Source organism: Anomaloglossus baeobatrachus, chromosome 1 (genome assembly GCF_048569485.1).
Source record: "Anomaloglossus baeobatrachus isolate aAnoBae1 chromosome 1, aAnoBae1.hap1, whole genome shotgun sequence".
In the NCBI taxonomy this organism is placed as follows: Eukaryota; Metazoa; Chordata; class Amphibia; order Anura; family Aromobatidae; genus Anomaloglossus; species Anomaloglossus baeobatrachus.
Genome location: NC_134353.1, coordinates 284,827,756 through 285,064,713, shown reverse-complemented (window position 1 = coordinate 285,064,713; position 236,958 = coordinate 284,827,756). Strand labels below are relative to the sequence as shown.

Genomic DNA, 236,958 nt, shown 5'->3' with positions numbered 1-236,958 from the left:
ACGGTGTTCACTATATGGTAAAACTGATGTGTGGGTATGATGCCTGAGGTCGGTGCGAATTTGTAGACACCAAACATGTATAGGTTTACTTGTATCTAAGGGGTTAAAAAAAATTCACAAGCTTGTCCAATAAAAGTGGCGTACGTTTTGCGCCATTTTCCGAAACCCGTAGAGTTCTCATTTTTTGGGATCCATGCCTCAGTGATGGCTTATTTTTTGCGTCTCGAGCTGATGTTTCTAATGGTACCATTTTTTAGCAGATGCTAGGTTTTGATCGCCTGTAATTGCATTTTGCGTAAAACTTGCGGCGACCAAAAAACGTAATTTTGGCGTTTTTTTGCTACTACGCCGTTTAACAATCAGATTAATTGATTTTATATTTTGATCGGGCATTTCTGAACGCGGCGATACCAAATATGTGTATATTTATTTTATTTTTTTTAACCCTTTAATTTTCAATGGGATGAAAGGGGGGTGATTTGAACTTTTAGGTAGGGAAAACGAAAGTGAAACTTCATAGCTGCAGGCGTCATCACATGACCCTGTGCTACGATGGCAACCACCGAAAGTCACATTATCACTCACGAAATTTCCGGTGGGGGGCGGCGGTAAGTAAAAAACATGGCCGCGCGCATATAGATCTCGCTGTCAGACTTTGGCAGCGAGATGTAAGGGGTTAATGTTACGGGTGGAATGCGATTCCACTCGTAACATGCAGGCACACATGTCAGCTGTTGAAAACACATTTGCTGAACGGAAAACCTTTTTAGGCTGTGTGCGCATGTTGCGTTTTCTTTTTTTTGCGTTTCTGCAGTATTTTAAGCTGCAGCGTCACATTGTCAAAATGCATGCGTTCTGGTTCCCCAGCAAAGTATGAGAATCATGCAAAATCCGTGCGCACGATGATTTTTCAAATGCAGCGTTTTGATTGTCAAAAATTAGACAAAATCTCTGCGTTTAGAAAAGCCGTCCGTTTTGGTAGCGTTCTACACCCATTGAAATCAATTAGTTTTTGAAAAAAGCTACCAAAATGTGAAGCACTGCATTTTTGTTACGATCCGCATGTTTATTTGACATAACAAACGCAGTTCTTTCGGTCTCTCTCTGTCCATGTTGGTCTCTCCCTCCCACCCCCTCTCTCATGCTCACCGATCCCTGATCACCGACACGGCGCTGCACAGCTGTGACACTGCTCCAGCGGCTTCTCCTCTTTTGAAAATAACCGGCCGCTCATTATTTCATCTCATATTCCCTGCTTCCCCCGCCCACCTGCACCTATGATTGGTTGCAGTCAGACACACCCCCACGCTGAGTGACAGCTGTCTCACTGCAACCAATCACAGCCGCTGGTGGGCGTGTCTATATTGTGTAGTAAAATAAATAAGTAATTAAAAAAAAAAACAACGTGAGGTTCCCCCCAATTTTGATACCAGCCAGGGTAAAGCCACACGTCTGAAGGCTTGTATTCTCAGGATGGGGAGCTCCACATTATGGGGAGCTCCCCAGCCTAACAATATCAGCCAGCAGCCGCTCGGAGTTGCCGCAACCATTAGCTGCGACAGTCCCGGGACTCTACCCAGCTCATCCCGAATTGCGCTGGTGCGGTGGCAATCGGGGTAATAAGAAGTTCATGGCAACTGCCCATAGCTGCCACTAAGTACTAGGTTAATCATGGCAGGCGTCTCCCCAAGATACCTTCCATGATTAACCTGTAAATTAAAAAAATTAACACACACATCCAAAAAATCCTTTATTTAGAATAAAAGACAACCCCCCCCCTCTTTTACCACTTTATTAATTCCCAAATACCCCTCCAGGTCCGACGTAATCCACATGAGGTCCCACAATGCTTTCAACTCTGCTACATGAAGCTGACAGCGAGCGGCCACAGACCACGACCGCTCTCTGTCAGCTCCACACAGCAACTGAAGTGAGCCACGCAATCAGCGGTGACCTGTGTCCACTGCTCTCGGGTGGAGGACTCCAGCTGGCCGCGGGTCACCTGAGTGACTGCCCTGCTGATGCTCACTTCAGTCACTCAGGGGATTTACGGTCACCAGTGAGTCCTTCACGTGTGATTGCAAATCAGGCTACGACACACAGAGAGCCGCACGATGTCAGTGAACTCAGGTGAAGCTCTGACGTCACTGCTTCGAACTCCTGTGTTCTGGCACTGACCTCGGAGGTTCAGCTGAGTTCATGACAGCACACAGAGACAGAGTCGCAGGATGACAATGAAGTCGGGTGTAGTTCATCCGAGTTCATTCTCATCGCCCAGCTCTGTCTGTGTCTGCTGTCAGCGGGCATCTAGCAGAGCTGAATTGCCGGGGGACCGCACTGACAAAAATGCATCCAAAACGCATGTAAAATGCATCCAAAATACATGCGTTTTAGATGCATTCTTTTTGTCAAAACGCAATGTCAAGTCTGCCAGAGGGTGCATTTATTTCTGCACTGGTCAGGACGCAGTGTGCTCACGAGCCCTTAAAAGTGTTGACTCCATAAAACTATTGGTAATGCTGCAGATATTTTGCAAGTAAGTGCTCTTGTAAATTACACCCATTAAAAATGATGCCCTATTCCAGGGGTGGGGAACCTTTTTGCTGCCGGGGGCCATTTGTAAATATCTACCAACCTTTGGGGCCACACAAAATTATCAATGTGAAAATTACCCGTCTATATTTGATCAAGTAGTTAATTAACTCAACCCTACTGTGGTGGCCGGAGCTACTTCTCTTTGGTGCGGCGGTTAATTTTCGGTGATATTGATCACGTAACATTGCTTTTCACAACAACTTTTCCAGGCTTGTCTCTGGAGCAAAGTCAACTCTTTGTGATAATAAGGGCTCATGCACATGACTGTTCCGTCTGTCCTGGTTATTTCCTGTTTTTTTGCGGACCTACTGACAGGACCATTTTTTCAGTGCCATTTGTGTAGGATCGGATGGTACACGGAAGCACTTCCATGTGCATCCGATCCTACAAAAAAACACATTGGATGCCGTATGTCCGTTCCGTTGTTGGGGAACATGCACTATTCTGTTCCGTAATAACAAACCGTGACTCAATACAAGTCAATGGGCCCGCAAAATCTACGGAAGCTGTACCGAAGCACTTCCGTGTGACCTCCGTTGGCTGCCCCTGTAGTCTGTGTCCCGCGCCAGCCCTGCGGCTGCCTGCACTGCAATGTCAGCATATGCCCGCACTGCTGTGTGTCAGCATCTGCCCGCACTGCAATGTTAGTATATGTCCGCACTGCAATATCAGCATATGCCCGCACTGCAATATCAGCAGATGCCCGCACTGCAGTGCAAGCAGCCGCGGGGATGAGGAGCGCTGCCGTCAGGAGGTTAGTAAAGTTCATTACCTGGTGTGATGAAGTCCTGCCCTCCTGACATCAGCACTCGTCACTGTCTTCTATGCCCGCCGCGTCCTCTCGCGGGCGGCCCGAGACTGTGACTAGCGGGGACATCACGGGCCGCTCGCGAGAGATGATGTGAGAATGCGGCGGGCGTAGAAATCAGTGACTTCCGTCACCGCAGGTAATGTACCTCGCTAACCTGAAGTTAGCGCTGGTCATGCCCTGCAGTGACCTGGGCTGACCTATTGATGTTAGCTCAGGTCAGTGCACTGCACTCCCAGTCAATGGGGAACATTCTGTTCTTCATTGACTGAGACAGTGAGAATGGATCATCGTGGGACCCCCTTATTGGATTACGCCGGACCGATTTGTTTTTTCTTTTCAATAAATTGGTGAAAGAGGGAATGTGTTGGGGAGTTGTTTTTTTTTAAATAAATGTGTGTGACATCACTAACCCCAGGACTTGATGCCAGGTGACATTACACATCTGGTATCAACCCCATATATTACCCCGTTTGCCACTTCAGCAGGGCATCAGGATGAGCTGGGACAAAGCACCAGGATTGGCGCATCTAATGGATGCGCCACTTCTGGTGCGGCTGTGGCCTGCTATTCTTAGGCTGTGGAACGTCCAAAAACCGCGGACCTCCCTAGTCTGAGAATACCAGACCACAGCTGTCCGCTTTACCTTGGCTGGTGATCCAATTTGGGAGGGACCCCACGTTTTTTGTTTTAAATTATTTAATTTAAAATAACAGTTGGATGCCCTCTGTTTTGGATTACCAGCCAAGGTGAAGCTGCCAGCTTTGGTCTGCAGGCTGCAGCCGTCTGCTTTACCCTAGCTGGCTACAAAAATAGGGGGGGACCCTATATCTTTTTTTTTTTTTATTATTTATTTTTTGGCTAACTAGTGCCACATGAAAGGCACTGAAGTGAGCAAGAATACAAAATGCTGTTGAGTGGGACATTATATATGTCTCATCTATTATCTATCCCTCTAGCTATCCCTCCATTCACTCATTCATTCAATCATTCATTTCCCTATTTATCCCTCTATCTTTCTCTCTGTCTATCTATCCCTCTATCTCTCTATCTATGTATCTATCCCTCTCTCTATATCTATCCATCTATTTATTTATCCAGCTGCTTCCATGTTTTGTGGTCCGCAAAAAAACCCCAGAAAGCACACGAATGACACACGGCCCGTATACGGAACGGAACGGATGTCACATGGATGCCACACAAATGCATTCGTGAATAAACCGGACCGTTTTTTGCGGACCGCAAAAACGGGATGGTCGTGTGAATGTAGCCTAAGATTGTTAAATCATATATCTCAGGAGACTTTAGGACTGCTGTATATACATCACAGGAGACATTGGGGACACATGCATCTATGATCATGAGGGGCTGGGGACATGTATATGCCCCAGCCCCTTCTGTGATGTATATGCCCCAGCCCCTTCTGTGATGTATATGCCCCATCGCTTTCTGTGATGTATATGCTCCAGCCCCTTCTGTGTTGTATATGCCCCAGTTCCCCTTGTGAAGTATATGATCCAGTCCCTCCTGTGAAATATATGCCCCCAGCCCTTCTGGGATATATATGCCCCCAGCTTTTCTTGTTATATATATGCCCCCAGCCCCTCCTGTGATGTATATGCCTCAGCGTCTCTAATGTGATGTATATGCCTCAGGCCCTCCTGTGATGTATATGCCCCAATCCCTCCTGTTATATATATGCCATCATCTCTTCCTGGGATGTATATGCCCCAGTGTCTCCTGTGATTTATATCACCCAGCCCCTCCAGTGAAGTATTTGCCCCTAGTCCCTCCTGTGATGTATAAGCCCCAGTCCCTTCTGGGATGTATATGTCACAGGAGATGCTGGGGGCATACACATCACAGGAGACGCTGAGGGCATACACATCACAGGAAACACTGAGGGCATACACATCACAGGAGACACTGGGGGCATATACATCCCAAGAGGGGCTGAGGGCATATTAATTACTGGAGGTGCTGAGGAAATATACTTTACTGGAGGGGCTGAGGGTATACACATCACAGGAGAGGCTAGGGCATATACATCACAAGAGTGGCTGGGGCACAGACATCACTGAAAGGAATATATGTGGCTGAGGGGCACAGACAGCACTTAGGGGGAGCATGGACAGCACTGTTGGGGCACAAACATCACTGGGGAGGAGGCATCACTAGTAGGGCACGGACAGCACTGGGAGAGCACAGACATCACTGGGGGGCATGGAAATGACTTCTGGAGCATAGACATCACTGGGGGGCACGGACAGCACAAGGGGGGTTCGGATATCATGAGGTGAGCACAGACCGCACTAGGTGGCACGGACAGCACTTGGGGGCACGGACAGCACTAGGGGGGCACTGGGAAAAATGGATAACACTTGCTGAGCATAGACATCACTAGGGGAGCACACATCACTAGAGGGGTAACTGGGAAGCATGAACAGCACTTCCAGTGCACAGATATCACTAGGGGGGCACGGACAGCACAGGTGAACATGGGCATCACTGGCACAGCACTAGGGGTGGCACACAGCACTGGGGGTGGCACACAGCATGAGGGACACTCAGCACTATGGGTGGCACACAGCACAGGGAGGCATACAGCACAGGGGCACTCAGCACTGGGGAAGGGGGTACACAGCAATATGGGTGACACACAGCACATGGGGGCACAAAGAATACTGGGGGAGGGGGCACACATCACTATGGGTTGCACACAGCACTGGAGGGCACATACAACACTGGGGGAGGGGGCAGACAGCATCGGAGGGCACACACAGCACCGAGGGAGGGGGAACACAGCACCGGAGGGCACAAACAGCACTGAGGGAGGGGGAAAACAGCACAAGGGTACACAGCATCAGAGGGAGGGCTCACAGTGCTGAAAGCTGGGAAGCAGCTGCTGCTCGTCTTCTGTGGGATGGAAGTGCAGAGCGCTAATCACACCCACAAAGTAAGTCCTGAGCACACTAGCACTGGCTAGTGTGAGGACCCAATGGTACACTCACATAGCGTTCAGTCTGCACACTCTCCAGACAGGAGCGCCTGGGCTGCATAGATATACATGCAGCCGAACTGCTCCTGCCAGGAGAGTGTGCGGCCGTCCCGGGTAGTGTTGAGCCACCCCCCTAGTGTTCGAGTTCGGTTCACTGAAGGGTGGGTCAGTTCGGCGAACGTTCGACGGACACCTACGAACCCCATTGAAAACAATGGCAGGCAAACACAAACACATAAAAACACATTATATATATACACATACAGTTAATAAACATTGCCATTATACTTACAGGTCCCCACGACGCGTCCTGCAGTCTGTCTCCCGCCGTTTTTCCTTCCGATCATCGCTGTGCCCTCCCGGTAACCAGTACTGATGATAGGACCTTCTGTGACGTCGTCATAGCCATGTGACCAGTCACGTGTGTATTATCTCATTGGCTACAGACTGGTCACATGGCTAGACGTCATGCTAGGTCCTGTCAGTGCATCTCTCCGGTACGCTGTGCTCGTTTGAGCATTTCCGTGTACCGGCGAGATGCTCTGGCACATGGTCGGCTTCCCCGTTCCTGCATGTCGGCGCTCTTTACAGAGTCAGCCAACATGCAGGGACTGGCTGCCACAGCCGGTGAATTGCGGCACTGGGAATCAGGTGATCGGCGCACTGTTGCTATAGTAACCCGCTTGTCAGATTACAATAGCAACGGTGGCAGCGGTGACGTCACCGCTTACAACCCGCAGCCTCTGCTCACTCGCTGAGTGATTAGACTGTATGAGGAGCAGCAGCGTCTTCCTCCCATGCAGTGATGTCTGATGTAGCAGAGCTGCATGGGTTGATGGAGAAAGAAGACACAAGACCAGGATCATGGAGGGGTGAGAGGGAGTAATAAACATGGAGTGTGTCTGTGTATTTATTTCTATTAAAGTATTTTTTCTCTGTGTGGTGTTTTTTTTAACCCTTTATTGGAGATTCTTAATGGCCGGGTCAAACTTGCCTGACATAAAGAATCCCTGACTAGTAAAACAAAGCTAGTATTAACCCATTATTACCCAGCGAACCACCCGGCTTCACGGCAGCTGGAAGAGTTTGATACAGCGCCAGATAATGGCTCTTCTATGAAAGCGCCATTTTCTGCGGCGGCTGCGGACTGCAATTCGCAGCAAAGGGGCCAAGAAAGCTCGGGCCAACCTGTGCTGCGGATTCCAATCCCCAGCTGCCTAGTTGTACCTGGCTGGACACAAAAATGGGGCGAAGCCTACGTCGTTTTTTTTTAAATTTCATGAAATTCATGAAATAAAAAAAGGGCTTCCCTATATTTTTAGTTCCCAGCTGGCTACAAATAGGCAGCTGGGGGTTGGGGGCAGCCGTACCTGCCTGTTGTACCTGGCTAGCATACAAAAATATGGAAAAGCCCACGTCATTTTTTTGGTGGGCAAAAAACTCCTGCATACAGTCCTGGATGGAGTATGCTGAGCCTTGTAGTTCTGCAGTTGCTGTCTGCTCTCCTGCATACACTAGTGAATGGAGCATGCTGAGCCTTGTAGTTCTGCTCCCCCTGCCTCTCCCTCCAGCATACAGTCCTGGATGGAGGATGCTTAGGCTTGTAGTTCTGCAGCTGCAGTCTGCTCTCCTGCATACACTAGTGAATGGAGCATGCTGAGCCTTGCAGTTCTGCTCCCCCTGCTTCTCCCTCCAGCATACAGTCCTGGATGGAGGATGCTGAGCCTTGTAGTTCTGCAGCTGCTGTTTCCTCTCCTGCATACAGACAGACAGCAGACTGCAGCTGCAGAACTATAAGACTCAGCATACTCCATCCAGGACTGTATGCAGGAGTTTTTTGCCAGCCAAAAAACTTACGTGGGCTTCGCCATATTTTTGTATGCTAGCCAGGTACAGCAGGCAGCTACGGGTTGCCCCCAAACCCCAGCTGCCTATTTGTACCTGGCTGAGAACCAAAAATATAGGGAAGCCCTTTTTTTTTTAATTATTTCAAGAATTTCATGAAATAATTAAAAAAAAATTATGTGAGCTTCGCCCAATTTTTGTGTCCAGCCAGGTACAACTAGACAGCTGAGGATTAGAATCCGCAGCGCAGGGTCACCAAGCTTCCTGGGCACCCCTTCTGCAAATTGTAGTCAGCAGCCGCCCCAGAAAATGGCGCTTTCATAGAAGCGCCATCTTCTGGCGATGTATCCAATTCCTCCAGCTGCCCTGATGGGTGGCTCGCTAGGTAATAATGGGGTTAGGGCTAGCTGTATATTATAAACTGGCCCTAAGCCCGAAATTCATGGTGTCACGCCAATATTAGACATGGCCACCATGAATTTCTAGTACAGATAAAAAAAAAACACACAAAACACTGAAAAATATTTTTATTAGAAATAAAATACAACACAATTAGTGACTCCATCTTTATTGAAATAAAAAAAAACCCTCCGCAGTAATCCTGGGTCAAGGGTCCCGCGCCGTCCAATCCGGATCCAATATCATCTGATCGGTTAGCTGGAAGGCAAAGTGATCAGATCATGTGTCAGGTTCAAGGGCCTGAATCACATGACGCAGCAGCTGATTGTATAAACGGCTTTGATACAATCAGCTGATGCATCAGTGCAAAAAAAAAATAAAAAACTACACACTTCTGTGCAGACTCCTGTTCGACAGCATCAGCTGCTAGGTTAGCCGACCGGGTGGTAAAAAGCCGGCCTCACCGCTTGACTTATAGTGTCAGCTGATTCCGTCAGGTGACCACATCAGCTGATTATCGCCAGGTCTGAGAGAGAGAGAAGAGAGAGGTGATGGAGAGAGAGAGAATAGAGAGAGAGAAGAGAGAGAGAAGGGAGAGAGAGAAAAGAGAGAGCAGAGAGAGGAGAGAGAAAGAGAGAAGAGAGAGAGGAGAGAAGAGAGAGAGAGAGAGGAGAGAGCAATGCATCCTCATTCCATGAACTGTTCTGATTTTAGAGGTGTGTCCCGCGGCTAACAGCTGATGTCCGGCTCCTCACCTCAGTGCATAATTAAATTAAATTATAATTATAAATAAATAATAATTATAATTTAAAATTAAAAATAAATTAAATAAAATTCTTTACTGGGCCTCAAACTCGTGAACTAATTCTCCACAGGCAGTAACTCTAACCATTGAGTCACTGCCTTTAATGAAAAGCATAGGAAGATTTGGTAATCTTGACCTTTGTATTGCAGGAGAGAATCCAGAAGTAGATTATTCAGCTGCAAGGATGGATGGAGAGATGGATGGATGGATGGAGAGAGGGATGGATGGGCGGATGGATGGACGGATGTATGGATGGACAGATGGGCGGACGGACGGATGGGCGGATGGATGGATGGACGGGCGGATGGATGGATGGACGGGCGGATGGATGGATGGACGGGCGGATGGATGGACAGGCGGATGGATGGACGGGCGGATGGATGGACGGGCGGATGGATGGGCGGGTAAACACCGGCACTACTGCACTCATTACCGCACACGCAGACACTACCTCAGTGACGTCCCCACTGACAGCGCGGCTCACTTCAGTTGCTGCGTGGAGAGGACACAGAGCGCTCATGTTCTACGGCGCTCCCTGTCATCTACATGTAGCAGAGCTGACAGCGTCGTGGGACCTCTGTGGATTACGTCGGACCTGAAGAGGTATTTGGGGATTTTAATAAAATGGTGAAAGAGGGTGTTTTTTGTCTTTTATTCCAAATAAAGGATTTTTCATTGTGTGTGTTTATTTACTTTCACTTACAGGTTAATCATGGAAGGTATCTCGGGGAGACGCCTGCCATGATTAACCCCTTATTACCCCGATTGCCACCGCACCGGGGCAATTCGGGATGAGCTGGGTAGAGTCCCGGGACTGTCGCATCTAATGGATGCGGCAATTCTGGGCGGCTGCTGACTGATATTGTTAGGCTGGGGGGCTCCCCATAATGTGGCGCTCTCCATCCTGGCAATAACAGCCTCCAGCCATGTGGCTTTATCTTGGCTGGTATCAAAATTGGGGGGAACCGCAGTTTTTTTTGTTTTTTTTTTTTTATTTTACTGCACGATATAGACCCGCCCACCGGCGGCTGTGATTGGTTGAAGTGAGACAGCTGTCACTCAGCGTGGGGACGTGTCTGACTGCAACCAATCATGGGCGCCGGTGGGCGGGGAAATCAGGGAACAATAGATTGAATAATGAGCGGCAGCCATTTTCAAAAACTGAAAAGCCGCCTGAGCTTTGTGACAGCCATGTAGCACCGCGCCTGTGATCGGTGAGTAGGAAAGAGAGAGGGATTGTGCTGGGGACGCAGGACGCATGCAAATACGCAACGTGCACACATAGCCTGAAAAGCCAAGCTTTTGGTGATCGAACCGTTATCGAACATCTCGAACTGCCAAGCTTGAAGCAAATCATTTGAGTTCGTCAAACGACTCGAACACCACCCAAAATTACTCGAATTTGAAATTGGCGAACCGTTCGACTCGAACATCGCTCAACTCTAGTCCTGGGTGATGCGATGTGAGATTAGTGCAAGGTCACTTGGAAATGGACTCCAGAATGCGCGTCCTTGCAGTGCACATGGAGATTTAAAACGCTGGAAAACACAGTGGTCGGCCTGAGCACTGCGGCCCCAGGAATCTGCCCAGGAGCCGCAGAAAATGTCATCATGGGCCGCTTGCAGGCCGGAGGTTGTCCACCCCTGCCTTATTCAAATGCTATGTAGCTTTGATGTTTAGTATGGCGCCCTCTACGGTAATGCTAACCCTCCTCTAGAGGCCGGGCATGCGCAGCTTCCTCAGCTATTCTGATGGATCCCTCCGCACCTCAGCTAGCAAAATCTCATCCTGCTGAGTGAAAGCTGTTAGGTGCGGAAGCATCTAAGGTCCCTGCACCTTTGTTCCCTCTTTGATGAGAGAAGCCCAATTGGTGTGTGTCCTATTGATGGTTGCTGCCACTGCAAAGCTCGAGAGTTGTGGGGAGTTTGTTGAGTTGCTGCTCTGCACGTAGCCAGCATTCGAGGTGACAGAGTTTTGTGAGAGTGCTATCATCTTGATCACTGCCTTCACAGATTGCAGCAACCAAGTGACAAACTGTGCTCTTTGCACTCACAGAACCAGTGGAGAGAACTAACCACTTAGACGGCATTCCCAGGATCAGTGTTCACAGCGCGCAGCTTGTGTCAGCTGCGTCCAAAATGCTACATTGTACAGTACAAGCACAGTGGATGGCATTTCTAGGAATCTCCTGCCCACTGTGTGTGTACTGATTGCAGTATAAATTGACCTGCTATGCAGCTTTATGAGCTGCAAGCATGTCAATTCTTTGCTGTGGAGTCACAACCGTTCTTCACAGGGAGAACAAAAGAGAGACCACAACTGCCCGAGTCCTGATTGTGGGCACGAGCAGTTGCGGTCTCCTGTGGAGGAGACTTGCTGCTCTGCAAGTCAGGATCTGCCGCCTCCAGGACACAGCGGGTGCTGAGCCTGGGCACATACCCTAACTGGTTGCTTTATGGATTAATCTCCTCGTTTAATGGATCAGCTTTCCTTACTTACTTATCTTTTACTCCTCATGCTGATCTCTCCTCACCGCACATCTCCTGCTGTCTATGGGACTTCCCGCTGCTTCCTTTCCACCTCAGGGAGCTAAGGCTATGTTCACGCAGGGCATTTTTCCATGGTTTTTGCTTTAGTTTTATGCACATCAATGGTAATAAAACGCTGCCTTCACAGTCCCAGCAAAGCCTATGAAATTCAACAAATCTAATGCACACAAACACAAAACACCTGCGGCTTTTTTCCTGACAGGTTTGTTAACCACCTTTGTTTTTGCTGCGTTAATAAAAGAATGAACATGTCAATTCTTTCAGTGTTTTTGCCTTGGTTTTTCACCCTAGTGATGGGAGAACCCTGATTCCAACCCACAATTTATCCAGGGAATCTGGCTGGATGCTGGACTCCATATAAGATGGGGTCCAGAATCCAGCACTAAAAATGCTAGTGAAAAGGATAGGGGATTGGAGCAGGCACGTTACTTACCGAAGGCTCTGGCGCGGCTTTAACTCCCGACCTCTCATTCTACTTCCGGGGCCAATCATTACCTTCATTGCATATTATCTGCTTTCCCCGCCGACCGGCGTCTTTGATTGATTGCACTAAGATGCGCCCCCACCGTGAGTGACAGTGTGTCTGACTGCTTCCAAACACAGACGCTATGTGCATCTATCGTAAAAATATATAAGTAAAATAATTGGTGTAGGGTCCCCCCATATTTTGATACCCAGCACAGATCAAGTATTCGACTACAGGCTGCTACCGCCAGCTGTGTGCTTATCCTTGCTATGTATAAAAATAAGAGGAACCGCATGCAGCATTTTTTTGTTATTATTTAAATAAATCATTTAAAAAAAAATCGGCATGCAGTCCCCCCTAAATTTGATATCCAGCCAAGATAAAACCACACAGCTGAGGGCTGGTATTCTCAGACTGGAGAGACCCATGCTTAATGGCCTCCCCAGCTTAAAAATAGCCTGCAGCCAACCAGGATTACTTCAGGTATTAGATGCAACAGTCCCGGAACTTTATCTGCCTCTTCCCGATTGCCCAGATATGGTGGCAATCGGGGTAATAAGTATCTAAATTAGTAATGGGAGGCGTCTATGAGACCACTCCATTACTAATCTGTAAGTGAAAAGAAATAAACAGAAACACGGAAAAATATCCTTTATTTGAAATAAAAGACAAAAAAAGCACTCTTTTTTACCACTTTACTAACCCAAAAAAAACACTGCTGCAGGTCCAACGTAATCCACACGAGGTCCCACAATGATTCCAGCTCTACTACATTACTGAAGGCACAATGCGCATCACAGAATATGACCACCCACTGTAACTTAAGTCAGAGACTAAGAAGAGAAAAATCAGCTCACCGAGTTGCTGTGATCCGCTGTATATCCAGGGCTGCGCACGGAGGGCTGGGCTGCCATATAGAAATCAAGGAAGAAAAATATCCAGCGCGGTCCAAATTCTCGTATAAAAAGTCATCTTTATTATTTAATCCATAAAAATAGGGGTTTACAGGCGGTCAGCAAGATACATGAATGTTAATAGGACCCCACAAAGCTACGCGTTTCGACGTGAGTCTTAATCATGCTCAGAGTCAGAGACTGAGCCGCGATGTGTTAGTTGCGGACAAAGCTGGATGTTGCCCACAAGTACATGAATTGTGCTTGTTGCCCATACTGCTGCCAGAACTTAAGATGGAGACCGCTGTTCAGCGCTGTCACAGATTCCTGAGCGTGCTCACTTCGATCCGGCCTCGGTGCTATGGCTTCTGGGTATGACGTCACCAGGAGGCTTTCCTGGAACCCGGAAGCCATATCGAGTGCCGGCTATCGGAGGGATACGCTCGCTCAGCTGAGTCCAGACAAAGCGGTGATTATCACAGCGAGTCCCCGCCCCTTGCCTCTATCTATACACCGCCGGCACACTGCTGGCCATGGTCTCCCGTTGAAGCACATGCGAAACATGTGTCGGGACCGGGTCCACATGTGAGGCTGATAGACTCCCTCTCTGGGTGCTATACATACCACAGGTAGGTCCTTCAGGTGCCAATTTACCCACCACTGTATGACTTTTTTTTTTTTTTCTCTGAGATTATTTTGGTGGTGTTACATACTGGTGTACTCAGGCCCTGATTTGGACCTTATCCTGTTGGTTACTGTTTAATGTATGGACATTCCATCACTCCACTAGCCCAGGGGATATACTATTGATATCTTTTGGTTACTTATATGCCCCCCCGGGATATAGTAATACTACTTTCTTACCAGTTTTAGTTAAGGGGTAGTCTGTCTCCCTCCCTGGGACCTTTTTCTCTCTCTGTCTCATCTAATTGGATTTTAACTATGTATGTCTAACTACTAACTGTCATCACATGTGATTTTTGATATTTGCACTTTTTGTAATAATAAAAACTGTATACTTTTTTACAACTGTGGTACAGTAGTTTTACTTAAAAAACATGATAAATACCCCTTCTTGTTCACAAGTTTTTGTATGTATTCTATGGGGTCTATGTATATTACAACAAATATGAGGTCCGCTCTACTTGGTCTCTGTTTTTCTAATATTGTTTTCCTGTGTTTTTTCACAAAGATACGACCGGGTGTCAATATGGATCAGCTGTCACGCGAAAAGGCATGGCAGGATAAACTTAATCAATTATTTGAGACAGAGGAGGTTGTGGCCTCTGACCCGAAGTCTATGGAGGCCGATGCCTTGACGAGTAGCATGAGATTGCATTTTAATAAAAAAATACGATTGTCATTTATGCAAAAATATTTGGAGAAGGATTTAATCCCCAGGGGGTTGAGGATCCAAGTATTTCCCTCTTTTAACGTCACTAGTGAGGCTTTTAAGCAACAATGGGAGGCGGCAGCCACTGGTTGTTCTAGGGTGTTTATGCAACTACTCATCCAACAGAATGATGAATCCATCCAGGAGGTGGAAGCGGAGATTGGGCGGTCGCAGGAGAAGCTATCGGGTCTGGTGAATGCTGACTTTTTTAAAAAATTCTATGAATCTATAGATAAGGAATTCTCAAAATGGGAAAAAGATATACTATCTGTCAAGTTCAAGAAGTACCAGAGAGACGTTTCTGATTATAAAAACAAGCTGATATACAGGTGGAAGGGGCAATCTACTAAAAAGAAGAGAAAGCCCACTATGTCTGGCTATGTTTCCATGTCTTCAATTTCATCATGCGAGGAAGGGTCTTGTACTGGTAATCTCTCTATGGGTCCTATTACTAGGGCAACAACTGCAAGAGCTAAAGGACAACAGCCACCAAAACGCCCCCTAAATTATCTTTTGACAACAGGGAAAAGAGGCGAAGAACTCACCAGAAATGGTGAAACATGTAACATGGAGGTAACAAACCTGACCAATATACGACTCTCCAATGACCAAATTGAAGTCTTGAAACTTGGTTTATCTTTTGCTCCTGATTCTATTTTTGATTTATTTGCAGTAACTAGAGACCTGAACCTCTTCCTGCGAAAACTCAATCTCCGCAGGATTCATACAAGCAAGACTCAAGATACCTCTTCTGTGGACGTGGATCGAGTGGTTCTTCAGAATTTGGAGGATTTGGAGACGGAGGGTGAGAGTGCTGTTACTAACCTTTTTCCTACAGCCATTATGCCCAAGTCCACAACTTTCCCCCCCTTGTCGCTCTGCCCACAACTCCATATTTTCCATGACCTGGTGGTGAGTGATTTACGAACTGTCTCCACCAGGAAAAGTTGTTCCAATCTCCCACATAGACTTAGAGTGGCTCTACGGGAGCTCCAGTCTATGGAGGGAGTTATTTTTAAGCCGGCCGATAAGGGGGGCAATGTGGTGGTTTGGTCAAAGGAAGCCTATGTTAAGGAGGCTAATAAACAACTTAGGAATAAGGATTCATACACCACTCTCCCCTCCAACCCCACTAGTAAGTTTTTGATTGAGCTGCGACTGATCTTGGAGAGGGCATTTGACCTAGACATAATCCCGAGAAAGGTACTGGATGGCCTCCTACCAAGGTCCCCGGTGATACCCACCTTCTACTTCCTAAAATTCACAAACATCCGACCAGTCCACCAGGGCGTCCAATTGTCTCTGGCATTGGAGGGCTAAGCGATATGGTATGCAAATTTATTGATTTCTATATGCATCCACTTGTGGAGACGCTGCCCTCCTATGTCAGAGATACTTCTGACGTCCTGAGGAGACTGGATGGACTATATGTGGAGGGTCGGATTTCGCTGGTGACTTTGGATGTGGAGGCTCTTTATACCAGTATTTACCATCAACACGGCCTGCGGGCCATTCAATACTTTCTCGGGATGAGCTGTTGGAATCCACCCTTGCGCTCTCTGGTCCTTGAGCTGTTGGAGTTCGTGCTCACGCACAACTTCTTCGTTTTCAATGACCGGTACTACCTCCAGCGATGCGGCACTGCGATGGGGGCGGCATGTGCCCCCTCTTATGCCAACCTCTTGGTTATTGGGAGAGGGAGGTTTTTGGGGGGGGACATTATTGCTAGCTCCCATGCGCATTGCTGGCTTCGCTATATCGACGACATTTTTGTCGTTTGGGGGGGGTACCGGTCTCGAACTCGAGGATTTTGTGCGTCAGCTGATCTCCAACAGCTTCAATATCCACCTCACTTGCCAGCACCATACTCGGACCATCGACTTCCTGGATTTAAGGATTTCGGTGATGGAAGATGGTGCGGTGGCAACGGACATCTTTAGGAAATCCACGTTCGTGAATTCTCTCCTGCATGCTAGATCTAGTCATCCACCGTCAACCATACGATCAATTCCAGTCGGGCAGTTCCTACATCTTAGACGGATCTGCTCGACTGATGAATTCTTTTAACAACAGGCGGTGGATATGCGGGAGAGATTCGCGGAGCGTGGGTATAGCCAGAGGTGGATTAAGAAAGGATACCAGAGAGCAAAAGGCACCAACAGAAATAGTCTCTTGTCCCATGCCTATGTCAGTCACAGCTCATCATCATCCTCTGGAGCCACTCGATTCATCTCCCCTTACAATAGCCAGTGGCATGACATACAACAGATTTTTGTGAAGCATTGGGGGTTGCTCAAGACAGATCCTGTACTAAGAAAGGTGGTCTCTGATCTCCCACTCATGACTGCCAGACGGGGCAGAAGCCTGAACGATTTACTGGTTCATAGCCACTATATTTCAAAATCAGGTCTGCCCTTTCATACAGGTCGCCCCAAATGGGGTTGCATTCCCTGTGGCTCTTGCCTCGCCTGCCGCAATATCAGACGGACCACCACTTTTTTGGCGGCGAACTCCAGCAGACAGTATGAGATTCGTCACTACATTACGTGCAGTACTGCTGGAGTCGTGTATCATGCCACATGTGGGTGTGGACTGATATACATCGGACTAACCTCACGTGAACTCCGTAGGAGAACACGTGACCATGTACGCGATATTGCGGCGGCAGCTGAAGTGGAGTCTATGGAGTCCCTGAAGACATTACCACGCCACTTCAAGCTCAAGCATAATTGCGATCCATCGAGCTTAGTGGTTTGTGGAATTGACAAGATACATATGGGCATACGTGGGGGCGACCTTATGAAGCGACTGTCACAACGAGAAGCCCAGTGGACTTTTCGGCTTGGGACAGTTGCCCCTGACGGGTTAAATGAGAGGCTTTCATTCTCACCCTTCTGTTATGATCCGGAACCATGGAAGACCACCACAAATCATTGGCAAAAGGTGACAAGAGCATTGGCAACTAATCTGGACGCCATCCCCTTACTAACCATCACAACTAGAAGTAGCTGAGGGGTGAACTAACATCCTGTGCATCGCGAACCCAGCCGGAGAACTAACTATCCTAAAGGTAGTAATGATGAATAACTCTCTGCCTCAGAAAATAGACAAGAATAGCTAGCCCCCCACATTCAAAGACTGCGGTGATATAGGAAAAACACAATACACAGGTAGATGACAGGATTAGCAAAAGGTGAGGCCCCCGCTGACTAAAATAGGAAAGGACAGGAAAGGGACTGATGGTGGCCAGAGAAAAACCCTGCAAAATACCAACTTCCTGATAGTACAAAAAGGCCCTCAGATCGCACGATCTGACCTCCGTCCTATACCAGGTGCCCTTGTCATACCAATGAACAGAAAACAAGAATCATAACAAAGTCAACAAGCCACAAACACATGGACCCAAAGGAGCTATACTCCACACAGAACTGCAGGGAGTTCCCCAACAATCCAATGAGGGGGAAAATCCCTGCAAGCAAATAACCTGAAACCAACCACAGCAAATGACAAACCCAGATAAACAAAAGAACCAGACAATAAATAAAGAGCAAGCATTTATCTGGGGAAGATGTGGTGTAGAGCAGGATTAAGCAGGCTGGAGATACAAAGAACAACTGACATCCGGCAACAGCCTGCAATCAGACCAGGATTTAAATAAGCAGAGAGTTAGCAAAGGAAACACCCACTGCACAACACACCTGGTCCAAGTCCAAACCATTCCTGGCCACCAGAGGGAGCCTCCCAGCAGCCAAAACATAACTAACATTCACAACACCCTTCCTATAGCACATAATTATTTTTTATTTTTTTTTGTGTATCGCCGTGTACCGGCGACATGCTCTAGCACACGGTCGACTCCCTGTTCTGATTCCCCGTTCCGTTAGGGACCAGCTGACACAGCCGGTCATTAACGGAGATCACCGTTGCCATAGCAACGCAGTTAGCGGTGACGTCACCGCTAACCGCGGCTCCGGGAATCACATGATCGGAGCACCGTTGCTATGGTAACGCGTCTGTCAGCGTTACCGCTGTTACCGCTAACAGTCAGCAGCACTGATCACTCACGGAGTAAAGGCTGCACGGGAAGCAGCGTCTTCCCCCATGCAGCAGTGATGGAGCAGAGCTGCATTTGTTGAATGAGAAAGACAGAAGACCATAGATCGTGGAGGGCTGACAGTGAGTAATAAACAAGGAGTCTCTAATGTGTCTGTGTATTTATTTCTATTAAAGTTTTTTTTCTTTGTGTGGTGTCTGTCTTTTTTTTAACCCTTTATTGGAGATTCTTACTGGCCGGGTCAAACGTGCCTGACATTAAGAATCTCTGGCTTAATACTAGCTAGTAAAACAAAGCCAGTATTAACTCATTATTACCCAGCAAAGCCACCGTCACCAGGGCTGTTGGAAGAGTTGGGTACAGTGCCAGATGATAGCGCTTCTATGAAAGCGCCATTTTCTGGGGCGGCTGTGGACTGCAATTCGCAGCAGAGGCGCCCGGAAACCTCGGGCTAACCTGTGCTGCGGATTCCAATCCCCAGCTGCCTAGTTGTAACTGGCTGGACACAAAAATGGGGTGAAGCCCAAGTCATTTGTTTTTTAATTATTTCATGAAATAAGTGAAATAATTAAAAAAAACGGGCTTCCCTATATTTTTAGGTCCCAGCCGGGTACAAATAGGCAACTGGAGGTTGGGGGCAGCCGTACCTGCCTGCTGTACCTGGCTAGCATACAAAAATATGGCGAAGCCCACGTCATTTTTTTGGTGGGCAAAAAACTTCTGCATACAGTCCTGGATGGAGTATGCTGAGCCTTGTAGTTCTGCAGCTGCTGTCTGCTCTCCTGCATACACTAGTGAATGGAGCATGCTGAGCCTTGTCGTTCTGCAGCTGCTGTCTTCTCTCCTCTATACAGACAGACAGCAGCTGCATAACTACAAGGCTCAGCATACTCCATCCAGGACTGTATCCAGGAGTTTTTTGCCCCCTGAAAAAATTATGTGGGCTTCGCCATATTTTTGTATGCTAGCCAGGTACAGCAAGCAGCTACGGGCTGCCCCCAACCCCCAGCTGCCTATTTGTACCCGGCTGGGAACCAAAAATAAAGGGAAGCCCTTTTTTTATTATTTCATGAATTTCATGAAATAATTAGAAAACAAATGACGTAGGCTTCGCCATATTTTTGTGTCCAGCAAAGTACAACTAGGCAGCTGGGGATTGGAATCCGCAGCACAGGTTGGCCTGAGCTTTCTGAGCCCCTCTGCTGTGAATTGCAGTCTGCAGCTGCCTCAGAAAATGGCACTTTCATAGAAGCGCCATCTTCTGGCGCTGTATCCAACTCTTCCAGCTGACCTGGTGAAGGGTGGTTCGCTGGGTAATAATGGGGTTCGGGCTAGCTGTATATTATCAACTGAAATCATTAATACCCAGCGAGCCACCGGCATCAGGGCAGCTGGAAGAGTTGGATACAGCGCCAGATGATGGCGCTTCAATCAGAGCGCCATTTTCTGGGGCAGCTGCAGACTGCAATTCGCAGCAGAGGGGCCCTGGAAGCTCGGGCTAACCTGTGCTGCTGATCCAATCCCCAGCTGCCTAGTTGTACCCGGCTAAACACAAAAATGGGGTGAAGCCTACATCGTTTTTTTTTTTAATTATTTCATGAAATTCATTAAATAATTAAAAAAAGGGCTTCCCTATATTTTTAGTTCCCAGCTGGGTACAAATAGGCAGCTGGGGGTTGGGGGCAGCCCGTACCTGCCTGCTGTACCTGGCTAGCATACAAAAATATGGCGAAGCTCACGTCATTTTTTTTGTAGTTTTTTGGCAAAAAAATATAAAAAATGCTACCCTGGATTTTCCATTGCCAGTGAAGGTAACACCAAGCAGTAGGGGTTAGCAGCCAGTAGCTGCTTGGATTACCCTTAACTAGCAATACAAAAAATGCAGCGGGAGCCCATATATATTTTTTTAATTATTTATTTAAATAACTAAAAGCAAAATGGGCTTCCCTGTATTTTGATTGCTGGACATCACAGTGCTGTAAAAATAAATCTTTAAAAAAAATGATGTAGCGCTCCGCGGTATTTTTGATTCTCAGCGCAGATAAAGCAGACAGCTATGGGTTGCCACCCCCATCTGCCTGGCGTTACCTTGGCTGGCAATCAAAATACAAGGAAGCCCATTAATTTTTTCTATTTAAAAAATAGTTAAAAAAAAATGACGTTGGGTCCTCCCATTTTTGATAGCCAGCTAGGGTAAAGCAGACGGCTATAGCCTGAAAACCACAGCTGGCAGCTTTACCGTGGTTGGGGATCCAATGTGGAGGTCACCCCAGGCTCTTTTTTTATAATTATTTTATAAATATTAATAATTACAAAAAAAAGTAGGGTCCCCCCCAAATTGGATCATTAGCCAAGGTAAACCGGACAGCTGTGGTCTGGTATTCTCAGGGTGGGAAGGTCCATAGTTATTGGGCCTTCACAGCCTAAAAATAGCAGGACGCAGGCACCCCAGACGTGGCGCATCCACTAGATGCGCTAATCCTGGCGTTTCACCCCAGCTCATCCCGTGCCCTGGTGCAGTGACAAACGGGGTAATAAATGGGGTTGATACTAGCTGTAAAGTCACCTGACATCAAGCCCAGCAGTTTGTGATGTCATGGCGTCTATTAGATACCCAACATCATAAACTGTCAGTACTAACAAAAAAAAAATAAAAATCGACAAAAAAAATGTATTTGAAAAAACAGTCCCCAAAACATTCCCTCTTTCACCAATTTATTGTAAGAAAAAAAATAAAAAGGTCCAACGACGACTCTGGACCATCTAGAATATGGGGGGAGACACTTAGGGAACGTATCCCCCATATTCTAGGAGTGCAGACCCTTCATGTGAGGAGTGTGGGTGCAATGAATCTGCACTTACTCTCCCCGGGTCCACAGCAGCAGAGTCCATGTCGTAATGGTTGCTACCAAAGCTGCAATGCCCTGCTCAGGAGGTAAGGGCATGCCTAATCAGGAGAACTATTCTACATTTCCAAATATTGGTATTTGCTGATATTATTGCTATTCCACCTACTATATATTGGGGATAGGATCTTGGAGATGGAATACCCCTTTAAGTCCAGTTATCCAGCTGAATGAATACTAAACAACAGAGCTCGCTATTTAGATGTGTTTTCTTGTGGCGTATAACAGACTCTCATGTTTGGTAGTCGTTCAGCAGGGCAACTATAAAATCAAATACCTCCATTTGGAAATGTAGTATATTGCTCTCCTGATCAACTATGTTCCATACCTCATGAGCAGGGCATTGCAGTAAAAATAATAATTTATTCATTTATATAGCGTTGTTAATTCCATAGCACTTTGCATACATTGGCAACACTGTCCCCATTGGGGCTCACAATCTAAATTCCCTATCTGTATGTCTTTGGAGTGTGAGAGGAAACCGGAGTACCCAGAGGAAACCCTCGCAAACACGGGGAGAACATACAAACTCCTTGCAGATGGTGTATTTGGTGGGAATTGAACCCAGGACCTCAGTGCTGCAAGACTACAGTGCTAACCACTGAGCCACTGTGCTGCCCATTTAGCTTACAGATGCATAACCATTAACCACCACTCACTGTGTCTGAACACAGGAAGCTGAGCTGACAGCCGCTCTGTTCATGCGGCAGCGTCTATTGTGAAGGAGAGGGCCGCAGGGGATCAACGCTGCACAGGTACCATGGGACACCGGGGAACACCGGTGGGGTTATAGGGGGTGACCTGGTAGGGCCTGGGGAGAAGTTTTCTGTCGCATGTGTCATGGCACATGTGACAGAAATCAGAGGAGTAGGGTGAATGCAGCCGGCGCGCTACTGTGTGCGCGGCCATCTTGGATTTCTGGGATGGGGTAAGGGGGGAAACTTTGGCGACACCGGGGGACCGGAGGGGACCGGGGAGGAGATTTATCATGTTTGTTCATGCCAGATAGGAGATAAATAATTTTTTACCGGCGCTGTCATTTACTATAACGTTATCATCGGTATACGGTGTATACCTGTAATCACATGAGCGGGACCGGAAAAAACGTCCTGAATCATGATCTCCAGGATCTCAGCTACCCCTGAAACCCCGGAGATTTTCTGATGCTGGGGGGCGCTATTCACTTATTTCTGCCTGCTGTTTATAAATAGAATAAGGCTACATTAACACGACCGATCCGTTTTTGCGGTCCGCAAAAAACAGTCCGTTTTTTTCACGGGTGCATCCGTGTGGCATCCGTTTCCGTTCCGTGGACAGTCCGTATGTCATCTGTTTGTCATCCGTGTGCCTTCCGTTTTTTTTGTGTACTGCAAAAAAACTGAAGGAGGGAAAATACATAAATTTACCCAGGATCCATAGCTTCAACCTACATGAGGTGGTCACATGTTCACTCCAGTGCCATTTTCTACTGCTTTTCACAACGTAGAGCTCTCTGGTGATTTTCTTGTGCTTGTACACTTCATATCAGTATTTTCTGTCATTATAATGGCATAAAGACACATAATGTCCCACTCTCCTGCATTTTGTAATTTTGCACCCTTTGGTGCCTTTCATGTGGCACTAAGGGGTGCTTATCTAGCCAAAAAAATGAAAAAAAAAATGACGTGGGGTTCCCCCTATTTTTGTAGCCAGCTAGGGTAAAGCAGATGGCTGCAGCCTGCAGACCACAGCTCGCAGCTTCACCTTGGCTGGTAATCCAAAACTGAGGGCACCCCACGCTGTTATTTTAAATTAAATAAATAATTAAAAAAAAAAAAAACACGTGGGGGTCCCCCCAAAATTGGATCACAGCCAAGGTAAAGCAGACAGCTGGGGTCTGATATTCTCAGACTAGGGAGGTCCATGGTTATTAGACACTCCCCAGCCTAAAAATAGCAGGCCGCAGCCGACCCCGAGAGGTGGCGCATCCATTACATGCGCCAATCCTGGAGCTTTGCCCCAACTCATCCCATGCCCTGGTGCGGTGGCAAACGGGGTAATATATGGGGTTAATACCAGATGTGTAATGTCACCTGGCATCACGCCCTGGGGTTGGTGAGGTCAGGCGTCTATCAGATACCCGACATCACCAACCCAGTCAGTAATAAAAAAAAATAGACGACAAACACATTATTATTTGAAAAAACACTCCCCAATACATTCCCTCTTTAACCAATTTATTAGAAAGAAAAACAAATCCAGGTCTGCTGTAATCCAAGGGGTTCCCATGACTATCCACACTGTCCCAGTCAATGAAGAGCAGGATGTTCCCCATTGGCTGGGAGAGCAGTGCAGTGACCTGAGCTAACATCAATGGGTCAGCCCAGGTCACTGCAGGGCATGACAAGTGCTGCTATCAGCGAGGTACATTACCTGCGCTGATCTCCTGCACTGCTGACAGCACCTGTCACTGACTTCAATGACCGCCGCCTTCACAGCCAAGTAACGCGAGCGGCCCGTGACGTCACCGCTAGTCAGTCTCGGGTCGGAAGCGAGATAAGGTGATGTGACAAGCGGCGGCCATGGAGGACAGGGACAGCCCTGAGGTCGGGAGGGCGGGATTTCATCACCGCAGGTAAGCCGAGCAGGACGATATGTGCAGAGTGCCAGGTGGGTGGAGCCTAGTGGAGTAATGTGTGCAGAGTCCCAAGTGGGCGGAGCCTAGCGGGACCATGTGTGCAGAGTTCCAGGTGGGCGGAGCCTAGCGGGGTAATGTGTGAAGAGTGCCCGGTGGGCGGAGCCTAGCGGGGTAATGTGTGCAGAGTGCCAGGTGGGCGGAGCCTAGCGGGGTAATGTGTGCAGAGTGCCAGATGGGTGGAGCCTAGCAGGACCATGTGTGCAGAGTGCCAGGTGGGCGGAGCCTAGCGGGACCATGTGTGCAGAGTTCCAGGTGGGCGGAGCCTAGCAGGGTAAAGTGTGAAGAGTGCCAGGTGGGTGGAGCCTACCGGGACCATGTGTGCAGAGTGCCAAGTGGGCAGAGCCTAGCCGGACCATGTGTCCAGAGTGCCAGGAGGGCGGAGCCTAGAGGGGTAAATGTGTGCAGAGTGCCAGGTGGGCGGAGCCTAGCGGGACCATGTGTGCAGAGTGCCAGGAGGGCGGAGCCTAGAGGGGTAAATGTGTTCAGAGTGCCAGGTGGGCGGAGCCTAGCGGGGTAATTGTAGTGGCCCGGTCCAGATTGTGTCTGTTTCTTTAAGTACATTTACTTATATGTAATATTATGCTACGGTATATGTTATAAGTAAAGCATTTTTCATTTGTTGTGTTCTAGCACCATCTACTGGTGAAAACTGTAAGAATCTGAAGTGTTCATTGGGTGTTATCCTATTGGCTAGTTCTTGGTCACATGGCTCAATAGGTGGAGCTATTCTCCAGCCTCTGTCTAGAAACAACTGGAATGAGCTGGTTCTGGCTGAGTCTCCTCTGAGGGAAGACATTATGTGGAGAATCTCTTCACCACAAGACTCCTCCTAGGCCCGAGGCCTAGAATTTCATCACTTCCTGATTTTTACAGCCAATATGCTGAAGGCTTCCTATCCTGACATTGTGCATCTCTTCAGACAGTAGGGCATACTGACTATATGCCAGACCCTACTGCACGCAGATTGGGGAAGTTTGAGGGTCTCCCGCCCCACTGCAATATTAGTGGCTTTCATGCCATTGTCCACGCAGCAGCCGTCCGCTCCCCGTAGCACGCTGGGCAACTGTCTTCATTTGCTTACAAGTACTGCACGTGTCTGAACTAGCAGTGAAATTAACCCCAGGACTCCAGGTCTGTACAATCTTATCATATCTACCCTCTAAACTCAAGAGACCGTGAACCTAAAGCATACCTGTATTAATTCTGAAACAAATCGTGCACTTAAAGTGAACCTGTCATCAGAAATTTAGCTATAAAGCTAAAAGTTTCCCCCTCTGCAGCTCCTGGGCTGCATTCTAGGAAGCTTCCTATAGTTTTTGTGGCCCCTTTTATTCCAAAATAAATACTTTACAAACTTGTACCTTTTCGTATGCAAATTTCTTAAATCTTCCATGGGGGCGGGCTGCCTGATGTACGTTGCTGTCCTCCTGCTGATTTACGCCGCCCCCGAACGCTGAATTTCAAACCTCAGGACGCCGCCCCTGGGCGCCCGTGGTCCCGCGCATGCGCTGTGCTACTGTAGCGGTGCCGTGCACTGCGTGTACGTGTGACCGCTGGTGACGCTTTTGCGCGGGCACCGACTGCTCCGTCTGCTCCTCCCATCTATTTCCTGCTGCTGAGCAGGATGGGAAGGAGGTGACGTCCGGTTATCTGGCCAGCGAGCGTTTGCGCAGAACGCTGGAGGAAGAGGGGAAAGTGCGGTCACGAGGTTATGGGCGGCACTTGCTGATGACACTCACATCGCCGCCCATAACCTCGTGCCCGCGCAAAGTGTCACTAGCGGTCACACGTGCCCACAATGCACGGCATCGCTACAGTAGCACAGTGCATGCACGGGACCACGGGCGCCCAGGGGCGACGTCCTGAGGTTTGAAATTCAGCGTTCGGGGGTGGCGTAAATCGGCAGCAGGACAGCAACGTACATCAGGCAGCCCGCCCCCATGGAAGATTTAAGAAATTTGCATACGAAAAGGTACAAGTTTGTAAAGTATTTATTTTGGATTAAAAGGGGCCACAAAAACTATAGGAAGCTTCCTAGAATGCAGCCCAGGAGCTGCAGAGGGGGAAACTTTTAGCTTTATAGCTAAATTTCTGATGACAGGTTCCCTTTAAAGCTCCAGTACCCTAATTGCACTTCAGCATCAACTCCAAGCTGTATTTGCCGTGGCCTACCCACGAGAGACTGTGAAACATATATTCCGTATTGATTTGCTTTGTTCCTGCTATATTAAAGCAACTGTTATCCCCAAGACCGTGTCTGTGGACTGTCCATCAGCTGTGGATACTGTGTGGGGGTGGATAGCAGGGAACATCTGGGCCCTTACAAAGGTCGAATTTGTCGTCACGAACAGGATCATTCCTCTGTGCCTATCTTCTCTTACTGCACTACAAGTCTCAGCATAGCTCATTAACCTCTATCTTGCCAGTGAATGCTGCCAAAGACTGTTTCCTGTTTCATGCTGGGGTTAACAGCACCTGCACCAGCTCTTCTACTCTGCTGCCTTTCAAGTTACTCAAATAAGTGCAAATCCTCATTCACTGCAGTGCTATTTTCAAGAGGGGGAGCCTTCCATCTCAGAGACTATGTTGGTGCATAACAGTGCATCTGTCGCGGGCGGGGAGGAGGGTGTCAGCACACTACGCTCACCCCTTCTGCTCGGGTCCGGCGGCTGCTGCTCAGTGGTGGCTCGAGCGATGGGCCGGATCCCGGGGGTTTCTCGAGCGGCACTCCTCGCCCGTGAGTGAAAAGGGGTTTGTTGGGTGTGGGGATTGTTTATAGTCCGTGACGCCACCCACGGTTGTGGTGATTTCACCACCGCTGCTCAATACGGGGATCCCGGGGATGGTGATGCGGAACAGCCAGGTGTTGTGTTGCCCCTCCGTGGGTAGGGGTTGGTGATCCCGGGGCCCGGTGATGGCTTGGGAGGTGCAGGGCCTGGTGGGCGCAGGGACGCGGGGGCAGCGCTGTGCCTTGCGGCACTGTGGTACTCACTCAGCCTGAGACATTGACACAGTTTGTACGGTAAACCAAACGGCTGGTAAGACGGTCCCACGGACGGCTGCAATTGCTCTCCCAGTCGGTGACGGTGATGTCCCTCTTCCTTGCACCTTGTGTACTTGTTGGTTGCGATGGGTCCCCACCGGTAACCCGCTCCCCGGCTTCAAGCTGGGCCGGAGGAGCTCTACTCTTTGCCCGCAGGAGCTGGCCCTCAGAAACTGGTGCCCTGGCGGTGGCTGTGTCTCTGTTGTACGGATTGGGCTGTTGCCTTCACTCGGGTCTTGGTTGTTGAGGGATCTACGTCCCCTTCACTGACGGATTCGGCAATTTACGGCGACTCCAAGCCTTGCCGGGGTCCGAGAGGCCCCTGCCCTGGTGCTGACTGTCCTTCGGAACACTGCTCCAGACCACCGGGCACACAGCCTACGGGGTCCTTCCAGGAACTTCCAAACGGTCCCCCTCCAGACAGTCACCGCCGTTGCTGACCTTGCTGACCTGTCCTGCACTTAGCTGGACTCTTCAGGCTTTACACACTCTTGCTGTTCTGTCACCACTCTTGCTTTCCTCCTTTACTACTTTTCTTTCCTTCACTTTCACTTAGCTGTTTACTTTAGCCCTGTCTGGGCTACTCCTCCACTCCTTCCACTTCCTCCTCCCTGACTAGACTCCAACTCTAGACTGCCTGGTTTTCTCCCGCCTCCAGAGCTGTGATCTCCTTGGTGGGCGGAGGCAACCGCCTGGCCCACCCCCTGGTGTGAATCATCAGCCTCTGGAGGAAGGCAATAAGGATTTTTGGTTCAGCTTAGGTGTTCCTACCTGGGATATACTGAAAATAAAGATAGCGCATATGAGAAGCACCCGTGGGACAAAGTTTGTTACAGCGTATTAAAAACTGCTCACCTGATTGAGTTGTGCACCCTCGCACAACCTCGGTGATATCATATAATTCCTCTGGAGGATGGTGGGTTATCTCGGCTGGTGTTATCCGATGTTAGGCTGAATGAACCTGGGGAGATGACCGCTCCTGGTTCCTAGTTCCCGGACTCATAAGATCCTGGAACTAATTGTGGCCGTTTGTCTTCCCTCTAGGGTTATTTGGGAGGATTAAGATCTATTGTTTTCAGCAGCTCTGAGCTGGAATCCCTTAAGGGAGTGAAGGCATGTAGATAGATAAAACCGGTCCTTTGAGCTCTAATAGATCTAATATCTCAGGTTTTCTTTGTGAATAATTATGCTTTATTTGTGACAATTAGATTAAAACAAATAAAGCTCTTGTTATCACAACGCGTTTCAGCAAGATAAACTTGCCATCATCAGGTGTTGGCTGATGATGGCAAGTTTATCTTGCTGAAACGCATTGTGATAACAAGAGCTTTATTTGTTTTAATCTAATTGACACAAATAAAGCATAATTATTCACAAAGAAAACCTGAGATATTAGATCTATTAGAGCTCAAAGGACCGGTTTTATCTATCTACATACCTGGGATGTAGGGTGTGGTGGTGTGTGACCTGTGTCCCCTGGCTTGCCCAGGGCGACACATTCCCCCTTAGCAAAATGCAGACCGTCCGCGGGCTGCCGTCCTACACCGGATTTATTTTTCTGTAAAAAGGGATAACAAGGTAAATAACACATACATTTTCAATAACTCTTCCCAAAACGGGAGGCACATTTTGCTTTAACGTTGCAACGGTTTACGGTTACGGTTTCCGCTCTCTCCCACCCAAGCAACCTGGCCCTGATGCTGCCCCTAAAGCCCAGGCAGCACCTCTTGACCCACAGTCCAGCACACGGTACCCGAGCGGGATCTGTCCTTCCCTCCAGAGGGTAGCCACCGGTTCCTTTGGTGGCTGGGCCCTAGCCTGCTCTGCTCAGGGCCCTCCCTCCAACCTGCCTCTCCGGAGGCGGCCTGCGGAAAACGGTAACGGCAAACAACATATTTACAAGCCACTAACGTCTGTGGTTGCCCTGCAAGTTCACGGGCTTGTCCATGGATAGTTCCCATGCAAAACTTTTAAACGGTCCCCACGGGGACAACGGTGGCGGCTCCAGCTGGTTCAATCACAAGCAAATCAGGTGAAACTTCGGTTAATCATCTTTCTTATCATTGGCAGAACTTCAAACAAACAAACAGGTGGTCCCAACGGGGACGGTGCTGCGGGCATCCGCTGCCCTACTCCGGTTGCACAAGCTCTGGTGCCACTGCCAGGGGAGGGAGGTCTGCGCTCGCTCGGGCCTCCGGGCCCCTCCTTAGTTTGGCGTCCAGCGCAAACCACCCCCGCTCCCCAAAGAACCGAGTGTACTGGACGATATCACCCGGCATCAGATTGCGGCCGGGATGCTCCTCAGGCAGGTGGGCATTCACATCCCGCCGGGCTACAAAAACTTCGGCCTCCAGGCCCGGCTCGTAGATGAACCCGTAGCCCCGGCGGACATCAAACCGCCTCACCTGCCCCACGTACAACGGTCCTCGGACACGGGAGGTTGCTTGCCGGAGATTCTCTTTCTCCCGGATCGCTCTGGCCACCAGTTCGGCCTTCTTTCGCTCCCTCTCGGTGATCTCCAGGCCCAGCGATACCGGCTCCCTATCCCAATACGGCGCTGCTGCCAGCGCCGGCGCACGGGTCGGGCCCCGCGGGACATCCTGGATGTTGCCCACTGTCAGGAGTATGGGCGACAGGTCCCGCGGTGTCTTGGCCTTGGGCGCTGCCTTGCAACAACAACCCGGCGCTACCTCAGCCGAGGTGTGGGGGATGGGTCCAGGGGCTTTCCGCTGCTGGGCCTTCGGCTCGGAGCGGGTCATCGGCTCCGGCTCGGGGGATTTTTCGAGGGATGCCTCCGGTTTCTCCTTCGGCGTCTTCCACGGTAACACCTCCGGTGTGCCGCGGGCTCCGGCTACAGGTCGGCCCGCTTGGGCGGGGACGCTGGGTACTGCTACCGGTTGCGGTGGTAGCAGGCCTAGTGGCGGGGTCACGGCCTCCGGAACGGGTGGCGAGGGAGGCAACGGGGGGAGAGGGCTTGGACCGGGCCCCACAGCCGCGATGACCGGCCCCTCAAGGGCATCGGGACGTGAGTCACTCACCCTCCCTTTCTCCGCTTCCTCCTCGCGTCTCCGCACGGTGGCTACAACGTCCACCATGTCGGCCTCCCACTCCTCCATGAGGAGCTGCATCCTGACCTGCAGCCTTTGGTAGAGCTGCGCGGTTCGGATCTCCACCCACGCCGCGGTTCCAGGCGCGGGGGCTACGGTGTCGCGGGACGGCATCCACATGATGGCTTCTTCTTTTGCTTCCAGGAACGGTATGTTTGCAGAGTCCTGGCGTCCCTGCTTTTATAGCCGCAGCTACATGCGGCCAGCCGCCATCGCGTCCCCCTTAGCTCTTTCCGGCCCCTCCTCTCTCGGGGCGGGGTTTTGGCCTTCGCGCCTCTACTGCTCGAGAAGACGCTCGAGCGGGAACTTTTCGCGCCAAAGATGGCGGCTTCTGAAATTTTCCTGCCGGATACCTCCGGCGGTAACAAGGCGCACCTCTACCTGACGGCAGAGCGGTAAGATCCTGTTCGTGACGCCAAGTTGTCGCGGGCGGGGAGGAGGGTGTCAGCACACTACGCTCACCCCTTCTGCTCGGGTCCGGCGGCTGCTGCTCAGTGGTGGCTTGAGCGATGGGCCGGATCCCGGGGGTTTCTCGAGCGGCACTCCTCGCCCGTGAGTGAAAAGGGGTTTGTTGGGTGTGGGGATTGTTTATAGTCCGTGACGCCACCCACGGTTGTGGTGATTTCACCACCGCTGCTCAATACGGGGATCCCGGGGATGGTGATGCGGAACAGCCAGGTGTTGTGTTGCCCCTCCGTGGGTAGGGGTTGGTGATCCCGGGGCCCGGTGATGGCTTGGGAGGTGCAGGGCCTGGTGGGCGCAGGGACGCGGGGGCAGCGCTGTGCCTTGCGGCACTGTGGTACTCACTCAGCCTGAGACGTTGACACAGTTTGTACGGTAAACCAAACGGCTGGTAAGACGGTCCCACGGACGGCTGCAATTGCTCTCCCAGTCGGTGACGGTGATGTCCCTCTTCCTTGCACCTTGTGTACTTGTTGGTTGCGATGGGTCCCCACCGGTAACCCGCTCCCCGGCTTCAAGCTGGGCCGGAAGAGCTCTACTCTTTGCCCGCAGGCGCTGGCCCTCAGAAACTGGTGCCCTGGCGGTGGCGGTGTCTCTGTTGTACGGATTGGGCTGTTGCCTTCACTCGGGTCTTGGTTGTTGAGGGATCTACGTCCCCTTCACTGACGGATTCGGCAATTTACGGCGACTCCAAGCCTTTCCGGGGTCCGAGAGGCCCCTGCCCTGGTGCTGACTGTCCTTCGGAACACTGCTCCAGACCACCGGGCACACAGCCTACGGGGTCCTTCCAGGAACTTCCAAACGGTCCCCCTCCAGACAGTCACCGCCGTTGCTGACCTTGCTGACCTGTCCTGCACTTAGCTGGACTCTTCAGGCTTTACACACTCTTGCTGTTCTGTCACCACTCTTGCTTTCCTCCTTTACTACTTTTCTTTCCTTCACTTTCACTTAGCTGTTTACTTTAGCCCTGTCTGGGCTACTCCTCCACTCCTTCCACTTCCTCCTCCCTGACTAGACTCCAACTCTAGACTGCCTGGTTTTCTCCCGCCTCCAGAGCTGTGATCTCCTTGGTGGGCGGAGGCAACCGCCTGGCCCACCCCCTGGTGTGAATCATCAGCCTCTGGAGGAAGGCAACAAGGATTTTTGGTTCAGCTTAGGTGTTCCTACCTGGGATGTAGGGTGTGGTGGTGTGTGACCTGTGTCCCCTGGCTTGCCCAGGGCGACACACATCCCTTAAAGCTACAGTGTCATCATTAATCTTAAAGAGAGAGTACTTGCATCATCACCAAAATGTCTGAACCTCTTCATAATGGCCAGGCCGAGTCTGTTAACTCTGTATCATCATCCTCATCAGCTAGTGCTCCAGTGGAATGGGCTAATGCCGCCAACCCAGTTCCAGCCCCTGTCATGGCTACCGGCATGCCATTCTTCATTGGAACCTCTAGTCTCCCAAGCTACAGAGGAGATCCTCATACACTTGCTGGGTTCAAAGAAAAGATGATGCATACTCTTGAGCTTTTCTCACTTTATCCCCATCAGCAGGTACAACTTCTCCTGGGACAGCTTGATGGACCAGCTGCTGAGGAAGTCCGTTCCTGGCCATCTAATGAGAAAACCAATGTAGAACAGATCCTTACCCGCCTGAGAAAAGAATTTGAACGCCAATCACCCACCGAGGTTCGTCTCAAATTTTACAACAGACGTCAGGGAACAGGTGTGACTCTTAGGGACTACGCACTAGCCCTTCAGTCTGCATACAGGGCCTTACAGCAAATAGACACTATAGATCCTGCTGCTGCCGAAAACATAATCACCGACAGATTTATAGAAGGTGTAGACTCCAGGCTAGTACAAAGTCAACTCCACATGCTAGCAGCACAAAATCCAAACATGACTTTCTTAGACTTTAAAGCTCTAGCCCTGCGAGTAGTGGGTACTGACTCACCTTGTACCAGCTATGCTCTTGCGCCTCGTTCCTCAGACCTTGCTGCTGGAACTTCTACTGTATCTCCTCTTTCACCTGTTTTCCCTATGCAAGCCACACAGTCTGTGCAAGCCCCTACTCTCATTCATGCACCTCCTACCATGGATGCACTTGTCCAAGTCCTTGAATCCGTATGCCAAGCCTTAAAGGAGCTAAAAGGCCAACCCCCTGCATCATGTGAATCATCTGTAAATCGGACATTGTCCCAAGAGCCACATTCTAGTAGGTCAAGTCCTGATAGGCCCCCTCCTGGAAGGCCTCCATCTGGTGATTGTGTGTACTGTACTTATTGTGAGCGTCTTGGACACTACAAGTATCAATGTTATAAGTTAAACGGGACACCCCCGAGGCCAAGGGCCATCCTTCGAGAGGTGAATACAAGGGCCCAAAGGGACAATCACAATGGATTTCCTGGTTCATCTCCAAATGCCCGTATATAACCATATGGATCGATGGTGTACCTCTAGAAGCTTTAGTGGACACTGGTTCACAAGTCACCACAATTGAGCGATGAGCCTTTGAAAAGAATTGGGACTTTGATCTCCTGAATCCAGTGGGTAAAGCAAAGATAAGTAGAGTAGGACCCTGCTTCGCCAACCAAGTGCTCTGGAGAAAAATTATATTCGTAGGTAGGAGAGAACTCCGGCACTCTTAATTACCCCAGTAAGAGAATCAAACGTATATAATGATCAAATTGATTATTTATTCAGAGGCAAAAGAAGTCCATAAAAAAACGTTTCGACCTAATTTGGTCTTCTTCTGAAAGGACTTATCTACATATAAGATACAAACAGGAAAGCAAGACGTAAATTATCATGTACAGTACGAATATTATATAATGAAACAAAATACCCTTATAACCATTTAGTGAAGGAGAATAGTGAAGGTGATATAAAAGTGAGAAGGATTCTTTTTATATTCAAAGAAATCCTTATAACTACTTATGTGATGATGGACAGCATGACCTTGCTGTGAGTGAAAATGAAAATCAAGGGGGATAAGTGACTGAATGGACTAATTTGTATGATTACCCTATGTACAGTTGGAGATGCAGGATAGAGCTATGATCCTCCTGTGTAAGATCCTCCTATATGGATCCACTGAATCAAGATAGACCTGATATTAAAGAAAAAAATCCATGTCTATACAGAGAATATTTTATAATGAAAGGGCTTTGATTCTTCATGAACCTTTTATTAAAGCTTACTCAATAAGTAATAAACATCATGTCACTGTTATAGGTAAATTACCTGTTATGTTGAAGAAAATCTGAGGGTTTTTTAATTATTTTAAATATTTCTTACGGACGTCTTAATGACCTCAAAGGGAAAGGACTTCACCAAATCATTACTTCAATCAGCTATTCTATTACAAAGAGGGGAAATTTTAGTATAGGAATGACCGAAGACTGTTGTCAAACTAACATTATGACCTACCGCAATGGTATCGTTATAGAAATGGAGATCAAATGTCTATAAGATCATTCAGAGATATATATACGGAATGCTGTCCTATAATTAACTAATACTGGATACCTACAAAGGAACAAATGTGGGAAAGAAACCATTACATGGAAAATCACCAATGTCTCTAAGTGTAGGACAATTCAAAATCATTGCCTACCTGAGGTGAGGTCGGATTAGATAATATTAGATAAAGAGAGGAAATCCCTCACGGTTATATCGCTGCGTATAAGAGAAAAGAAATATAAATCAAAGTCCAAAAACTCTAGCTCACCAGCTGCATCTCCAAAGGCACTTACCGGGGTAGACATATGTGTGTAGGGGAACGCTCCGTGGGACTTCACTGGGAGCATATGACTACAGGGAGGGTATATAACCACTGGCCAATCAAAGAAGTACCGCCCTAATTAAGGGTAGGGAATGTATCATTGGAGTGATGCCAGCGTAATCCAATGGTATGCGCGGGGATATCCCGCGTAACGTCACTTCCTGTGAGCGTCACAGTAACAGGGGAAGTGACGTATTTAGAAGGGAAATAAGTTACGTAACTATGAGAAAGTTCCCCGTTCTAGGTGTCATGTGACCACAAGTGTACGTAGTGACGGAGGACCGTGACACTACCTCCGATTATCCTGAAAACATAGTAATATAAAGGATGCATAATTCCTGTATCGGAACTTCTAATATATCTGTAAAGTGAATATTACATTGCTATTCCAGTGATATTCCAGTGATTCTCGTGATTCCCGGATAGATGGTAGTGCTCAAGTGAAAATGTATATTCAATAATTCTGAAAAAAAGGAAACAGAGTAGTCATTGATATATTAAAGTGAAACCTTAAGGTAAAGCCTATTTAAGTCCACATCACATATCCCAAAAGTGATATAATAAGTGTGAGCAATAAAGATAATTAATTAAAACAAACAGTTATCAAGGTAGCTTGAGCATTCCATAAGAAGTATAAATAACACTCAAAGATAATGCAACATGCTAGACCAGTTAAACGGAGGTAAATGCCAGTATGTCAAAGACAATGGTTTAAAATTAGAAAGACATAAAGAACACCTATTGGTTGATGAGGGGTGTCATCACGAGTTTTCCAAAAAAATTTTTTTATATTTTAAAATTTTTTTCTCTTTCAAACTTAGCAATTACTATAGAATCACCCTTAATATAGTCCTGATTCATACCTACGACTCAACCCATGGGGTTCCATCGTGTCTAATGTAAAGATCCATCTAGCTTCCAATTCTCGTAAGCGTTTGATCCTATCTCCCCCTCTACGGATTGTGTCCACATGGTCAATTACCTGAAAGCGTAGTTGTGATACCGAATGGCCCATAGAAACAAAATGTTGAGGAACTGGCAGTAAAATGCGTCCGCCCACGATAGCCTCCTATTCTGAACATAAATCCATTCATCAACGTCAAGTCAGGGAGCAAATCCCGTTCGTCAATACCTATCACCCCTTTTTCCCCTATGCTGAAACGCATTGTATTACAACATTGGCCTTTACTATCCACTGCCTATCCACAGATTAAAGAATTTAATAATCCACCCTTATTTTGTTACAAACGTTCCAACAATCTCAAGAATCATTTGGTCCGTGCTGATATCGGCTCTGATCTTCAAAGAACTCGACAAACATTTTTAAATACTCAACAACAGGGCACATTTCCATGCCTGGGATGTGCGCAATGTTCGAACGTCACAAAGAGCGCCACTTTCACTCACCCCAGAACAGGAAAAGTTTTTCAGATCAGAGGGTTCTTTACTTGTAACAGTACTTATGTGATTTATCTCATAAAATGCCCTTGCGGTCTCGGGTATGTTGGCGAGACGATCCAACATATCCGAGACCGCATAAATAAGCATAAGTCGGATATCCGCTGCGGACGCATTTTACTGCCAGTTCCTCAACATTTTGTTTCTATGGGCCATTCAGTATCACAACTACGCTTTCAGGTAATTGACCATGTGGACACAATCCGTAGAGGGGGAGATAGGATCAAACGCTTACGAGAATTGGAAGCTAGATGGATCTTTACATTAGACACGATGGAACCCCATGGGTTGAATCGTAGGTATGAATCAGGACTATATTAAGGGTGATTCTATAGTAATTGCTAAGTTTGAAAGAGAAAAAAATTTTAAAATATAAAAAAATTTTTTTGGAAAACTCGTGATGACACCCCTCATCAACCGATAGGTGTTCTTTATTTCTTTCTAATTTTAAACCATTGTCTTTGACATACTGGCATTTACCTCCGTTTAACTGGTCTAGCATGTTGCATTATCTTTGAGTGTTATTTATACTTCTTATGGAATGCTCAAGCTACCTTGATAACTGTTTGTTTTAATTAATTATCTTTATTGCTCACACTTATTATATCACTTTTGGGATATGTGATGTGGACTTAAATAGGCTTTACCTTAAGGTTTCACTTTAATATATCAATGACTACTCTGTTTCCTTTTTTTCAGAATTATTGAATATACATTTTCACTTGAGCACTACCATCTATCCGGGAATCACGAGAATCACTGGAATATCACTGGAATAGCAATGTAATATTCACTTTACAGATATATTAGAAGTTCCGATACAGGAATTATGCGTCCTTTATATTACTATGTTTTCAGGATAATCGGAGGTAGTGTCACGGTCCCCCGTCACTACGTACACTTGTGGTCACATGACACCTAGAACGGGGAACTTTCTCATAGTTACGTAACTTATTTCCCTTCTAAATACGTCACTTCCCCTGTTACTGTGACGCTCACAGGAAGTGACGTTACGCGGGATATCCCCGCGCATACCATTGGATTACGCTGGCATCACTCCAATGATGCATTCCCTACCCTTAATTAGGGCGGTACTTCTTTGATTGGCCAGTGGTTATATACCCTCCCTGTAGTCATATGCTCCCAGTGAAGTCCCACGGAGCGTTCCCCTACACACATATGTCTACCCCGGTAAGTGCCTTTGGAGATGCAGCTGGTGAGCTAGAGTTTTTGGACTTTGATTTATATTTCTTTTCTCTTATACGCAGCGATATAACCGTGAGGGATTTCCTCTCTTTATCTAATATTATCTAATCCGACCTCACCTCAGGTAGGCAATGATTTTGAATTGTCCTACACTTAGAGACATTGGTGATTTTCCATGTAATGGTTTCTTTCCCACATTTGTTCCTTTGTAGGTATCCAGTATTAGTTAATTATAGGACGGCATTCCGAATATATATCTCTGAATGATCTTATAGACATTTGATCTCCATTTCTATAACGATACCATTGCGGTAGGTCATAATGTTAGTTTGACAACAGTCTTCGGTCATTCCTATACTAAAATTTCCCCTCTTTGTAATAGAATAGCTGATTGAAGTAATGATTTGGTGAAGTCCTTTCCCTTTGAGGTCATTAAGACGTCCGTAAGAAATATTTAAAATAATTAAAAAACCCTCAGATTTTCTTCAACATAACAGGTAATTTACCTATAACAGTGACATGATGTTTATTACTTATTGAGTAAGCTTTAATAAAAGGTTCATGAAGAATCAAAGCCCTTTCATTATAAAATATTCTCTGTATAGACATGGATTTTTTTCTTTAATATCAGGTCTATCTTGATTCAGTGGATCCATATAGGAGGATCTTACACAGGAGGATCATAGCTCTATCCTGCATCTCCAACTGTACATAGGGTAATCATACAAATTAGTCCATTCAGTCACTTATCCCCCTTGATTTTCATTTTCACTCACAGCAAGGTCATGCTGTCCATCATCACATAAGTAGTTATAAGGATTTCTTTGAATATAAAAAGAATCCTTCTCACTTTTATATCACCTTCACTATTCTCCTTCACTAAATGGTTATAAGGGTATTTCGTTTCATTATATAATATTCGTACTGTACATGATAATTTACGTCTTGCTTTCCTGTTTGTATCTTATATGTAGATAAGTCCTTTCAGAAGAAGACCGAATTAGGTCGAAACGTTTTTTTATGGACTTCTTTTGCCTCTGAATAAATAATCAATTTGATCATTATATACGTTTGAGTCTCTTACTGGGGTAATTAAGAGTGCTGGTAAAGCAAAGATAGACTTAATTGCAAGGAATGGTCAACCTATTTCCCAGCTAGGCTACTGGGAACCCACAATCCAAATTGGTGATCGCAAGTTACCAGGTCAAGGTGTAATTGTTACTGAGGCTGAGGGAGATACAACAGCAGTAGTGTTAGGCATGAATGTCATTCGCCATGTGTTTACTGAATTGCTCGCTGCCTTGCATGCTTCTCTCCCTTCTGCTTCTTCCCCTTACAGGCAAGCTGTTCAGCGGACTATCAAAGTGCTCTGCACCCAACAGAAGTTTGCCAACAGTAAAGGTGAGATCTGCTGTGTTCGAATTACCGACGCACAACCAGTTACCCTATCAGCCAACAGCGAGACTCTAGTCTGGTGTCGAGCTCGACCAGGAATTGACAATGAGGACTATGTAGCTCTTCTTGACTCCATCCAGATTGAAGGACAGCCCCTGGTAAGAACTGCCAGAAGTATTGTCACCGTCTCAAACGGTAGAGTACCAGTACGGCTAGTCAACCTAAGTGATATTCCTATCGAGCTATACAAGTTTAATTCAGTTGCTCAACTGTATAGTCTTGATCCAGAAGACATCATAGATGAAGAGACACTTGCTCATCAAAAGTCATTAAAAGCCACTCCCAAAGTCTCTAATACACCCACTACCTTCTGGTGAAATGAACTTAATGTTAGAGATGCTAACACTCCTATCGAATACATCAATGGTGTAACTACACTTGCTAAGCGACACAGCCAAGCTTTCAGCAAACACCCCCTTGACTTCGGCAAGACTACTCTGATCCAGCACAAGATCAACACAGGTGATCATCCTCCTATCAAAGAAAGACATCGTCCAGTACCTCCTGCTAACTATCAACAAGTAAAGAATCTGTTAAAAGAGATGAAAGATTCTGAAGTCATCCGAGAAAGTCAAAGCCCATGGGCTGCACCCATCGTCCTGGTGAAGAAAAAGGATGGTAACATCAGATTTTGTGTCGACTACCGAAAGTTGAATAATGTTACACACAAAGATGCCTATCCTCTTCCATGGATTGAAGAATCCATCACCGCTCTTGGCTCAGCTGCATACTTCTCCACTCTTGATTTAACCAGCAGTTACTGGCAAGTACCCATGGCTCCTGAGGATAGAGAGAAGACAGCTTTCACCACCCCAATGGGACTCTTTGAGTTTAACGGTATGCCGTTTGGGTTATGCAACGCCCCTGCTACATTTCAGCGACTCATGGAAAGATGTCTTGGTCACCTCAACTTCCAGAGCATTCTGTTATATCTTGATGATGTTGTCATATACTCTCGCACTTATGAAGACCACCTATGCCACCTTCCAGAAGTATTCCAGGTACTTATTGAACATGGCCTGAAACTAAAACCGTCAAAGTGTCATCTTCTCAAGCCGAAAGTCAACTACCTGGGTCATGTTGTAAGTGCCGAAGGTATCCAGCCTGACCCTGAAAAGATCTCAGCTGTGAACAACTGGAACACCCCAAGAACCGTCAAAGAAATCAGAAGTTTCCTAGGTTTTGCGGGCTACTACCGCCGCTTCATACCTCATTTTGCGCAAATAGCAGAACCCCTTACAGAACTCCTACGAGGTTGCCCTAGAGAAAACTACGACAGAAGACTTCCAATTAATTGGTCTGAGCGACAAGAAACTGCCTTTTAGATGTTAAAAAGTCTATTGACTTCACCTCCAATTCTGGCGTACCCTGACTACCAACATCCTTTCCGTGTCTACACGGATGCCAGCCACCAAGGCCTCGGAGCGGTACTATCACAAGTCCAGGGTGACAAAGAGAGAGTCATTGCATATGCCAGCCGAAGCTTGAGAGGTGCAGAGAAAAATGATAGCAATTACAGTTCGTTCAAGTTAGAGCTGCTAGCTCTTGTGTGGGCAGTCACAGAGAAGTTCAAAGATTACCTCGGTGCTACACCCTTCACCGTTTACAAGGACAATAATCCTCTCGCTCATCTCAATACTGCACGGCTAGGTGCTCTTGAACAGAGATGGGCTTCAAGGTTAGCGAATTTCTGCTTTGATATTAAGTATCGCAGTGGCAAGATCAACATCAATGCTGATATGTTATCCCGTTTGCCCGAAGGAAAAGAGCCTCCTGAGGAAGATCTGTGGGAAGATGTTGAGATCCCTCCCTTCTATCAAAGGTTTGCTACACAAAATGCTGTTGCTGCTACACAAACTGATGATGTTTCTCCACAGAAACCTGACCTATTCCAAGATCCATCGAGATGGAAAACTCTTCAAAATGAGTCTCGTGTCCTAGGTGAGATCTATGATTACCTGACTACTGGGAGAATACCTTTAAGACGACGCCGAAGATGTCCTGATGTTGAGCTTAATCGTCTCTGGATACAGCGCAAAAGACTCTTCATTCAAAAGGGCTTGATCCTGCGCAATACCTTAGACCCGGTTTCAGGTGAAAGGCTACATCAGATTCTAATCCCACGGTGAGATGCCAGAATTCTTCTTGATGCCTACCACGACCAGTCTGGGCACTTTGGCGTGCACAAAACTGAAGCCACCATACGCCAACGCTTCTATTGGATTGGGATGCGGTCAGACATAGAAAATTGGTGTAGTGAATGTCCAGCTTGCAACCTCACCAAAGTCAGTAAGAAAGATGCCAGAGCTCCTCTTCATCCAATCCATTCTCAGAAACCAAACGAGCTAGTCGCTCTTGATCATGTGAAGCTAGCACAAACTCATTCAGGCTACACGTATGCCTTAACCATGGTGGATCACTATACTAAGTGGGTTGCTGTTGTGCCAGTAAAAGACCTTACAGCTCGGACTACAGCTATCACCTTCTACCGTGAATATGTGAGACATTACGGTTGCCCTGAAGCACTCCTCACAGATCGTGGATCTGCTTTGAGTCACAATTATTTCAAGAACTCTGCCAATTGCATGAGTGCAAAAAGCTGAGAACAACCGCCTATCATCCCCAAGGGAATGGCCTATGTGAGAAAGTCAACCAGACCTTCATCAATATGCTGCGAACAGCATCTGTTACCAAACAAGCTGAATGGCCTCAATTGCTTGACGAGTTAGTGGAAATCTACAACAATACTGTCCACTGTTCTACAGGCTACTCGCCATATTATCTGATGTTTGGAAGACAAGGTCAGCTCCCAAAAGATCGTTCTCTTGGAATCCAAGTCCCTGACGTGATCAATCCCCTGCCAAAAACTGATTGGGTCTCAGAGCATCAGCGAAGAATACACGAAGCCCAACAGATTGTTGATTACCGCATGGGTGAAGCTCACCGTCAACAAGAAGAGAGCTACAATCAAAGAGCTAATGCTTCCCCACTTCAAGTTGGAGACAAGGTATGGCTAAAGAAGTACCACCGTACAGGAAAACTCGACTCACTCTGGGAAACAGAGCCATACACAGTTACAGCTATCCCATATCCTGAGTCAGATGTCTATGAAGTGAATAAACCCGGAATGGCCCCACAGACAGTGCACAGGAACCGCATGAAGCTATGCACCAAAGAGGATCTACTGGTGATGTCATCACCTCCTCCACAAGTCTTGCCGGTCTACACACTAATTCCTGCAATGGAAACACCAGCCAGACAACCTACTGTGGAAGAGTCCCTCTACAACACTCAATTTATCCTTCCATGCTATTAATATGTCCCCGTCTCGGTTCCTGCTCCAGTTGCTGCTCCTCTGCCAACTTTACCTGAGCCAGCAAACAATATCTTTCCTGCTCAAGAGGAAGATCAAGTGTTGAGGCGTTCAGAGCAAAGCACAAAAGGAACACTTCCAGCCCGCTACAGAGACTAAAAGGTCATATCCTTTTCCATGAGTATATAATCTTGTGTTTATTTATGTAGCTGGATGGTCAGTTTAGTAATGTTTAAGCCTCTGCACCTGAGTAATACCAAGCACCTTGTTTATTATTTGCACAATTTTCTGTATACAGCCATGGACTTATAGACTGGACTACTAAAGTGCCTTTCCAGAGCCTTTCATATGGACGATAGTATATTGCGGAAAGAGACTCTATCTCATATTGGCACTACCACATTCAAGTTTTGCATTTGTTCATTGCCTTATTGTTACTGTGCCTTAAATATATATTTCCTTCCTTTCTTAGCAGTCTTCCACTCGCACAATCGCCGAGGACGGCTCACCTTCAGAGGGGGTGTATGTAGTGGCCCGGTCCAGATTGTGTCTGTTTCTTTAAGTACATTTACTTATATGTAATATTATGCTATATGTTATAAGTAAAGCATTTTTCATTTGTTGTGTTCTAGCACCATCTACTGGTGAAAACTGTAAGAATCTGAAGTGTTCATTGGGTGTTATCCTATTGGCTAGTTCTTGGTCACATGGCTCAATAGGTGGAGCTATTCTCGAGCCTCTGTCTAGAAACAACTGGAATGAGCTGGTTCTGACTGAGTCTCCTCTGAGGGAAGACATTATGTGGAGAATCTCTTCACCACAAGACTCCTCCTAGACCCAAGGCCTAGAATTTCATCATTTCCTGATTTTTACAGCCAATATGCTGAAGGCTTCCTATCTTGACATTGTGCATCTCTTCAGACAGTAGGGCATACTGACTATATAACAGACCCTACTAGACGCAGATTGGGGAAGTTTGAGGGTCTCCCGCCCCACTGCAATATTAGTGGCTTTCATGCCATTGTCCACGCACCAGCCGTCCGCTCCCCGTAGCACGCTGGGCAACTGTCTTCATTTGCTTACAAGTACTGCACGTGTCTGAACTAGCAGTGAAATTAACCCCAGGACTCCAGGTCTGTACAATCTTATCATATCTACCCTCTAAACTCAAGAGACTCTGAACCTAAAGCATACCAGTATTAATTCTGAAACAAATCGTGCACTTAAAGCTATAGTACCCTAATTGCACTTCAGCATTCAACTTTAAGCTGTATTTGCCGTGGCCTACCCACGAGAGACTGTGAAACACATATTCCGTATTGATTTGCTTTGTTCCTGCTATATTAAAGCAACTGTTATCCCCAAGACCATGTCTGTGGACTGTCCATCAGCTGTGGATACTGTGTGGGGGTGGATAGCAGGGAACATCTGGGCCCTTACATAATGTGTGCAGAGTGCCAGGTGGGTGGAGCCTAGCGGGACCATGTGTGCAGAGTTCCAGGTGGGCGGAGCCTAGCGGGGTAATGTGTGCAGAGTGCCAGGTGGGCGGAGCCTAGCTGGACCATGTGTGCAGAGTGCCAGGTGGGCGGAGCCTAGCGGGACCATGTGTGCAGAGTCCCAGGTGGGCGGAGCCTAGTGGGGTAATGCGTGCAGAGTGCCAGGTGGGCGGAGCCTAGCGGGGTAATGTGTGCAGAGTGCCAGGTGGGTGGAGCCCAGCAGGGTAATGCGTGCAGAGTGCCAGGTGGGCGGAGCCTAGCGAGGCAATGTGTGCAGAGTGCCAGGTGGGTGGAGCCTAGCAGGGTAATGTGTGCAGAATGCCAGGTGGGCAGAGCCTAGCGGGACCACGTGTGCAGAGTGTCAGGTGGGCGGAACCTAGCGGGACCATGTGTGCAGAGTGCCAGGTGGGCGGAGCCTCGCGGGGCCATGTCTGCTGGCGGCGGAGTGTGAAGTGGGTGGAGCCTAGCGGGGCCATGTGGCGCTGAGGACGTCAGTGTTGTGGACTGCATGGCTGGGGACAGGTGAGTGTGTGTGTGTGTGTACATGCCGCGTGCAAGAGGGGGCGGAGCGAGTTGAGCGGGGAAGTGTTGGCTCCCTGCACACGTAACTAGGATAAATATCAGGTTACTAACCAAAGCGCTTCGCTTGGATACCCGGTGTTTATCTTGGTTACCAGCTTCTGGCAGGCTGCCAGCGATGGCTCCCTGCACACTGTAGCTGTAAAAAGCCCTGCTTTTTGCTGCTAGAACCGTTCTCGAACGTAACTAGAACTATTGAACTTTAGCAAAAAGCTCGAGTTCTAGTTCGATCTAGAACAGCCCCCAAAATCTCTCGAGCCGCGAACTGGAGAACCGCGAACTGCGCTCAACTCTAATCCTGACAAGCACAACTGTGGGAAATTCACACTTTCTAAAAACAAACAAATTTTTTCTTTGGCCCCAAAAAAATGCAAATTTTGAACTGAAAATGTATTAACGCCTTTGAGTTTGCCTTGCAATGCTGTAGCTCTAACTTTGTAGGTTGCTGAAATATCTCAGTTGGGAGAGCGTTAGACTGACGACATAAAGGTCCCTGGTCCGATCCCGGGTTTCAGCACGCTGTTTTTAAGTATGAATGATTTGAGATAAAGTTCTTTCTCCATATGCATTTAGCAAGATTTTCATTCTTTGTGAAGTGCAGATATACCTGAAAAAAACAGTTTTAAGTATCTCTTTTCAGAACAGTCACTAATGCGAGAAGAAAATGAAAGAAGTTATACTGAAAAATTAAGTTGAATTCGAAGTAGCATGGACGAAATCAGAACAAATCTGGGAAATATCAACAGAAAGTGCTAAGGATCTTTAAGGATTTTTGTGTATCTTGAGGTTTATTTTATGAGTTTTTCACCTCCCTCTTCTTAAGGCCCAGTCACACACAACGACTTACCAGCGATCCCGAAAACGATGCGACCCGATTGGGATCGCTGGTAAGTCGCTGGGAGGCTGCTGGTGAGATGTCACACAGTCAGACCTTACCAACGATGCAGGAACGATAAAGGTCGCAGTAGCGACCTGCAAAACGATCTCAGCAGTCACTGTGACCCTGTCACACAGTGTCAAACACAGTGATGCGTCCTGCCCAGCAGCAGGACATCATCGCCTGTGAAGTAAATGGCCTGGAACATTCGGCAACGACTAGAGATTTCACAGCAGGAGCCTGATTGCTGGTAGGTGTCACACATAACAAGATCATCAACGGGATCGCTACAGCATCACAGAAACCGTGACTCAGCAGCGATCTCGCTAGCGATCTCGTTATGTGTGACGGTACCTTTACTGATAGTGCAGCAGAGAACAACATGATTGTGACAGACAGGATTGAGGATCCAGAGGGTTCTCATTGGCTTTGTCCTTGGACTAATCTGGTTTGTGGAAATGTCTGAATTATGACAGAAGGACATAGCAAAACTGAAAAAAAAAACCCATGATTGTAATGTAACAGAAACGTGTCAGAAGTGGGATTCGAACCCACACTTCAAGTAGAGACTGCGACCTGAACGCAGCGCCTTGGACAGCTCAGCATTCCTGAAAAGCACTACTGTAGGAAATTCACACTTTCTAAAAATTAACAAATTTGTTTTCTGGCCCCAAAAAATGCAAATTTTGACCTGAAAATCCATTAACGCCTTTGAGTTTGCCTTGCAATGCTGTAGTTTTAACTTTGTATGTTGCTGAAATAGCTCAGTTCGGAGAGCGTTAGACTAAAGATCTAAAGGTCCCTGGTCCGATCCCGGGTTTCAGCACTCTGTTTTTAAGCATGAATGATTTGAGATAAAGTTCTTTCTCCATATGCATTTTGCAAGATTTTCATTCTTTGTGAAGTGCTGATATACCTGAAAAAAACGGATTTTTGTGTACTCACCATAAAATCGTTTTCTCTTAGCCATCATTGGGGGACACAGGACCATGGGACACAGGACCATGGGTGTTATGCTGCCTATCCAGAGGAGGACACTAAGTAGATGCAAAAGCATAGCTCCTCCTCTGCAGGATACACCCCCTGGCCGGGCCAGGCAAGCTCAGTTTTAGTACACAAGCAGTAGGAGAAAAAAAACAGTAAAAACTTACCTCAACAGAGGAACATGAGAAAAAAAGTGTCATAACCAAATAAGGTACTGAGAGAACCAAGGCCCAACAGGGCAACAGGGTGGGTGCTGTGTCCCCCAATGATGGCTAAGAGAAAACGATTTTACGGTGTGTACACAAAAATCCGTTTTTCTCTGACGCCTCATTGGGGGACACAGGACCATGGGACGTCCTAAAGCAGTCCATAGGTGGGAAACATAAAAGAAGACAACACAACCCAAGGACTAGGAACCAGTCCCTGACAGCCTGGAGCGCCTACTGAGAGAGGTGCTCTACTGCCGTTTGCAGAATTTTCCTACCCAGATTTGCCTCAGTTGAAACCTGGGTATGGTCTCTGTAATGCTTTGAAAACGTATGTAGGCTAGACCAGGTCGCAGCCTTACACACCTGTTCCACTGAAGCCTGATGCCAAATGGCCCACGAAGCTCCAACTGCTCGCGTGGAAAGAGCCCGCAGCCCACTAGGAATGGGCTTGAGTTGCAAGTGGTAGACTTCCTGGATCGCAGAGCGAATCCAGCGAGCCAGCGTCGCCTTTGAAGCTGCCTGTCCCTTCTTAGGCCCCTCAGGAATGACGAACAAAGAGTCCGTTTTCCTAAAGGAGGCTGTCCTGGATATGTAATATCTGAGAGCTCTGACGAGGTCTAACGAATGCAGAGACCTTTCCACCCTATGAACCGGGTGTGGACAAAAGGAAGGCAGGACAATGTCCTCCTTCAAATGAAACGGGGTAAGAACCTTTGGAAGGAAATCCGGAAGGGGGCACAGAACCACCTTGTCCTGGTGAAAGATCAGAAAGGCTCGCGACAAGAGAGTGCTGCCAGCTGCGAAACCCGTCTGATGGACGTAATTGCCACTAAGAATGTTACCTTCTAGGACAGAAGAGCAAGGGAGGATTCCTTGAGGGGTTCAAAGGGAGACCTCTGGAGACCGTCCAGAACGAGGTTGAGGTCCCATGGTTCCAGCGGCCGTTTGTACGGGGGACTGGATGGGAAACATCCTGGAGGAAGGTCTTGACTTGCGGTTTTTGAGCCAGGCGGCATTGGTAGAAGATTGAGAGCGCTGAGACCTGCCCTTTAAGGGAACTGAGAGCCAACCCCGCTCGCAAGCCAGACTGTAGAAAGTCGAGAATTCTGGGGATGGCCAGAGGCATAGGCTGGACGTTAGTTTCCCTGCACCATGAAAGGAAGATTTTACACGTACGGTGGTAAATGCGGGATGAAGCAGGCTTTCGGGCACTGATCATGGTGGCAATAACCGCGGGGGAGAATCCCTCTCTTGTTAATACCCAGGTCTCAATGGCCATGCCGTCAGCTTCAGGGCTCTGGAGTTCTGATGGGAAATGGGCCCTTGGGTCAGCAAGTCTGGGATGTCTGTAAGGCGCCACGGTGCATCTGTGAGCATTTGTACTAATTCGGCGTACCAGGCGCGCCTGGGCCAGTACGGTGCTATCAGTATCATCGAGACTCTCTCTGCCTTGATCTTCCTGATTACCCGCGGCAGCAGGGGTAGAGGTGGAAATATGTAAGGCAGGCGGAAGTGGTGCCAGGAGCAGACTAGAGCATCCGCCCTGATGGACTGCGGGTCGCGTGACCTGGCTATGAACGCGGGTACCTTTGCATTCAACCTTGAGGCTATTAGGTACACGTCTGGTGTTCCCCAGCGACTGCAGATGTGTAGAAACACATCTGGGTGGAGAGACCATTCTCCGGCAGCCAGGCCTTGGCGACTCAGAAAGTCTGCTGCCCAGTTCTCTACCCCCGGTATGTGTACCGCTGATATCACTGATCCTGTCGATTCGGCCCAGCTGAGGATCTTGTGGGCCTCGAGATAAACCGCTTTGCTGCGGATGGCCCCCTGCCGATTGATATAGGCTACAGCTGTCGCATTGTCCGATTGGACTCGAATCTGATGACCTGCTAGCAGAGGGCAGAACGTTCTGAGCACGAGGAAGATCGCGCGGAGTTCCAGGATGTTGATGGGAAGAAAGACTCCTGGGGCATCCAACGTCCTTGAGCAGTGTGGTGCCGGTACACTGCTCCCCAGCCTAGGAGGCTGGCGTCCATGGTCAGGACCAGCCAGTTCACTGGGAGAAAAAAATCTCCCCTTCGATAGGGATGAGGACCGAAGCCACCAGCGGAGTGCGTACCTGACTGAAGGCGTCAGGTGAAGATGTCTGTCCAGGGAGAAGGGGCTCTTGTCCCAGGCCGCTAGAAGGGCTAGCTGCAGTGGGCGGAGGTTCAGTTGAGCAAAGGGTACTGCTTCCATAGCCGCCACCATCCTGCCGAGCACTTTCATGCTGAATCGAATGGAGCGAGACGGAGGACGTAGAAGGCAGCGTACCGCTCGTTGAAGAGCCAACGCCTTGTCCTGAGGGAGAAGGTTTAAGCCCCGATGGGTGTACAGGGACATGCCCAGGAAGGTGATGGATCGTGATGGGATGGGGGATGATTTGTCCAGATTCACTAGCCACCCTAAGCGGGATAGGGTGTCCACAGTGATCTGTACGCTGGTTGAGCAGTCGTGGAAGGAGGGGGCCTTGATGAGGAGGTCGTCCAAGTAAGGGAGAACGACTACTCCCCTGGCGTGAAGGACACTCATGGCGGCCGCCATGACTTTGGTGAAGTCCCTTGGTGCGGTGGCAAGGCTGAAGGGTAGAGCTACGAATTGAAAGTGGGAGTCCTGAATTGCGAAGCGGAGGAGCTTTTGGTGATCTGGGGCGATGGGTATGCGCAGGTACTCATCCTTGATGTCTATGGAGGCGAGGAATTCCCCTTCGACCATGGATGCAATAATGGACCTTAGGTACTCCATTCTGAATCTCCGTACGTGCACATGTTTGTTTAGGTGTTTGAGGTCCAGGATGGGTCGAACTGACCCATCCTTTTTGGGGACCACAAAGAGGTTGGAATAAAAAACCCCAAACTTCTCGTCGTCTGGGACAGGTATTATCACTACTGCTGTTTGGAGCGAGTGGATTGCTGAGAAAAAAGCTTTGCGTCGTTTTCGAGTCTTTGGGGGGTTTGAGAGAAAGAACCGACTCGGGGGTCGGGTCCGAAATTCTATGTGATAACCGGAAGACACAAAGTCTCTCACCCATTTGTCATCTGAGGCGGCAGCCCAGATATGTTGAAAAAGCCGCAGTCGACCTCCTACAATGAGTGTGTCTTCCGGGGCGCTGAAGGAGTCATGAGGGGGGAAAATGTCGTGGCCGAGTCTCCCTAGTCCTCGAATGTTTCGGTCTAGGCTGCCATGACGAAGTGGGTTTCGGGCAGAGCTGAGAAGGTCGGTCCCTGCGTAGTCCGCGGGTGGTGGCGGGGACAGCACGAGGATGTCAACCAACCAAATGAGTTCCGAAAGGAGCGGAAAGAGGACTGTGGACGTCTGGTGAAGGACGTCCTTGACTTCAGCTGGGGGAGGGAGATACTCTTTCCTCCCGTGGCGTCAGAAATGAGCTTGTCCAAACGTTCGCCAAACAATCGGTCTGGAAAAAAGGGAAGGCCCGGGAGAGACTCCTTGGAGGCAGAGTCCGCTCGCCATTGTCGGAGCCAGAGAGCTCTAAGAAAGGCTATGGTATTTGAGGCGGCAAATGCTGCGCAGGTAGCAGCGTCCATGGAGGCCTGGATGAGGTACTCCGCCGCAGCGGCAATTTGAGCTGTTACCTCTGTGAAGGTATGAGTGAACTGGGATTCCTCAAGCAAAGTGTTAAGGGAGTCTGCCCAGACCGAGATCGCCTTTGCGACCCACACAGAGGCAATGGAGGGCGAGATGGAGGAACCCGCAGCCTCAAAAGCAGAGCGGGCGAGGTGCTCCACCTGTCTGTCTGTCGGGTCCTTGATGGAAGAACCATCGGGTAAAGACAGGAGCGTCTTTGTGGTAAGGCGGGAGACCGGGGGGGTTGACCAAGGGCGGATCAGCCCAGCCCTTAGGGGCAGGTGAGGCCAAAGGGTACCGGGACTCCATGAGTTTTCAGTTACCGACGCGCCTGTCAGGCTTCTCCCTTTGCTTTGTGAGGATATCCTGAAACTCTGAGTGATCAGCGAAAACCTTTTGGGGTTTCCTTGCCCTCTTAAAGGAGACCTCATGGTCAGTGGTAGTGGATGGGGGATCCTCCACATGCAGAGTTTGGTTGATTGCTGCTATAAGGGAGTCTATTGCAGTTTAATCATCTGGGGGTGATGAAATCAAGGAATCCACCTGGTACAAACATCATTCTCCCTCCTCCAGCTCTTCAGAAGCCATGGAGCGTGTGGGAGAGCCTGCCCTCTGTGCTCCCGAGGGAGAGCCCACTGGAGACACCCGGCCGTGTGCTCTTTTCCTGATCCCTGCAACCGGTGAAGCATGTGCCCGGATTACCTCAGAAGGATCCTCCATAGGGGTATCTTCAGGCTGCGTTCCGTCCAGGGACCCAGAAGGGTGTGGAGGACGACATTGCATAGCCAGAACCAGGTTCTGTGACAGTTTTCCATGGATTGGGACAGAAACTGTGCCCATTCCGGTGGGCTGGGGGCCCTAGGCTCTTGGCTGCCGGTTGTGGCGGTGGTGGCAGGGGGGTCTTGGGGGGCTATAGGGGCACAGGACTCACAGAGAGAAGAGGTGTGTTTACGTGGTAGCTCAGCGTGGCAGGCAGGCTTAATAATAGACTATGTGGGCCTTAGTACTCTTAGTGCCCTTAGATTTCTGCATGTTTCTAACAGGAGTATGCCAGGAGGGGGAGCAATGCTCAGCAGAGCTACAATTGAAGCAAGCAACTCACCAGAATCAGCCGATGGCCCTGTCCTCAGGAAGGATTAAGCTCTATGAAGATCTTCGCACGCTTTCCTGGGGGGCGGGGCTTATCGCGGCCGTGGGGGGCGGGGCTTAGCGCTAAAAGAGCGGGAAGATGAGTCAGTGTGCCCCCCCCTGCTGTGGGTAGTAAAATAACGGCGGCAAGGGAGCTTCTGAGTTTTCCTCCCTCTCCCTACAGTCAGTACACAGCTTGTCACTGGTGGTTATCAGCCGGCTTTTCTGCTAGAGCAAATAAACAGAGCAAATAATAAAAAGCATGAGTCCCTGAGCCCTCGGCCCTCCCCCCTGCCACTGGGAAATTATCTGCAAGACTTTCTGCAAACAGCAGAACTTCCCCCTCCTCCAGCCAGTAAGCTAGAGAAAGTTAACACTGTGTGTGCAGGATCCTTGCTCCTTGCACATAATAAATACTGTAAATGTCCTGGGAGCCTTCCCTGCAGCGTCTTTTCTCCCTTTGTCTGGGAAACCAGTCAGGGGGAATCTCACCTTAAAACACTGCTTTCCAAGCAGTGAAAATAGCAGAGTCAGCTTGCTGTGTCGGTGTCATATTCAACTAAGAGCCTGCAGGGAGGGGCTGAGAAATTGGTGCCATCTTCAACTCAGAGCCTGAAGAGAGGGGCTGAGGAATTGGGCTATAGGGCACAGGCCTCTACCCTGGGCTTTGGAACATCGGTGTCTGTGGAACCCGTCGTCCAGCCCAGGATCCAGTTTCACGGGAGGGGGTACGTGTAGGCAACACTTCACGTTCCTGCCCGTTGATGGTAGTGGGAGATCGGTCCCAAAAGGAAACTGTTGCTCTCAAAAAATAACAAACCTTGAAAGGAAGAGCCTCCTACAGACACTAAGCAAAAACTGAGCTTTCCTGGCCCGGCCAGGGGGTGTATACTGCAGAGGAGGAGCTATGCTTTTGCATCTACTTAGTATCCTCCTATGGATAGGCAGCATAACACTCATGGTCCTTTGTCCCATGGTCCTGTGTCCCGCAATGAGGCGTCAGAGAAAAACAGTTTTAAGTATCTCTTTTCAGAATAGTCACTAATGCGAGAAGAAAATGAAAGTAGTTATACTGAAAAATTAACTTGAATTCGAAGTAGCATGGAGGATATCGGAAAAAAATCTTAGAAATATCAACATAAAGTGCTAAGGATCTTTAAGATTTTGTGTATCTTGAGGTTTATTGTATGAGTTTTTTCACCTCCCTCTTCTTACTGATAGTGCAGCAGAGAACAACATGATTGTGACAGACAGGATGAGGATCCAGAGGGTTATCATTGGCTTTGTCCTTGGACTAATCTGGTTTGTGGAAATGTCTGAATTGTGACAGAAGGACATAGTGAAAATGAAAAAAAAAACCATGACTGTAATGTAACAGAAACCTGTCAGAAGTGGGATGAAAAAAAAAAACATGATTGTAATGTAACAGAAACCTGTCAGAAGTGGGATTCGAACCCATGCCTCAAACAGAGACTGCGACCTGAACACAGCGCCTTGGACCGCTCAGCCATTCTGACAAGCACAACTGTAGGAAATTCACACTTTCTAAAAACAAAGACATTTTTTGTTTGGCCCCAAAAAATGCAAATTTTGAACTGAAAATTTATTAACGCCTTTGAGTTTGCCTTGCAATGCTGTAGCTTTAACTTTGTAGGTTGCTGAAATAGCTCAGTTGGGAGAGCGTTAGACTGAAGATCTAAAGGTCCCTGGTCCGATCCCGGGTTTCAGCATGCTGTTTTTAAGTATGAGTGATTTGAAATAAAGTTCTTTCTCCATATACATTTAGCAAGATTTTCATTCTTTGTGAAGTGCAGATATACCTGAAAAAAACAGTTTTAAGTATCTCTTTTCAGAACAGTCACTAATGCGAGAAGAAAATGAAAGTAGTTATACTGAAAAATTTAGTTGAAGTCGAAGTAGTATGGAGGAAATCGGAAAAAAAATCTGAGAAATAGCAACATAAAGTGCTAAGGATCTTTAAGATTTTGTGTATCTTGAGGCTTATTTTATGAGATTTTTCACCTCCCTCTTCTTACTGATAGTGCAGCAGAGATCAACATGATTGTGACAGACAAGATTGAGGATCCAGAGGGTTCTCATTGGCTTTGTCCTTGGACTAATCTGGTTTGTGGAAATGTCTGAATTGTGACAGAGGGACATAGTGAAAATGAAAAAAAAAAAAACATGACTGTAATGTAACAGAAATCTGTCAGAAGTGCAATTCAAACCCATGCCTCAAGTAGAGACTGCGATCTGAACGCAGTGCCTTGGACCGCTCGGCCATCCTGACAAGCACAACTGTGGAAAATTCACACTTTCTAAAAACAAACACATTTTTTGTTTGGCCCCAAAAAATGCAGATTTTGAACTGAAAATTTATTAACGCCTTTGAGTTTGCCTTGCAATGCTGTAGCTTTGACTTTGTAGGTTGCTGAAATAGCTCAGTTGGGAGAGCGTTAGACTGAAGATCTAAAGGTCCTTGGTCCGATCCCGGTTTTCAGCACGCTGTTTTTAAGCATGAGTGATTTGAGATAAAGTTCTTTCTCCATATGCATTTAGCAAGATTTTCATTCTTTGTGAAGTGCAGATATACCTGAAAAAAACAGTTTTAAGTATCTCTTTTCAGAACAGTCACTAATGCGAGAAGAAAATGAAAGTAGTTATACTGAAAAATTAAGTTGAAGTCCAGTAGTATGGAAGAAATCGGAAAAAAAATCTGAGAAATATCAACATAAAGTGCTAAGGATCTTTAAGATTTTGTGTATCTTGAGGCTTATTTTATGATATTTTTCACCTCCCTCTTTTTACTGATAGTGCAGCAGAGAACAACATAATTGTGACAGACAGGACTGAGGATCCAGAGGGTTCTCATTGGCTTTGTCCTTGGACTAATTTGGTTTGTGGAAATGTCTGAATTGTGAAAGGACATAGTGAAAATGAAAAAAAAACAAAACATGATTGTAATGTAACAGAAACCTGTCAGAAGTGGGATTCGAACCCACGCCTCAAGTAGAGACTGCAACCTGAACGCAGCGCCTTGGACCGCTCGGCCATCCTGACAAGCACAACTGTGGAAAATTCACACTTTCTAAAAACAAACACATTTTTTGTTTGGCCCCAAAAAATGCAAATTTTGAACTGAAAATTTATTAACGCCTTTGAGTTTGCCTTGCAATGCTGTAGCTTTGACTTTGTAGGTTGCTGAAATAGCTCAGTTGGGAGAGCGTTAGACTGAAGATCTAAAGGTCCCTGGTCTGATGCCGGGTTTCAGCACGCTGTTTTTAAGTATGAGTGATTTGAGATAAAGTTCTTTCTCCATATGCATTTAGCAAGATTTTCATTCTTTGTGAAGTGCAGATATACCTGAAAAAAACAGTTTTAAGTATCTCTTTTCAGAACAGTCACTAATGCGAGAAGAAAATGAAAGTAGTTATACTGAAAAATTAAGTTGAAGTCCAGTAGTATGGAAGAAATCGGAAAAAAAATCTGAGAAATATCAACATAAAGTGCTAAGGATCTTTAAGATTTTGTGTATCTTGAGGTTTATTTTATGAGATTTTCCACCTCCCTCTTCTTACTGATAGTGCAGCAGAGAACAACATGATTGTGACAGACATGATTGAGGATCCAGAGGGTTCTCATTGGCTTTGTCCTTGGACTAATCTGGTTTGTGGAAATGTCTGAATTGTGACAGAGGGACATAGTGAAAATGAAAAAAAAAAAACATGATTGTAATGTAACAGAAACCTGTCAGAAGTGGGATTCAAACCCACGCCTCAAGTAGAGACTGCGACCTGAACGCAGCGCCTTGGACCGCTCGGCCATCCTGACAAGCACAACTGTGGAAAATTCACACTTTCTAAAAACAAACACATTTTTTGTTTGGCCCCAAAAATGCAAATTATGAACTGAAAATTTATTAACGCCTTTGAGTTTGCCTTGCAATGCTGTAGCTTTAACTTTGTAGGTTGCTGAAATAAGTCAGTTGGGAGAGCGTAAGGGTATGTGCGCACGTTGCGTACTTCACTGCAGAAATTTCTGCAGCGATCTGAAGAGCACATGTGCTCTTTAAATCGCTGCAGAAATGTCTGTAGTGAAAAAAAAAAGCCGATTCCATGCGCTCTGCCTGCAGCTCCTGCCATAGACAGAGCAGGAGCTGCCGGCAAAGCGCAGGAAAGAAGTGACATGTCACTTCTTTTTACGCAGCGCTTCGGCAGTAGCCGAAGCGCTGCGCTCTTAAACACCACGTGCGCACGGCCCCTGCACAATCTCTATAGACTGTGCAGGGGACGCAGGACGCATGCAGTTACGCTGCACTGCAAAGCGCAGAGTAACTGCATGAATTTACGCAACGTGCGCACAGCCTTAGGGTATGTGCGCACGTTGCTTTTTACCTGCTTTTTACCTGCTTTTTTGCTGCTTTTTCTTCTGCGCTGTTTAATGCCAAAATGGATGTGTTCTTCTATTCAAGCAAAGTCTATGGGAATTTGGTTTTCTTGTCCGCACTATGCAGTTCAAACTGCAGCCTTTTTGGTGCAGAACTTTGGTCAAAAACTCAGCTTTGCAGTGCAAAACCCAAATGGCAAAAACAATTCACATGTCAGTTGTTTTTGCCATTTGGGTTTTGCACTGCAAAGCTGAGTTTTTGACCAAAGTTCTGCACCAAAAAGGCTGCAGTTTGAACTGCATAGTGCGGACAAGAAACCCAAATTCCCATAGACTTTGCTTGAAAAGCAGAACACAACCATTTTGGCATTAAACGCTGCAGTTGAAAAAGCAGCAAAAAAGCAGGTAAAAAGCAGGTAAAAAGCAACGTGCGGACATAGCCTTAGACTGAAGATCTAAAGGTCCCTGGTCCGATCCCGGGTTTCAGCAAGCTGTTTTTAAGCATGAGTGATTTGAGATAAAGTTCTTTCTCCATATGCATTTAGCAAGATTTTCATTCTTTGTGAAGTGCAGATATACCTGAAAAAAACAGTTTTAAGTATCTCTTTTCAGAGTAGACACTAATGCGAGAAGAAAATGAAAGCAGTTATTCTGAAAAATTAAGTTGAAGTCGAAGTAGTATGGAGGAAATCGGAAAAAAAATCTGAGAAATATCAACATAAAGTGCTAAGGATCTTTAAGATTTTGTGTATCATGAGGCTTATTTTATGAGATTTTTCACCTCCCTCTTCTTACTGATAGTGAAGCAGAGATCAACATGATTGTGACAGAAAAGATTGAGGAACCTGAGGGTTCTCATTGGCTTTGTCCTTGGACTAATCTGGTTTGTGGAAATGTCTGAATTGTGACAGAGGGACATAGTGAAAACGAAAAAAAAAAAAAAAACATGACTGTAAAGTAACAGAAACCTGTCAGAAGTGGGATTTGAACCCACGCCTCAAGAAGAGACTGCAACCTGAACGCAGCGCCTTGGACCGCTCGGCCATCCTGACAAGCACAACTGTGGAAAATTCACACTTTCTAAAAACAAGCACATTTTTTGTTTGGCCCCAAAAAAGGCAAATTTTGAACTGAAAATTTATTAACGCCTTTGAGTTTGCCTTGCAATGCTGTAGCTTTAATTTTGTAGGTTGCTGAAATACCTCAGTTGGGAGAGCGTTAGACTGAAGATCTAAAGGTCCCTGGTCCGATCCTGGGATTCAGCACGCTGTTTTTAAGTATGAGTGATTTGAGATAAAGTTCTTTCTCCATATGTATTTAGCAAGATTTTCATTCTTTGTGAAGTGCAGATATACCTGAAAAAAACAGTTTTAAGTATCTCTTTTCAGAATAGACACTAATGCGAGAAGAAAATGAAAATAGTTATACTGAAAAATTAAGTTGAAGTCGAAGCAGTATGGAGGAAATCGGAAAAAAAATCTGAGTAATATCAACATTAAGTGCTAAGGATCTTTAAGATTTTGTGTATCTTGAGGCTTATTTTATGAGATTTTTCACCTCCCTCTTCTTACTGATAGTGCAGCAGAGATCAACATGATTGTGACAGACAAGATTGAGGATCCAGAGGGTTCTCATTGGCTTTGTCCTTGGACTAATCTGGTTTGTGGAAATGTCTGAATTGTGACAGAGGAACATAGTGAAAATGAAAAAAAAAACAAAAACATTACTGTAATGTAACAGAAACCTGACAGAAGTGGGATTCGAACCCACGCCTTAAGTAGAGACTGCGACCTGAATGCAGCGCCTTGGACCGCTCGGCCATCCTGACAAGCACAACTGTGGAAAATTCACACTTTCTAAAAACAAACACATTTTTTTTTTGGCCCCAAAAAATGCAAATTTTGAACTGAAAATTTATTAACGCCTTTGAGTTTGACTTGCAATGCTGTAGCTTTAACTTTGTAGGTTGCTGATATATCTCAGTTGGGAGAGCGTTAGACTGAAGATCTAAAGGTCCCTGGTCCGATCCCGGGTTTCAGCACGCTGTTTATAAGTATGAGTGATTTGAGATAAAGTTCTTTCGCCATATGCACTTAGCAAGATTTTCATTCTTTGTGAAGTGCAGATATACCTGAAAAAAACAGTTTTAAGTATCTCTTTTCAGAACAGTCACTAATGCGAGAAGAAAATGAAAGTAGTTATACTGAAAAATTTAGTTGAAGTCGAAGTAGTATGGAGGAAATCGGAAAAAAAATCTGAGAAATATCAACATAAAGTGCTAAGGATCTTTAAGATTTTGTGTATCTTGAGGTTTATTTTATGAGATTTTTCACCTCCCTCTTCTTACTGATAGTGCAGCAGAGAACAACATGATTGTGACAGACAGGATTGAGGATCCAGAGGGTTCTCACTGGCTTTGTCCTTGGACTAATCTGGTTTGTGGAAATGTCTGAATTGTGACAGAGGGACATAGTGAAAATGAAAAAAAAAAAAACATGATTGTAATGTAACAGAAACCTGTCAGAAGTGGGATTCAAACCCACGCCTCAAGTAGAGACTGCGACCTGATTGCAGCACCTTGGACCGCTCGGCCATCCTGACAAGCACAACTGTGGAAAATTCACACTTTCTAAAAACAAACACATTTTTTGTTTGGCCCCAAAAATGCAAATTTTGAACTAAAAATGTATTAACGCCTTTGAGTTTGCCTTGCAATGCTGTAGCTTTAACTTTGTAGGTTGCTGAAATAACTCAGTTGGGAGCGCGTTAGACTGAAGATCTAAAGGTCCCTGGTCCAATCCCGGGTTTCAGCAAGCTGTTTTTAAGCATGAGTGATTTGAGATAAAGTTCTTTCTCCATATGCATTTAGTAAGATTTTCATTCTTTGTGAAGTGCAGATATACCTGAAAAAAACAGTTTTAAGTATCTCTTTTCAGAAAAGACACTAATGCGAGAAGAAAATGAAAGCAGTTATACTGAAAAATTAAGTTGAAGTCGAAGTAGTATGGAGGAAATCGGAAAAAAAATCTGAGAAATATCAACATAAAGTGCTAAGGATCTTTAAGATTTTGTGTATCTTGAGGCTTATTTTATGAGATTTTTCACCTCCCTCTTCTTACTGATAGTGCAGCAGAGATCAACATGATTGTGACAGACAAGATTGAGGATCCAGAGGGTTCTCATTGGCTTTGTCCTTGGACTAATCTGGTTTGTGGAAATGTCTGAATTTTGACAGAGGGACATAGTGAAAATGAAAAAAAAACAAAAAACATGACTATAATGTAACAGAAACCTGTCAGAAGTGGAATTCGAACCCACGCCTAAAGTAGAGGCTGCAACCTGAACGCAGCGCCTTGGACCGCTCGGCCATCCTGACAAGCACAACTGTGGAAAATTCACACTTTCTAAAAACAAACACATTTTTTTTTTGGCCCCAAAAAATGCAAATTTTGAACTGAAAATTTTTTAACGCCTTTGAGTTTGCCTTGCAATGCTGTAGCTTTAACTTTGTAGGTTGCTGAAATATCTCAGTTGGGAGAGCGTTAGACCGAAGATCTAAAGGTCCCTGGTCCGATCCCGGGTTTCAGCACGCTGTTTTTAAGTATGAGTGATTTGAGATAAAGTTCTTTCTCCATATGCATTTAGCAAGATTTTCATTCTTTGTGAAGTGCAGATATACCTGAAAAAACAGTTTTAAGTATCTTTTTTCAGAACAGTCACTAATGCGAGAAGAAAATGAAAGTAGTTATACTGAAAAATTAAGTTGAAGTCGAAGTAGTATGGAGGAAATCGGAAAAAAAATCTGAGAAATATCAACATAAAGTGCTAAGGATCTTTAAGGTTTTGTGTATCTTGAGGTTTATTTTATGAGATTTTCCACCTCCCTCGTCTTACTGATAGTGCAGCAGAGAACAACATGATTGTGACAGACAGGATTGAGGATCCAGAGGGTTCTCATTGGCTTTGTCCTTGGACTAATCTGGTTTGTGGAAAGGTCTGAATTGTGACAGAGGGACATAGTGAAAATGAAAAAAACCAAAACATGATTGTAATGTAACAGAAACCTGTCAGAAGTGGGATTCGAACCCACGCCTCATGTAGAGACTGCGACCTGAACGCAGCGCCTTGGATTGCTCAGCCATCCTGACAATCACAACTGTGGAAAATTCACACTTTCTAAAAACAAACACATTTTTTTTTTGGCCCCAAAAATGCAAATTTTGAACTGAAAATTTATTAACACCTTTGAGTTTGCCTTGCAATGCTTTAGCTTTAACTTTGTAGGTTGCTGAAATAGCTCAGTTGGGAGAGCGTTAGACTAAAGGTCCTTGGTCCGATCCCGGTTTTCAGCACGCTGTTTTTAAGCATGAGTGATTTGAGATAAAGTTCTTTCTCCATATGCATTTAGCAAGATTTTCATTCTTTGTGAAGTGCAGATATACCTGAAAAATACAGGTTTAAGTATCTCTTTTCAGAACAGTCACTAATGCGAGAAGAAAATGAAAGTAGTTATACTGAAAAATTAAGTTGAAGTCGAAGTAGTATGGAGGAAATCGGAAAAAAAATCTGAGAAATATCAACATAAAGTGCTAAGGATCTTTAAGATTTTGTGTATCTTGAGGTTTATTTTATGAGATTTTCCACCTCCCTCGTCTTACTGATAGTGCAGCAGAGAACAACATGATTGTGACAGACAGGATTGAGGATCCAGAGGGTTCTCATTGGCTTTGTCCTTGGACTAATCTGGTTTGTGGAAATGTCTGAATTGTGACAGAGGGACATAGTGAAAATGAAAAAAAACAAAACATGATTGTAATGTAACAGAAACCTGTCAGAAGTGGGATTCAAACCCACACCTCAAGTAGAGACTGCGACCTGAACGCAGCGCCTTGGACCACTCGGCCATCCTGACAAGCACAACTGTGGAAAATTCACACTTTCTAAAAACAAACACATTTTTTTTTTTGGCCCCAAAAATGCAAATTTTGAACTGAAAATTTATTAACACCTTTGAGTTTGCCTTGCAATGCTGTAGCTTTAACTTGTAGGTTGCTGAAATAGCTCAGTTGGGAGAGCGTTAGACTGAAGATCTAAAGGTCCCTGGTCCGTTCCCGGGTTTCAGCAAGCTGTTTTTAAGCATGAGTGATTTGAGATAAAGTTCTTTCTCCATATGCATTTAGCAAGATTTTCATTCTTTGTGAAGTGCAGATATACCTGAAAAAAACAGTTTTAAGTATCTCTTTTCAGAACAGTCACTAATGCGAGAAGAAAATGAAAGTAGTTATACTGAAAAATTTAGTTGAAGTCGAAGTAGTATGGAGGAAATCGGAAACAAAATCTGAGAAATATCAACATAAAGTGCTAAGGATCTTTAAGATTTTGTGTATCTTGAGATTTATTTTATGAGATTTTTCACCTCTCTCTTCTTACTGATAGTGCAGCAGAGAACAACATGATTGTGACAGACAAGATTGAGGATCCAGAGGGTTCTCATTGGCTTTGTCTTTGGACTAATCTGGTTTGTGGAAATGTCTGAATTGTGACAGAGGAACATAGTGAAAATGAAAAAAAAAAAAACATGACTGTAATGTAACAGAATTCTGTCAGAAGTGGGATTCAAACCCACACCTCAAGTAGAGACTGCGACTTGAACGCAGCGCCTTGGACCGCTCGGCCATCCTGACAAGCACAACTGTGAAAAATTCACACTTTCTAAAAACAAACCCATTTTTTGTTTGGCCCCAAAAAATGCAAATTTTGAACTGAAAATTTATTAACACCTTTGAGTTTGCCTTGCAATGCTGTAGCTTTAACTTGTAGGTTGCTGAAATAGCTCAGTTGGGAGAGCGTTAGACTGAAGATCTAAAGGTCCCTGGTCCAATCCCGGGTTTCAGCAAGCTGTTTTTAAGCATGAGTGATTTGAGATAAAGTTCTTTCTCCATATGCATTTAGCAAGATTTTCATTCTTTGTGAAGTGCAAATATACCTGAAAAAAACAGTTTTAAGTATCTCTTTTCAGAACAGTCACTAATTCGAGAAGAAAATGAAAGTAGTTATACTGAAAAATTTAGTTGAAGTCGAAGTAGTATGGAGGAAATCGGAAACAAAATCTGAGAAATATCAACATAAAGTGCTAAGGATCTTTAAGATTTTGTGTATCTTGAGATTTATTTTATGAGATTTTTCACCTCTCTCTTCTTACTGATAGTGCAGCAGAGAACAACATGATTGTGACAGACAGGATTGAGAATCCAGAGGGTTCTCATTGGCTTTGTCCTTGGACTAATCTGGTTTGTGGAAATGTCTGAATTGTGACAAAGGGACATATTGAAAATGAAAAAAAATAAACACATGACTGTAATGTAACAGAAACCTGTCAGAAGTGGGATTCGAACCCACACCTCAAGTAGAGACTGCGACTTGAACGCAGCGCCTTGGACCGCTCGACCATCCTGAGAAGCACAACTGTGAAAAAATTCACACTTTCTAAAAACAAACACATTTTTTGTTTGGCCCCAAAAAATGCAAATTTTGAACAGAAAATTTATTAACGCCTTTGAGTTTGCCTTGCAATGCTGTAGCTTTAACTTTGTAGGTTGCTGAAATAGCTCTGTTGGGAGAGCGTTAGACTGAAGATCTAAAGGTCCCTCGTCCGATCCCGGGTTTCAGCACGCTATTTTTAAGTATGAGTGATTTGAGATAAAGTTCTTTCTCCATATGCATTTAGCAAGATTTTCATTCTTTGTGAAGTGCAGATATACCTGAAAAAAACAGATTTAAGTATCTCTTTTCAGAACAGTCACTAATGCGAGAAGAAAATGAAAGTAGTTATACTGAAAAATTTAGTTGAAGTCGAAGTAGTATGGAGGAAATCGGAAAAAAAATCTGAGAAATATCAACATAAAGTGCTAAGGATCTTTAAGATTTTGTGTATCTTGAGGTTTATGTTATGAGATTTTCCACCTCCCTCGTCTTACTGATAGTGCAGCAGAGAACAAGATGATTGTGACAGACAGGATTGAGGATCCAGAGGGTTCTCATTGGCTTTGTCCTTGGACTAATCTGGTTTGTGGAAATGTCTGAATTGTGACAGAGGGACATAGTGAAAATGAAAAAAAAACAAAACATAATTGTAATGGAACAGAAACCTGTCAGAAGTGGGATTCAAACCCACACCTCAAGTAGAGACTGCGACCTGAACGCAGCGCCTTGGACTGCTCGGCCATCCTGACAAGCACAACTGTGGAAAATTCACACTTTCTAAAAACAAACACATTTTTTTTTTTGGCCCCAAAAATGGAAATTTTGAACTGAAAATTTATTAACACCTTTGAGTTTGCCTTGCAATGCTGTAGCATTAACTTTGTAGGTTGCTGAAATAGCTCAGTTGGGAGAGCATTAGACTGAAGAACTAAAGGTCCTTGGTCCGAACCCGGTTTTCAGCACGCTGTTTTTAAGCATGAGTTATTTGAGATAAAGTTCTTTCTCCATATGCATTTAGCAAGATTTTCATTCTTTGTGAAGTGCAGATATAACTGAAAAATACAGTATTAAGTATCTCTTTTCAGAACAGTCACTAATGCGAGAAGAAAATGAAAGTAGTTATACTGAAAAATTAAGTTGAAGTCGAAGTAGTATGGAGGAAATCGGAAAAAAAATCTGAGAAATATCAACATAAAGTGCTAAGGATCTTTAAGATTTTGTGTATCTTGATGCTTATTTTATGAGATTTTTCACCTCCCTCTTCTTACTGATAGTGCAGCAGAGAACAACATGATTGTGACAGACAAGATTGAGGATCCAGAGGGTTCTCATTGGCTTTGTCCTTGGACTAATCTGGTTTGTGGAAATGTCTGAATTGTGACAGAGGAACATAGTGAAAATGAAAAAAAAAAAACATGACTGTAATGTCACAGAAACCTGTCAGAAGTGGGATTCGAACCCACACCTCAAGTAGAGACTGCGACTTGAACGCAGCGCCTTGGACCGCTCGGCCATCCTGACAAGCACAACTGTGAAAAATTCACACTTTCTAAAAACAAACCCATTTTTTGTTTGGCCCCAAAAAATGCAAATTTTGAACTGAAAATTTATTAACGCCTTTGAGTTTGCCTTGCAATGCTGTAGCTTTAACTTTGTATTTTGCTGAAATAGCTCAGTTGGGAGAGCGTTAGACTGAAGATCTAAAGGTCCCTGGTCCGATCCCGGGTTTCAGCACGCTGTTTTTAAGTATGAGTGATTTGAGATAAAGTTCTTTCTCCATATGCATTTAGCAAGATTTTCATTCTTTGTGAAGTGCAGATATACCTGAAAAAAACAGTTTTAAGTATCTCTTTTCAGAACAGTCACTAATGCGAGAAGAAAATGAAAGTAGTTATACTGAAAAATTAAGTTGAAGTCAAAGTAGTATGGAGGAAATCGGAAAAAAAATCTGAGAAATATCAACATAAAGTGCTAAGGATCTTTAAGATTTTGTGTATCTTGAGGTTTATTTTATGAGATTTTTCACCTCCCTCTTTTTACTGATAGTGCAGCAAAGAACAACATGATTGTGACAGACAGGACTGAGGATCCAGAGGGTTCTCATTGGCTTTGTCCTTGGACTAATCTGGTTTGTGGAAATGTCTGAATTGTGAGAGAGGGACATAGTGAAAATGAAAAAAAAAAAACATGACTGTAATATAACAGAAACCTGTCAGAAGTGCAATTCAAACCCATGCCTCAAGTAGAGACTGTGATCTGAACGCAGCGCCTTGGACCGCTCGGCCATCCTGACAAGCACAACTGTGGAAAATTCACACTTTCTAAAAACAAACACATTTTTTGTTTGGCCCCAAAAAATGCAAATTTTGAACTGAAAATTTATTAACGCCTTTGAGTTTGCCTTGCAATGCTGTAGCTTTAACTTTGTAGGTTGCTGAAATAGCTCAGTTGGGAGAGCGTTAGACTGAAGATCTAAAGGTCCCTGGTCCGATCCCGGGTTTCAGCACGCTGTTTTTAAGTATGAGTGATTTGAGATAAAGTTCTTTCTCCATATGCATTTAGCAAGATTTTCATTCTTTGTGAAGTGCAGATATACCTGAAAAAAACAGTTTTAAGTATCTCTTTTCAGAACAGTCACTAATGCGAGAAGAAAATGAAAGTAGTTATACTGAAAAATTAAGTTGAAGTCAAAGTAGTATGGAGGAAATCGGAAAAAAAATCTGAGAAATATCAACATAAAGTGCTAAGGATCTTTAAGATTTTGTGTATCTTGAGGTTTATTTTATGAGATTTTTCACCTCCCTCTTTTTACTGATAGTGCAGCAAAGAACAACATGATTGTGACAGACAGGACTGAGGATCCAGAGGGTTCTCATTGGCTTTGTCCTTGGACTAATCTGGTTTGTGGAAATGTCTGAATTGTGAGAGAGGGACATAGTGAAAATGAAAAAAAAAAAAACATGACTGTAATATAACAGAAACCTGTCAGAAGTGCAGTTCAAACCCATGCCTCAAGTAGAGACTGTGATCTGAACGCAGCACCTTGGACCGCTCGGCCATCCTGACAAGCACAACTGTGGAAAATTCACACTTTCTAAAAACAAACACATTTTTTGTTTGGCCCCAAAAAATGCAAATTTTGAACTGAAAATTTATTAACGCCTTTGAGTTTGCCTTGCAATGCTGTAGCTTTAACTTTGTAGGTTGCTGAAATAGCTCAGTTGGGAGAGCGTTAGACTGAAGATCTAAAGGTCCCTGGTCCGATCCCGGGTTTCAGCACGCTGTTTTTAAGTATGAGTGATTTGAGATAAAGTTCTTTCTCCATATGCATTTAGCAAGATTTTCATTCTTTGTGAAGTGCAGATATACCTGAAAAAAACAGTTTTAAGTATCTCTTTTCAGAACAGTCACTAATGCGAGAAGAAAATGAAAGTAGTTATACTGAAAAATTAAGTTGAAGTCAAAGTAGTATGGAGGAAATCGGAAAAAAAATCTGAGAAATATCAACATAAAGTGCTAAGGATCTTTAAGATTTTGTGTATCTTGAGGTTTATTTTATGAGATTTTCCACCTCCCTCTTCTTACTGATAGTGCAGCAGAGAACAACATGATTGTGACAGACAGGATTGAGGATCCAGAGGGTTCTCATTGGCTTTGCCCTTGGACTATTCTGGTTTGTGGAAATGTCTGAATTGTGACAGAGAAACATAGTGAAAATGAAAAAAAAACAAAACAAGATTTTAATGTAACAGAAACCGGTCAGAAGTGGGATTCAAACCCACGCCTCAAGTAGAGACTGCAACCTGAACGCAGCGCCTTGGACCGCTCGGCCATCCTGACAAGCACAACTGTGGAAAATTCACACTTTCTAAAAACAAACACATTTTTTGTTTGGCCCCAAAAAAATGCAATTTTTGAACTGAAAATGTATTAACGCCTTTGAGTTTGCCTTGCAATGCTGTAGCTTTAACTTTGTAGGTTGCTGAAATAGCTCAGTTGGGAGAGCGTTAGACTGAAGATCTAAAGGTCCCTTGTCTGATCCCGGGTTTCAGCACGCTGTTTTTAAGTATGAGTGATTTGAGATAAAGTTCTTTCTCCATATGCATTTAGCAAGATTTTCATTCTTTGTGAAGTGCAGATATACCTGAAAAAAACAGTTATAAGTATCTCTTTTCAGAACAGTCACTAATGCGAGAAGAAAATGAAAGTAGTTATACTGAAAAATTAAGTTGAAGTCAAAGTAGTATGGAGGAAATCGGAAAAAAAATCTGAGAACTATCAACATAAAGTGCTAAGGATCTTTAAGATTTTGTGTATCTTGAGGTTTATTTTATGAGATTTTTCACCTCCCTCTTTTTACTGATAGTGTAGCAAAGAACAACATGATTGTGACAGACAGGACTGAGGATCCAGATGGTTCTCATTGGCTTTGTCCTTGGACTAATCTGGTTTGTGGAAATGTCTGAATTGTGACAGAGGGACATAGTGAAAATGAAAAAAAAACAAAACATGACTGTAATGTAACAGAAACCTGTCAGAAGTGCAATTAAAACCCATGCCTCAAGTAGAGACTGTGATCTGAACGCAGCGCCTTGGACCGCTCGGCCATCCTGACAAGCACAACTGTGGAAAATTCACACTTTCTAAAAACAAACACATTTTTTGTTTGGCCCCAAAAAATGCAAATTTTGAACTGAAAATTTATTAACGCCTTTGAGTTTGCCTTGCAATGCTGTAGCTTTAACTTTGTAGGTTGCTGAAATAGCTCAGTTGGGAGAGCGTTATACTGAAGATCTAAAGGTCCCTGGTCCGATCCCGGGTTTCAGCATGCTGTTTTTAAGTGTGAGTGATTTGAGATAAAGTTCTTTCTCCATATGCATTTAGCAAGATTTTCATTCTTTGTGAAGTGCAGATATACCTGAAAAAAACAGTTTTAAGTATCTCTTTTCAGAACAGTCACTAATGCGAGAAGAAAATGAAAGTAGTTATACTGAAAAACTTAGTTGAAGTCGAAGTAGTATGGAATAAATCGGAAAAAAAATCTGAGAAATATCAACATAAAGTGCTAAGGATCTTTAAGATTTTGTGTATCTTGAGGTTTATTTTATGAGATTTTCCACCTCCCTCTTCTTACTGATAGTGCAGCAGAGAACAACATGATTGTGACAGACAGGATTGAGGATCCAGAGGGTTCTCATTGGCTTTGTCCTTGGACTATTCTGGTTTGTGGAAATGTCTGAATTGTGACAGAGGGACATAGTGAAAATGAAAAAAAAAAACAAAACATGATTGTAATGTAACAGAAACCTGTCAGAAGTGAGATTTGAACCCACGCCTCAAGTAGACACTGCGACCTGAACGCAGCGCCTTGGACCGCTCGGCCATCCTGACAAGCACAACTGTGGAAAATTCACACTTTCTAAAAACAAACACATTTTTTGTTTGGCCCCCAAAAAAGGCAAATTTTGAACTGAAAATTTATTAACGCCTTTGAGTTTGCCTTGCAATACTGTAGCTTTAACTTTGTAGGTTGCTGAAATAGCTCAGTTGGGAGAGCGTTAGACTGAAGATCTAAAGGTCCCTGGTCCGATCCCGGGTTTCAGCACGCTGTTTTTAAGTATGAGTGATTTGAGATAAAGTTCTTTCTCCATATGCATTTAGCAAGATTTTCATTCTTTGTGAAGTGCAGATATACCTGAAAAAAAACAGTTTTAAGTATCTCTTTCAGAACAGTCACTAATGCGAGAAGAAAATGAAAGTAGTTATACTGAAAAATTAAGTTGAAGTCGAAGTAGTATGGAGAAAATCAGAAAAAAAATCTGAGAAATATCAACATAAAGTGCTAAGGATCTTTAAGATTTTGTGTATCTTGAGGTTTATTTTATGAGATTTTCCACCTCCCTCTTCTTACTGATAGTGCAGCAGAGAACAACATGATTGTGACAGACAGGATTGAGGATCCAGAGGGTTCTCATTGGCTTTGTCCTTGGACTATTCTGGTTTGTGGAAATGTCTGAATTGTGACAGAGGGACATAGTGAAAATGAAAAAAAAAACAAAACATGATTGTAATGTAACAGAAACCTTTCAGAAGTGGGATTTGAACCCACACCTCAAGTAGACACTGCGCCCTGAACGCAGCGCCTTGGACCGCTCGGCCATCCTGACAAGCACAACTGTGGAAAATTCACACTTTCTAAAAACAAACACATTTTTTGTTTGGCCCCCAAAAAAGGCAAATTTTGAACTGAAAATTTATTAACGCCTTTGAGTTTGCCTTGCAATGCTGTAGCTTTAACTTTGTAGGTTGCTGAAATAGCTCAGTTGGGAGAGCATTAGACTGAAGATCTAAAGGTCCCTGGTCCGATCCCGGGTTTCAGCACGCTGTTTTTAAGTATGAGTGATTTGAGATAAAGTTCTTTCTCCATATGCATTTAGCAAGATTTTCATTCTTTGTGAAGTGCAGATATACCTGAAAAAAACAGTTTTAAGTATCTCTTTTCAGAACAGTCACTAATGCGAGAAGAAAATGAAAGTAGTTATACTGAAAAATTAAGTTGAAGTCAAAGTAGTATGGAGGAAATCGGAAAAAAAATCTGAGAAATATCAACATAAAGTGCTAAGGATCTTTAAGATTTTGTGTATCTTGAGGTTTATTTTATGAGATTTTTCACCTCCCTCTTCTTACTGATAGTGCAGCAGAGAACAACATGATTGTGACAGACAGGATTGAGGATCCAGAGGGTTCTCATTGGCTTTGTCCTTGGACTATTCTGGTTTGTGGAAATGTCTGAATTGTGACAGAGGGACATAGTGAAAATGAAAAAAAAAACAAAACATGATTGTAATGTAACAGAAACCTGTCAGAAGTGGGATTTGAACCCACGCCTCAAGTAGAGACTGCGACCTGAACGCAGCGCCTTGGACCGCTCGGCCATCCTGACAAGCACAACTGTGGAAAATTCACACTTTCTAAAAACAAACACATTTTTTGTTTGGCCCCAAAAAAATGCAAATTTTGAACTGAAAATGTATTAACGCCTTTGAGTTTGCCTTGCAATGCTGTAGCTTTAACTTTGTAGGTTGCTGAAATAGCTCAGTTGGGAGAGCATTAGACTGAAGATCTAAAGGTCCCTGGTCCGATCCCGGGTTTCAGCACGCTGTTTTTAAGTATGAGTGATTTGAGATAAAGTTCTTTCTCCATATGCATTTAGCAAGATTTTCATTCTTTGTGAAGTGCAGATATTCCTGAAAAAAACAGTTTTAAGTATCTCTTTTCAGAACAGTCACTAATGCGAGAAGAAAATGAAAGTAGTTATTCTGAAAAATTAAGTTGAAGTCGAAGTAGTATGGAGGAAATCGGAGAAAAAATCTGAGAAATATCAACATAAAGTGCTAAGGATCTTTAAGATTTTGTGTATCTTGAGGTTTATTTTATGAGATTTTCCACCTCCCTCTTCTTACTGATAGTGCAGCAGAGAACAACATAATTGTGACAGACAGGATTGAGGATCCAGAGGGTTCTCATTGGCTTTGTCCTTGGACTAATCTGGTTTGTGGAAATGTCTGAATTGTGACAGAGGGACATAGTGAAAATGAAAAAAAAACAAAACATGATTGTAATGTAACAGAAACCTGGCAGAAGTGGGATTCGAACCCACGCCTCAAGTAGAGACTGCTACCTGAACGCAGCGCCTTGGACTGCTCAGCCATCCGGACAAGCACAACTGTAGAAAATTCACACTTTCTAAAAACAAACACATTTTTTGTTTGGCCCCAAAAAAAGGCAAATTTTGAACTGAAAATTTATTAACGCCTTTGAGTTTGCCTTGCAATGCTGTAGATTTAACTTTGTAGGTTGCTGAAATAGCTCAGTTGGGAGAGCGTTAGACTGAAGATCTAAAGGTCCCTGGTCCGATCCCGGGTTTCAGCACGCTGTTTTTAAGTATGAGTGATTTGAGATAAAGTTCTTTCTCCATATGCATTTAGCAAGATTTTCATTCTTTGTGAAGTGCAGATATACCTGAAAAAAACAGTTTTAAGTATCTCTTTTCAGAACAGTCACTAATGCGAGAAGAAAATGAAAGTAGTTATACTGAAAAATTAAGTTGAAGTCAAAGTAGTATGGAGGAAATCGGAAAAAAAATCTGAGAAATATCAACATAAAGTGCTAAGGATCTTTAAGATTTTGTGTATCTTGAGGTTTATTTTATGAGATTTTTCACCTCCCTCTTTTTACTGATAGTGCAGCAGAGAACAACATGATTGTGACAGACAGGATTGAGGATCCAGAGGGTTCTCATTGGCTTTGTCCTTGGACTATTCTGGTTTGTGGAAATGTCTGAATTGTGACAGAGGGACATAGTGAAAATGAAAAAAAAAAACAAAACATGATTGTAATGTAACAGAAACCTGTCAGAAGTGAGATTTGAACCCACGCCTCAAGTAGACACTGCGACCTGAACGCAGCGCCTTGGACCGCTCGGCCATCCTGACAAGCACAACTGTGGAAAATTCACACTTTCTAAAAACAAACACATTTTTTGTTTGGCCCCCAAAAAAGGCAAATTTTGAACTGAAAATTTATTAACGCCTTTGAGTTTGCCTTGCAATACTGTAGCTTTAACTTTGTAGGTTGCTGAAATAGCTCAGTTGGGAGAGCGTTAGACTGAAGATCTAAAGGTTCCTGGTCCGATCCCGGGTTTCAGCATGCTGTTTTTAAGTATGAGTGATTTGAGATAAAGTTCTTTCTCCATATGCATTTAGCAAGATTTTCATTCTTTGTGAAGTGCAGATATACCTGAAAAAAAACAGTTTTAAGTATCTCTTTTCAGAACAGTCACTAATGCGAGAAGAAAATGAAAGTAGTTATACTGAAAAATTAAGTTGAAGTCGAAGTAGTATGGAGAAAATCAGAAAAAAAATCTGAGAAATATCAACATAAAGTGCTAAGGATCTTTAAGATTTTGTGTATCTTGAGGTTTATTTTATGAGATTTTCCACCTCCCTCTTCTTACTGATAGTGCAGCAGAGAACAACATGATTGTGACAGACAGGATTGAGGATCCAGAGGGTTCTCATTGGCTTTGTCCTTGGACTATTCTGGTTTGTGGAAATGTCTGAATTGTGACAGAGGGACATAGTGAAAATGAAAAAAAAAACAAAACATGATTGTAATGTAACAGAAACCTTTCAGAAGTGGGATTTGAACCCACACCTCAAGTAGACACTGCGACCTGAACGCAGCGCCTTGGACCGCTCGGCCATCCTGACAAGCACAACTGTGGAAAATTCACACTTTCTAAAAACAAACACATTTTTTGTTTGGCCCCCAAAAAAGGCAAATTTTGAACTGAAAATTTATTAACGCCTTTGAGTTTGCCTTGCAATACTGTAGCTTTAACTTTGTAGGTTGCTGAAATAGCTCAGTTGGGAGAGCGTTAGACTGAAGATCTAAAGGTTCCTGGTCCGATCCCGGGTTTCAGCATGCTGTTTTTAAGTATGAGTGATTTGAGATAAAGTTCTTTCTCCATATGCATTTAGCAAGATTTTCATTCTTTGTGAAGTGCAGATATACCTGAAAAAAAACAGTTTTAAGTATCTCTTTTCAGAACAGTCACTAATGCGAGAAGAAAATGAAAGTAGTTATACTGAAAAATTAAGTTGAAGTCGAAGTAGTATGGAGAAAATCAGAAAAAAAATCTGAGAAATATCAACATAAAGTGCTAAGGATCTTTAAGATTTTGTGTATCTTGAGGTTTATTTTATGAGATTTTCCACCTCCCTCTTCTTACTGATAGTGCAGCAGAGAACAACATGATTGTGACAGACAGGATTGAGGATCCAGAGGGTTCTCATTGGCTTTGTCCTTGGACTATTCTGGTTTGTGGAAATGTCTGAATTGTGACAGAGGGACATAGTGAAAATGAAAAAAAAAACAAAACATGATTGTAATGTAACAGAAACCTTTCAGAAGTGGGATTTGAACCCACACCTCAAGTAGACACTGCGACCTGAACGCAGCGCCTTGGACCGCTCGGCCATCCTGACAAGCACAACTGTGGAAAATTCACACTTTCTAAAAACAAACACATTTTTTGTTTGGCCCCAAAAAATGCAAATTTTGAACTGAAAATTTATTAACGCCTTTGAGTTTGCCTTGCAATGCTGTAGCTTTAACTTTGTAGGTTGCTGAAATAGCTCAGTTGGGAGATCGTTATACTGAAGATCTAAAGGTCCCTGGTCCGATCCCGTGTTTCAGCATGCTGTTTTTAAGTGTGAGTGATTTGAGATAAAGTTCTTTCTCCATATGCATTTAGCAAGATTTTCATTCTTTGTGAAGTGCAGATATACCTGAAAAAAAACAGTTTTAAGTATCTCTTTTCAGAACAGTCACTAATGCGAGAAGAAAATGAAAGTAGTTATACTGAAAAATTTAGTTGAAGTCGAAGTAGTATGGAGGAAATCGGAAAAAAAATCTGAGAAATATCAACATAAAGTGCTAAGGATCTTTAAGATTTTGTGTATCTTGAGGTTTATTTTATGAGATTTTCCACCTCCCTCTTCTTACTGATAGTGCAGCAGAGAACAACATGATTGTGACAGACAGGATTGAGGATCCAGAGGGTTCTCATTGGCTTTGTCCTTGGACTATTCTGGTTTGTGGAAATGTCTGAATTGTGACAGAGGGACATAGTGAAAATGAAAAAAAAAACAAAACATGATTGTAATGTAACAGAAACCTGTCAGAAGTGGGATTTGAACCCACGCCTCAAGTAGACACTGCGACCTGAACGCAGCGCCTTGGACCGCTCGGCCATCCTGACAAGCACAACTGTGGAAAATTCACACTTTCTAAAAACAAACACATTTTTTGTTTGGCCCCAAAAAAATGCAAATTTTGAACTGAAAATGTATTAACGCCTTTGAGTTTGCCTTGCAATGCTGTAGCTTTAACTTTGTAGGTTGCTGAAATAGCTCAGTTGGGAGAGCGTTAGACTGAAGAACTAAAGGTCCTTGGTCCGAACCCGGTTTTCAGCACGCTGTTTTTAAGCATGAGTGATTTGAGATAAAGTTCTTTCTCCATATGCATTTAGCAAGATATTCATTCTTTGTGAAGTGCAGATATAACTGAAAAATACAGTATTAAGTATCTCTTTTCAGAACAGTCACTAATGCGAGAAGAAAATGAAAGTAGTTATACTGAAAAATTAAGTTGAAGTCGAAGTAGTATGGAGGAAATCGGAAAAAAAATCTGAGAAATAACATAAAGTGCTAAGGATCTTTAAGATTTTGTGTATCTTGAGGCTTATTTTATGAGATTTTTCACCTCTCTCTTCTTACTGATAGTGCAGCAGAGAACAACATGATTGTGACAGACAAGATTGAGGATCTAGAGGGTTCTCATTGGCTTTGTCCTTGGACTAATCTGGTTTGTGGAAATGTCTGAATTGTGACAGAGGAACATAGTGAAAATGAAAAAAAAAAAAAAACATGACTGTAATGTAACAGAAACCTGTCAGAAGTGGGATTCGAACCCACACCTCAAGTAGAGACTGCTCGGCCATCCTGACAAGCACAACTGTGAAAAATTCACACTTTCTAAAAACAAACCCATTTTTTGTTTGGCCCCAAAAAATGCAAATTTTGAACTGAAAATTTATTAACGCCTTTGAGTTTGCCTTGCAATGCTGTAGATTTAACTTTGTAGGTTGCTGAAATAGCTCAGTTGGGAGAGCGTTAGACTGAAGATCTAAAGGTCCCTGGTCCGATCCCGGGTTTCAGCACGCTGTTTTTAAGTATGAGTGATTTGAGATAAAGTTCTTTCTCCATATGCATTTAGCAAGATTTTCATTCTTTGTGAAGTGCAGATATACCTGAAAAAAACAGTTTTAAGTATCTCTTTTCAGAACAGTCACTAATGCGAGAAGAAAATGAAAGTAGTTATACTGAAAAATTAAGTTGAAGTCAAAGTAGTATGGAGGAAATCGGAAAAAAAATCTGAGAAATATCAACATAAAGTGCTAAGGATCTTTAAGATTTTGTGTATCTTGAGGTTTATTTTATGAGATTTTTCACCTCCCTCTTTTTACTGATAGTGCAGCAAAGAACAACATGATTGTGACAGACAGGACTGAGGATCCAGAGGGTTCTCATTGGCTTTGTCCTTGGACTAATCTGGTTTGTGGAAATGTCTGAATTGTGACAGAGGGACATAGTGAAAATGAAAAAAAAAAAAACATGACTGTAATGTAACAGAAATCTGTCAGAAGTGCAATTCAAACCCATGCCTCAAGTAGAGACTGCGATCTGAACGCAGTGCCTTGGACCGCTCGGCCATCCTGACAAGCACAACTGTGGAAAATTCACACTTTCTAAAAACAAACACATTTTTTGTTTGGCCCCAAAAAATGCAAATTTTGAACTGAAAATTTATTAACGCCTTTGAGTTTGCCTTGCAATGCTGTAGCTTTAACTTTGTAGGTTGCTGAAATAGCTCAGTTGGGAGAGCGTTATACTGAAGATCTAAAGGTCCCTGGTCCGATCCCAGGTTTCAGCATGCTGTTTTTAAGTGTGAGTGATTTGAGATAAAGTTCTTTCTCCATATGCATTTAGCAAGATTTTCATTCTTTGTGAAGTGCAGATATACCTGAAAAAAACAGTTTTAAGTATCTCTTTTCAGAACAGTCACTAATGCGAGAAGAAAATGAAAGTAGTTATACTGAAAAATTTAGTTGAAGTCGAAGTAGTATGGAATAAATCGGAAAAAAAATCTGAGAAATATCAACATAAAGTGCTAAGGATCTTTAAGATTTTGTGTATCTTGAGGTTTATTTTATGAGATTTTCCACCTCCCTCTTCTTACTGATATTGCAGCAGAGAACAACATGATTGTGACAGACAGGATTGAGGATCCAGAGGGTTCTCATTGGCTTTGTCCTTGGACTATTCTGGTTTGTGGAAATGTCTGAATTGTGACAGAGGGACATAGTGAAAATGAAAAAAAAAAACCAAAACATGATTGTAATGTAACAGAAACCTGTCAGAAGTGGGATTTGAACCCACGCCCCAAGTAGACACTGCGACCTGAACGCAGCGCCTTGGACCGCTCGGCCATCCTGACAAGCACAACTGTGGAATATTCACACTTTCTAAAAACAAACACATTTTTTTTTTGGCCCAAAAAATGCAAATTTTGAACTGAAAATTTATTAACACCTTTGAGTTTGCCTTGCAATGCTGTAGCATTAACTTTGTAGGTTGCTGAAATAGCTCAGATGGGAGAGCGTTAGACAGAAGAACTAAAGGTCCTTGGTCCGAAACCGGTTTTCAGTGCGCTGTTTTTAAGCATGAGTGATTTGAGATAAAGTTCTTTCTCCATATGCATTTAGCAAGATTTTCATTCTTTGTGAAGTGCAGATATAACTGAAAAATACAGTATTAAGTATCTCTTTTCAGAACAGTCACTAATGCGAGAAGAAAATGAAAGTCGTTATACTGAAAAATTAAGTTGAAGTCGAAGTAGTATGGAGGAAATCGGAAAAAAAATCTGAGAAATATCAACATAAAGTGCTAAGGATCTTTAAGATTTTGTGTATCTTGAGGCTTATTTTATGAGATTTTTCACCTCCCTCTTCTTAAGGTCCAGTCACACTAAGCAACTTACCAGCGATCCCAACAACGATAGGGATCGCTGGTAAGTTGCTAGGAGGTTGCTGGTGAGATGTCACACTGCGACGCTCCAGCGATCCCACCAGCAACCTGACCTGGCAGGGATCGCTGGAGCGTCGCTACACAAGTTGCTGGTGAGCTCACCAGCAACCAGTGACCAGCCCCCAGTCTCCTAGTTACAGCACACATCAGGTTAATTAACCCGATGTGTGCTGCAGCTAAATGTGCACAGAGCAGGGAGCAGCGCACACTGAGCGCTGGCTCCTTGCTCTCCTAGTTACAGCACACATCGGGTTAATTGCCTGATGTGTGCTGCAGCTACGTGTGCACAGAGCAGGAGCCGGCAGCACAGGCAGTGAGAGCGGAGGAGGCTGGTATCAAAGGTAAATATCGGGTAACCAAGGACAGGGCTTCTTGGTTACCCGATGTTTACATTAGTTACCAGCCTCCGCAGAAGCCGGCTCCTGCTGCCTGCACATTAGTTGTTGCTGTCTCGCTGTCACACACAGCGATCTGTGCTTCACAGCAGGACAGCAACAACTAAATAATGGCCCAGGACATTCAGCAACAACCAACGACCTCACAGCAGGGGCCAGGTTGTTGCTGGATGTCACACACAGCAACATCGCTAGCAACGTCACAAAAGTTGTTCGTTACCAGCGATGTTGCTAGCGATGTTGCTTAGTGTGACGGGGCCTTTACTGATAGTGCAGCAGAGAACAACATGATTGTGACAGACAAGATTGAGGATCCAGAGGGTTCTCATTGGCTTTGTCCTTGGACTAATCTGGTTTGTGGAAATGTCTGAATTGTGACAGAGGAACATAGTGAAAATGAAAAAAAAAAAAACATGACTGTAATGTAACAGAAACCTGTCAGAAGTGGGATTCGAACCCACACCTCAAGTAGAGACTGCGACTTGAACGCAGCGCCTTGGACCGCTCGGCCATCCTGACAAGCACAACTGTGAAAAATTCACACTTTCTAAAAACAAACCCATTTTTTGTTTAGCCCCAAAAAATGCAAATTTTGAACTGAAAATTTATTAACGCCTTTAAGTTTGCCTTGCAATGCTGTAGCTTTAACTTTGTAGGTTGCTGAAATAGCTCAGTTGGGAGAGCGTTAGACTGAAGATCTAAAGGTCCCTGGTCCGATCCCGGGTTTCAGCACGCTGTTTTTAAGTATGAGTGATTTGAGATAAAGTTCTTTCTCCATATGCATTTAGCAAGATTTTCATTCTTTGTGAAGTGCAGATATACCTGAAAAAAACAGTTTTAAGTATCTCTTTTCAGAACAGTCACTAATGCGAGAAGAAAATGAAAGTAGTTATACTGAAAAATTAAGTTGAAGTCAAAGTAGTATGGAGGAAATTGGAAAAAAAATCTGAGAAATATCAACATAAAGTGCTAAGGATCTTTAAGAATTTGTGTATCTTGAGGTTTATTTTATGAGATTTTTCACCTCCCTCTTTTTACTGATAGTGCAGCAAAGAACAACATGATTGTGACAGACAGGACTGAGGATCCAGAGGGTTCTCATTGGCTTTGTCCTTGGACTAATCTGGTTTGTGGAAATGTCTGAATTGTGACAGAGGGACATAGTGAAAATGAAAAAAAAAAAAAACATGACTGTAATGTAACAGAAACCTGTCAGAAGTGCTATTCAAACCCATGCCTCAAGTAGAGACTGCGATCGGAACGCAGTGCCTTGGACCGCTCGGCCATCCTGACAAGCACAACTGTGGCAAATTCACACTTTCTAAAAACAAACACATTTTTTGTTTGGCCCCAAAAAATGCAAATTTTGAACTGAAAATTTATTAACGCCTTTGAGTTTGCCTTGCAATGCTGTAGCTTTAACTTTGTAGGTTGCTGAAATAGCTCAGTTGGGAGAGCATTATACTGAAGATCTGAAGGTCCCTGGTCCGATCCCGGGTTTCAGCATGCTGTTTTTAAGTGTGAGTGATTTGAGATAAAGTTCTTTCTCCATATGCATTTAGCAAGATTTTCATTCATTGTGAAGTGCAGATATACCTGAAAAAAACAGTTTTAAGTATCTCTTTTCAGAACAGTCACTAATGCGAGAAGAAAATGAAAGTAGTTATACTGAAAAATTTAGTTGAAGTCGAAGTAGTATGGAATAAATCGGAAAAAAAATCTGAGAAATATCAACATAAAGTGCTAAGGATCTTTAAGATTTTGTGTATCTTGAGGTTTATTTTATGAGATTTTCCACCTCCCTCTTCTTACTGATAGTGCAGCAGAGAACAACATGATTGTGACAGACAGGATTGAGGATCCAGAGGGTTCTCATTGGCTTTGTCCTTGGACTATTCTGGTTTGTGGAAATGTCTGAATTGTGACAGAGGGACATAGTGAAAATGAAAAAAAAAACAAAACATGATTGTAATGTAACAGAAACCTGTCAGAAGTGAGATTTGAACCCACTCCTCAAGTAGACACTGCGACCTGAACGCAGCGCCTTGGACCGCTCAGCCATCCTGACAAGCACAACTGTGGAAAATTCACACTTTCTAAAAACAAACACATTTTTTGTTTGGCCCCCAAAAAAGGCAAATTTTGAACTGAAAATTTATTAACGCCTTTGAGTTTGCCTTGCAATACTGTAGCTTTAACTTTGTAGGTTGCTGAAATAGCTCAGTTGGGAGAGCGTTAGACTGAAGATCTAAAGGTCCCTGGTCCGATCCCGGGTTTCAGCACGCTGTTTTTAAGTATGAGTGATTTGAGATAAAGTTCTTTCTCCATATGCATTTAGCAAGATTTTCATTCTTTGTGAAGTGCAGATATACCTGAAAAAAACAGTTTTAAGTATCTCTTTTCAGAACAGTCACTAATGCGAGAAGAAAATGAAAGTAGTTATACTGAAAAATTAAGTTGAAGTCGAAGTAGTATGGAGAAAATCAGAAAAAAAATCTGAGAAATATCAACATAAAGTGCTAAGGATCTTTAAGATTTTGTGTATCTTGAGGTTTATTTTATGAGATTTTCCACCTCCCTCTTCTTACTGATAGTGCAGCAGAGAACAACATGATTGTGACAGACAGGATTGAGGATCCAGAGGGTTCTCATTGGCTTTGTCCTTGGACTATTCTGGTTTGTGGAAATGTCTGAATTGTGACAGAGGGACATAGTGAAAATGAAAAAAAAAACAAAACATGATTGTAATGTAACAGAAACCTGTCAGAAGTGGGATTTGAACCCACGCCTCAAGTAGACACTGCAACCTGAACGCAGCGCCTTGGACCGCTCGGCCATCCTGACAAGCACAACTGTGGAAAATTCACACTTTCTAAAAACAAACACATTTTTTGTTTGGCCCCCAAAAAAGGCAAATTTTGAACTGAAAATTTATTAACGCCTTTGAGTTTGCCTTGCAATGCTGTAGCTTTAACTTTGTAGGTTGCTGAAATAGCTCAGTTGGGAGAGCGTTAGACTGAAGATCTAAAGGTCCCTGGTCCGATCCCGGGTTTCAGCACGCTGTTTTTAAGTATGAGTGATTTGAGATAAAGTTCTTTCTCCATATGCATTTAGCAAGATTTTCATTCTTTGTGAAGTGCAGATATACCTGAAAAAAACAGTTTTAAGTATCTCTTTTCAGAACAGTCACTAATGCGAGAAGAAAATGAAAGTAGTTATACTGAAAAATTAAGTTGAAGTCGAAGTAGTATGGAGGAAATCGGAGAAAAAATCTGAGAAATATCAACATAAAGTGCTAAGGATCTTTAAGATTTTGTGTATCTTGAGGTTTATTTTATGAGATTTTCCACCTCCCTCTTCTTACTGATAGTGCAGCAGAGAACAACATAATTGTGACAGACAGGATTGAGGATCCAGAGGGTTCTCATTGGCTTTGTCCTTGGACTAATCTGGTTTGTGGAAATGTCTGAATTGTGACAGAGGGACATAGTGAAAATGAAAAAAAAACAAAACATGATTGTAATGTAACAGAAACCTGGCAGAAGTGGGATTCAAACCCACGCCTCAAGTAGAGACTGCGACCTGAACGCAGCGCCTTGGACCGCTCAGCCATCCTGACAAGCACAACTGTGGAAAATTCACACTTTCTAAAAACTAACACATTTTTTGTTTGGCCCCAAAAAATGCAAATTTTGAACTGAAAATTTATTAACGCCTTTGAGTTTGCCTTGCAATGCTGTAGCTTTAACTTTGTAGGTTGCTGAAATAGCTCAGTTGGGAGAGCGTTTTACTGAAGATCTAAAGGTCCCTGGTCCGATCCCGGGTTTCAGCTTGCTGTTTTTAAGTGTGAGTGATTTGAGATAAAGTTCTTTCTCCATATGCATTTAGCAAGATTTTCATTCTTTGTGAAGTGCAGATATACCTGAAAAAAACAGTTTTAAGTATCTCTTTTCAGAACAGTCACTAATGCGAGAAGAAAATGAAAGTAGTTATACTGAAAAATTTAGTTGAAGTCGAAGTAGTATGGAGGAAATCGGAAAAAAAATCTGAGAAATATCAACATAAAGTGCTAAGGATCTTTAAGATTTTGTGTATATTGAGGTTTATTTTATGAGATTTTCCACCTCCCTCTTCTTACTGATAGTGCAGCAGAGAACAACATGATTGTGACAGACAGGATTGAGGATCCAGAGTGTTCTCATTGGCTTTGTCCTTGGACTATTCTGGTTTGTGGAAATGTCTGAATTGTGACAGAGGGACATAGTGAAAATGAAAAAAAAAACAAAACATGATTGTAATGTAACAGAAACCTGTCAGAAGTGGGATTTGAACCCACGCCTCAAGTAGACACTGCGACCTGAACGCAGCGCCTTGGACTGCTCGGCCATCCTGACAAGCACAACTGTGGAAAATTCACACTTTCTAAAAACAAACACATTTTTTTTTTTGGCCCCAAAAATGCAAATTTTGAACTGAAAATGTATTAACACCTTTGAGTTTGCCTTGCAATGCTGTAGCATTAACTTTGTAGGTTGCTGAAATAGCTCAGTTGGGAGAGCGTTAGACTGAAGAACTAAAGGTCCTTGGTCCGAACCCGGTTTTCAGCACGCTGTTTTTAAGCATGAGTGATTTGAGATAAAGTTCTTTCTCCATATGCATTTAGCAAGATTTTCATTCTTTGTGAAGTGCAGATATAACTGAAAAATACAGTATTAAGTATCTCTTTTCAGAACAGTCACTAATGCGAGAAGAAAATGAAAGTAGTTATACTGAAAAATTAAGTTGAAGTCGAAGTAGTATGGAGGAAATCGGAAAAAAAATCTGAGAAATATCAACATAAAGTGCTAAGGATCTTTAAGATTTTGTGTATCTTGAGGCTTATTTTATGAGATTTTTCACCTCCCTCTTCTTACTGATAGTGCAGCAGAGAAAAACATGATTGTGACAGACAAGATTGAGGATCCAGAGGGTTCTCATTGGCTTTGTCCTTGGACTAATCTGGTTTGTGGAAATGTCTGAATTGTGACAGAGGAACATAGTGAAAATGAAAAAAAAAAAAACATGACTGTAATGTAACAGAAACCTGTCAGAAGTGGGGTTCGAACCCACACCTCAAGTAGAGACTGCGACTTGAACGCAGCGCCTTGGACCGCTCGGCCATCCTGACAAGCACAACTGTGAAAAATTCACACTTTCTAAAAACAAACCCATTTTTTGTTTGGCCCCAAAAAATGCAAATTTTGAACTGAAAATTTATTAACGCCTTTGAGTTTGCCTTGCAATGCTGTAGCTTTAACTTTGTAGGTTGCTGAAATAGCTCAGTTGGGAGAGCGTTAAACTGAAGATCTAAAGGTCCTTGGTCCGATCCCGGGTTTCAGCACGCTGTTTTTAAGTATGAGTGATTTGAGATAAAGTTCTTTCTCCATATGCATTTAGCAAGATTTTCATTCTTTGTGAAGTGCAGATATACCTGAAAAAAACAGTTTTAAGTATCTCTTTTCAGAACAGTCACTAATGCGAGAAGAAAATGAAAGTAGTTATACTGAAAAATTAAGTTGAAGTCAAAGTAGTATGGAGGAAATCGGAAAAAAAATCTGAGAAATATCAACATAAAGTGCTAAGGATCTTTAAGATTTTGTGTATCTTGAGGTTTATTTTATGAGATTTTTCACCTCCCTCTTTTTACTGATAGTGCAGCAAAGAACAACATGATTGTGACAGACAGGACTGAGGATCCAGAGGGTTCTCATTGGCTTTGTCCTTGAACTAATCTGGTTTGTGGAAATGTCTGAATTGTGACAGAGGGACATAGTGAAAATGAAAAAAAAAAAAAAACATGACTGTAATGTAACAGAAACCTGTCAGAAGTGCAATTCAAACCCATGCCTCAAGTAGAGACTGCGATCTGAACGCAGCGCCTTGGACCGCTCGGCCATCCTGACAAGCACAACTGTGGAAAATTCACACTTTCTAAAAACAAACACATTTTTTGTTTGGCCCCAAAAAATGCAAATTTTGAACTGAAAATTTATTAACACCTTTGAGTTTGCCTTGCAATGCTGTAGCTTAAACTTTGTAGGTTGCTGAAATAGCTCAGTTGGGAGAGCATTATACTGAAGATCTAAAGGTCACTGGTCCGATCCCGGGTTTCAGCATGCTGTTTTTAAGTGTGAGTGATTTGAGATAAAGTTCTTTCTCCATATGCATTTAGCAAGATTTTCATTCTTTGTGAAGTGCAGATATACCTGAAAAAAACAGTTTTAAGTATCTCTTTTCAGAACAGTCACTAATGCGAGAAGAAAATGAAAGTAGTTATACTGAAAAATTTAGTTGAAGTCGAAGTAGTATGCAGGAAATCGGAAAAAAAATCTGAGAAATATCAACATAAAGTGCTAAGGATCTTTAAGATTTTGTGTATCTTGAGGTTTATTTTATGAGATTTTCCACCTCCCTCTTCTTACTGATAGTGCAGCAGAGAACAACATGATTGTGACAGACAGGATTGAGGATCCAGAGGGTTCTCATTAGCTTTGTCCTTGGACTATTCTGGTTTGTGGAAATGTCTGAATTGTGACAGAGGGACATAGTGAAAAAGAAAAAAAAAACAAAACATGATTGTAATGTAACAGAAACCTGTCAGAAGTGGGATTTGAACCCACGCCTCAAGTAGACACTGCGACCTGAACGCAGCGCCTTGGACCGCTCGGCCATCCTGACAAGCACAACTGTGGAAAATTCACACTTTCTAAAAACAAACACATTTTTTTTTTTGGCCCCAAAAATGCAAATTTTGAACTGAAAAAGTATTAACACCTTTGAGTTTGCCTTGCAATGCTGTAGCATTAACTTTGTAGGTTGCTGAAATAGCTCAGTTGGGAGAGCGTTAGACTGAAGAACTAAAGGTCCTTGGTCCGAACCCGGTTTTCAGCACACTGTTTTTAAGCATGAGTGATTTGAGATAAAGTTCTTTCTCCATATGCATTTGCAAGATTTTCATTCTTTGTGAAGTGCAGATATAACTGAAAAATACAGTATTAAGTATCTCTTTTCAGAACAGTCACTAATGCGAGAAGAAAATGAAAGTAGTTATACTGAAAAATTAAGTTGAAGTCGAAGTAGTATGGAGGAAATCGGAAAAAAAATCTGAGAAATATCAACATAAAGTGCTAAGGATCTTTAAGATTTTGTGTATCTTGAGGCTTATTTTATGAGATTTTTCACCTCCCTCTTCTTACTGATAGTGCAGCAGAGAACAACATGATTGTGACAGACAAGATTGAGGATCCAGAGGGTTCTCATTGGCTTTGTCCTTGGACTAATCTGGTTTGTGGAAATGTCTGAATTGTGACACAGGAACATAGTGAAAATGAAAAAAAAAAAAAACATGACTGTAATGTAACAGAAACCTGTCAGAAGTGGGATTCGAACCCACACCTCAAGTAGAGACTGCGACTTGAACGCAGCGCCTTGGACCGCTCGGCCATCCTGACAAGCACAACTGTGAAAAATTCACACTTTCTAAAAACAAACCCTTTTTTTGTTTGGCCCCAAAAAATGCAAATTTTGAACTGAAAATTTATTAACGCCTTTGAGTTTGCCTTGCAATGCTGTAGCTTTAACTTTGTAGGTTGCTGAAATAGCTCAGTTGGGAGAGCGTTAGACTGAAGATCTAAAGGTCCCTGGTCCGATCCCGGGTTTCAGCACGCTGTTTTTAAGTATGAGTGATTTGAGATAAAGTTCTTTCTCCATATGCATTTAGCAAGATTTTCATTCTTTGTGAAGTGCAGATATACCTGAAAAAAAACAGTTTTAAGTATCTCTTTTCAGAACAGTCACTAATGCGAGAAGAAAATGAAAGTAGTTATACTGAAAAATTAAGTTGAAGTCAAAGTAGTATGGAGGAAATCGGAAAAAAAATCTGAGAAATATCAACATAAAGTGCTAAGGATCTTTAAGATTTTGTGTATCTTGAGGTTTATTTTATGAGATTTTTCACCTCCCTCTTTTTACTGATAGTGCAGCAAAGAACAACATGATTGTGACAGACAGGACTGAGGATCCAGAGGGTTCTCATTGGCTTTGTCCTTGGACTATTCTGGTTTGTGGAAATGTCTGAATTGTGACAGAGGGACATAGTGAAAATAAAAAAAAAACAAAACATGATTGTAATGTAACAGAAACCTGTCAGAAGTGGGATTTGAACCCACGCCTCAAGTAGACACTGCGACCTGAACGCAGCGCCTTGGACCGCTCGGCCATCCTGACAAGCACAACTGTGGAAAATTCACACTTTCTAAAAACAAACACATTTTTTGTTTGGCCCCCAAAAAAGGCAAATTTTGAACTGAACATGTATTAACGCCTTTGAGTTTGCCTTGCAATGCTGTAGCTTTAACTTTGTAGGTTGTTGAAATAGCTCAGTTGGGAGAGCGTTAGACTGAAGATCTAAAGGTCCCTGGTCCGATCCCGGGTTTCAGCACGCTGTTTTGAAGTATGAGTGATTTGAGATAAAGTTCTTTCTCCATATGCATTTAGCAAGATTTTCATTCTTTGTGAAGTGCAGATATACCTGAAAAAAACAGTTTTAAGTATCTCTTTTCAGAACAGTCACTAATGCGAGAAGAAAATGAAAGTAGTTATACTGAAAAATTAAGTTGAAGTCGAAGTAGTATGGAGAAAATCAGAAAAAAAATCTGAGAACTATCAACATAAAGTGCAAAGGATCTTTAAGATTTTGTGTATCTTGAGGTTTATTTTATGAGATTTTCCACCTCCCTCTTCTTACTGATAGTGCAGCAGAGAACAACATGATTGTGACAGACAGGATTGAGGATCCAGAGGGTTCTCATTGGCTTTGCCCTTGGACTATTCTGGTTTGTGGAAATGTCTGAATTGTGACAGAGGGACATAGTGAAAATGAAAAAAAAACAAAACATGATTGTAATGTAACAGAAACCTGTCAGAAGTGGGATTTGAACCCACGCCTCAAGTAGACACTGGGACCTGAACGCAGCGCCTTGGACCGCTCGGCCATCCTGACAAGCACAACTGTGAAAAATTCACACTTTCTAAAAACAAACACATTTTTTGTTTGGCCCCCAAAAAAGGCAAATTTTGAACTGAAAATTTATTAACGCCTTTGAGTTTGCCTTGCAATGCTGTAGCATTAACTTTGTAGGTTGCTGAAATAGCTCAGTTGGGAGAGCGTTAGACTGAAGATCTAAAGGTCCCTGGTCCGATCCCGGGTTTCAGTACGCTGTTTTTAAGTATGAGTGATTTGAGATAAAGTTCTTTCTCCATATGCATTTAGCAAGATTTTCATTCTTTGTAAAGTGCAGATATACCTGAAAAAAACAGTTTTAAGTATTTCTTTTCAGAACAGTCACTAATGCGAGAAGAAAATGAAAGTAGTTATACTGAAAAATTAAGTTGAAGTCGAAGTAGTATGGAGGAAATCAGAAAAAAAATCTGAGAAATATCAACATAAAGTGCTAAGGATCTTTAAGATTTTGTGTATCTTGAGGTTTATTTTATGAGATTTTTCACCTCCCTCTTCTTACTGATAGTGCAGCAGAGAACAAAATGATTGTGACAGACAGGATTGAGGATCCAGAGGGTTCTCATTGGTTTTGTCCTTGGACTATTCTGGTTTGTGGAAATGTCTGAATTGTGACAGAGGGACATAGTGAAAATAAAAAAAAAACAAAACATGATTGTAATGTAACAGAAACCTGTCAGAAGTGGGATTTGAACCCACGCCTCAAGTAGAGACTGCGACCTGAACGCAGCGCCTTGGACCGCTCGGCCATCCTGACAAGCACAACTGTGGAAAATTCACACTTTCTAAAAACAAACACATTTTTTGTTTGGCCCCAAAAAAATGCAAATTTTGAACTGAAAATGTATTAACGCCTTTGAGTTTGCCTTGCAATGCTGTAGCTTTAACTTTGTAGGTTGCTGAAATAGCTCAGTTGGGAGAGCATTAAACTGAAGATCTGAAGGTCCCTGGTCCGATCCCGGGTTTCAGCACGCTGTTTTTAAGTATGAGTGATTTGAGATAAAGTTCATTCTCCATATGCATTTAGCAAGATTTTCATTCTTTGTGAAGTGCAGATATACCTGAAAAAAACAGTTTTAAGTATCTCTTTTCAGAACAGTCACTAATGCGAGAAGAAAATGAAAGTAGTTATACTGAAAAATTAAGTTGAAGTCGAAGTAGTATGGAGGAAATCGGAGAAAAAATCTGAGAAATATCAACATAAAGTGCTAAGGATCTTTAAGATTTTGTGTATCTTGAGGTTTATTTTATGAGATTTTCCACCTCCCTCTTCTTACTGATAGTGCAGCAGAGAACAACATAATTGTGACAGACAGGATTGAGGATCCAGAGGGTTCTCATTGGCTTTGTCCTTGGACTAATCTGGTTTGTGGAAATGTCTGAATTGTGACAGAGGGACATAGTGAAAATGAAAAAAAAACAAAACATGATTTTAATGTAACAGAAACCTGTCAGAAGTGGGATTCGAACCCACACCTCAAGTAGAGACTGCGACCTGAACGCAGCGCCTTGGACCGCTCAGCCATCCTGACAAGCACAACTGTGGAAAATTCACACTTTCTAAAAACAAACACATTTTTTGTTTGGCCCCAAAAAAAGGCAAATTTTGAACTGAAAATGTATTAACGCCTTTGAGTTTGCCTTGCAATGCTGTAGCTTTAACTTTGTAGGTTGCTGAAATAGCTCAGTTGGGAGAGCGTTAGACTGAAGATCTAAAGGTCCCTGGTCCGATCCCGGGTTTCAGCATGCTGTTTTTAAGTATGAGTGATTTGAGATAAAGTTCTTTCTCCATATGCATTTAGCAAGATTTTCATTCTTTGTGAAGTGCAGATATACCTGAAAAAAACAGTTTTAAGTATCTCTTTTCAGAACAGTCACTAATGCGAGAAGAAAATGAAAGTAGTTATACTGAAAAATTAAGTTGAAGTCGAAGTAGTATGGAGGAAATCATAAAAAAAATCTGAGAAATATCAACATAAAGTGCTAAGGATCTTTAAGATTTTGTGTATCTTGAGGTTTATTTTATGAGATTTTTCATCTCCCTCTTCTTACTGATAGTGCAGCAGAGAACAACATGATTGTGACAGACAGGATTGAGGATCCAGAGGGTTCTCATTGGCTTTGTCCTTGGACTAATCTGGTTTGTGGAAATGTCTGAATTGTGACAGAGGGACATAGTGAAAATGAAAAAAAAAAAAACATGATTGTAATGTAACAGAAAAATGTCAGAAGTGGGATTCGAACCCACGCCTCAAGTAGAGACTGCGACCTGAACGCAACGCCTTGGACCGCTCGGCCATCCTGACAAGCACAACTGTGGAAAATTCACACTTTCTAAAAACAAACACATTTTTTGTTTGGCCCCAAAAAAATGCAAATTTTGAACTGAAAATGTATTAACGCCTTTGAGTTTGCCTTGCAATGCTGTAGTTTTAACTTCGTAGGTTGCTGAAATAGCTCAGTTGGGAGAGCGTTAGACTGAAGATCTAAAGGTCCCTGGTCTTATCCTGGGTTTCAGCACGCTGTTTTTAAGTATGAGTGATTTGAGATAAAGTTCTTTCTCCATATGCATTTAGCAAGATTTTCATTCTTTGTGAAGTGCAGATATACCTGAAAAATACAGGTTTAAGTATCTGTTTTCAGAACAGTCACTAATGCGAGAAGAAAATGAAAGTAGTTATACTGAAAAATTAAGTTGAAGTCGAAGTAGTATGGAGGAAATCGGAAAAAAAATCTGAGAAATATCAACATAAAGTGCGAAGGATCTTTAAGATTTTGTGTATCTTGAGGTTTATTTTATGAGATTTTCCACCTCCCTCGTCTTACTGATAGTGCAGCAGAGAACAACATGATTGTGACAGACAGGATTGAGGATCCAGAGGGTTCTCATTGGCTTTGTCCTTGGACTAATCTGGTTTGTGGAAATGTCTGAATTGTGACAGAGGGACATAGTGAAAATGAAAAAAAAACAAAACATGATTGTAATGTAACAGAAACCTGTCAGAAGTGGGATTCAAACCCACACCTCAAGTAGAGACTGCGCCCTGAACGCAGCGCCTTGGACCGCTCGGCCATCCTGACAAGCCCAACTGTGGAAAATTCACACTTTCTAAAAACAAACACATTTTTTTTTTTGGCCCCAAAAATGCAAATTTTGAACTGAAAATTTATTAACACCTTTGAGTTTGCCTTGCAATGCTGTAGCTTTTACTTTGTAGGATGCTGAAATAGCTCAGTTGGGAGAGCGTTAGACTGAAGATCTAAAGGTCCCTGGTCCGATCCCGGGTTTCAGCAAGCTGTTTGTAAGCATGAGTGATTTGAGATAAAGTTCTTTCTCCATATGCATTTAGCAAGATTTTCATTCTTTGTGAAGTGCAGTTATACCTGAAAAAAACAGTTTTAAGTATCTCTTTTCAGAACAGTCACTAATGCGAGAAGAAAATGAAAGTAGTTATACTGAAAAATTTAGTTGAAGTCGAAGTAGTATGGAGGAAATCGGAAACAAAATCTGAGAAATATCAACATAAAGTGCTAAGGATCTTAAAGATTTTGTGTATCTTGAGATTTATTTTATGAGATTTTTCACCTCTCTCTTCTTACTGATAGTGCAGCAGAGAACAACATGATTGTGACAGACAGGATTGAGAATCCAGAGGGTTCTCATTGGCTTTGTCCTTGGACTAATCTGGTTTGTGGAAATGTCTGAATTGTGACAGAGGGACATAGTGAAAATGAAAAAAAAAAAACATGACTGTAATGTAACAGAAACCTGTCAGAAGTGGGATTCAAACCCACACCTCAAGTAGAGACTGCGACTTGAACGCAGCGCCTTGGACCGCTCGGCCATCCTGACAAGCACAACTGTGAAAAATTCACACTTTCTAAAAACAAACACATTTTTTGTTTGGCCCCAAAAAATGCAAATTTTGAACAGAAAATTTATTAACGCCTTTGAGTTTGCCTTGCAATGCTGTAGCTTTAACTTTGTAGGTTGCTGACATAGCTCAGTTGGGAGAGCATTAGACTGTAGATCTAAAGGTCCCTGGTCCGATCCCGGGTTTCAGCAAGCTGTTTTTAAGCATGAGTGATTTGAGATAAAGTTCTTTCTCCATATGCATTTAGCAAGATTTTCATTCTTTGTGAAGTGCAGATATACCTGAAAAAAACAGTTTTAAGTATCTCTTTTCAGAACAGTCACTAATGCGAGAAGAAAATGAAAGTAGTTATACTGAAAAATTTAGTTGAAGTCGAAGTAGTATGGAGGAAATCGGAAACAAAATCTGAGAAATATCAACATAAAGTGCTAAGGATCTTTAAGATTTTGTGTATCTTGAGATTTATTTTATGAGATTTTTCACCTCTCTCTTCTTACTGATAGTGCAGCAGAGAACAACATGATTGTGACAGACAGGATTGAGAATCCAGAGGGTTCTCATTGGCTTTGTCCTTGGACTAATCTGGTTTGTGGAAATGTCTGAATTGTGACAGAGGGACATAGTGAAAATGAAAAAAAAAAAAAACATGACTGTAATGTAACAGGAACCTGTCAGAAGTGGGATTCGAACCCACACCTCAAGTAGAGACTGCGACTTAAACGCAGCACCTTGGACCGCTCGGCCATCCTGAGAAGCACAACTGTGAAAAATTCACACTTTCTAAAAACAAACACATTTTTTGTTTGGCCCCAGAAAATGCAAATTTTGAACAGAAAATTTATTAACGCCTTTGAGTTTGCCTTGCAATGCTGTAGCTTTAACTTTGTAGGTTGCTGAAATAGCTCAGTTGGGAGAGCGTTAGACTGAAGATCTAAAGGTCCCTGGTCCGATCCCGGGTTTCAGCACGCTATTTTTAAGTATGAGTGATTTGAGATAAAGTTCTTTCTCCATATGCATTTAGCAAGATTTCCATTCTTTGTGAAGTGCAGATATACCTGAAAAAAACAGTTTTAAGTATCTCTTTTCAGAACAGTCACTAATGCGAGAAGAAAATGAAAGTAGTTATACTGAAAAATTTAGTTGAAGTCGAAGTAGTATGGAGGAAATCGGAAACAAAATCTGAGAAATATCAACATAAAGTGCTAAGGATCTTTAAGATTTTGTGTATCTTGAGATTTATTTTATGAGATTTTTCACCTCTCTCTTCTTACTTATAGTGCAGCAGAGAACAACATGATTATGACAGACAGGATTGAGAATCCAGAGGGTTCTCATTGGCTTTGTCCTTGGACTAATCTGGTTTGTGGAAATGTCTGAATTGTGACAGAGGGACATAGTGAAAATGAAAAAAAAAAAAAACATGACTGTAATGTAACAGAAACCTGTCAGAAGTGGGATTCGAACCCACACCTCAAGTAGAGACTGCGACTTGAACGCAGCACCTTGGACCGCTCGGCCATCCTGAAAAGCACAACTGTGAAAAATTCACACTTTCTAAAAACAAACACATTTTTTGTTTGGCCCCAGAAAATGCAAATTTTGAACAGAAAATGTATTAACGCCTTTGAGTTTGCCTTGCAATGCTGTAGCTTTAACTTTGTAGGTTGCTGAAATAGCTCAGTTGGGAGAGCGTTAGACTGAAGATCTAAAGGTCCCTGGTTCGATCCCGGGTTTCAGCACGCTATTTTTAAGTATGAGTGATTTGAGATAAAGTTCTTTCTCCATATGCATTTAGCAAGATTTTCATTCTTTGTGAAGTGCAGATATACCTGAAAAAAACAGTTTTAAGTATCTCTTTTCAGAACAGTCACTAATGCGAGAAGAAAATGAAAGTAGTTATACTGAAAAATTTAGTTGAAGTCGAAGTAGTATGGAGGAAATCGGAAACAAAATCTGAGAAATATCAACATAAAGTGCTAAGGATCTTTAAGATTTTGTGTATCTTGAGATTTATTTTATGAGATTTTTCACCTCTCTCTTCTTACTTATAGTGCAGCAGAGAACAACATGATTGTGACAGACAGGATTGAGAATCCAGAGGGTTCTCATTGGCTTTGTCCTTGGACTAATCTGGTTTGTGGAAATGTCTGAATTGTGACAGAGGGACATAGTGAAAATGAAAAAAAAAAAAACATGACTGTAATGTAACAGAAACCTGTCAGAAGTGGGATTCGAACCCACACCTCAAGTAGAGACTGCGACTTGAACGCAGCACCTTGGACCGCTCGGCCATCCTGAAAAGCACAACTGTGAAAAATTCACACTTTCTAAAAACAAACACATTTTTTGTTTGGCCCCAGAAAATGCAAATTTTGAACAGAAAATGTATTAACGCCTTTGAGTTTGCCTTGCAATGCTGTAGCTTTAACTTTGTAGGTTGCTGAAATAGCTCAGTTGGGAGAGCGTTAGACTGAAGATCTAAAGGTCCCTGGTCCGATCCCGGGTTTCAGCACGCTATTTTTAAGTATGAGTGATTTGAGATAAAGTTCTTTCTCCATATGCATTTAGCAAGATTTTCATTCTTTGTGAAGTGCAGATATACCTGAAAAAAACAGTTTTAAGTATCTCTTTTCAGAACAGTCACTAATGCGAGAAGAAAATGAAAGTAGTTATACTGAAAAATTTAGTTGAAGTCGAAGTAGTATGGAGGAAATCGGAAACAAAATCTGAGAAATATCAACATAAAGTGCTAAGGATCTTTAAGATTTTGTGTATCTTGAGATTTATTTTATGAGTTTTTTCACCTCTCTCTTCTTACTGATAGTGCAGCAGAGAACAACATGATTGTGACAGACAGGATTGAGAATCCAGAGGGTTCTCATTGGCTTTGTCCTTGGACTAATCTGGTTTGTGGAATAGAGATGAGCGAACCGGTCCCGGTTCGGCTCGAGGCCGGTTCGCCGAACGGGGGTCCCGTTCGAGTTCGGTTCGTCGAACGTTCGACGAACCGAACTCGAACGTATAGGCTATAATGGGAGGCAATCACAAACACATAAAAATGCATTATAAATGTACACAAACAGTTAATAAACATTGCCATAACACTTACCGGTCCTCGCGATCCCTTCTGCACTCTGTCTCCTGCCGCTATTCCATCCGATGATCGCTGAATCCTCCCGGTGACCTGCACTGCCAGCAGAGATGCAGGACCTATCGTGACATCAAAATAGCCATGTGACCAGTCACGTGGCTATTATCTCATTGGCTACAGACTGGTCACATGACTATGACACGTCATGTAGGACCTGCGAGTGCATCTCTCCGGTACACGGTGCACATATGTGTATCGCCGTGTACCGGCGACATGCTCTAGCACACGGTCGACTCCCCGTTCCGTTAGGGACCGGCTGACACAGCCGGTCATTAACGGAGATCACCGTTGCCATAGCAACGCAGTTAGCGGTGACGTCACCGCTAACCGCGGCTCCGGGAGCACCGTTGCTATGGTAACGCGTCTGTCAGCGTTACCGCTAGCAGCCAGCAGTGATCACTCACGGAGTGAAGGCTGCACGCTGCTTCCCGATTGTAGTGAGCATTGTAGTTAGGATGGAGGTTCCCCAGCCCCAAGTGATGCCCCTCACTACAATCGTCACTACTACTACACTAGAAAGAAAGAAGACAGAAGAGCAGGATCGTGGAGGGCTGACAGGGGGTAATAAAGATGGAGTCTCTAATGTGTCTGTGTATTTATTTCTATTAAAGTATTTTTTCTCTGTGTGGTGTCTTTTTTTAATCCTTTATTGGAGATTCTTAATGGCCGGGTCAAACGTGCCTGACATTAAGAATCTCTGGCTTAATACTGGCTGGTAAAACAAAGCCAGTATTAACTCATGATTACCCAACAAGCCACCCGGCTCCAGGGCTGTTGGAAGAGTTGGATACAGCGCCAGATGATGGCGCTTCTATGAGAGCGCCATTTTCTGGGACGGCTGCGGACTGAAATCCGCAGCAGAGGCGCCCACAAACCTCGGGCTAACCTGTGCTGCGGATTCCAATCCCCAGCTGCCTAGTTGTACCCGGCTGGACACAAAAATAGGGCGAAGCCCACGTCATTTGTTTTTTAATTATTTCATGAAATAAGTGAAATAATTAAAAAAAACGGGCTTCCCTATATTTTTGGTTCCCAGCCGGGTACAAATAGGCAACTGGGGGTTGGAGGCAGCCCGTGGCTGCCAGCTGTACCTGGCTAGCATACAAAAATATGGCGAAGCCCACGTCATTTTTTTGGTGGGCAAAAAACTTCTGCATACAGTCCTGGATGGAGTATGCTGAGCCTTGTAGTTCTGCAGCTGCTGTCTGCTCTTCTCCATACAGACAGACAGCAGCTGCAGAACTACAAGGCTCAGCATACTCCATCCAGGACTGTATGCAGAAGTTTTTTGCCCCCTGAAAAAATTATGTGGCTTCGCCATATTTTTGTATGCTAGCCAGGTACAGCAGGCAGGTACGGCTGCCCCCAACCCCCAGTTGCCTATTTGTACCCGGCTGGGAACCAAAAATAAAGGGAAGCCCTTTTGTTTATTATTTCATGAATTTCATGAAATAATTAGAAAACAAATGACGTAGGCTTTGCCCCATTTTTGTGTCCAGCCAGGTACAACTAGGCAGCTGGGATTGGAATCCGCACCACCGGTTGGCCTGAGCTTTCTGGGCCCCACTGCTGCGAATTGCAGTCTGCAGCCACCTCAGAAAATGGCATTTTCATAGAAGCGCCATCTTCTGGCGCTGTATCCAACTCTTCCAGCACCTGCCTGCTATACCTGGCTAGCATACAAAAATATGGCGAAGCTCACGTCCTTTTTTTGTAGCTTTTTGGCAAAAAAAAAAAAAAATGCTTCCCTGGATTTTCCATTGCCAGTGAAGGTAACACCAAGCAGTGGGGGTTAGCAGCCAGTAGCTGCTTGGATTACCCTTAGCTAGCAATACAAAAAATGCAGTGGGAGCTAACATATATTTTTTTTAATTATTTATTTAAATAACTAAAAATAAAATGGGCTTCCCTGTATTTTGATTGCTGGACATCACAGTGCTGTAAAAATAAATCTTTAAAAAAATGACGTAGCGCTCCGCGGTATTTTTGATTCTCAGCGCAGATAAAGCAGACAGCTATGGGTTGCCACCCCCATCTGCCTGCCGTTACCTTGGTTGGCAATCAAAATACAGGGAAGCCCATTAATTTTTTCTATTTAAAAAATAGTTAAAAAAAAAAAATTACGTTGGGTCCCCCCATTTTTGATAGCCAGCTAGGGTAAAGCAGACGGCTGTAGCCTGAAAACCACAGCTGGCAGCTTTACCGTGGTTGGGGATCCAATGTGGAGGTCCCCTCAGGCTCTTTTTTATAATTATTTTATAAATATTAATAATTACACAATAAAAGTAGGGGACCCCCCAAATTGGATCACCAGCCAAGGTAAAGCGGACAGCTGTGGTCTGGTATTCTCAGGGTGGGAAGGTCCATAGTTATTGGGCCTTCACAGCCTAAAAATAGCAGGCCGCAGGCACCCCAGACGTGGCGCATCCACTAGATGCGCCAATCCTGGCGCTTCACCCCAGCTCATCCCGTGCCCTGGTGCAGTGGCAAACGGGGTAATAAATCGGGTTGATACTAGCTGTAAAGTCACCTGAGATCAAGCCCAGCAGTTTGTGATGTCATGGCATCTATTAGATACCCAACATCATAAACTGTCAGTACTAACAAAAACAAAAAATCGACAAAAGAAATTTATTTGAAAAAACAGTCCCCAAAACATTTCCTCTTTCACCAATTTATTGTAAGAAAAAAAATAAAGGGGTCCCACGACGACTCTGGACCGTCTAGAATATGGGGGGGAGACACTCAGGGAACGTATCCCCCATTTTCTAGGAGTGCGGACCCTTCATGTGAGGAGTGTGGGTGCAATGAATCTGCACTCACTCTCCCCGGGTCCACAGCAGCAGAGTCCATGTCGTAATGGTTGCTACCAAAGCTGCAATGCCCTGCTCATGAGGTAAGGGCATGCCTAATCAGGAGAACTACTGTAGAGGAAGCTCTGCTCACTGGTATATAGGTGCTCAGAGGTAATAATAGATAAAATTAGTGAGTAACCTCGGCACTCTATATCTCCCAGACTAAGTCAGTAAGTCACAACGGATAGTAATGCAAAATCACTCTTTATTGGTCCGTATTAAAAAAATTTTTTTTTCATAAGCATATATGTTTTTGTCCAAAACAAGTTACAAATGACGTTTCGGCCTGAGCCTTCGTCAGATTGGACTTATCTGCATGTAATCATGAAAAATGACAATAATCAGTATCACATAAGAGTGAGAGAACAATAACATAAACTCGAACAATGTAGAGGTACAATTGGGATGCAGCAAAAAAATTGCAACACAGCAAGAAATGAAACACATGATACAAATGTCATAATACAGTACAAGGACAATATAGTAATGACAAATATGGGGTCAGAGTAGACTTAGACAGCTCTGGTACGAAAGAGATGTCAATCATAAAGTAACATGTGCAGTAGGTGTAGAGCTACACTATGCATGGCAGAGCTAATGGGTAGACCGACCATAGAAAAAGTAGAGAAAAAGTGGAGAAAAAGTGGAGAATAAGTGGAACATAAGAGGAGAAAAAGTGGAGAAAAAGTGGAGAAAAAAGTGGAGAAAAAGTGGAGAAAAAGTGGAGAAAAAGTGGAGAAAAAGTGGAGATTAAGAGGAGAAAAAGTGGAGAAAAAAGTGGAGAAAAAGTGGAGAAAAAGTGGAGCATAAGAGGAGAAAAAGTGGAGAAAAAGTGGAGAAAAAGTGGAGCATAAGAGGAGAAAAAGTGGAGAAAAAGTGGAGAAAAAGTGGAGCATAAGAGGAGAAAAAGTGGAGATTAAGAGGAGAAAAAGTGGAGAAAAAGTGGAGCATAAGAGGAGAAAAAGTGGAGAAAAAGTGGAGCATAAGAGGAGAAAAAGTGGAGAAAAAAGTGGAGAAAAAGTGGAGAAAAAGTGGAGCATAAGAGGAGAAAAAGTGGAGAAAAAGTGGAGAAAAAGTGGAGCATAAGAGGAGAAAAAGTGGAGAAAAATTGGAGAAAAAGTGGAGCATAAGAGGAGAAAAAGTGGAGATTAAGAGGAGAAAAAGTGGAGAAAAAGTGGAGCATAAGAGGAGAAAAAGTGGAGAAAAAGTGGAGAAAAAGTGGAGAAAAAGTGGAGAAAAAGTGGAGAAAAAGTGGAGCATAAGAGGAGAAAAAGTGGAGAAAAAAGTGGAGAAAACGTGGAGGAAAAGTGGAGAAAAAGTGGAGAAAAAGTGGAGCATAAGAGGAGAAAAAGTGGAGATTAAGAGGAGAAAAAGTGGAGAAAAAGTGGAGAAAAAGTGGAGAAAAAGTGGAGAAAAAGTGGAGCATAAGAGGAGAAAAAGTGGAGAAAAAGTGGAGCATAAGAGGAGAAAAAGTGGAGAAAAAAGTGGAGAAAAAGTGGAGAAAAAGTGGAGCATAAGAGGAGAAAAAGTGGAGAAAAAGTGGAGAAAAAGTGGAGCATAAGAGGAGAAAAAGTGGAGAAAAAGTGGAGAAAAAGTGGAGAAAAAGTGGAGCATAAGAGGAGAAAAAGTGGAGAAAAAGTGGAGAAAAAAGTGGAGAAAAAGTGGAGAAAAAGTGGAGAAAAAGTGGAGAAAAAGTGGAGATTAAGAGGAGAAAAAGTGGAGAAAAAGTGGAGAAAAAGTGGAGCATAAGAGGAGAAAAAGTGGAGAAAAAAGTGGAGAAAACGTGGAGAAAACGTGGAGAAAAAGTGGAGAAAAAGTGGAGAAAAAGTGGAGCATAAGAGGAGAAAAAGTGGAGAAAAAGTGGAGAAAAAAGTGGAGAAAAAGTGGAGAAAAAGTGGAGAAAAAGTGGAGAAAAAGTGGAGATTAAGAGGAGAAAAAGTGGAGAAAAAGTGGAGAAAAAGTGGAGCATAAGAGGAGAAAAAGTGGACAAAAAAGTGGAGAAAACGTGGAGAAAACGTGGAGAAAAAGTGGAGAAAAAGTGGAGAAAAAGTGGAGCATAAGAGGAGAAAAAGTGGAGAAAAAAGTGGAGAAAACGTGGAGAAAAAGTGGAGAAAAAGTGGAGAAAAAGTGGAGCATAAGAGGAGAAAAAGTGGAGATTAAGAGGAGAAAAAGTGGAGAAAAAGTGGAGAAAAAGTGGAGAAAAAGTGGAGCATAAGAGGAGAAAAAGTGGAGAAAAAAGTGGAGAAAAAGTGGAGAAAAAGTGGAGAAAAAGTGGAGATTAAGAAGAGAAAAAGTGGAGCATAAGAGGAGAAAAAGTGGAGAAAAAAGTGGAGAAAAAGTGGAGAAAGTGGAGAAAAAAATGGAGAAAAAGTGGAGAAAAAGTGGAGAAAAAGTGGAGAATAAGAGGAGAAAAAGTGGAGAAAAAGTGGAGAAAAAGTGGAGAATAAGAGGAGAAAAAGTGGAGAATAAGTGGAGAAAAAAATGGAGAAAAAGTGGACAAAAAGTGGAGAAAAAGTGGAGCATAAGAGGAGAAAAAGTGGAGAAAAAGTGGAGAAAAAGTGGAGAAAAAGTGGAGCATAAGAGGAGAAAAAGTGGAGAAAAAAGTGGAGAAAAAGTGGAGAAAAAGTGGAGCATAAGAGGAGAAAAAGTGGAGAAAAAGTGGAGAAAAAGTGGAGCATAAGAGGAGAAAAAGTGGAGAAAAAGTGGAGAAAAAGTGGAGAAAAAGTGGAGCATAAGAGGTGAAAAAGTGGAGAAAAAGTGGAGAAAAAAGTGGAGAAAAAGTGGAGAAAAAGTGGAGAAAAAGTGGAGAAAAAGTGGAGATTAAGAGGAGAAAAAGTGGAGAAAAGGTGGAGAAAAAGTGGAGCATAAGAGGAGAAAAAGTGGAGAAAAAAGTGGAGAAAACGTGGAGAAAACGTGGAGAAAAAGTGGAGAAAAAGTGGAGAAAAAGTGGAGCATAAGAGGAGAAAAAGTGGAGGAAAAAGTGGAGATTAAGAGGAGAAAAAGTGGAGAAAAAGTGGAGAAAAAGTGGAGAAAAAGTGGAGAAAAAGTGGAGCATAAGAGGAGAAAAAGTGGAGAAAAAAGTGGAGAAAAAGTGGAGAAAAAGTGGAGAAAAAGTGGAGATTAAGAGGAGAAAAAGTGGAGCATAAGAGGAGAAAAAGTGGAGAAAAAAGTGGAGAAAAAGTGGAGAAAGTGGAGAAAAAAATGGAGAAAAAGTGGAGAAAAAGTGGAGAAAAAGTGGAGAATAAGAGGAGAAAAAGTGGAGAAAAAGTGGAGAAAAAGTGGAGAATAAGAGGAGAAAAAGTGGAGAATAAGTGGAGAAAAAAATGGAGAAAAAGTGGAGAAAAAGTGGAGAGAAAGTGGAGAAAAAAATGGAGAAAAAGTGGAACACCCTTTGGTACCTTTCATGTGGCACTAAGGGGTGCTTAGCTTTGTATTTAGCCAAAAAAATGAAAAAAAAATGACATAGGGTTCCCCCTAGTTTTGTAGCCAGCTAGGGTAAAGCAGACGGCTGCAGCCTGCAGACCACAGCTGGCAACCTCACCTTGGCTGGTAATCCAAAACTGAGGGCACCCCACGCTGTTATTTTAAATTAAATAAATAATTAAAAAAAAAAACACGTAGGGGTCCCCCAAAATTGGATCACCAGCCAAGGTAAAGCAGACAGCTGGGGCCTGATATTCTCAGACTAGGGAGGTCCATGGTTATTGGAATCTCCCCAGCCTAAAAATAGCAGGCCGCAGCCGCCCCAGAAGTGGCGCATCCATTAGATGCGCCAATCCTGGTGCTTCGCCCCAGCTCATCCCGCGCCCTGGTGCGGTGGCAAACGGGGTAATATTTGGGGTTAATACCAGATGTGTAATGTCACCTGGCATCAAGCCCTGGGGTTGGTGAGGTCAGGCGTCTATCAGATACCCAACATCACCAACCCAGTCAGTAATAAAAAAAAAATACACGACAAACACATTTTTATTTGAAAAAACACTCCCCAAAACATTCCCTCTTTAACCAATTTATTAGAAAGAAAAACAAATCCAGGTCTGGTGTAATCCAAGGGGTTGCCATGACGATGCACACTGTCCCAGTCAATGAAGAGCAGGATGTTCCCCATTGGCTGGGAGAGCAATGCAGTGACCTGAGCTAACATCAATGGGTCAGCCCAGGTCACTGCAGGGGGGTGACAAGTGCTGCTGTCAGCGAGGTACATTACCTGCGCTGATCTCCAGCACTGCCGACAGCCCCTGTCACTGAGGTCAATGACCGGCGCCTTCACATCAAGTATCGCGAGAGGTCCGTGACGTCACCGCCAGTGTCAGTCTCGGGTCGGAAGCGATAGGTGATGTGACAAGCGGCGGCCATGGAGGACAGTGACAGCGCTGAGGTCGGGATGGCGGGACTTCATCACCGCAGGTAAGCCGAGCGAGCGAGCGAGCGAGCGGGCGGGCGGGGGGGGGGGGTGTGGATGTGTGTGTGTGTGTGTGTGTGTGTATGTGTGTACATGCCGCGGGCAGGAGGGGGTGGAGCGAGCTGAGCGGGAAAGTGTGGGCTTCCTGCACGTAACTAAGATAAACATCGGGTTACTAACCAAAGCGCTTTGCTTGGATACCCGATGTTTATCTTGGTTACCAGCTTCTGGCAGGCTGCCAGCGATGGCTCCTGCTCACTGTAGCTGTAAAAAGCCCTGCTTTTTGCTGCTAGAACCGTTCTCGAACGTATCTAGAACTATCGAGCTTTTAGCAAAAAGCTCGAGTTCTAGTTCGATCTCGAACAGCCCAAAAATCACTCGAGCCTAGAACTGGAGAACCACGAACCACGAACCGCGCTCAACTCTATTGTGGAAAAGTCTGAATTGTGACAGAGGGACATAGTGAAAATGAAAAAAAAAAAAAACATGACTGTAATGTAACAGAAACCTGTCAGAAGTGGGATTCGAACCCACACCTCAAGTAGAGACTGCGACTTGAACGCAGCACCTTGGACCGCTCGGCCATCCTGAGAAGCACAACTGTGAAAAATTCACACTTTCTAAAAACAAACACATTTTTTGTTTGGCCCCAGAAAATGCAAATTTTGAACAGAAAATTTATTAACGCCTTTGAGTTTGCCTTGCAATGCTGTAGCTTTAACTTTGTAGGTTGCTGAAATAGCTCAGTTGGGAGAGCGTTAGACTGAAGATCTAAAGGTCCCTGGTCCGATCCTGGGTTTCAGCACGCTATTTTTAAGTATGAGTGATTTGAGATAAAGTTCTTTCTCCATATGCATTTAGCAAGATTTTCATTCTTTGTGAAGTGCAGATATACCTGAAAAAAACAGGTTTAAGTATCTCTTTTCAGAACAGTCACTAATGCGAGAAGAAAATGAAAGTAGTTATACTGAAAAATTAAGTTGAAGTCGAAGTAGTATGGAGGAAATCGGAGAAAAAATCTGAGAAATATCAACATAAAGTGCTAAGGATCTTTAAGATTTTGTGTATCTTGAGGTTTATTTTATGAGATTTTCCACCTCCCTCTTCTTACTGATAGTGCAGCAGAGAACAACATAATTGTGACAGACAGGATTGAGGATCCAGAGGGTTCTCATTGGCTTTGTCCTTGGACTAATCTGGTTTGTGGAAATGTCTGAATTGTGACAGAGGGACATAGTGAAAATGAAAAAAAAACAAACCATGATTGTAATGTAACAGAAAAATGTCAGAAGTGGGATTCGAACCCACGCCTCAAGTAGAGACTGCGACCTGAACGCAACGCCTTGGACCGCTCGGCCATCCTGACAAGCACAACTGTGGAAAATTCACACTTTCTAAAAACAAACACATTTTTTGTTTGGCCCCAAAAAAATGCAAATTTTGAACTGAAAATGTATTAACGCCTTTGAGTTTGCCTTGCAATGCTGTAGTTTTAACTTCGTAGGTTGCTGAAATAGCTCAGTTGGGAGAGCGTTAGACTGAAGATCTAAAGGTCCCTGGTCTTATCCTGGGTTTCAGCACGCTGTTTTTAAGTATGAGTGATTTGAGATAAAGTTCTTTCTCCATATGCATTTAGCAAGATTTTCATTCTTTGTGAAGTGCAGATATACCTGAAAAATACAGGTTTAAGTATCTCTTTTCAGAACAGTCACTAATGCGAGAAGAAAATGAAAGTAGTTATACTGAAAAATTAAGTTGAAGTCGAAGTAGTATGGAGGAAATCGGAAAAAAAATCTGAGAAATATCAACATAAAGTGCTAAGGATCTTTAAGATTTTGTGTATCTTGAGGTTTATTTTATGAGATTTTCCACCTCCCTCGTCTTACTGATAGTGCAGCAGAGAACAACATGATTGTGACAGACAGGATTGAGGATCCAGAGGGTTCTCATTGGCTTTGTCCTTGGACTAATCTGGTTTGTGGAAATGTCTGAATTGTGACAGAGGGACATAGTGAAAATGAAAAAAAAACAAAACATGATTGTAATGTAACAGAAACCTGTCAGAAGTGGGATTCAAACCCACACCTCAAATAGAGACTGCGACCTGAACACAGCGCCTTGGACCGCTCGGCCATCCTGACAAGCACAACTGTGGAAAATTCACACTTTCTAAAAACAAACACATTTTTTTTTTTTGGCCCCAAAAATGCAAATTTTGAACTGAAAATTTATTAACACCTTTGAGTTTGCCTTGCAATGCTGTAGCTTTAACTTTGTAGGTTGCTGAAATAGCTCAGTTGGGAGAGCGTTAGACTGAAGATCTAAAGGTCCCTGGTCCGATCCCGGGTTTCAGCAAGCTGTTTTTAAGCATGAGTGATTTGAGATAAAGTTCTTTCTCCATATGCATTTAGCAAGATTTTCATTCTTTGTGAAGTGCAGATATACCTGAAAAAAACAGTTTTAAGTATCTCTTTTCAGAACAGTCACTAATGCGAGAAGAAAATGAAAGTAGTTATACTGAAAAATTTAGTTGAAGTCGAAGTAGTATGGAGGAAATAGGAAACAAAATCTGAGAAATATCAACATAAAGTGCTAATGATCTTTAAGATTTTGTGTATCTTGAGATTTATTTTATGAGATTTTTCACCTCTCTCTTCTTACTGATAGTGCAGCAGAGAACAACATGATTGTGACAGACAGGATTGAGAATCCAGAGGGTTCTCATTGGCTTTGTCCTTGGACTAATCTGGTTTGTGGAAATGTCTGAATTGTGACAGAGGGACATAGTGAAAATGAAAAAAAAAAAACATGACTGTAATGTAACAGAAACCTGTCAGAAGTGGGATTCGAACCCACACCTCAAGTAGAAACTGCGACCTGAACGCAGTGCCTTGGACCGCTCGGCCATCCTGACAAGCACAACTGTGGAAAATTCACACTTTCCAAAAACAAACACATTTTTTGTTTGGCCCCCAAAAAAGGCAAATTTTGAACTGAAAATTTATTAACGCCTTTGAGTTTGCCTTGCAATGCTGTAGCTTTAACTTTGAAGGTTGCTGAAATAGCTCAGTTGGGAGAGCGTTAGACTGAAGATCTAAAGGTCCCCGGTCCGATCCCGGGTTTCAGCATGCTGTTTTTAAGTATGAGTGATTTGAGATAAAGTTCTTTCTCCATATGCATTTAGCAAGATTTTCATTCTTTGTGAAGTGCAGATATACCTGAAAAAAACAGTTTTAAGTATCTCTTTTCAGAACAGTCACTAATGCGAGAAGAAAATGAAAGTAGTTATACTGAAAAATTAAGTTGAAGTCGAAGTAGTATGGAGGAAATCGGAGAAAAAATCTGAGAAATATCAACATAAAGTGCTAAGGATCTTTAAGATTTTGTGTATCTTGAGGTTTATTTTATGAGATTTTCCACCTCCCTCTTCTTACTGATAGTGCAGCAGAGAACAACATGATTGTGACAGACAGGATTGAGGATCCAGAGGGTTCTCATTGGCTTTGTCCTTGGACTAATCTGGTTTGTGGAAATGTCTGAATTGTGACAGAGGGACATAGTGAAAATGAAAAAAAAACAAAACATGATTGTAATGTAACAGAAACCTGTCAGAAGTGGGATTTGAACCCACGCCTCAAGTAGAGACTGCGACCTGAACGCAGCGCCTTGGACCGCTCAGCCATCCTGACAAGCACAACTGTGGAAAATTCACACTTTCTAAAAACAAACACATTTTTTGTTTGGCCCCAAAAAAAGGCAAATTTTGAACTGAAAATTTATTAACGCCTTTGAGTTTGCCTTGCAATGCTGTAGCTTTAACTTTGTAGGTTGCTGAAATAGCTCAGTTGGGAGAGCGTTAGACTGAAGATCTAAAGGTCCCTGGTCCGATCCCGGGTTTCAGCATGCTGTTTTTAAGTATGAGTGATTTGAGATAAAGTTCTTTCTCCATATGCATTTAGCAAGATTTTCATTCTTTGTGAAGTGCAGATATACCTGAAAAAAACAGTTTTAAGTATCTCTTTTCAGAACAGTCACTAATGCGAGAAGAAAATGAAAGTAGTTATACTGAAAAATTAAGTTGAAGTCGAAGTAATATGGAGGAAATCAGAAAAAAAATCTGAGAAATATCAACATAAAGTGCTAAGGATCTTTAAGATTTTGTGTATCTTGAGGTTTATTTTATGAGATTTTTCTCCTCCCTCTTCTTACTGATAGTGCAGCAGAGAACAACATGATTGTTACAGACAGGATTGAGGATCCAGAGGGTTCTCATTGGCTTTGTCCTTGGACTAATCTGGTTTGTGGAAATGTCTGAATTGTGACAGAGGGACATAGTGAAAATGAAAAAAAAACAAAACATGATTGTAATGTAACAGAAACCTGGCAGAAGTGTGATTCGAACCCACGCCTCAAGTAGAGACTGCGACCTGAACGCAGCGCCTTGGACCGCTCAGCCATCCTGACAAGCACAACTGTGGAAAATTCACACTTTCTAAAAACAAACACATTTTTTGTTTGGCCCCAAAAAAAGGCAAATTTTGAACTGAAAATTTATTAACGCCTTTGAGTTTGCCTTGCAATGCTGTAGCTTTAACTTTGTAGGTTGCTGAAATAGCTCAGTTGGGAGAGCGTTAGACTGAAGATCTAAAGGTCCCTGGTCTGATCCCGGGTTTCAGCACGCTGTTTTTAAGTATGAGTGATTTGAGATAAAGTTCTTTCTCCATATGCATTTAGCAAGATTTTCATTCTTTGTGAAGTGCAGATATACCTGAAAAAAACAGTTTTAAGTATCTCTTTTCAGAACAGTCACTAATGCGAGAAGAAAATGAAAGTAGTTATACTGAAAAATTAAGTTGAAGTCGAAGTAGTATGGAGGAAATCAGAAAAAAAATCTGAGAAATATCAACATAAAGTGCTAAGGATCTTTAAGATTTTGTGTATCTTGAGGGTTATTTTATGAGATTTTTCACCTCCCTCTTCTTACTGATAGTGCAGCAGAGAACAACATGATTGTGACAGACAGGATTGAGGATCCAGAGGGTTCTCATTGGCTTTGGCCTTGGACTAACCTGGTTTGTGGAAATGTCTGAATTGTGACAGAGGGACATAGTGAAAATGAAAAAAAAAAAAACCATGATTGTAATGTAACAGAAAAATGTCAGAAGTGGGATTCGAACCCACGCCTCAAGTAGAGACTGCGACCTGAACGCAACGCCTTGGACCGCTCGGCCATCCTGACAAGCACAACTGTGGAAAATTCACACTTTCTAAAAACAAACACATTTTTTGTTTGGCCCCAAAAAAATGCAAATTTTGAACTGAAAATGTATTAACGCCTTTGAGTTTGCCTTGCAATGCTGTAGTTTTAACTTCGTAGGTTGCTGAAATAGCTCAGTTGGGAGAGCGTTAGACTGAAGATCTAAAGGTCCCTGGTCTTATCCTGGGTTTCAGCACGCTGTTTTTAAGTATGAGTGATTTGAGATAAAGTTCTTTCTCCATATGCATTTAGCAAGATTTTCATTCTTTGTGAAGTGCAGATATACCTGAAAAATACAGGTTTAAGTATCTCTTTTCAGAACAGTCACTAATGCGAGAAGAAAATGAAAGTAGTTATACTGAAAAATTAAGTTGAAGTCGAAGTAGTATGGAGGAAATCGGAAAAAAAATCTGAGAAATATCAACATAAAGTGCTAAGGATCTTTAAGATTTTGTGTATCTTGAGGTTTATTTTATGAGATTTTCCACCTCCCTCGTCTTACTGATAGTGCAGCAGAGAACAACATGATTGTGACAGACAGGATTGAGGATCCAGAGGGTTCTCATTGGCTTTGTCCTTGGACTAATCTGGTTTGTGGAAATGTCTGAATTGTGACAGAGGGACATAGTGAAAATGAAAAAAAAACAAAACATGATTGTAATGTAACAGAAACCTGTCAGAAGTGGGATTCAAACCCACACCTCAAGTAGAGACTGCGACCTGAACACAGCACCTTGGACCGCTCGGCCATCCTGACAAGCACAACTGTGGAAAATTCACACTTTCTAAAAACAAACACATTTTTTTTTTTTGGCCCCAAAAATGCAAATTTTGAACTGAAAATTTATTAACACCTTTGAGTTTGCCTTGCAATGCTGTAGCTTTAACTTTGTAGGTTGCTGAAATAGCTCAGTTGGGAGAGCGTTAGACTGAAGATCTAAAGGTCCCTGGTCCGATCCCGGGTTTCAGCAAGCTGTTTTTAAGCATGAGTGATTTGAGATAAAGTTCTTTCTCCACATGCATTTAGCAAGATTTTCATTCTTTGTGAAGTGCAGATATACCTGAAAAAAACAGTTTTAAGTATCTCTTTTCAGAACAGTCACTAATGCGAGAAGAAAATGAAAGTAGTTATACTGAAAAATTTAGTTGAAGTCGAAGTAGTATGGAGGAAATAGGAAACAAAATCTGAGAAATATCAACATAAAGTGCTAATGATCTTTAAGATTTTGTGTATCTTGAGATTTATTTTATGAGATTTTTCACCTCTCTCTTCTTACTGATAGTGCAGCAGAGAACAACATGATTGTGACAGACAGGATTGAGAATCCAGAGGGTTCTCATTGGCTTTGTCCTTGGACTAATCTGGTTTGTGGAAATGTCTGAATTGTGACAGAGGGACATAGTGAAAATGAAAAAAAAAAAAACATGACTGTAATGTAACAGAAACCTGTCAGAAGTGGGATTCGAACCCACACCTCAAGTAGAGACTGCGACCTGAACGCAGCGCCTTGGACCGCTCGGCCATCCTGACAAGCACAACTGTGGAAAATTCACACTTTCCAAAAACAAACACATTTTTTGTTTGGCCCCCAAAAAAGGCAAATTTTGAACTGAAAATTTATTAACGCCTTTGAGTTTGCCTTGCAATGCTGTAGCTTTAACTTTGAAGGTTGCTGAAATAGCTCAGTTGGGAGAGCGTTAGACTGAAGATCTAAAGGTCCCCGGTCCGATCCCGGGTTTCAGCATGCTGTTTTTAAGTATGAGTGATTTGAGATAAAGTTCTTTCTCCATATGCATTTAGCAAGATTTTCATTCTTTGTGAAGTGCAGATATACCTGAAAAAAACAGTTTTAAGTATCCCTTTTCAGAACAGTCACTAATGCGAGAAGAAAATGAAAGTAGTTATACTGAAAAATTAAGTTGAAGTCGAAGTAGTATGGAGGAAATCAGAAAAAAAATCTGAGAAATATCAACATAAAGTGCTAAGGATCTTTAAGATTTTGTGTATCTTGAGGTTTATTTTATGAGATTTTCCACCTCCCTCTTCTTACTGATAGTGCAGCAGAGAACAACATAATTGTGACAGACAGGATTGAGGATCCAGAGGGTTCTCATTGGCTTTGTCCTTGGACTAATCTGGTTTGTGGAAATGTCTGAATTGTGACAGAGGGACATAGAGAAAATGAAAAAAAAACAAAACATGATTGTAATGTAACAGAAACCTGGCAGAAGTGGGATTCGAACCCACGCCTCAAGTAGAGACTGCGACCTGAACGCAGCGTCTTGGACCGCTCAGCCATCCTGACAAGCACAACTGTGGAAAATTCACACTTTCTAAAAACAAACACATTTTTTGTTTGGCCCCAAAAAAAGGCAAATTTTGAACTGAAAATTTATTAACGCCTTTGAGTTTGCCTTGCAATGCTGTAGCTTTAACTTTGTAGGTTGCTGAAATAGCTCAGTTGGGAGAGCGTTAGACTGAAGATCTAAAGGTTCCTGGTCTGATCCCTGGTTTCAGCACGCTGTTTTTAAGTATGAGTGATTTGAGATAAAGTTCTTTCTCCATATGCATTTAGCAAGATTTTCATTCTTTGTGAAGTGCAGATATACCTGAAAAAAACAGTTTTAAGTATCTCTTTTCAGAACAGTCACTAATGCGAGAAGAAAATGAAAGTAGTTATACTGAAAAATTAAGTTGAAGTCGAAGTAGTATGGAGGAAATCGGAGAAAAAATCTGAGAAATATCAACATAAAGTGCTAAGGATCTTTAAGATTTTGTGTATCTTGAGGTTTATTTTATGAGATTTTCCACCTCCCTCTTCTTACTGATAGTGCAGCAGAGAACAACATGATTGTGACAGACAGGATTGAGGATCCAGAGGGTTCTCATTGGCTTTGTCCTTGGACTAATCTGGTTTGTGGAAATGTCTGAATTGTGACAGAGGGACATAGTGAAAATGAAAAAAAAACAAAACATGATTGTAATGTAACAGAAACCTGTCAGAAGTGGGATTCGAACCCACGCCTCAAGTAGAGACTGCGACCTGAACGCAGCGCCTTGGACCGCTCAGCCATCCTGACAAGCACAACTGTGGAAAATTCACACTTTCTAAAAACAAACACATTTTTTGTTTGGCCCCAAAAAAAGGCAAATTTTGAACTGAAAATTTATTAACGCCTTTGAGTTTGCCTTGCAATGCTGTAGCTTTAACGTTGTAGGTTGCTGAAATAGCTCAGTTGGGAGAGCGTTAGACTGAAGATCTAAAGGTCCCTGGTCCGATCCCGGGTTTCAGCATGCTGTTTTTAAGTATGAGTGATTTGAGATAAAGTTCTTTCTCCATATGCATTTAGCAAGATTTTCATTCTTTGTGAAGTGCAGATATACCTGAAAAAAACAGTTTTAAGTATCTCTTTTCAGAACAGTCACTAATGCGAGAAGAAAATGAAAGTAGTTATACTGAAAAATTAAGTTGAAGTCGAAGTAATATGGAGGAAATCAGAAAAAAAATCTGAGAAATATCAACATAAAGTGCTAAGGATCTTTAAGATTTTGTGTATCTTGAGGTTTATTTTATGAGATTTTCTCCTCCCTCTTCTTACTGATAGTGCAGCAGAGAACAACATGATTGTTACAGACAGGATTGAGGATCCAGAGGGTTCTCATTGGCTTTGTCCTTGGACTAATCTGGTTTGTGGAAATGTCTGAATTGTGACAGAGGGACATAGTGAAAATGAAAAAAAAACAAAACATGATTGTAATGTAACAGAAACCTGGCAGAAGTGTGATTCGAACCCACGCCTCAAGTAGAGACTGCGACCTGAACGCAGCGCCTTGGACCGCTCAGCCATCCTGACAAGCACAACTGTGGAAAATTCACACTTTCTAAAAACAAACACATTTTTTGTTTGGCCCCAAAAAAAGGCAAATTTTGAACTGAAAATTTATTAACGCCTTTGAGTTTGCCTTGCAATGCTGTAGCTTTAACTTTGTAGGTTGCTGAAATAGCTCAGTTGGGAGAGCGTTAGACTGAAGATCTAAAGGTCCCTGGTCTGATCCCGGGTTTCAGCACGCTGTTTTTAAGTATGAGTGATTTGAGATAAAGTTCTTTCTCCATATGCATTTAGCAAGATTTTCATTCTTTGTGAAGTGCAGATATACCTGAAAAAAACAGTTTTAAGTATCTCTTTTCAGAACAGTCACTAATGCGAGAAGAAAATGAAAGTAGTTATACTGAAAAATTAAGTTGAAGTCGAAGTAGTATGGAGGAAATCAGAAAAAAAATCTGAGAAATATCAACATAAAGTGCTAAGGATCTTTAAGATTTTGTGTATCTTGAGGGTTATTTTATGAGATTTTTCACCTCCCTCTTCTTACTGATAGTGCAGCAGAGAACAACATGATTGTGACAGACAGGATTGAGGATCCAGAGGGTTCTCATTGGCTTTGGCCTTGGACTAACCTGGTGTGTGGAAATGTCTGAATTGTGACAGAGGGACATAGTGAAAATGAAAAAAAAAAAAAAACATGATTGTAATGTAACAGAAACCTGTCAGAAGTGGGATTCGAACCCACGCCTCAAGTAGAGACTGCGACCTGAATGCAACGCCTTGGACCGCTCGGCCATCCTGACAAGCACAACTATGGAAAATTCACACTTTCTAAAAACAAACACATTTTTTGTTTGGCCCCAAAAAAATGCAAATTTTGAACTGAAAATGTATTAACGCCTTTGAGTTTGCCTTGCAATGCTGTAGTTTTAACTTTGTAGGTTGCTGAAATAGCTCAGTTGGGAGAGCGTTAGACTGAAGATCTAAAGGTCCCTGGTCTTATCCTGGGTTTCAGCACGCTGTTTTTAAGTATGAGTGATTTGAGATAAAGTTCTTTCTCCATATGCATTTAGCAAGATTTTCATTCTTTGTGAAGTGCAGATATACCTGAAAAAAACAGTTTTAAGTATCTCTTTTCAGAACAGTCACTAATGTGAGAAGAAAATGAAAGTAGTTATACTGAAAAATTAAGTTGAAGTCCAAGTAGTATGGAGGAAATCGGAGAAAAAATCTGAGAAATATCAACATAAAGTGCTAAGGATCTTTAAGATTTTGTGTATCTTGAGGTTTATTTTATGAGATTTTCCACCTCCCTCTTCTTACTGATAGTGCAGCAGAGAACAACATGATTGTGACAGACAGGATTGAGGATCCAGAGGGTTCTCATTGGCTTTGTCCTTGGACTAATCTGGTTTGTGGAAATGTCTGAATTGTGACAGAGGGACATAGTGAAAATGAAAAAAAAACAAAACATGATTGTAATGTAACAGAAACCTGTCAGAAGTGGGATTCGAACCCACGCCTCAAGTAGAAACTGCGACCTGAACGCAGCACCTTGGACCGCTCGGCCATCCTGCCAAGCACAACTGTGGAAAATTCACACTTTCTAAAAACAAACACATTTTTTGTTTGGCCCCAAAAAATGGCAAATTTTGAACTGAAAATTTATTAACGCCTTTGAGTTTGCCTTGCAATGCTGTAGCTTTAACTTTGTAGGTTGCTGAAATAGCTCAGTTGGGAGAGCGTTAGACTAAAGGTCCCTGGTCCGATCCAGGGTTTCAGCACGCTGTTTTTAAGTATGAGTGATTTGAGATAAAGTTCTTTCTCCATATGCATTTAGCAAGATTTTCATTCTTTGTGAAGTGCAGATATACCTGAAAAAAACAGTTTTAAGTATCTCTTTTCAGAACAGTCACCAATGCGAGCAGAAAATGAAAGTAGTTATACTGAAAAATTAAGTTGAAGTCGAAGTAGTATGGAGGAAATCAGAAAAAAAATCTGAGAAATATCAACATAAAGTGCTAAGGATCTTTAAGATTTTGTGTATCTTGAGGTTTATTTTATGAGATTTTTCACCTCCCTCTTCTTACTGATAGTGCAGCAGAGAACAACATGATTGTGACAGACAGGATTGAGGATCCAGAGGGTTCTCATTGGCTTTGTCCTTGGACTAATCTGGTTTGTGGAAATGTCTGAATTGTGACAGAGGGACATAGTGAAAATGAAAAAAAAAAAAAACATGATTGTAATGTAACAGAAACCTGTCAGAAGTGGTATTCAAACCCACGCCTCAAGTAGAGACTGCGACCTGAATGCAACGCCTTGGACCGCTCGGCCATCCTGACAAGCACAACTGTGGAAAATTCACACTTTCTAAAAACAAACACATTTTTTGTTTGGCCCCACAAAAATGCAAATTTTGAACTGAAAATGTATTAACGCCTTTGAGTTTGCCTTGCAATGCTGTAGTTTTAACTTTGTAGGTTGCTGAAATAGCTTAGTTGGGAGAGCGTTAGACTGAAGATCTAAAGGTCCCTGGTCTTATCCTGGGTTTCAGCACGCTGTTTTTAAGTATGAGTGATTTGAGATAAAGTTCTTTCTCCATATGCATTTAGCAAGATTTTCATTCTTTGTGAAGTGCAGATATACCTGAAAAAAACAGTTTTAAGTATCTCTTTTCATAACAGTCACTAATGCGAGAAGAAAATGAAAGTAGTTATACTGAAAAATTAAGTTGAAGTCGAAGTAGTATGGAGGAAATCGGAGAAAAAATCTGAGAAATATCAACATAAAGTGCTAAGGATCTTTAAGATTTTGTGTATCTTGAGGTTTATTTTATGAGATTTTTCACCTCCCTCTTCTTACTGATAGTGCAGCAGAGAACAACATAATTGTGACAGACAGGATTGAGGATCCAGAGGGTTCTCATTGGCTTTGTCCTTGGACTAATCTGGTTTGTGGAAATGTCTGAATTGTGACAGAGGGACATAGTGAAAATGAAAAAAAAACAAAACATGATTGTAATGTAACAGAAACCTGGCAGAAGTGGGATTCGAACCCACGCCTCAAGTAGAGACTGCGACCTGAACGCAGCGCCTTGGACCGCTCGGCCATCCTGACAAGCACAACTGTGGAAAATTCACACTTTCTAAAAACAAACACATTTTTTGTTTGGCCCCAAAAAAAGGCAAATTTTGAACTGAAAATTTATTAACGCCTTTGAGTTTGCCTTGCAATGCTGTAGCTTTAACTTTGTAGGTTGCTGAAATAGCTCAGTTGGGAGAGCGTTAGACTGAAGATCTAAAGGTCCCTGGTCTGATCCCGGGTTTCAGCACGCTGTTTTTAAGTATGAGTGATTTGAGATAAAGTTCTTTCTCCATATGCATTTAGCAAGATTTTCATTCTTTGTGAAGTGCAGATATACCTGAAAAAAACAGTTTTAAGTATCTCTTTTCAGAACAGTCACTAATGCGAGAAGAAAATGAAAGTAGTTATACTGAAAAATTAAGTTGAAGTCGAAGTAGTATGGAGGAAATCAGAAAAAAAATCTGAGAAATATCAACATAAAGTGCTAAGGATCTTTAAGATTTTGTGTATCTTGAGGTTTATTTTATGAGATTTTTCACCTCCCTCTTCTTACTGATAGTGCAGCAGAGAACAACATGTTTGTGACAGACAGGATTGAGGATCCAGAGGGTTCTCATTGGCTTTGTCCTTGGACTAATCTGGTTTGTGGAAATGTCTGAATTGTGACAGAGGGACATAGTGAAAATGAAAAAAAAAAAAACATGATTGTAATGTAACAGAAACCTGTCAGAAGTGGGATTCGAACCCACGCCTCAAGTAGAGACTGCGACCTGAACGCAACGCCTTGGACCGCTCGGCCATCCTGACAAGCACAACTGTGGAAAATTCACACTTTCTAAAAACAAACACATTTTTTGTTTGGCCCCAAAAAAATGCAAATTTTGAACTGAAAAGGTATTAACGCCTTTGAGTTTGCCTTGCAATGCTGTAGCTTTAACTTTGTAGGTTGCTGAAATAGCTCAGTTGGGAGAGCGTTAGACTGAAGATCTAAAGGTCCCTGGTCTTATCCTGGGTTTCAGCACGCTGTTTTTAAGTATGAGTGATTTGAGATAAAGTTCTTTCTCCATATGCATTTAGCAAGATTTTCATTCTTTGTGAAGTGCAGATATACCTGAAAAAAACAGTTTTAAGTATCTCTTTTCAGAACAGTCACTAATGCGAGAAGAAAATGAAAGTAGTTATACTGAAAAATTAAGTTGAAGTCGAAGTAGTATGGAGGAAATCGGAGAAAAAATCTGAGAAATATCAACATAAAGTGCTAAGGATCTTTAAGATTTTGTGTATCTTGAGGTTTATTTTATGAGATTTTCCACCTCCCTCTTCTTATTGATAGTGCAGCAGAGAACAACATAATTGTGACAGACAGGATTGAGGATCCAGAGGGTTCTCATTGGCTTTGTCCTTGGACTAATCTGGTTTGTGGAAATGTCTGAATTGTGACAGAGGGACATAGTGAAAATGAAAAAAAAACAAAACATGATTGTAATGTAACAGAAACCTGGCAGAAGTGGGATTCGAACCCACGCCTCAAGTAGAGACTGCGACCTGAACGCAGCGCCTTGGACCGCTCGGCCATCCTGACAAGCACAACTGTGGAAAATTCACACTTTCTAAAAACAAACACATTTTTTGTTTGGCCCCAAAAAAAGGCAAATTTTCAGCTGAAAATTTATTAACGCCTTTGAGTTTGCCTTGCAATGCTGTAGCTTTAACTTTGTAGGTTGCTGAAATAGCTCAGTTGGGAGAGCGTTAGACTGAAGATCTAAAGGTCCCTGGTCCGATCCCGGGTTTCAGCACGCTGTTTTTAAGTATGAGTGATTTGAGATAAAGTTCTTTCTCCATATGCATTTAGCAAGATTTTCATTCTTTGTGAAGTGCAGATATACCTGAAAAAAACAGTTTTAAGTATCTCTTTTCAGAACAGTCACTAATGCGAGAAGAAAATGAAAGTAGTTATACTGAAAAATTAAGTTGAAGTCGAAGTAGTATGGAGGAAATCGGAGAAAAAATCTGAGAAATATCAACATAAAGTGCTAAGGATCTTTAAGATTTTGTGTATCTTGAGGTTTATTTTATGAGATTTTCCACCTCCCTCTTCTTACTGATAGTGCAGCAGAGAACAACATGATTGTGACAGACAGGATTGAGGATCCAGAGGGTTCTCATTGGCTTTGTCCTTGGACTAATCTGGTTTGTGGAAATGTCTGAATTGTGACAGAGGGACATAGTGAAAATGAAAAAAAAACAAAACATGATTGTAATGTAACAGAAACCTGTCAGAAGTGGGATTTGAACCCACGCCTCAAGTAGAGACTGCGACCTGAACGCAGCGCCTTGGACCGCTCGGCCATCCTGACAAGCACAACTGTGGAAAATTCACACTTTCTAAAAACAAACACATTTTTTGTTTGGCCCCAAAAAAAGGCAAATTTTGAACTGAACATTTATTAACGCCTTTGAGTTTGCCTTGCAATGCTGTAGCTTTAACTTTGTAGGTTGCTGAAATAGCTCAGTTGGGAGAGCGTTAGACTGAAGATCTAAAGGTCCCTGGTCCGATCCCGGGTTTCAGCACGCTGTTTTTAAGTATGAGTGATTTGAGATAAAGTTCTTTCTCCATATGCATTTAGCAAGATTTTCATTCTTTGTGAAGTGCAGATATACCTGAAAAAAACAGTTTTAAGTATCTCTTTTCAGAACAGTCACTAATGCGAGAAGAAAATGAAAGTAGTTATACTGAAAAATTAAGTTGAAGTCGAAGTAGTATGGAGGAAATCGGAGAAAAAATCTGAGAAATATCAACATAAAGTGCTAAGGATCTTTAAGATTTTGTGTATCTTGAGGTTTATTTTATGAGATTTTCCACCTCCCTCTTCTTACTGATAGTGCAGCAGAGAACAACATGATTGTGACAGACAGGATTGAGGATCCAGAGGGTTCTCATTGGCTTTGTCCTTGGACTAATCTGGTTTGTGGAAATGTCTGAATTGTGACAGAGGGACATAGTGAAAATGAAAAAAAAACAAAACATGATTGTAATGTAACAGAAACCTGTCAGAAGTGGGATTTGAACCCACGCCTCAAGTAGAGACTGCGACCTGAACGCAGCGCCTTGGACCGCTCGGCCATCCTGACAAGCACAACTGTGGAAAATTCACACTTTCTAAAAACAAACACATTTTTTGTTTGGCCCCAAAAAAAGGCAAATTTTGAACTGAACATTTATTAACGCCTTTGAGTTTGCCTTGCAATGCTGTAGCTTTAACTTTGTAGGTTGCTGAAATAGCTCAGTTGGGAGAGCGTTAGACTGAAGATCTAAAGGTCCCTGGTCCGATCCTGGGTTTCAGCACGCTGTTTTTAAGTATGAGTGATTTGAGATAAAGTTCTTTCTCCATATGCATTTAGCAAGATTTTCATTCTTTGTGAAGTGCAGATATACCTGAAAAAAACAGTTTTAAGTATCTCTTTTCAGAACAGTCACTAATGCGAGAAGAAAATGAAAGTAGTTATACTGAAAAATTAAGTTGAAGTCGAAGTAGTATGGAGGAAATCAGAAAAAAAATCTGAGAAATATCAACATAAAGTGCTAAGGATCTTTAAGATTTTGTGTATCTTGAGGTTTATTTTATGAGATTTTTCACCTCCCTCTTCTTACTGATAGTGCAGCAGAGAACAACATGATTGTGACAGACAGGATTGAGGATCCAGAGGGTTCTCATTGGCTTTGTCCTTGGACTAATCTGGTTTGTGGAAATGTCTGAATTGTGACAGAGGGACATAGTGAAAATGAAAAAAAAAAAACATGATTGTAATGTAACAGAAACCTGTCAGAAGTGGGATTCGAACCCACGCCTCAAGTAGAGACTGCGACCTGAATGCAACGCCTTGGACCGCTCGGCCATCCTGACAAGCACAACTGTGGAAAAGTCACACTTTCTAAAAACAAACACATTTTTTGTTTGGCCCCAAAAAAATGCAAATTTTGAACTGAAAATGTATTAACGCCTTTGAGCTTGCCTTGCAATGCTGTAGTTTTAACTTTGTAGGTTGCTGAAATAGCTCAGTTGGGAGAGCGTTAGACTGAAGATCTAAAGGTCCCTGGTCTTATCCTGGGTTTCAGCACGCTGTTTTTAAGTATGAGTGATTTGAGATAAAGTTCTTTCTCCATATGCATTTAGCAAGATTTTCATTCTTTGTGAAGTGCAGATATACCTGAAAAAAACAGTTTTAAGTATCTCTTTTCAGAACAGTCACTAATGCGAGAAGAAAATGAAAGTAGTTATACTGAAAAATTAAGTTGAAGTCGAAGTAGTATGGAGGAAATCGGAGAAAAAATCTGAGAAATATCAACATAAAGTGCTAAGGATCTTTAAGATTTTGTGTATCTTGAGGTTTATTTTATGAGATTTTCCACCTCCCTCTTCTTACTGATAGTGCAGCAGAGAACAACATGATTGTGACAGACAGGATTGAGGATCCAGAGGGTTCTCATTGGCTTTGTCCTTGGACTAATCTGGTTTGTGGAAATGTCTGAATTGTGACAGAGGGACATAGTGAAAATGAAAAAAAACCAAAACATGATTGTAATGTAACAGAAACCTGTCAGAAGTGGGATTTGAACCCACGCCTCAAGTAGAGACTGCGACCTGAACGCAGCGCCTTGGACCGCTCGGCCATTCTGACAAGCACAACTGTGGAAAATTCACACTTTCTAAAAACAAACACATTTTTTGTTTGGCCCCAAAAAAAGGCAAATTTTGAACTGAAAATTTATTAACGCCTTTGAGTTTGCCTTGCAATGCTGTAGCTTTAACTTTGTAGGTTGCTGAAATAGCTCAGTTGGGAGAGCGTTAGACTGAAGATCTAAAGGTCCCTGGTCCGATCCTGGGTTTCAGCACGCTGTTTTTAAGTATGAGTGATTTGAGATAAAGTTCTTTCTCCATATGCATTTAGCAAGATTTTCATTCTTTGTGAAGTGCAGATATACCTGAAAAAAACAGTTTTAAGTATCTCTTTTCAGAACAGTCACTAATGCGAGAAGAAAATGAAAGTAGTTATACTGAAAAATTAAGTTGAAGTCGAAGTAGTATGGAGGAAATCAGAAAAAAAATCTGAGAAATATCAACATAAAGTGCTAAGGATCTTTAAGATTTTGTGTATCTTGAGGTTTATTTTATGAGATTTTTCACCTCCCTCTTCTTACTGATAGTGCAGCAGAGAACAACATGATTGTGACAGACAGGATTGAGGATCCAGAGGGTTCTCATTGGCTTTGTCCTTGGACTAATCTGGTTTGTGGAAATTTTTTGCGGTCATGTCATCATCTGGGACGTCGGGGACAACTGCCTGGTCGAGTTTGCCTTATATGGACTCCTCTCTTCTGCGTCTTTATTCTGGATTGGACACAGTTCACACGAGTATTCATCTTGTGCTTGTAATATTGTCATGTCCTTCTGATATTGATTACCCCTGATATGCATTTAGCATCAAATGTGCGTATATATATATATACATGCCTATGCCCTTATGATATCCATATGTTTTATGGTCTTTTTTGTCCTACTGGATTCTTATTACTATATATGGATTATATATATTTCCGCCCATTTACGTACATTTGTATCTTTAGCCTAGTATGTCCTTTGTGCACATATTTTTTGCTCATGTCTTCCTTCTTTATCTAGGAGGTGACATCTGTGCATGAAATTTCTGCATAATTTGACCTGGACATGTTTTGCCTTTGTATTTGGACATGTACTATAACATATACATGCCCTATGGCCATTTTCTTATATACTAATTGTTATTATATAAGGTGGATTCACTTTTTGTATGTTTATGTGGCCTGCATTGATATTGCTTGCATGTCTGCTATATACACACGTTTTTTGTTATTACATAATTCCTCCTTTCTGCCCTACAGGGCGGCATATATACATGTAATCTCTGTGTCCTTGACATATTTCAACTATGACACCTTTTGTCCCTCTATATGGATGTAGATTCTTCCCTCCATGCAGCATCCGGCTGCTGTGGATATTGACTTGCTGACTCATTATGTCTGCTGTTAGCACTATTTCATTTACATACTTGTGTCTCACTATCAGCCCCCCATGACGTCCAGGGCCTCTTTTTTGTTTACTATCTATTTGACCGGCATTGATGTTCCCTTGTTATGCGCGGCCCATATCACTGTATTTACATAATCGCGCCTTACTTTGACGCCCCACGACGTCATTGTCCCTCCCCTATCTATGACTCACCCGATTGGCACAGACGCGCCTCTGTCATGCGCTGCCTCCTCCCCCCCGCGGCCGGGCTCGGTCGGGTCCCTGTGGCGAGCGTGGGAATGAGGTCACTTCCTTCTCACGCTCGTCATCGCGAGACCCGGCGTGCCTTGCCGTTCGGGGGGGCGTGGCAACATGACACTGTGCGCGCCGATTTGCTAATGGGCGCCCACACTTTCCTACTTATACCCTTCACTTACAACCTGTAGCCACGCCTCCTGACGAAGCCTTTGGTGAAACGCGCGTCGAGGCCCCGCCCCCACGCCCGGACACATCCACCATTCCTGCTCTGACATGACGCAAGGTAATAGTGATTAGTTATTTATGCCCTCGTGCTCTTTGGGACTCTTTAGGGGGGGTTTACATATCTCCTTTGCATAACCCATCTTTCACACTGTCCCTTGTGACTTTACTTGGGCCTCCTTTTACCTGTACCATCTTCATTACATTGCTGCCTGTCAGCAGGCTGTCATCTGGTGGGGTGTCCTGGTATTGCTGTGGGTTGTTTCCTGGCAGGCTGTTTCCATCTAGCCTGCCTCCACTGTGTGTCCTGTATCACCTTTTGTACAAATTATTAAATTTTGTATTTCACTTTGACTATTCGTGGTCCTCTTTTTGGTGTATCCCCACCTTTATTCATTGAAAAATTGGGGTTACATTTTTTAGGTTTTGTGTTCTTGTGGACCTTTTCCGGTCATAGGAAAGGTTGTTTAGGTTATGTGGTTTGTGGAAATGTCTGAATTGTGACAGAGGGACATAGTGAAAATGAAAAAAAAAAAAACATGATTGTAATGTAACAGAAACTTGTCAGAAGTGGGATTTGAACCCACGCCTCAAGTAGAGACTGCGACCTGAATGCAACGCCTTGGACCGCTCGGCCATCCTGACAAGCACAACTGTGGAAAAGTCACACTTTCTAAAAACAAACACATTTTTTGTTTGGCCCCAAAAAAATGCAAATTTTGAACTGAAAATGTATTAACGCCTTTGAGCTTGCCTTGCAATGCTGTAGTTTTAACTTTGTAGGTTGCTGAAATAGCTCAGTTGGGAGAGCGTTAGACTGAAGATCTAAAGGTCCCTGGTCTTATCCTGGGTTTCAGCACGCTGTTTTTAAGTATGAGTGATTTGAGATAAAGTTCTTTCTCCATATGCATTTAGCAAGATTTTCATTCTTTGTGAAGTGCAGATATACCTGAAAAAAACAGTTTTAAGTATCTCTTTTCAGAACAGTCACTAATGCGAGAAGAAAATGAAAGTAGTTATACTGAAAAATTAAGTTGAAGTCGAAGTAGTATGGAGGAAATCGGAGAAAAAATCTGAGAAATATCAACATAAAGTGCTAAGGATCTTTAAGATTTTGTGTATCTTGAGGTTTATTTTATGAGATTTTCCACCTCCCTCTTCTTACTGATAGTGCAGCAGAGAACAACATGATTGTGACAGACAGGATTGAGGATCCAGAGGGTTCTCATTGGCTTTGTCCTTGGACTAATCTGGTTTGTGGAAATGTCTGAATTGTGACAGAGGGACATAGTGAAAATGAAAAAAAAACAAAACATGATTGTAATGTAACAGAAACCTGTCAGAAGTGGGATTCGAACCCACGCCTCAAGTAGAGACTGCGACCTGAACGCAGCGCCTTGGACCGCTCGGCCATCCTGACAAGCACAACTGTGGAAAATTCACACTTTCTAAAAACAAACATATTTTTTGTTTGGCACCAAAAAAAGGCAAATTTTGAACTGAAAATTTATTAACGCCTTTGAGTTTGCCTTGCAATGCTGTAGCTTTAACTTTGTAGGTTGCTGAAATAGCTCAGTTGGGAGAGCGTTAGACGGAAGATCTAAAGGTCCCTGGTCCGATCCTGGGTTTCAGCACGCTGTTTTTAAGTATGAGTGATTTGAGATAAAGTTCTTTCTCCATATGCATTTAGCAAGATTTTCATTCTTTGTGAAGTGCAGATATACCTGAAAAAAACAGTTTTAAGTATCTCTTTTCAGAACAGTCACTAATGCGAGAAGAAAATGAAAGTAGTTATACTGAAAAATTAAGTTGAAGTCGAAGTAGTATGGAGGAAATCAGAAAAAAAATCTGAGAAATATCAAAATAAAGTGCTAAGGATCTTTAAGATTTTGTGTATCTTGAGGTTTATTTTATGAGATTTTTCACCTCCCTCTTCTTACTGATAGTGCAGCAGAGAACAACATGATTGTGACAGACAGGATTGAGGATCCAGAGGGTTCTCATTGGCTTTGTCCTTGGACTAATCTGGTTTGTGGAAATGTCTGAACTGTGACAGAGGGACATAGTGAAAATGAAAAAAAAAAAAACATGATTGTAATGTAACAGAAACCTGTCAGAAGTGGGATTCGAACCCACGCCTCAAGTAGAGACTGCGACCTGAACGCATCGCCTTGGACTGCTCGGCCATCCTGACAAGCACAACTGTGGAAAATTCACACTTTCTAAAAACAAACACATTTTTTGTTTGGCCCCAAAAAAAGGCAAATTTTGAACTGAAAATTTATTAACGCCTTTAAGTTTGCCTTGCAATGCTGTAGCTTTAACTTTGTAGGTTGCTGAAATAGCTCAGTTGGGAGAGCATTAGACTGAAGATCTAAAGGTCCCTGGTCCGATCCCGGTTTTCAGCACGCTGTTTTTAAGCATGAGTGATTTGAGATAAAGTTCTTTCTCCATATGCATTTAGCAATATTTTCATTCTTTGTGAAGTGCAGATATACCTGAAAAAAACAGTTTTAAGTATCTCTTTTCAGAACAGTCACTAATGCGAGAAGAAAATGAAAGTAGTTATACTGAAAAATTAAGTTGAAGTTGAAGTAGTATGGAGGAAATCAGAGAAAAAATCTGAGAAATATCAACATAAAGTGCTAAGGATCTTTAAGATTTTGTGTATCTTGAGGTTTATTTTATGAGATTTTTCACCTCCCTCTTCTTACTGATAGTGCAGCAGAGAACAACATGATTGTGACAGACAGGATTGAGGATCCAGAGGGTTCTCATTGGCTTTGTCCTTGGACTAATCTGGTTTGTGGAAATGTCTGAATTGTGACAGAGGGACATAGTGAAAATGAAAAAAAAACAAAACATGATTGTAACGTAACAGAAACCTGTCAGAAGTGGGATTCGAACCCACGCCTCAAGTAGAGACTGCGACCTGAACGCAGCGCCTTGGACCGCTCGGCCATCCTGACAAGCACAACTGTGGAAAATTCACACTTTCTAAAAACAAACACATTTTTTGTTTGGCCCCAAAAAAATGCAAATTTTGAACTGAACATGTATTAACGCCTTTGAGTTTGCCTTGCAATGCTGTAGCTTTAACTTTGTAGGTTGCTGAAATAGCTCAGTTGGGAGAGCGTTAGACTGAAGATCTAAAGGTCCCTGGTCCGATCCCGGGTTTCAGCACGCTGTTTTTAAGTATGAGTGATTTGAGATAAAGTTCTTTCTCCATATGCATTTAGCAAGATTTTCATTCTTTGTGAAGTGCAGATATACCTGAAAAAAACAGTTTTAAGTATCTCTTTTCAGAACAGTCACTAATGCGAGAAGAAAATGAAAGTAGTTATACTAAAAAATTAAGTTGAAGTCGAAGTAGTATGGAGGAAATCAGAGAAAAAATCTGAGAAATATCAACATAAAGTGCTAAGGATCTTTAAGATTTTGTGTATCTTGAGGTTTATTTTATGAGATTTTCCACCTCCCTCTTCTTACTGATAGTGCAGCAGAGAACAACATGATTGTGACAGACAGGATTGAGGATCCAGAGGGTTCTCATTGGCTTTGTCCTTGGACTAATCTGGTTTGTGGAAATGTCTGAGTTGTGACAGAGGGACATAGTGAAAATGAAAAAAAAAAAACATGATTGTAATGTAACAGAAACCTGTCAGAAGTGGGATTCGAACCCACGCCTCAAGTAGAGACTGCGACCTGAACGCAGCGCCTTGGACCGCTCGGCCATCCTGACAAGCAAAACTGTGGAAAATTTACACTTTCTAAAAACAAACACATTTTTTGTTTGGCCCCAAAAAAAGGCAAATTTTGAACTGAAAATTTATTAACGCCTTTGAGTTTGCCTTGCAATGCTGTAGCTTTAACTTTGTAGGTTGCTGAAATAGCTCAGTTGGGAGAGCGTTAGACTGAAGATCTAAAGGTCCGTGGTCCGATCCCGGGTTTCAGCACGCTGTTTTTAAGTATGAGTGATTTGAGATAAAGTTCTTTCTCCATATGCATTTAGCAAGATTTTCATTCTTTGTGAAGTGCAGATATACCTGAAAAAAACAGTTTTAAGTATCTCTTTTCAGAACAGTCACTAATGCGAGAAGAAAATGAAAGTAGTTATACTGAAAAATTAAGTTGAAGTCGAAGTAGTATGGAGGAAATCAGAAAAAAAAATCTGAGAAATATCAACATAAAGTGCTAAGGATCTTTAAGATTTTGTGTATCTTGAGGTTTATTTTATGAGATTTTTCACCTCCCTCTTCTTACTGATAGTGCAGCAGAGAACAACATGATTGTGACAGACAGGATTGAGGATCCAGAGGGTTCTCATTGGCTTTGTCCTTGGACTAATCTGGTTTGTGGAAATGTCTGAATTGTGACAGAGGGACATAGTGAAAATGAAAAAAAAACAAAACATGATTGTAATGTAACAGAAACCTGTCAGAAGTGGGATTCGAACCCACGCCTCAAGTAGAGACTGCAACCTGAACGCAGCGCCTTGGACCGCTCGGCCATCCTGACAAGCACAACTGTGGACAATTCACACTTTCTAAAAACAAACACATTCTTTGTTTGGCCCCAAAAAAAGGCAAATTTTGAACTGAAAATTTATTAACGCCTTTGAGTTTGCCTTGCAATGCTGTAGCTTTAACTTTGTAGGTTGCTGAAATAGCTCAGTTGGGAGAGCATTAGACTGAAGATCTAAAGGTCCCTGGTCCGATCCCCATTTTCAGCACGCTGTTTTTAAGTATGAGTGATTTGAGATAAAGTTCTTTCTCCATATGCATTTAGCAAGATTTTCATTCTTTGTGAAGTGCAGATATACCTGAAAAAAACAGTTTCTTCGGCGCTCTATTGGGAGACCCAGACGATTGGGTGTATAGCACTGCCTCCGGAGGCCACACAAAGCAATTACACTAAAAAGTGTAAGGCCCCTCCCCTTCTGGCTATACACCCCCAGTGGGATCACTGGCTCACCAGTTTTCTGCTTTGTGCGAAGGAGGTCAGACATCCACGCATAGCTCCACTGTTTGTAGTCAGCAGTAGCTGCTGGCTCTATCGGATGGAAGAAAAGAGGGCCCATATAGGGCCCCCAGCATGCTCCCTTCTCACCCGCGGTTGGTGCTTGTAAGGTTGAGGTACCTATTTCTGGTACGGAGGCTGGAGCCCACATGCTGTTTTCCTTCCACATCCCCTTAGGGCTCTGTGGAAGTGGGATCTTGCCGGCCCCCAAGCCCTGGGGCCGGGCTCCATCCACAGACCCATAGAACCTGCTGGATTGGGAGCGGGAGTGCCGTTCAGGGACAAGGCCCTGCAACTTTCAGGTACTCTGTGTCCCCGGCAGGCACGGACACTCTCAGGGCCTGCTGAGCGTTGTAGTGCGCCGGGGACAGTGGCGATGTACGCTGGGGGTTAGGTCACTGCAGCTTGCTGAGTGACGTTGTGTATTGGGAACTACTGCGCCGACCGCTCCTGGAGCGGCGGCGCAGCTGCGACTTATGGTGCGCCGGGGGCTTTGCGCCGACCGCGCTTTTACGGCGGCGGCGCTTCTAACTTTAGCCCCCGGCTTCTGCGGCCTAGCGCCGCTTCGTTCCCGCCCCCACCCTGTCAATCAGGGTAGGGGAGAGACGCTGCTCAATAGGCAGCGCCGAGGGCTGGAGCTTTATTTACATGCTCCAGCCCTCTCACTAGGCACAAGGGGAAGCAGACTTCCCGCTCTTCGTCGGTGTATGCCCAGGGCCCGCCCCCCCTCTCCACAAGGACGCCGGCAGCCATTACATGCGATCTGGCTGGGGAGAGGCAGCAGGCTCTGGGAGACCCAGACTAGAGGGATTTCTGGCGATCACACACCGCTCCTAAGCGGGCGGTAAGCTGCACAGTAGTGCTGGCCCCTCTAGTGCCTCAGTGATATATAGTGTACTTTTGTTTGGGTACCATATATATATATATATAGTTGCACTGTAGGTCGCTTCTTGGCTGGACACCCTGTACTGCTCTGAGGAGGCAGCAACATGTCATCCGCAAAACGCAAGGCTGCCAAGGCACGGGCTGTGTGCACTGTTTGTACTGCATGTGGGGCTGATCTACCGGCAGGCTCCAATGATTCACATTGTGTGCAATGTTCAGTCCCAGTGGCACTTCGTCAGCCAGAGCCTATTGTGGTGGTAGCCCAGGCAGCGACGCCTGTGAACCCTGCCCCGGTGACGGGGACAGACTTTGCAGTGTTTGCTGATAAGATGTCTGAGGCCATGACAAAAATCCTGGAGACCTTGCAGGCCAGGCCAGTTCCTCAGACCATGGACACTGCTGTGGCTATGCTCTCTGGTCCCCCTCAGTTGGAACTAATCCGTACTTCAAGGGGGTCTCAGGCATCACAAGCTGAAGTCTCTGACTCAGATGACAGTCCCAGGCAGCCTAAGCGAGCTCGCTGGGAAAGACCCTCCACGTCATCACACTGCTCAGGGTCTCAGCGAGAAGAGTCTCTCTGTGATGAGACTGAGGACGGTGATCAGGATTCTAATCCTGAGGCCCCTCTCAATCTGGATGCCCCTGATGGTGACGCCATGGTTAATGACCTTATATCGGCCATTAATAGACTGTTGGATATTTCTCCCCCAGCCCCTTCTGCAGAGGAGGCAGCTGCACAGCAGGAGAAGTTCCATTTCCTGTATCCCAAGCGTAAATTAAGTGCTTTTTTGGACCACTCTGACTTCAGAGAATCAATCCAGAAGCACGACGCTCATCCAGACAAGCGTTTCTCTAAACGTTCTAAGGATACCCGTTATCCTTTTCCCTCTGAAGTAGCCAAACGCTGGACCCAGTGCCCAAAGGTGGATCCCCCAATTTCCAAGCTTGCGGCTAGATCCATAGTCGCAGTAGAGGATGGCGCTTCACTTAAAGATGCCAACGACAGACAGATGGACCTTTGGTTGAAATCTGTCTATGAAGCTATCGGCGCGTCGTTTGCTCCAGCATTCGCGGCCGTGTGGGCTCTCCAAGCTATTTCAGCTGGTTTAGCACAGGTGGATGCTATCATACATCCAGCAGTGCCACAGGTGGCGTCCCTAACTTCGCAAATGTCTGCGTTTGCGACCTATGCTATCAATGCTGTCCTAGAATCTACGAGCCGTACCTCTATGGCGGCCGCCAATTCTGTGGTTTTGCGCAGAGCCTTATGGTTAAAGGACTGGAAAGCAGATGCTGGTTCCAAAAAATGTTTAACCAGCTTGCCATTATCTAGAGACAGACTGTTTGGTGAGCCATTGGCTGAAATCATAAAACAGTCCAAGGGCAAGGACTCTTCCTTGCCACAGCCCAGAGCAAGTAAACCTCAACAGAAAAAGTGGCAGTCGAGGTTTCGGTCCTTTCGAGGCTCGGGCAAGCCCCAATTCTCCTCGTCCAAAGGGACTCAGAAAGGACAAGGGAGCTCAGATTCCTGGCGGGCTCACTCACGCTCCAGGAAAGCAAATGGAGGAACCGCTTCCAAGGCGGCTACCTCATGACTTTCGGCCTCCGCCCTCCGCATCCTCGGTCGGTGGCAGGCTCTCCCGCTTTTGCGACATTTGGCTGTCACAGGTCAAAGACCGGTGGGTAACAGACATTTTGTCTCGCGGGTACAGAATCGAGTTCAGTTCTCGGCCTCCACTTCGGTTCTTCAGAACCTCCCCACACCCCAACCGAGCAGATGCCCTGCTGCAGGCGGTGGACTCTCTAAGAGCAGAAGGAGTCGTGATCCCTGTCCCCCCTCTGGAACGGGGGCGAGGATTTTACTCCAATCTCTTTGTGGTTCCAAAAAAGGACGGCTCCTTCCGTCCTGTTCTGGACCTAAAACTGCTCAACAAGCATGTGAACGCCAGGCGGTTCCGGATGGAATCCCTCCGCTCAGTCATTGCCTCAATGTCCCAAGGAGATTTCCTAGCATCAATAGACATCAAAGATGCTTATCTCCACGTGCCGATTGCTACAGAGCACCAACGCTTTCTACGCTTCGTGATAGGAGACGAACATCTTCAGTTCGTGGCTCTGCCATTTGGTCTGGCGACGGCCCCCCGGGTGTTCACCAAGATCATGGCAGCAGTGGTAGCAGTCTTGCACTCTCACGGACACTCTGTGATCCCTTACTTGGACGATCTACTGGTCAAGGCACCCTCTCAGGAGGCATGCCAACTCAGCCTGAATTTTGCACTGGAGACTCTCCAGGCGTTCGGGTGGATCATCAACTTCCCAAAGTCAAATCTGTCACCGACCCAATCACTAACGTATCTTGGCATGGAGTTTCATACTCTCTCAGCGATAGTGAAGCTTCCGCTGGACAAGCAGCAGTCACTACAGACTGGGGTGCAGGCTCTCCTTCAAAGTCAGTCGCACTCCTTAAGACGCCTCATGCACTTCCTCGGGAAGATGGTGGCGGCAATAGAGGCGGTTCCGTTTGCGCAGTTTCATCTGCGTCCACTTCAATGGGACATTCTCCGCCAATGGGACGGGAAGTCGACATCCCTGGACAGGAAAGTCTCCCTTTCCCAGACGGCCAAGGACTCTCTGCAGTGGTGGCTCCTGTCCACCTCATTATCACAGGGAAGATCCTTCCTACCACCGTCCTGGGCGGTGGTCACGACAGACGCGAGTCTGTCAGGGTGGGGAGCAGTGTTTCTCCACCACAGGGCTCAGGGTACGTGGACTCAGCAGGAGTCCACCCTTCAGATCAATGTTCTGGAAATCAGAGCAGTGTTTCTTGCCCTACTAGCCTTCCAGCAGTGGCTGGAAGGGAAGCAGATCCGAATTCAATCGGACAACTCCACAGCGGTGGCATACATCAATCACCAAGGAGGGACTCGCAGTCGGCAAGCCTTCCAGGAGGTCCGGCGCATTATGATGTGGGTGGAAGCCACGGCCTCCACCATATCCGCAGTTCACATCCCCGGCGTAGAAAACTGGGAAGCAGACTTCCTCAGTCGCCAGGGCATGGACGCAGGGGAATGGTCCTTTCACCCGGACGTGTTTCAGGAAATCTGTCGCCGGTGGGGAAGGCCGGACGTCGACCTAATGGCGTCCCGGCACAACAACAAGGTCCCAACATTCATGGCACGGTCTCGCGATCAAAGAGCTCTAGCAGCAGACGCCCTAGTGCAAGATTGGTCGCAGTTCCGGCTCCCTTATGTGTTTCCACCTCTGGCACTCTTGCCCAGAGTGCTACGCAAGATCAGATCCGACTGCAGCCGCGTCATACTCGTCGCTCCAGACTGGCCGAGGAGGGCGTGGTATCCGGATCTGTGGCATCTCACGGTCGGCCAACCGTGGGCACTACCAGACCGACCAGACTTACTGTCCCAAGGGCCGTTTTTCCATCGGAATTCTGCGGCCCTCAACCTGACTGCGTGGCCATTGAGTCCTGGATCCTAGCGTCTTCAGGCTTATCCCAAGGGGTCGTTGCCACCATGAGACAGGCTAGAAAGCCCACGTCTGCTAAGATCTACCACAGAACGTGGAGGATATTCTTATCCTGGTGCTCTGCTCAGGGAGTGTCTCCCTGGCCATTTGCATTACCTACCCTTCTTTCTTTCCTGCAATCTGGGCTAGAAAAAGGTTTGTCGCTCGGCTCCCTTAAAGGACAGGTCTCGGCGCTATCCGTCTTTTTTCAGAAGCGTCTAGCACGACTTTCTAAGGTGCGCACGTTCCTACAGGGGGTTTGCCATATCGTTCCCCCGTACAAGCGGCCGTTAGATCCATGGGATCTGAACAGGGTACTAGTTGCCCTCCAGAAGCCGCCCTTCGAGCCTCTGAAGGAGGTTTCACTTTCTAGACTTTCACAGAAAGTGGCTTTTCTGGTAGCGATCACATCTCTTCGGAGAGTGTCTGAGCTAGCAGCGTTGTCTTCCAAGGCTCCCTTCCTGGTCTTCCACCAGGACAAGGTAGTGCTGCGCCCCATTCAGGAGTTTCTCCCGAAGGTGGTATCCTCTTTTCATCTTAATCAGGATATTTTTTTGCCTTCGTTTTGTCCTCATGCAGTTCATCGGTATGAGAAGGATTTACATTTGTTAGATCTGGTGAGAGCACTCAGAATCTACATTTCCCGCACAGCGCCCCTGCGCCGTTCGGATGCACTCTTTGTCCTTGTCGCTGGTAAGCGCAAAGGGTCGCAGGCTTCTAAGGCCACCCTGGCTCGATGGATCAAAGAACCAATTCTTGAAGCCTACCGTTCTGCGGGGCTTCAGGTTCCATCAGGGCTGAAGGCCCATTCTACCAGAGCCGTGGGTGCGTCCTGGGCATTGCGACACCAGGCTACGGCTCAACAGGTGTGCCAGGCAGCTACCTGGTCGAGTCTGCACACTTTCACCAAACATTATCAGGTGCATACCTATGCTTCGGCGGACGCCAGCCTAGGTAGAAGAGTCCTGCAGGCGGCAGTTGCCTCCCCGTAGGGGAGGGCTGTCTTGCAGCTCTAACATGAGGTATTTCTTTACCCACCCAGGGACAGCTTTTGGACGTCCCAATCGTCTGGGTCTCCCAATAGAGCGCCGAAGAAGAAGGGAATTTTGTTACTTACCGTAAATTCCTTTTCTTCTAGCTCTTATTGGGAGACCCAGCACCCGCCCTGTTGTCCTTCGGGATTTTTGGTTTGTTTGCAGGTACACATGTTGTTCATGTTGAACGGTTTTCAGTTCTCCGATGTTACTCGGAGTGAATTTGTTTAAACCAGTTATTGGCTTTCCTCCTTCTTGCTTTTGCACTAAAACTGGTGAGCCAGTGATCCCACTGGGGGTGTATAGCCAGAAGGGGAGGGGCCTTACACTTTTTAGTGTAATTGCTTTGTGTGGCCTCCGGAGGCAGTGCTATACACCCAATCGTCTGGGTCTCCCAATAAGAGCTAGAAGAAAAGGAATTTACGGTAAGTAACAAAATTCCCTTCTTTAAGTATCTCTTTTCAGAACAGTCACTAATGCGAGAAGAAAATGAAGGTAGTTATACTGAAAAATTAAGTTGAAGTCGAAGTAGTGTGGAGGAAATCAGAAAAAAAATCTGAGAAATATCAACATAAAGTGCTAAGGATCTTTAAGATTTTGTGTATCTTGAGGTTTATTTTATGAGATTTTTCACCTCCCTCTTCTTACTGATAGTGCAGCAGAGAACAACATGATTGTGACAGACAGGATTGAGGATCCAGAGGGTTCTCATTGGCTTTGTCCTTGGACTAATCTGGTTTGTGGAAATGTCTGAATTGTGACAGAGGGACATAGTGAAAATGAAAAAAAAAAAACATGATTGCAATGTAACAGAAACCTGTCAGAAGTGGGATTCGAACCCACGCCTCAAGTAGAGACTGCGACCTGAACGCAGCGCCTTGGACCACTCGGCCATCCTGACAAGCACAACTGTGGAAAATTCACACTTTCTAAAAACAAACACATTTTTTGTTTGGCCCCAAAAAAATGCAAATTTTGAACTGAAAATGTATTAACGCCTTTGAGTTTGCCTTGCAATGCTGTAGCTTTAACTTTGTAGGTTGCTGAAATAGCTCAGTTGGGAGAGCATTAGACTGAAGATCTAAAGGTCCCTGGTCCGATCCCGGGTTTCAGCACGCTGTTTTTAAGTATGAGTGATTTGAGATAAAGTTCTTTCTCCATATGCATTTAGCAAGATTTTCATTCTTTGTGAAGTGCAGATATACCTGAAAAAAACAGTTTTAAGTATCTCTTTTCAGAACAGTCACTAATGCGAGAAGAAAATGAAAGTAGTTATACTGAAAAATTAAGTTGAAGTCGAAGTAGTATGGAGGAAATCAGAAAAAAAATCTGAGAAATATCAACATAAAGTGCTAAGGATCTTTAAGATTTTGTGTATCTTGAGGTTTATTTTATGAGATTTTTCACCTCCCTCTTCTTACTGATAGTGCAGCAGAGAACAACATGATTGTGACAGACAGGATTGAGGATCCAGAGGGTTCTCATTGGCTTTGTCCTTGGACTAATCTGGTTTGTGGAAATGTCTGAATTGTGACAGAGGGACATAGTGAAAATGAAAAAAAAAAACCATGATTGTAATGTAACAGAAACCTGTCAGAAGTGGGATTCGAACCCACGCCTCAAGTAGAGACTGCGACCTGAACGCAGCGCCTTGGACCACTCGGCCATCCTGACAAGCACAACTGTGGAAAATTCACATTTTCTAAAAACAAACACATTTTTTGTTTGGCCCCAAAAAAATGCAAATTTTGAACTGAAAATGTATTAACGCCTTTGAGTTTGCCTTGCAATGCTGCAGCTTTAACTTTGTAGGTTGCTGAAATAGCTCAGTTGGGCGAGCGTTAGACTGAAGATCTAAAGGTCCCTGGTCCGATCCCGGGTTTCAGCACGCTGTTTTTAAGTATGAGTGATTTGAGATAAAGTTCTTTCTCCATATGCATTTAGCAAGATTTTCATTCTTTGTGAAGTGCAGATATACCTGAAAAAAACAGTTTTAAGTATCTCTTTTCAGAACAGTCACTAATGCGAGAAGAAAATGAAAGTAGTTATACTGAAAAATTAAGTTGAAGTCGAAGTAGTATGGAGGAAATCGGAGAAAAAATCTGAGAAATATCAACATAAAGTGCTAAGGATCTTTAAGATTTTGTGTATCTTGAGGTTTATTTTATGAGATTTTTCACCTCCCTCTTCTTACTGATAGTGCAGCAGAGAACAACATGATTGTGACAGACAGGATTGAGGATCCAGACGGTTCTCATTGGCTTTGTCCTTGGACTAATCTGGTTTGTGGAAATGTCTGAATGTGACAGAGGGACATAGTGAAAATGAAAAAAAAACAAAACATGATTGTAATGTAACAGAAACCTGTCAGAAGTGGGATTCGAACCCACGCCTCAAGTAGAGACTGCGACCTGAACGCAGCGCCTTGGACCGCTCGGCCATCCTGACAAGCACAACTGTGGACAATTCACACTTTCTAAAAACAAACACATTCTTTGTTTGGCCCCAAAAAAAGGCAAATTTTGAACTGAAAATTTATTAACGCCTTTGAGTTTGCCTTGCAATGCTGTAGCTTTAACTTTGTAGGTTGCTGAAATAGCTCAGTTGGGAGAGCATTAGACTGAAGATCTAAAGGTCCCTGGTCCGATCCCCATTTTCAGCACGCTGTTTTTAAGTATGAGTGATTTGAGATAAAGTTCTTTCTCCATATGCATTTAGCAAGATTTTCATTCTTTGTGAAGTGCAGATATACCTGAAAAAAACAGTTTTAAGTATCTCTTTTCAGAACAGTCACTAATGCGAGAAGAAAATGAAAGTAGTTATACTGAAAAATTAAATTGAAGTCGAAGTAGTATGGAGGAAATCGGAGAAAAAATCTGAGAAATATCAACATAAAGTGCTAAGGATCTTTAAGATTTTGTGTATCTTGAGGTTTATTTTATGAGATTTTCCACCTCCCTCTTCTTACTGATAGTGCAGCAGAGAACAACATGATTGTGACAGACAGGATTGAGGATCCAGAGGGTTCTCATTGGCTTTGTCCTTGGACTAATCTGGTTTGTGGAAATGTCTGAATTGTGACAGAGGGACATAGTGAAAATGAAAAAAAAAAAAACATGATTGTAATGTAACAGAAACCTGTCAGAAGTGGGATTTGAACCCACACCTCAAGTAGAAACTGCGACCTGAACGCAGCGCCTTGGACCGCTCGGCCATCCTGACAAGCACAACCGTGGAAAATTCACACTTTCTAAAAACAAACACATTTTTTGTTTGGCCCCAAAAAAATGCAAATTTTGAACTGAAAATGTATTAACGCCTTTGAGTTTGCCTTGCAATGCTGTAGCTTTAACTTTGTAGGTTGCTGAAATAGCTCAGTTGGGAGAGCGTTAGACTGAAGATCTAAAGGTCCCTGGTCCGATCCCGGGTTTCAGCACGCTGTTTTTAAGTATGAGTGATTTGAGATAAAGTTCTTTCTCCATATGCATTTAGCAAGATTTTCATTCTTTGTGAAGTGCAGATATACCTGAAAAAACAGTTTTAAGTATCTCTTTTCAGAACAGTCACTAATGCGAAAAGAAAATGAAAGTAGTTATACTGAAAAATTAAGTTGAAGTCGAAGTAGTATGGAGGAAATCGGAGAAAAAATCTGAGAAATATCAACATAAAGTGCTAAGGATCTTTAAGATTTTGTGTATCTTGAGGTTTATTTTATGAGATTTTCCACCTTCCTCTCCTTACTGATAGTGCAGCAGAGAACAACATGATTGTGACAGACAGGATTGAGGATCCAGAGGGTTCTCATTGGTTTTGTCCTTGGACTAATCTGGTTTGTGGAAATGTCTGAATTGTGACAGAGGGACATAGTGAAAATGAAAAAAAAACAAAACATGGTTGTAATGTAACAGAAACCTGTCAGAAGTGGGATTCGAACCCACGCCTCAAGTAGAGACTGCGACCTGAACGCAGCGCCTTGGACTGCTCGGCCATCCTGACAAGCACAACTGTGGAAAATTCACACTTTCTAAAAACAAACACATTTTTTGTTTGGCCCCAAAAAAATGCAAATTTTGAACTGAAAATGTATTAACGCCTTTGAGTTTGCCTTGCAATGCTGTAGCTTTAACTTTGTAGGTTGCTGAAATAGCTCAGTTGGGAGAGCATTAGACTGAAGATCTAAAGGTCCCTGGTCCGATCCCGGGTTTCAGCACGCTGTTTTTAAGTATGAGTGATTTGAGATAAAGTTCTTTCTCCATATGCATTTAGCAAGATTTTCATTCTTTGTGAAGTGCAGATATACCTGAAAAAAACAGTTTTAAGTATCTCTTTTCAGAACAGTCACTAATGCGAGAAGAAAATGAAAGTAGTTATACTGAAAAATTAAGTTGAAGTCGAAGTAGTATGGAGGAAATCAGAAAACAAAATCTGAGAAATATCAACATAAAGTGCTAAGGATCTTTAAGATTTTGTGGATCTTGAGGTTTATTTTATGAGATTTTTCACCTCCCTCTTCTTACTGATAGTGCAGCAGAGAACAACATGATTGTGACAGACAGGATTGAGGATCCAGAGGGTTCTCATTGGCTTTGTCCTTGGACTAATCTGGTTTGTGGAAATGTCTGAATTGTGACAGAGGGACATAGTGAAAATGAAAAAAAAAAAACATGATTGTAATGTAACTGAAACCTGTCAGAAGTGGGATTCGAACCCACGCCTCAAGTAGAGACTGCGATCTGTACGCAGCGCCTTGGACCGCTCGGCCATCCTGACAAGAACAACTGTGGAAAATTCACACTTTCTAAAAACAAACACATTTTTTGTTTGGCCCCAAAAAAAGGCAAATTTTGAACTGAAAATTTATTAACGCCTTTGAGTTTGCCTTGCAATGCTGTAGCTTTAACTTTGTAGGTTGCTGAAATAGCTCAGTTGGGAGAGCGTTAGACTGAAGATCTAAAGGTCCCTGGTCCGATCCCACGTTTCAGCACGCTGTTTTTAAGTATGAGTGATTTGAGATAAAGTTCTTTCTCCATATGCATTTAGCAAGATTTTCATTCTTTGTGAAGTGCAGATATACCTGAAAAAAACAGTTTTAAGTATCTCTTTTCAGAACAGTCACTAATGCGAGAAGAAAATGAAAGTAGTTATACTGAAAAATTAAGTTGAAGTCGAAGTAGTATGGAGGAAATCAGAAAAAAAAATCTGAGAAATATCAACATAAAGTGCTAAGGATCTTTAAGATTTTGTGGATCTTGAGGTTTATTTTATGAGATTTTTCACCTCCCTCTTCTTACTGATAGTGCAGCTGAGAACAACATGATTGTGACAGACAGGATTGAGGATCCAGAGGGTTCTCATTGGCTTTGTCCTTGGACTAATCTGGTTTGTGGAAATGTCTGAATTGTGACAGAGGGACATAGTGAAAATGAAAAAAAAAAAACATGATTGTAATGTAACTGAAACCTGTCAGAAGTGGGATTCGAAACCACGCCTCAAGTAGAGACTGCGACCTGAACGCAGCGCCTTGGACCGCTCGGCCATCCTGACAAGCACAACTGTGGAAAATTCACACTTTCTAAAAACAAACACATTTTTTGTTTGGCCCCAAAAAAAGGCAAATTTTGAACTGAAAATTTATTAACGCCTTTGAGTTTGACTTGCAATGCTGTAGCTTTAACTTTGTAGGTTGCTGAAATAGCTCAGTTGGGAGAGCGTTAGACTGAAGATCTAAAGGTCCCTGGTCCGATCCCGGGTTTCAGCACGCTGTTTTTAAGTATGAGTGATTTGAGATAAAGTTCTTTCTCCATATGCATTTAGCAAGATTTTCATTCTTTGTGAAGTGCAGATATACCTGAAAAAAACAGTTTTAAGTATCTCTTTTCAGAACAGTCACTAATGCGAGAAGAAAATGAAAGTAGTTATACTGAATAATTAAGTTGAAGTCGAAGTAGTATGGAGGAAATCAGAAAAAAAATCTGAGAAATATCAACATAAAGTGCTAAGGATCTTTAAGATTTTGTGTATCTTGAGGTTTATTTTATGAGATTTTTCACCTCCCTCTTCTTACTGATAGTGCAGCTGAGAACAACATGATTGTGACAGACAGGATTGAGGATCCAGAGGGTTCTCATTGGCTTTGTCCTTGGACTAATCTGGTTTGTGGAAATGTCTGAATTGTGACAGAGGGACATAGTGAAAATGAAAAAAAAAAAAACATGATTGTAATGTAACAGAAACCTGTCAGAAGTGGGATTCGAACCCATGCCTCAAGTAGAGACTGCGACCTGAACGCAGCGCCTTGGACCGCTCGGCCATCCTGACAAGCACAACTGTGGAAAATTCACACTTTCTAAAAACAAACACATTTTTTGTTTGGCCCCAAAAAAATGCAAATTTTGAACTGAAAATGTATTAACGCCTTTGAGTTTGCCCTGCAATGCTGTAGCTTTAACTTTGTAGGTTGCTGAAATAGCTCAGTTGGGAGAGCGTTAGACTGAAGATCTAAAGGTCCCTGGTCCGATCCCCGGTTTCAGCACGCTGTTTTTAAGTATGAGTGATTTGAGATAAAGTTCTTTCTCCATATGCATTTAGCAAGATTTTCATTCTTTGTGAAGTGCAGATATACCTGAAAAAAACAGTTTTAAGTATCTCTTTTCAGAACAGTCACTAATGCGAGAAGAAAATGAAAGTAGTTATACCGAAAAATTAAGTTGAAGTCGAAGTAGTATGGAGGAAATCAGAAAAAAAATCTGAGAAATATCAACATAAAGTGCTAAGGATCTTTAAGATTTTGTGTATCTTGAGGTTTATTTTATGAGATTTTTCACCTCCCTCTTCTTACTGATAGTGCAGCAGAGAACAACATGATTGTGACAGACAGGATTGAGGATCCAGAGGGTTCTCATTGGCTTTGTCCTTGGACTAATCTGGTTTGTGGAAATGTCTGAATTGTGACAGAGGGACATAGTGAAAATGAAAAAAAAAAACATGATTGTAACGTAACAGAAACCTGTCAGAAGTGGGATTCGAACCCACGCCTCAAGTAGAGACTGCGACCTGAACACAGCGCCTTGGACCGCTCGGCCATCCAGACAAGCACAACTATGGAAAATTCACACTTTCTAAAAACAAACACATTTTTTGTTTGGCCCCAAAAAAAGACAAATTTTGAACTGAAAATTTATTAACGCCTTTGAGTTTGACTTGCAATGCTGTAGCTTTAACTTTGTAGGTTGCTGAAATATCTCAGTTGGGAGAGCGTTAGACTGAAGATCTAAAGGTTCCTGGTCTGATCCCGGGTTTCAGCATGCTGTTTTTAAGTATGAGTGATTTGAGATAAAGTTCTTTCTCCATATGCATTTAGCAAGATTTTCATTCTTTGTGAAGTGCAGATATACCTGAAAAAAACAGTTTTAAGTATCTCTTTTCAGAACAGTCACTAATGCGAGAAGAAAATGAAAGTAGTTATACTTAAAAATTAAGTTGAAGTCGAAGTAGTATGGAGGAAATCAGAAAAAAAATCTGAGAAATATCAACATAAAGTGCTAAGGATCTTTAAGATTTTGTGTATCTTGAGGTTTATTTTATGAGATTTTTCACCTCCCTCTTCTTACTGATAGTGCAGCAGAGAACAACATGATTGTGACAGACAGGATTGAGGATCCAGAGGGTTCTCATTGGCTTTGTCCTTGGACTAATCTGGTTTGTGGAAATGTCTGAATTGTGACAGAGGGACATAGTGAAAATGAAAAAAAAAAAAACATGATTGTAATGTAACAGAAACCTGTCAGAAGTGGGATTTGAACCCACGCCTCAAGTAGAGACTGCGACCTGTACGCAGCGCCTTGGACCGCTCGGCCATCCTGACAAGCACAACTGTGGAAAATTTACACTTTCTAAAAAGAAACACATTTTTTGTGTGGCCCCAAAAAAAGGCAAATTTTGAACTGAAAATGTATTAACGCCTTTGAGTTTGCCTTGCAATGCTGTAGCTTTAATTTTGTAGGTTGCTGAAATAGCTCAGTTGGGAGAGCATTAGACTGAAGATCTAAAGGTCCCTGGTCCGATCCCGGGTTTCAGCACGCTGTTTTTAAGTTTGAGTGATTTGAGATAAAGTTCTTTCTCTATATGCATTTAGCAAGATTTTCATTCTTTGTGAAGTGCAGATATACCTGAAAAAAACAGTTTTAAGTATCTCTTTTCAGAACAGTCACTAATGCGAGAAGAAAATGAAAGTAGTTATACTGAAAAATTAAGATGAAGTCGAAGTAGTATGGAGGAAATCGGAGAAAAAATCTGAGAAATATCAACATAAAGTGCTAAAGATCTTTAAGATTTTGTGTATCTTGAGGTTTATTTTATGAGATTTTCCACCTCCCTCTTCTTACTGATAGTGCAGCAGAGAACAACATGATTGTGACAGACAGGATTGAGGATCCAGAGGGTTCTCATTGGCTTTGTCCTTGGACTAATCTGGTTTGTGGAAATGTCTGAATTGTGACAGAGGGACATAGTGAAAATGAAAAAAAAAAAAAACATGATTGTAATGTAACAGAAACCTGTCAGAAGTGGGATTCGAACCCACGCCTCAAGTAGAGACTGCGACCTGAACTCAGCGCCTTGGACCGCTCGGCCATCCTGACAAGAACAACTGTGGAAAATTCACACTTTCTAAAAACAAACACATTTTTTGTTTGGCCCCAAAAAAATGTAAATTTTGAACTGAAAATGTATTAACGCCTTTGAGTTTGCCTTGCAATGCTGTAGCTTTAACTTTGTAGGTTGCTGAAATAGCTCAGTTGGGAGAACGTTAGACTGAAGATCTAAAGGTCCCTGGTCCGATCCCGGGTTTCAGCACGCTGTTTTTAAGTATGAGTGATTTGAGATAAAGTTCTTTCTCCATATGCATTTAGCAAGATTTTCATTCTTTGTGAAGTGCAGATATACCTGAAAAAAACAGTTTTAAGTATCTCTTTTCAGAACAGTCACTAATGCGAGAAGAAAATGAAAGTAGTTATACTGAAAAATTAAGTTGAAGTCGAAGTAGTATGGAGGAAATCAGAAAAAAAATCTGAGAAATATCAACATAAAGTGCTAAGGATCTTTAAGATTTTGTGTATCTTGAGGTTTATTTTATGAGATTTTTCACCTCCCTCTTCTTACTGATAGTGCAGCTGAGAACAACATGATTGTGACAGACAGGATTGAGGATCCAGAGGGTTCTCATTGGCTTTGTCCTTGGACTAATCTGGTTTGTGGAAATGTCTGAATTGTGACAGAGGGACATAGTGAAAATGAAAAAAAAAAAACATGATTGTAACGTAACAGAAACCTGTCAGAAGTGGGATTCAAACCCACGCCTCAAGTAGAGACTGCGACCTGAACACAGCGCCTTGGACCGCTCGGCCATCCAGACAAGCACAACTATGGAAAATTCACACTTTCTAAAAACAAACACATTTTTTGTTTGGCCCCAAAAAAAGGCAAATTTTGAACTGAAAATTTATTAACGCCTTTGAGTTTGACTTGCAATGCTGTAGCTTTAAATTTGTAGGTTGCTGAAATATCTCAGTTGGGAGAGCGTTAGACTGAAGATCTAAAGGTCCCTGGTCTGATCCCGGGTTTCAGCATGCTGTTTTTAAGTATGAGTGATTTGAGATAAAGTTCTTTCTCCATATGCATTTAGCAAGATTTTCATTCTTTGTGAAGTGCAGATATACCTGAAAAAAACAGTTTTAAGTATCTCTTTTCAGAACAGTCACTAATGCGAGAAGAAAATGAAAGTAGTTATACTTAAAAATTAAGTTGAAGTCGAAGTAGTATGGAGGAAATCAGAAAAAAAATCTGAGAAATATCAACATAAAGTGCTAAGGATCTTTAAGATTTTGTGTATCTTGAGGTTTATTTTATGAGATTTTTCACCTCCCTCTTCTTACTGATAGTGCAGCAGAGAACAACATGATTGTGACAGACAGGATTGAGGATCCAGAGGGTTCTCATTGGCTTTGTCCTTGGACTAATCTGGTTTGTGGAAATGTCTGAATTGTGACAGAGGGACATAGTGAAAATGAAAAAAAAAAAAACATGATTGTAATGTAACAGAAACCTGTCAGAAGTGGGATTCGAACCCACGCCTCAAGTAGAGACTGCAACCTTAACTCAGCGCCTTGGACCGCTCGGCCATCCTGACAAGAACAACTGTGGAAAATTCACACTTTCTAAAAACAAACACATTTTTTGTTTGGCCCCAAAAAAATGTAAATTTTGAACTGAAAATGTATTAACGCCTTTGAGTTTGCCTTGCAATGCTGTAGCTTTAATTTTGTAGGTTGCTGAAATAGCTCAGTTGGGAGAGCATTAGACTGAAGATCTAAAGGTCCCTGGTCCGATCCCGGGTTTCAGCACGCTGTTTTTAAGTATGAGTGATTTGAGATAAAGTTCTTTCTCCATATGCATTTAGCAAGATTTTCATTCTTTGTGAAGTGCAGATATACCTGAAAAAAACAGTTTTAAGTATCTCTTTTCAGAACAGTCACTAATGCGAGAAGAAAATGAAAGTAGTTATACTGAAAAATTAAGTTGAAGTCGAAGTAGTATGGAGGAAATCGGAGAAAAAATCTGAGAAATATCAACATAAAGTGCTAAGGATCTTTAAGATTTTGTGTATCTTGAGGTTTATTTTATGAGATTTTCCACCTCCCTCTTCTTACTGATAGTGCAGCAGAGAACAACATGATTGTGACAGACAGGATTGAGGATCCAGAGGGTTCTCATTGGCTTTGTCCTTGGACTAATCTGGTTTGTGGAAATGTCTGAATTGTGACAGAGGGACATAGTGAAAATGAAAAAAAAAAAACATGATTGTAATGTAACAGAAACCTGTCAGAAGTGGGATTCGAACCCACGCCTCAAGTAGAGACTGCGACCTGAACTCAGCGCCTTGGACCGCTCGGCCATCCTGACAAGAACAACTGTGGAAAATTCACACTTTCTAAAAACAAACACATTTTTTGTTTGGCCCCAAAAAAATGTAAATTTTGAACTGAAAATGTATTAACGCCTTTGAGTTTGCCTTGCAATGCTGTAGCTTTAACTTTGTAGGTTGCTGAAATAGCTCAGTTGGGAGAACGTTAGACTGAAGATCTAAAGGTCCCTGGTCCGATCCCGGGTTTCAGCATGCTGTTTTTAAGTATGAGTGATTTGAGATAAAGTTCTTTCTACATATGCATTTAGCAAGATTTTCATTCTTTGTGAAGTGCAGATATACCTGAAAAAAACAGTTTTAAGTATCTCTTTTCAGAACAGTCACTAATGCGAGAAGAAAATGAAAGTAGTTATACTGAAAAATTAAGTTGAAGTCGAAGTAGTATGGAGGAAATCAGAAAAAAAATTCTGAGAACTATCAACATAAAGTGCTAAAGATCTTTAAGATTTTGTGTATCTTGGGGTATATTTTATGAGATTTTTCACCTCCCTCTTCTTACTGATAGTGCAGCAGAGAACAACATGATTGTGACAGACAGGATTGAGGATCCAGAGGGTTCTCATTGGCTTTGTCCTTGGACTAATCTGGTTTGTGGAAATGTCTGAATTGTGACAGAGGGACATAGTGAAAATGAAAAAAAAACAAAACATGATTGTAATGTAACAGAAACCTGTCAGAAGTGGGATTCGAACCCACGCCTTAAGTTGAGAATGCGACCTGAACGCAGCGCCTTGGACCGCTCGGCCATCCTGACAAGCACAACTGTGGAATATTCACACTTTCTAAAAACAAACACATTTTTTGTTTGGCCCCAAAAAAAGGCAAATTTTGAACTGAAAATGTATTAACACCTTTGAGTTTGCCTTGCAATGCTGTAGCTTTAACTTTGTAGATTGCTGAAATAGCTCAGTTGGGAGAGCGTTAGACTGAAGATCTAAAGGTCCCTGTTCCGATCCCGGGTTTCAGCACACTGTTTTTAAGTATGAGTGATTTGAGATAAAGTTCTTTCTCCATATGCATTTAGCAAGATTTTCATTCTTTGTGAAGTGCAGATATACCTGAAAAAAACAGTTTTAAGTATCTCTTTTCAGAACAGTCACTAATGCGAGAAGAAAATGAAAGTAGTTATACTGAAAAATTAAGTTGAAGTCGAAGTAGTATGGAGAAAATCGGAGAAAAAATCTGAGAAATATCAACATAAAGTGCTAAGGATCTTTAAGATTTTGTGTATCTTGGGGTTTATTTTATGAGATTTTCCACCTCCCTCTTCTTACTGATAGTGCAGCAGAGAACAACATGATTGTGACAGACAGGATTGAGGATCCAGAGGGTTCTCATTGGCTTTGTCCTTGGACTAATCTGGTTTGTGGAAATGTCTGAATTGTGACAGAGGGACATAGTGAAAATGAAAAAAAAAACAAAATATGATTGTAATGTAACAGAAACCTGTCAGAAGTGGGATTCGAACCCACGCCTCAAGTAGAGACTGCGACCTGAACGCAGCGCCTTGGACCGCTCGGCCATCCTGACAAGCACAACTGTGGAAAATTTACACTTTCTAAAAAGAAACACATTGTTTGTTTGGCCCCAAAAAAAGGCAAATTTTGAACTGAAAATGTATTAACGCCTTTGAGTTTGCCTTGCAATGCTGTAGCTTTAATTTTGTAGGGTGCTGAAATAACTCAGTTGGGAGAGCATTAGACTGAAGATCTAAAGGTCCCTGGTCCGATCCCGGGTTTCAGCACGCTGTTTTTAAGTATGAGTGATTTGAGATAAAGTTCTTTCTCCATATGCATTTAGCAAGATTTTCATTCTTTGTGAAGTGCAGATATACCTGAAAAAAACAGTTTTAAGTATCTCTTTTCAGAACAGTCACTAATGCGAGAAGAAAATGAAAGTAGTTATACTGAAAAATTAAGTTGAAGTCGAAGTAGTATGGAGGAAATCGGAGAAAAAATCTGAGAAATATCAACATAAAGTGCTAAGGATCTTTAAGATTTTGTGTATCTTGAGGTTTATTTTATGAGATTTTCCACCTCCCTCTTCTTACTGATAGTGCAGCAGAGAACAACATGATTGTGACAGACAGGATTGAGGATCCAGAGGGTTCTCATTGGCTTTGTCCTTGGACTAATCTGGTTTGTGGAAATGTCTGAATTGTGACAGAGGGACATAGTGAAAATGAAAAAAAAAAAAACATGATTGTAATGTAACAGAAACCTGTCAGAAGTGGGATTTGAACCCACGCCTCAAGTAGAGACTGCGACCTGTACGCAGCGCCTTGGACCGCTCGGCCATCCTGACAAGCACAACTGTGGAAAATTTACACTTTCTAAAAAGAAACACATTTTTTGTGTGGCCCCAAAAAAAGGCAAATTTTGAACTGAAAATGTATTAACGCCTTTGAGTTTGCCTTGCAATGCTGTAGCTTTAATTTTGTAGGTTGCTGAAATAGCTCAGTTGGGAGAGCATTAGACTGAAGATCTAAAGGTCCCTGGTCCGATCCCGGGTTTCAGCACGCTGTTTTTAAGTATGAGTGATTTGAGATAAAGTTCTTTCTCCATATGCATTTAGCAAGATTTTCATTCTTTGTGAAGTGCAGATATACCTGAAAAAAACAGTTTTAAGTATCTCTTTTCAGAACAGTCACTAATGCGAGAAGAAAATGAAAGTAGTTATACTGAAAAATTAAGTTGAAGTCGAAGTAGTATGGAGGAAATCGGAGAAAAAATCTGAGAAATATCAACATAAAGTGCTAAGGATCTTTAAGATTTTGTGTATCTTGAGGTTTATTTTATGAGATTTTCCACCTCCCTCTTCTTACTGATAGTGCAGCAGAGAACAACATGATTGTGACAGACAGGATTGAGGATCCAGAGGGTTCTCATTGGCTTTGTCCTTGGACTAATCTGGTTTGTGGAAATGTCTGAATTGTGACAGAGGGACATAGTGAAAATGAAAAAAAAAAAACATGATTGTAATGTAACAGAAACCTGTCAGAAGTGGGATTCGAACCCACGCCTCAAGTAGAGACTGCGACCTGAACTCAGCGCCTTGGACCGCTCGGCCATCCTGACAAGAACAACTGTGGAAAATTCACACTTTCTAAAAACAAACACATTTTTTGTTTGGCCCCAAAAAAATGTAAATTTTGAACTGAAAATGTATTAACGCCTTTGAGTTTGCCTTGCAATGCTGTAGCTTTAACTTTGTAGGTTGCTGAAATAGCTCAGTTGGGAGAACGTTAGACTGAAGATCTAAAGGTCCCTGGTCCGATCCCGGGTTTCAGCACGCTGTTTTTAAGTATGAGTGATTTGAGATAAAGTTCTTTCTACATATGCATTTAGCAAGATTTTCATTCTTTGTGAAGTGCAGATATACCTGAAAAAAACAGTTTTAAGTATCTCTTTTCAGAACAGTCACTAATGCGAGAAGAAAATGAAAGTAGTTATACTGAAAAATTAAGTTGAAGTCGAAGTAGTATGGAGGAAATCAGAAAAAAAATTCTGAGAAATATCAACATAAAGTGCTAAAGATCTTTAAGATTTTGTGTATCTTGGGGTTTATTTTATGAGATTTTTCACCTCCCTCTTCTTACTGATAGTGCAGCAGAGAACAACATGATTGTGACAGACAGGATTGAGGATCCAGAGGGTTCTCATTGGCTTTGTCCTTGGACTAATCTGGTTTGTGGAAATGTCTGAATTGTGACAGAGGGACATAGTGAAAATGAAAAAAAAACAAAACATGATTGTAATGTAACAGAAACCTGTCAGAAGTGGGATTCGAACCCACGCCTTAAGTTGAGAATGCGACCTGAACGCAGCGCCTTGGACCGCTCGGCCATCCTGACAAGCACAACTGTGGAATATTCACACTTTCTAAAAACAAACACATTTTTTGTTTGGCCCCAAAAAAAGGCAAATTTTGAACTGAAAATGTATTAACACCTTTGAGTTTGCCTTGCAATGCTGTAGCTTTAACTTTGTAGATTGCTGAAATAGCTCAGTTGGGAGAGCGTTAGACTGAAGATCTAAAGGTCCCTGTTCCGATCCCGGGTTTCAGCACACTGTTTTTAAGTATGAGTGATTTGAGATAAAGTTCTTTCTCCATATGCATTTAGCAAGATTTTCATTCTTTGTGAAGTGCAGATATACCTGAAAAAAACAGTTTTAAGTATCTCTTTTCAGAACAGTCACTAATGCGAGAAGAAAATGAAAGTAGTTATACTGAAAAATTAAGTTGAAGTCGAAGTAGTATGGAGAAAATCGGAGAAAAAATCTGAGAAATATCAACATAAAGTGCTAAGGATCTTTAAGATTTTGTGTATCTTGGGGTTTATTTTATGAGATTTTCCACCTCCCTCTTCTTACTGATAGTGCAGCAGAGAACAACATGATTGTGACAGACAGGATTGAGGATCCAGAGGGTTCTCATTGGCTTTGTCCTTGGACTAATCTGGTTTGTGGAAATGTCTGAATTGTGACAGAGGGACATAGTGAAAATGAAAAAAAAAACAAAATATGATTGTAATGTAACAGAAACCTGTCAGAAGTGGGATTCGAACCCACGCCTCAAGTAGAGACTGCGACCTGAACGCAGCGCCTTGGACCGCTCGGCCATCCTGACAAGCACAACTGTGGAAAATTTACACTTTCTAAAAAGAAACACATTTTTTGTTTGGCCCCAAAAAAAGGCAAATTTTGAACTGAAAATGTATTAACGCCTTTGAGTTTGCCTTGCAATGCTGTAGCTTTAATTTTGTAGGTTGCTGAAATAGCTCAGTTGGGAGAGCATTAGACTGAAGATCTAAAGGTCCCTGGTCCGATCCCGGGTTTCAGCACGCTGTTTTTAAGTATGAGTGATTTGAGATAAAGTTCTTTCTCCATATGCATTTAGCAAGATTTTCATTCTTTGTGAAGTGCAGATATACCTGAAAAAAACAGTTTTAAGTATCTCTTTTCAGAACAGTCACTAATGCGAGAAGAAAATGAAAGTAGTTATACTGAAAAATTAAGTTGAAGTCGAAGTAGTATGGAGGAAATCGGAGAAAAAATCTGAGAAATATCAACATAAAGTGCTAAGGATCTTTAAGATTTTGTGTATCTTGAGGTTTATTTTATGAGATTTTCCACCTCCCTCTTCTTACTGATAGTGCAGCAGAGAACAACATGATTGTGACAGACAGGATTGAGGATCCAGAGGGTTCTCATTGGCTTTGTCCTTGGACTAATCTGGTTTGTGGAAATGTCTGAATTGTGACAGAGGGACATAGTGAAAATGAAAAAAAAACAAAACATGATTGTAATGTAACAGAAACCTTTCAGAAGTGGGATTCGAACCCTCGCCTCAAGTAGAAACTGCGAACTGAACGCAGCGCCTTGGACCGCTCGGCCATCCTGACAAGCACAACTGTGGAAAATTCACACTTTCTAAAAACAAACACATTTTTTGTTTGGCCCCAAAAAAAGGCAAATTTTGAAATGAAAATTTATTAACGCCTTTGAGTTTGCCTTGCAATGCTGTAGCTTTAACTTTGTAGGTTGCTGAAATAGCTCAGTTGGGAGAGCGTTAGACTGAAGATCTAAAGGTCTCTGGTCAGATCCCGGGTTTCAGCACGCTGTTTTTAAGTATGAGGGTATGTGCGCACGTTGCTTTTTACCTGCTTTTTACCTGCTTTTTTGCTGCTTTTTCTTCTGCGCTGTTTAATGCCAAAATGGATGTGTTCTTCTATTCAAGCAAAGTCTATGGGAATTTGGGTTTCTTGTTCACACTATGTTGTTCAAAATGCTGCCTTTTTGTGGCAGAACTTTGGTCAAAAACTCAGCTTTTCAAAGAAGCAACATGTCAATTGTTTTTGCCATTTGGGTTTTGCACTGCAAAGCTGAGTTTTTGACCAAAGTTCTGCCACAAAAAGGCAGCATTTTGAACAACATAGTGTGAACAAGAAACCCAAATTCCCATAGACTTTGCTTGAATAGAAGAACACATCCATTTTGGCATTAAACAGCGCAGAAGAAAAAGCAGCAAAAAAGCAGGTAAAAAGCAGGTAAAAAGCAACGTGCGCACATACCCTTAGTGATTTGAGATAAAGTTCTTTCTCCATATGCATTTAGCAAGATTTTCATTCTTTGTGAAGTGCAGATATACCTGAAAAAAACAGTTTTAAGTATCTCTTTTCAGAACAGTCACTAATGCGAGAAGAAAATGAAAGTAGTTATACTGAAAAATTAAGTTGAAGTCGAAGTAGTGTGGAGGAAATCAGAAAAAAAATCTGAGAAATATCAACATAAAGTGCTAAGGATCTTTAAGATTTTGTGTATCTTGAGGTTTATTTTATGAGATTTTTCACCATCCTCTTCTTACTGATAGTGCAGCAGAGAACAACATGATTGTGACAGACAGGATTGAGGATCCAGAGGGTTCTCATTGGCTTTGTCCTTGGACTAATCTGGTTTGTGGAAATGTCTGAATTGTGACAGAGGAACATAGTGAAAATGAAAAAAAAACAAAACATGATTGTAATGTAACAGAAACCTGTCAAAAGTGGGATTTGAACACACGCCTCAAGTAGAGACTGCGACCTGAACGCAGCGCCTTGGACCGCTCGGCCATCCTGACAAGCACAACTGTGGAAAATTCACACTTTCTAAAAACAAACATTTTTTGTTTGGCCCCAAAAAAGGCAAATTTTGAACTGAAAATTTATTAACGCCTTTGAGTTTGCCTTGCAATGCTGTAGCTTTATCTTTGTAGGTTGCTGAAATAGCTCAGTTGGGAGAGCGTTAGACTGGAGATCTAAAGGTCCCTGGTCCGATCCCGGGTTTCAGCACACTGTTTTTAAGTATGAGTGATTTGAGATAAAGTTCTTTCTCCATATGCATTTAGCAAGATTTTCATTCTTTGTGAAGTGCAGATATACCTGAAAAAAACAGTTTTAAGTATCTCTTTTCAGAACAGTCACTAATGCGAGAAGAAAATGAAAGTAGTTATACTGAAAAATTAAGTTGAAGTCGAAGTAGTATGGAGAAAATCGGAGAAAAAATCTGAGAAATATCAACATAAAGTGCTAAGGATCTTTAAGATTTTGTGTATCTTGGGGTTTATTTTATGAGATTTTCCACCTCCCTCTTCTTACTGATAGTGCAGCAGAGAACAACATGATTGTGACAGAAAGGATTGAGGATCCAAAAGGTTCTCATTGGCTTTGTCCTTGGACTAATCTGGTTTGTGGAAATGTCTGAATTGTGACAGAGGAACATAGTGAAAATGAAAAAAAAAACAAAACATGATTGTAATGTAACAGAAACCTGTCAGAAGTGGGATTCGAACACACGCCTCAAGTAGAGACTGCGACCTGAACGCAGCGCCTTGGACCGCTCGGCCATCCTGACAAGCACAACTGTGGAAAATTCACACTTTCTAAAAACAAACACATTTTTTGTTTGGCCCCAAAAAAAGGCAAATTTTGAACTGAAAATTTATTAACGCCTTTGAGTTTGCCTTGCAATGCTGTAGCTTTATCTTTGTAGGTTGCTGAAATAGCTCAGTTGGGAGAGCGTTAGACTGGAGATCTAAAGGTCCCTGGTCCGATCCCGGGTTTCAGCACACTGTTTTTAAGTATGAGTGATTTGAGATAAAGTTCTTTCTCCATATGCATTTAGCAAGATTTTCATTCTTTGTGAAGTGCAGATATACCTGAAAAAAACAGTTTTAAGTATCTCTTTTCAGAACAGTCACTAATGCGAGAAGAAAATGAAAGTAGTTATACTGAAAAATTAAGTTGAAGTCGAAGTAGTATGGAGGAAATCAGAAAAAAAATCTGAGAAATATCAACATAAAGTGCTAAGGATCTTTAAGATTTTGTGTATCTTGAGGTTTATTGTATGAGATTTTTCACCTCCCTCTTCTCACTGATAGTGCAGCAGAGAACAACATGATTGTGACAGACAGGATTGAGGATCCAGAGGGTTCTCATTGGCTTTGTCCTTGGACTAATCTGGTTTGTGGAAATGTCTGAATTGTGACAGAGGGACATAGTGAAAATGAAAAAAAAACAAAACATGATTGTAATGTAACAGAAACCTGTCAGAAGTGGGATTCGAACCCACGCCTCAAGTAGAGACTGCGACCTGAACGCAGCGCTTTGGACCGCTCGGCCATCCTGACAAGCACAACTGTGGAAAATTCACACTTTCTAAAAAGAAACACATTTTTTGTTTGGCCCCAAAAAAAGGCAAATTTTGAACTGAAGATGTATTAACGCCTTTGAGTTTGCCTTGCAATGCTGTAGCTTTAATTTTGTAGGTTGCTGAAATAGCTCAGTTGGGAGAGCGTTAGACTGAAGACCTAAAGGTCCCTGGTCCGATCCCGGGTTTCAGCACGCTGTTTTTAAGTATGAGTGATTTGAGATAAAGTTCTTTCTCCATATGCATTTAGCAAGATTTTCATTCTTTGTGAAGTGCAGATATACCTGAAAAAAACAGTTTTAAGTATCTCTTTTCAGAACAGTCACTAATGCGAGAAGAAAATGAAAGTAGTTATACTGAAAAATTAAGTTGAAGTCGAAGTAGTATGGAGGAAATCGGAGAAAAAATCTGAGAAATATCAACATAAAGTGCTAAGGATCTTTAAGATTTTGTGTATCTTGAGGTTTATTTTATGAGATTTTCCACCTCCCTCTTCTTACTGATAGTGCAGCAGAGAACAACATGATTGTGACAGACAGGATTGAGGATCCAGAGGGTTCTCATTGGCTTTGTCCTTGGACTAATCTGGTTTGTGGGAATGTCTGAATTGTGACAGAGGGACATAGTGAAAATGAAAAAAAAACAAAACATGATTGTAATGTAACAGAAACCTTTCAGAAGTGGGATTCGAACCCTCGCCTCAAGTAGAGACTGCGACCTGAACGCAGCGCCTTGGACCGCTCGGCCATCCTGACAAGCACAACTGTGGAAAATTCACACTTTCTAAAAACAAACACATTTTTTGTTTGGCCCCAAAAAAAGGCAAATTTTGAACTGAAAATGTATTAACGCCTTTGAGTTTGCCTTGCAATGCTGTAGCTTTAACTATGTAGGTTGCTGAAATAGCTCAGTTGGGAGAGCGTTAGACTGAAGATCTAAAGGTCCCTGGTCAGATCCCGGGTTTCAGCACGCTGTTTTTAAGTATGAGTGATTTGAGATAAAGTTCTTTCTCCATATGCATTTAGCAAGATTTTCATTCTTTGTGAAGTGCAGATATACCTGAAAAAAACAGTTTTAAGTATCTCTTTTCAGAACAGTCACTAATGCGAGAAGAAAATTAAAGTAGTTATACTGAAAAATTAAGTTGAAGTCGAAGTAGTGTGGAGGAAATCGGAAAAAAAATCTGAGAAATATCAACATAAAGTGCTAAGGATCTTTAAGATTTTGTGTATCTTGAGGTTTATTTTATGAGATTTTCCACCTCCCTCTTCTTATTGATAGTGCAGCAGAGAACAACATGATTGTGACAGACAGGATTGAGGATCCAGAGGGTTCTCATTGGCTTTGTCCTTGGACTAATCTGGTTTGTTGAAATGTCTGAATTGTGACAGAGGGACATAGTGAAAATGAAAAAAAAACAAAACATGATTGTAATGTAACAGAAACCTTTCAGAAGTGGGATTCGAACCCTCGCCTCAAGTAGAGACTGCGACCTGAATGCAGCGCCTTGGACCGCTCGGCCATCCTGACAAGCACAACTGTGGAAAATTCACACTTTCTAAAAACAAACACATTTTTTGTTTGGCCCCAAAAAAAAGCAAATTTTGAACTGAAAATGTATTAACGCCTTTGAGTTTGCCTTGCAATGCTGTAGCTTTAACTTTGTAGGTTGCTGAAATAGCTCAGTTGGGAGAGCATTAGACTGAAGATCTAAAGGTCCCCGGTCCGATCCCGGGTTTCAGCACACTGTTTTTAAGTATGAGTGATTTGAGATAAAGTTCTTTCTCCATATACATTTAGCAAGATTTTCATTCTTTGTGAAGTGCAGATATACCTGAAAATACAGTTTTAAGTATCTCTTTTCAGAACAGTCACTAATGCGAGAAGAAAATGAAAGTAGTTATACTGAAAAATTAAGTTGAAGTCGAAGTAGTATGGAGGAAATCAGAAAAAAAATCAGAGAAATATCAACATAAAGTGCTAAGGATCTTTAAGATTTTGTGTATCTTGAGGTTTATTTTATGAGATTTTCCACCTCCCTCTTCTTACTGATAGTGCAGCAGAGAACAACATGATTGTGACAGACAGGATTGAGGATCCAGAGGGTTCTCATTGGCTTTGTCCTTGGACTAATCTGGTTTGTGGAAATGTCTGAATTGTGACAGAGGGACATAGTGAAAATGAAAAAAAAACAAAACATGATTGTAATGTAACAGAAACCTGTCAGAAGTGGGATTCGATCACACGCCTCAAGTAGAGACTGCGACCTGAACGCAGCGCCTTGGACCGCTCGGCCATCCTGACAAGCACAACTGTGGAAAATTCACACTTTCTAAAAACAAACACATTTTTTGTTTGGCCCCAAAAAAAGGCAAATTTTGAACTGAAAATGTATTAACGCCTTTGAGTTTGCCTTGCAATGCTGTAGCTTTAATTTTGTAGGTTGCTGAAATAGCTCAGTTGGGAGAGCGTTAGACTGAAGATCTAAAGGTCCCTGGTCCGATCCCGGGTTTCAGCACGCTGTTTTTAAGTATGAGTGATTTGAGATAAAGTTCTTTCTCCATATGCATTTAGCAAGATTTTCATTCTTTGTGAAGTGCAGATATACCTGAAAAAAACAGTTTTAAGTATCTCTTTTCAGAACAGTCACTAATGCGAGAAGAAAATGAAAGTAGTTATACTGAAAAATTAAGTTGAAGTCGAAGTAGTATGGAGGAAATCAGAAAAAAAATCAGAGAAATATCAACATAAAGTGCTAAGGATCTTTAAGATTTTGTGTATCTTGAGGTTTATTTTATGAGATTTTCCACCTCCCTCTTCTTACTGATAGTGCAGCAGAGAACAACATGATTGTGACAGACAGGATTGAGGATCCAGAGGGTTCTCATTGGCTTTGTCCTTGGACTAATCTGGTTTGTGGAAATGTCTGAATTGTGACAGAGGGACATAGTGAAAATGAAAAAAAAACAAAACATGATTGTAATGTAACAGAAACCTGTCAGAAGTGGGATTCGATCACACGCCTCAAGTAGAGACTGCGACCTGAACGCAGCGCCTTGGACCGCTCGGCCATCCTGACAAGCACAACTGTGGAAAATTCACACTTTCTAAAAACAAACACATTTTTTGTTTGGCCCCAAAAAAAGGCAAATTTTGAACTGAAAATGTATTAACGCCTTTGAGTTTGCCTTGCAATGCTGTAGCTTTAACTTTGTAGGTTGCTGAAATAGCTCAGTTGGGAGAGCGTTAGACTGAAGATCTAAAGGTCCCTGGTCCGATCCCGGGTTTCAGCACGCTGTTTTTAAGTATGAGTGATTTGAGATAAAGTTCTTTCTCCATATGCATTTAGCAAGATTTTCATTCTTTGTGAAGTGCAGATATACCTGAAAAAAACAGTTTTAAGTATCTCTTTTCAGAACAGTCACTAATGCGAGAAGAAAATGAAAGTAGTTATACTGAAAAATTAAGTTGAAGTCGAAGTAGTATGGAGGAAATCAGAAAAAAAATCTGAGAAATATCAACATAAAGTGCTAAGGATCTTTAAGATTTTGTGTATCTTGAGGTTTATTTTATGAGATTTTTCACCTCCCTCTTCTTACTGATAGTGCAGCAGAGAACAACATGATTGTGACAGACAGGATTGAGGATCCAGAGGGTTCTCATTGGCTTTGTCCTTGGACTAATCTGGTTTGTGGAAATGTCTGAATTGTGACAGAGGGACATAGTGAAAATGAAAAAAAAAAAAACCATGATTGTAATGTAACAGAAACCTGTCAGAAGTGGGATTCGAAACCACGCCTCAAGTAGAGACTGCGACCTGAACGCAGCGCCTTGGACCGCTCGGCCATCCTGACAAGCACAACTGTGGAAAATTCACACTTTCTAAAAACAAACCCATTTTTTGTTTGGCCCCAAAAAAATGCAAATTTTGAACTGAAAACGTATTAACGCCTTTGAGTTTGCCTTGCAATGCTGTAGCTTTAACTTTGTAGGTTGCTGAAATAGCTCAGTTGGGAGAGCGTTAGACTGAAGATCTAAAGGTTCGTGGTCCGATCCCGGGTTTCAGCACGCTGTTTTTAAGTATGAGTGATTTGAGATAAAGTTCTTTCTCCATATGCTTTTAGCAAGATTTTCATTCTTTGTGAAGTGCAGATATACCTGAAAAAAACAGTTTTAAGTATCTCTTTTCAGAACAGTCACTAATGCGAGAAGAAAATGAAAGTATTTATACTGAAAAATTAAGTTGAAGTCGAAGTAGTATGGAGGAAATCAGAAAAAAAATCTGAGAAATATCAACATAAAGTGCTAAGGATCTTTAAGATTTTGTGTAACTTGAGGTTTATTTTATGAGATTTTTCACCTCCCTCTTCTTACTGATAGTGCAGCAGAGAACAACATGATTGTGACAGACAGGATTGAGGATCCAGAGGGTTCTCATTGGCTTTGTCCTTGGACTAATCTGGTTTGTGGAAATGTCTGAATTGTGACAGAGGGACATAGTGAAAATGAAAAAAAAACAAAACCTGATTGTAATGTAACAGAAACCTGTCAGAAGTGGGATTCGAACACACGCCTCAAGTAGAGACTGCGACCTGAACGCAGCGCCTTGGACCGCTCGGCCATCCTGACAAGCACAACTGTGGAAAATTCACACTTTCTAAAAACAAACACATTTTTTGTTTGGCCCCAAAAAAAGGCAAATTTTGAACTGAAAATGTATTAACGCCTTTGAGTTTGCCTTGCAATGCTGTAGCTTTAACTTTGTAGGTTGCTGAAATAGCTCAGTTGGGAGAGCGTTAGACTGAAGATCTAAAGGTCCCTGGTCCGATCCCGGGTTTCAGCACACTGTTTTTAAGTATGAGTGATTTGAGATAAAGTTCTTTCTCCATATGCATTTAGCAAGATTTTCATTCTTTGTGAAGTGCAGATATACCTGAAAAAAACAGTTTTAAGTATCTCTTTTCAGAACAGTCACTAATGCGAGAAGAAAATGAAAGTAGTTATACTGAAAAATTAAGTTGAAGTCGAAGTAGTATGGAGGAAATCAGAAAAAAAATCAGAGAAATATCAACATAAAGTGCTAAGGATCTTTAAGATTTTGTGTATCTTGAGGTTTATTTTATGAGATTTTTCACCTCCCTCTTCTTACTGATAGTGCAGCAGAGAACAACATGATTGTGACAGACAGGATTGAGGATCCAGAGGGTTCTCATTGGCTTTGTCCTTGGACTAATCTGGTTTGTGGAAATGTCTGAATTGTGACAGAGGGACATAGTGAAAATGAAAAAAAAACAAAACATGATTGTATTGTAACAGAAACCTGTCAGAAGTGGGATTCGATCACACACCTCAAGTAGAGACTGCGACCTGAACGCAGCGCCTTGGACCGCTCGGCCATCCTGACAAGCACAACTGTGGAAAATTCACACTTTCTAAAAACAAACACATTTTTTGTTTGGCCCCAAAAAAAGGCAAATTTTGAACTGAAAATGTATTAACGCCTTTGAGTTTGCCTTGCAATGCTGTAGCTTTAACTTTGTAGGTTGCTGAAATAGCTCAGTTGGGAGAGCGTTAGACTGAAGATCTAAAGGTCCCTGGTCCGATCCCGGGTTTCAGCACGCTGTTTTTAAGTATGAGTGATTTGAGATAAAGTTCTTTCTCCATATGCATTTAGCAAGATTTTCATTCTTTGTGAAGTGCAGATATACCTGAAAAAAACAGTTTTAAGTATCTCTTTTCAGAACAGTCACTAATGCGAGAAGAAAATGAAAGTAGTTATACTGAAAAATTAAGTTGAAGTCGAAGTAGTATGGAGGAAATCAGAAAAAAAATCTGAGAAATATCAACATAAAGTGCTAAGGATCTTTAAGATTTTGTGTATCTTGAGGTTTATTTTATGAGATTTTTCACCTCCCTCTTCTTACTGATAGTGCAGCAGAGAACAACATGATTGTGACAGACAGGATTGAGGATCCAGAGGGTTCTCATTGGCTTTGTCCTTGGACTAATCTGGTTTGTGGAAATGTCTGAATTGTGACAGAGGGACATAGTGAAAATGAAAAAAAAAAAAAACATGATTGTAATGTAACAGAAACCTTTCAGAAGTGGGATTCGAACCCTCGCCTCAAGTAGAGACTGCGACCTGAATGCAGCGCCTTGGACCGCTCGGCCATCCTGACAAGCACAACTGTGGAAAATTCACACTTTCTAAAAACAAACACATTTTTTGTTTGGCCCCAAAAAAAGGCAAATTTTGAACTGAAAATGTATTAACGCCTTTGAGTTTGCCTTGCAATGCTGTAGCTTTAACGTTGTAGGTTGCTGAAATAGCTCAGTTGGGAGAGCGTTAGACTGAAGATCTAAAGGTTCGTGGTCCGATCCCGGGTTTCAGCATGCTGTTTTTAAGTATGAGTGATTTGAGATAAAGTTCTTTCTCCATATGCTTTTAGCAAGATTTTCATTCTTTGTGAAGTGCAGATATACCTGAAAAAAACAGTTTTAAGTATCTCTTTTCAGAACAGTCACTAATGCGAGAAGAAAATGAAAGTAGTTATACTGAAAAATTAAGTTGAAGTCGAAGTAGTATGGAGGAAATCAGAAAAAAAATCTGAGAAATATCAACATAAAGTGCTAAGGATCTTTAAGATTTTGTGTAACTTGAGGTTTATTTTATGAGATTTTTCACCTCCCTCTTCTTACTGATAGTGCAGCAGAGAACAACATGATTGTGACAGACAGGATTGAGGATCCAGAGGGTTCTCATTGGCTTTGTCCTTGGACTAATCTGGTTTGTGGAAATGTCTGAATTGTGACAGAGGGACATAGTGAAAATGAAAAAAAAACAAAACCTGATTGTAATGTAACAGAAACCTGTCAGAAGTGGGATTCGAACACACGCCTCAAGTAGAGACTGCGACCTGAACGCAGCGCCTTGGACCGCTCGGCCATCCTGACAAGCACAACTGTGGAAAATTCACACTTTCTAAAAACAAACACATTTTTTGTTTGGCCCCAAAAAAAGGCAAATTTTGAACTGAAAATGTATTAACGCCTTTGAGTTTGCCTTGCAATGCTGTAGCTTTAACTTTGTAGGTTGCTGAAATAGCTCAGTTGGGAGAGCGTTAGACTGAAGATCTAAAGGTCCCTGGTCCGATCCCGGGTTTCAGCACACTGTTTTTAAGTATGAGTGATTTGAGATAAAGTTCTTTCTCCATATGCATTTAGCAAGATTTTCATTCTTTGTGAAGTGCAGATATACCTGAAAAAAACAGTTTTAAGTATCTCTTTTCAGAACAGTCACTAATGCGAGAAGAAAATGAAAGTAGTTATACTGAAAAATTAAGTTGAAGTCGAAGTAGTATGGAGGAAATCAGAAAAAAAATCAGAGAAATATCAACATAAAGTGCTAAGGATCTTTAAGATTTTGTGTATCTTGAGGTTTATTTTATGAGATTTTTCACCTCCCTCTTCTTACTGATAGTGCAGCAGAGAACAACATGATTGTGACAGACAGGATTGAGGATCCAGAGGGTTCTCATTGGCTTTGTCCTTGGACTAATCTGGTTTGTGGAAATGTCTGAATTGTGACAGAGGGACATAGTGAAAATGAAAAAAAAACAAAACATGATTGTAATGTAACAGAAACCTGTCAGAAGTGGGATTCGATCACACGCCTCAAGTAGAGACTGCGACCTGAACGCAGCGCCTTGGACCGCTCGGCCATCCTGACAAGCACAACTGTGGAAAATTCACACTTTCTAAAAACAAACACATTTTTTGTTTGGCCCCAAAAAAAGGCAAATTTTGAACTGAAAATGTATTAACGCCTTTGAGTTTGCCTTGCAATGCTGTAGCTTTAACTTTGTAGGTTGCTGAAATAGCTCAGTTGGGAGAGCGTTAGACTGAAGATCTAAAGGTCCCTGGTCCGATCCCGGGTTTCAGCACGCTGTTTTTAAGTATGAGTGATTTGAGATAAAGTTCTTTCTCCATATGCATTTAGCAAGATTTTCATTCTTTGTGAAGTGCAGATATACCTGAAAAAAACAGTTTTAAGTATCTCTTTTCAGAACAGTCACTAATGCGAGAAGAAAATGAAAGTAGTTATACTGAAAAATTAAGTTGAAGTCGAAGTAGTATGGAGGAAATCAGAAAAAAAATCTGAGAAATATCAACATAAAGTGCTAAGGATCTTTAAGATTTTGTGTATCTTGAGGTTTATTTTATGAGATTTTTCACCTCCCTCTTCTTACTGATAGTGCAGCAGAGAACAACATGATTGTGACAGACAGGATTGAGGATCCAGAGGGTTCTCATTGGCTTTGTCCTTGGACTAATCTGGTTTGTGGAAATGTCTGAATTGTGACAGAGGGACATAGTGAAAATGAAAAAAAAAAAAACATGATTGTAATGTAACAGAAACCTGTCAGAAGTGGGATTCGAAACCACGCCTCAAGTAGAGACTGCGACCTGAACGCAGCGCCTTGGACCGCTCGGCCATCCTGACAAGCACAACTGTGGAAAATTCACACTTTCTAAAAACAAACACATTTTTTGTTTGGCCCCAAAAAAATGCAAATTTTGAACTGAAAACGTATTAACGCCTTTGAGTTTGCCTTGCAATGCTGTAGCTTTAACTTTGAAGGTTGCTGAAATAGCTCAGTTGGGAGAGCGTTAGACTGAAGATCTAAAGGTCCCTGGTCCGATCCCGGGTTTCAGCACGCTGTTTTTAAGTATGAGTGATTTGAGATAAAGTTCTTTCTCCATATGCATTTAGCAAGATTTTCATTCTTTGTGAAGTGCAGATATACCTGAAAAAAACAGTTTTAAGTATCTCTTTTCAGAACAGTCACTAATGCGAGAAGAAAATGAAAGTAGTTATACTGAAAAATTAAGTTGAAGTCGAAGTAGTATGGAGGAAATCGGAGAAAAAATCTGAGAAATATCAACATAAAGTGCTAAGGATCTTTAAGATTTTGTGTATCTTGAGGTTTATTTTATGAGATTTTCCACCTCCCTCTTCTTATTGATAGTGCAGCAGAGAACAACATGATTGTGACAGACAGGATTGAGGATCCAGAGGGTTCTCATTGGCTTTGTCCTTGGACTAATCTGGTTTGTGGAAATGTCTGAATTGTGACAGAGGGACATAGTGAAAATGAAAAAAAAACAAAACATGATTGTAATGTAACAGAAACCTTTCAGAAGTGGGATTCGAACCCTCGCCTCAAGTAGAGACTGCGACCTGAATGCAGCGCCTTGGACCGCTCGGCCATCCTGACAAGCACAACTGTGGAAAATTCACACTTTCTAAAAACAAACACATTTTTTGTTTGGCCCCAAAAAAAGGCAAATTTTGAACTGAAAATGTATTAACGCCTTTGAGTTTGCCTTGCAATGCTGTAGCTTTAACTTTGTAGGTTGCTGAAATAGCTCAGTTGGGAGAGCGTTAGACTGAAGATCTAAAGGTTCGTGGTCCGATCCCGGGTTTCAGCACGCTGGTTTTAAGTATGAGTGATTTGAGATAAAGTTCTTTCTCCATATGCTTTTAGCAAGATTTTCATTCTTTGTGAAGTGCAGATATACCTGAAAAAAACAGTTTTAAGTATCTCTTTTCAGAACAGTCACTAATGCGAGAAGAAAATGAAAGTAGTTATACTGAAAAATTAAGTTGAAGTCGAAGTAGTATGGAGGAAATCAGAAAAAAAATCTGAGAAATATCAACATAAAGTGCTAAGGATCTTTAAGATTTTGTGTAACTTGAGGTTTATTTTATGAGATTTTTCACCTCCCTCTTCTTACTGATAGTGCAGCAGAGAACAACATGATTGTGACAGACAGGATTGAGGATCCAGAGGGTTCTCATTGGCTTTGTCCTTGGACTAATCTGGTTTGTGGAAATGTCTGAATTGTGACAGAGGGACATAGTGAAAATGAAAAAAAAACAAAACCTGATTGTAATGTAACAGAAACCTGTCAGAAGTGGGATTCGAACACACGCCTCAAGTAGAGACTGCGCCCTGAACGCAGCGCCTTGGACCGCTCGGCCATCCTGACAAGCACAACTGTGGAAAATTCACACTTTCTAAAAACAAACACATTTTTTGTTTGGCCCCAAAAAAAGGCAAATTTTGAACTGAAAATGTATTAACGCCTTTGAGTTTGCCTTGCAATGCTGTAGCTTTAACTTTGTAGGTTGCTGAAATAGCTCAGTTGGGAGAGCGTTAGACTGAAGATCTAAAGGTCCCTGGTCCGATCCCGGGTTTCAGCACACTGTTTTTAAGTATGAGTGATTTGAGATAAAGTTCTTTCTCCATATGCATTTAGCAAGATTTTCATTCTTTGTGAAGTGCAGATATACCTGAAAAAAACAGTTTTAAGTATCTCTTTTCAGAACAGTCACTAATGCAAGAAGAAAATGAAAGTAGTTATGCTGAAAAATTAAGTTGAAGTCGAAGTAGTATGGCGGAAATCAGAAAAAAAATCTGAGAAATATCAACATAAAGTGCTAAGGATCTTTAAGATTTTGTGTATCTTGAGGTTTATTTTATGAGATTTTTCACCTCCCTCTTCTTACTGATAGTGCAGCAGAGAACAACATGATTGTGACAGACAGGATTGAGGATCCAGAGGGTTCTCATTGGCTTTGTCCTTGGACTAATCTGGTTTGTGGAAATGTCTGAATTGTGACAGAGGGACATAGTGAAAATGAAAAAAAAACAAAACATGGTTGTAATGTAACAGAAACCTGTCTGAAGTGGGATTCGAACCCACGCCTCAAGTAGAGACTGCGACCTGAACGCAGCGCCTTGGACCGCTCGGCCATCCTGACAAGCACAACTGTGGAAAATTCACACTTTCTAAAAACAAACACATTTTTTGTTTGGCCCCAAAAAAATGCAAATTTTGAACTGAAAACGTATTAACGCCTTTGAGTTTGCCTTGCAATGCTGTAGCTTTAACTTTGTAGGTTGCTGAAATAGCTCAGTTGGGAGAGCGTTAGACTGAAGATCTAAAGGTCCCTGGTCCGATCCCGGGTTTCAGCGCGCTGTTTTTAAGTATGAGTGATTTGAGATAAAGTTCTTTCTCCATATGCATTTAGCAAGATTTTCATTCTTTGTGAAGTGCAGATATACCTGAAAAAAACAGTTTTAAGTATCTCTTTTCAGAACAGTCACTAATGCGAGAAGAAAATGAAAGTAGTTATACTGAAAAATTAAGTTGAAGTCGAAGTAGTATGGAGGAAATCGGAGAAAAAATCTGAGAAATATCAACATAAAGTGCTAAGGATCTTTAAGATTTTGTGTATCTTGAGGTTTATTTTATGAGATTTTCCACCTCCCTCTTACTGATAGTGCAGCAGAGAACAACATGATTGTGACAGACAGGATTGAGGATCCAGAGGGTTCTCATTGACTTTGTCCTTGGACTAATCTGGTTTGTGGAAATGTCTGAATTGTGACAGAGGGACATAGTGTAAATGAAAAAAAAACAAAACATGATTGTAATGTAACAGAAACCTGTCAGAAGTGGGATTCGAACCCACGCCTCAAGTAGAGACTGCGACCTGAACGCAGCGCCTTGGACCGCTCGGCCATCCTGACAAGCACAACTGTGGAAAATTCACACTTTCTAAAAACAAACACATTTTTTGTTTGGCCCCAAAAAAATGCAAATTTTGAACTGAAAATGTATTAACGCCTTTGAGTTTGCCTTGCAATGCTGTAGCTTTAACTTTGTAGGTTGCTGAAATAGCTCAGTTGGGAGAGCATTAGACTGAAGATCTAAAGGTCCCTGGTCCGATCCCGGGTTTCAGCATGCTGTTTTTAAGTATGAGTGATTTGATATAAAGTTCTTTCTCCATATGCATTTAGCAAGATTTTCATTCTTTGTGAAGTGCAGATATACCTGAAAAAAACAGTTTTAAGTATCTCTTTTCAGAACAGTCACTAATGCGAGAAGAAAATGAAAGTAGTTATACTGAAAAATTAAGTTGAAGTCGAAGTAGTATGGAGGAAATCAGAAAAAAAATCTGAGAAATATCAACATAATGTGCTAAGGATCTTTAAGATTTTGTGTATCTTGAGGTTTATTTTATGAGATTTTCCACCTCCCTCTTCTTACTGATAGTGCAGCAGAGAACAACATGATTGTGACAGACAGGATTGAGGATCCAGAGGGTTCTCATTGGCTTTGTCCTTGGACTAATCTGGTTTGTGGAAATGTCTGAATTGTGACAGAGGGACATAGTGAAAATGAAAAAAAACCAAAACATGATTGTAATGTAACAGAAACCTATCAGAAGTGGGATTCGAACCCACGCCTCAAGTAGAGACTGCGACCTGAACGCAGCGCCTTGGACCGCTCCGCCATCCTGACAAGCACAACTGTGGAAAATTCACACTTTCTAAAAAACAAACACATTTTTTGTTTGGCCCCAAAAAAAGGCAAATTTTGAACTGAAAATGTATTAACGCCTTTGAGTTTGCCTTGCAATGCTGTAGCTTTAACTTTGTAGGTTGCTGAAATAGCTCAGTTGGGAGAGCGTTAGACTGAAGATCTAAAGGTCCCTGGTCCGATCCCGGGTTTCAGCACGCTGTTTTTAAGTATGAGTGATTTGAGATAAAGTTCTTTCTCCATATGCATTTAGCAAGATTTTCATTCTTTGTGAAGTGCAGATATACCTGAAAAAAACAGTTTTAAGTATCTCTTTTCAGAACAGTCACTAATGCGAGAAGAAAATGAAAGTAGTTATACTGAAAAATTAAGTTGAAGTCGAAGTAGTATGGAGGAAATCAGAAAAAAAATCTGAGAAATATCAACATAAAGTGCTAAGGATCTTTAAGATTTTGTGTATCTTGAGGTTTAATTTATGAGATTTTTCACCTCCCTCTTCTTACTGATAGTGCAGCAGAGAACAACATGATTGTGACAGACAGGATTGAGGATCCAGAGGGTTCTCATTGGCTTTGTCCTTGGACTAATCTGGTTTGTGGAAATGTCTGAATTGTGACAGAGGGACATAGTGAAAATGAAAAAAAAAACAAAACATGATTGTAATGTAACAGAAACCTATCAGAAGTGGGATTCGAACTTACGCCTCAAGTAGAGACTGCGACCTAAACGCAGCGCCTTGGACCGCTCGGCCATCCTGACAAGCACAACTGTGGAAAATTCACACTTTCTAAAAACAAACACATTTTTTGTTTGGCCCCAAAAAAAGGCAAATTTTGAACTGAAAATGTATTAACGCCTTTGAGTTTGCCTTGCAATGCTGTAGCTTTAACTTTGTAGGTTGCTGAAATAGCTCAGTTGGGAGAGCGTTAGACTGAAGATCTAAAGGTCCCTGGTCCGATCCCGGGTTTCAGCACGCTGTTTTTAAGTATGAGTGATTTGAGATAAAGTTCTTTCTCCATATGCATTTAGCAAGATTTTCATTCTTTGTGAAGTGCAGATATACCTGAAAAAAACAGTTTTAAGTATCTCTTTTCAGAACAGTCACTAATGCGAGAAGAAAATGAAAGTAGTTATACTGAAAAATTAAGTTGAAGTCGAAGTAGTATGGAGGAAATCAGAAAAAAAATCTGAGAAATATCAACATAAAGTGCTAAGGATCTTTAAGATTTTGTGTATCTTGAGGTTTATTTTATGAGATTTTTCACCTCCCTCTTCTTACTGATAGTGCAGCAGAGAACAACATGATTGTGACAGACAGGATTGAGGATCCAGAGGGTTCTCATTGGCTTTGTCCTTGGACTAATCTGGTTTGTGGAAATGTCTGAATTGTGACAGAGGGACATAGTGAAAATGAAAAAAAAAAACAAAACATGATTGTAATATAACAGAAACCTGTCTGAAGTGGGATTCGAACCCACGCCTCAAGTAGAGACTGCGACCTGAACGCAGCGCCTTGGACCGCTCGGCCATCCTGACAAGCACAACTGTGGAAAATTCACACTTTCTAAAAACAAACACATTTTTTGTTTGGCCCCAAAAAAATGCAAATTTTGAACTGAAAACGTATTAACGCCTTTGAGTTTGCCTTGCAATGCTGTAGCTTTAACTTTGTAGGTTGCTGAAATAGCTCAGTTGGGAGAGCGTTAGACTGAAGATCTAAAGGTCCCTGGTCTGATCCCGGGTTTCAGCACGCTGTTTTTAAGTATGAGTGATTTGAGATAAAGTTCTTTCTCCATATGCATTTAGCAAGATTTTCATTCTTTGTGAAGTGCAGATATACCTGAAAAAAACAGTTTTAAGTATCTCTTTTCAGAACAGTCACTAATGCGAGAAGAAATTGAAAGTAGTTATACTGAAAAATTAAGTTGAAGTCGAAGTAGTATGGAGGAAATCGGAGAAAAAATCTGAGAAATATCAACATAAAGTGCTAAGGATCTTTAAGATTTTGTGTATCTTGAGGTTTATTTTATGAGATTTTCCACCTCCCTCTTCTTACTGATAGTGCAGCAGAGAACAACATGATTGTGAGAGACAGGATTGAGGATCCAGAGGGTTCTCATTGGCTTTGTCCTTGGACTAATCTGGTTTGTGGAAATGTCTGAATTGTGACAGAGGGGCATAGTGAAAATGAAAAAAAACCAAAACATGATTGTAATGTAACAGAAACCTGTCAGAAGTGGGATTCGAACCCACGCCTCAAGTAGAGACTGTGACCTGAACGCAGCGCCTTGGACCGCTCGGCCATCCTGACAAGCACAACTGTGGAAAATTCACACTTTCTAAAAACAAACACATTTTTTGTTTGGCCCCAAAAAAAGGCAAATTTTGAACTGAAAATTTATTAACGCCTTTGAGTTTGCCTTGCAATGCTGTAGCTTTAACTTTGTAGGTTGCTGAAATAGCTCAGTTGGGAGAGCGTTAGACTGAAGATCTAAAGGTCCCTGGTCCGATCCCGGGTTTCAGCACGCTGTTTTTAAGTATGAGTGATTTGAGATAAAGTTCTTTCTCCATATGCATTTAGCAAGATTTTCATTCTTTGTGAAGTGCAGATATACCTGAAAAAAACAGTTTTAAGTATCTCTTTTCAGAACAGTCACTAATGCGAGAAGAAAATGAAAGTAGTTATACTGAAAAATTAAGTTGAAGTCGAAGTAGTATGGAGGAAATCAGAAAAAAAATCTGAGAAATATCAACATAAAGTGCTAAGGATCTTTAAGATTTTGTGTATCTTGAGGTTTATTTTATGAGATTTTTCACCTCCCTCTTCTTACTGATAGTGCAGCAGAGAACAACATGATTGTGACAGACAGGATTGAGGATCCAGAGGGTTCTCATTGGCTTTGTCCTTGGACTAATCTTGTTTGTGGAAATGTCTGAATTGTGACAGAGGGACATAGTGAAAATGAAAAAAAAAAAACATGATTGTAATGTAACAGAAACCTGTCAGAAGTGGGATTTGAACCCACGCCTCAAGTAGAGACTGCGACCTGAACGCAGCGCCTTGGACCGCTCGGCCATCCTGACAAGCACAACTATGGAAAATTCACACTTTCTAAAAACAAACACATTTTTTGTTTGGCCCCAAAAAAATGCAAATTTTGAACTGAAAATGTATTAACGCCTTTGAGTTTGCCTTGCAATGCTGTAGCTTTAAGTTTGTAGGTTGCTGAAATATCTCAGTTGGGAGAGCGTTAGACTGAAGATCTAAAGGTCCCTGGTCCGATCCCGGGTTTCAGCGCGCTGTTTTTAAGTATGAGTGATTTGAGATAAAGTTCTTTCTCCATATGCATTTAGCAAGATTTTCATTCTTTGTGAAGTGCAGATATACCTGAAAAAAACAGTTTTAAGTATCTCTTTTCAGAACAGTCACTAATGCGAGAAGAAAATGAAAGTAGTTATACTGAAAAATTAAGTTGAAGTCGAAGTAGTATGGAGGAAATCGGAGAAAAAATCTGAGAAATATCAACATAAAGTGCTAAGGATCTTTAAGATTTTGTGTATCTTGAGGTTTATTTTATGAGATTTTCCACCTCCCTCTTACTGATAGTGCAGCAGAGAACAACATGATTGTGACAGACAGGATTGAGGATCCAGAGGGTTCTCATTGACTTTGTCCTTGGACTAATCTGGTTTGTGGAAATGTCTGAATTGTGACAGAGGGACATAGTGTAAATGAAAAAAAAACAAAACATGATTGTAATGTAACAGAAACCTGTCAGAAGTGGGATTCGAACCCACGCCTCAAGTAGAGACTGCGACCTGAACGCAGCGCCTTGGACCGCTCGGCCATCCTGACAAGCACAACTGTGGAAAATTCACACTTTCTAAAAACAAACACATTTTTTGTTTGGCCCCAAAAAAATGCAAATTTTGAACTGAAAATGTATTAACGCCTTTGAGTTTGCCTTGCAATGCTGTAGCTTTAACTTTGTAGGTTGCTGAAATAGCTCAGTTGGGAGAGCATTAGACTGAAGATCTAAAGGTCCCTGGTCCGATCCCGGGTTTCAGCATGCTGTTTTTAAGTATGAGTGATTTGATATAAAGTTCTTTCTCCATATGCATTTAGCAAGATTTTCATTCTTTGTGAAGTGCAGATATACCTGAAAAAAACAGTTTTAAGTATCTCTTTTCAGAACAGTCACTAATGCGAGAAGAAAATGAAAGTAGTTATACTGAAAAATTAAGTTGAAGTCGAAGTAGTATGGAGGAAATCAGAAAAAAAATCTGAGAAATATCAACATAATGTGCTAAGGATCTTTAAGATTTTGTGTATCTTGAGGTTTATTTTATGAGATTTTCCACCTCCCTCTTCTTACTGATAGTGCAGCAGAGAACAACATGATTGTGACAGACAGGATTGAGGATCCAGAGGGTTCTCATTGGCTTTGTCCTTGGACTAATCTGGTTTGTGGAAATGTCTGAATTGTGACAGAGGGACATAGTGAAAATGAAAAAAAACCAAAACATGATTGTAATGTAACAGAAACCTATCAGAAGTGGGATTCGAACCCACGCCTCAAGTAGAGACTGCGACCTGAACGCAGCGCCTTGGACCGCTCCGCCATCCTGACAAGCACAACTGTGGAAAATTCACACTTTCTAAAAAACAAACACATTTTTTGTTTGGCCCCAAAAAAAGGCAAATTTTGAACTGAAAATGTATTAACGCCTTTGAGTTTGCCTTGCAATGCTGTAGCTTTAACTTTGTAGGTTGCTGAAATAGCTCAGTTGGGAGAGCGTTAGACTGAAGATCTAAAGGTCCCTGGTCCGATCCCGGGTTTCAGCACGCTGTTTTTAAGTATGAGTGATTTGAGATAAAGTTCTTTCTCCATATGCATTTAGCAAGATTTTCATTCTTTGTGAAGTGCAGATATACCTGAAAAAAACAGTTTTAAGTATCTCTTTTCAGAACAGTCACTAATGCGAGAAGAAAATGAAAGTAGTTATACTGAAAAATTAAGTTGAAGTCGAAGTAGTATGGAGGAAATCAGAAAAAAAATCTGAGAAATATCAACATAAAGTGCTAAGGATCTTTAAGATTTTGTGTATCTTGAGGTTTAATTTATGAGATTTTTCACCTCCCTCTTCTTACTGATAGTGCAGCAGAGAACAACATGATTGTGACAGACAGGATTGAGGATCCAGAGGGTTCTCATTGGCTTTGTCCTTGGACTAATCTGGTTTGTGGAAATGTCTGAATTGTGACAGAGGGACATAGTGAAAATGAAAAAAAAAACAAAACATGATTGTAATGTAACAGAAACCTATCAGAAGTGGGATTCGAACTTACGCCTCAAGTAGAGACTGCGACCTAAACGCAGCGCCTTGGACCGCTCGGCCATCCTGACAAGCACAACTGTGGAAAATTCACACTTTCTAAAAACAAACACATTTTTTGTTTGGCCCCAAAAAAAGGCAAATTTTGAACTGAAAATGTATTAACGCCTTTGAGTTTGCCTTGCAATGCTGTAGCTTTAACTTTGTAGGTTGCTGAAATAGCTCAGTTGGGAGAGCGTTAGACTGAAGATCTAAAGGTCCCTGGTCCGATCCCGGGTTTCAGCACGCTGTTTTTAAGTATGAGTGATTTGAGATAAAGTTCTTTCTCCATATGCATTTAGCAAGATTTTCATTCTTTGTGAAGTGCAGATATACCTGAAAAAAACAGTTTTAAGTATCTCTTTTCAGAACAGTCACTAATGCGAGAAGAAAATGAAAGTAGTTATACTGAAAAATTAAGTTGAAGTCGAAGTAGTATGGAGGAAATCAGAAAAAAAATCTGAGAAATATCAACATAAAGTGCTAAGGATCTTTAAGATTTTGTGTATCTTGAGGTTTATTTTATGAGATTTTTCACCTCCCTCTTCTTACTGATAGTGCAGCAGAGAACAACATGATTGTGACAGACAGGATTGAGGATCCAGAGGGTTCTCATTGGCTTTGTCCTTGGACTAATCTGGTTTGTGGAAATGTCTGAATTGTGACAGAGGGACATAGTGAAAATGAAAAAAAAAAACAAAACATGATTGTAATATAACAGAAACCTGTCTGAAGTGGGATTCGAACCCACGCCTCAAGTAGAGACTGCGACCTGAACGCAGCGCCTTGGACCGCTCGGCCATCCTGACAAGCACAACTGTGGAAAATTCACACTTTCTAAAAACAAACACATTTTTTGTTTGGCCCCAAAAAAATGCAAATTTTGAACTGAAAACGTATTAACGCCTTTGAGTTTGCCTTGCAATGCTGTAGCTTTAACTTTGTAGGTTGCTGAAATAGCTCAGTTGGGAGAGCGTTAGACTGAAGATCTAAAGGTCCCTGGTCTGATCCCGGGTTTCAGCACGCTGTTTTTAAGTATGAGTGATTTGAGATAAAGTTCTTTCTCCATATGCATTTAGCAAGATTTTCATTCTTTGTGAAGTGCAGATATACCTGAAAAAAACAGTTTTAAGTATCTCTTTTCAGAACAGTCACTAATGCGAGAAGAAATTGAAAGTAGTTATACTGAAAAATTAAGTTGAAGTCGAAGTAGTATGGAGGAAATCGGAGAAAAAATCTGAGAAATATCAACATAAAGTGCTAAGGATCTTTAAGATTTTGTGTATCTTGAGGTTTATTTTATGAGATTTTCCACCTCCCTCTTCTTACTGATAGTGCAGCAGAGAACAACATGATTGTGAGAGACAGGATTGAGGATCCAGAGGGTTCTCATTGGCTTTGTCCTTGGACTAATCTGGTTTGTGGAAATGTCTGAATTGTGACAGAGGGGCATAGTGAAAATGAAAAAAAACCAAAACATGATTGTAATGTAACAGAAACCTGTCAGAAGTGGGATTCGAACCCACGCCTCAAGTAGAGACTGTGACCTGAACGCAGCGCCTTGGACCGCTCGGCCATCCTGACAAGCACAACTGTGGAAAATTCACACTTTCTAAAAACAAACACATTTTTTGTTTGGCCCCAAAAAAAGGCAAATTTTGAACTGAAAATTTATTAACGCCTTTGAGTTTGCCTTGCAATGCTGTAGCTTTAACTTTGTAGGTTGCTGAAATAGCTCAGTTGGGAGAGCGTTAGACTGAAGATCTAAAGGTCCCTGGTCCGATCCCGGGTTTCAGCACGCTGTTTTTAAGTATGAGTGATTTGAGATAAAGTTCTTTCTCCATATGCATTTAGCAAGATTTTCATTCTTTGTGAAGTGCAGATATACCTGAAAAAAACAGTTTTAAGTATCTCTTTTCAGAACAGTCACTAATGCGAGAAGAAAATGAAAGTAGTTATACTGAAAAATTAAGTTGAAGTCGAAGTAGTATGGAGGAAATCAGAAAAAAAATCTGAGAAATATCAACATAAAGTGCTAAGGATCTTTAAGATTTTGTGTATCTTGAGGTTTATTTTATGAGATTTTTCACCTCCCTCTTCTTACTGATAGTGCAGCAGAGAACAACATGATTGTGACAGACAGGATTGAGGATCCAGAGGGTTCTCATTGGCTTTGTCCTTGGACTAATCTTGTTTGTGGAAATGTCTGAATTGTGACAGAGGGACATAGTGAAAATGAAAAAAAAAAAACATGATTGTAATGTAACAGAAACCTGTCAGAAGTGGGATTTGAACCCACGCCTCAAGTAGAGACTGCGACCTGAACGCAGCGCCTTGGACCGCTCGGCCATCCTGACAAGCACAACTATGGAAAATTCACACTTTCTAAAAACAAACACATTTTTTGTTTGGCCCCAAAAAAATGCAAATTTTGAACTGAAAATGTATTAACGCCTTTGAGTTTGCCTTGCAATGCTGTAGCTTTAAGTTTGTAGGTTGCTGAAATATCTCAGTTGGGAGAGCGTTAGACTGAAGATCTAAAGGTCCCTGGTCCGATCCCGGGTTTCAGCACGCTGTTTTTAAGTATGAGTGATTTGAGATAAAGTTCTTTCTCCATATGCATTTAGCAAGATTTTCATTCTTTGTGAAGTGCAGATATACCTGAAAAAAACAGTTTTAAGTATCTCTTTTCAGAACAGTCACTAATGCGAGAAGAAAATGAAAGTAGTTATACTGAAAAATTAAGTTGAAGTCGAAGTAGTATGGAGGAAATCGGAGAAAAAATCTGAGAAATATCAACATAAAGTGCTAAGGATCTTTAAGATTTTGTGTATCTTGAGGTTTATTTTATGAGATTTTCCACCTCCCTCTTCTTACTGATAGTGCAGCAGAGAACAACATGATTGTGACAGACAGGATTGAGGATCCAGAGGGTTCTCATTGGCTTTGTCCTTGGACTAATCTGGTTTGTGGAAATGTCTGAATTGTGACAGAGGGACATAGTGAAAATGAAAAAAAAACAAAACATGATTGTAATGTAACAGAAACCTGTCAGAAGTGGGATTCAAACCCACGCCTCAAGTAGAGACTGCAACCTGAACGCAGCGCCTTGGATCGCTCGGCCATCCTGACAAGCACAACTGTGGAAAATTCACACTTTCTAAAAACAAACACATTTTTTGTTTGGCCCCAAAAAAATGCAATTTTTGAACTGAAAATGTATTAACGCCTTTGAGTTTGCCTTGCAATGCTGTAGCTTTAACTTTGTAGGTTGCTGAAATAGCTCAGTTGGGAGAGCGTTAGACAGAAGATCTAAAGGTCCCTGGTCTGATCCCGGGTTTCAGCACGCTGTTTTTAAGTATGAGTGATTTGAGATAAAGTTCTTTCTCCATATGCATTTAGCAAGATTTTCATTCTTTGTGAAGTGCAGATATACCTGAAAAAAACAGTTTTAAGTATCTCTTTTCAGAACAGTCACTAATGCGAGAAGAAAATGAAAGTAGTTATACTGAAAAATTAAGTTGAAGTCGAAGTAGTATGGAGGAAATCGGAGAAAAAATCTGAGAAATATCAACATAAAGTGCTAAGGATCTTTAAGATTTTGTGTATCTTGAGGTTTATTTTATGTGATTTTCCACCTCCCTCTTCTTACTGATAGTGCAGCAGAGAACAACATGATTGTGACAGACAGGATTGAGGATCCAGAGGGTTCTCATTGGCTTTGTCCTTGGACTAATCTGGTTTGTGGAAATGTCTGAATTGTGACAGAGGGACATAGTGAAAATGAAAAAAAAACAAAACATGATTGTAATGTAACAGAAACCTGTCAGAAGTGGGATTCGAACCCACGCCTCAAGTAGAGACTGCGACCTGAACGCAGCGCCTTGGACCGCTCGGCCATCCTGACAAGCACAACTGTGGAAAATTCACACTTTCTAAAAACAAACACATTTTTTGTTTGGCCCCAAAAAAAGGCAAATTTTGAACTGAAAATTTATTAACGCCTTTGAGTTTGCCTTGCAATGCTGTAGCTTTAACTTTGTAGGTTGCTGAAATAGCTCAGTTGGGAGAGCGTTAGACTGAAGATCTAAAGGTCCCTGGTCCGATCCCGGGTTTCAGCACGCTGTTTTTAAGTATGAGTGATTTGAGATAAAGTTCTTTCTCCATATGCATTTAGCAAGATTTTCATTCTTTGTGAAGTGCAGATATACCTGAAAAAAACAGTTTTAAGTATCTCTTTTCAGAACAGTCACTAATGCGAGAAGAAAATGAAAGTAGTTATACTGAAAAATTAAGTTGAAGTCGAAGTAGTATGGAGGAAATCAGAAAAAAAATCTGAGAAATATAAACATAAAGTGCTAAGGATCTTTAAGATTTTGTGTATCTTGAGGTTTATTTTATGAGATTTTTCACCTCCCTCTTCTTACTGATAGTGCAGCAGAGAACAACATGATTGTGACAGACAGGATTGAGGATCCAGAGGGTTCTCATTGGCTTTGTCCTTGGACTAATCTGGTTTGTGGAAATGTCTGAATTGTGACAGAGGGACATAGTGAAAATGAAAAAAAAAAAACATGATTGTAATGTAACAGAAACCTGTCAGAAGTGGGATTCGAACCCACGCCTCAAGTAGAGACTGCGACCTGAACGCAGCGCCTTGGACCGCTCGGCCATCCTGACAAGCACAGCTGTGGAAAATTCACACTTTCTAAAAACAAACACATTTTTTGTTTGGCCCCAAAAAAATGCAAATTTTGAACTGAAAATGTATTAACGCCTTTGAGTTTGCCTTGCAATGCTGTAGCTTTAAGTTTGTAGGTTGCTGAAATATCTCAGTTGGGAGAGCGTTAGACTGAAGATCTAAAGGTCCCTGGTCCGATCCCGGGTTTCAGCACGCTGTTTTTAAGTATGAGTGATTTGAGATAAAGTTCTTTCTCCATATGCATTTAGCAAGATTTTCATTCTTTGTGAAGTGCAGATATACCTGAAAAAAACAGTTTTAAGTATCTCTTTTCAGAACAGTCACTAATGCGAGAAGAAAATGAAAGTAGTTATACTGAAAAATTAAGTTGAAGTCGAAGTAGTATGGAGGAAATCGGAGAAAAAATCTGAGAAATATCAACATAAAGTGCTAAGGATCTTTAAGATTTTGTGTATCTTGAGGTTTATTTTATGAGATTTTCCACCTCCCTCTTCTTACTGATAGTGCAGCAGAGAACAACATGATTGTGACAGACAGGATTGAGGATCCAGAGGGTTCTCATTGGCTTTGTCCTTGGACTAATCTGGTTTGTGGAAATGTCTGAATTGTGACAGAGGGACATAGTGAAAATGAAAAAAAAACAAAACATGAATGTAATGTAACAGAAACCTGTCAGAAGTGGGATTCAAACCCACGCCTCAAGTAGAGACTGCAACCTGAACGCAGCACCTTGGATCGCTCGGCCATCCTGACAAACACAACTGTGGAAAATTCATACTTTCTAAAAACAAACACATTTTTTGTTTGGCCCCAAAAAAATGCAATTTTTGAACTGAAAATGTATTAACGCCTTTGAGTTTGCCTTGCAATGCTGTAGCTTTAACTTTGTAGGTTGCTGAAATAGCTCAGTTGGGAGAGCGTTAGACTGAAGATCTAAAGGTCCCTGGTCCGATCCCGGGTTTCAGCACGCTGTTTTTAAGTATGAGTGATTTGAGATAAAGTTCTTTCTCCATATGCATTTAGCAAGATTTTCATTCTTTGTGAAGTGCAGATATACCTGAAAAAAACAGTTTTAAGTATCTCTTTTCAGAACAGTCACTAATGAGAGAAGAAAATGAAAGTAGTTATACTGAAAAATTAAGTTGAAGTCGAAGTAGTATGGAGGACATCGTAGAAAAAATCTGAGAAATATCAACATAAAGTGCTAAGGATCTTTAAGATTTTGTGTATCTTGAGGTTTATTTTATGAGATTTTCCACCTCCCTCTTCTTACTGATAGTGCAGCAGAGAACAACATGATTGTGACAGACAGGATTGAGGATCCAGAGGGTTCTCATTGGCTTTGTCCTTGGACTAATCTGGTTTGTGGAAATGTCTGAATTGTGACAGAGGGACATAGTGAAAATTAAAAAAAAACAAAACATGATTGTAATGTAACAGAAACCTGTCAGAAGTGGGATTCGAACCCACGCCTCGAGTAGAGACTGCGACCTGAACGCAGCACCTTGGACCACTCAACCATCCTGACAAGCACAACTGTGGAAAATTCACACTTTCTAAAAACAAACACATTTTTTGTTTGGCCCCAAAAAAAGGCAAATTTTGAACTGAAAATTTATTAACGCCTTTGAGTTTGCCTTGCAATTCTGTAGCTTTAACTTTGTAGGTTGCTGAAATAGCTCAGTTGGGAGAGCGTTAGACTGAAGATCTAAAGGTCCCTGGTCAGATCCTGAGTTTCAGCACGCTGTTTTTAAGTATGAGTGATTTGAGATAAAGTTCTTTCTCCATATGCATTTAGCAAGATTTTCATGCTTTGTGAAGTGCAGATACACCTGAAAAAAACAGTTTTAAGTATCTCTTTTCAGAACAGTCACTAATGCGAGAAGAAAATGAAAGTAGTTATACTGAAAAATTAAGTTGAAGTCGAAGTAGTATGGAGGAAATCGGAGAAAAAATCTGAGAAATATCAACATAAAGTGCTAAGGATCTTTAAGATTTTGTGTATCTTGAGGTTTATTTTATGAGATTTTCCACCTCCCTCTTCTTACTGATAGTGCAGCAGAGAACAACATGATTGTGACAGACAGGATTGAGGATCCAGAGGGTTCTCATTGGCTTTGTCCTTGGACTAATCTGGTTTGTGGAAATGTCTGAATTGTGACAGAGGGACATAGTGAAAATGAAAAAAAAACAAAACATGATTGTAATGTAACAGAAACCTGTCAGAAGTGGGATTCGAACCCACACTTCAAGTAGAGACTGCGACCTGAACGCAGCGCCTTGGACCGCTCGGCCATCCTGACAAGCACAACTGTGGAAAATTCACACTTTCTAAAAACAAACACATTTTTTGTTTGGCCCCAAAAAAAGGCAAATTTTGAACTGAAAATTTATTAACGCCTTTGAGTTTGCCTTGCAATGCTGTAGTTTTAACTTTGTAGGTTGCTGAAATAGCTCAGTTGGGAGAGCGTTAGACTGAAGATCTAAAAGCCCCTGGTCCGATCCCGGGTTTCAGCACGCTGTTTTTAAGTATGAGTGATTTGAGATAAAGTTCTTTCTCCATATGCATTTAGCAAGATTTTCATTCTTTGTGAAGTGCAGATATACCTGAAAAAAACAGTTTTAAGTACCTCTTTTCAGAACAGTCACTAATGCGAGAAGAAAATGAAAGTAGTTATACTGAAAAATTAAGTTGAAGTCGAAGTAGTATGGAGGAAATCAGAAAAAAAATCTGAGAAATATCAACATAAAGTTCTAAGGATCTTTAAGATTTTGTGTATCTTGAGGTTTATTTTATGAAATTTTTCACCTCCCTCTTCTTACTGATAGTGCAGCAGAGAACAACATGATTGTGACAGACAGGATTGAGGATCCAGAGGGTTCTCATTGGCTTTGTCCTTGGACTAATCTGGTTTGTGGAAATGTCTGAATTGTGACAGAGGGACATAGTGAAAATGAAAAAAAAAAAAACATGATTGTAATGTAACAGAAACCTGTCAGAAGTGGGATTCGAACCCACGCCTCAAGTAGAGACTGCGACCTGAACACAGCGCCTTGGACCGCTCGGCCATCCTGACAAACACAACTGTGGAAAATTCACACTTTCTAAAAACAAACACATTTTTTGTTTGGCCCCAAAAAAATGCAAATTTTGAACTGAAAATGTATTAACGCCTTTGAGTTTGCCTTGCAATGCTGTAGCTTTAACTTTGTAGGTTGCTGAAATAGCTCAGTTGGGAGAGCGTTAGACTGAAGATCTAAAGGTCCCTGGTCCAATCCCGGGTTTCAGCACGCTGTTTTTAAGTATGAGTGATTTGAGATAAAGTTCTTTCTCCATATGCATTTAGCAAGATTTTCATTCTTTGTGAAGTGCAGATATACCTGAAAAAAACAGTTTTAAGTATCTCTTTTCAGAACAGTCACTAATGCGAGAAGAAAATGAAAGTAGTTATACTGAAAAATTAAGTTGAAGTCGAAGTAGTATGGAGGAAATCGGAGAAAAAATCTGAGAAATATCAACATAAAGTGCTAAGGATCTTTAAGATTTTGTGTATCTTGAGGTTTATTTTATGAGATTTTCCACCTCCCTCTTCTTACTGATAGTGCAGCAGAGAACAACATGATTGTGACAGACAGGATTGAGGATCCAGAGGGTTCTCATTGGCTTTGTCCTTGGACTAATCTGGTTTGTGGAAATGTCTGAATTGTGACAGAGGGACATAGTGAAAATGAAAAAAAAACAAAACATGATTGTAATGTAACAGAAACCTGTCAGAAGTGGGATTCAAACCCACGCCTCAAGTAGAGACTGCAACCTGAACGCAGCGCCTTGGATCGCTCGGCCATCCTGACAAGCACAACTGTGGAAAATTCACACTTTCTAAAAACAAACACATTTTTTGTTTGGCCCCAAAAAAATGCAATTTTTGAACTGAAAATGTATTAACGCCTTTGAGTTTGCCTTGCAATGCTGTAGCTTTAACTTTGTAGGTTGCTGAAATAGCTCAGTTGGGAGAGCGTTAGACTGAAGATCTAAAGGTCCCTGGTCCGATCCCGGGTTTCAGCACGCTGTTTTTAAGTATGAGTGATTTGAGATAAAGTTCTTTCTCCATATGCATTTAGCAAGATTTTCATTCTTTGTGAAGTGCAGATATACCTGAAAAAAACAGTTTTAAGTATCTCTTTTCAGAACAGTCACTAATGCGAGAAGAAAATGAAAGTAGTTATACTGAAAAATTAAGTTGAAGTCGAAGTAGTATGGAGGAAATCGGAGAAAAAATCTGAGAAATATCAACATAAAGTGCTAAGGATCTTTAAGATTTTGTGTATCTTGAGGTTTATTTTATGAGATTTTCCACCTCCCTCTTCTTACTGATAGTGCAGCAGAGAACAACATGATTGTGACAGACAGGATTGAGGATCCAGAGGGTTCTCATTGGCTTTGTCCTTGGACTAATCTGGTTTGTGGAAATGTCTGAATTGTGACAGAGGGACATAGTGAAAATTAAAAAAAAACAAAACATGATTGTAATGTAACAGAAACCTGTCAGAAGTGGGATTCGAACCCACGCCTCGAGTAGAGACTGCGACCTGAACGCAGCACCTTGGACCACTCAACCATCCTGACAAGCACAACTGTGGAAAATTCACACTTTCTAAAAACAAACACATTTTTTGTTTGGCCCCAAAAAAATGCAATTTTTGAACTGAAAATGTATTAACGCCTTTGAGTTTGCCTTGCAATGCTGTAGCTTTAACTTTGTAGGTTGCTGAAATAGCTCAGTTGGGAGAGCGTTAGACTGAAGATCTAAAGGTCCCTGGTCCGATCCCGGGTTTCAGCACGCTGTTTTTAAGTATGAGTGATTTGAGATAAAGTTCTTTCTCCATATGCATTTAGCAAGATTTTCATTCTTTGTGAAGTGCAGATATACCTGAAAAAAACAGTTTTAAGTATCTCTTTTCAGAACAGTCACTAATGCGAGAAGAAGATGAAAGTAGTTATACTGAAAAATTAAGTTGAAGTCGAAGTAGTATGGAGGAAATCGGAGAAAAAATCTGAGAAATATCAACATAAAGTGCTAAGGATCTTTAAGATTTTGTGTATCTTGAGGTTTATTTTATGAGATTTTCCACCTCCCTCTTCTTACTGATAGTGCAGCAGAGAACAACATGATTGTGACAGACAGGATTGAGGATCCAGAGGGTTCTCATTGGCTTTGTCCTTGGACTAATCTGGTTTGTGGAAATGTCTGAATTGTGACAGAGGGACATAATGAAAATTAAAAAAAAACAAAACATGATTGTAATGTAACAGAAACCTGTCAGAAGTGGGATTCGAACCCACGCCTCGAGTAGAGACTGCGACCTGAACGCAGCACCTTGGACCACTCAACCATCCTGACAAGCACAACTGTGGAAAATTCACACTTTCTAAAAACAAACACATTTTTTGTTTGGCCCCAAAAAAAGGCAAATTTTGAACTGAAAATTTATTAACGCCTTTGAGTTTGCCTTGCAATTCTGTAGCTTTAACTTTGTAGGTTGCTGAAATAGCTCAGTTGGGAGAGCGTTAGACTGAAGATCTAAAGGGCCCTGGTCAGATCCCGGGTTTCAGCACGCTGTTTTTAAGTATGAGTGATTTGAGATAAAGTTCTTTCTCCATATGCATTTAGCAAGATTTTCATTCTTTGTGAAGTGCAGATACACCTGAAAAAAACAGTTTTAAGTATCTCTTTTCAGAACAGTCACTAATGCGAGAAGAAAATGAAAGTAGTTATACTGAAAAATTAAGTTGAAGTCGAAGTAGTATGGAGGAAATCGGAGAAAAAATCTGAGAAATATCAACATAAAGTGCTAAGGATCTTTAAGATTTTGTGTATCTTGAGGTTTATTTTATGAGATTTTCCACCTCCCTCTTCTTACTGATAGTGCAGCAGAGAACAATATGATTGTGACAGACAGGATTGAGGATCCAGAGGGTTCTCATTGGCTTTGTCCTTGGACTAATCTGGTTTGTGGAAATGTCTGAATTGTGACAGAGGGACATAGTGAAAATGAAAAAAAAACAAAACATGATTGTAATGTAACAGAAACCTGTCAGAAGTGGGATTCGAACCCACGCCTCAAGTAGAGACTGCGACCTGAACGAAGCGCCTTGGACCGCTCGGCCATCCTGACAAGCACAACTGTGGAAAATTCACACTTTCTAAAAACAAACACATTTTTTGTTTGGCCCCAAAAAAAGGCAAATTTTGAACTGAAAATTTATTAACGCCTTTGAGTTTGCCTTGCAATGCTGTAGCTTTAACTTTGTAGGTTGCTGAAATAGCTCAGTTGGGAGAGCGTTAGACTGAAGATCTAAAGGTCCCTGGTCCGATCCCGGGTTTCAGCACGCTGTTTTTAAGTATGAGTGATTTGAGATAAATTTCTTTCTCCATATGCATTTAGCAAGATTTTCATTCTTTGTGAAGTGCAGATATACCTGAAAAAAACAGTTTTAAGTATCTCTTTTCAGAACAGTCACTAATGCGAGAAGAAAATGAAAGTAGTTATACTGAAAAATTAAGTTGAAGTCGAAGTAGTATGGAGGACATCGTAGAAAAAATCTGAGAAATATCAACATAAAGTGCTAAGGATCTTTAAGATTTTGTGTATCTTGAGGTTTATTTTATGAGATTTTCCACCTCCCTCTTCTTACTGATAGTGCAGCAGAGAACAACATGATTGTGACAGACAGGATTGAGGATCCAGAGGGTTCTCATTGGCTTTGTCCTTGGACTAATCTGGTTTGTGGAAATGTCTGAATTGTGACAGAGGGACATAGTGAAAATTAAAAAAAAACAAAACATGATTGTAATGTAACAGAAACCTGTCAGAAGTGGGATTCGAACCCACGCCTCGAGTAGAGACTGCGACCTGAACGCAGCACCTTGGACCACTCAACCATCCTGACAAGCACAACTGTGGAAAATTCACACTTTCTAAAAACAAACACATTTTTTGTTTGGCCCCAAAAAAAGGCAAATTTTGAACTGAAAATTTATTAACGCCTTTGAGTTTGCCTTGCAATTCTGTAGCTTTAACTTTGTAGGTTGCTGAAATAGCTCAGTTGGGAGAGCGTTAGACTGAAGATCTAAAGGGCCCTGGTCAGATCCCGGGTTTCAGCACGCTGTTTTTAAGTATGAGTGATTTGAGATAAAGTTCTTTCTCCATATGCATTTAGCAAGATTTTCATTCTTTGTGAAGTGCAGATACACCTGAAAAAAACAGTTTTAAGTATCTCTTTTCAGAACAGTCACTAATGCGAGAAGAAAATGAAAGTAGTTATACTGAAAAATTAAGTTGAAGTCGAAGTAGTATGGAGGAAATCGGAGAAAAAATCTGAAAAATATCAACATAAAGTGCTAAGGATCTTTAAGATTTTGTGTATCTTGAGGTTTATTTTATGAGATTTTCCACCTCCCTCTTCTTACTGATAGTGCAGCAGAGAACAACATGATTGTGACAGACAGGATTGAGGATCCAGAGGGTTCTCATTGGCTTTGTCCTTGGACTAATCTGGTTTGTGGAAATGTCTGAATTGTGACAGAGGGACATAGTGAAAATTAAAAAAAAAAAAAACATGATTGTAATGTAACAGAAACCTGTCAGAAGTGGGATTCGAACCCACACCTCGAGTAGAGACTGCGACCTGAACGCAGCACCTTGGACCACTCAACCATCCTGACAAGCACAACTGTGGAAAATTCACACTTTCTAAAAACAAACACATTTTTTGTTTGGCCCCAAAAAAATGCAATTTTTGAACTGAAAATTTATTAACGCCTTTGAGTTTGCCTTGCAATGCTGTAGCTTTAACTTTGTAGGTTGCTGAAATAGCTCAGTTGGGAGAGCGTTAGACTGAAGATCTAAAGGTCCCTGGTCCGATCCCGGGTTTCAGCACGCTGTTTTTAAGTATGAGTGATTTGAGATAAAGTTCTTTCTCCATATGCATTTAGCAAGATTTTCATTCTTTGTGAAGTGCAGATATACCTGAAAAAAACAGTTTTAAGTATCTCTTTTCAGAACAGTCACTAATGCGAGAAGAAAATGAAAGTAGTTATACTGAAAAATTAAGTTGAAGTCGAAGTAGTATGGAGGACATCGTAGAAAAAATCTGAGAAATATCAACATAAAGTGCTAAGGATCTTTAAGATTTTGTGTATCTTGAGGTTTATTTTATGAGATTTTCCACCTCCCTCTTCTTACTGATAGTGCAGCAGAGAACAACATGATTGTGACAGACAGGATTGAGGATCCAGAGGGTTCTCATTGGCTTTGTCCTTGGACTAATCTGGTTTGTGGAAATGTCTGAATTGTGACAGAGGGACATAGTGAAAATTAAAAAAAAACAAAACATGATTGTAATGTAACAGAAACCTGTCAGAAGTGGGATTCGAACCCACGCCTCGAGTAGAGACTGCGACCTGAACGCAGCACCTTGGACCACTCAACCATCCTGACAAGCACAACTGTGGAAAATTCACACTTTCTAAAAACAAACACATTTTTTGTTTGGCCCCAAAAAAATGCAAATTTTGAACTGAAAATGTATTAACGCCTTTGAGTTTTCCTTGCAATGCTGTAGCTTTAACTTTGTAGGTTGCTGAAATAGCTCAGTTGGGAGAGCGTTAGACTGAAGATCTAAAGGTCCCTGGTCCAATCCCGGGTTTCAGCACGCTGTTTTTAAGTATGAGTGATTTGAGATAAAGTTCTTTCTCCATATGCATTTAGCAAGATTTTCATTCTTTGTGAAGTGCAGATATACCTGAAAAAAACAGTTTTAAGTATCTCTTTTCAGAACAGTCACTAATGCGAGAAGAAAATGAAAGTAGTTATACTGAAAAATTAAGTTGAAGTCGAAGTAGTATGGAGGAAATCGGAGAAAAAATCTGAGAAATATCAACATAAAGTGCTAAGGATCTTTAAGATTTTGTGTATCTTGAGGTTTATTTTATGAGATTTTCCACCTCCCTCTTCTTACTGATAGTGCAGCAGAGAACAACATGATTGTGACAGACAGGATTGAGGATCCAGAGGGTTCTCATTGGCTTTGTCCTTGGACTAATCTGGTTTGTGGAAATGTCTGAATTGTGACAGAGGGACATAGTGAAAATGAAAAAAAAACAAAACATGATTGTAATGTAACAGAAACCTGTCAGAAGTGGGATTCAAACCCACGCCTCAAGTAGAGACTGCAACCTGAACGCAGCGCCTTGGATCGCTCGGCCATCCTGACAAGCACAACTGTGGAAAATTCACACTTTCTAAAAACAAACACATTTTTTGTTTGGCCCCAAAAAAATGCAATTTTTGAACTGAAAATGTATTAACGCCTTTGAGTTTGCCTTGCAATGCTGTAGCTTTAACTTTGTAGGGTGCTGAAATAGCTCAGTTGGGAGAGCGTTAGACTGAAGATCTAAAGGTCCCTGGTCCGATCCCGGGTTTCAGCACGCTGTTTTTAAGTATGAGTGATTTGAGATAAAGTTCTTTCTCCATATGCATTTAGCAAGATTTTCATTCTTTGTGAAGTGCAGATATACCTGAAAAAAACAGTTTTAAGTATCTCTTTTCAGAACAGTCACTAATGCGAGAAGAAAATGAAAGTAGTTATACTGAAAAATTAAGTTGAAGTCGAAGTAGTATGGAGGAAATCGGAGAAAAAATCTGAGAAATATCAACATAAAGTGCTAAGGATCTTTAAGATTTTGTGTATCTTGAGGTTTATTTTATGAGATTTTCCACCTCCCTCTTCTTACTGATAGTGCAGCAGAGAACAACATGATTGTGACAGACAGGATTGAGGATCCAGAGGGTTCTCATTGGCTTTGTCCTTGGACTAATCTGGTTTGTGGAAATGTCTGAATTGTGACAGAGGGACATAGTGAAAATTAAAAAAAAACAAAACATGATTGTAATGTAACAGAAACCTGTCAGAAGTGGGATTCGAACCCACGCCTCGAGTAGAGACTGCGACCTGAACGCAGCACCTTGGACCACTCAACCATCCTGACAAGCACAACTGTGGAAAATTCACACTTTCTAAAAACAAACACATTTTTTGTTTGGCCCCAAAAAAATGCAATTTTTGAACTGAAAATGTATTAACGCCTTTGAGTTTGCCTTGCAATGCTGTAGCTTTAACTTTGTAGGTTGCTGAAATAGCTCAGTTGGGAGAGCGTTAGACTGAAGATCTAAAGGTCCCTGGTCCGATCCCGGGTTTCAGCACGCTGTTTTTAAGTATGAGTGATTTGAGATAAAGTTCTTTCTCCATATGCATTTAGCAAGATTTTCATTCTTTGTGAAGTGCAGATATACCTGAAAAAAACAGTTTTAAGTATCTCTTTTCAGAACAGTCACTAATGCGAGAAGAAAATGAAAGTAGTTATACTGAAAAATTAAGTTGAAGTCGAAGTAGTATGGAGGAAATCGGAGAAAAAATCTGCGAAATATCAACATAAAGTGCTAAGGATCTTTAAGATTTTGTGTATCTTGAGGTTTATTTTATGAGATTTTCCACCTCCCTCTTCTTACTGATAGTGCAGCAGAGAACAACATGATTGTGACAGACAGGATTGAGGATCCAGAGGGTTCTCATTGGCTTTGTCCTTGGACTAATCTGGTTTGTGGAAATGTCTGAATTGTGACAGAGGGACATAGTGAAAATTAAAAAAAAACAAAACATGATTGTAATGTAACAGAAACCTGTCAGAAGTGGGATTCGAACCCACGCCTCGAGTAGAGACTGCGACCTGAACGCAGCACCTTGGACCACTCAACCATCCTGACAAGCACAACTGTGGAAAATTCACACTTTCTAAAAACAAACACATTTTTTGTTTGGCCCCAAAAAAAGGCAAATTTTGAACTGAAAATGTATTAACGCCTTTGAGTTTGCCTTGCAATTCTGTAGCTTTAACTTTGTAGGTTGCTGAAATAGCTCAGTTGGGAGAGCGTTAGACTGAAGATCTAAAGGACCCTGGTCAGATCCCGGGTTTCAGCATGCTGTTTTTAAGTATGAGTGATTTGAGATAAAGTTCTTTCTCCATATGCATTTAGCAAGATTTTCATTCTTTGTGAAGTGCAGATACACCTGAAAAAAACAGTTTTAAGTATCTCTTTTCAGAACAGTCACTAATGCGAGAAGAAAATGAAAGTAGTTATACTGAAAAATTAAGTTGAAGTCGAAGTAGTATGGAGGAAATCGGAGAAAAAATCTGAGAAATATCAACATAAAGTGCTAAGGATCTTTAAGATTTTGTGTATCTTGAGGTTTATTTTATGAGATTTTCCACCTCCCTCTTCTTACTGATAGTGCAGCAGAGAACAACATGATTGTGACAGACAGGATTGAGGATCCAGAGGGTTCTCATTGGCTTTGTCCTTGGACTAATCTGGTTTGTGGAAATGTCTGATTTGTGACAGAGGGACATAGTGAAAATGAAAAAAAAACAAAACATGATTGTAATGTAACAGAAACCTGTCAGAAGTGGGATTCGAACCCACGCCTCAAGTAGAGACTGCGACCTGAACGCAGCACCTTGGACCGCTCGGCCATCCTGACAAGCACAACTGTGGAAAATTCACACTTTCTAAAAACAAATACATGTTTTGTTTGGCCCCAAAAAAAGGCAAATTTTGAACTGAAAATTTATTAACGCCTTTGAGTTTGCCTTGCAATGCTGTAGCTTTAACTTTGTAGGTTGCTGAAATAGCTCAGTTGGGAGAGCGTTAGACTGAAGATCTAAAGGTCCCTGGTCCGATCCTGGGTTTCAGCACGCTGTTTTTAAGTATGAGTGATTTGAGATAAAGTTCTTTCTCCATATGCATTTAGCAAGATTTTCATTCTTTGTGAAGTGCAGATATACCTGAAAAAAACAGTTTTAAGTACCTCTTTTCAGAACAGTCACTAATGCGAGAAGAAAATGAAAGTAGTTATACTGAAAAATTAAGTTGAAGTCGAAGTAGTATGGAGGAAATCAGAAAAAAAATCTGAGAAATATCAACATAAAGTTCTAAGGATCTTTAAGATTTTGTGTATCTTGAGGTTTATTTTATGAAATTTTTCACCTCCCTCTTCTTACTGATAGTGCAGCAGAGAACAACATGATTGTGACAGACAGGATTGAGGATCCAGAGGGTTCTCATTGGCTTTGTCCTTGGAATAATCTGGTTTGTGGAAATGTCTGAATTGTGACAGAGGAACATAGTGAAAATGAAAAAAAAACAAAACATGATTGTAATGTAACAGAAACCTGTCAGAAGTGGGATTCGAACCCACGCCTCAAGTAGAGACTGCGACCTGAACACAGCGCCTTGGACCGCTCGGCCATCCTGACAAGCACAACCGTGGAAAATTCACACTTTCTAAAAACAAACACATTTTTTGTTTGGCCCCAAAAAAAGGCAAATTTTGAACTGAAAATTTATTAACGCCTTTGAGTTTGCCTTGCAATGCTGTAGCTTTAACTTTGTAGGTTGCTGAAATAGCTCAGTTGGGAGAGCGTTAGACTGAAGATCTAAAGGTCCCTGGTCTGAACCCAGGTTTCAGCACACTGTTTTTAAGTATGAGTGATTTGAGATAAAGTTCTTTCTCCATATGCATTTAGCAAGATTTTCATTCTTTGTGAAGTGCAGATATACCTGAAAAAACAGTTTTAAGTATCTCTTTTCAGAACAGTCACTAATGCGAGAAGAAAATGAAAGTAGTTATACTGAAAAATTAAGTTGAAGTCGAAGTAGTATGGAGGAAATCGGAGAAAAAATCTGAGAAATATCAACATAAAGTGCTAAGGATCTTTAAGATTTTGTGTATCTTGAGGTTTATTTTATGAGATTTTCCACCTCCCTCTTCTTACTGATAGTGCAGCAGAGAACAACATGATTGTGACAGACAGGATTGAGGATCCAGAGGGTTCTCATTGGCTTTGTCCTTGGACTAATCTGGTTTGTGGAAATGTCTGAATTGTGACAGAGGGACATAGTGAAAATTAAAAAAAAACAAAACATAATTGTAATGTAACAGAAACCTGTCAGAAGTGGGATTCGAACCCACGCTTCAAGTAGAGACTGCGACCTGAACGCAGCGCCTTGGACCGCTCGGCCATCCTGACAAGCACAACTGTGGAAAATTCACACTTTCTAAAAACAAACACATTTTTTGTTTGGCCCCAAAAAAAGGCAAATTTTGAACTGAAAATTTATTAACGCCTTTGAGTTTGCCTTGCAATGCTGTAGCTTTAACTTTGTAGGTTGCTGAAATAGCTCAGTTGGGAGAGCGTTAGACTGAAGATCTAAAGGTCCCTGGTCCGATCCCGGGTTTCAGCACGCTGTTTTTAAGTATGAGTGATTTGAGATAAAGTTCTTTCTCCATATGCATTTAGCAAGATTTTCATTCTTTGTGAAGTGCAGATATACCTGAAAAAAACAGTTTTAAGTACCTCTTTTCAGAACAGTCACTAATGCGAGAAGAAAATGAAAGTAGTTATACTGAAAAATTAAGTTGAAGTCGAAGTAGTATGGAGGAAATCAGAAAAAAAATCTGAGAAATATCAACATAAAGTTCTAAGGATCTTTAAGATTTTGTGTATCTTGAGGTTTATTTTATGAAATTTTTCACCTCCCTCTTCTTACTGATAGTGCAGCAGAGAACAACATGATTGTAACAGACAGGATTGAGGATCCAGAGGGTTCTCATTGGCTTTGTCCTTGGACTAATCTGGTTTGTGGAAATGTCTGAATTGTGACAGAGGGACATAGTGAAAATGAAAAAAAAAAAAACATGATTGTAATGTAACAGAAACCTGTCAGAAGTGGGATTCGAACCCACGCCTCAAGTAGAGACTGCGACCTGAACGCAGCGCCTTGGACCGCTCGGCCATCCTGACAAGCACAACTGTGGAAAATTCACACTTTCTAAAAACAAACACATTTTTTGTTTGGCCCCAAAAAAATGCAAATTTTGAACTGAAAATGTATTAACGCCTTTGAGTTTTCCTTGCAATGCTGTAGCTTTAACTTTGTAGGTTGCTGAAATAGCTCAGTTGGGAGAGCGTTAGACTGAAGATCTAAAGGTCCCTGGTCCAATCCCGGGTTTCAGCACGCTGTTTTTAAGTATGAGTGATTTGAGATAAAGTTCTTTCTCCATATGCATTTAGCAAGATTTTCATTCTTTGTGAAGTGCAGATATACCTGAAAAAAACAGTTTTAAGTATCTCTTTTCAGAACAGTCACTAATGCGAGAAGAAAATGAAAGTAGTTATACTGAAAAATTAAGTTGAAGTCGAAGTAGTATGGAGGAAATCGGAGAAAAAATCTGAGAAATATCAACATAAAGTGCTAAGGATCTTTAAGATTTTGTGTATCTTGAGGTTTATTTTATGAGATTTTCCACCTCCCTCTTCTTACTGATAGTGCAGCAGAGAACAACATGATTGTGACAGACAGGATTGAGGATCCAGAGGGTTCTCATTGGCTTTGTCCTTGGACTAATCTGGTTTGTGGAAATGTCTGAATTGTGACAGAGGGACATAGTGAAAATGAAAAAAAAACAAAACATGATTGTAATGTAACAGAAACCTGTCAGAAGTGGGATTCAAACCCACGCCTCAAGTAGAGACTGCAACCTGAACGCAGCGCCTTGGATCGCTCGGCCATCCTGACAAGCACAACTGTGGAAAATTCACACTTTCTAAAAACAAACACATTTTTTGTTTGGCCCCAAAAAAATGCAATTTTTGAACTGAAAATGTATTAACGCCTTTGAGTTTGCCTTGCAATGCTGTAGCTTTAACTTTGTAGGTTGCTGAAATAGCTCAGTTGGGAGAGCGTTAGACTGAAGATCTAAAGGTCCCTGGTCCGATCCCGGGTTTCAGCACGCTGTTTTTAAGTATGAGTGATTTGAGATAAAGTTCTTTCTCCATATGCATTTAGCAAGATTTTCATTCTTTGTGAAGTGCAGATATACCTGAAAAAAACAGTTTTAAGTATCTCTTTTCAGAACAGTCACTAATGCGAGAAGAAAATGAAAGTAGTTATACTGAAAAATTAAGTTGAAGTCGAAGTAGTATGGAGGAAATCGGAGAAAAAATCTGCGAAATATCAACATAAAGTGCTAAGGATCTTTAAGATTTTGTGTATCTTGAGGTTTATTTTATGAGATTTTCCACCTCCCTCTTCTTACTGATAGTGCAGCAGAGAACAACATGATTGTGACAGACAGGATTGAGGATCCAGAGGGTTCTCATTGGCTTTGTCCTTGGACTAATCTGGTTTGTGGAAATGTCTGAATTGTGACAGAGGGACATAGTGAAAATTAAAAAAAAACAAAACATGATTGTAATGTAACAGAAACCTGTCAGAAGTGGGATTCGAACCCACGCCTCGAGTAGAGACTGCGACCTGAATGCAGCACCTTGGACCACTCAACCATCCTGACAAGCACAACTGTGGAAAATTCACACTTTCTAAAAACAAACACATTTTTTGTTTGGCCCCAAAAAAAGGCAAATTTTGAACTGAAAATGTATTAACGCCTTTGAGTTTGCCTTGCAATTCTGTAGCTTTAACTTTGTAGGTTGCTGAAATAGCTCAGTTGGGAGAGCGTTAGACTGAAGATCTAAAGGGCCCTGGTCAGATCCCGGGTTTCAGCATGCTGTTTTTAAGTATGAGTGATTTGAGATAAAGTTCTTTCTCCATATGCATTTAGCAAGATTTTCATTCTTTGTGAAGTGCAGATACACCTGAAAAAAACAGTTTTAAGTATCTCTTTTCAGAACAGTCACTAATGCGAGAAGAAAATGAAAGTAGTTATACTGAAAAATTAAGTTGAAGTCGAAGTAGTATGGAGGAAATCGGAGAAAAAATCTAAAAAATATCAACATAAAGTGCTAAGGATCTTTAAGATTTTGTGTATCTTGAGGTTTATTTTATGAGATTTTCCACCTCCCTCTTCTTACTGATAGTGCAGCAGAGAACAACATGATTGTGACAGACAGGATTGAGGATCCAGAGGGTTCTCATTGGCTTTGTCCTTGGACTAATCTGGTTTGTGGAAATGTCTGATTTGTGACAGAGGGACATAGTGAAAATGAAAAAAAAACAAAACATGATTGTAATGTAACAGAAACCTGTCAGAAGTGGGATTCGAACCCACGCCTCAAGTAGAGACTGCGACCTGAACGCAGCACCTTGGACCGCTCGGCCATCCTGACAAGCACAACTGTGGAAAATTCACACTTTCTAAAAACAAATACATTTTTTGTTTGGCCCCAAAAAAAGGCAAATTTTGAACTGAAAATTTATTAACGCCTTTGAGTTTGCCTTGCAATGCTGTAGCTTTAACTTTGTAGGTTGCTGAAATAGCTCAGTTGGGAGAGCGTTAGACTGAAGATCTAAAGGTCCCTGGTCCGATCCTGGGTTTCAGCACGCTGTTTTTAAGTATGAGTGATTTGAGATAAAGTTCTTTCTCCATATGCATTTAGCAAGATTTTCATTCTTTGTGAAGTGCAGATATACCTGAAAAAAACAGTTTTAAGTACCTCTTTTCAGAACAGTCACTAATGCGAGAAGAAAATGAAAGTAGTTATACTGAAAAATTAAGTTGAAGTCGAAGTAGTATGGAGGAAATCAGAAAAAAAATCTGAGAAATATCAACATAAAGTTCTAAGGATCTTTAAGATTTTGTGTATCTTGAGGTTTATTTTATGAAATTTTTCACCTCCCTCTTCTTACTGATAGTGCAGCAGAGAACAACATGATTGTGACAGACAGGATTGAGGATCCAGAGGGTTCTCATTGGCTTTGTCCTTGGACTAATCTGGTTTGTGGAAATGTCTGAATTGTGACAGAGGAACATAGTGAAAATTAAAAAAAAACAAAACATGATTGTAATGTAACAGAAACCTGTCAGAAGTGGGATTCGAACCCACGCCTCAAGTAGAGACTGCGACCTGAACGCAGCGCCTTGGACCGCTCGGCCATCCTGACAAGCACAACTGTGGAAAATTCACACTTTCTAAAAACAAACACATTTTTTGTTTGGCCCCAAAAAAAGGCAAATTTTGAACTGAAAATGTATTAACGCCTTTGAGTTTGCCTTGCAATGCTGTAGCTTTAACTTTGTAGGTTGCTGAAATAGCTCAGTTGGGAGAGCGTTAGACTGAAGATCTAAAGGTCCCTGTTCCGATCCCGGGTTTCAGCACGCTGTTTTTAAGTATGAGTGATTTGAGATAAAGTTCTTTCTCCATATGCATTTAGCAAGATTTTCATTCTTTGTGAAGTGCAGATATACCTGAAAAAAACAGTTTTAAATATCTCTTTTCAGAACAGTCACTAATGCGAGAAGAAAATGAAAGTAGTTATACTGAAAAATTAAGTTGAAGTCGAAGTAGTATGGAGGAAATCGGAGAAAAAATCTGAGAAATATCAACATAAAGTGCTAAGGATCTTTAAGATTTTGTGTATCTTGAGGTTTATTTTATGAGATTTTCCACCTCCCTCTTCTTACTGATAGTGCAGCAGAGAACAACATGATTGTGACAGACAGGATTGAGGATCCAGAGGGTTCTCATTGGCTTTGTCCTTGGACTAATCTGGTTTGTGGAAATGTCTGAATTGTGACAGAGGAACATAGTGAAAATGAAAAAAAAACAAAACATGATTGTAATGTAACAGAAACCTGTCAGAAGTGGGATTCGAACCCACGCCTCAAGTAGAGACTGCGACCTGAACGCAGCACCTTGGACCGCTCGGCCATCCTGACAAGCACAACTGTGGAAAATTCACACTTTCTAAAAACAAATACATTTTTTGTTTGGCCCCAAAAAAAGGCAAATTTTGAACTGAAAATTTATTAACGCCTTTGAGTTTGCCTTGCAATGCTGTAGCTTTAACTTTGTAGGTTGCTGAAATAGCTCAGTTGGGAGAGCGTTAGACTGAAGATCTAAAGGTCCCTGGTCCGATCCTGGGTTTCAGCACGCTGTTTTTAAGTATGAGTGATTTGAGATAAAGTTCTTTCTCCATATGCATTTAGCAAGATTTTCATTCTTTGTGAAGTGCAGATATACCTGAAAAAAACAGTTTTAAGTACCTCTTTTCAGAACAGTCACTAATGCGAGAAGAAAATGAAAGTAGTTATACTGAAAAATTAAGTTGAAGTCGAAGTAGTATGGAGGAAATCAGAAAAAAAATCTGAGAAATATCAACATCAAGTTCTAAGGATCTTTAAGATTTTGTGTATCTTGAGGTTTATTTTATGAAATTTTTCACCTCCCTCTTCTTACTGATAGTGCAGCAGAGAACAACATGATTGTGACAGACAGGATTGAGGATCCAGAGGGTTCTCATTGGCTTTGTCCTTGGAATAATCTGGTTTGTGGAAATGTCTGAATTGTGACAGAGGAACATAGTGAAAATGAAAAAAAAACAAAACATGATTGTAATGTAACAGAAACCTGTCAGAAGTGGGATTCGAACCCACGCCTCAAGTAGAGACTGCGACCTGAACACAGCGCCTTGGACCGCTCGGCCATCCTGACAAGCACAACCGTGGAAAATTCACACTTTCTAAAAACAAACACATTTTTTGTTTGGCCCCAAAAAAAGGCAAATTTTGAACTGAAAATTTATTAACGCCTTTGAGTTTGCCTTGCAATGCTGTAGCTTTAACTTTGTAGGTTGCTGAAATAGCTCAGTTGGGAGAGCGTTAGACTGAAGATCTAAAGGTCCCTGGTTCGAACCCAGGTTTCAGCACGCTGTTTTTAAGTATGAGTGATTTGAGATAAAGTTCTTTCTCCATATGCATTTAGCAAGATTTTCATTCTTTGTGAAGTGCAGATATACCTGAAAAAACAGTTTTAAGTATCTCTTTTCAGAACAGTCACTAATGCGAGAAGAAAATGAAAGTAGTTATACTGAAAAATTAAGTTGAAGTCGAAGTAGTATGGAGGAAATCGGAGAAAAAATCTGAGAAATATCAACATAAAGTGCTAAGGATCTTTAAGATTTTGTGTATCTTGAGGTTTATTTTATGAGATTTTCCACCTCCCTCTTCTTACTGATAGTGCAGCAGAGAACAACATGATTGTGACAGACAGGATTGAGGATCCAGAGGGTTCTCATTGGCTTTGTCCTTGGACTAATCTGGTTTGTGGAAATGTCTGAATTGTGACAGAGGAACATAGTGAAAATTAAAAAAAAACAAAACATGATTGTAATGTAACAGAAACCTGTCAGAAGTGGGATTCGAACCCACGCCTCAAGTAGAGACTGCGACCTGAACGCAGCGCCTTGGACCGCTCGGCCATCCTGACAAGCACAACTGTGGAAAATTCACACTTTCTAAAAACAAACACATTTTTTGTTTGGCCCCAAAAAAAGGCAAATTTTGAACTGAAAATGTATTAACGCCTTTGAGTTTGCCTTGCAATGCTGTAGCTTTAACTTTGTAGGTTGCTGAAATAGCTCAGTTGGGAGAGCGTTAGACTGAAGATCTAAAGGTCCCTGTTCCGATCCCGGGTTTCAGCACGCTGTTTTTAAGTATGAGTGATTTGAGATAAAGTTCTTTCTCCATATGCATTTAGCAAGATTTTCATTCTTTGTGAAGTGCAGATATACCTGAAAAAAACAGTTTTAAATATCTCTTTTCAGAACAGTCACTAATGCGAGAAGAAAATGAAAGTAGTTATACTGAAAAATTAAGTTGAAGTCGAAGTAGTATGGAGGAAATCGGAGAAAAAATCTGAGAAATATCAACATAAAGTGCTAAGGATCTTTAAGATTTTGTGTATCTTGAGGTTTATTTTATGAGATTTTCCACCTCCCTCTTCTTACTGATAGTGCAGCAGAGAACAACATGATTGTGACAGACAGGATTGAGGATCCAGAGGGTTCTCATTGGCTTTGTCCTTGGACTAATCTGGTTTGTGGAAATGTCTGAATTGTGACAGAGGAACATAGTGAAAATGAAAAAAAAACAAAACATGATTGTAATGTAACAGAAACCTGTCAGAAGTGGGATTCGAACCCACGCCTCAAGTAGAGACTGCGACCTGAACGCAGCGCCTTGGACCGCTCGGCCATCCTGACAAGCACAACTGTGGAAAATTCACACTTTCTAAAAACAAACACGTTTTTTGTTTGGCCCCAAAAAAAGGCAAATTTTGAACTGAAAATGTATTAACGCCTTTGAGTTTGCCTTGCAATGCTGTAGCTTTAACTTTGTAGGTTGCTGAAATAGCTCAGTTGGGAGAGCGTTAGACTGAAGATCTAAAGGTCCCTGTTCCGATCCCGGGTTTCAGCACGCTGTTTTTAAGTATGAGTGATTTGAGATAAAGTTCTTTCTCCATATGCATTTAGCAAGATTTTCATTCTTTGTGAAGTGCAGATATACCTGAAAAAAACAGTTTTAAATATCTCTTTTCAGAACAGTCACTAATGCGAGAAGAAAATGAAAGTAGTTATACTGAAAAATTAAGTTGAAGTCGAAGTAGTATGGAGGAAATCAGAAAAAAAATCTGAGAAATATCAACATAAAGTGCTAAGGATCTTTAAGATTTTGTGTATCTTGAGGTTTATTTTATGAGATTTTTCACCTCCCTCTTCTTACTGATAGTGCAGCAGAGAACAACATGATTGTGACAGACAGGATTGAGGATCCAGAGGGTTCTCATTGGCTTTGTCCTTGGAATAATCTGGTTTGTGGAAATGTCTGAATTGTGACAGAGGAACATAGTGAAAATGAAAAAAAAACAAAACATGATTGTAATGTAACAGAAACCTGTCAGAAGTGGGATTCGAACCCACGCCTCAAGTAGAGACTGCGACCTGAACACAGCGCCTTGGACCGCTCGGCCATCCTGACAAGCACAACCGTGGAAAATTCACACTTTCTAAAAACAAACACATTTTTTGTTTGGCCCCAAAAAAAGGCAAATTTTGAACTGAAAATTTATTAACGCCTTTGAGTTTGCCTTGCAATGCTGTAGCTTTAACTTTGTAGGTTGCTGAAATAGCTCAGTTGGGAGAGCGTTAGACTGAAGATCTAAAGGTCCCTGGTCCGAACCCAGGTTTCAGCACGCTGTTTTTAAGTATGAGTGATTTGAGATAAAGTTCTTTCTCCATATGCATTTAGCAAGATTTTCATTCTTTGTGAAGTGCAGATATACCTGAAAAAACAGTTTTAAGTATCTCTTTTCAGAACAGTCACTAATGCGAGAAGAAAATGAAAGTAGTTATACTGAAAAATTAAGTTGAAGTCGAAGTAGTATGGAGGAAATCGGAGAAAAAATCTGAGAAATATCAACATAAAGTGCTAAGGATCTTTAAGATTTTGTGTATCTTGAGGTTTATTTTATGAGATTTTCCACCTCCCTCTTCTTACTGATAGTGCAGCAGAGAACAACATGATTGTGACAGACAGGATTGAGGATCCAGAGGGTTCTCATTGGCTTTGTCCTTGGACTAATCTGGTTTGTGGAAATGTCTGAATTGTGACAGAGGAACATAGTGAAAATTAAAAAAAAACAAAACATGATTGTAATGTAACAGAAACCTGTCAGAAGTGGGATTCGAACCCACGCCTCAAGTAGAGACTGCGACCTGAACGCAGCGCCTTGGACCGCTCGGCCATCCTGACAAGCACAACTGTGGAAAATTCACACTTTCTAAAAACAAACACATTTTTTGTTTGGCCCCAAAAAAAGGCAAATTTTGAACTGAAAATGTATTAACGCCTTTGAGTTTGCCTTGCAATGCTGTAGCTTTAACTTTGTAGGTTGCTGAAATAGCTCAGTTGGGAGAGCGTTAGACTGAAGATCTAAAGGTCCCTGTTCCGATCCCGGGTTTCAGCACGCTGTTTTTAAGTATGAGTGATTTGAGATAAAGTTCTTTCTCCATATGCATTTAGCAAGATTTTCATTCTTTGTGAAGTGCAGATATACCTGAAAAAAACAGTTTTAAATATCTCTTTTCAGAACAGTCACTAATGCGAGAAGAAAATGAAAGTAGTTATACTGAAAAATTAAGTTGAAGTCGAAGTAGTATGGAGGAAATCGGAGAAAAAATCTGAGAAATATCAACATAAAGTGCTAAGGATCTTTAAGATTTTGTGTATCTTGAGGTTTATTTTATGAGATTTTCCACCTCCCTCTTCTTACTGATAGTGCAGCAGAGAACAACATGATTGTGACAGACAGGATTGAGGATCCAGAGGGTTCTCATTGGCTTTGTCCTTGGACTAATCTGGTTTGTGGAAATGTCTGAATTGTGACAGAGGAACATAGTGAAAATGAAAAAAAAACAAAACATGATTGTAATGTAACAGAAACCTGTCAGAAGTGGGATTCGAACCCACGCCTCAAGTAGAGACTGCGACCTGAACGCAGCGCCTTGGACCGCTCGGCCATCCTGACAAGCACAACTGTGGAAAATTCACACTTTCTAAAAACAAACACGTTTTTTGTTTGGCCCCAAAAAAAGGCAAATTTTGAACTGAAAATGTATTAACGCCTTTGAGTTTGCCTTGCAATGCTGTAGCTTTAACTTTGTAGGTTGCTGAAATAGCTCAGTTGGGAGAGCGTTAGACTGAAGATCTAAAGGTCCCTGTTCCGATCCCGGGTTTCAGCACGCTGTTTTTAAGTATGAGTGATTTGAGATAAAGTTCTTTCTCCATATGCATTTAGCAAGATTTTCATTCTTTGTGAAGTGCAGATATACCTGAAAAAAACAGTTTTAAATATCTCTTTTCAGAACAGTCACTAATGCGAGAAGAAAATGAAAGTAGTTATACTGAAAAATTAAGTTGAAGTCGAAGTAGTATGGAGGAAATCAGAAAAAAAATCTGAGAAATATCAACATAAAGTGCTAAGGATCTTTAAGATTTTGTGTATCTTGAGGTTTATTTTATGAGATTTTTCACCTCCCTCTTCTTACTGATAGTGCAGCAGAGAACAACATGATTGTGACAGACAGGATTGAGGATCCAGAGGGTTCTCATTGGCTTTGTCCTTGGACTAATCTGGTTTGTGGAAATGTCTGAATTGTGACAGAGGGACATAGTGAAAATGAAAAAAAAACAAAACATGATTGTAATGTAACAGAAACCTGTCAGAAGTGGGATTCAAACCCACGCCTCAAGTAGAAACTGCGACCTGAACGCAGCGCCTTGGACCGCTCGTCCATCCTGACAAGCACAACTGTGGAAAATTCACACTTTCTAAAAACAAACACATTTTTTGTTTGGCCCCAAAAAAAGGCAAATTTTGAACTGAAAATTTATTAACGCCTTTGAGTTTGCCTTGCAATGGTGTAGCTTTAACTTTGTAGGTTGCTGAAATAGCTCATTTGGGAGAGCATTAGACTGAAGATCTAAAGGTCCCTGGTCCGATCCCAGGTTTCAGCACGCTGTTTTTAAGTATGAGTGATTTGAGATAAAGTTCTTTCTCCATATGCATTTAGCAAGATTTTCATTCTTTGTGAAGTGCAGATATACCTGAAAAAAACAGTTTTAAGTATCTCTTTTCAGAACAGTCACTAATGCGAGAAGAAAATGAAAGTAGTTATACTGAAAAATTAAGTTGAAGTCGAAGTAGTATGGAGGAAATCAGAAAAAAAATCTGAGAAATATCAACATAAAGTGCTAAGTGCTAAGGATCTTTAAGATTTTGTGTATCTTGAGGTTTATTTTATGAGATTTTTCACCTCCCTCTTCTTACTGATAGTGCAGCAGAGAACAACATGATTGTGACAGACAGGATTGAGGATCCAGAGGGTTCTCATTGGCTTTGTCCTTGGACTAATCTGGTTTGTGGAAATGTCTGAATTGTGACAGAGGGACATAAGTGTCATATAGTCACCTTGTTCAGCAACCTACAAAGTTAAAGCTACAGCATTGCAAGGCAAACTCAAAGGCGTTAATAAATTTTCAGTTCAAAATTTGCCTTTTTTTGGGGCCAAACAAAAAATGTGTTTGTTTTTAGAAAGTGTGAATTTTCCACAGTTGTGCTTGTCAGGATGGCTGAGCGGTCCAAGGCGCTGCGTTCAGGTCGCATTCTCTACTTGAGGCGTGGGTTCGAATCTCACTTCTGAAAGGTTTCTGTTACATTACAATCATGGGTTTTTTTTTTTCATTTTCACTATGTCCCTCTGTCACAATTCAGACATTTCCACAAACCAGATTAGTCCAAGGACAAAGCCAATGAGAACCCTCTGGATCCTCAATCCTGTCTGTCACAATCATGTTGTTCTCTGCTGCACTATCAGTAAGAAGAGGGAGGTGAAAAATCTCATAAAATAAACCTCAAGATACACAAAATCTTTAAGATCCTTAGCACTTTATGTTGATATTTCTCAGATTTTTTTTCTGATTTCCTCCATACTACTTCGACTTCAACTTAATTTTTCAGTATAACTACTTTCATTTTCTTCTCGCATTAGTGACTGTTCTGAAAAGAGATACTTAAAACTGTTTTTTTCAGGTATATCTGCACTTCACAAAGAATGAAAATCTTGCTAAATGCATATGGAGAAAGAACTTTATCTCAAATCACTCATACTTAAAAACAGCATGCTGAAACCCGGGATCGGACCAGGGACCTTTAGATCTTCAGTCTAACGCTCTCCCAACTGAGCTATTTCAGCAACCTACAAAGTTAAAGCTACAGCATTGAAAGGCAAACTCAAAGGCGTTAATAAATTTTCAGTTCAAAATTTGCCTTTTTTTGGGGCCAAACAAAAAATGTGTTTGTTTTTAGAAAGTGTGAATTTTCCACAGTTGTGCTTTTCAGGATGGCTGAGCGGTCCAAGGCGCTGCGTTCAGGTTGCAGTCTCTACTTGAGGCGTGGGTTCGAATCCCACTTCTGACAGGTTTCTGTTACATTACAATCATGTTTTGGTTTTTTTTCATTTTCACTATGTCCCTTTGTCTCAATTCAGACATTTCCACAAACCAGATTAGTCCAAGGACAAAGCCAATGAGAACCCTCTGGATCCTCAATCCTGTCTGTCACAATCATGTTGATCTCTGCTGCACTATCAGTAAGAAGAGGGAGGTGGAAAATCTCATAAAATAAACCTCAAGACACACAAAATCTTAAAGATCCTTAGCACTTTATGTTGATATTTTTTAGATTTTTTCTCCGATTTACTCCATACTACTTCGACTTCAACTTAATTTTTCAGTATAACTACTTTCATTTTCTTCTCGCATTAGTGACTGTTCTGAAAAGAGATACTTAAAACTGTTTTTTTCAGGTATATCTGCACTTCACAAAGAATGAAAATCTTGCTAAATGCATATGGAGAAAGAACTTTATCTCAAATCACTCATACTTAAAAACAGCGTGCTGAAACCCGGGATCGGACCAGGGACCTTTAGATCTTCAGTCTAATGCTCTCCCAACTGAGCTATTTCAGCAACCTACAAAGTTAAAGCTACAGCATTGCAAGGCAAACTCAAAGGCGTTAATACATTTTCAGTTCAAAATTTGCATTTTATTGGGGCCAAACAAAAAATGTGTTTGTTTTTAGAAAGTGTGAATTTTCCACAGTTGTTCTTGTCAGGATGGCCGAGCGGTCCAAGGCGCTGCGTTCAGGTCGCAGTCTCTACTTGAGGCGTGGGTTTGAATCCCACTTCTGACAGGTTTCTGTTACATTACAATCATGGGGTTTTTGTTTTCATTTTCACTATGTCCCTCTGTCACAATTCAGACATTTCCACAAACCAGATTAGTCCAAGGACAAAGTCAATGAGAACCCTCTGGATCCTCAATCCTGTCTGTCACAATCATGTTGTTCTCTGCTGCACTATCAGTAAGAAGAGGGAGGTGAAAAATCTCATAAAATAAACCTCAAGATACACAAAATCTTAAAGATCCTTAGCACTTTATGTTGATATTTCTCAGATTTTTTTTCTGATTTCCTCCATACTACTTCGACTTCAACTTAATTTTTCAGTATAACTACTTTCATTTTCTTCTCGCATTAATGACTGTTCTGAAAAGAGATACTTAAAACTGTTTTTTTCAGGTATATCTGCACTTCACAAAGAATGAAAATCTTGCTAAATGTATATGGAGAAAGAACTTTATCTCAAATCACTCATACTTAAAAACAGCGTGCTGAAACCCGGGATCGGACTAGGGACCTTTAGATCTTCAGTCTAACGCTCTCCCAACTGAGCTATTTCAGCAACCTACAAAGTTAAAGCTACAGCATTGCAAGGCAAACTCAAAGGCGTTAATAAATTTTCAGTTCAAAATTTGCCTTTTTTTGGGGCCAAACAAAAAATGTGTTTGTTTTTAGAAAGTGTGAATTTTCCACAGTTGTGCTTGTCAGGATGGCTGAGCGGTCCAAGGCGCTGCGTTCAGATTGCAGTCTCTACTTGAGGCGTGGGTTCGAATCCCACTTCTGACAGGTTTCTGTTACATTACAATCATGTTTTATTTTTTTTTCATTTTCACTATGTCCCTCTGTCACAATTCAGACATTTCCACAAACCAGATTAGTCCAAGGACAAAGCCAATGAGAACCCTCTGGATCCTCAATCCTGTCTGTCACAATCATGTTGTTCTCTGCTGCACTATCAGTAAGAAGAGGGAGGTGGAAAATCTCATAAAATAAACCTCAAGATACACAAAATCTTAAAGATCCTTAGCACTTTATGTTGATATTTCTCAGATTTTTTCTCCGATTTCCTCCATACTACTTCGACTTCAACTTAATTTTTCAGTATAACTACTTTCATTTTCTTCTCGTATTAGTGACTGTTCTGAAAAGAGATATTTAAAACTGTTTTTTTCAGGTATATCTGCACTTCACAAAGAATGAAAATCTTGCTAAATGCATATGGAGAAAGAACTTTATCTCAAATCACTCATACTTAAAAACAGCGTGCTGAAACCCGGGATCGGACCAGGGACTTTTAGATCTTCAGTCTAACGCTCTCCCAACTGAGCTATTTCAGCAACCTTCAAAGTTAAAGCTACAGCATTGCAAGGCAAACTCAAAGGCGTTAATAAATTTTCAGTTCAAAATTTGCCTTTTTTTGGGGCCAAACAAAAAATGTGTTTGTTTTTAGAAAGTGTGAATTTTCCACAGTTGTGCTTGTCAGGATGGCTGAGCGGTCCAAGGCGCTGCGTTCAGGTCGCATTCTCTACTTGAGGCGTGGGTTCGAATCTCACTTCTGAAAGGTTTCTGTTACATTACAATCATGGTTTTTTTTTTTTCATTTTCACTATGTCCCTCTGTCACAATTCAGACATTTCCACAAACCAGATTAGTCCAAGGACAAAGCCAATGAGAACCCTCTGGATCCTCAATCCTGTCTGTCACAATCATGTTGTTCTCTGCTGCACTATCAGTAAGAAGAGGGAGGTGAAAAATCTCATAAAATAAACCTCAAGATACACAAAATCTTTAAGATCCTTAGCACTTTATGTTGATATTTCTCAGATTTTTTTTCTGATTTCCTCCATACTACTTCGACTTCAACTTAATTTTTCAGTATAACTACTTTCATTTTCTTCTCGCATTAGTGACTGTTCTTAAAAGAGATACTTAAAACTGTTTTTTTCAGGTATATCTGCACTTCACAAAGAATGAAAATCTTGCTAAATGCATATGGAGAAAGAACTTTATCTCAAATCACTCATACTTAAAAACAGCATGCTGAAACCCGGGATCGGACCAGGGACCTTTAGATCTTCAGTCTAACGCTCTCCCAACTGAGCTATTTCAGCAACCTACAAAGTTAAAGCTACAGCATTGAAAGGCAAACTCAAAGGCGTTAATAAATTTTCAGTTCAAAATTTGCCTTTTTTTGGGGCCAAACAAAAAATGTGTTTGTTTTTAGAAAGTGTGAATTTTCCACAGTTGTGCTTTTCAGGATGGCTGAGCGGTCCAAGGCGCTGCGTTCAGGTTGCAGTCTCTACTTGAGGCGTGGGTTCGAATCCCACTTCTGACAGGTTTCTGTTACATTACAATCATGTTTTGGTTTTTTTTCATTTTCACTATGTCCCTTTGTCTCAATTCAGACATTTCCACAAACCAGATTAGTCCAAGGACAAAGCCAATGAGAACCCTCTGGATCCTCAATCCTGTCTGTCACAATCATGTTGATCTCTGCTGCACTATCAGTAAGAAGAGGGAGGTGGAAAATCTCATAAAATAAACCTCAAGACACACAAAATCTTAAAGATCCTTAGCACTTTATGTTGATATTTTTTAGATTTTTTCTCCGATTTACTCCATACTACTTCGACTTCAACTTAATTTTTCAGTATAACTACTTTCATTTTCTTCTCGCATTAGTGACTGTTCTGAAAAGAGATACTTAAAACTGTTTTTTTCAGGTATATCTGCACTTCACAAAGAATGAAAATCTTGCTAAATGCATATGGAGAAAGAACTTTATCTCAAATCACTCATACTTAAAAACAGCGTGCTGAAACCCGGGATCGGACCAGGGACCTTTAGATCTTCAGTCTAATGCTCTCCCAACTGAGCTATTTCAGCAACCTACAAAGTTAAAGCTACAGCATTGCAAGGCAAACTCAAAGGCGTTAATAAATTTTCAGTTCAAAATTTGCATTTTATTGGGGCCAAACAAAAAATGTGTTTGTTTTTAGAAAGTGTGAATTTTCCACAGTTGTTCTTGTCAGGATGGCCGAGCGGTCCAAGGCGCTGCGTTCAGGTCGCAGTCTCTACTTGAGGCGTGGGTTTGAATCCCACTTCTGACAGGTTTCTGTTACATTACAATCATGGGGTTTTTGTTTTCATTTTCACTATGTCCCTCTGTCACAATTCAGACATTTCCACAAACCAGATTAGTCCAAGGACAAAGTCAATGAGAACCCTCTGGATCCTCAATCCTGTCTGTCACAATCATGTTGTTCTCTGCTGCACTATCAGTAAGAAGAGGGAGGTGAAAAATCTCATAAAATAAACCTCAAGATACACAAAATCTTAAAGATCCTTAGCACTTTATGTTGATATTTCTCAGATTTTTTTTCTGATTTCCTCCATACTACTTCGACTTCAACTTAATTTTTCAGTATAACTACTTTCATTTTCTTCTCGCATTAATGACTGTTCTGAAAAGAGATACTTAAAACTGTTTTTTTCAGGTATATCTGCACTTCACAAAGAATGAAAATCTTGCTAAATGTATATGGAGAAAGAACTTTATCTCAAATCACTCATACTTAAAAACAGCGTGCTGAAACCCGGGATCGGACTAGGGACCTTTAGATCTTCAGTCTAACGCTCTCCCAACTGAGCTATTTCAGCAACCTACAAAGTTAAAGCTACAGCATTGCAAGGCAAACTCAAAGGCGTTAATAAATTTTCAGTTCAAAATTTGCCTTTTTTTGGGGCCAAACAAAAAATGTGTTTGTTTTTAGAAAGTGTGAATTTTCCACAGTTGTGCTTGTCAGGATGGCTGAGCGGTCCAAGGCGCTGCGTTCAGATTGCAGTCTCTACTTGAGGCGTGGGTTCGAATCCCACTTCTGACAGGTTTCTGTTACATTACAATCATGTTTTATTTTTTTTTCATTTTCACTATGTCCCTCTGTCACAATTCAGACATTTCCACAAACCAGATTAGTCCAAGGACAAAGCCAATGAGAACCCTCTGGATCCTCAATCCTGTCTGTCACAATCATGTTGTTCTCTGATGCACTATCAGTAAGAAGAGGGAGGTGGAAAATCTCATAAAATAAACCTCAAGATACACAAAATCTTAAAGATCCTTAGCACTTTATGTTGATATTTCTCAGATTTTTTCTCCGATTTCCTCCATACTACTTCGACTTCAACTTAATTTTTCAGTATAACTACTTTCATTTTCTTCTCGTATTAGTGACTGTTCTGAAAAGAGATATTTAAAACTGTTTTTTTCAGGTATATCTGCACTTCACAAAGAATGAAAATCTTGCTAAATGCATATGGAGAAAGAACTTTATCTCAAATCACTCATACTTAAAAACAGCGTGCTGAAACCCGGGATCGGACCAGGGACTTTTAGATCTTCAGTCTAACGCTCTCCCAACTGAGCTATTTCAGCAACCTTCAAAGTTAAAGCTACAGCATTGCAAGGCAAACTCAAAGGCGTTAATACATTTTCAGTTCAAAATTTGCATTTTTTTGGGGCCAAACAAAAAATGTGTTTGTTTTTAGAAAGTGTGAATTTTCCACAGTTGTGCTCGTCAGGATGGCCGAGCGGTCCAAGGCGCTTTGTTCAGGTTGCAGTCTCTACTTGAGGCGTGGGTTCGAATCCCCCTTCTGAAAGGTTTCTGTTACATTACAATTATGTTGTTTTTTTTTTCATTTTCACTATGTCCCTCTGTCACAATTCAGACATTTCCACAATCCAGATTAGTCCAAGAACAAAGCCAATGAGAACCCTCTGGATCCTCAATCCTGTCTGTCACAATCATGTTGTTCTCTGCTGCACTATCAGTAAGAAGAGGGAGGTGAAAAATCTCATAAAATAAACCTCAAGATACACAAAATCTTAAAGATCCTTAGCACTTTATGTTGATATTTCTCAGATTTTTTTTCTGATTTCCTCCATACTACTTCGACTTCAACTTAATTTTTCAGTATAACTACTTTCATTTTCTTCTCGCATTAGTGACTGTTCTGAAAAGAGATACGTAAAACTGTTTTTTTCAGGTATATCTGCACTTCACAAAGAATGAAAATCTTGCTAAATGCATATGGAGAAAGAACTTTATCTCAAATCACTCATACTTAAAAACAGCGTGCTGAAACCTGGGATCGGACCAGGGACCTTTAGATCTTCAGTCTAACGCTCTCCTAACTGAGCTATTTCAGCAACCTTCCAAGTTAAAGCTACAGCATTGCAAGGCAAACTCAAAGGCGTTAATACGTTTTCAGTTCAAAATTTGCATTTTTTTGGGGCCAAACAAAAAATGTGTTTGTTTTTAGAAAGTGTGAATTTTCCACAGTTGTGCTTGTCAGGATGGCCGAGCGGTCCAAGGCGCTGCGTTCAGGTCGCAGTCTCTACTTGAGGCGTGGTTTCGAATCCCACTTCTGACAGGTTTCTGTTACATTACAATTATGTTTTTTTTTTTTTCATTTTCACTATGTCCCTCTGTCACAATTCAGACATTTCCACAAACCAAATTAGTCCAAGGACAAAGCCAATGAGAACCCTCTGGATCCTCAATCCTGTCTGTCACAATCATGTTGTTCTCTGCTGCACTATCAGTAAGAAGAGGGAGGTGGAAAATCTCATAAAATAAACCTCAAGATACACAAAATCTTAAAGATCCTTAGCACTTTATGTTGATATTTCTCAGATTTTTTCTCCGATTTCCTCCATACTACTTCGACTTCAACTTAATTTTTCAGTATAACTACTTTCATTTTCTTCTCGCATTAGTGACTGTTCTGAAAAGAGATACCTAAAATTGTTTTTTTCAGGTATATCTGCACTTCACAAAGAATGAAAATCTTGCTAAATGCATATGGAGAAAGAACTTTATCTCAAATCACTCATACTTAAAAACAGCGTGCTGAAACCCGGGATCGGACCAGGGACCTTTAGATCTTCAGTCTAACGCTCTCCCAACTGAGCTATTTCAGCAACCTACAAAGTTAAAGCTACAGCATTGCAAGGCAAACTCAAAGGCGTTAATACATTTTCAGTTCAAAATTTGCATATTTTTGGGGCCAAACAAAAAATGTGTTTGTTTTTAGAAAGTGTGAATTTTCCACAGTTCTTCTTGTCAGTATGGCCGAGCGGTCCAAGGCGCTTCGTTCAGGTCGCAGTTTCTACTTGAGGCGTGGGTTCGAATCCCACTTCTGACAGGTTTCTGTTACATTACAATCATGTTTTTTTTTTTTCATTTTCACTATGTCCCTCTGTCACAATTCAGACATTTCCACAAACCAGATTAGTCCAAGGACAAAGCCAATGAGAACCCTCTGGATCCTCAATCCTGTCTGTCACAATCATGTTGTTCTCTGCTGCACTATCAGTAAGAAGAGGGAGGTGAAAAATCTCATAAAATAAACCTCAAGATACACAAAATCTTTAAGATCCTTAGCACTTTATGTTGATATTTCTCAGATTTTTTTTCTGATTTCCTCCATACTACTTCGACTTCAACTTAATTTTTCAGTATAACTACTTTCATTTTCTTCTCGCATTAGTTACTGTTCTGAAAAGAGATACTTAAAACTGTTTTTTTCAGGTATATCTGCACTTCACAAAGAATGAAAATCTTGCTAAATGCATATGGAGAAAGAACTTTATCTCAAATCACTCATACTTAAAAACAGCATGCTGAAACGCGGGATCGGACCAGGGACCTTTAGATCTTCAGTCTAACGCTCTCCCAACTGAGCTATTTCAGCAACCTACAAAGTTAAAGCTACAGCATTGCAAGGCAAACTCAAAGGCGTTAATAAATTTTCAGTTCAAAATTTGCCTTTTTTTGGGGCCAAACAAAAAATGTGTTTGTTTTTAGAAAGTGTGAATTTCCCACAGTTGTGCTTGTCAGGATGGCAGAGCGGTCCAAGGCGCTGCGTTCAGGTTGCAGTCTCTACTTGAGGCGTGGGTTCGAATCCCACTTCTGACAGGTTTCTGTTACATTACAATCATGTTTTGTTTTTTTTTCATTTTCACTATGTCCCTCTGTCACAATTCAGACATTTCCACAAACCAGATTAGTCCAAGGACAAAGCCAATGAGAACCCTCTGGATCCTCAATCCTGTCTGTCACAATCATGTTGTTCTCTGCTGCACTATCAGTAAGAAGAGGGAGGTGGAAAATCTCATAAAATAAACCTCAAGATATACAAAATCTTAAAGATCCTTAGCACTTTATGTTGATATTTCTCAGATTTTTTCTCCGATTTCCTCCATACTACTTCGACTTCAACTTAATTTTTCAGCATAACTACTTTCATTTTCTTCTCGCATTAGTGACTGTTCTGAAAAGAGATATTTAAAACTGTTTTTTTCAGGTATATCTGCACTTCACAAAGAATGAAAATCTTGCTAAATGCATATGGAGACAGAACTTTATCTCAAATCACTCATACTTAAAAACAGCATGCTGAAACCCGGGATCGGACCAGGAACCTTTAGATCTTCAGTCTAACGCTCTCCCAACTGAGCTATTTCAGCAACCTACAAAGTTAAAGCTACAGCATTGCAAGGCAAACTCAAAGGCGTTAATACATTTTCAGTTCAAAATTTGCATTTTTTTGGGGCCAAACAAAAAATGTGTTTGTTTTTAGAAAGTGTGAATTTTCCACAGTTGTGCTTGTCAGGATGGCCGAGCGGTCCAAGGCGCTGCGTTCAGGTCGCAGTCTCTACTTGAGGCGTGGGTTCGAATCCCACTTCTGACATGTTTCTGTTACATTACAATTATGTTGTTTTTTTTTTCATTTTCACTATGTCCCTCTGTCACAATTCAGACATTTACACAATCTAGATTAGTCCAAGGACAAAGCCAATGAGAACCCTCTGGATCCTCAATCCTGTCTGTCACAATCATGTTGTTCTCTGCTGCACTATCAGTAAGAAGAGGGAGGTGAAAAATCTCATAAAATAAACCTCAAGATACACAAAATCTTAAAGATCCTTAGCACTTTATGTTGATATTTCTCAGATTTTTTTTCTGATTTCCTCCATACTACTTCGACTTCAACTTAATTTTTCAGTATAACTACTTTCATTTTCTTCTCGCATTAGTGACTGTTCTGAAAAGAGATACGTAAAACTGTTTTTTTCAGGTATATCTGCACTTCACAAAGAATGAAAATCTTACTAAATGCATATGGAGAAAGAACTTTATCTCAAATCACTCATACTTAAAAACAGCGTGCTGAAACGCGGGATCTGACCAGGGACCTTTAGATCTTCAGTCTAACGCTCTCCCAACTGAGCTATTTCAGCAACCTACAAAGTTAAAGCTACAGCATTGCAAGGCAAACTCAAAGGCGTTAATACATTTTCAGTTCAAAATTTGCCTTTTTTTGGGGCCAAACAAAAAATGTGTTTGTTTTTAGAAAGTGTGAATTTTCCACAGTTGTGCTTGTCAGGATGGCCGAGCTGTCCAAGGCGCTGCGTTCAGGTCGCAGTCTCCACTTGAGGCGTGGGTTCGAATCCCACTTTTGACAGGTTTCTGTTACATTACAATCATGGTTTTTTTTTTCATTTTCACTATGTCCCTCTGTAACAATTCAGACATTTCCACAAACCAGATTAGTCCAAGGACAAAGCCAATGAGAACCCTCTGGATCCTCAATCCTGTCTGTCACAATCATGTTGTTCTCTGCTGCACTATCAGTAAGAAGAGGGAGGTGAAAAATCTCATAAAATAAACCTCAAGATACACAAAATCTTAAAGATCCTTAGCACTTTATGTTGATATTTCTCAGATTTTTTTTCTGATTTCCTCCATACTACTTCGACTTCAACTTAATTTTTCAGTATAACTACTTTCATTTTCTTCTCGCATTAGTGACTGTTCTGAAAAGAGATATTTAAAACTGTTTTTTTCAGGTATATCTGCACTTCACAAAGAATGAAAATCTTGCTAAATGCATATGGAGACAGAACTTTATCTCAAATCACTCATACTTAAAAACAGCATGCTGAAACCCGGGATCGGACCAGGAACCTTTAGATCTTCAGTCTAACGCTCTCCCAACTGAGCTATTTCAGCAACCTACAAAGTTAAAGCTACAGCATTGCAAGGCAAACTCAAAGGCGTTAATACATTTTCAGTTCAAAATTTGCATTTTTTTGGGGCCAAACAAAAAATGTGTTTGTTTTTAGAAAGTGTGAATTTTCCACAGTTGTGCTTGTCAGGATGGCCGAGCGGTCCAAGGCGCTGCGTTCAGGTCGCAGTCTCTACTTGAGGCGTGGGTTCGAATCCCACTTCTGACATGTTTCTGTTACATTACAATTATGTTGTTTTTTTTTTCATTTTCACTATGTCCCTCTGTCACAATTCAGACATTTACACAATCTAGATTAGTCCAAGGACAAAGCCAATGAGAACCCTCTGGATCCTCAATCCTGTCTGTCACAATCATGTTGTTCTCTGCTGCACTATCAGTAAGAAGAGGGAGGTGAAAAATCTCATAAAATAAACCTCAAGATACACAAAATCTTAAAGATCCTTAGCACTTTATGTTGATATTTCTCAGATTTTTTTTCTGATTTCCTCCATACTACTTCGACTTCAACTTAATTTTTCAGTATAACTACTTTCATTTTCTTCTCGCATTAGTGACTGTTCTGAAAAGAGATACGTAAAACTGTTTTTTTCAGGTATATCTGCACTTCACAAAGAATGAAAATCTTACTAAATGCATATGGAGAAAGAACTTTATCTCAAATCACTCATACTTAAAAACAGCGTGCTGAAACGCGGGATCTGACCAGGGACCTTTAGATCTTCAGTCTAACGCTCTCCCAACTGAGCTATTTCAGCAACCTACAAAGTTAAAGCTACAGCATTGCAAGGCAAACTCAAAGGCGTTAATACATTTTCAGTTCAAAATTTGCCTTTTTTTGGGGCCAAACAAAAAATGTGTTTGTTTTTAGAAAGTGTGAATTTTCCACAGTTGTGCTTGTCAGGATGGCCGAGCGGTCCAAGGCGCTGCGTTCAGGTCGCAGTCTCCACTTGAGGCGTGGGTTCGAATCCCACTTTTGACAGGTTTCTGTTACATTACAATCATGTTTTTTTTTTTCATTTTCACTATGTCCCTCTGTAACAATTCAGACATTTCCACAAACCAGATTAGTCCAAGGACAAAGCCAATGAGAACCCTCTGGATCCTCAATCCTGTCTGTCACAATCATGTTGTTCTCTGCTGCACTATCAGTAAGAAGAGGGAGGTGAAAAATCTCATAAAATAAACCTCAAGATACACAAAATCTTAAAGATCCTTAGCACTTTATGTTGATATTTCTCAGATTTTTTTTCTGATTTCCTCCATACTACTTCGACTTCAACTTAATTTTTCAGTATAACTACTTTCATTTTCTTCTCGCATTAGTGACTGTTCTGAAAAGAGATACGTAAAACTGTTTTTTTCAGGTATATCTGCACTTCACAAAGAATGAAAATCTTGCTAAATGCATATGGAGAAAGAACTTTATCTCAAATCACTCATACTTAAAAACAGCGTGCTGAAACCCGGGATCGGACCAGGGACCTTTAGATCTTCAGTCTAACGCTCTCCCAACTGAGCTATTTCAGCAACCTTCAAAGTTAAAGCTACAGCATTGCAAGGCAAACTCAAAGGCGTTAATACGTTTTCAGTTCAAAATTTGCATTTTTTTGGGGCCAAACAAAAAATGTGTTTGTTTTTAGAAAGTGTGAATTTTCCACAGTTGTGCTTGTCAGGATGGCCGAGCGGTCCAAGGCGCTGCGTTCAGGTCGCAGTCTCTACTTGAGGCGTGGTTTCGAATCCCACTTCTGACAGGTTTCTGTTACATTACAATCATGTTTTTTTTTTTTTCATTTTCACTATGTCCCTCTGTCACAATTCAGACATTTCCACAAACCAGATTAGTCCAAGGACAAAGCCAATGAGAACCCTCTGGATCCTCAATCCTGTCTGTCACAATCATGTTGTTCTCTGCTGCACTATCAGTAAGAAGAGGGAGGTGAAAAATCTCATAAAATAAACCTCAAGATACACAAAATCTTAAAGATCCTTAGCACTTTATGTTGATATTTCTCAGATTTTTTTTCTGATTTCCTCCATACTACTTCGACTTCAACTTAATTTTTCAGTATAACTACTTTCATTTTCTTCTCGCATTAGTGACTGTTCTGAAAAGAGATACTTAAAACTGTTTTTTTCAGGTATATCTGCACTTCACAAAGAATGAAAATCTTGCTAAATGCATAAGGAGAAAGAACTTTATCTCAAATCACTCATACTTAAAAACAGCGTGCTGAAACCCGGGATCGGACCAGGTGCCTTTAGATCTTCAGTCTAACGCTCTCCCAACTGAGCTATTTCAGCAACCTACAAAGTTAAAGCTACAGCATTGCAAGGCAAACTCAAAGGCGTTAATAAATTTTCAGTTCAAAATTTGCCTTTTTTTGGGGCCAAACAAAAAATGTGTTTGTTTTTAGAAAGTGTGAATTTTCCACAGTTGTGCTTGTCAGGATGGCCGAGCGGTCCAAGGCGCTGCGTTCAGGTCGCAGTCTCTACTTGAGGCGTGGGTTCAAATCCCACTTCTGACAGGTTTCTGTTACATTACAATCATGTTTTTTTTTTTTCATTTTCACTATGTCCCTCTGTCACAATTCAGACATTTCCACAAACCAAATTAGTCCAAGGACAAAGCCAATGAGAACCCTCTGGATCCTCAATCCTGTCTGTCACAATCATGTTGTTCTCTGCTGCACTATCAGTAAGAAGAGGGAGGTGGAAAATCTCATAAAATAAACCTCAAGATACACAAAATCTTAAAGATCCTTAGCACTTTATGTTGATATTTCTCAGATTTTTTCTCCGATTTCCTCCATACTACTTCGACTTCAACTTAATTTTTCAGTATAACTACTTTCATTTTTTTCTCGCATTAGTGACTGTTCTGAAAAGAGATACTTAAAATTGTTTTTTTCAGGTATATCTGCACTTCACAAAGAATGAAAATCTTGCTAAATGCATATGGAGAAAGAACTTTATCTCAAATCACTCATACTTAAAAACAGCGTGCTGAAACCCGGGATCGGACCAGGGACCTTTAGATCTTCAGTCTAACGCTCTCCCAACTGAGCTATTTCAGCAACCTACAAAGTTAAAGCTACAGCATTGCAAGGCAAACTCAAAGGCGTTAATACATTTTCAGTTCAAAATTTGCATATTTTTGGGGCCAAACAAAAAATGTGTTTGTTTTTAGAAAGTGTGAATTTTCCACAGTTCTTCTTGTCAGTATGGCCGAGCGGTCCAAGGCGCTTCGTTCAGGTCGCAGTTTCTACTTGAGGCGTGGGTTCGAATCCCACTTCTGACAGGTTTCTGTTACATTACAATCATGTTTTTTTTTTTTCATTTTCACTATGTCCCTCTGTCACAATTCAGACATTTCCACAAACCAGATTAGTCCAAGGACAAAGCCAATGAGAACCCTCTGGATCCTCAATCCTGTCTGTCACAATCATGTTGTTCTCTGCTGCACTATCAGTAAGAAGAGGGAGGTGAAAAATCTCATAAAATAAACCTCAAGATACACAAAATCTTTAAGATCCTTAGCACTTTATGTTGATATTTCTCAGATTTTTTTTCTGATTTCCTCCATACTACTTCGACTTCAACTTAATTTTTCAGTATAACTACTTTCATTTTCTTCTCGCATTAGTTACTGTTCTGAAAAGAGATACTTAAAACTGTTTTTTTCAGGTATATCTGCACTTCACAAAGAATGAAAATCTTGCTAAATGCATATGGAGAAAGAACTTTATCTCAAATCACTCATACTTAAAAACAGCATGCTGAAACCCGGGATCGGACCAGGGACCTTTAGATCTTCAGTCTAACGCTCTCCCAACTGAGCTATTTCAGCAACCTACAAAGTTAAAGCTACAGCATTGCAAGGCAAACTCAAAGGCGTTAATAAATTTTCAGTTCAAAATTTGCCTTTTTTTGGGGCCAAACAAAAAATGTGTTTGTTTTTAGAAAGTGTGAATTTCCCACAGTTGTGCTTGTCAGGATGGCAGAGCGGTCCAAGGCGCTGCGTTCAGGTTGCAGTCTCTACTTGAGGCGTGGGTTCGAATCCCACTTCTGACAGGTTTCTGTTACATTACAATCATGTTTTGTTTTTTTTTCATTTTCACTATGTCCCTCTGTCACAATTCAGACATTTCCACAAACCAGATTAGTCCAAGGACAAAGCCAATGAGAACCCTCTGGATCCTCAATCCTGTCTGTCACAATCATGTTGTTCTCTGCTGCACTATCAGTAAGAAGAGGGAGGTGGAAAATCTCATAAAATAAACCTCAAGATATACAAAATCTTAAAGATCCTTAGCACTTTATGTTGATATTTCTCAGATTTTTTCTCCGATTTCCTCCATACTACTTCGACTTCAACTTAATTTTTCAGCATAACTACTTTCATTTTCTTCTCGCATTAGTGACTGTTCTGAAAAGAGATATTTAAAACTGTTTTTTTCAGGTATATCTGCACTTCACAAAGAATGAAAATCTTGCTAAATGCATATGGAGACAGAACTTTATCTCAAATCACTCATACTTAAAAACAGCATGCTGAAACCCGGGATCGGACCAGGAACCTTTAGATCTTCAGTCTAACGCTCTCCCAACTGAGCTATTTCAGCAACCTACAAAGTTAAAGCTACAGCATTGCAAGGCAAACTCAAAGGCGTTAATACATTTTCAGTTCAAAATTTGCATTTTTTTGGGGCCAAACAAAAAATGTGTTTGTTTTTAGAAAGTGTGAATTTTCCACAGTTGTGCTTGTCAGGATGGCCGAGCGGTCCAAGGCGCTGCGTTCAGGTCGCAGTCTCTACTTGAGGCGTGGGTTCGAATCCCACTTCTGACATGTTTCTGTTACATTACAATTATGTTGTTTTTTTTTTCATTTTCACTATGTCCCTCTGTCACAATTCAGACATTTACACAATCTAGATTAGTCCAAGGACAAAGCCAATGAGAACCCTCTGGATCCTCAATCCTGTCTGTCACAATCATGTTGTTCTCTGCTGCACTATCAGTAAGAAGAGGGAGGTGAAAAATCTCATAAAATAAACCTCAAGATACACAAAATCTTAAAGATCCTTAGCACTTTATGTTGATATTTCTCAGATTTTTTTTCTGATTTCCTCCATACTACTTCGACTTCAACTTAATTTTTCAGTATAACTACTTTCATTTTCTTCTCGCATTAGTGACTGTTCTGAAAAGAGATACGTAAAACTGTTTTTTTCAGGTATATCTGCACTTCACAAAGAATGAAAATCTTACTAAATGCATATGGAGAAAGAACTTTATCTCAAATCACTCATACTTAAAAACAGCGTGCTGAAACGCGGGATCTGACCAGGGACCTTTAGATCTTCAGTCTAACGCTCTCCCAACTGAGCTATTTCAGCAACCTACAAAGTTAAAGCTACAGCATTGCAAGGCAAACTCAAAGGCGTTAATACATTTTCAGTTCAAAATTTGCCTTTTTTTGGGGCCAAACAAAAAATGTGTTTGTTTTTAGAAAGTGTGAATTTTCCACAGTTGTGCTTGTCAGGATGGCCGAGCGGTCCAAGGCGCTGCGTTCAGGTCGCAGTCTCCACTTGAGGCGTGGGTTCGAATCCCACTTTTGACAGGTTTCTGTTACATTACAATCATGGTTTTTTTTTTCATTTTCACTTTGTCCCTCTGTAACAATTCAGACATTTCCACAAACCAGATTAGTCCAAGGACAAAGCCAATGAGAACCCTCTGGATCCTCAATCCTGTCTGTCACAATCATGTTGTTCTCTGCTGCACTATCAGTAAGAAGAGGGAGGTGAAAAATCTCATAAAATAAACCTCAAGATACACAAAATCTTAAAGATCCTTAGCACTTTATGTTGATATTTCTCAGATTTTTTTTCTGATTTCCTCCATACTACTTCGACTTCAACTTAATTTTTCAGTATAACTACTTTCATTTTCTTCTCGCATTAGTGACTGTTCTGAAAAGAGATACTTAAAACTGTTTTTTTCAGGTATATCTGCACTTCACAAAGAATGAAAATCTTGCTAAATGCATATGGAGAAAGAACTTTATCTCAAATCACTCATACTTAAAAACAGCGTGCTGAAACCCGGGATCGGACCAGGGACCTTTAGATCTTCAGTCTAACGCTCTCCCAACTGAGCTATTTCAGTAACCTACAAAGTTAAAGCTACAGCATTGCAAGGCAAACTCAAAGGCGTTAATACATTTTCAGTTCAAAATTTGCCTTTTTTTGGGGCCAAACAAAAAATGTGTTTGTTTTTAGAAAGTGTGAATTTTCCACAGTTGTGCTTGTCAGGATGGCTGAGCGGTCCAAGGCGCTGCGTTCAGGTCGCAGTCTCTACTTGAGGCGTGGGTTCGAATCCCACTTCTGACAGGTTTCTGTTACATTACAATCATGGTTTTTTTTTTTTCATTTTCACTATGTCCCTCTGTCACAATTCAGACATTTCCACAAACCAGATTAGTCCAAGGACAAAGCCAATGAGAACCCTCTGGATCCTCAATCCTGTCTGTCACAATCATGTTGTTCTCTGCTGCACTATCAGTAAGAAGAGGGAGGTGGAAAATCTCATAAAATAAACCTCAAGATACACAAAATCTTAAAGATCCTTAGCACTTTATGTTGATATTTCTCAGATTTTTTTCTCCGATTTCCTCCATACTACTTCGACTTCAACTTAATTTTTCAGTATCACTACTTTCATTTTCTTCTCGCATTAGTGACTGTTCTGAAAAGAGATACTTAAAACTGTTTTTTTCAGGTATATCTGCACTTCACAAAGAATGAAAATCTTGCTAAATGCATATGGAGAAAGAACTTTATCTCAAATCACTCATACTTAAAAACAGCGTGCTGAAACCCGGGATCGGACCAGGGAACTTTAGATCTTCAGTCTAACGCTCTCCCAACTGAGCTATTTCAGCAACCTACAAAGTTAAAGCTACAGCATTGCAAGGCAAACTCAAAGGCGTTAATAAATTTTCAGTTCAAAATTTGCCTTTTTTTGGGCCCAAACAAAAAATGTGTTTGTTTTTAGAAAGTGTGAATTTTCCACAGTTGTGCTTGTCAGGATGGCCGAGCGGTCCAAGGTGCTGCGTTCAGGTCGCAGTCTCTACTTGAGGCGTGGGTTCGAATCCCACTTCTGACAGGTTTCTGTTACATTACAATCATGTTTTATTTTTTTTTCATTTTCACTATGTCCCTCTGTCACAATTCAGACATTTCCACAAACCAGATTAGTCCAAGGACAAAGCCAATGAGAACCCTCTGGATCCTCAATCCTGTCTGTCACAATCATGTTGTTCTCTGCTGCACTATCAGTAAAAAGAGGGAGGTGGAAAATCTCATAAAATAAACCTCAAGATACACAAAATCTTAAAGATCCTTAGCACTTTATGTTGATATTTCTCAGATTTTTTCTCCGATTTCCTCCATACTACTTCGACTTCAACTTAATTTTTCAGTATAACTACTTTCATTTTCTTCTCGCATTAGTGACTGTTCTGAAAAGAGATATTTAAAACTGTTTTTTTCAGGTATATCTGCACTTCACAAAGAATGAAAATCTTGCTAAATGCATATGGAGAAAGAACTTTATTTCAAATCACTCATACTTAAAAACAGCGTGCTGAAACCCGGGATCGGACCAGGGACCTTTAGATCTTCAGTCTAACGCTCTCCCAACTGAGCTATTTCAGTAACCTACAAAGTTAAAGCTACAGCATTGCAAGGCAAACTCAAAGGCGTTAATACATTTTCAGTTCAAAATTTGCCTTTTTTTGGGGCCAAACAAAAAATGTGTTTGTTTTTAGAAAGTGTGAATTTTCCACAGTTGTGCTTGTCAGGATGGCTGAGCGGTCCAAGGCGCTGCGTTCAGGTCGCAGTCTCTACTTGAGGCGTGGGTTCGAATCCCACTTCTGACAGGTTTCTGTTACATTACAATCATGTTTTTTTTTTTTTCATTTTCACTATGTCCCTCTGTCACAATTCAGACATTTCCACAAACCAGATTAGTCCAAGGACAAAGCCAATGAGAACCCTCTGGATCCTCAATCCTGTCTGTCACAATCATGTTGTTCTCTGCTGCACTATCAGTAAGAAGAGGGAGGTGGAAAATCTCATAAAATAAACCTCAAGATACACAAAATCTTAAAGATCCTTAGCACTTTATGTTGATATTTCTCAGATTTTTTTTCTGATTTCCTCCATACTACTTCGACTTCAACTTAATTTTTCAGTATAACTACTTTCATTTTCTTCTCGCATTAGTGACTGTTCTGAAAAGAGATACTTAAAATTGTTTTTTTCAGGTATATCTGCACTTCACAAAGAATGAAAATCTTGCTAAATGCATATGGAGAAAGAACTTTATCTCAAATCACTCATACTTAAAAACAGCGTGCTGAAACCCGGGATCGGACCAGGGAACTTTAGATCTTCAGTCTAACGCTCTCCCAACTGAGCTATTTCAGCAACCTACAAAGTTAAAGCTACAGCATTGCAAGGCAAACTCAAAGGCGTTAATAAATTTTCAGTTCAAAATTTGCCTTTTTTTGGGCCCAAACAAAAAATGTGTTTGTTTTTAGAAAGTGTGAATTTTCCACAGTTGTTTTTGTCAGGATGGCCGAGCGGTCCAAGGTGCTGCGTTCAGGTCGCAGTCTCTACTTGAGGCGTGGGTTCGAATCCCACTTCTGACAGGTTTCTGTTACATTACAATCATGTTGTTTTTATTTTCATTTTCACTATGTCCCTCTGTCACAATTCAGACATTTCCACAAAACAGATTAGTCCAAGGACAAAGCCAATGAGAACCCTCTGGATCCTCAATCCTGTCTGTCACAATCATGTTGTTCTCTGCTGCACTATCAGTAAGAAGAGGGAGGTGGAAAATCTCATAAAATAAACCTCAAGATACACAAAATCTTAAAGATCCTTAGCACTTTATGTTGATATTTCTCAGATTTTTTTTCTGATTTCCTCCATACTACTTCGACTTCAACTTAATTTTTCAGTATAACTACTTTCATTTTCTTCTCGCATTAGTGACTGTTCTGAAAAGAGATACTTAAAACTGTTTTTTTCAGGTATATCTGCACTTCACAAAGAATGAAAATCTTGCTAAATGCATATGGAGAAAGAACTTTATCTCAAATCACTCATACTTAAAAACAGCGTGCTGAAACCCGGGATCGGACCAGGGACCTTTAGATCTTCAGTCTAACACTCTCCCAACTGAGCTATTTCAGCAACCTACAAAGTTAAAGCTACAGCATTGCAAGGCAAACTCAAAGGCGTTAATACATTTTCAGTTCAAAATTTGCATTTTTTTGGGGCCAAACAAAAAATGTGTTTGTTTTTAGAAAGTGTGAATTTTCCACAGTTGTGCTTGTCAGGATGGCCGAGCGGTCCAAGGCGCTGCGTTCAGGTCGCAGTCTCTACTTGAGGCGTGGGTTCGAATCCCACTTCTGACAGGTTTCTGTTACATTACAATCATGTTTTTTTTTTTTCATTTTCACTATGTCCCTCTGTCACAATTCAGACATTTCCACAAACCAGATTAGTCCAAGGACAAAGCCAATGAGAACCCTCTGGATCCTCAATCCTGTCTGTCACAATCATGTTGTTCTCTGCTGCACTATCAGTAAGAAGAGGGAGGTGGAAAATCTCATAAAATAAACCTCAAGATACACAAAATCTTAAAGATCCTTAGCACTTTATGTTGATATTTCTCAGATTTTTTCTCCGATTTCCTCCATACTACTTCGACTTCAACTTAATTTTTCAGTATAACTACTTTCATTTTCTTCTCGCATTAGTGACTGTTCTGAAAAGAGATACTTAAAACTGTTTTTTTCAGGTATATCTGCACTTCACAAAGAATGAAAATCTTGCTAAATGCATATGGAGAAAGAACTTTATCTCAAATCACTCATACTTAAAAACAGCGTGTTGAAACCCGGGATCGGACCAGGGACCTTTAGATCTTCAGTCTAACGCTCTCCCAACTGAGCTATTTCAGCAACCTACAAAGTTAAAGCTACAGCATTGCAAGGCAAACTCAAAGGCGTTAATAAATTTTCAGTTCAAAATTTGCCTTTTTTTGGGGCCAAACAAAAAATGTGTTTGTTTTTAGAAAGTGTGAATTTTCCACAGTTGTGCTTGTCAGGATGGTCGAGCGGTCCGAGGCGCTGCGTTCAGGTCGCAGTCTCTACTTGAGGCGTGGGTTCGAATCCCACTTCTGACAGGTTTCTGTTACATTACAATCATGTTTTTTTTTTTTCATTTTCACTATGTCCCTCTGTCACAATTCAGACATTTCCACAAACCAGATTAGTCCAAGGACAAAGCCAATGAGAACCCTCTGGATCCTCAATCCTGTCTGTCACAATCATGTTGTTCTCTGCTGCACTATCAGTAAGAAGAGGGAGGTGAAAAATCTCATAAAATAAACCTCAAGATTAGAGATGAGCGAACCGGTCCCGGTTCGGCTCGAGGTCGGTTCGCCGAACGGAGCTCCCATTCGAGTTCGGCTCGTCGAACGTTCGACGAACCGAACTCGAACTGCATAGGAAACAATGGCAGGCAATCACAAACACAGAAAAACACCTAGAAAACACCCTCAAAGGTGTCCAAAAGGTGACAAACAACTCACAACACATGGGAAAGTGACAAGGACATATACTCATGTGAAAACAAAAGAGCTGGACAAGGAAAAAGAGGAGGACACACAGATATATGAGTATATGCAAGGAAACATCGATTCCATTATTGTGCAACTTGAGCCCTGCTCATTTTAGGCTTCCAATCTTGATAAATTGCCTGAGCTCGCCACGTACGTCTTGGGGATCTTGTCGTGTCCTGCAGCCAGCGTTCTCTCGAAACCTGTCTTCAGTGCTGCTGGGGGTCTGCTGGCAGATAAGCACACGTGTCTGTCCACTGACAATGTGGACATGGCTCTCAGAGGACTTTTCTTCCCCTGGGTCAGCCAGGGGACGGGAAAGGCACGCGTATTTTTGAGAGTGCTTCATGCAAAGCATCTTTTTCATTTTCAAAAGGGGGCTCAACCGATGCCAGTCAAGTGGGGTGTGTGTGGCCCAGTTAGTGGAAACGAGGGAGACTGTGGTTGGAGTCCCCTCGCTGTGTCTCTAAAAGAACCAAGATGAACAAGTCATGGCTCTCAGAGGACTTTTCTTCCCCTGGGTCAGCCAGGGGACGGGAAAGGCACGCGTATTTTTGAGAGTGCTTCATGCAAAGCATCTTTTTCTTTTTCAAAAGGGGGCTCAACCGATGCCAGTCAAGTGGGGTGTGTGTGGCCCAGTTAGTGGAAACGAGGGAGACTGTGGTTGGAGTCCCCTCGCTGTGTCTCTAAAAGAACCAAGATGAACAAGTCATGGCTCTCAGAGGACTTTTCTTCCCCTGGGTCAGCCAGGGGATGGGAAAGGCACGCGTATTTTTGAGAGTGCTTCATGCAAAGCATCTTTTTCATTTTCAAAAGGGGCTCAACCGATGCCAGTCAAGTGGGGTGTGTGTGGCCCAGTTAGTGGAAACGAGGGAGACTGTGGTTGGAGTCCCCTCGCTGTGTCTCTAAAAGAACCAAGATGAACAAGTCATGGCTCTCAGAGGACTTTTCTTCCCCTGGGTCAGCCAGGGGACGGGAAAGGCACGCGTATTTTTGAGAGTGCTTCATGCAAAGCATCTTTTTCATTTTCAAAAGGGGGCTCAACCGATGCCAGTCAAGTGAGGTGTGTGTGGCCCAGTTAGTGGAAACGAGGGAGACTGTGGTTGGAGTCCCCTCGCTGTGTCTCTAAAAGAACCAAGATGAACAAGTCATGGCTCTCAGAGGACTTTTCTTCCCCTGGGTCAGCCAGGGGACGGGAAAGGCACGCGTATTTTTGAGAGTGCTTCATGCAAAGCATCTTTTTCATTTTCAAAAGGGGGCTCAACCGATGCCAGTCAAGTGGGGTGTGTGTGGCCCAGTTAGTGGAAACGAGGGAGACTGTGGTTGGAGTCCCCTCGCTGTGTCTCTAAAAGAACCAAGATGAACAAGTCATGGCTCTCAGAGGACTTTTCTTCCCCTGGGTCAGCCAGGGGACGGGAAAGGCACGCGTATTTTTGAGAGTGCTTCATGCAAAGCATCTTTTTTATTTTTAAAAAGGGGGCTCAACCGATGCCAGTCAAGTGGGGTGTGTGTGGCCCAGTTAGTGGAAACGAGGGAGACTGTGGTTGGAGTCCCCTCGCTGTGTCTCTAAAAGAACCAAGATGAACAAGTCATGGCTCTCAGAGGACTTTTCTTCCCCTGGGTCAGCCAGGGGACGGGAAAGGCACGCGTATTTTTGAGAGTGCTTCATGCAAAGCATCTTTTTCTTTTTCAAAAGGGGGCTCAACCGATGCCAGTCAAGTGGGGTGTGTGTGGCCCAGTTAGTGGAAACGAGGGAGACTGTGGTTGGAGTCCCCTCGCTGTGTCTCTAAAAGAACCAAGATGAACAAGTCATGGCTCTCAGAGGACTTTTCTTCCCCTGGGTCAGCCAGGGGACGGGAAAGGCACGCGTATTTTTGAGAGTGCTTCATGCAAAGCATCTTTTTCTTTTTCAAAAGGGGGCTCAACCGATGCCAGTCAAGTGGGGTATGTGTGGCCCAGTTAGTGGAAACGAGGGAGACTGTGGTTGGAGTCCCCTCGCTGTGTCTCTAAAAGAATCAAGATGAACAAGTCATGGCTCTCAGAGGACTTTTCTTCCCCTGGGTCAGCCAGGGGATGGGAAAGGCACGCGTATTTTTGAGAGTGCTTCATGCAAAGCATCTTTTTCATTTTCAAAAGGGGGCTCAACCGATGCCAGTCAAGTGGGGTGTGTGTGGCCCAGTTAGTGGAAACGAGGGAGACTGTGGTTGGAGTCCCCTCGCTGTGTCTCTAAAAGAACCAAGATGAACAAGTCATGGCTCTCAGAGGACTTTTCTTCCCCTGGGTCAGCCAGGGGACGGGAAAGGCACGCGTATTTTTGAGAGTGCTTCATGCAAAGCATCTTTTTCTTTTTCAACAGGGGGCTCAACCGATGCCAGTCAAGTGGGGTGTGTGTGGCCCAGTTAGTGGAAACGAGGGAGACTGTGGTTGGAGTCCCCTCGCTGTGTCTCTAAAAGAACCAAGATGAACAAGTCATGGCTCTCAGAGGACTTTTCTTCCCCTGGGTCAGCCAGGGGACGGGAAAGGCACGCGTATTTTTGAGAGTGCTTCATTCAAAGCATCTTTTTCTTTTTCAAAAGGGGGCTCAACCGATGCCAGTCAAGTGGGGTGTGTGTGGCCCAGTTAGTGGAAACGAGGGAGACTGTGGTTGGAGTCCCCTCGCTGTGTTTTACATGCTTTTAGAAGGGCATGACATGGCTTGGAGGTTGACTTTCATCATCTGCAAACTGTTGGCTACCAAAATGCTGCCTTTCCAACAACTGTGGTTATAGACAATGAGGAACATACTGATGAAGATGAGACGCAGATACCCGATTGGGATGACAACTTAAATATTCGGTCAGGGCAAGAAGAGGCTCGGTCTGAGGGGGAGGGGAGTGCAAACACAACAATTGATGATGAAGTCCTAGATCCCACCTACTGTCAACCCACAGTCAGACACTCGAGGAGGTCAACAGAGGCGGTGGAGGAGGATGCAACCGACGTCGAAGTAACCTTGCGCCTTCCTGGACACAGTCGGAGCACTGGTAGCACGTCTACAACTGCATCCTCAGCCACCACTCTGCCTCTGAGCATTATTCGGGGTGGATCAACAGGTCGCATGGCCTCTAAGCCTTGCCTAGCCTGGTGCTTTTTTGACATAAAAAAAGATCGCCCTAATTATGTGATCTGTAACATTTGGCATGGTTATCTTAGTAGAGGTCAAAACCTCAGCAGTTTGACAACTTCTTCCATGAATCGTCACATGAATAAATATCATATGGCCTGGTGGGAAGCTCACCGTGCTGCAATGCGGCCTAGCGGAGCCAACCATCCACCGCCTGCCCCTTCCAGTGCATCCGCGCGCTCGTCATCTTCTAGGACTGTGGGGACAGCTGTCACACCTGTTTTTCCACCCACAACTTCCACCACTGTAATCGCAACAGGCAGTTTGCTTGGTAGGTCGTCAGTTGGTTTGGAAGGGGAAACAAGTGATTGTGTACAGCTCTCTCAAACATCGATAGCACCAACGTTGGATGAAGGCAACATCATGTCTCCGCCTGCACTTTCCTCACAAACCTGCATTTTTCCAGGGACACCCTACTCAACACCGTCTACACACAGCAGCCAGATCTCTGTCCCTCAGATGTGGTCAAATAAAAGGCCACTTCCTGCGACCCATGACAAAGCTAAGAGGTTGACTCTATCCCTCTGTAAGCTGTTGGCTACCGAAATGCTGCCTTTCCGCCTAGTGGACACACAGGATTTTAGAGACCTTATGTCTGTCGCTGTGCCCCAGTACCAGATGCCTAGTCGCCACTACTTCTCTAAGAAAGGTGTGCCCGCGCTACACCAGCATGTCACACACAACATCACCGCTTCCTTGAGAAACTCTGTGTGTGAACGGGTGCATTTCACCACCGATACTTGGACCAGTAAGCATGGACAGGGACGTCACATGTCGCTGACTGGCCACTGGGTAACTATGGTGATAGATGGTGAAGGGTCGGCTGCACAAGTCTTGCCGTCCCCACGACTTGTGTGTCAATCCTCTGTCTGTCCAAGTTCCGCCACTGCTTCTGCATCCTCCACCTCATCTGGGTCCTCCACCTCCGCCCCAAGCCTGCCTGGTCAGGCCACCAGCGTTCTCACTGCGCAGAAGGAATCACGCAACCCTCATTACTATGCTGGCAGCAGAGCGCAACGGCATCAGGCGGTCTTTAGCTTGACATGTCTTGGGAATAGGAGTCACACAGCTGAGGAGTTGTGGTCAGCTCTGCGGTCCGAGTTTAATAAATGGTTGTCTCCACTCAACCTGCAGCCTGGTAAGGCCGTGTGCGACAATGCTGCAAACCTGGGTGCGGCCCTTCGCCTGGGCAAGGTGACACACGTACCTTGTATGGCTCACGTGTTGAACCTTGTCGTCCAGCAATTTTTAACACACTATCCCGGCCTAGATGGCCTTCTGAACAGGGCACGAAAACTGTCTGCTCACTTCCGCCGTTCAAGCGCCGCAGCTGAGCGACTTGCATCGCTCCAGAAGTCTTTCGGCCTGCCGGTTCATCGCCTGAAATGCGATGTGGCGACACGCTGGAATTCAACTCTCCACATGTTACAGCGACTGTGGCAGCACCGCAGAGCCATGGTGCAATACGTCATGACGTATAGCCTGGGCCAACGAGATGCAGAGGTGGGGCAGATCACCCTGATGGAGTGATCTCAGATCAAGGACCTATGCACCCTTCTGCACAGTTTCGACATGGCGACGAATATGTTTAGCGCTGACAATGCCATTATCATCATGACGATTCCAGTCATTTACATGCTGGAGCACACGCTAAACACTATTCGGAGTCAGGGGGTGGGACAACAGGAAGGGGAGGAACTACAGGAGGATTCATATGCGCAAGACACAACAACATCACCAAGGTCCAGACGTTCATCATCACCAACGCGGCAGGCATTGGACCATGGGGGACAGGGATCAACAAGGGCGCATGGTAGCAGGCGAGATGTTGAGGAAGGTGCAGGAGGACATGAAGATATGGAGGACGAACTGTCCATGGACATAGAAGACTCAGCAGATGAGGGGGAGCTTGGTCAAATTTCAGTTGAAAGAGGTTGGGGGGAGATGTCAGAGGAAGAAAGAACGGTTAGCACCTCTATGCCACAAACACAGCGTGGACTTGGTCCGCATGGCTGCGCAAGACACATGAGTGCCTTCTTGTTGCACTACCTCCAACATGACCCTCGTATTGTCAAAATTAGAAGTGATGATGACTACTAGCTTGCCACACTATTAGATCCCCGGTACAAGTCCAAATTTTGTGACATAATTCCACCCATAGAAAGGGACGCACGTATGCAGGAGTCTCAGCAGAAGCTGTTACTCGATCTTAGCTCGGCTTTTCCACCAAACAACCGTGCAGGTGAAGGGAGTGATTCTTCCAGTTGTAACTTGACAAACATGGGACGGCCTCGTCATCTTCAACAGTCTACCCGTACCAGTAGGACCGGATCTGGTGCTGGTAACAGCAATTTTATGGAATCTTTTAATATTTTTTTTAGACCCTCCTTTGCAAGGCCACCAGAGACAACAAGTCTGACACATAGTCAACGGATGGAGAGGATGATACAGGAGTATCTCCAAATGAACATCGATGCAATGACTTTTCAAATGGAGCCTTGCTCCTTTTGGGCTTCAAATCTAGAAAAATGTCCAGAGCTCTCCAGTTACGCCTTGAAGATTTTGTCGTGTCCAGCTGCCAGCGTTGTCTCTGAACGTGTCTTCAGTGCTGCTGGGTGTGTGCTGACAGATAAGCGCACGCGTCTGTCCAGTGACAATGTGGACAGACTGATGTTCATCAAAATGAACAAGTCATGGATCCACAAGGAATTTACTACCCCTGTGTCATCCTGGGGAGAGTAAATGCTTGTGGATTTGGAATGTGCTTGATGCAAATCAAAACATCCTGTTTGCAACTAGGGCACAAGTGCTGCCACTGAATGGGTGGGTGTGTGTGGGGCACAATTTTTGGAAAAAAGGGAGGCTCCGCTTGGAGTAACCCTTGCTTGCGGTGTTTTTTAAAAATGATACAAGATGAACAGATCTGAAGGCAAGATGAAGGCAACATCATGTCTCCGCCTACACTTTCCTCACAAACCTGCATTTTTCCAGGGACACCCTACTCAACACCGTCTACAGACAGCAGCCAGATCTCTGTCCCTCAGATGTGGACAAATAAAAGGCCATTTCCTGCGACCCATGACAAAGCTAAGAGGTTGACTTTATCCCTCTGTAAGCTCTTGGCTACGGAAATGCTGCCTTTCCGCATGGTGGACACACAGGATTTTAGAGACCTTATGTCTGTCACTGTGCCCCAGTACCAGATGCCCAGTCGCCACTACTTCTCTAAGAAAGGTGTGCCTGCGCTACACCAGCATGTCGCACACAACATCACCGCTTCCTTGAGAAACTCTGTGTGTGAACAGGTGCATTTCACCACCGATACTTGGACCAGTAAGCATGGATAGGGACGTTACATGTCGCTGACTGGGCACTGGCAAACTATGGTGAGAGATGGAGAAGGGTCTGCTGTACAAGTCTTGCCGTCCCCACGAGTTGTTTCAATCCTTGTTCTGTATGTAGAAGTTAATACACTGCTTCTGCCTCTTCAACCTCGTGTGGGTCCTCCACCTTGGCGCAAACCCTGTGTGGTCAGGCCACCCTTCCAAGCAACTGCGCACAAGGACTACCACACACCTCCTTACTATGCTGGCAGCAGAGCTCAATGCCATCAGGCGGTCAAAGTTTTACTTTGAAATGTATGGGAAATGTGAGTCACACCGCTATTCCAGAGAATAGTAGTCAGGCAGGGTCAAAACATTAATTGAGGAACAGGAACAGAATGGGACGGCCAGGACTTAATCAGAAAACAAGCAGAGGTGAAATGCGGATCGGCCAACAAGGTACATAAACAGCAAGCAGGAAAAGTAGTCAGGTAACAAGCACACAAAATCATAAAACTGAACTGGGGGTAAAATTAACCAGAGGTTCATAGCTATGTCTTGCAGTGGTCTGCAGACAGGATGGGCATAAAAAAGGGTGTGGTGTCTTCACATTGGTTGTAGCTGAATGATGGTATTTAATCTGTGAGATACCCACCAGCTACATTCAGCCAGAGATTCTGCATCTGTCAAGGTAATGCAGCCCAGTGGGTGAGCATAACCTGCGTCCACCTGCGCCGCTGGCATCGACTCCTCTCCCATCATCAGCACTATGCATGAAAGGAACACGTTGTCACCTGGCGACTGGAGTACAAATTGACGGAGCGGACTCCGTTGGTGACTTAACAGCCGTGTGCGTCAATGATGCAAACCTGGCTGCGGGCCATCCTCAGGGCAATGTGACACACGTGCCTTGTATGGCTCACGTGTTGAATCTGATTTTCCAGCAATTTTTAAAACACCATCACGGCCTACATGGCCTTGTGCAGCGTGCACGCTCGCTATGTGCTCACTTCCATCGTGCGCACACAGCAGCTCAACAACTTTCATCACTCCGGAAGTCTTAGGGTCTGGCAGTTAAACGCCGGAAATGCGATGTTCCGACACGCAGGAATTGGAATCTGCACATGTTGCAGCGTGTGTGGCAGCAACGAAGAGCCCTCCTGAAATACGGTATGACATATAGCCTGGGATAACTTGATCAAGAGGTGGTGCAGATCACGCTGCTGTAGTGGTGTCAGATCAAGGACCTATGCACCCTGCTACACAGTTCACAAATGTCGACGAAGATGTTTAGCACTGGCAATGTCATTCTCAGCGTGACAATTCTGGTCATCTACATGATGGAGCACACTGTAATTATTATTCGGAGTCAGGTGTTGGGACAAGAGGAAGGGGAGGAAGTACAGGAGGAGTCATATGCGGAAGGGATAACAAGATCTACGAGGTCCAGATGGTCAGCGGCACCTATGCGGCAGTCATGGTGAGGGAGAGGGATTAACAAGGGCGCATAGTATCAGCAAAAAGTGTTGATGAAAGTGCAGGAGCCCATGAAGAAATGGAAGACGAACTGGCGATGGGCATGGAAGACTCAGCAGATGAGTGAGAGCTTGCTCACATTTCGGTTGTGCGAGGTTGTGGGTAGAGGGCAGAGGAAGGATGCACGATTCTCACCTCTCTGCCACCAACACACCAAGGACTTGGTCCTCCTGGATGCACAAGACACATGAGCGCCTTCTTGCTGCACTACCTACATAACCCTCGTATTATATGAATTTGAAGTAATCCTGAATACTGGGTTGCCACACTGTTAGATCCCCGGTACAAGACAAAATTTGGCGAACTAATTCCTGCCATAGAAATAGACGCACGTATACAGGAGTATCTGCAGAATGTGGTACGCAATCTTAGATCTACTTTTCCACTAAACACCAGTGCTGCACAGAGTGAATCTCAACGCTTTGTCATGGATAGGAGGAAATGGTCTTTTACTTGTCCACATCGGAGGGACCGAGGGATGGCTGCTGTTCTGAGATGGCGTTGAGTACGGTGTCCCTGCACAGTTGCACTTTTGGTCATATCCCAAAATGAGTTGAAAAAGGACAGATGCTGTTGGAAAGGGGAACAGGTGTGTTGGAAAGGGGAAAAAAGTTTTGGTCCGTGGATTTGGTGGTTAAGCAACTGTAACATTTGCTGAAGAAACAACATCTGTTACAGTGGGACTGGCAGATTTGGATAAAGTGTTATATAATCTGTGACCGCTATATAACGAAAATTAATAAGAAAAGAAAGAGAAAGGTATATATCCCCATCAGCAGTCAGTGTCCACCGTGCTCCCAGTTGGAAAAGGAGAGGTTGGCAACTTGAAGTTTTGGTGGAGGATACAGAGCTGTGTGGCTATGAAACTAATAGTAGCCTGAACCGAGTTAGACGCCATTCTGATCTGGAGACTGAGCCCTGTTAGCGTCACAGGGTCCACATGCCCACCCAGCCCAGGAACTCCCTGTTAACAACACAGGGGCCATTGAGTACGCTGACCGTGTGCGTAGGGGCCACACCTGTGGACAGCAGGCGCATCAGCAGCAGCAGGCCTGTTAATGCCACTGGGCTGCACAAGCAGGACTGTTAGGACAGGAGCTGGTCTTAACCGTTCTGCGTTACCAACTGTGGTGGCGGCCTGCATCCACCACCCTATCCCTGCCTACCTCTGGCCTAAAGCCGCAATGGGTTCAACACATGGAGGTGTGCTCTTTCGGAGCATAATAGAAGACTGCGCACCTCCTTGTTGGCTCCAGCCCCTTTTATAACCTGGGTCCGCCCCAAACCAGGGTGAACCACAATGCACCTCCTGGAGACAAAAGTAGAGTGACACGTCATGAGTGGCATAACTAGCGTCCTATTTGGAAACGCAACTTCAATGATGACCTCATGGCTGCCATGACCCAAACACCTCACCAGTCATCGTCTGACCATCAATAATGCGGTGACAAGTCATAGGTGTAGGCCTCTGCAAGCCATTTGGGAGGACACCTGATGCCCTGTGGTCTATATGGGACCCCCACATCAGGGCCATGGCCAAAGAGTTCATTACCGGACCTAGTCTCTGATGCAGGAAGTGCCTGAGCATGCTCAGTAGCATGAAATACAGTCTCTGAAAAAAGACTATCAGCTTTAGCATGGTGTCTAGGCACAAAACAGGACTTAGACCTGGCACGGAATGCAAGCACCTGTGCAAAGAGGCTTTTCACACTTAGTGTGGGAGCATGCGCTGTATCCCGAAAAGAAGACTTAGCGTCAGGAATAACACAGTCAGGCTTAGCATACTCACTACGCGAAACACTAGAATTATGCTGCAGCTGGGGTACATCGGCACACGCATGCGCACTAGCTGCCTCTCCACACTTAGACGTGGAGGGGAAATTTGTCTTGGAGATGCTGTCTATGAACAGAAGGAAAAGCTAAAGGAAGCCTGACTTTCTATCCCTCCGAATTATGAAATGCAGCAATGAATTCCATGAGTTTGCTATAACATTAGCGTAGCAAAATGTGCATGAGGGTGTGATGTAGAGGTGCTAGAAATAGCTTGTCACCAGTGGGGCACTAATGGAATACAACAGCCAGTTCTATGATGCCACTAAATGGCAGTATTTTGTGCTATCATTATAGCTTATTAAAAACAGAGCAGGAGGTTGTCATGCAGAGGTGCTGCACATAGATTTGCAGTAGTGTGAATAGACAAAAGTACAATAGCCAAGTTTAGGATACAACTAGGTACACTGAGTGTTTGCTAGTATAATGGCTGAGTTTAAAAAAGTTTGAGTGTGCAATGCAGGCAGACGTGCTGCAAATATCGTTCCAATACTGTGAATAGACAAAAGTACAATAGCCACGTTTAGGATACAACTAGGTACACTGAGTGTTTGCTAGTATAATGGCTGAGTTTAAAAAAGTTTGAGTGTGCAATGCAGGCAGACGTGCTGCAAATATCGTTCCAATACTGTGAATAGACAAAAGTACAATAGCCACGTTTAGGATACAACTAGGTACAGTGAGTGTTTGCTAGTATAATGGCTGAGTTTAAAAAAGTTTGAGTGTGCAATGCAGGCAGACGTGCTGCAAATATCGTTCCAATACTGTGAATAGACAAAAGTACAATAGCCACGTTTAGGATACAACTAGGTACACTGAGTGTTTGCTAGTATAATGGCTGAGTTTAAAAAAGTTTGAGTATGCAATGCAGGCAGACGTGCTGCAAATATCGTTCCAATACTGTGAATAGACAAAAGTACAATAGCCACGTTTAGGATACAACTAGGTACACTGAGTGTTTGCTAGTATAATGGCTGAGTTTAAAAAAGTTTGAGTGTGCAATGCAGGCAGACGTGCTGCAAATATCGTTCCAATACTGTGAATAGACAAAAGTACAATAGCCACGTTTAGGATACAACTAGGTACACTGAGTGTTTGCTAGTATAATGGCTGAGTTTAAAAAAGTTTGAGTGTGCAATGCAGGCAGACGTGCTGCAAATATCATTCCAATACTGTGAATAGACAAAAGTACAGTAGCCACGTTTAGGATACAACTAGGTACAGTGAGTGTTTGCTAGTATAATGGCTGAGTTTAAAAAAGTTTGAGTGTGCAATGCAGGCAGACGTGCTGCAAATATCGTTCCAATACTGTGAATAGACAAAAGTACAATAGCCACGTTTAGGATGCCACTAGGTACACTGACTGTTTGCTAGTATAATGGCTTAGTTTAAAAAAGTTTGAGTGTGCAATGCAGGCAGACGTGCTGCAAATATCGTTCCAATACTGTGAATAGACAAAAGTACAGTAGCCACGTTTAGGATACAACTAGGTACAGTGAGTGTTTGCTAGTATAATGGCTGAGTTTAAAAAAGTTTGAGTGTGCAATGCAGGCAGACGTGCTGCAAATATCGTTCCAATACTGTGAATAGACAAAAGTACAATAGCCACGTTTAGGATACCACTAGGTACACTGACTGTTTGCTAGTATAATGGCTTAGTTTAAAAAAGTTTGAGTGTGCAATGCAGGCAGACGTGCTGCAAATATCGTTCCAATACTGTGAATAGACAAAAGTACAATAGCCACGTTTAGGATACAACTAGGTACACTAAGTGTTTGCTAGTATAATGGCTGAGTTTAAAAAAGTTTGAGTGTGCAATGCAGGCAGACGTGCTGCAAATATCGTTCCAATACTGTGAATAGACAAAAGTACAATAGCCACGTTTAGGATACAACTAGGTACACTGAGTGTTTGCTAGTATAATGGCTGAGTTTAAAAAAGTTTGAGTGTGCAATGCAGGCAGACGTGCTGCAAATATCGTTCCAATACTGTGAATAGACAAAAGTACAATAGCCACGTTTAGGATACAACTAGGTACAGTGAGTGTTTGCTAGTATAATGGCTGAGTTTAAAAAAGTTTGAGTGTGCAATGCAGGCAGACGTGCTGCAAATATCGTTCCAATACTGTGAATAGACAAAAGTACAATAGCCACGTTTAGGATACAACTAGGTACACTGAGTGTTTGCTAGTATAATGGCTGAGTTTAAAAAAGTTTGAGTGTGCAATGCAGGCAGACGTGCTGCAAATATCGTTCCAATACTGTGAATAGACAAAAGTACAATAGCCACGTTTAGGATATAACTAGGTACACTGAGTGTTTGCTAGTATAATGGCTGAGTTTAAAAAAGTTTGAGTGTGCAATGCAGGCAGACGTGCTGCAAATATCGTTCCAATACTGTGAATAGACAAAAGTACAATAGCCACGTTTAGGATACAACTAGGTACAGTGAGTGTTTGCTAGTATAATGGCTGAGTTTAAAAAAGTTTGAGTGTGCAATGCAGGCAGACGTGCTGCAAATATCGTTCCAATACTGTGAATAGACAAAAGTACAATAGCCACGTTTAGGATACAACTAGGTACACTGAGTGTTTGCTAGTATAATGGCTGAGTTTAAAAAAGTTTGAGTGTGCAATGCAGGCAGACGTGCTGCAAATATCGTTCCAATACTGTGAATAGACAAAAGTACAATAGCCACGTTTAGGATACAACTAGGTACACTGAGTGTTTGCTAGTATAATGGCTGAGTTTAAAAAAGTTTGTGTGTGCAATGCAGGCAGACGTGCTGCAAATATCGTTCCAATACTGTGAATAGACAAAAGTACAATAGCCACGTTTAGGATACAACTAGGTACACTGAGTGTTTGCTAGTATAATGGCTGAGTTTAAAAAAGTTTGAGTGTGCAATGCAGGCAGACGTGCTGCAAATATCGTTCCAATACTGTGAATAGACAAAAGTACAGTAGCCACGTTTAGGATACAACTAGGTACAGTGAGTGTTTGCTAGTATAATGGCTGAGTTTAAAAAATTTTGAGTGTGCAATGCAGGCAGACGTGCTGCAAATATCGTTCCAATACTGTGAATAGACAAAAGTACAATAGCCACGTTTAGGATACAACTAGGTACAGTGAGTGTTTGCTAGTATAATGGCTGAGTTTAAAAAAGTTTGAGTGTGCAATGCAGGCAGACGTGCTGCAAATATCGTTCCAATACTGTGAATAGACAAAAGTACAATAGCCACGTTTAGGATACAACTAGGTACACTGAGTGTTTGCTAGTATAATGGCTGAGTTTAAAAAAGTTTGAGTGTGCAATGCAGGCAGACGTGCTGCAAATATCGTTCCAATACTGTGAATAGACAAAAGTACAATAGCCACGTTTAGGATGCCACTAGGTACACTGAGTGTTTGCTAGTATAATGGCTGAGTTTAAAAAAGTTTGAGTGTGCAATGCAGGCAGACGTGCTGCAAATATCGTTCCAATACTGTGAATAGACAAAAGTACAATAGCCACATTTAGGATACAACTAGGTACACTGAGTGTTTGCTAGTATAATGGCTGAGTTTAAAAAAGTTTGAGTGTGCAATGCAGGCAGACGTGCTGCAAATATCTTTCCAATACTGTGAATAGACAAAAGTACAATAGCCACGTTTAGGATACAACTAGGTACACTGAGTGTTTGCTAGTATAATGGCTGAGTTTAAAAAAGTTTGAGTGTGCAATGCAGGCAGACGTGCTGCAAATATCGTTCCAATACTGTGAATAGACAAAAGTACAATAGCCTCGTTTAGGATACAACTAGGTACACTGAGTGTTTGCTAGTATAATGGCTGAGTTTAAAAAAGTTTGAGTGTGCAATGCAGGCAGACGTGCTGCAAATATCGTTCCAATACTGTGAATAGACAAAAGTACAATAGCCACGTTTAGGATACAACTAGGTACACTGAGTGTTTGCTAGTATAATGGCTGAGTTTAAAAAAGTTTGAGTGTGCAATGCAGGCAGACGTGCTGCAAATATCGTTCCAATACTGTGAATAGACAAAAGTACAATAGCCACGTTTAGGATACAACTAGGTACACTGAGTGTTTGCTAGTATAATGGCTGAGTTTAAAAAAGTTTGAGTGTGCAATGCAGGCAGACGTGCTGCAAATATCGTTCCAATACTGTGAATAGACAAAAGTACAATAGCCACGTTTAGGATACAACTAGGTACACTGAGTGTTTGCTAGTATAATGGCTGAGTTTAAAAAAGTTTGAGTGTGCAATGCAGGCAGACGTGCTGCAAATATCGTTCCAATACTGTGAATAGACAAAAGTACAATAGCCACGTTTAGGATGCCACTAGGTACACTGAGTGTTTGCTAGTATAATGGCTGAGTTTAAAAAAGTTTGAGTGTGCAATGCAGGCAGACGTGCTGCAAATATCGTTCCAATACTGTGAATAGACAAAAGTACAATAGCCACGTTTAGGATACAACTAGGTACACTGAGTGTTTGCTAGTATAATGGCTGAGTTTAAAAAAGTTTGAGTGTGCAATGCAGGCAGACGTGCTGCAAATATCGTTCCAATACTGTGAATAGACAAAAGTACAATAGCCACGTTTAGGATACAACTAGGTACACTGAGTGTTTGCTAGTATAATGGCTGAGTTTAAAAAAGTTTGAGTGTGCAATGCAGGCAGACGTGCTGCAAATATCGTTCCAATACTGTGAATAGACAAAAGTACAATAGCCACGTTTAGGATGCCACTAGGTACACTGAGTGTTTGCTAGTATAATGGCTGAGTTTAAAAAAGTTTGAGTGTGCAATGCAGGCAGACGTGCGGCAAATATCGTTCCAATACTGTGAATAGACAAAAGTACAATAGCCACGTTTAGGATGCCACTAGGTACACTGACTGTTTGCTAGTATAATGGCTTAGTTTAAAAAAGTTTGAGTGTGCAATGCAGGCAGACGTGCTGCAAATATCGTTCCAATACTGTGAATAGACAAAAGTACAATAGCCACGTTTAGGATACAACTAGGTACACTGAGTGTTTGCTAGTATAATGGCTGAGTTTAAAAAAGTTTGAGTGTGCAATGCAGGCAGACGTGCTGCAAATATCGTTCCAATACTGTGAATAGACAAAAGTACAATAGCCACGTTTAGGATACAACTAGGTACACTGAGTGTTTGCTAGTATAATGGCTGAGTTTAAAAAAGTTTGAGTGTGCAATGCAGGCAGACGTGCTGCAAATATCGTTCCAATACTGTGAATATACAAAAGTACAATAGCCACGTTTAGGATACAACTAGGTACAGTGAGTGTTTGCTAGTATAATGGCTGAGTTTAAAAACGTTTGAGTGTGCAATGCAGGCAGACGTGCTGCAAATATCGTTCCAATACTGTGAATAGACAAAAGTACAATAGCCACGTTTAGGATACAACTAGGTACAGTGAGTGTTTGCTAGTATAATGGCTGAGTTTAAAAAAGTTTGAGTGTGCAATGCAGGCAGACGTGCTGCAAATATCGTTCCAATACTGTGAATAGACAAAAGTACAATAGCCACGTTTAGGATACAACTAGGTACACTGAGTGTTTGCTAGTATAATGGCTGAGTTTAAAAAAGTTTGAGTGTGCAATGCAGGCAGACGTGCTGCAAATATCGTTCCAATACTGTGAATAGACAAAAGTACAATAGCCACGTTTCGGATACAACTAGGTACACTGAGTGTTTGCTAGTATAATGGCTGAGTTTAAAAAAGTTTGAGTGTGCAATGCAGGCAGACGTGCTGCAAATATCGTTCCAATACTGTGAATAGACAAAAGTACAATAGCCACGTTTAGGATACAACTAGGTACACTGAGTGTTTGCTAGTATAATGGCTGAGTTTAAAAAAGTTTGAGTGTGCAATGCAGGCAGACGTGCTGCAAATATCGTTACAAAACTGTGAATAGACAAAAGTACAATAGCCACGTTTAGGATACAACTAGGTACAGTGAGTGTTTGCTAGTATAATGGCTGAGTTTAAAAAAGTTTGAGTGTGCAATGCAGGCAGACGTGCTGCAAATATCGTTCCAATACTGTGAATAGACAAAAGTACAATAGCCACGTTTAGGATACAACTAGGTACACTGAGTGTTTGCTAGTATAATGGCTGAGTTTAAAAAAGTTTGAGTGTGCAATGCAGGCAGACGTGCTGCAAATATCGTTCCAATACTGTGAATAGACAAAAGTACAATAGCCACGTTTAGGATGCCACTAGGTGCACTGAGTGTTTGCTAGTAAAATTGCTTAGTTTAAAAAAGTTTGAGTGTGCAATGCAGGCAGACGTGCTCTGCAAATGTCTTTGCACTAGTGGGACTATAGCAAAGTCCAATAGCCACGTTTAGGATGCCACTAGGTACACTGAGTGTTTGCTAGTATAATGGCTGAGTTTAAAAAAGTTTGAGTGTGCAATGCAGGCAGACGTGCTGCAAATATCGTTCCAATACTGTGAATAGACAAAAGTACAATAGCCACGTTTAGGATACAACTAGGTACACTGAGTGTTTGCTAGTATAATGGCTGAGTTTAAAAAAGTTTGAGTGTGCAATGCAGGCAGACGTGCTGCAAATATCGTTCCAATACTGTGAATAGACAAAAGTACAATAGCCACGTTTAGGATACAACTAGGTACACTGAGTGTTTGCTAGTATAATGGCTGAGTTTAAAAAAGTTTGTGTGTGCAATGCAGGCAGACGTGCTGCAAATATCGTTCCAATACTGTGAATAGACAAAAGTACAATAGCCACGTTTAGGATACAACTAGGTACACTGAGTGTTTGCTAGTATAATGGCTGAGTTTAAAAAAGTTTGAGTGTGCAATGCAGGCAGACGTGCTGCAAATATCGTTCCAATACTGTGAATAGACAAAAGTACAGTAGCCACGTTTAGGATACAACTAGGTACAGTGAGTGTTTGCTAGTATAATGGCTGAGTTTAAAAAAGTTTGAGTGTGCAATGCAGGCAGACGTGCTGCAAATATCGTTCCAATACTGTGAATAGACAAAAGTACAATAGCCACGTTTAGGATACAACTAGGTACAGTGAGTGTTTGCTAGTATAATGGCTGAGTTTAAAAAAGTTTGAGTGTGCAATGCAGGCAGACGTGCTGCAAATATCGTTCCAATACTGTGAATAGACAAAAGTACAATAGCCACGTTTAGGATACAACTAGGTACACTGAGTGTTTGCTAGTATAATGGCTGAGTTTAAAAAAGTTTGAGTGTGCAATGCAGGCAGACGTGCTGCAAATATCGTTCCAATACTGTGAATAGACAAAAGTACAATAGCCACGTTTAGGATGCCACTAGGTACACTGAGTGTTTGCTAGTATAATGGCTGAGTTTAAAAAAGTTTGAGTGTGCAATGCAGGCAGACGTGCTGCAAATATCGTTCCAATACTGTGAATAGACAAAAGTACAATAGCCACGTTTAGGATACCACTAGGTACACTGACTGTTTGCTAGTATAATGGCTGAGTTTAAAAAAGTTTGAGTGTGCAATGCAGGCAGACGTGCTGCAAATATCGTTCCAATACTGTGAATAGACAAAAGTACAATAGCCACGTTTAGGATACAACTAGGTACACTGAGTGTTTGCTAGTATAATGGCTGAGTTTAAAAAAGTTTGAGTGTGCAATGCAGGCAGACGTGCTGCAAATATCGTTCCAATACTGTGAATAGACAAAAGTACAATAGCCTCGTTTAGGATACAACTAGGTACACTGAGTGTTTGCTAGTATAATGGCTGAGTTTAAAAAAGTTTGAGTGTGCAATGCAGGCAGACGTGCTGCAAATATCGTTCCAATACTGTGAATAGACAAAAGTACAATAGCCACGTTTAGGATACAACTAGGTACACTGAGTGTTTGCTAGTATAATGGCTGAGTTTAAAAAAGTTTGAGTGTGCAATGCAGGCAGACGTGCTGCAAATATCGTTCCAATACTGTGAATAGACAAAAGTACAATAGCCACGTTTAGGATACAACTAGGTACACTGAGTGTTTGCTAGTATAATGGCTGAGTTTAAAAAAGTTTGAGTGTGCAATGCAGGCAGACGTGCTGCAAATATCATTCCAATACTGTGAATAGACAAAAGTACAATAGCCACGTTTAGGATACAACTAGGTACAGTGAGTGTTTGCTAGTATAATGGCTGAGTTTAAAAAAGTTTGAGTGTGCAATGCAGGCAGACGTGCTGCAAATATCGTTCCAATACTGTGAATAGACAAAAGTACAATAGCCACGTTTAGGATACAACTAGGTAAACTGAGTGTTTGCTAGTATAATGGCTGAGTTTAAAAAAGTTTGAGTGTGCAATGCAGGCAGACGTGCTGCAAATATCGTTCCAATACTGTGAATAGACAAAAGTACAATAGCCACGTTTAGGATACAACTAGGTACACTGAGTGTTTGCTAGTATAATGGCTGAGTTTAAAAAAGTTTGAGTGTGCAATGCAGGCAGACGTGCTGCAAATATCGTTCCAATACTGTGAATAGACAAAAGTACAATAGCCACGTTTAGGATGCCACTAGGTACACTGAGTGTTTGCTAGTATAATGGCTGAGTTTAAAAAAGTTTGAGTGTGCAATGCAGGCAGACGTGCGGCAAATATCGTTCCAATACTGTGAATAGACAAAAGTACAATAGCCACGTTTAGGATGCCACTAGGTACACTGACTGTTTGCTAGTATAATGGCTTAGTTTAAAAAAGTTTGAGTGTGCAATGCAGGCAGACGTGCTGAAAATATCGTTCCAATACTGTGAATAGACAAAAGTACAATAGCCACGTTTAGGATACAACTAGGTACACTGAGTGTTTGCTAGTATAATGGCTGAGTTTAAAAAAGTTTGAGTGTGCAATGCAGGCAGACGTGCTGCAAATATCATTCCAATACTGTGAATAGACAAAAGTACAATAGCCACGTTTAGGATACAACTAGGTACAGTGAGTGTTTGCTAGTATAATGGCTGAGTTTAAAAAAGTTTGAGTGTGCAATGCAGGCAGACGTGCTGCAAATATCGTTCCAATACTGTGAATAGACAAAAGTACAATAGCCACGTTTAGGATACAACTAGGTAAACTGAGTGTTTGCTAGTATAATGGCTGAGTTTAAAAAAGTTTGAGTGTGCAATGCAGGCAGACGTGCTGCAAATATCGTTCCAATACTGTGAATAGACAAAAGTACAATAGCCACGTTTAGGATACAACTAGGTACACTGAGTGTTTGCTAGTATAATGGCTGAGTTTAAAAAAGTTTGAGTGTGCAATGCAGGCAGACGTGCTGCAAATATCGTTCCAATACTGTGAATAGACAAAAGTACAGTAGCCACGTTTAGGATACAACTAGGTACAGTGAGTGTTTGCTAGTATAATGGCTGAGTTTAAAAAAGTTTGAGTGTGCAATGCAGGCAGACGTGCTGCAAATATCGTTCCAATACTGTGAATAGACAAAAGTACAATAGCCACGTTTAGGATGCCACTAGGTACACTGACTGTTTGCTAGTATAATGGCTTAGTTTAAAAAAGTTTGAGTGTGCAATGCAGGCAGACGTGCTGCAAATATCGTTCCAATACTGTGAATAGACAAAAGTACAGTAGCCACGTTTAGGATACAACTAGGTACAGTGAGTGTTTGCTAGTATAATGGCTGAGTTTAAAAAAGTTTGAGTGTGCAATGCAGGCAGACGTGCTGCAAATATCGTTCCAATACTGTGAATAGACAAAAGTACAATAGCCACGTTTAGGATACCACTAGGTACACTGACTGTTTGCTAGTATAATGGCTTAGTTTAAAAAAGTTTGAGTGTGCAATGCAGGCAGACGTGCTGCAAATATCGTTCCAATACTGTGAATAGACAAAAGTACAATAGCCACGTTTAGGATACAACTAGGTACACTGAGTGTTTGCTAGTATAATGGCTGAGTTTAAAAAAGTTTGAGTGTGCAATGCAGGCAGACGTGCTGCAAATATCGTTCCAATACTGTGAATAGACAAAAGTACAATAGCCTCGTTTAGGATACAACTAGGTACACTGAGTGTTTGCTAGTATAATGGCTGAGTTTAAAAAAGTTTGAGTGTGCAATGCAGGCAGACGTGCTGCAAATATCGTTCCAATACTGTGAATAGACAAAAGTACAATAGCCACGTTTAGGATACAACTAGGTACACTGAGTGTTTGCTAGTATAATGGCTGAGTTTAAAAAAGTTTGAGTGTGCAATGCAGGCAGACGTGCTGCAAATATCGTTCCAATACTGTGAATAGACAAAAGTACAATAGCCACGTTTAGGATACAACTAGGTACACTGAGTGTTTGCTAGTATAATGGCTGAGTTTAAAAAAGTTTGAGTGTGCAATGCAGGCAGACGTGCTGCAAATATCGTTCCAATACTGTGAATAGACAAAAGTACAATAGCCACGTTTAGGATGCCACTAGGTACACTGAGTGTTTGCTAGTATAATGGCTGAGTTTAAAAAAGTTTGAGTGTGCAATGCAGGCAGACGTGCTGCAAATATCGTTCCAATACTGTGAATAGACAAAAGTACAATAGCCACGTTTAGGATACAACTAGGTACACTGAGTGTTTGCTAGTATAATGGCTGAGTTTAAAAAAGTTTGAGTGTGCAATGCAGGCAGACGTGCTGCAAATATCGTTCCAATACTGTGAATAGACAAAAGTACAATAGCCACGTTTAGGATACAACTAGGTACACTGAGTGTTTGCTAGTATAATGGCTGAGTTTAAAAAAGTTTGAGTGTGCAATGCAGGCAGACGTGCTGCAAATATCGTTCCAATACTGTGAATAGACAAAAGTACAATAGCCACGTTTAGGATGCCACTAGGTACACTGAGTGTTTGCTAGTATAATGGCTGAGTTTAAAAAAGTTTGAGTGTGCAATGCAGGCAGACGTGCGGCAAATATCGTTCCAATACTGTGAATAGACAAAAGTACAATAGCCACGTTTAGGATGCCACTAGGTACACTGACTGTTTGCTAGTATAATGGCTTAGTTTAAAAAAGTTTGAGTGTGCAATGCAGGCAGACGTGCTGAAAATATCGTTCCAATACTGTGAATAGACAAAAGTACAATAGCCACGTTTAGGATACAACTAGGTACACTGAGTGTTTGCTAGTATAATGGCTGAGTTTAAAAAAGTTTGAGTGTGCAATGCAGGCAGACGTGCTGCAAATATCGTTCCAATACTGTGAATAGACAAAAGTACAATAGCCACGTTTAGGATGCCACTAGGTGCACTGAGTGTTTGCTAGTAAAATTGCTTAGTTTAAAAAAGTTTGAGTGTGCAATGCAGGCAGACGTGCTCTGCAAATGTCTTTGCACTAGTGGGACTATAGCAAAGTCCAATAGCCACGTTTAGGATGCCACTAGGTACACT

At 41.5% G+C, this 236,958-nt stretch overlaps 111 non-coding genes across 111 annotated transcripts; 62 read left to right on the top strand and 49 right to left on the bottom strand.

Moving 5' to 3' along the window:
* The first annotated feature begins 45,912 nt into the window (after positions 1-45,912).
* Positions 45,913-45,985, top strand: TRNAF-AAA (transfer RNA phenylalanine (anticodon AAA)). The gene has a single exon. It is a non-coding gene; the product is annotated as a tRNA-Phe (tRNA).
* Positions 45,986-52,764: 6,779 nt separating this feature from the next.
* On the top strand, positions 52,765-52,837 carry TRNAF-GAA (transfer RNA phenylalanine (anticodon GAA)). Its single transcript has one exon. It is a non-coding gene; the product is annotated as a tRNA-Phe (tRNA).
* An 8,257-nt stretch (positions 52,838-61,094) lies between these two features.
* TRNAL-CAA (transfer RNA leucine (anticodon CAA)) lies at positions 61,095-61,177 on the bottom strand. Its single transcript has one exon. It is a non-coding gene; the product is annotated as a tRNA-Leu (tRNA).
* Positions 61,178-63,414: 2,237 nt separating this feature from the next.
* TRNAL-CAA (transfer RNA leucine (anticodon CAA)) lies at positions 63,415-63,497 on the bottom strand. The gene has a single exon. It is a non-coding gene; the product is annotated as a tRNA-Leu (tRNA).
* Positions 63,498-63,637: 140 nt separating this feature from the next.
* Positions 63,638-63,710, top strand: TRNAF-GAA (transfer RNA phenylalanine (anticodon GAA)). The gene has a single exon. It is a non-coding gene; the product is annotated as a tRNA-Phe (tRNA).
* A 699-nt stretch (positions 63,711-64,409) lies between these two features.
* TRNAF-GAA (transfer RNA phenylalanine (anticodon GAA)) lies at positions 64,410-64,482 on the top strand. The gene has a single exon. It is a non-coding gene; the product is annotated as a tRNA-Phe (tRNA).
* Positions 64,483-65,182: 700 nt separating this feature from the next.
* On the top strand, positions 65,183-65,255 carry TRNAF-GAA (transfer RNA phenylalanine (anticodon GAA)). The gene has a single exon. It is a non-coding gene; the product is annotated as a tRNA-Phe (tRNA).
* Positions 65,256-67,508: 2,253 nt separating this feature from the next.
* TRNAF-GAA (transfer RNA phenylalanine (anticodon GAA)) lies at positions 67,509-67,581 on the top strand. Its single transcript has one exon. It is a non-coding gene; the product is annotated as a tRNA-Phe (tRNA).
* A 1,255-nt stretch (positions 67,582-68,836) lies between these two features.
* Positions 68,837-68,919, bottom strand: TRNAL-CAG (transfer RNA leucine (anticodon CAG)). Its single transcript has one exon. It is a non-coding gene; the product is annotated as a tRNA-Leu (tRNA).
* Positions 68,920-69,835: 916 nt separating this feature from the next.
* TRNAF-GAA (transfer RNA phenylalanine (anticodon GAA)) lies at positions 69,836-69,908 on the top strand. Its single transcript has one exon. It is a non-coding gene; the product is annotated as a tRNA-Phe (tRNA).
* A 3,780-nt stretch (positions 69,909-73,688) lies between these two features.
* Positions 73,689-73,761, top strand: TRNAF-GAA (transfer RNA phenylalanine (anticodon GAA)). The gene has a single exon. It is a non-coding gene; the product is annotated as a tRNA-Phe (tRNA).
* A 2,758-nt stretch (positions 73,762-76,519) lies between these two features.
* On the bottom strand, positions 76,520-76,602 carry TRNAL-CAA (transfer RNA leucine (anticodon CAA)). Its single transcript has one exon. It is a non-coding gene; the product is annotated as a tRNA-Leu (tRNA).
* A 140-nt stretch (positions 76,603-76,742) lies between these two features.
* Positions 76,743-76,815, top strand: TRNAF-GAA (transfer RNA phenylalanine (anticodon GAA)). The gene has a single exon. It is a non-coding gene; the product is annotated as a tRNA-Phe (tRNA).
* Positions 76,816-78,292: 1,477 nt separating this feature from the next.
* TRNAF-GAA (transfer RNA phenylalanine (anticodon GAA)) lies at positions 78,293-78,365 on the top strand. The gene has a single exon. It is a non-coding gene; the product is annotated as a tRNA-Phe (tRNA).
* Positions 78,366-79,068: 703 nt separating this feature from the next.
* Positions 79,069-79,141, top strand: TRNAF-GAA (transfer RNA phenylalanine (anticodon GAA)). Its single transcript has one exon. It is a non-coding gene; the product is annotated as a tRNA-Phe (tRNA).
* Positions 79,142-81,167: 2,026 nt separating this feature from the next.
* TRNAL-CAA (transfer RNA leucine (anticodon CAA)) lies at positions 81,168-81,250 on the bottom strand. The gene has a single exon. It is a non-coding gene; the product is annotated as a tRNA-Leu (tRNA).
* A 2,240-nt stretch (positions 81,251-83,490) lies between these two features.
* TRNAL-CAA (transfer RNA leucine (anticodon CAA)) lies at positions 83,491-83,573 on the bottom strand. The gene has a single exon. It is a non-coding gene; the product is annotated as a tRNA-Leu (tRNA).
* A 140-nt stretch (positions 83,574-83,713) lies between these two features.
* TRNAF-GAA (transfer RNA phenylalanine (anticodon GAA)) lies at positions 83,714-83,786 on the top strand. The gene has a single exon. It is a non-coding gene; the product is annotated as a tRNA-Phe (tRNA).
* A 2,029-nt stretch (positions 83,787-85,815) lies between these two features.
* On the bottom strand, positions 85,816-85,898 carry TRNAL-CAG (transfer RNA leucine (anticodon CAG)). The gene has a single exon. It is a non-coding gene; the product is annotated as a tRNA-Leu (tRNA).
* A 916-nt stretch (positions 85,899-86,814) lies between these two features.
* On the top strand, positions 86,815-86,887 carry TRNAF-GAA (transfer RNA phenylalanine (anticodon GAA)). Its single transcript has one exon. It is a non-coding gene; the product is annotated as a tRNA-Phe (tRNA).
* Positions 86,888-87,364: 477 nt separating this feature from the next.
* TRNAL-CAG (transfer RNA leucine (anticodon CAG)) lies at positions 87,365-87,447 on the bottom strand. The gene has a single exon. It is a non-coding gene; the product is annotated as a tRNA-Leu (tRNA).
* Positions 87,448-88,362: 915 nt separating this feature from the next.
* On the top strand, positions 88,363-88,435 carry TRNAF-GAA (transfer RNA phenylalanine (anticodon GAA)). Its single transcript has one exon. It is a non-coding gene; the product is annotated as a tRNA-Phe (tRNA).
* A 476-nt stretch (positions 88,436-88,911) lies between these two features.
* On the bottom strand, positions 88,912-88,994 carry TRNAL-CAA (transfer RNA leucine (anticodon CAA)). The gene has a single exon. It is a non-coding gene; the product is annotated as a tRNA-Leu (tRNA).
* Positions 88,995-89,134: 140 nt separating this feature from the next.
* On the top strand, positions 89,135-89,207 carry TRNAY-GUA (transfer RNA tyrosine (anticodon GUA)). The gene has a single exon. It is a non-coding gene; the product is annotated as a tRNA-Tyr (tRNA).
* Positions 89,208-89,685: 478 nt separating this feature from the next.
* TRNAL-UAA (transfer RNA leucine (anticodon UAA)) lies at positions 89,686-89,768 on the bottom strand. Its single transcript has one exon. It is a non-coding gene; the product is annotated as a tRNA-Leu (tRNA).
* Positions 89,769-89,908: 140 nt separating this feature from the next.
* On the top strand, positions 89,909-89,981 carry TRNAF-GAA (transfer RNA phenylalanine (anticodon GAA)). Its single transcript has one exon. It is a non-coding gene; the product is annotated as a tRNA-Phe (tRNA).
* A 478-nt stretch (positions 89,982-90,459) lies between these two features.
* Positions 90,460-90,542, bottom strand: TRNAL-CAA (transfer RNA leucine (anticodon CAA)). The gene has a single exon. It is a non-coding gene; the product is annotated as a tRNA-Leu (tRNA).
* A 140-nt stretch (positions 90,543-90,682) lies between these two features.
* Positions 90,683-90,755, top strand: TRNAF-GAA (transfer RNA phenylalanine (anticodon GAA)). Its single transcript has one exon. It is a non-coding gene; the product is annotated as a tRNA-Phe (tRNA).
* A 477-nt stretch (positions 90,756-91,232) lies between these two features.
* On the bottom strand, positions 91,233-91,315 carry TRNAL-CAA (transfer RNA leucine (anticodon CAA)). Its single transcript has one exon. It is a non-coding gene; the product is annotated as a tRNA-Leu (tRNA).
* Positions 91,316-91,455: 140 nt separating this feature from the next.
* TRNAF-GAA (transfer RNA phenylalanine (anticodon GAA)) lies at positions 91,456-91,528 on the top strand. Its single transcript has one exon. It is a non-coding gene; the product is annotated as a tRNA-Phe (tRNA).
* An 8,405-nt stretch (positions 91,529-99,933) lies between these two features.
* On the bottom strand, positions 99,934-100,016 carry TRNAL-CAA (transfer RNA leucine (anticodon CAA)). Its single transcript has one exon. It is a non-coding gene; the product is annotated as a tRNA-Leu (tRNA).
* A 691-nt stretch (positions 100,017-100,707) lies between these two features.
* Positions 100,708-100,790, bottom strand: TRNAL-CAG (transfer RNA leucine (anticodon CAG)). Its single transcript has one exon. It is a non-coding gene; the product is annotated as a tRNA-Leu (tRNA).
* A 916-nt stretch (positions 100,791-101,706) lies between these two features.
* Positions 101,707-101,779, top strand: TRNAF-GAA (transfer RNA phenylalanine (anticodon GAA)). Its single transcript has one exon. It is a non-coding gene; the product is annotated as a tRNA-Phe (tRNA).
* Positions 101,780-102,479: 700 nt separating this feature from the next.
* TRNAF-GAA (transfer RNA phenylalanine (anticodon GAA)) lies at positions 102,480-102,552 on the top strand. The gene has a single exon. It is a non-coding gene; the product is annotated as a tRNA-Phe (tRNA).
* A 702-nt stretch (positions 102,553-103,254) lies between these two features.
* Positions 103,255-103,327, top strand: TRNAF-GAA (transfer RNA phenylalanine (anticodon GAA)). Its single transcript has one exon. It is a non-coding gene; the product is annotated as a tRNA-Phe (tRNA).
* Positions 103,328-104,580: 1,253 nt separating this feature from the next.
* On the bottom strand, positions 104,581-104,663 carry TRNAL-CAG (transfer RNA leucine (anticodon CAG)). Its single transcript has one exon. It is a non-coding gene; the product is annotated as a tRNA-Leu (tRNA).
* A 916-nt stretch (positions 104,664-105,579) lies between these two features.
* TRNAF-GAA (transfer RNA phenylalanine (anticodon GAA)) lies at positions 105,580-105,652 on the top strand. The gene has a single exon. It is a non-coding gene; the product is annotated as a tRNA-Phe (tRNA).
* A 701-nt stretch (positions 105,653-106,353) lies between these two features.
* Positions 106,354-106,426, top strand: TRNAF-GAA (transfer RNA phenylalanine (anticodon GAA)). The gene has a single exon. It is a non-coding gene; the product is annotated as a tRNA-Phe (tRNA).
* A 1,477-nt stretch (positions 106,427-107,903) lies between these two features.
* Positions 107,904-107,976, top strand: TRNAF-GAA (transfer RNA phenylalanine (anticodon GAA)). The gene has a single exon. It is a non-coding gene; the product is annotated as a tRNA-Phe (tRNA).
* A 4,344-nt stretch (positions 107,977-112,320) lies between these two features.
* On the bottom strand, positions 112,321-112,403 carry TRNAL-CAG (transfer RNA leucine (anticodon CAG)). Its single transcript has one exon. It is a non-coding gene; the product is annotated as a tRNA-Leu (tRNA).
* Positions 112,404-113,319: 916 nt separating this feature from the next.
* Positions 113,320-113,392, top strand: TRNAF-GAA (transfer RNA phenylalanine (anticodon GAA)). The gene has a single exon. It is a non-coding gene; the product is annotated as a tRNA-Phe (tRNA).
* A 478-nt stretch (positions 113,393-113,870) lies between these two features.
* Positions 113,871-113,953, bottom strand: TRNAL-CAG (transfer RNA leucine (anticodon CAG)). Its single transcript has one exon. It is a non-coding gene; the product is annotated as a tRNA-Leu (tRNA).
* A 141-nt stretch (positions 113,954-114,094) lies between these two features.
* Positions 114,095-114,167, top strand: TRNAF-GAA (transfer RNA phenylalanine (anticodon GAA)). The gene has a single exon. It is a non-coding gene; the product is annotated as a tRNA-Phe (tRNA).
* Positions 114,168-114,645: 478 nt separating this feature from the next.
* On the bottom strand, positions 114,646-114,728 carry TRNAL-CAG (transfer RNA leucine (anticodon CAG)). Its single transcript has one exon. It is a non-coding gene; the product is annotated as a tRNA-Leu (tRNA).
* Positions 114,729-116,193: 1,465 nt separating this feature from the next.
* TRNAL-CAG (transfer RNA leucine (anticodon CAG)) lies at positions 116,194-116,276 on the bottom strand. The gene has a single exon. It is a non-coding gene; the product is annotated as a tRNA-Leu (tRNA).
* A 3,184-nt stretch (positions 116,277-119,460) lies between these two features.
* On the bottom strand, positions 119,461-119,543 carry TRNAL-CAG (transfer RNA leucine (anticodon CAG)). The gene has a single exon. It is a non-coding gene; the product is annotated as a tRNA-Leu (tRNA).
* Positions 119,544-121,009: 1,466 nt separating this feature from the next.
* On the bottom strand, positions 121,010-121,092 carry TRNAL-CAG (transfer RNA leucine (anticodon CAG)). Its single transcript has one exon. It is a non-coding gene; the product is annotated as a tRNA-Leu (tRNA).
* A 141-nt stretch (positions 121,093-121,233) lies between these two features.
* Positions 121,234-121,306, top strand: TRNAF-GAA (transfer RNA phenylalanine (anticodon GAA)). The gene has a single exon. It is a non-coding gene; the product is annotated as a tRNA-Phe (tRNA).
* Positions 121,307-121,782: 476 nt separating this feature from the next.
* Positions 121,783-121,865, bottom strand: TRNAL-CAG (transfer RNA leucine (anticodon CAG)). Its single transcript has one exon. It is a non-coding gene; the product is annotated as a tRNA-Leu (tRNA).
* Positions 121,866-129,398: 7,533 nt separating this feature from the next.
* Positions 129,399-129,481, bottom strand: TRNAL-CAG (transfer RNA leucine (anticodon CAG)). Its single transcript has one exon. It is a non-coding gene; the product is annotated as a tRNA-Leu (tRNA).
* Positions 129,482-130,171: 690 nt separating this feature from the next.
* On the bottom strand, positions 130,172-130,254 carry TRNAL-CAG (transfer RNA leucine (anticodon CAG)). The gene has a single exon. It is a non-coding gene; the product is annotated as a tRNA-Leu (tRNA).
* A 691-nt stretch (positions 130,255-130,945) lies between these two features.
* On the bottom strand, positions 130,946-131,028 carry TRNAL-CAG (transfer RNA leucine (anticodon CAG)). Its single transcript has one exon. It is a non-coding gene; the product is annotated as a tRNA-Leu (tRNA).
* Positions 131,029-131,943: 915 nt separating this feature from the next.
* On the top strand, positions 131,944-132,016 carry TRNAF-GAA (transfer RNA phenylalanine (anticodon GAA)). The gene has a single exon. It is a non-coding gene; the product is annotated as a tRNA-Phe (tRNA).
* Positions 132,017-134,265: 2,249 nt separating this feature from the next.
* Positions 134,266-134,338, top strand: TRNAF-GAA (transfer RNA phenylalanine (anticodon GAA)). Its single transcript has one exon. It is a non-coding gene; the product is annotated as a tRNA-Phe (tRNA).
* A 6,670-nt stretch (positions 134,339-141,008) lies between these two features.
* TRNAL-CAG (transfer RNA leucine (anticodon CAG)) lies at positions 141,009-141,091 on the bottom strand. The gene has a single exon. It is a non-coding gene; the product is annotated as a tRNA-Leu (tRNA).
* A 3,016-nt stretch (positions 141,092-144,107) lies between these two features.
* Positions 144,108-144,190, bottom strand: TRNAL-CAG (transfer RNA leucine (anticodon CAG)). Its single transcript has one exon. It is a non-coding gene; the product is annotated as a tRNA-Leu (tRNA).
* A 2,130-nt stretch (positions 144,191-146,320) lies between these two features.
* On the top strand, positions 146,321-146,393 carry TRNAS-GGA (transfer RNA serine (anticodon GGA)). The gene has a single exon. It is a non-coding gene; the product is annotated as a tRNA-Ser (tRNA).
* Positions 146,394-147,096: 703 nt separating this feature from the next.
* On the top strand, positions 147,097-147,169 carry TRNAS-GGA (transfer RNA serine (anticodon GGA)). Its single transcript has one exon. It is a non-coding gene; the product is annotated as a tRNA-Ser (tRNA).
* A 3,026-nt stretch (positions 147,170-150,195) lies between these two features.
* Positions 150,196-150,268, top strand: TRNAF-GAA (transfer RNA phenylalanine (anticodon GAA)). Its single transcript has one exon. It is a non-coding gene; the product is annotated as a tRNA-Phe (tRNA).
* Positions 150,269-150,970: 702 nt separating this feature from the next.
* On the top strand, positions 150,971-151,043 carry TRNAF-GAA (transfer RNA phenylalanine (anticodon GAA)). Its single transcript has one exon. It is a non-coding gene; the product is annotated as a tRNA-Phe (tRNA).
* A 1,477-nt stretch (positions 151,044-152,520) lies between these two features.
* On the top strand, positions 152,521-152,593 carry TRNAF-GAA (transfer RNA phenylalanine (anticodon GAA)). The gene has a single exon. It is a non-coding gene; the product is annotated as a tRNA-Phe (tRNA).
* A 702-nt stretch (positions 152,594-153,295) lies between these two features.
* On the top strand, positions 153,296-153,368 carry TRNAF-GAA (transfer RNA phenylalanine (anticodon GAA)). The gene has a single exon. It is a non-coding gene; the product is annotated as a tRNA-Phe (tRNA).
* Positions 153,369-154,845: 1,477 nt separating this feature from the next.
* On the top strand, positions 154,846-154,918 carry TRNAF-GAA (transfer RNA phenylalanine (anticodon GAA)). The gene has a single exon. It is a non-coding gene; the product is annotated as a tRNA-Phe (tRNA).
* Positions 154,919-155,620: 702 nt separating this feature from the next.
* TRNAF-GAA (transfer RNA phenylalanine (anticodon GAA)) lies at positions 155,621-155,693 on the top strand. The gene has a single exon. It is a non-coding gene; the product is annotated as a tRNA-Phe (tRNA).
* A 701-nt stretch (positions 155,694-156,394) lies between these two features.
* On the top strand, positions 156,395-156,467 carry TRNAF-GAA (transfer RNA phenylalanine (anticodon GAA)). The gene has a single exon. It is a non-coding gene; the product is annotated as a tRNA-Phe (tRNA).
* A 1,477-nt stretch (positions 156,468-157,944) lies between these two features.
* Positions 157,945-158,017, top strand: TRNAF-GAA (transfer RNA phenylalanine (anticodon GAA)). Its single transcript has one exon. It is a non-coding gene; the product is annotated as a tRNA-Phe (tRNA).
* Positions 158,018-159,267: 1,250 nt separating this feature from the next.
* On the bottom strand, positions 159,268-159,350 carry TRNAL-CAG (transfer RNA leucine (anticodon CAG)). The gene has a single exon. It is a non-coding gene; the product is annotated as a tRNA-Leu (tRNA).
* A 917-nt stretch (positions 159,351-160,267) lies between these two features.
* On the top strand, positions 160,268-160,340 carry TRNAF-GAA (transfer RNA phenylalanine (anticodon GAA)). The gene has a single exon. It is a non-coding gene; the product is annotated as a tRNA-Phe (tRNA).
* Positions 160,341-161,043: 703 nt separating this feature from the next.
* On the top strand, positions 161,044-161,116 carry TRNAF-GAA (transfer RNA phenylalanine (anticodon GAA)). The gene has a single exon. It is a non-coding gene; the product is annotated as a tRNA-Phe (tRNA).
* Positions 161,117-162,595: 1,479 nt separating this feature from the next.
* Positions 162,596-162,668, top strand: TRNAF-GAA (transfer RNA phenylalanine (anticodon GAA)). The gene has a single exon. It is a non-coding gene; the product is annotated as a tRNA-Phe (tRNA).
* A 476-nt stretch (positions 162,669-163,144) lies between these two features.
* TRNAL-CAG (transfer RNA leucine (anticodon CAG)) lies at positions 163,145-163,227 on the bottom strand. The gene has a single exon. It is a non-coding gene; the product is annotated as a tRNA-Leu (tRNA).
* Positions 163,228-163,916: 689 nt separating this feature from the next.
* TRNAL-CAG (transfer RNA leucine (anticodon CAG)) lies at positions 163,917-163,999 on the bottom strand. Its single transcript has one exon. It is a non-coding gene; the product is annotated as a tRNA-Leu (tRNA).
* Positions 164,000-164,916: 917 nt separating this feature from the next.
* On the top strand, positions 164,917-164,989 carry TRNAF-GAA (transfer RNA phenylalanine (anticodon GAA)). Its single transcript has one exon. It is a non-coding gene; the product is annotated as a tRNA-Phe (tRNA).
* A 703-nt stretch (positions 164,990-165,692) lies between these two features.
* TRNAF-GAA (transfer RNA phenylalanine (anticodon GAA)) lies at positions 165,693-165,765 on the top strand. The gene has a single exon. It is a non-coding gene; the product is annotated as a tRNA-Phe (tRNA).
* Positions 165,766-167,244: 1,479 nt separating this feature from the next.
* On the top strand, positions 167,245-167,317 carry TRNAF-GAA (transfer RNA phenylalanine (anticodon GAA)). The gene has a single exon. It is a non-coding gene; the product is annotated as a tRNA-Phe (tRNA).
* Positions 167,318-167,793: 476 nt separating this feature from the next.
* On the bottom strand, positions 167,794-167,876 carry TRNAL-CAG (transfer RNA leucine (anticodon CAG)). The gene has a single exon. It is a non-coding gene; the product is annotated as a tRNA-Leu (tRNA).
* Positions 167,877-169,343: 1,467 nt separating this feature from the next.
* TRNAL-CAG (transfer RNA leucine (anticodon CAG)) lies at positions 169,344-169,426 on the bottom strand. Its single transcript has one exon. It is a non-coding gene; the product is annotated as a tRNA-Leu (tRNA).
* Positions 169,427-169,567: 141 nt separating this feature from the next.
* TRNAF-GAA (transfer RNA phenylalanine (anticodon GAA)) lies at positions 169,568-169,640 on the top strand. The gene has a single exon. It is a non-coding gene; the product is annotated as a tRNA-Phe (tRNA).
* A 476-nt stretch (positions 169,641-170,116) lies between these two features.
* Positions 170,117-170,199, bottom strand: TRNAL-CAG (transfer RNA leucine (anticodon CAG)). Its single transcript has one exon. It is a non-coding gene; the product is annotated as a tRNA-Leu (tRNA).
* A 916-nt stretch (positions 170,200-171,115) lies between these two features.
* On the top strand, positions 171,116-171,188 carry TRNAF-GAA (transfer RNA phenylalanine (anticodon GAA)). The gene has a single exon. It is a non-coding gene; the product is annotated as a tRNA-Phe (tRNA).
* Positions 171,189-173,215: 2,027 nt separating this feature from the next.
* On the bottom strand, positions 173,216-173,298 carry TRNAL-CAG (transfer RNA leucine (anticodon CAG)). The gene has a single exon. It is a non-coding gene; the product is annotated as a tRNA-Leu (tRNA).
* Positions 173,299-174,214: 916 nt separating this feature from the next.
* TRNAF-GAA (transfer RNA phenylalanine (anticodon GAA)) lies at positions 174,215-174,287 on the top strand. Its single transcript has one exon. It is a non-coding gene; the product is annotated as a tRNA-Phe (tRNA).
* Positions 174,288-174,989: 702 nt separating this feature from the next.
* Positions 174,990-175,062, top strand: TRNAF-GAA (transfer RNA phenylalanine (anticodon GAA)). Its single transcript has one exon. It is a non-coding gene; the product is annotated as a tRNA-Phe (tRNA).
* A 1,477-nt stretch (positions 175,063-176,539) lies between these two features.
* TRNAF-GAA (transfer RNA phenylalanine (anticodon GAA)) lies at positions 176,540-176,612 on the top strand. The gene has a single exon. It is a non-coding gene; the product is annotated as a tRNA-Phe (tRNA).
* A 1,477-nt stretch (positions 176,613-178,089) lies between these two features.
* On the top strand, positions 178,090-178,162 carry TRNAF-GAA (transfer RNA phenylalanine (anticodon GAA)). Its single transcript has one exon. It is a non-coding gene; the product is annotated as a tRNA-Phe (tRNA).
* A 1,477-nt stretch (positions 178,163-179,639) lies between these two features.
* Positions 179,640-179,712, top strand: TRNAF-GAA (transfer RNA phenylalanine (anticodon GAA)). Its single transcript has one exon. It is a non-coding gene; the product is annotated as a tRNA-Phe (tRNA).
* Positions 179,713-180,414: 702 nt separating this feature from the next.
* TRNAF-GAA (transfer RNA phenylalanine (anticodon GAA)) lies at positions 180,415-180,487 on the top strand. Its single transcript has one exon. It is a non-coding gene; the product is annotated as a tRNA-Phe (tRNA).
* Positions 180,488-182,515: 2,028 nt separating this feature from the next.
* On the bottom strand, positions 182,516-182,598 carry TRNAL-CAG (transfer RNA leucine (anticodon CAG)). Its single transcript has one exon. It is a non-coding gene; the product is annotated as a tRNA-Leu (tRNA).
* A 915-nt stretch (positions 182,599-183,513) lies between these two features.
* TRNAF-GAA (transfer RNA phenylalanine (anticodon GAA)) lies at positions 183,514-183,586 on the top strand. The gene has a single exon. It is a non-coding gene; the product is annotated as a tRNA-Phe (tRNA).
* Positions 183,587-184,063: 477 nt separating this feature from the next.
* On the bottom strand, positions 184,064-184,146 carry TRNAL-CAG (transfer RNA leucine (anticodon CAG)). The gene has a single exon. It is a non-coding gene; the product is annotated as a tRNA-Leu (tRNA).
* A 916-nt stretch (positions 184,147-185,062) lies between these two features.
* TRNAF-GAA (transfer RNA phenylalanine (anticodon GAA)) lies at positions 185,063-185,135 on the top strand. Its single transcript has one exon. It is a non-coding gene; the product is annotated as a tRNA-Phe (tRNA).
* Positions 185,136-187,163: 2,028 nt separating this feature from the next.
* On the bottom strand, positions 187,164-187,246 carry TRNAL-CAG (transfer RNA leucine (anticodon CAG)). The gene has a single exon. It is a non-coding gene; the product is annotated as a tRNA-Leu (tRNA).
* Positions 187,247-188,713: 1,467 nt separating this feature from the next.
* Positions 188,714-188,796, bottom strand: TRNAL-CAG (transfer RNA leucine (anticodon CAG)). The gene has a single exon. It is a non-coding gene; the product is annotated as a tRNA-Leu (tRNA).
* A 141-nt stretch (positions 188,797-188,937) lies between these two features.
* Positions 188,938-189,010, top strand: TRNAF-GAA (transfer RNA phenylalanine (anticodon GAA)). The gene has a single exon. It is a non-coding gene; the product is annotated as a tRNA-Phe (tRNA).
* A 477-nt stretch (positions 189,011-189,487) lies between these two features.
* TRNAL-CAG (transfer RNA leucine (anticodon CAG)) lies at positions 189,488-189,570 on the bottom strand. The gene has a single exon. It is a non-coding gene; the product is annotated as a tRNA-Leu (tRNA).
* A 692-nt stretch (positions 189,571-190,262) lies between these two features.
* On the bottom strand, positions 190,263-190,345 carry TRNAL-CAG (transfer RNA leucine (anticodon CAG)). The gene has a single exon. It is a non-coding gene; the product is annotated as a tRNA-Leu (tRNA).
* Positions 190,346-191,037: 692 nt separating this feature from the next.
* Positions 191,038-191,120, bottom strand: TRNAL-CAG (transfer RNA leucine (anticodon CAG)). Its single transcript has one exon. It is a non-coding gene; the product is annotated as a tRNA-Leu (tRNA).
* Positions 191,121-191,261: 141 nt separating this feature from the next.
* TRNAF-GAA (transfer RNA phenylalanine (anticodon GAA)) lies at positions 191,262-191,334 on the top strand. The gene has a single exon. It is a non-coding gene; the product is annotated as a tRNA-Phe (tRNA).
* Positions 191,335-191,811: 477 nt separating this feature from the next.
* Positions 191,812-191,894, bottom strand: TRNAL-CAG (transfer RNA leucine (anticodon CAG)). Its single transcript has one exon. It is a non-coding gene; the product is annotated as a tRNA-Leu (tRNA).
* A 692-nt stretch (positions 191,895-192,586) lies between these two features.
* On the bottom strand, positions 192,587-192,669 carry TRNAL-CAG (transfer RNA leucine (anticodon CAG)). The gene has a single exon. It is a non-coding gene; the product is annotated as a tRNA-Leu (tRNA).
* Positions 192,670-194,823: 2,154 nt separating this feature from the next.
* TRNAF-GAA (transfer RNA phenylalanine (anticodon GAA)) lies at positions 194,824-194,896 on the bottom strand. Its single transcript has one exon. It is a non-coding gene; the product is annotated as a tRNA-Phe (tRNA).
* Positions 194,897-197,921: 3,025 nt separating this feature from the next.
* TRNAF-GAA (transfer RNA phenylalanine (anticodon GAA)) lies at positions 197,922-197,994 on the bottom strand. Its single transcript has one exon. It is a non-coding gene; the product is annotated as a tRNA-Phe (tRNA).
* A 3,799-nt stretch (positions 197,995-201,793) lies between these two features.
* On the bottom strand, positions 201,794-201,866 carry TRNAF-GAA (transfer RNA phenylalanine (anticodon GAA)). Its single transcript has one exon. It is a non-coding gene; the product is annotated as a tRNA-Phe (tRNA).
* A 1,689-nt stretch (positions 201,867-203,555) lies between these two features.
* Positions 203,556-203,638, top strand: TRNAL-CAG (transfer RNA leucine (anticodon CAG)). Its single transcript has one exon. It is a non-coding gene; the product is annotated as a tRNA-Leu (tRNA).
* Positions 203,639-205,101: 1,463 nt separating this feature from the next.
* On the top strand, positions 205,102-205,184 carry TRNAL-CAG (transfer RNA leucine (anticodon CAG)). The gene has a single exon. It is a non-coding gene; the product is annotated as a tRNA-Leu (tRNA).
* A 1,249-nt stretch (positions 205,185-206,433) lies between these two features.
* On the bottom strand, positions 206,434-206,506 carry TRNAF-GAA (transfer RNA phenylalanine (anticodon GAA)). Its single transcript has one exon. It is a non-coding gene; the product is annotated as a tRNA-Phe (tRNA).
* A 915-nt stretch (positions 206,507-207,421) lies between these two features.
* Positions 207,422-207,504, top strand: TRNAL-CAG (transfer RNA leucine (anticodon CAG)). Its single transcript has one exon. It is a non-coding gene; the product is annotated as a tRNA-Leu (tRNA).
* A 476-nt stretch (positions 207,505-207,980) lies between these two features.
* Positions 207,981-208,053, bottom strand: TRNAF-GAA (transfer RNA phenylalanine (anticodon GAA)). The gene has a single exon. It is a non-coding gene; the product is annotated as a tRNA-Phe (tRNA).
* Positions 208,054-208,753: 700 nt separating this feature from the next.
* Positions 208,754-208,826, bottom strand: TRNAF-GAA (transfer RNA phenylalanine (anticodon GAA)). Its single transcript has one exon. It is a non-coding gene; the product is annotated as a tRNA-Phe (tRNA).
* Positions 208,827-209,742: 916 nt separating this feature from the next.
* TRNAL-CAG (transfer RNA leucine (anticodon CAG)) lies at positions 209,743-209,825 on the top strand. Its single transcript has one exon. It is a non-coding gene; the product is annotated as a tRNA-Leu (tRNA).
* A 4,561-nt stretch (positions 209,826-214,386) lies between these two features.
* TRNAL-CAG (transfer RNA leucine (anticodon CAG)) lies at positions 214,387-214,469 on the top strand. The gene has a single exon. It is a non-coding gene; the product is annotated as a tRNA-Leu (tRNA).
* The last annotated feature ends 22,489 nt before the right edge of the window (positions 214,470-236,958 follow it).